Genomic DNA, 260,720 nt, shown 5'->3' on the forward strand with positions numbered 1-260,720 from the left:
CAGCCTGTGAGGGGACGGGCTCCGGGAGCCGCTTCCAGACTGTGGACTCTAGCAACATTGATGGGTTTGTGAACTGCACCAAGATCCTGGGCAACCTGGACTTTCTTATCACTGGCCTCAATGGGTTAGAGACTCTGCTTTCCTTTTCTAATCCCTCACCCCATCCAGCCCCTCACACTTCACTACATTTGGTTCAGCGCTCCATATATGCAGCTGATTAAGAATATAAGTCATAAAATTTTAAGTCACATAGTACCTGACCATGCCTAACTCCGTCTCCCACCCAGGGCTTGAATCCCCCCAGAGACATCCCTAAGCAATCTGATACCATTTAGCTGAGTGGCAAGAGACAAGGACATGGTGTCCTCTTTTTTTTTTTTAAGATTTTAGTTTTAAGTAATCTCTACAACCAACGTGGGGCTCGAACTCACAACCCTAAGATCAAGAGTCTCATGTTCCACCGACTGAGGCAGCCAGGTGCCCCTGCCTGAATCAGTTTTTTTTAATGTTTCTTTCTTTATTTTTGAGAGAAAGAGAGGGAGACAAAGAATGCCAAACAGACTCTGCACCCTCAGCGTGGAGCTCGACGCTGGGCCCAAACCCACAAACTGCGAGATCATGACCTGAGCTAAAATCAAGAGTCTTACACTTAACCAACTGAGCCACCCAGGAACCCCCTAAATCAGTTATTTAACGAGAGTTGCCACATGATGGTTTTCTAATTCCATTAGTCCTTTTACATTTATTTGTTGGTATTTCAGTGTTAGGAAGAGTCTCCCCTTCCCATTTATTTGTTTATTCAATAATACCTATTTCATTCAATTTTTTATAATCTTTTACAGTCATTATTTTGGTGTTTAGTTATCCCTGAACTGGCCAATGGGGGCACTTCCATACCGTTTGGCATAAGATGCTGTAAACTCATGTTATATTTTTCCTGCCCTAGCTCTTTCTCCAAGGAGCCCTGTTCCCTTTCAGTGGAGGATGGTGTTTAGAAACTAAGTTCTGAGCCTAGGCATGCTTGTTGCTACTGGGTTCTACCTCTACCTTGTCAACTGATTTTTACTATTCTTTCCAGCGACCCCTGGCACAAGATCCCTGCCCTGGACCCTGAGAAGCTCAATGTCTTCCGGACAGTACGGGAGATCACAGGTGAGTGATCTTGTCTGAGAGGAATAGGTAAACCACTGGCACAAATTGCTACGTAACTACTTATAAAATCATGTCCCAAGCAACAGAGGAAGGACCAATAGAACCTGAGAAAGCAAGGGGCATAGATTCCCTGCTCACATACTTCTCTCTGGCCCCCCAGGTTACCTGAACATCCAATCCTGGCCTCCCCACATGCACAACTTCAGTGTCTTTTCCAACCTGACAACCATTGGGGGCAGGAGCCTCTACAAGTGAGTAGTAAAGAGTGTGGAGGTAATAGCATCTCCAGGCAATGAACCCTGTTTCGTAGGCATCCTTGCGTGAAGTACAAGGTGTTGTGTCATACAGCAGTCCCAAAGGGTCTGCCAGTCTGAAGAGGAAAAGGCAAAAGGAAGGGGTGTCCGTCTCAGTGATCTGACTGGCCCAGAGCAAATTTGTTGAATGAACATGAATCCACTGCATGGTCATTTTTCCCCCTTCTCATCCTGTCTCCTTGTTCTCAGCCGGGGCTTCTCTTTGTTGATCATGAAGAACTTGAATATAACATCGTTGGGCCTCCGATCTTTGAAAGAAATCAGTGCCGGGCGTATCTACATAAGCGCCAATAGGCAGCTGTGCTACCACCATTCTCTGAATTGGACCCGGCTGCTGCGGGGGCCTCCGGAAGAGAGACTAGACATCAAACATAACCGGCCCCGCAGAGACTGCGGTGAGGGACACAGCCCCCAGGGTGGTGGGAAGAGGAGGTCAGGGAGGAGAGAGTACAGTGTAAGGACTGTCCGCCCTGGAAGTAGAAGGGATGGGGGTAGAACCAAGGAGAGGGGCATGTCGAGCTGGAGGCGGTTATGAGGAAGAGTTCCAAAGAGGGCATATTAGAGCTCTGACTCCTCCTAACTCACCCCTTCCTTTCCAGTGGCAGAGGGCAAAGTATGTGATCCCCTGTGCTCCTCTGGGGGATGCTGGGGCCCAGGTCCTGGTCAGTGCCTATCCTGTCGAAACTACAGCCGAGGCGGTGTCTGTGTGACCCACTGCAACTTTCTGAATGGGTAATAGTGAGGGGCGAGAGAGTCAAGAAGGGATGGGGGTGGGGGGGTTGGGACCCCAGGATGGAGCTGTTCAGGTGGCACCTGAAAGCCATTAGATGACTCTCTGCATATGCCTTGGTGGGAATGAAGAAGGGGACCCTGTGGTTGGGGGATCAGGAAGTAAAGGTCAGGACTTAGAAGTGACCCCCTCCTTTAACCCTCCATTGCAGGGAGCCTCGTGAGTTTGCCCATGAGGCTGAATGCTTCTCCTGTCACCCGGAGTGCCAACCCATGGAGGGTAGTGCCACGTGCAATGGCTCGGTACGGTAGCAACACCAGGATCTCTAAGGGAGAGAGGGCAAGGGCAACACTTGAAGGTCCTGGGAATGATATGGCCAAATCCCAAGGCCAACACAGGGAGGCCAGATAACACTAGGGTCTATGGGTGAAGCCTCTTGAATGGCTGGGTTGGTCCTTGCTGGGAGGTATGAAATTGACATTGGCATCCCATCCTTCCCGCCCTTCTCTCTTCCACCCAGGGCTCTGATGCATGTGCTCAGTGTGCCCATTTTCGAGATGGGCCTCACTGCGTGAGCAGCTGCCCCTATGGAGTCCTTGGTGCCAAGGGCCCCATCTACAAGTACCCAGATTCTCAGAATGAATGTCGGCCCTGCCATGAGAACTGCACCCAGGGGTCAGTGATGGGCTGATGTGGGGGGAAGGGGAGAACATAAAACTAAGGGGAAAGTAGAGGGTAAAAGGGAGCTGAAAGAAGAAAGGAACTATGACTTAAGAATCACTCTCAGCTGCATAATGAAGGATTGGAGAAAGGGAATCTCAGTAACAGCATACAATTATACCACAGTTTTGAGAACCTGGAATAACCCCAGCTCAGGGGAGTTTCATTCAAGAGAGGGACTCAGGAAGGGATGGCAAGCTAGAGATGGGGGCCATGTCTTGGAATATGATTTGGGCTCCAGGATGGGACACTATGGTAGGATCTGAAACAGTGTTGTATGTTGAGGCTGTCAGAATTGAGCTTCCTATGGGAGTCTCCCAAGCTCCCATTTAAGGAGGTGACTTTGTTCTCCAGGTGTAAGGGACCAGAGCTACAAGACTGTTTAGGCCAAACACCAGCACTGATCAGGTATGATGGGCTTGGAGATTTAGGAAGCTGGGGATATTTGGGAGAGAAGCTAGGGAGGGGGCAGTTACCTGCTGGGAAGAGATGACTCTATTCATTTTGACCTTCTATATACACCACTATCACTGGACTCAGAGACACAAGAATCCAGGCTTCTGGCCTTCCCTTCTGAAAATTAGCTTGTAGTAGCCTCAGGAGGTCCAGATTTAGGCTAACCCTTTCAGTGCTCAAAGACATGTGTATGTGTGAATGTTAATTTCTTGTACCAAATTTGTACCATAAATGACATTTGTTTTTTTGTTTTGTTTTATTTTGGTTATTGTTGTTTTAAAGGATGTTTGTTTGTTTGTTTATAGAAAGGGAGAGAGAGAGAGTGCAAGCAGGGGAGGGGCAGAGAGAGAGAGAGAGAGAGAGAGAGAGAGAATCCAAGCAGGCTCCACACTATCAATGTGGAGCTTGACACGGGACTTGAATTCCCTAACTGTGAGATCATGACCTGAGCCAGAATCAAGAGTCTGACACTTAATTGATTGAACCACCCAGGCGCCCCGGCATAGGTGATATTTGTAAGGGAGGTGTAGGCCTAGGATAATGCTGGGCTTCTCTATCCCACAGCAAAACCCATCTGGCAATGGGTTTAACAGTGGTAGTAGGATTGGCAGTGGTTTTCCTGATCCTGGGAGGCACTTTTCTCTATTTGCGTGGGCGCCGGATTCAGAATAAGAGGGCTATGAGGCGCTACTTGGAACGGGGTGAGGTAAGTGCCTAGCCTAATCTTGAAAGGTACCCCATACCATCACTCTTTAAGAGCCTCCTTTCCCAGAGATTTGATCCTTTTCTTCAAGGAGGTAGTATGGCCCATTAGAAAGAACTCTGGCCAGAGAAATGGGAGACATGCATCCTAGTCCTGATTTTGCCATTAATTTGCCACATGATTTTGAAGTTACTTTCCTTCTCTGTGCCTCATTTTATGCACATGTACACAAGAAATAACATTCATCCTTACAGAATGGCTGTAAGGGTGAAAGGGGCTGATGTATGTGGAAATGCTTTGGAAAGCATAGGGAACTGTAAAGAAGTATTCAAGGTGACAGCATTAGCAACTCTTCCCCCTTCCCTCCATCAAAGGGGAAACCCAACCCTCTTAATTGCTGGTCTCATGAACACAAAAAACTTCCTCAGTCCTTAGGGTCTGTTACTCCCCCAATAAGCTTGCAACGCTTCTTAAGACTAAAGACAATTCCTCTTCTTGCTCCCACCCCTTTGGGCTTTGTGGCTCTGAGCATCCACCTATAGGGAGAGAGTTGGAGTGGGGCATGGCAATGGGCTTGAGTATTTTCTTCCCTTCTGCTCTTCAGAGCATAGAACCTCTGGATCCCAGTGAGAAGGCTAACAAAGTCTTGGCCAGAATCTTCAAAGAAACAGAGCTGAGGAAGCTTAAAGTGCTTGGCTCGGGCGTCTTTGGAACTGTGCACAAAGTGAGTGGCCCGCAGAAAGTCTGTGGAGGAGGAGGGGAAAGATCTAGGCTGAAGGAGAGAAAGATTGAGGGAAAGGGCTAGCCTGGGGAGAATGACCTTTGGCTGACTCCTGTCCAAAACTTCTTAGGGAGTGTGGATTCCTGAGGGTGAATCAATCAAGATTCCAGTCTGCATTAAAGTCATTGAGGATAAGAGTGGACGGCAAAGTTTTCAAGATGTGACAGACGTAAGTGAGGGAAGGGTGTTCTGTATGCCACTGGAAAAGAGGTCAATATTAGATATGCTTATGTAAAGGCATGGTCCTGTGTCAATAAGTACTGTTAACCATACTGATGTCCTTGAATGTTGGGATAGCCCTGATCTGGGTGTATGTATGTGGACCTGTTTGATCCCTGGATAACCCCTCTTGTGTCTCTTAGCACATGCTGGCCATTGGCAGTCTAGACCATGCCCACATTGTACGGCTGCTGGGACTGTGCCCAGGGTCATCTCTGCAGCTTGTCACTCAGTACTTGCCTCTGGGCTCCCTGCTGGATCACGTGAGACAACACCGTGGAGCACTGGGGCCCCAGCTGCTGCTCAACTGGGGAGTACAGATTGCCAAGGTGAGAGGAACCTGGAGAAGTCCTATGACTGAACTGCCTGGCTGATGGCTGGCAGGGAGTTGAAATTCGGAGGTGCCTTTAGGGTTTGGGATGATTCTGGATCTCAAGGAGCAACTCCCCCAACCTTGAGAATACTTCCTTCCTCTGTAGGGTATGTACTACCTTGAGGAGCATGGTATGGTGCATAGGAACTTGGCTGCCCGAAATGTGCTACTGAAGTCACCCAGTCAGGTTCAGGTGGCAGATTTTGGGGTGGCGGACCTGCTGCCCCCTGACGATAAGCAGCTACTACACAGTGAGGCCAAGGTGAGGTGACACAAAGGGCTGGGTAAGGAGGTGGGGGTGGAGTGAAGCATGGGGACAGGAAGCAGTCAGTGGTCTCCTTCAGAGGCAAAGAGATGCTTCATGGTAAGTTCAAGGAGAGGAGCTTGGAGATGCCAGAAGTACGAGTTCAGAAAGCAAGAGAAAAGAGTGATAGAGAACTTGGGGTTTAGAAGTGCTAAGAAAATTTTTAGAAATCAACTTTTGCCTTCAATTCCCCAGACTCCAATTAAGTGGATGGCCCTCGAGAGTATCCATTTTGGGAAATACACACACCAGAGTGACGTCTGGAGCTATGGTCAGTCCATCTGGATACCCTCCATATCATCACTGGCCCAAATCCCATAGTTGCCTTTTGAGAGACCCCTTCTTAGAATTTCTAGGCCCTTCGGATCTTTGTGTTAAATTCTGCCTCCCCTTAGTCTTCATGCCATGTCTACTATTTTGCCATCAACTAGTCATGTCTTCCTATACCAGGAGTGACAGTTTGGGAGCTGATGACCTTTGGGGCAGAGCCCTATGCGGGGCTACGACTGGCTGAAGTACCAGACCTGCTAGAGAAGGGGGAGCGATTGGCGCAGCCTCAGATCTGTACCATTGATGTGTACATGGTCATGGTCAAGTGTGAGTTACCTGCTAATCCTAGCCTTTTTTTTTTTTACATGTTTATTTCTTTATTTTGAGAGAGAGTGGGAGTACGAGCAGGGGAGGGGCAGAGAGAGAGGGAAAGAGAGAATCCCAAGCAGGCTCTGTGCTGGCAGCATAGAGCGCGACTCAGGGCTCAGTCTCACGAACCGTGAGATCATGACCTGAGCCAATCAAAAGTTGGATGTTCAACCTCCTGAGCCATCCACGCACCCCTGATCCCCCAGCCATTTTCTAACTGACTTCCCTCCCTACTCCACTTCCCTCTTATGGCTCTACTTCTACATCTTACCCCTAGGTTGGATGATTGATGAGAATATTCGCCCAACCTTTAAAGAACTAGCCAATGAGTTTACCAGGATGGCCCGAGACCCACCACGGTATCTGGTCATAAAGGTGAGAAGGAACTAGTTGTTGTCAAGGAGATCTAGAGGAAAGCAGACTTGGCAGGGCAGGAACGAGGATCCACCTTAACAATCACCTGTCCCTACAGAGAGAAAGTGGGCCTGGAATACCCCCTGGGGCAGAACCCCCTGCTCTGACAAACAAGGAACTGGAGGAAGTGGAGCTGGAGCCAGAACTTGAGCTGGACCTGGACTTAGAATCAGAGGAGGATGGCCTGGCAGCCACACTAGGCTCTGCTCTCAGCCTGCCAGTTGGAACACTTAATCGGCCCCGTGGGGTAAGGTACTTCCCAGCGCTTCAAGACTTTCTGCACCCTGAGCCCTCTACGTACCTGCACCCTCATGAACCCCACTGATACCTAGATTAACTACTCAAAGGCCCCCATGGTGAGTAGATTTCTCCCTTAATCAAACTTCTTCTTCACTTTTTTTCATCCTAGAGCCAGAGCCTTTTAAGCCCATCATCTGGCTATATGCCTATGAACCAGGGTAATCTTGGGGAGGCCTGCCAGGTAAGGTCTGTCTCTTTGAGGGGCTACTGCAAGGCTAGGTGGCAGTGTCTTAGGATCCATAGGGGCAGTGTGGGACACTTTAGAAACATTTTAGGGGTTTTTGTTTTGTTTTTTGTGGGTTTTTTTAAGTATTTATTTTTGAGAGAGAGACAGGGTGCGAGCAGGGGAGGGGGAATGGGAGAGAGGGAGACACAGAATTTGAAGCAGGCTCCAGGCTCCAAGGTGTCTGCACAGAGCCCAGTGCAGGGCTCAAACCTATGAACTGTGGGATCATGACCTGAGCTGAAGTGGGATGCTTAACTGACTGGGCCACCTAGGCACCCCGAAACCTTTGAGGTTTAATCAGTGTCCTACAAAAAAAGAAGGCTATGAACAACCCAGTCTCCTAAACAAATATCTCTTTCCTTGTCTCTGTGTAAATCTCTGTTTTACTTTCCTCCTTAGGAGTCTGCAGTCTGTGGGGGTGGTGAGCGGTGTCCCCGTCCAGTCTCCCTGCACCCACTGCCACGGGGACGCCTGGCATCAGAGTCTTCAGAAGGCCATGTGACAGGCTCTGAGGCTGAGCTCCAGGAGAAGGTGTCAATGTGTAGGAGCCGGAGCCGGAGCCCACGGCCACGTGGAGACAGTGCCTACCATTCCCAGCGCCACAGCCTGCTCACTCCTGTCACCCCACTCTCCCCACCAGGATTAGAGGAAGAGGATGTCAATGGATATGTCATGCCAGATGCACACCTCAAAGGTGCCTGACTCTTCCTAGGGTTTTCCTCAGATCTTTCTCTAATCCTTTCCCCAGGCTTATCCTAATCCTTTTATCTTCTCTGATCTTTTTTAACTTTATTTATTTTTGAGAGAGAGCACTGCTCTTGCAAGCAGGGGAGGGGCAGAGAGAGAGACAGACAGACAGACAGTCCCAGACAGGCTCCACACTGTCAGCACAGAGCCCAATGTGGAGCTGGATCCCATGAACCTGGAGATCATGACCTGAGCCGAAATCAAGAGTTGGATGCTTAACTCACTGAGCCACCCAGGCGCCCCTTGTCTTCTCTGATCTTATCCCTCCCTTTTCATTTTTTCCTAACTTTCCCCCACTTCCCACTGCCTACTACCATGTTCTCCACATACCTAGCCTCTCTTCTCAATCTCCAGGTACTCCCTCCTCCCGGGAGGGCACCCTTTCTTCAGTGGGCCTCAGTTCTGTCCTGGGTACTGAAGAAGAAGATGAAGATGAGGAATATGAATACATGAACCGGAGAAGAAGGCGCAGTCCACCTCGTCCCCCTAGGCCTAGCTCTCTTGAGGAGCTGGGTTATGAGTACATGGATGTGGGATCAGACCTCAGCGCTTCCCTGGGCAGCACACAGAGTTGCCCACTCAACCCTGTGCCAATCATGGCCACTGCTGGCACAACCCCGGATGAGGACTATGAATATATGAATCGGCGACATGGTGGGGGAGCTCCTGGGGGAGATTATGCAGCTATGGGGGCCTGCCCAGCAGCTGAACAAGGGTATGAAGAGATGAGAGCTTTCCAGGGGCCTGGACACCATGCCCCCCATGTCCACTGTGCCCGCCTCAAAACTCTACGTAGTTTAGAAGCCACTGACTCCGCTTTTGATAACCCTGATTACTGGCACAGCAGGCTTTTCCCCAAGGCTAATGCTCAGAGAACATAACCCTGCTTCCTAAAGTACTCAGGGAGCATTTCATGGCAGCTAGTGCCTCTAGAGGGTACTCATCTTCTCCCTAGTCCCTCCCTCACAGGTCTCAGCCCCATTTCCCCAGTCCCAGACAATTCCATTCAACCCTTGGAGGCTTTTAAACACTTTGACACAAAATTCTTGTGGTATGTAGCCAGCTGTGCACTTTTCTTCTCTTTCCCATTCCTGGGAAAGGAGGTTTTCCCTATTTTGTGTGCTTTCCTAATCCCATTCCTCAGCTTCCTCAGGGGGACTCCCTGGAGATATGAAGGATTACTCCCATGTCCCTTTTTTTCAGGCTCTGACTTGTTGAGATTAGGCTTTAAAGTGTGCTTGTGTTTCCCATCAGACTCCTAAGGAAGAGGAAACAGGGGTACCCTGGCAGGGGAAAGTAAAATGTATGACTCAGTCCCCTGGAAAGAATGGAAAGCTTCAAATCTTGAGTGAAGAAAGAGATTGGGCATAGATATTACTATTAATTGAGCATTTACAATGCCAGCCATCATCCTAAAGTTTACCTACATTATCTCACCTGATCCTTACAACAGTTCTGTGAGCTAGGGATTATCCCATTTCACAAAAAAAGGAAACTGAACCTTAAAGAGATTAAGTAAGTGGCAGGTTCAGGATTCAGAATTGTCCAATGCAGGTTTTCTTACTGTAAGATATCAAGGAAAAGTGATATAAGTCAGAGTCCTTGTAAGGGGCGTTGTCTTCTTATTTTTGCACTGAATCAAGCCCAACAACCACAGCCTCCTCCTACACCCAGGCTTCTCATCTCAGGAAGTGGGGGCAATGGGGTGGTCAGAAGGAAAAATACCTGGACATTTTTGTGTAAACCATAACCTACATGTGCTGTAAATGATCACTTCTCACCCAAGGGACAGATCATAACGGTCCCAAGAGCCACTTTGAGGGTCTATTCTCATCCAGTAGTGGGAAGTTTCCAGTTGGAATAGAAAGAGGACCCAGCTTCAGGCCTCTGTCCCCTTGGATGGGAAACGGGGTATCTTTTGTATCCGTGAAGTTTTTTGTTTTGTTTTTATACATGCTTGAATAAAAATACCAAAGTTTTTCAGCTTCCCGACTGTCAAATGAAGAAGACCTTTGGTGTGTGGGATAGATCATCCCTTTGCTCTTCAGCAATGGATAACTACCAACTACAGCATGCTGCCTTGTGTCTTCTGACAGTCCTACTCTGTCCCTTGCAGCTTTCTCCAGCCCTACTTTTCTGAAGACAAGCATAACACACAGTCCTTTTCATTTAAGGCTTTTACTAGAAATCTCTACAGGGCAGCCACTTGGGAATAACAAAAACAAGAAAACCCACGTTTGGGAAAATAAGAAATCCCGATAGATGTGGTCCCTCAAGAGATGGAACACTAAAACTCCCATATGTTTCAGAACTCTCATTCTCTTGAAAAAGTCTGTATCAACACTTCCCTCAAAGTGTTGCCATCAAAGCCTACTGTTGGAGCAATGGTGCCATCTTCAGTGGGACTCTCCGGACTATAGCTGCCCAGTTAGCCCCTACTCCTTGTACTCTAGGTCTCCTTCCATAGGAGTTCCATAGTTCTTGCCCCTCCCCGTTCTCCCAGCACCGGAGGATGATTGGACCGGCTGAGCCGGTCCCGCCAGCCGCTCCAGGGATCCGAGGAAGGGCGCACCCAGCCTCCCTGCCCTTAATGTAGCCACTCCCTCCTCGCCTGGGTTCCACCCTGCTCCACCCAGCCCCGCTGCCTAAACACCCATTGCCCCGCTGTAGCTCCGCCCCTTCTCCCTTAGCCCGCCCCTCTCTATTACGGGTTCTCGCTCCGTGCTCCTGGTGGATGTGGTTTTTCCGGGAGAGACCACGCTTCCCATGAAGCTCGCCAACTGCTCCGCCTTCCCGCCGGAGCCTGACCCTTCCCAGAGTGCTTGGCGATTCCGGCGTGCGAGGCCCTTGGAGGGCAAGGCCCCAGGGCCTGGCTTAAGAGCGCGAAAGGCGAACTGGGAATTGTAGTTCAAGAGTCCGCAAAGTCGACTAGAGGCGGCCTGTAGAAGGGACTCGTTGTCCCAGCGTGCCTTGCGCTTCAGCCCGCGCGCTCGTAGCTTCTCGCTCTCGCTCGCCCGCCCGCTCCCTGGCTAGCTCGCGCTTTCGCTCGCGCTTTCCTCGCGGATCGAAGGGGCTGTAGGCACAGCCTGCGGCTGGGAAGGAAGACAGAGGCGGCGGCTCAGGAGGAACGAGGCTGCAGTGGTGGTGGTGGTAGTGGGAAGATGTCGGGCGAGGACGAGCAGCAGGAGCAAACTATCGCCGAGGACCTGGTTGTGACCAAGTATAAGATGGGGGGCGACATCGCCAACCGTGAGTGCGGGCCTTGGGGGTCCGGAGATCGAGGCTGAGAGGGGGAGGCAAAGGGGACGGTGCTGGGCTGGCCCCGGAGGGGCTGGAGCGGTGGGGTCATGCGGAGTGAGCAGCTGAGGGCCCCGCGCCGGTCCACCGTGGGTGGCGTGGTGGGAAGACTCCGTGTCGCGCCTGGGACCTGAGCCGCTGGGCCTGGGCTGGAGTCTGGGGAGGTGTGGGGCCCTGACCGGGAAGAGCGCAGAGCAGGGCCCCCAGCCGGCTCCGACCTTAGGCCGTTAGTCAAGAGGCAAGGCGCATCTTCTGCCCCTCACCCTTCGGTCCGGATCCCTGCCTCTTATTCTGCCAGCGGCGAGGCCACCTCGAAAAGGAAGCGCCCAGCTGTTGGCGACGGAAGCGCCCCTCTATTTTGTTTTGGCTCCCCGGCATCAAGAGCCCAGCCGGCACGTGTTGCCGGGTTCCCATGCGGATCGCCGGCTCCCTTCCTCTGCTACAGTCCCTGACACCAGCTTCCCTACCACGTGCTTTGCTGGAGTCTTTCGTTTTTTACTTCAACTCCTTCGCTGGTGGGGCCCCCTTCTCCTCTTGGGCCAGCTCAGGGATCGTTGGAGGACACCCCTGGAGCTCCTAACACAACTCTTGGAGATAATATCTGGCTTTTCTTGAAGTTATTGCTACCAACAATCTGTGCAGATAGCCTTAGCCGTCAGATTTGATCTCAGGGACTTGATAACGCTAGGAGCGTTTTGAGGTTCTCACCCCAACTAGGCAGTCTTGTGAATGGTACTGAAAAGAGGGTGGGGGGCTGATTTTAGCATCTCAGAAGTCATCCTTATTACCACTGTGCTGGGACTTTCTCAGCAGCTGCCTGCCAAGCTTGGCAGATGTCACACTTTCCTTTTTCTCTTTTTGCAATTTACCTTTTCACTTTAAAACCCAATTAGGGGAACAGAAAATGCTTGTGTTTGGGCTTTTAAATGGTTTTGACAGTAAAGATAGGTATTTAGGATCCCTTTGGTCCTATGGCTGAAAACCTGAGTTTTTCATGCTTCCAAAGACTTGGATCACAAAAATCAAATCTGAAGTTCAGGATAGGCCATGGTGAGGGCATCCAGTGAACAGAACAATGCTTTATAACAAAATGAACATTTAATATAGTGCCTTATTTGGAGTGCTTTTTAGTATTAGTGGTTTGAATCAAAAAAATTTTTTCCCTTGCAACTTATAACTTCTGAGGCACTTGTGATCCCAGATACTAGTTTGAAACTCAGGTCTTACACCTCTTTGAGATGTGCTACAAGCTGTAAGACATGAGCCTTTGAAGCTCAGGAACTTTAGATTAAGTCCCTTTGGTTTATACACCGGTTGATGAGGAAATACTTTTACACAGGTTGAGACTACTAACATCTAATTGGGGTGTCTGAGAAGGGAAGAAGGTAGCATTTAACAATGCATCAGCTTCGAGTCAGCAATTCTGTGTCTATCTTCCTGTTGTTCCTGACGCCTATAAATTTCTTCCAGTCTGCTTTGCATGTATGTTGGTCACCTTGCTGAGGTGAGAACCCCCTTGAAGTTCGTAACTGTCCTACCACGCCACTGGTATCTTTGGAAAGTCTCCCTTCACTAGGGAGACAGATGGTGTTTACCCAGTTGTCACATTCTATAGGGAGAGAAGGGTGTGTGGCTTTTTTATTTAGGAAAAGGAAGGTAGAAATTTAGTGATTATAAGTAGGTATATTCCAAGAGACAAACTTGTTCCCTCTTTCAGCCTTGGGCAATGGCACTAAGGAATATTACAAACGCTAACTTCTAGGTATTGTTTGGATGGTAACTTAGACAACACATACAGGGCTGACATGGTGGGATTCTGTCCCCAGGGGTACTTCGGTCTTTGGTGGAAGCATCCTGCTCAGGTGTGTCCGTACTGAGCCTGTGTGAGAAAGGTGATGCCATGATTATGGAAGAGACAGGGAAAATTTTCAAGAAAGAAAAAGAAATGAAGAAAGGTAAAAAATCAATCCCCCCACTAATTTCCCAAGTTTGACCCTTACTCAGTCCTGTTTGTTTTATTGTAATGATGTAACCCCCACCCAAGCTCTGGTTGAGATATTTGGAAATTTGAAATGGCAGGTGGGATACAAGCAGTTTCCTACCCAATCCAAACTGATTAAACAGGCAAGACCCGAAGAAAATCCTTCCATTTTTCCGAGGGGCAGCAGGGCTCCGAAAGAGACATTGAGAGAGAGAGACAGCAGGGTAGTAAGGCTGATGATTGTCTCTTTACAGGTATTGCCTTTCCCACCAGCATTTCAGTAAATAACTGTGTATGTCACTTCTCCCCTTTGAAGAGCGACCAGGACTATATTCTCAAGGAAGGTGACTTGGTAAAAATGTAAGCTTAAGCCATTTTAGAGCACTTGTCTTTTTCCTAAGCATTTGCATAGTGCTAGTTGCTAATGCTGTGCTCTCCTCTTGCCTTTCAGTGACCTTGGGGTCCATGTGGATGGCTTCATTGCTAATGTGGCTCACACTTTTGTGGTTGATGTAGCTCAGGTAGGTGGTCTGCTTTGAATTTTGTTCCACTTGTGGGGAGGGTACGCTGCTGCTTCTTATTCCCACCCTTACCACCATATACAGTTTGAGAGAGTCCCTAGAGAAATAAAAGGAGAAAAGTGTTGGCTGGCCTTGCATAGTGACCAGCTCAGTTAGAATGATTTTCCAGGGAGTACTGATTACATTTCCTTATCTACAGGGGACCCAAGTAACAGGGCGGAAAGCAGATGTCATTAAGGCAGCTCACCTTTGTGCTGAAGCTGCCCTGCGCCTGGTCAAACCTGGAAACCAGGTAAGCTGTTTAGTCCAGTTCTAAACCCTGATAGAATGTAAGAAGCATTAGCCATTTATAGCTATTCTGTATTGAACTGTCCCCTTCTCCTACAGCCCCCGTATAAAATAGCTTTTTTTCTTTTAAGTTTATTTATTTTGAGAGAGAGTGAGCACCAGTCGGGTAGGGGCAGAGAAAGAGGGAGAGAGAACTCCAAGCAAACTCTGCACTGTGAGCAAGGAGGCCACCATGGGGCTCAAACTCATGAACCATGAGATCATGACCTGAGCTGAAACAAAGAGTGAGATGTCACTGAGCCACCCCGGGCACCCCCATCCCTTTCTTTTTAAAGCCCCAAAGTGGGCTCAAAAAAAAGCCCGTGAGGTCAAGAGTTGCATGCTCTACTAAGTGAGGCAGCCAGGTGCCCCTAAAACATACAGCTCTTTAAAATTCGTTGTATTGGGGCACCTGGGTGGCTCAGTTCGTTAAGTGTCTGACTTTAGCTCAGTCAGATTTTCACAGTTCATCAGTTCAAGCCCTGCTTTGGGCTCTACGCTGACAGTGCAGGACCTGCTTCAGATCCTCTGTCTCTCTCTCCCCTCCCCCGCCCTCAGAAATAAATAAACTTGTTTATATAAATGTTTATTTATTTAGTGAGAGAGTGCATGTTCGGATGGAGGAGGGGGAGACAAAGAGGGGGACAAAGGATCTGCACAAGCGCCAAAGCAGACTCTGCGCAGACAGCAGTGAGCCCCCCTGTGGGGCTTGAACTCATAAGCTATGAGATCACAACTAACTCTGAGAGACTATCATAGATAAGTTCACATGCAGATGTTTGGGGATATATGGTCCTTTCCTCATGGAGCCTATAGAGGTCCTCTCTTATTCGTGTTTTGGATGTACATCTTTTCCTAAAATAATTTGAGGGATATCACTTAGAGTAAAACACAAATGTAAAAAAAAACCAACTTTTTTTTAAGAACTGTTTTTTTTTTTTTAATTCTTTGTGTAATTAATCCCTACACCAAACGTAGGGCTCAAACTCACAACCCCAAGATCAAAGTCACTTGCCCTTCCAGTTGAGCCAGGCAAGTGCCCCCAAAAACCCAATTTTAAAAGCTTATAACAGAAATCACAGTAGTACCATTAAACTGGTGGCAGAGAGAGGCCAAAAGTTAGTTTTGTGCTTTTGCAAGACAATATTAGAAAGCCCAGGGATCATAAACTATCGTGAATTACTATAATTTAACATCTTAGGCTATGCATGGAGACATTTTTTCTCACACTTCAGTCTCCAGGACCCTGTTCAATACTTAAAGCTTGCCCCCCCCCTTTTTTTTTTTTGCTTTTGCTTTTGCTTTTTTTTCATTTCTGTTCTCTCTTATTCTTCTTTTAATTAGTTTGTACTTCACCATTGTTACTCGTTTGTGTCATTTTTACTTAAACCTCTGTCTTGGTTTGCTTATAACGATACCTACTTCATACAGTTGTTATGAAGCATTTTGAACAGTACCTGGCACATAGTAAGCACTTGTGTTGGCTCTTATTACTTTGCGTGTTGATTATTTATATACTTAGAATTGTGTTATCTTCACTGGAAGGTGGTGGTGTATACTGGCTATTATATAGTTATGACATACATCAGGAATTTCTGGATTCTTGCCCTATCGCCAATGCTTACTGTTTAAAAATAACTTTTTGAGTTCAAATTTCCTAATCCGCAAGATAGGAAAAATGAAATTGTCACTTATTATCATAGGGTTGTTGTAACAATTAAAATGATCCATGTACAGTACCTAGCATATGGCTTAATAATATTAGTTATGATTACTTATTTTTCATTTGGTTTAAGAACTGTAGCTTAGGGGCACCTGGGTGGCTCAGTCGGTTGAGGGTCTGACTTTGGCTCAGGTCATGATCTCATGGTTCGTGGGTTCGAGCCCCGCGTTGGGCTCTGTGCTGGCAGCTTGGGGCCTGGAGCCTGTTTCGGATTCTGCGTCTCTCTCTGTCTCTGCTCCCCTGCTCACACTCTGTCTCTCTCTCAAAAATAAAGATTAAAAAAAAAAAAATTAAAAGAAAAAAAGAACTGTAGCTTAGGTGGGGGTCAGATCATGTTTGAAAGGTAAGAAGGGGAAAATCAGAGTTTGCTGTTCCCTCTCAACAAATATTGTGGAATAAGCACTGGATTCATCACTAGAAAACCTGGGTTTATCTCAGTTTCTTCAAGTTAACTGGCTTAAACCTGGGAATATCTTAACCCTTCTGTGCCTCAGTTTCTTCATGTTTTAAATCGGGATATGGGGTATAGATCTGCTGTATTCACCTTTCAGAATTGTCTAATTAGACCATCTTTGTGAAAGCACTTTGTAAAATGATATGCAAACATAAGGTGTTTTTAAGCTGTAGGGATAATAACTTGAAATGAAAAACCAATGAGAGTCGTTGCTCTTGATGGAGGGTATTGGGACTATCAGTTTTTTATATTTTTCATTCTCATGGTGGAGAGCTTATTGGCCCCTTTATATATCTCACCTGTTATTTGATCTTGTACTTCTAGAACACACAAGTGACAGAAGCCTGGAACAAAGTTGCCCACTCATTTAATTGCACACCAATAGAAGGTGAGACCTCAGATAACAGGGTTGAGGGTCTGAGTGGTTTAGTAGAATTAAGGATTTTGCTCCTTCGAAGATCCATTCTGACTCTAGCACAGTGTAAGCCAAAACCTTTTCTCCCCTGAGTTTTCATAGGCACTTTTCCCTCACTGCCTGCCTCATCAGCCTACATAGGTGGGTGGATTTGGGAACCTTTTGGGTTCTAGATGGCTTTGTCCTGTCCTCAGGTATGCTGTCACATCAGTTGAAGCAGCATGTCATCGATGGAGAGAAAACCATTATCCAGAATCCCACAGACCAGCAGAAGTAGGTGCCAGTTCCACCCTTCGCTTTCCACCCTCTGAGTCTAGTCACGAACATTTTCTTCATGCTCCCAGCTTACTCTTGTCTGTCTTCTTTTACTTCAGACTCCAGGAACTACTTATTGTTTTTATGGTTCCCTTTCTATTCCTTTTAGGAAGGACCATGAAAAGGCTGAATTTGAGGTACACGAAGTATATGCTGTGGATGTTCTTGTCAGCTCAGGAGAGGGCAAGGTGAGGAGAGTTTACCAGAGCTAGCACAGAAGAGTGACTGAGGGTGTGTTCTAAGAGCACCAGCCCAAATGTGACCTAACTTTTTACTCTTTTAGGCCAAGGATGCAGGACAGAGAACCACCATTTACAAACGAGACCCTTCTAAACAGTATGGGCTGAAAATGAAAACTTCACGTGCCTTCTTCAGTGAGGTCGAAAGGCGTTTTGATGCCATGCCATTTACTTTAAGGTACTACTACTGCACTTAGCAAGAACAGTACTTGGAACCAGTCTGACTCCCTAGACCACACACATTTAAAAACTTGAGGAAAATGTTACTTGATAGGGAGTTAAGGATGCCTGAATTTGTCTTCCACCACCCAGAGCATTTGAAGATGAGAAGAAGGCCCGCATGGGTGTGGTGGAATGTGCCAAACACGAACTGCTGCAGCCATTTAATGTTCTCTATGAGAAGGAGGGTGAGTCCTAAGAAGAGAGTTTCACTTTGGAGCCCCTGATTACAGTCCCCCGCTTTAGCTTACAGAAAAGGAGTATGACAAGGGGACATTTTATCAAAACACTTCCTTTCTTCCATAGGTGAATTTGTTGCCCAGTTTAAATTTACAGTCCTGCTCATGCCCAATGGCCCCATGCGGATAACTAGTGGTCCCTTTGAGCCTGACCTTTACAAGTCTGAGATGGAGGTCCAGGATGCAGAGCTAAAGGTCAGTGTGTGACGGAAAGGGGTGAACACATTGCACGTGTCCTGGGAGTGAGGAGGAGGTGTCAGCAAAGTCCTGCAAAGGGCCGGGATACTGAGAGAGACATTTTGTGTTTCCTCAGCATTCCTCAAAATTTGTTTTCCTTCCTCCTCCTATTTTCCAGGCCCTCCTCCAGAGTTCTGCAAGTCGGAAAACCCAGAAAAAGAAAAAAAAGAAGGTATGATTATCCGTCTCTGGCAGGGTGAACTTGATCCCTCTTGAGTCCACCTTCCTGGGTGTTGTGGTGGGCATATGTGTATGTGTATATCCTTACTTTCCCTTTCCTCAGCCTTGACCTAGAGCATTAGGATATTTTTGTCCTTGGTACCCTGGATACTACCCCAGGTAGTTGGAAACTGATAAGTCTTCCTCTCTTTTCCATGAATATAGGCCTCCAAGACTGCAGAAAATGCCACCAGTGGGGAAACATTAGAAGAGAATGAAGCTGGGGACTGAGGTGGGTCCCATCTCCCCAGCTTGCCGCTCCTGCCTCATCCCTTTCCCACCACACCCCAGGCTCTGTGAAGTGCAGTTCGTCTTCTCCACCCAGGACCGCCAGCAGAGCAGGATCTCCCTGCCCCCATCCCTGTCCCTACCCCACTCCCTGTCCAACAACAACCAGCTCCAACTGACTCTGGTCTTGGGAGGCCAGGCTTCCCAGCCACCGAAGACTACTTTAAATAGAAAAGAGAAATTGAATAATAAAATCAGGAGTCAAAATTCATCGTCTTCAAGCCCCTCTTTCTAGCCTTTTTCTACTACTCTCTGCTTTGGTCAAGGTTTATGACCCTACAACAGAACAGGGAGAAGGCTAAAGTAGCCGCCACCACTAAAAACTCAGCTGAAATTTTTTTATACCACTCTGGTGTCAGCATTTTCCCATCTGTTGGGGCTTGTTCCTCTCTTTTCCCATTCTCCCCAGGTATTTTATCAGGCCTCAAAATAAAGAGGAGCTATATCCAGATTGTTTTTATTCACGTGTGGCAGATTTCTTTCTGATCCAGACTGGTCAGGCCCCTCTCATTTTTAGGAGCTGGAGCCTGCATTTACCAAGAGATTCTCATCTGTCAAATGGATCCTCATTTGTAAATCTCTTTAGTCGTTTTTGTTCTGCAGGACTTTTTGTCTTCACAAAGCTGTAAAGAAGTAATCCATCTCCACCTTGTCCATTTCTTTGGAGTCGATGGGGGGGCGTTCCCCTGTTTCATCTTAGACACCTGAGCTGGAAGCTCAACTGTGGTTTTGTTCCCTGTTTGAAATATTTTGACTTCCCTCCCTGAAAGAAAGACCAGGAACCAGAGGAGCAGACTGACTGAAGAGACAACTCCTGGCTTTCTGAAGCTGTGGACTTGGATTGGATGAATTGCTAGGGGTTTGGAGAGGAAGGTGATGAAATTCGGTACCTCTGGCATGCTGTCCCAGGGAACTAGGGCTCCCGCTAACTTATGAGGTTTTTAAACATGTTGAAAATGACATGGCGTTAAAATAAACTTGGATTTGCTCATAATCATGTGCCTTTGTGTGCTGTGCTTATTTGATAAAGATGGGGGAAATGTCAACTGAAGTGATGGTCATTTGGAACTAGTTTTCGATATTGCCATATTCTGCCGTTCTAAAGAAATACTGTGGGTTGGGACAGTACATTTTTTATGAAAGCTTTTAAAGTTTTTTTGAGTAAAAACTTACCCCTTGTTGCTGACAATTTGTTCAGGACAATTAATGTGTACTGCAAAAAATAAAACCGTATTGAAGTGTTTGTCTTGATTTAGGAAACCAGGAAGAATGCCTTTAGTATTAGGCCCAGAAGCCTTAGGATAACAGCTGATTAATACATTTCATATGTTATATGCATTGTATACTCTTATTACAATAAGTTAGAGAAAGACGATGTTAAGAAAATGCTGAGGAAGAGAAATTTACAGCATTGTGTGTATATTTAAAAACACGTGTAAGTATCGATGCAGTTCAAACGTGCGTTTTTCAAGAGTCTACTGTTAGGGGCAATCAACAGGTGAAATCCTGATCCTAGTGGACTTGGTAAAATGTTGCTGGAGTTAACTTCAAAAGCTTGTTATATTCTGATAATACTAGAACTACTTAAACACTTGGAAAGAGGGCCCTAGAAGTTTTAATTTTTAAAGTTTATTTTGAGAGAGCGAGTAGGAGGGCCGAGAGAAAATCCCAAACAGGCTCCACACTGTCGGAGCAGAGCCCCTCAGCAGTACTGATCTCGTGAATCTTGAGATCATTACCTGAGCCTAGATCAAGAGTAATATGCTTAACTGACTGAGCCATCCAGGCACCCTGAGGGCTGTAAGTACGTTTTTTCCAGAGTTAAAAAAAGTGAAATGTTGCTGTATAAAAAAACCATGAAAAAAGGATTGTCACGAAAAGCCTTACAGTCTCTTATTAAAGTAAGGTGAAGTCTATGGTAAACTGTTCTTTTTCATCCTTCCTAGCTCAAGTTTCCCGTAGCCAAATCCACAAGTATCTTTTCTGGGTGCTTCTGACCTGACCATACCATGAGACTGGGAAGATCAATCTTAACACCAAATATTCTCAGTCTAGAGAAGACAGTTGATCTTGCTTCCTGTATGTACATTGGTTTGATCTTAACTCCTAAGTAGAGGCAGAATCACTGAAGTATTTTTCTTTTTTTAATGTTTATTTATTTATTTTTGAGAGAGACAGAACATGAGCGGGGCCGGGGCAGAGAGGGAGACACGGAATCCAAAGCAGGCTCCAAGCTCTGAGCTGTCAGCACAGACCCGGTCGCGGACTCGAACTCACAGACTGAGAGATCATGACTTGAGCCGAAGTCGGACATTTATCCGACTGAGCCACTCAGGCGCCCTGAAGTATTTTCTGAACAAGATGTACTGAGCCAGAAATCTTGTGGCATTCAGCCTCATGTATCGCGGGGGAAAGACTATAGCTGAGAAAGCAAAAGCGTTCATCTAAGTAACAAAGCTCTCTTCGTAGTATGATGGCTTTCTCAACTCCCCACTTACACGTTCTGGAATCTTAAGACCTTCGTAAGTTACGAGATAGAATCTCCCTGCAGCAATTTAAAAATAAACCGGTAAAACAAATTAGGAATTTTTGTATAGACCGCAGGTAACCATAGTAAAATGGAGGGTGCAGCCAGGAAACTCTAACTCCCATGAAGCAGCGGGAGGGAAAGCGGAAGTCGCTATTGTTTGCTTGTCTTCACCTCTCGGACCCACATTGGAAATATGTGCTCACGCTGAAACAACACAATATCTTCATAATAAAACTGAGGGAAGGGGGATTTTGTAACTCAAATTCAAAATGTCTTCCCAGAGAACTCCTAATTCAATCAATCTGCCACCTGAGACGAGCTGAATGCCATTATTACTCTTCTTAGGCAGCCCCGCCCCTGGAGGGAAAAGTGAGATAACGGAAATGACGACACAGCTCCCTGTTAAATAGCTGTAGGCGGGCCTCTGGCGCTCTCTCCGCCTTAGCGCCATCTTCTTGGGTGAGTGTTGGGGCTGTTTGTGTTGTATTCCGTGCTCAATCCATTAACATCCGATCTCTGCACTTGCCATCATTACACGAAACTAACTGTAGCTTTTTTCTCTTTACCTGTAGAAATCTCTCCGCCATGAGAGCTAAGGTAAGCAGTCCTTGGCAGTAAGCTGAGGCAGTAGAGATTAGTGATGTGGGGGGCAGGGGACAACTAGGCAAGGGAAGTCCGCCATGGTTCCCGAGCCGCTGGGTTCTCAAGGGTGCCCAAGAGCTAGCGGAAGAGGAAAGGCTAATTTGGGGAGAAGCAAAAGAGGTGGGTAAGTACTGTGGGCACAAAGGGCGGGAGTAGAAAAGCGCACGCGGGATTCATATCTATTTTGGCGGGTGAGGGTGGGAGTCCAAATTATTGCTGGATTTACTGTGACTATACCTACATAGTTGGTCAAGAACCTGCCAGGTTCTAAATAATGCCCTTCACATCTCTGCCCAGATCTCTTATTAAAACTAATCTCTTGTTTTATTCTCTGCCTCTGGCTGTGATGGGTTGCAGTGGAGGAAGAAGCGAATGCGCAGGTATGTTGAGACTTGACCGGCCAACACAGGAAGAGGGAAATGTAGCGTGTCTTGGACAAAACTTGGAACGTTTGGTTTAGAAATCTGAAAGAACTTGAGGTGAAAATGTTATAAGCATTGACTTGCATAGTCGGGGATTGAACGCAGGATAGTAGAACTGAAGTACTTGTCCGTTTTGACACCCCATGTATTAGATGCACATTTAAGATGGGAGGGAAAGACTGAACTCGGGTTTGTGGGCAGGAGATGTATTCCCGTGTCTGCTTTTCAGGCTGAAGCGTAAAAGAAGAAAGATGAGGCAGAGGTCCAAGTAAACCGCTAGCTTGTGCACCCATGGAGCCACAGGAGCAGAAATAAGGAAAGCCAGAGGCCAGGGACGCTGGTACCAATTGTTGGACTGCATGCCTACTTTCTAGAGCTTGATTCAGTGGATCTAGAACATCCATCGCCATCTGATCGCAACGACCACCTTTGAGAGACTCGCCTTGTTCATATCAGAAGTCCCTTTTGGTCCGTTGCTCTGGACCTGTGACTTTCGGGACTAATTCTGTTTTCATGTGTGGCTGAATGTAACAAAACGTATACAATAAATCTTCTCTTCTGCTGTCTTAGCTGAAGAAAAAAATGGTTTTGTCTGTTACGTGGTTTTTATTGGCTGGGGATTCTCTGTCAGTGCAGTAGGGCCTCTTGAACACCCACGCTGTAGAGCCTCGAGCGCGCTACATAGGCTACAGCCTGGGGTGTGACTCCTGTTCCTGGCCGACATTTGGTCCCCAAGCCCTTGGAGTCGGTAGATACTGGGTGGCCCTTACTTCCCAGAAAGGGTGTAGTATAAGCGAGGGGATAGGTTTGAAGGTGGTTCGCGGCCAAGTTAGGGGCAAACGGCACTGCTGCCCTTACTCTTTCCTAAGTCTAAGTTACTAAGTTCCGCTTTTGAGGCGCTACTGTGCTGTTGCGTCCGGTTGCTATGGTGACGCCCAAAGCTTGCTGGGAACTTCCTGCGGCTAGTCACTAGTACTTCGCACACCATAGAGTAGTTCCGGGTCTGGTGGCTAGAGCGTCATTTCTTCCGCAGGAAGCGGAAGGGCAATAGGGTAGGCGGCTCTTTGTCGAAGCTAGAGGACCGGCAGGCGGCAGCAGCAACTACGGCGGCGGCGGCAGGTGAGGGAGGCGGGAGACTTAGGTGGAGGCCGCGCCCGGAGGGGAGGAGTCGGGGCCGGCCCAGCAGCTGGGCTCGGCTGGGCTACACAAGGCCCCCCAGGACCGAGCTGGTTCTTCCTCATGCCCCAGGGCCGAGCCCTTTTTCTGACTGACCCTGCTTCGCGAGCAAACGCCAGCTCCGTGACGTCACAGCCCTGCCCATCCCCGCAGCTTGATGTCACCTGGAGTCCCCCCTTTCCGCTTCACTTGTGCTCCCTTAGTGTCCTTTTCGCCTGGTCCACGGCTGAGCGCGAGTCGCACTGCACAGAACCTAGCAAGCTGGAAGACTTGCTGCATAAAACTCTTAGGACTTCTTTTCCAAACTCTGGGGTGTTGAGAAGCGTCATAATCACCGCCCCCAAGTCTAATCAGCCATCCCATTGCCTTGTCAGTCGCTGCTCTTGCACGACTCCGCATTCGGAGTTAACTAACCTCAACCCTAGGCCGGGCTCTGATCCCCACATCTTCCTTCATCTTGAGGCAGAGTACCCCTCCCCCTTTGTTCACTCAGGGCTGGTTTTCCAACCCATCCTCCTAGGCTCCCAGATTAGTTCTATATTCTTACTTTTCTTGCCGACAATTCCCTTTGATAGGTGAAATTCAGTTTGAACTCAGAGGGAATCTTGGAAGTGCCCAGAGCTCTTGCCATTTAGTCAGACTTCTTTATTGTTACAAACATAGGCCTCTGTTCCTACCCTTCTCCCACCAAGACTCTGTTTGTTTTTTCCTGTTCAGAACCCAGCAGTGATGTGGAGGTGGAGACCCACAGGAGCCCCGGACTTCACCTGAGCTACCTCAGGTATCTAACAATCCTGGAAGAATTGGGTGGGGAGGAGTATCATAGCTGATTATCTGCCTCTGGTGGGAGTTGCAGCATGGTTCAAGCTTAGATAGACGGTATTTATTTTTCACTGGGTCATTTCCCTTTAAGTAAAAGTTTGTATCTTCTTTTTTACTACTCTTCTTCCTTGATTGTTTCTATTTGGGGACTACATGCCTTTGGAGGAAAAGGATCCTTCTCCTTTTACAGATTCTTCTGTAACTCTGGTCTCTTATCTGGTTGGTTCATTTTAGGGACCTCTGAAGGCAAAGTCAAGCCAGTAGGGAAGGTGCTTGGGGGGAAATGAAGACCAAAGAAACCAGGAAAGATTTCCTTATACTCCAGGGGAAGCAATATGAAATTTTCCTATATGAACAGCAGGGGGAGCCAGGTCACTGCTTAGGAAAGGCTTATGAGGTCAAACACGTGGTGGCAGGGACTCCCAGTCTTCTTGGGGGTGGGGAGAGGGGAGGGCTAGAACCAGGGCAGTGGACTGACATTCCAGAGCTCTCTTGGGAAAGAGGAGACTTAAAAAGCTTTTATAGAGCCTATAAATAAAGAGGATCTTTATGGGGTGAGGAATGGTGTGGTTTGATGTCAGTGGTATCTTCTAATGGGGAATAGGAGGGGGCTGTAGAATGGGAAAAGAAAAGTCACTTGTTCCTGTGAAATTAACTCCTTCCTCCCACCTTGACCTTACTACAAATGGTTTTGTCCTTTGGGGGTGTATAAGTGGAGATCCCAGCTGTAGAACTACCCCCTTCTCCCTGAAATGGAGTGGAGGGAGCTGACCACACTGGTGTTGACAGCAGAGGTGAGCTGGGAGAGAATACTAAAAAATGATAGGTTTAGGAACTGCCATCAAGCTGGTGACACCAGTCTCTTCATTTAGGATTTCCTGGGGTCTAGAGTGCCCTCACCTGAGATCCCATGGAAGAGGGGTTAAGGGAAGTTTTGTCTGCAGTGTCCCGTTATCCACAGCCCTAGTAAGCTCACCAGCCCATCTTGGCCACTTCCCAATCTCCTCCTAATCTACTGAGACACTGAGACAGCAGTTTTAATTTCACTTTCTCAACTTTAATAAGGTCAGCTCAGAAGGGGAAATAAAACCCAACACTGTTTTCTCCTTGCCCCCTCCTTGGCCTGTCATCATTAGTGAGATGAAGTGGCTTCACCCCAGCTCCCTCCTCCATTAGTCAGGCTAGTGTGAATCATTCTGACCCAACCAGGTGCATGAGAGCCTGGGAGGGACTTCTGACAAGCCAGCCAGTCCAGCCAGAATTCTCATCCCTTAGATTTTCCATCTCCAAAGCCATGCCTGTCTGGCCTGCCTCTTGCTGGACTGCCTGCTCTGTAGCTGGGAAGAGTGTGGCCTCTCTGGAAGACACCTGTTTGACACAGTTCTTCTCTTTCCTAGCGGTCACCAAGGGTGGCAAGAAAAGGAAGAAAGCCCTGAGTTGGGGGGGACCAGAATGCCTGACCGGGACAGCTATGCCAACGGCACCGGGAACAGCGGTGGAGGCCCTGGAGGAGGTGGCAGCGAGGAGACCAGTGGGGCAGGGGCAGGCAGTGGCGGGGCCAGCTCAGATGCCATCTGTAGAGACTTCTTGAGGAATGTATGCAAGCGAGGCAAGCGTTGCCGCTATCGTCATCCAGACATGAGTGAGGTATCCAACTTGGGAGTGAGCAAAAATGAGTTCATCTTCTGCCATGACTTCCAGAACAAGGAGTGTAGCCGCCCAAACTGCCGATTCATCCATGGCTCCAAGGAGGATGAGGATGGTTATAAGAAGACAGGAGAGCTTCCCCCTCGGCTGAGGCAGAAAGTGGCAGCCGGCCTGGGCCTTTCACCAGCTGACTTGCCGAATGGCAAAGAGGAGGTCCCTATCTGCCGTGACTTTCTCAAGGGTGACTGCCAGAGAGGAGCCAAGTGCAAGTTTCGCCACCTGCAGCGGGATTTTGAGTTTGATGCTCGAGGTGGAGGAGGCAGTGGTGGTGGTGGTGCAACAGGCCCAGTCCCCCCAGGACGACGTCACGACCTCTATGATATCTATGACCTCCCTGACAGGGGCTTTGAGGACCATGAACCAGGCCCCAAGCGCCGGCGAGGTGGATGCTGCCCCCCGGATGGCCCCCATTTTGAATCCTATGAATATAGCTTGGCTCCACCTCGAGGGGTGGAGTGCAGACTGCTGGAGGAGGAGAATGCCATGCTCAGGAAGCGGGTGGAGGAGCTTAAGAAGCAGGTCAGCAACCTGCTGGCCACCAATGAGGTACTGCTGGAACAAAATGCCCAGTTCCGCAATCAGGCCAAGGTCATGACCCTGAGCTCTACTGCACCAGCAACTGAGCAGACTCTGGCCCCCACTGTGGGCACTGTTGCCACTTTTAACCATGGCATTGCCCAGACTCACACTACTCTCAGCAGCCAGGCTCTACAGCCTCGCCCTGTATCCCAGCAAGAACTGGTGGCCCCCACTGGAGCTCCAGCTGCTCCCCCAACTAATGCTGCACCTCCTGCTGCTCCACCACCCCCACCCCCACACTTGAACCCAGAGATCACGCCATTGTCAGCTGCTCTGGCTCAAACAATTGCCCAGGGAATGGCACCCCCACCTGTCTCCATGGCTCCTGTGGCTGTATCTGTGGCTCCTGTGGCCCCAGTGGCTGTATCGATGGCCCAACCCTTGGCAGGAATCACAATGAGCCACACCACCACTCCCATGGTGACTTACCCCATCGCTTCCCAGAGCATGCGTATCACAGCCATGCCACACTGATGGGGCTAATGGACACTCCCCTGGTATAGCCTCCCAGGGCTGGGGTCGAGGGGCCCTTACCCACTCGCCTAGCCCTCCCAGGCCCTGTCTGAAGGGCTCACTCAAGAACTAGGACAAGAGACTACAAGGAGTTTGCTTCTGAGAAAGGGTTGGGCTGGTCTGTTTTCTCTCACCTCCCTTTTATGAGGGTCCTCTTGTCCATCTTCCTTCAAGCCTCACAGAGGGGGCTTTCATAGGAGTGCAGACTGAAGCCAGCAGAGAGGAAGGACTGACTGAGGGGCCGTATGTACCCTGATGGGAAGATGGGGACATCCCTTGTCTTGTCCTCTCTTCTGCATAGCACAGGTTCCAGCACTGGCTTTGGAAGAAAAAAAACAAAAACAAAAAAACCCTGCCCAGAGGGAAAGCCAGGAGAGATTGGGAAGTGGGTGGCCAGGAGAGAAGGCCTAATAGGAGCCTTCAGACAATTGGGGGCCTAGTTGAGTTGGAGAATACAGGAAACTGTTCCTGGGCCCAAGGGAAGGTGGGGACCATAGTACTCCAGTCCAAAGACTAGGGGAGCATTCATTACCTTGGCTTGGCTTGGAAATCCATAGGGCAGGGCCCACCACTTTCCAAAGAAATAAAAAAAGAATTATTTTTAACAAATGGAGGCAGTGAAAACTTGCTTAGATAAACTGTGTGGAAGATGAGAGCAGTAAATATATCTCATGCCAAAATGGGATAAAGACCCCACCCTCACACAGCTTGGATAAGGTTGGGCAGAGGCCAGGTGAAGGGTAGGGACCCAGAGCAAAATTAAACGGCGCTTTGTGGGGTAAAAGCATTGGAGCCACCTAGTCTAGTTTAAAAATAGTCCCATCTGTTGCTGGTTTCTATCTGCATGATACTATTCCCAGGATACCTTAGTAACCAGGGCTCCTGGGGTCATTTAGGGGGGCAGGTACTAAGGAGGGGTGGATGTGCTGGGAAATGGGAATGGGATATGTATTGACAGATCCCTTATTCAAACAGCAGGGCAGGTGGCAGTTGCTCTCTGAGTGGTTGATGACAGTTAATGCCCCTCTTACCCCATCCCTTCCTCAGTTACCAATGCCTTAAGCCTTCAGGGCTTGGGAGGTGCTGGGAAAAGGAAAGTTCTCCTGGGGACACAAACCTCAGGGTTCATCTCTTCCCTTTGCCTCCATATAGAACCACAGAGGTTTTAAATCCAATTAAGAGTCCATAAGGCCAGGGACCCCAGCAGCCAAACCTCAGTTCCTCCTCAGCTCGTAGTTGATGTAGGGGAAACAACTCAGGTATCTAGTCTGATGAGACAGTGGATTTGGGATACAGAACATGGTTCTGAGTTGTGCTTCCCCCATCATATCTGCTGCTACCTCTTGTTTTGTCTGGTTGATCACTCAGGTTACACCTGGGGTTGGAGATGGTATGCTCGGTCAAGGCTGGTCATAAAAAAAAGAAAAGGCCTAAAGACTAGAAGTGGTCAAATACTGAAATATTGTGTGTGGACTCTAGAAACCACACATTGATAAACTTAATGTTGATTTTTCTGGCACAGTTCTGGATTATTAAAAGAGATGGTTTATGAGTAGAGACAAATGTGATGATAGATACCAACATGAGTTCATCCCAGCCAAATCCTGACTATTTTCTTTTTTGCCAAGTATCTCTAAAGAGGTAGATTTGGGAAACTGTAATCATTGTATCTTCTTGATTAACATATGCCAGCCAAAGACTGCCAGGAATACACCTGTAGTCAAACAAATTGGGTTTAATGCTCACTGCAGTTATGGAGGGTGTGCCATGGGACCCATGCCTAGCAAAGGGACATTAGAAAGGACTTTTAGGACTTGGGACTCTGGTTAAGTGATTTGGGGGAAGGTTCAAGGAAGTGGGGCTTGGTTCCACTGGGTGCTGTCAGGGAAGCAGGGATACTTCTGTGATTGGGTATCTTAACTAGGAAAAGAGCAGACTAGAGTGAAGCTGAAATTGGTAATAAAGCAGCAGTCACCCATTAGTTGGGAGAAGGGGATGTTTGCTATTTCATGACTTGCACACTGACCTTGTTTTGTGTTTAAACAAAATTGTGAAGTGTGATCTTGGTTTTTTTGCCTCACTTCATCACAGTCACTGAGTGCCATTGTGTGATGTTGGTGTTTCATGAGATTGTGTCCAGTAGGAGAACATCATTTCCTAGCTGCGAGCCCAGGTCAGCCCTTAACAACCCGAAGCCCAGCACTGCCAGGCCTGTCCCCAGATGGCAGGGCTGCTTTGCTCTTCCTCATCTGCTAAGTCATTGCAGATAAGAGAATAATTATGGGTCAGTTAATGGTAGAGTTTGGCGGAGTCAAAACTCAACATCTTTGTGTAGTAAATGTTGATTAGCGCATTTTGTTAGAGAAACTTCTGGTCTCTAGTGATACACTCAAGGGCTATGTTTTATTTAAAAAATTTATATAAAAATATGAAAAGCCCTGTTAACCAACATTAACACACGGAAATACCAAGTAAACCTGAAAGTGCTGTAACTTGGATTGACTGAATTAATCCAAGAGGTCAGTTTGGATCAATTTGGATTGACCCTCTCCCTAAAAAATTGCTTGAGCCTGTCTGAGAAAGAACTGCAGAGAACTACGTTAGCAATAATTCACATGAAAACAACACAGGACTTCAATTGGTTACAAAAAAATTAAACTCTTAGTCCTATAGTATGTCAATCCATAAATACTAAGAGCCTGCTATGTTCTAAGCACCTTCTGAGGAGCTCCAAAAGGGTAAGAGAACCATAGTAATACATTGTAAATATAACAGTTCTACCACGTCTTTTTGAGTGAAACCACTCTTAAAGGATTCTGTGTTCTAAGTGTAATTTTCAAAGAGGCCCATTGATAAATCAGTGGGGATAGCAGAAAAAAAAAACCTGACGAGACTGAGGGGAAACCTAATAGATGTCTTCAAATATTTGAAGGGCTCTCCAATGGAGAAAAGGTCCTGTCTTGCTGCATAGGAAATAAATAGGGAGTTCTAGAATAATAGCTAACATTTACTGAGTACTTAATAATATAAGCCAAGGCACTGTGCTAGGCACTTTACATGCAATTTCTCTTTGACACAATGGGTTCTGTTATACAACCCAGTTTGCAGAGGAGAAAGGCTTAATGAGAGTAAGCTGCCCAAGGTTCTGCAACTACTAAGGAATGGAGCCAGGCATTCAGGCAGTCAGACTCCAGACTTGGCATAAAAAAGTTCTAATGATAGACCTACTTTGCAGTAACTTTTGAGGAATAATAGAGGATATTACCTCAAATCCTGTTGCCCCTTCCATCTTGGAGAGGGGGCAAGGACTAGGTTACCACATCTAATCCTCTCCATCCCTGAGGATGTTAATGAAGTTTACATATTAAATGCAGATTGCAAATCCAGGAAGTTTGGGTATTCTCACTTAGACACTTCCTCGAACAAATGGCCATGCTTTCTCCTGTTACAGACTTACTGCTTATCACCACCAGGTGGCACCTGGACTGCAGAATTGTCTACTGGCAGGGACCCACCCTGTTTACTTGTTCTGGTGCCTGCATTGCAGCTGCAGATCCTATGCCTCCTGGGCCTCAGCTGGGAGGAGACCTTCCTGAGGATTAGCTTTCATCTTCCACAGACTGTCTTTGGTAGAAGGGTCTGATGTTCTAGATGGGGTGAGAAAGCAGAGAAGCTTGGAAAGAAACTCCATAGGTCACCATCTCACCCCCCAGCCTAAGTGACCTGCTCCTCCTACTCTAGTGCTTGGCAAAATTCAGTTTACAGAGAGATTTCCCTCCAAGGAGGCGCATCCATTTTCCTGCTGTATTCTGCGTAGTGAGCAGGTCACTCTTACCTCTTCCAGATTCCATGAGCTCCTTCCTACCTGCTTACCTCTGAGAACACGGAAGATGTAAAAGGCAGAAAGTTGTTCCTTACACAGTTCTACACACTGAATGAAGCACTCTAGATACTGTTTAGCCTCAGGGAAGTAGAGAAGGGGAAGTCAGAAAATTTAAGGGGGTAAGGTTGAGCAGGAATAGGTTTTAAACAGAGTTGATGAAACAGTCTGATAGAATCTATGCCCTGCAGAGCCAGATAATATTTATCTGCTGCAGATCTAGTCTCTCCCCACCAATCAACCCTACTTTTCCTGTTGCTTCAACAATAACACAAGCTCCACACATACTGCATTAAAAGATAATCATTTTATGACCAATTCTTCCCTCCTGAGCTTCCAATTAGTCTAGTTTCTAAGTCCAGTTAACTAGTAACAGTAGTCATCATCAATGTACCCTGCGCTTTTCCCTTCCATACACGTACACTATACAACATGGAATTGCATTAGTTCTACATGTGACTGTATTCTGAACTTTCCTTCCAATTCAGGCAAATAAGAAACAATTGTCTCATTACTCTTCGTTTCAGTTCCTCAGGATCAGGGAAATCATGGGAAATGTAATCAATTCCACTGCAGCCGAGGCATCTCCCCTCCCCACTCCCGCCCCCACCGTTTGGGAGCCAGTTTAATTTGCCCTCTATGATAAAGATAACTAAATCTTGGAGATTACTAATAAGAAATAAAGCCTCACTTCCTATTCACACCGTTTTCTCTCTGTCTCTCTCTCTTCCCTGAAGGCTGGAGAATCCTAACTCTAATTCTCGTATTCTCCAGTTTTTCTGTAGCGTCTGTCGTTACACTGCACAAAGTAGAGGACTGAAGACCGCATAGACAGAACCTTTCATTCCACATGGGGTGTTTTGTAAGGACAGCCACGGAAACCCCGAAGAATAAGAAACGTGCTTAGAATATAAAAACTAGGGAAAGCTGACAAACGAACATGTAGGAATTCCAGACAAATCCTGCCAACCCGTCCGAATGGAGTGGAAGTAAATCCTCATCCTCCACAACCCCTCAACCCCAAGTCCCTCTAAAACGGAGTAATTGGCGGTGCGGCTCCGCATGATGTCATACCACAGGCACTCCCATTCCACGTGGGGGAGCGCCGGGGCCTCATCTCTTTAAATGGTACACCACGCCTCCTCTTTCTGACCAATCAAGTGCAGCTCTTTTAGCCTCTTTCCTCCTTTTCCCGCCATCCCAGACTGCCCATCTTGACACTCGGTCTAATCAGGGAGGTCCTGCCTCTCCCGAACCCTTAGCGCCTCCCGGCGGAAGAGGGGCAGGGTTTCTGTCTTTTGACTCCGCCTTGGTCTATGCAGCGCCGGCCAACCCGAGCCCTCAGAAAGAAGGGGCGTGGCTTAAATTCCCCTCCCCCAGCCTAGGGGTTACGGTTTGTTGGGGGCAGCTGGTCGCTAGGCTAAGCAACCTTCTCCTGGTCTCTGGGTCGGGCGGGTCCTCTCAGAGGTGGCAACATGGAGCGCTCTCCTGGAGACGGCTCCAGCCCCAGCCCCGCGGATCAGCCCTCTGCTCCCTCCGACCCCCCTGACCAGCCCCCCGCTGCTCACACAAAGCGGGACCTGAGTTCTGGGAACCAACCTGCCGGCCCAGGCGCGGCGGGTGAGGCCCTAGCGCTGCTGACTTCATTCGGGCGGCGGCTGCTTGTGCTCGTGCCGGTGTACCTGGCTGGGGCAATGGGACTCAGCGTGGGTTTCGTGCTCTTCGGCCTCGCCCTCTACCTGGGCTGGCGCCGGGTCCGCGACGAGAAAGAACGGAGCCTTCGGGCAGCGCGGCAGCTGCTGGACGATGAGGAGCGGCTCACGGCGAAAACACTTTATATGAGCCATCGAGAGCTACCTGCCTGGGTGAGCGAGCACCCTCAGTGCTGCATAGCCCCCCTCATAGCCCCTCGGCTCTAGGGCTCTCCCTCCCTGTCCCTAAAGTCAGCTCCCCACCCTGGGACCATGGGAGGGAGACTCCCCTCTCGCCCCGCTAGCCGGCTGCCTGCTAGGACACGCCACTCTTGGGACCCGGTAGCCACTCTTCCCCCTTTCCCCCTCCTTTCCGCGTGCCCAGATCCTGATCCTTCCACAGAATCAGGACTTCTTCCTCTGCGCTTGGGCAGGAGCAGTTATAACATCTGGGGAGCCTGTCGCAGCCGTGGCTCTCCCTCCTAGCCAAGACGCTTGAGCGTTCCTCGCTTCTGGTGCCACTCGCGCCTTGCTGCTCCCGGACATCCCCGCTGCGGCTCAGAGGGTTCCCTCGTCACTCCAGTCTTCCTTGAGACTTTTTTCTTTCGGTTTTTTTTTTCTTTCTTTTTTTCTTTTTTTTTTTTTTTTTTTGCCTATTTAAGGCCATAATGTTCTCCCTTTTCCCGCTCTTATCTCCGGGTACCCGCCGGGACTCGACCCCGGGAGCACTGCTCGGGGGAGCCACGGCACCCGGACAGACCCCCCGACCCTCGCCTTGCAGCCCCAGGCAGCTGGGCCGCAGCGCAGCGGAGGCGGCTGCGGGACTCAGGGCGGGGGTGCGGGGGAGGGGGGAGGGTAGTCCGACTGACTGCTGCAGTGCCCGCTGCCCACACTTCACCGCCCCTGGCCGGCCCCACCCTTTTCCGGACTGCGCGCTGCGCTTGCTCGGTTGGGACCCGGGCCCTATTTCTGCGCCCCCTCACCCCCCTGCCTGCTCTCAGCCCTCGCCGGGGCAGAGCCCGTTACGCGGCCCCTCCCTGCCCCCGCCTTCCTGCCCCTCCCAGCGGAGGTGCGGTTCTACCGGGGAGAATGGCAGAAGAGCGGAATCAAAGTTGACACTAGACAGATACAGCCATGCTGCGCAGGCCCAGGGCTGGAGAGGGGAAAGGGGGAGAAATGGTCCCAGGGGACTTGTAGCCCAGGCAGCAACTGGCTATTCCTCCTACTCCTCATCATGGAAAAGCAGTCTTCTTCCTGAGGCGACTGTCCCTCCTCCTCCGCCAATACAAACCACAGGTGTCCTTCTTTCCCATAAAAGGCACACTAACGAAATATAGAAGATGAAGAAAAAAACAAAAACGGCCAGCACTTCTGGCCCCTCAAAGAGCCGCTTCCCTCTTCACCTTCTTGGTGTAGAAGAAGCCCCAGTCCAGGGTGAAGTGGGAAGGCTGCAAAACGGAACCAAGACTTCTCTAATCCCAGGGTTTCCTCCTTAAACTCTGATTTGTCAGGACCTCCCCCTCCAGAAAGAATGTTGCCCTTCTCCTCCTCCCTCTCTGCTCCAGCAGCTGTCTTCATTTCACATCCCCAGCTATCCACAGAGCAACTTTGTGTGGCCCACATCCCGTCAGCGCCCCTTGTCAGAGAGACCTCGGAGCCCGGAAACCCCGTGGAGGGGTGAATCCTCTGAACATCCTAGCACCTCCCGGCCAACCCCTGGGTGTGAGGAGGCCCTGTCACACTTTGGTTTCCTTTCCTCTGTGGGCACACCACCCAGCATCTTAGTAGGAAACCACAGGTGGAGGCTGTGCTCATCCCTACCTCTCCCTTCCCCACCTCTAGGTCAGCTTCCCAGATGTGGAAAAGGCTGAGTGGCTAAACAAGGTGAGCATGATGGTCTTGATTTTTATTTTTCATGAGGAAGGAAAGGGGTTCGTTTCTCTTGCCAGACCCTGCCACTCGTCAGGTCTGGCCCCAGTGCTCTCTGCGAGGAGGATTCCGAAGGAACTTGCCTTTAGAAGGAAGATTGGGCTCTCCTGTGACGGGTTCCCTCTCCTTCTAGATTGTGGCCCAGGTCTGGCCTTTCCTGGGCCAGTACATGGAGAAGCTTCTGACTGAAACTGTGGCCCCGGCTGTTCGAGGCTCTAACCCCCATCTGCAAACATTTACATTTACACGAGTGGAACTGGGTGAAAAGGTATGTGTGTAGGAAGGAAAATAACTGGATGGAGGAGATGAGCCAGGGAAGGCGGGTGGCCCAGAAGATACTCCTCCGTTTCCCTCTTCTCTCTCTCAAGAATTCATCTCTCTGCAGCCATTGCGCATCCTAGGAGTCAAGGTTCACCCTGGCCAGAGCAAAGAACAGATCCTCTTGGATTTGAACATCAGGTAACACCACTCACTCTTCTTGCTTCCCCTTCAGCAGGATCCTGATCACTCTGCTTCACTCCCCTCCCCCCATTTCAGCCTAGTACTAACCCTCTTCGTTCTCTTCCTTATCAACCCCTAGCTATGTGGGTGATGTGCAGATTGATGTGGAAGTGAAGAAATATTTCTGCAAAGCAGGCATCAAAGGCATGCAGGTGGGGCATGTGTCAGGGGCACCCATAATAGGGAGACTTTGCCCTAAATTTCATCGGATGTGGGGAAGTGGAAAGTTGGAAAAACCAAAGCTGGGAAAGTTTGGGAGGGAAAGAAGTCCTTTTGTAGAGAAATGCTTTGATCTTCTTTTTTTGCCCCAGCTACATGGTGTCTTGCGGGTGATTCTTGAGCCGCTCATCGGGAACCTTCCTATTGTGGGGGCTGTGTCGATGTTCTTTATCCGACGCCCGGTAAGGGAAAACACTGAGCTGAATGGGGAAGCAGGGAAAACAGGATTGGGAGGGAGAGAGTGGCCAGCTCTGGGGCATGGGGGAGGGAAGGCTGAGGGGTCTGGCAACTGTTGGATGGGTGTGGCCATGCCAGCTTGTGCTCTGTGCTGATCTCCCTGCTCTTTCCTTCCAGACCCTAGATATCAACTGGACAGGGATGACCAACCTGCTGGATATCCCAGGACTCAGGTATCAAGGATTTATTGAGCACCTAAGTGTTCCAGCCCTGGGCTGGGGGTTTTCGGGATACCAAGCAGTAAAAGATACAGCTGATATCGTCCAGGAGCCTTGATCATCCTAGCTGGAGAGAGAAAAGATACCCCTGAAAAGTTCCATGCTGTTATTTTTCTCCTGTGGGGGAGCATGCTTGTGGATAGAGAAGGAAGAGGGCTGCAGAGAGCTCAGCAAGAGGAAAAAAAAAGAAGAGCTGGGACAGCAGTGAAGAGACAGAGCAGTAGGTGGGGAATTAGGGTGGAAGAGTAGCAAAAACGGATTTTGAAGAAAGGATGTCCCTCTAGCGTTAGGTCACTCAGTTGTGGAAAAGAAAGCTGGGGTTGGGGGGTGGATATTGGAATTTGGGGCCACGTTCAGCTCCTTTTCTAACCCCCATCCAGCTCCCTCTCTGACACCATGATCATGGATTCCATTGCTGCCTTCCTTGTGTTGCCCAACCGATTATTGGTGCCCCTTGTGCCTGACCTTCAGGATGTGGCGCAGTTGCGTTCCCCTCTTCCCAGGGTATGGCCTCTCCAACATCAGATAGATCCTTCTTTCAGGAACCTCATGCTGGGTCCTTAGTTTCTTACCATCTGATTCCTATGCCCAGGGCATTATTCGGATTCACCTGCTGGCTGCCCGAGGTCTGGGCTCCAAGGACAAATACGTGAAGGGCCTGATCGAGGGCAAGTCAGACCCCTATGCACTTGTGCGAGTGGGCACCCAGACATTCTGCAGTCGGGTCATCAATGAGGACCTCAACCCCCAGTGGGGAGAGACTTACGAGGTGGGACAGCTGAGGAGTGGGAATTGTGTCAAATGGGGGAGGCCCTGGGAGGCTGTGAGAGAAGATCCTGATTGGATGATCCTCACAGTGTAGCCCATGAGACCCTTAACGCTGTAATGTTCTTCAGATGATGGTCCATGAGGTCCCAGGGCAGGAGATTGAGGTGGAGGTGTTTGATAAGGATCCAGACAAAGATGACTTTCTGGGCAGGTGAGACTCTGCCTGTGTTAGGATTCTAAAGCCCCAGTGCTACCACGGTTGCAGAAGCAATTATAATCTTTTTCCAGGCCTGGGAATTATGTATCATTTTCCTTCTTAACACCCTCTTCCTGCCTTCTCTCTCTCCCTCTCTCCCTCTCTCTCTCTCTCACATATCTGCTGAGTACAAGAAGGGAGTCTGAGATTTGCCATTTATTTCTGGGTGGGTGAGTGGAGGGCCAGTGACATGCTATTAATTACAACACATTCTCCTTTTTCCCCCTCTCACTGTCCCCTCCCCACCCCCTCTAGGATGAAGCTGGATGTAGGGAAGGTATTGCAGGCTGGAGTGCTGGATAATGTAAGTTGAGACAAGAGGAAGAGGGAGGGTGGTCTCACCCATTGGGTTGACAATAGTTGCTACACTGGTAGAGAAGAGGTTGGGTAAATATCTGATCTCTGTTATACCTCACTTTCTTCTATCCCTCCAGTGGTTTCCTCTACAAGGTGGGCAAGGCCAAGTTCACTTAAGGCTAGAATGGCTGTCACTTTTGCCATCTGCAGAAAAACTGGAGCAGGTAACCAACCTGGCAAACAGGAAGCTGGCAGGGGAGAAACAGATGACTGGAAATATGGGGAACTGGAGGGCAAGGGTCTGACTATTGACCCCTTCCCTCTAGGTTCTGCAGTGGAATCGAGGAGTCTCCTCGCGACCAGAGCCACCATCAGCTGCCATCTTAGTTGTCTATCTGGACCGGGCCCAGGATCTTCCTGTGAGTGTGCCTTCTGAGGGCAGCTGAACAGGAAACCCTGGATGCAGCGTTCCCATACCCTGTCTTGCCCCTGCCAACTGGGCTTCAGAAGCAGCAGCATGTAACACAAGGGTTCCAAGGAGGGGATCAGAGCCACCTCAGGGAAAAGATTCTGATGAGAGCCCAACTTCACTCACGGAGACAAAACCAAAAACACCAAGATGGTGACTTTCTAATTCTTCCCCCACAGCTAAAGAAGGGGAACAAGGAACCCAATCCCATGGTACAACTTTCAATTCAGGATATGACCCAGGAGAGCAAGGTGAGGGCCAGGATATCATTGTGGGAGATGGTGTGTGTGTGTGTGTGTGTGTGTGTGTGTGTGCGTGCGCGCGCCCACACGCGTGCCTGGTGGGGTAGGGGAGGATTGTTCTTGAGATGAAGTCTCCCCTTTAGGCTGCCTATAAAGGCAAAGGTTTTCTGGAGAAACAGGAATGGGTACTGCAGCACGTAACCTTAATCCCATCCTGTGCGTCTCCAGGCTGTCTACAGCAACAACTGCCCGGTGTGGGAAGAGGCCTTCCGGTTTTTCCTGCAAGACCCTCGAAGCCAGGAGCTTGATGTGCAGGTGAGACGATCACCCCACTGAGCTCCTTCTGAATACCCTATTCTACCTTCCCAGGTCTGTATCCCCTTCTTCCATCTGCCTTTTGATCACTATTTCAGTCCATCTACATAGACTCTCCACCTCCTTGAAGCACTCCATTCTTCCCCAACTATCTCTCTAGAATCATTCTTTATAACTGAGAATTGTATACTTAAAATGAGTGATTTTATGGCAAGTTATGCCTCAGTGAAATTATTTTTAAAAAAAGAACATATTGAGTACTTAGCCTTTTATTACATTTTTCCTTATTTAGTTTCATTGTAACAAAACAACTTGTACACTTCTAACATTTAAAACTAAGCATCATCTTTCCTTTTCAGTGAAAAAAGAAAATGTGAAAATAAACAGAAGCAAAATTACAATAGAGAATGTCAATTCCAAATAAGATTCTATAGGTTCTAGGGCACCTGGTTGGCTCAGTCAGTTAAGCATCCAGCTCTTGATCTCAACTCAGGTCTTGATCTCAGGCTTGTGAGTTCTGACTGGGTGTGAAGCCTACTTTAAAAAAAAAAAAAATCTTACAGGTTCTGTTGATTCTCCCATCAAGTGGCAGGGCTCAAGTCATGATTAGAATTTTATTTTATTTTTTTAATTTTTATTTTGCAAGAGAGTGTGTGCTCTTACATGAGCTGGAAAGGGACAGAGAGAGAGAATCCGAAGCAGGCTCCACACTGTCAGCACAGAGCCCGACTTGGGGCTCCGTCGCACAGACTGTGATATCATGACCTTAGCTGAAATCAAGAGTTGGTTGCTTAGCTGACTGAGTCACCCAGGTGCCCCAGGAGAGAATTTTATTTTAAAAGTGTCATCTTAAACTGCAAGAATGTCTGTTAAACATCACAATTAAACATGCCAGAGAAGCCATGTAGACATCTAGAAGCTTAAAGTTCACAGAAAAAAACATGAAACAGTATCTGCCTTCATGAAGTTTACTGGCTAGTTTCACAGACAAGACACACATGTATAAAACCATCCAGAAATTATTAAATATTAACTAATGGGAATAAAGTACCCATAATGTAGTGCTAAGGATAGCCAAAGAAAGGTACGGAGGCTTGAGCAACTAGAGAGATTTTGTGAAGAATTTTAAGTGGGCCCTGAGTGATTAATAGGATTTAAATAGGCAGGGGGAGGGAAAATAAGTAAATAGAGTAAACTAAAAAAAAGTAACAAAAATTTTTAAAAAATAGGTAGGGGGAGGAGAATGAGAACTTTTTAGATAATGGGAACAGGATGAGCAAAGGCAGAAGGAACGATGGAGTAGGTGGACTGTTAAGAAAAGTTGGCTAGAGTGGGACAAAAGGTGATTGGCACAGAGCAAATGAAGCTGGTGGCAGGTTACAATTTCCCCAATAGGTCTTTTTCCTAATCTCTTCACTACATCCCCTCTTCCTGTGCCTCTAGGTGAAGGATGACTCCAGGGCCTTGACTTTAGGGGCACTGACCCTGCCTCTGGGTCGCCTGCTGACTGCCCCTGAACTCACCTTGGACCAGTGGTTCCAGCTCAGCAGCTCTGGCCCAAACTCCAGGCTCTACATGAAATTGGTTATGAGGGTATGGAGACAGAGGAAACACTGACGGTGGTGAAGGGCCTTGTAGATTCCTTGGTATTAAGAGTAAGGAAAGGGAATCCTCTAATATGTGTGGAAGCACCTATCAGGCACACAAAAGTGTTTGTTGACCTAACTGGGGAAGAAATAGTGTGTGAGTAGGAAGAGTGTGGAGGGAACCTTCTAGAGATGAGCCCAGCCAAAGCAGAAACGTGTTTTCTCGGTCAGAGCCTCTGCTCTGCCCCCCCACCCCCACATACCTTGCTTGCAGGTGGTCAGCTGCACTTCTTTGATTTGACAACTACACTACCCTTCCCAGATCTTGTACTTGGATTCATCAGAAGTGCACTTTCCCACCGTGCCTGGAACACCTGGTGCTTGGGACCCAGACAGTGAGAGCTCCCAGGCAGGCAGCAGTGTGGATGCCCCACCTCGACCTTGTCATACTACTCCTGATAGTCACTTCGGGACTGAGGTGAGTCTATATCTAGAAAGGACTAGGGTCGGTTGCCTAAGTGTGCAAAGCCTGTTTTTCAGGGCTGGTTTTGTCAGGTTTATCTCTCACAGCCATCTGGTGCCTCTGTCTGTCCCTTTTGCAGAATGTGCTTCGGATCCATGTATTAGAGGCCCAGGACCTGATTGCCAAAGACCGTTTCTTGGGGGGATTGGTAAAGGGCAAGTCAGACCCCTATGTGAAACTAAAGCTGGCAGGACGAAGCTTCCGGAGCCGTGTTGTTCGGGAAGATCTCAATCCCCGCTGGAATGAGGTTTTTGAGGTCAGAATTGAGCAGCTGGGACTCCTCTGAGTCCCTTCCCCTTCTTCCCTCTAGCTCTGAGAGAGCCCCAGGGTCAGAAAGCCCTCCGGGGTTCAGGTGATTGAGGGGGAGGTTCCTAGTCATTTGGGAGAAAAAAGGAAAGAATCCCCTTTGCACTATTCTCTCCCACTAGGTGATTGTCACATCAATTCCAGGCCAAGAGCTAGACATTGAAGTTTTTGACAAGGACCTGGACAAGGATGACTTTCTGGGCAGGTGAGAGGATGGGAGTCTGGCGGCGAAGACAGGCTGGGCCTCTGTAGGCCACGGAAGTCTGGCTCTGGGGAGACAGAGTCATGGCTCTGACCGTTGGCCTCTTGTTTAAATCTTTCTCCTCTACAGGAGTAAAGTGAGTCTCACTGCAGTCCTAAACACTGGCTTCCTTGATGAGGTGAGCAAGAAATTAGAATCAATAATCCTTCCTGATCTTGACCCATGTCTCACTCTTCTAGTCCCTCTGTCCCCACATCCTCAAGCCTTAACCCTGCCTACTTCCTCAGTGGCTGACTCTGGAGGACGTGCCATCTGGCCGCCTGCACTTGCGTCTGGAGCGTCTGACCCCCCGGCCCACTGCTGCGGAGTTAGAGGAGGTAGGGAATGGACTCCAGATGGGTCAAGGCGAACTCTTGTGTCAGCTTCCGAGGTGTATGCCAGGCCCCAGTATGTCAGTCACCACTCCCCAAGCCGAGTGTGTCTTCCCACAGGTGCTGCAGGTGAACAGTTTGATCCAGACACAGAAGAGTGCAGAACTGGCAGCGGCCCTGCTGTCCGTTTATCTGGAGCGGGCGGAGGACCTGCCGGTGAGATCTGCTCCCCACGCCCCATAGCTCCCTGGCCCTTGCTCCACCTCCCTCAGGTTTGGATGCCGCTGGTGTATTTGGAATAGTAAATTCCAAATTCCTCTTTCCCAGGGTGGCGCTGGGGTGGGAAGAATGGTCTGTTTGAGGCCAGGAGGGTGGTGGCTGTCAAGTAATAATGGGGACCTGGTCACTGGCTGTGGATGGAATTTGTGAGGGGAGCAGGGGATCTGCCTAACGAGTCTAAATTTAAGACCGTATTTAACACAATATTCTGTCTCTTAGCTCCGAAAAGGTACCAAGCCTCCCAGTCCTTATGCTACTCTCACTGTGGGAGATACTTCTCACAAGACGAAGGTATTAGAAAATGCCACAGAGCTGTCTGGGAGGGATGAGAGATGCAGAGGAGAGAGTTCGAACCACTGACCGTAACCCTTCATCTCCACCAGACTATTTCCCAAACTTCAGCCCCTGTCTGGGATGAGAGTGCCTCCTTTCTCATCAGGAAACCAAACACTGAGAGCCTGGAGTTGCAGGTACTATAAATTCATTCTGTGAACGTTCTGCCATCACGGGCTGGGCACTGAACCAGGCGCAGGGCATTCAGAGATAAAAGATCTAGTTCTTATCTTTATGGAGCTCACGCTCTCTTTTGGAAGAAAAATAACCACGGAAAACTTCCAGACTGACAACTGCTGACGAAAAGGCACTGTGGGGAAAAAAGGAGGGCTTTCATGTCAGACTAGGGGAAAAGGTAAAGGCAATAAGAGAGGCATCCTTAGACAACCTCTGAGCTTAAGGGTAAACAAACTCTGACCAAGAAGAGAAGGAAAAGTCTTCAGGCTGAGAAGAGAAGGAGCAGAAAGAAGGCAAATTATAGATCAGAGAGGCAGACAGAAGCAAGATCACAGGGGCTCTTGAATATTATGCTAAGAATCTGGATTTATCTAAAGGCACAGGGAAACAGTTGAGGGAGTGAGGGGAGGGGAGGGGTGGGGCAGCCTGGATGGCTGAGCATCTAACTTCGGCTCAGGTCATTATCTCACAATGGTTTGTGAGTTCCAGCCCCACATCGGGCTTGCTGCTGACAGCTCAGAGCCCACTTCAGATCCTCTGTCCCCCTTGCTCTCTGCCTCTGCCCCACTCGTGCACTCTATCAAAATTAAACATATAAATAAATAAATGAGTGAGTGAGTGAGTGAGGGGTGACACACCCAGATTTGCACTTTACAGAGATCATGCTGATAGCAGGATAAAGAATGGACTAAAGGAAGATGATGCTGGAGGCAGGGAAATCAGTTAGTCTATTAGAGTAATAAACAAGAAATGACCAAGCTTGGATGGTATTTGGTGGTGGTTAATTTGACATGGGGGGAGATGGAACAAGGAACAGTCGAGATGCTAACTCCTGGGTTCTTAGCATGGGGTAGCTGGACAGAGAAGGGTGCCATTGCCAACACAGGGAATGCCCAAAGCAGGAGTTTAAGAGTTTTTTGAAAATGTTTATTTATTTTTGAGAGAGAGTGGGGGGCAGGGGACAGAGAGAGAGGGAGAGAAGAGAATACCAAGCAGGCTCCATGCTGTCAGTGCAGAGCCCAACAGGGGGCTTGATCCCACAAACCCTGAGATCATGACCTGAGCCTAAATCAAGAGTCTGACGCTTAACTGACTGAGTCACCTGGCACCACCAAAGCAGAAGTTTTTGAATTTGAGATCTCTGAGACCATGCAAGGGGAAAGAGCCATCCAGAAGGCACATCTATGGCCAACTATGGTGTTCCTCCCTCTCCCTCTTGTTTGAACATCATGAATAAGCACCGCATAGCAACTGTAGCCGTGGGTATGAGGAGCATTCTTAGGGATGTAGGGTGAAAAGAAGACCAAGGATGGACACATTGAGCATGGCAGCAGTGAAAGGGCAGGCAGAGGAAGAAGCGCCCTTCAAAGGGCCTGCAGCGTGGCCAGGGCAGTGGGGTGCTCACCAGGAAAGAAAGGGTTAAGGAAATCAAAAGAAGAATATATGAAAAGATAAGAAGTAGCCAAATGTTACTAAAAAACAAAATTAGGGGCACCTGGGTGGCTCAGGCTTGGTTTTGGCTCAGGTCATGCTATCATGTTTTATGGGTTCGAGCCCCACATCAGGCTCTATACTGACAGCACAGAGCCTGCATGGGATTCTCTCTCTTCCTCTGCACCCCCCGCCCCACCAACTCACGTGCTTGTGTGCATTCCCGCACTCTCTCTCTCTCAAAATAAATTAAAATAAATATAATAAAAAATTAGATGACCAAAAACTATTGATTGACTTTGAAAATGAGGTCACTGATTATTGGAGCAACTTCAATGGCATGAAGAGTGAAGGGTGATATATAGGCATATTAGCTAGAATTATGCTAGAACTAAGAAAACAGAAAGGGTTTACAGGTAGTTACTTAGGAATAAGGAAATGGGGTTGGAAGGGCAGGAAACATTTAATTCCATTTTTACTGTTCTTTTTCTCCACCTATGCAGCTATTATAGCCCTTGGGCATAATTTGTGAATGCCTGGGAAGTACAGATAGCATGGTCCACTCTGGTTAGGAAAGGAAGGGAAGCGGGACCAGCAACATGGCTTCTCTGTCACAAAGGGGAGTCTCTCTCCGAAACCACCCAAGTGTCAAAGCGTTTGGAACTAGAACACCAGGGTTAAATCATTGACCTCTTGACTCCACAGGTTCGGGGCGAGGGGACTGGTGCGCTGGGCTCACTTTCCCTGCCCCTCTCAGAGCTACTTGTGACTGACCAGCTCTGCTTGGACCGTTGGTTTACACTTAACAACGGACAAGGGCAGGTGCTGCTGAGAGCACAGCTGGGGGTGAGTGCCAGGAGATGACGGGCCAAGGGAGGATGGAAACCAAGGGCCACGCCCTCATAGCAAGGGAGTTGAGCGCGAGTCTGCCCTGCTCACGGCCTTCTTGCCTACCTAGATCCTGGTGTCCCAGCACTCAGGAGTGGAAGCGCACAGCCACAGCTACAGCCACAGCTCCTCATCTCTGAGTGAAGAACCAGAGCTCTGGGGGGGGCTGCCTCATATCACTTCCTCAGCCCCAGAGCTCCGGCAGCGCTTAACACATGGTGACAGGTAAGGGCTTTGGACAGAAAGATGGGGTGCAGTCAGGAATACAAAGGGTAAGCCACGGGCTCCCGAAGTACTACCTTCTTCCAGCACTATCTCCATCTCTCCATAGTCCCGTTGAGGCTCCAGCAGGGCCCCTGGGCCAGGTGAAACTGACGGTCTGGTATTACAGTGAAGAACGGAAGCTGGTCAGCATCGTGCACAGTTGCCGGTGAGACCCTATGCTCCGGGTTCCCACCCTCCCTCCCCCCACCTTGGACTGCCTTCTACCTTCATCTCCCTGTTGCAGGGCCCTTCGACAAAATGGACGGGATCCCCCGGACCCCTACGTGTCACTGTTGCTACTGCCAGACAAGAACCGGGGCACCAAGAGGAAGACCTCACAGAAGAAGAGGACCCTAAATCCCGAATTCAGTGAGCGGTCAGTCAGGCATTCAGGGGGAGATGGCAGGCTTGGGAAGGAACCCCTGCCCCTAAGACCCAGTCCCTCCCCAGGTTTGAGTGGGAACTGCCCCTGGATGAGGCCTTGCGGCGAAAGCTGGATGTCTCTGTGAAGTCTAATTCCTCCTTCATGTCAAGAGAGCGTGAGCTGCTGGGGAAGGTAAGAGGGTGAGGACAAGCAAGGCAAAGGTAAGACTTAGAAGCTGCTGGTAATGAGGCTATAGCCCCTCAGGGACTTAGGAAGGAAGCACTGAAGGTGACAGTACTATACAGGTGGTCTGCATAGTACCAGACTGCCACACTGCACTGGTTTGGACCAGGAATATGTGATGATGGGATGTGGTCTTTGGAGATGTCAAAATAACACCTTGCTCCTACCATCATCCACACAGGTGCAGCTGGACCTTGCAGAGATAGACCTTTCCCAGGGAGCAGCCCAATGGTGAGTATCGGATAGGTGGGGAATGGGCCTGGATATTTAAGAGAAATCCCAATCATAGGAAGGGAGAAAAGAATGAATTCTGAGGTGGGAACTGTTGATTCACTGAAGTATAGGAGCGCTTGGGTCATGTTTCATTTATAAGAGGATACAGGTCACCTTTCTACCTGAGCTTCCTCTGCGTGTTCCCACAGGTATGACCTCATGGATGACAAGGACAAGGGCAGTTCCTAGGAGCCAAGGATTACCAGCCTGACTACTGTCTCCTTGCCTTGCCTCTTGCTGCATCACCTCAATGTGATGAGCCTACAGCTAGGGCCCAAGGGCAGAGCCTGTGCCCCTCACCCTCTCACCTCCCAGGCCCATGCCAGGGCCTTTGCCTGACCAAAGAGGAGGACCACAGGTTACCCTTTACTGCATGGCCTCAGGCAGAGACCTGAGCTGGCTATTTCCTGCTCTGCCTGCACATTCTTCTCCTTCCCTCCCAACTCCTCAGGGCCTTCTGTACCTGTGCCTGGCCACTGGCAGCACCTGCAGTGGCATCAGCTTATGCCAAATATAGCTTTTGGAAAGACCTTTTTTTCTTTAATTGGATGCTCACCTTCTTCCCCACCATGAACAGTCAGGGAGGGTAAACACATAGGTGGGAAGATGGACAGGCTAAACACTCAAGTCAAGAGTCTCTTGGACTATTGCATGTAGTAAATGTATAGCAACCCAGGCCCACAGGGCCGGTTCTGTCCCCACTTTTCCTCAAGTCTGTCCTGCAAATTACACCTGCTGTGATGACTAGGGCAGTGTCTTCACTCACTTTGGGAATGAGAACACTTAGATCCTATCCAAGCCTTCAAGTAGTGGATATCAATCTTGGAACCTCTAGCTGGTGCTGTGCAGAGGAACTCGGAGGACTCGGGCCAGCAGGGCCAATGTTTTGCCCAGGTGCCTAGGCTGTTAACTCACTGATGAGAACTGAATCTCTTGGTTTTGCACCAACTCTGCCAATCCACTGTATCTTACATTAAACATTATACTCAAACCAGCTGTGGCTCTTTTCCTTAAGGACAGGGAATCCAGCTTCTGTCACTATTTGCAGATGACGTGACATTCTATTTAGGAAACCTTAAAGACCACCAAAAAACTTAGAACTCAAAATTCAGTAAAGTTGTAGGATACAAAATCAACATACAAAAATCTGTTGCATTTCTTATCAGGTACATTAAAACAATCCCATTTACAGTGGTTTCAAAGAGTGAAAGACCCAAAAATAAATTTAACCAAGGAGGTGAAAGACCTGTACACTGAAAACTATAACACTTTAGGAAAGGGACTAAAGACAGATAAAAGACATTCTATGTTCATGGACTGGAAGTATTGTTAAAATGTCCACACTCCCCAAAACAATATAAAGTCAGTGCAATCCCTATCAAAAATCCAATGGCATCTTTCACAGAAATAATCCTAAAATCTTTATGGAACCACAAAAGTCCCCGAACAGCCAAAGCAATCTTGAGAAGGAAGAACAATGCTAGAGGCACCATACTCCTTGATCTCAAAGTATATTGTAAAGATATAGTAACGAAAACAGTAAGGTATTGGCATAAAAAACAGGTCAACACAACAGAGAGCCCAGAAATAAACCCACACATACAGGTTTCCTCTGCTATCTGAAGGTAGAACATTCCTGTGAAACCTTTCCTAATCTGAAATAATGTAAAGTGAAAAATTAATTCCCATTAATTTATATGGAGAAATTCTTTGAGAATTCCCAGACCCCAAAAATACTCTCTTCTAGGCTTCTCTGACCCTTGAGGGCACATCTTGCAAACAGATGCACAAAATAAATTGAAATAATGCACAGACGCTTATAGTTTAAAGCTATGGCCATTTGATGCTGAGTACAGTTCCCAGGGAAGAAGCTTGGTTCTCCCTGCTTGGGATGCCCGCTCCCCCTATAATGGCTCACTGCAAAACAAAAGCTGAACACGATTTTTGCTTTTCACTTTTTCATAAAAGCAAAAATTCCCTTTGTAATTATTTTGGTTAGTGAAAGATACTAATATAGGTATTTCTTTAAAGTGGCCTAAGGGTGCCTGGATGGCTCAGTCGGTTGAGTGTCTGATTTTTTTAAGTTTATTTTTATTTATTTTGAGGAAGAGATAGCAAATACACCTCTGTAGGGGCAGAGTGAGAGGGAGAGAGAGAATTCCAAGCAGGTTCCACACTGTCAGCACAGAGCCCGATGTAGGGCTCAATCTCACAAACCATGAGATCATGACCTGAGCCAAAATCAAGAGTGGGACGCTTAACCTACTGAGTCATCCAGGTGCCCCTTGACTCTTGATTTCAGGTCAGGTCATGATTCCAGGGTCATGGGAGTGAGCGCCACTTTGGGATCCTCGCTGAGCGTGGAGGCTGCTTAAGATTCTCTCCGGGGCACCTGTGTGGCTCAGTTGGCTCTTGATTTGTCATGATTTCACAGTTCATGAGTTCAAGGCCCGCATCAGGCTCTATGCTGACTGCAGAGCCTGCTTGGGATTCTCTCCCTCTCTGTCCCTCCCCCACCCGTGCTCTCTCAAAAAAAAAAAAAAAAATTTTTAATGGATTAAACACTTAGATATAAGACCTGAAATCATAAAAACTAGAAAAAAATATAAGCGATAAGCAACTTGACATAGATCTTGGCAACGTTGTTTTTGAATATGACACCCAAAAGCAAAGGCAACAAAAGCAAAAATAATCATCTACATCAAACTTAAAAGCTCCTGCAAAGCAAAAGAAACCAACAAAATGAAAAGGTAAACTACTGAATAGCAAAAGTATTTGCAAATTCGTATATCTGATAAGGGGTTAATATCAAAATATATAATAAAAAAAATTTTACAAAACTCCATAGCAAAAAAAACAAACCAAACAAAAAACCAAACAAATCCAATTAAAAAATGGGCAGCTCTGAAAAGACATTTTTCCAAAGATGACATACAGATGGCCAACAAGTATCTGAAAAGATGTTCAAGATCACTAATCACCAGGGAAATGCAAATCTAAACCACAATCACCTTACACCTGTTGGAATGGTTATTATCAAAAACACAGAGGTAATAAGTGTTGGTGAGAAGAGGGAACCCTTGTATACTGTTGGTAGAATATAAATTGGTGCAACCACTAGGGAAAACGGCAATGGAGGATCCTCAAAAAATTAAAAACAGAACTGCCATGTGATCCAACAATTTCACTTCTGGGTATATATCTAAAGGAAATCAAATGATCATCTCAAAAAGATACCTATCAGCTGAGAATCTAGCTGGGGGCTCTGGAGCCGGTGGGTGCCTGGGGCCAGCGGAGGAGGAGGAAGCCGAGGAGGTTGGGGTGACTGCTTAGGTGACATCTGATGAAATTAGTGAATAAGCAAATCAGCTATGTCTTACACTCCGGGTGTTGGTGGTGACCCTGACCTACTGGCCCAGTGTATCTCTTCCAATATCCAGAAGATCACACAATGTTGCAACAGAAGCAGGAGTATACTACCCAACTTGCCAAAGAGACAGGTAAGTACATTAAAGAGTTTGGATCCCTGCCCACCACCCCCAGCGAACAGCATCAAAGGAAAATACAGAAGGATCGCTTAGTGGCTCAATTCACGACATCACTGACAAACTTTCAAAAGGTCCAGAGGGAAGCTGCTGAGAAAGAGAAAGAGTTTGTTGCTCGAGTAAGAGCCAGTTCTAGAGTATCTGGTGGTTTTCCTGAGGACAGCTCAAAGGAAAGGAATCTTGTATGCTGGGAAAGCAAGCTCAACCTCAGGTGCAGGTGCAGAATGAAAATATTACAGAGGATGACCTCTGCCTTATTCATGAGAGAGAATCTTCTACTAGGCAACTTGAAGCTGATATTATGGATATTAATGAAATATTTAAAGATTTGGGAATGATGATTCACGAGCAAGGAGATGTAATAGCATAGAAGCCAACGTGGAAAATGCGGAGGTGCACGTTCAGCAAGCAAACCAGCAGCTGTCAAGAGCAGCAGAATATCAGCGCAAATCCAGAAAAACCCCTCATCATTTTTATCATTGTCATCTGACTTGTAATTCTCAGTCTCATCGTATGGAGAATGAAAGGCTGAATTATAAAGGAGCACACTGTTGCACTACATTCTCAAATTATGTACGAAATTTCCTTTAATCATGGTTTATTACTATTATTATTTTAAAGCTACTGCATAAAGGATGGCTCCCATACTTTGTTATTTTTATTTGGCAGGGGGAAGTTTCTTTTGGATTCAATCTGATATTTTCTAATACTGAAAGTTTTTCTCGGTATCACTGCTGGCCTAACTTCCGTGCTTTTCAATGTAGTAACTCTGAGGTTTTGTCCACAATGTATATGCTTTTCATTTATAATTTATTTGCCCTGGTGACTTAGCTTTTGGAATCAGTAAATTTAAAGGTAGGTGTGTGTGTGTGTGTGTGTGTGTGTGTGTGTGTTCTGTGTGCATCTGTCTCTGTCACAGAGTGACATGCACCCAGATTTGTGTGGCTTCAATAAAAAATCTCAAATTTAATTTTGATATGGGCCAGCAGAGGAAATATTCTCAATAACTTAAAGTTAACCCACCTGTTTGTGGTGTTTTGTTTCGTTTTCTGGTTCATAACATCACAAATTATCTATTTAACTTTTATTGTTGGTTTTCTCTTAAGACCCTTGTTCAGTCTAAATGAAATCAGTGAGTAATTTCCTAGAATATCTCATCGTCCTGATGTATATACACTAAGCATTTGCTGTAGATTGCCTAGTAAAACACTAAGGATAATTGTTTTTGCATAGGACCTGTTTAAGTCTGATGTTTACTGGGGTATGTGTAGTCACTATAAATGTTTAATGTAATTTGGAGGAAGAGTATGAAAAATCAGTTCATACTATGTTAGAAATCCGGAGATCCAACTTGTTATTCTGCTGTGTACTTTCACAGCTATTAGTATGGAAAATTAATTACCTTTCCTGAAATCCTTCAGAATTATGGCTACATGTGTATCCTTGGGTCAGAATTACTTTTGGGGAGCAACTTTCCCAGAATTTCTGTGTGTTTTTTTTTTAATTTTTTTTAACGTTTATTTATTTTTGAGACAGAGAGAGAGCATGAACAGGGGAGGGGCAGAGAGAGAGGGAGACACAGAATCTGAAACAGGCTCCAGGCTCTGAGGTGTCAGCACAGAGCCCGACGCGGGGCTCGAACTCACGAACCGTGAGATCATGACCTGAGCCGAAGTTGGATGCTTAACCGACCGAGCCACCCAGGCGCCCCCCCCAGGATTATTGTTTTTGAGCACTAACACTTAAAATTTAATATTTACCCTGCATACCATTTTGTACCATCCTTCATTAGAAAACAATGTGGATGTTTGCCAATTAACCACTTGCCTTTTTTTTTTTTTATTAACGTTTTATTTATTTTTGAGACAGAGAGAGACAGAGCATGAACGGGGGAGAGGCAGAGAGAGAGGGAGACACAGAATCTGAAACAGGCTCCAGGCTCTGAGCTGTCAGCACAGAGCCCGACGCGGGGCTCGAACTCACGAACCGTGAGATCGTGACCTGAGCCGAAGTCGGACGCTTAACTGACTGAGCCACCCAGGCGCCCCACCACTTGCCTTTTTAAATCAATGTTGTTTTTGATGCACTAATCTGAATACTGTAAAGAAGATTGTCTTAGTTTATAGTTTGTATTTTTTTTTTAATTTTTTTTAACATTTATTTATTTTTGAGACCGAGACAGAGCATGAACAGGGGAGGATCAGAGAGAGAGAGGGAGACACAGAATCTGAAACAGGCTTCAGGCTCTGAGCTGTCAGCACAGAGCCCGACGCGGGGCTTGAACTCACGAACCGCGAGATCATGACCTGAGCCGAAGTCGGACGCTTAACGCACTGAGCCACCCAGGCTCCCCAATATAGTTTGTATTTTATAACAATGTTCTTATATAGCAGTTTGATAGTGAAGTCAGTGTTTTACATGGCAAGCTATGAGACTCAAAATGGGAACAAATAAAATATTAAGTAAAGCGTGTCTTTGCAACCAAAATAAAGATGATTTTAAAAGTGAAAAAAAAAAGATACCTGCACTCCTATAGTCCCTACATCATTACTGACAACAGCCAAGACAAGAAAACAACCTATATGACCACTGAAGAATGAATGGATAAAAAAATGTAGCACATGTGCATGGCATGTGTGTGTATACACACACTATGGAATATTATTCAGCCATTAAAAGAAGGAAATCTTACCATTTATATCAACATGGATAGACCTCAGGGGCATAATGCTAAGTCAAATGAGTCAAATACTAAGTGATCATACTTATATATGGAATCTAGTATACTAATAATACTAAAAAGAGCTCATAGATAAAGAGAACAAACTTATCAGTGACTGCCAGAGGTGGGGGTTGGGGGATGGGAGAAATGGGTTAGGGTGGTCAACAGATAGAAACTTTCAGTTAAAAACTAAGTCCTGGGCGGGGGTGGGTTTCTGGGTGGCTCAGTTGGTTGAGCGTCCGACTTTGGCTCAGGTCATGATCTCATGGTCTGTGAGTTCCAGCCCCACGTCGGGCTCTGTACTGACAGCTCAGAGCCTGGAGCCTGCCTTGGATTCTGTCTCTCCCTCTCTCTCTGCCCCTCCCCCGCTCATGTCCTGTCTCTCTCTCTCTCTCTGTGTCAAAAATAAATAAACATTAAAAAATATTTTTTTAATAGAGAAAAAAAAAAAAAAACTAAGTCCTGGGGATGTAATGTAGAGCACGGTGATGACAGTTAATAATACTGTATCGTATATTTGAAAGTTGCCTAAGAGAAGAGATCTTAAAAGTTCTCATCACAAGGAAAAAACCTTTTTTGTAATAATGTAAGGTGATGGATGTTAACTAGACTTACTCTATAATTTTTTTAATGTTTTTATTTATTTTTGAGAGAGGGAGAAAGAGTGGTAGAGGGGCAGAGAGAGAGAGAGAGAGAGAGAGAGATGCAGAATCTGAAGCAGGCTCCAGGCTCTGAGCTGTCAGCACAGAGCCCAATGTGGAGCTCGAACTCATGCAAGATCACAACCTGAGCCAAAGTTGGAAGTTTAATTGACTGAACCACCCAGGTGCCCCAAGACTTACTTTATTATTCTGAGATGTATACAACTATTGAAACATTATGTTGTATACCTGACACTAATTTAATGTCATACATCAATGTTAATGTTTTTAAGTAAAACAGGAAAAAATGAAAGTTAAAATTTTTAAAAAGCCTTTCAATTTATGAACCATGCCAGTTTAAGGAGTGGTCAGAATGTAGTGTGGTTGTAGCCACCAAGAAAGTTGGTTCTGTTGGAGCATGTGGGTGGCTCAGACAGTTAAGTATCCGACTTTGGCTCAGGTCGTAATCTTATGGTTTGTAAGTTCGAGCCCCGCGTCAGGCTCTGTGCTGACAGCTTGGAGCACAGAGCCTACTTTGGATTCTGTGTCTCCCTCTTTCTCTGCTCCTCCCTCGCTCATGCTTGCTCGCTCTCTCTTCCCCTCAGAAATAAAATAAACATTAAAAAATTTTAAAACAAAACAAAAAAGAATGTTGGTTTTGTTGAGGGTGGTCAAGGAACCTGTGTGAAGTAGCTACTGTTGAGTTTCCAATCAAGTCTGTTACCCATCTATTGTCTGCTGACCATTATGATCTCATGGGCTCTCCAGGGAAAGGAGTCCTAAAGCCAGTGAACCTGGAAGCTCCGTGCTACAGCATGGGCTCAAAGTGTGTCTTAGTAGCAGGGTTAGCCATATCCAAAAAGGCTTCAGGCCTACCTGATGGGCAGCAAAATGAGAAATATTTTACAACCATTCAGATATGTTCACTTTTAACTCTTCCTCTTTTGGGACGCTTCCTAGAATGCAAGCTGTAGAAGCTGTACCCCATCTGTTTCAAAAAAAATTTTTTTTTAATGTTTATTTTTGAGAGGGAGAGAGACAGAGACAGAGAGAGAGTGAGGAAGGGAAAGGGAAAGAGGGAGACACAGAATCTGAAGCAGGCTCTAGGCTCTGAGCTGTCAACACACAGCCCGATGCAGGGCTCGAACTCACAAACCATGAGATCATGACCTGAGCCGAAGTCAGATGCTTAACCGACTAAGCCACCCAGGTGTCCCCCATCTGTTCTAAGTACCACATGAAAGGAGAGTGAAGTGGACGAACAGTGAATTACTGAAAACAGGGTCAGTGGACTAGGAACTTGGAGACTTCATAACTGCATTTGGAGTGGGGGTGCTTTATCATCTTCTCTGGAAGAATATAAACCTTAGGAGGCTGTCTGTCCACTAGGAGGAGAGGAAAGGCTCAGGGGGCAATAAAAAGCATTTATAAACTCAGTTCCACAAGGAGTTGTCAATTTCACCTTATTAGCAAAAGCTGAATTTAAGTTTCATGCCATCTGCTAACTCAGCTCCTATTTTTTCAATAACTCTTTTGTACTTGCTGCTGGTTCTTCTGCCATCTCTGTTTCCTTCCCATCAACCTAAGAGGATTCTCAAGCCTTGGTCATGAGCCAGAGGTCTCAGTTGCCCTCCCCCCGACCCAGAAACTTAAGGAAGGAAACCCAAAGAACACAGAGCAGAGGAAATTACATGTCTAAAGTTTCTGGTCTACAGATGGACTTGACAGATACATTTAGAACTTTTCTTCCTAAAGCAGCAGAATATACCTTCTTCTTGAGTGCACATGGAACATTCTCCAAGACAGACCACATACTGGGTCACAAAGCATCCCTCAATAAATATAAAAGAATTGAGATAATATCTTGCACACTTTCAGACCACAATGCTATGAAACTTGAAATCAACCACAGGAAAAATTTGGAAAACCTCCAAATACATGGAGGTTAAAGAACATCCTACTAAAGAATGAATGGGTCAACCAGGCAATTAACAAAGAAAGAAGAAATTAACAAATATATGGAAACAAATGAAAAGTATAACAATCCAAACCCTTTGGGATGCAGCAAAGGCAGTCCTAAGAGGAAAATACATTGCAATCCAGGCCTATCTCAAGAAACAAGAAAAATCCCAAATACAAAATCTAACAGCACACCTAAAGGAACTAGAAGCAGAACAGCAAAAACCCCCAAAGCCAGCAGAAGAGAAATAATAAAGATCAGAGCAGAAATAAACAATATAGAATCTAAAAAACAGTAGAACAGATTAATGAAACTAAAAGTTAGTTTTTGAAAATATAAACAAAATTGATAAACTTCTAGCCAGGCTTCTCAAAAAGAAAAGAGAGAGGACCCAAATAGATAAAATCATGAATGAAAATGGATTTATTAAAACCAATCCCTCAGAAATACAAACAATTATCAGGGAATACTATGAAAAATTATATGCCAACACACTGGACAACCCTCGAAGAAATGGACAAATTCCTAAACACCCACACACTACCAAAACTCAAACATGAAGAAATAGAAAATTTGAGCAGACTCATAACTAGTGAAGAAATTGAATCAGTTATCAAAAATCTCCCAACAAATAAGAGTCCTGGACCAGATGGCTTCCCTGGGGAATTCTACCAGACATTTAAAGCAGAGTTAATACCTATCCTTCTCAAGCTGTTCCAAAAAATAGAAATGGAATGAAAACTTCCAGACTCATTCTACGAAGCCAGCATTACTTTGATTCCCAAATCAGACAGAGGCCCGACAAAAAAGGAGAACTACAGGCCAATATCCCTGATGAACGTGGATGCAAAAATCCTCAACAAGACACTAGCAAATCGAATTCAACAGCATATGAAAAGAATTATTCACCATGATCAAGTGGGATTCATTCCTGGGCTGCAGGGCTGGTTCAATATTTGCAAATCAATCAATGTGATACATCACATTAACAAAAGAAAGGATAAGAACCATATGATCCTGTCAATAGATGCAGAAAAAGCATTTGACAAAATACAGCATCCTTTCTTAATAAAAACCCTCAAGAAAGTCAGGATAGAAGGAACATACTTAAACATCATAAAAGCCATATATGAAAAGCCCATAGCTAATATCATCTTCATGGGGAAAAACTGAGAGCTTCCCCCTGAGATCAGGAACATGACAGGGATGTCCATTCTCACCACTGTTGTTTAACATAGTGATGGAAGTCCTAGCATCAGCAATCAGACAATAAAACAAAATAAAAGGCATAAAAATTTGCAGAGAAGAAGTCAAACTTTCACTTTTCGCAGATGACATGATACTCTACATGGAAAACCCAACAGATTCTACCAAAAGTCTGCTAGAACTGATACATGAATTCAGCAAAGTCGCAGGGTACAAAATCAATGTACAGAAATCAGGTGCATTTTTATACACCAATAATGAAGCAACAGAAAGAGAAATAAAGAAACCGATCCCATTTACAACTGCACCAAGAACCATAAAATACCTAGGAATAAACCTAACCAAAGATGTAAAAGATCTGTACACTGAAAACTATAGAAAGATTATGAAGGAAATTGAAGAAGACACAAAGAAATGGAAAAACATTCCGTGCTCATGGACTGGAAGCATAAATATTGTTAAAATGCCAATACTATCTGAAGCAATCTACACATTCAATTCAATCCCAATCAAAATTGTACCGGCATTCTTCTTGGGGTGCCTGGGTGGCTCAGTTGGTTGAGCGTCCAACTTCGGCTCAGGTCATGATCTCGTGGTTGACAAGTTCAGGCCCCACGTTGGGCTCTGTGCTGACATCTCGGAGCCTGGATCCTGCTTCAGATTCTGTGTCTCTTTCTCTCTGTCCCTCCCCCGCTCATGCTCTGTTTCTATCTCAAAAATAAAATAAAACATTTTAAAAAATTACACCGGCATTCTTCTCAAAGCTAGAACAAACAATCCTAAAATTTGTATGGAACCACAAAAAACCCTGAATAGCCAAAGTAATACTAAAGAAGAAAACCAAAGTGGGACGCATCACAAGCCCAGACTCCAGCCTCTACTACAAAGCTATAATCATCAAGACAGTATGGTATTAGCACAAAAACACATAGTCTAATGGAATAGAATAGAGGGTCCAGAATTGGACCCACAAATGTATGGCCAACTAATCTTTGACTAAGCAGGAAAGAATATCCAATGGAATAAAGACAGTCTCTTTAGCAAATGGTACTGTGAGAACTGGACAGCAACAAGCAGAAGAATGAAACTAGACCACTTTCTTGCACCATACACAAAAATAAACTCAAAATGGATGAAAGACCTCAATGTGAGACAGGAAACCATCAAAACCCTAGAGAAGAAAGCAGGCAACAACCTCTTTGATCTCAGCCACAGCAATTTCTTACTCAACACATCTCCAAAGGCAAGGGAATTAAAAGCAAAAATGAACTATTGGGACCTCATCAAGATAAAAAACTTCTGCACTGCAAAGGAAATAATCAACAAAACTAAAAGGCAACCGACGGAATGGGAGAAGATATTTGCAAATGACATATCGGATAAAGGGCTATTATCCAAAATCTATAAAGAACTCACCAAACTCCACACCTGAAAAACAAATAATCCAGTGAAGAAATGGGCAGAAGACATGACTAGACACTTTTGCAAAGAAGACATCCAGATGGCCAACAGACAACATGAAATGATGCTCAACGTCACTCATCATCAGGGAAATACAAATCAAAGCCACACTGAGATACCACCTCACACTAATCAGAATGGCTAAAATGAACAAATCAGGAAACTATAGATGCTGGCGAGGATGTGGAGAAAAGGGAACCCTCTTGCACTATTGGTGGGAATGCAAACTGGTGCACCCACTCTGGAAAAGTGTGGCGGTAACTCAAAAAATTAAAAATAGAACTACCCTATGACCCAGCAATAGCACTGCTAGCAATTTACCCAAGGGATACAAGAGTGCTGATGCACAGGAGCACATGTACCCCAATGTTTACAGCAATGCTTTCAACAATAGCCAAATTATGGAAAGAGCCTAAATGTCCATCAACTGATGAATGGATGAAGAAGATGTGGTTTATATATAGAATATAGAATTCTATGTATATAGAATACTACTTGGCAATGAGAAAGAATGAAATCCTGTCATTTGCAGCAACGTAGATGGAACTGGAAGGTATTATGCTAAGTGAAATAAGTCAGTCAGAGAAAGACAGATATCATATGTTTTCACTCATATGTGGATCCTGAGAAACTTAACAGAAGACCATGGCGGAAGGGGAGGGGGGGGAAAAGTTACAAACAGAGAGGGAGGGAGGCAAACCTAAGAGACTCTTAAATACAGAGAACAGAGGGGTGATGGGGGGGGTGGGGGAGAGGGGAAAGTGGGTGATGGGCATTGAGGAGGGCACTTGTTGGGATGAGCACTGGGTGTTGCATGGAAGCCAATTTGACAATAAATTACATCAAAATAATAATAAATAAAGTCTCTGGTCTAGTTGTTCAATACTGGGCATATGGCCCAAGGCCCGCTGTTCTAGCTGGCTTCAGATAATATAAACAGGGATCTTGCACTGTGTGATCTGAAGAAACACTCTTGACCTAGTTCATCACTTCAAGTAATTACATTTCCAGAAAACTAGAGGACATGGCACAAATTCTCCCATCCCTGAAAGGTCCCTAATCTTTCCTAACCTTTTCCAGTTCAGGATATATAAGGGAGGTATTGATTTACATATTAAATGCAAGATGAGACATAATTCAGTACACTGTTGTACTTAATATATAAGAAGATGGAACAAATTAAGGGTCATTAATCACAAGAAGTAAATAAATGCACATCTGTTATTTCTCAAACAGCTGGTCTTGGCTACTAACACATACAAGATGCCTGCCTCTTCCAGAGAAAGGCAGATACAACTACATATGGGTACACTGTCACGGATGTTTGCAAATACTACTGTCTTGAAATGTGCCTTTACTGGCCCAAAGTGCCATAGTTAACTGGGTGTGGCAATACAGTTGCCTACCCAACAGCCATTTGCCCCTTACCCACATACAGAATCCCAGAGAATTCCTGGTGGCAGTGTGCCAGCCTTAGGGAATTAATCATGATCCTCTTTGTTGTATACTCTCTCCCAGCCTCCCCTGTAACTTGGGGTGGCTCTGTGTGACCCCAGATCTGGTCAATAAGATGTGGGGACTGGAGTGTCAACAGAAGAAAGCCTTCATTGCCTCCTTCCTTTCTGGTTGGGTCACTGTTGGAAGGATGTGATGCCTGAAGCTGCAAGAGCCTTCTTTAAGACCACGAGCTGACTAACACAAGGAGGAAAAGCTAACATGATTACAGGAATATATATTTTATAAATTAAGGTCATGTGGTACATACATACAGTGAAATATTACGTAGCCATTAAAAAAAAGGAACTCTTGGGGCATCTGAATGGCTCATTGGGTTGAGTGTCTGACTCAGGTCTTGATCTCAGGGTTGTGAGTTCAAGCCCCACATTGGGCTCTGCACTGGTTGTGGAGCCTACTTAAAGATAAGTAAATACAGTCAGGCTCTGTTCTGACAGCTCAAAGCCTGGAACCTTGTTCAGATTCTGGGTCTCCCTCTCTCTCTGACCCTCTCCTGCTCACACTCTGTCTCTCACTCTCAAAAAATAAATTAAAAAAATAATTAAAAAATTAAAAAAAATAATACTGAATGAGTGAATAAATGAATGAATGATTGTTTTAAAAAATTGGGTGCCTGGCTGGCTCAGTCAGTAAAGCGTTCAACACTTGATCTCACTTGAGTTCGAGTCCCACAATGGGCATAGAGCTTACTTAAAAATAAATAAATAAATAAATAAATATTTCCAAACTTAAAAAGAAAAGAAAAAAAAAAAAAGCTCACTTTCTTCCTCTTGTGGTATAAGGATATGATACCTGTGCAACCTAGCCAGATATGGCTACAGGAGGGAACCCAAGTAAGAAGCTAACAAATGGGAGGACAGTGGCAAGAAAATTAGAAAATGGATCCTTTTGTTATGTCATTAAATTCTGGATCAAAATGAACTTTTTATTTTTGAGAGAGAGAGAGAGAGAGAGAGAGAGAGAGAGGCAGAGAGAATCCCAAGCAGCCTCCACGTTGTCAGCACAGAGCCTGATGTGGGGCTCAAACTCACAAACCATGAGATCGTGACCTGAGCTGAAGTTGGACATTTAACTAACTGAGCCACCCAGGTACCCCTGGATCAAAATGAACTTGAAACCCATCCTACCTCTTGACTTTTCAGTTACATAAGCCAATAAATCCTCTTTATTAGTTAGCTAGTTTTAGTCAGATTTTTTGCTACTTGCAATTGAAAAAGCCATAAGGCACGTTCTCCTCAGATCCAAAAATCTTCACCTCCCTACCCTTTCAATCATTCACTCCATGGCGACTCAACCTAGTTCCTGTCTTCCTCTATGTCCTTTGAAATTTTCATCTCAAAAGCACTATTTTCTCCAACTACAGCTCTGAGATCTCCAACCATCTTACCTCTTCAACCTCATTGAGACTCAAGCCTGTTAGTGACTTTTTACATTCTCTCAATCTAATAGAATTTTTTTTCCTTTTTTTCTTAGTTGTTTTGTTTTGTTTTTTGTAAGCTCTACTATGGGGCACCTGGGTGGTTCAGGTGTTTAAACTTCTGTTGGTTTCAGCTCAGGTCAGTTTCATGAGTTTGAGCCCCATGTTTGGCTCTGTGCTGGCTGAGTGGAGCCTGCTTGGAATTCTCTCTCTTCCTCTCTGCTCCTCCCCTGCTTGTGCTGTCTCTCTCAAAATAAATAAATAAACAAACTTAGAAAAACAATTTAAAAAGTAAGCTCTATGCCCAACGTGGGGCTTGAACTCACAACCCTGAGATCAAGGGCCACATGCTCTACCCACCGAGCCAGCCAAGAGCCCCTAATAGGCCACTTTTATACTCACTCCTCTATTTGGCCTGGACCACAAACCCTCTTTTACTCATACTCTCAACTTCCTTGCCTCTGTGTTCATCCATCATCCCTACTCCACAAAACTCCAACCCATTATCATGCCAGCTGCCTCTTTGCTCTGGCTCAATCATCCAAGCAGCTGAGTACTGTTGGAAAGAGGAAGTAACTGCCTCATGAATTGGTATCGCTACAAATTCATGATCTCCTAGTACACCCACCCTCCATGCTGCTCAGCAAGTTTATGTAAGAACACAGACTAGGCACTCAGTAAATGTCAAATGAGTATTTGTGAATGGTTTCCAGGAAACTGTCTCCCACTTTTCATAGCACCTATTTCAAACCTTCACTACTGTCTCAAGCTATCTCTTCCTACTTCCTTTTTTTTTTTTTTTTAATGTTTATTTATTTTTGAGAGAGAGACAGAGTGCAAGCAGGGGAGGGGCAGAGAGAGAGGGAGACACAGAATCTGAAGCAGGCTCCAGGCTCTGAGCTGTCAGCACAGCACCCGATGAGGGGCTCGAACCCACAAACAATGAGATCATGACCTGAGCCGAAGTCCGACGCTTAACCGACTGAGCCACCCAGGCACCCTATTCCTACTTCCTCTTCCAGCAAATCAATCATCTCATATTCTAATACATGGCAAAAATACATGGGATCTCTCTCCATATTCCTAATCCCCAATCCATCTCCTTATCAACTTACTAGTATCAGTGTCCATCCTTGACTCTTCCCTTTCAGTCAGATAGCCATACATTTTACAGATCGTTGAGTGCCCAGTACACGCCAGGCACTGTACTCTGCTTGGCCCTGGAAAGTGTATGTGTGTTGGTAGTGAGAGGTGACTGAGACTTAAAAGACAGAGGCAACAACCTGAGAAAAGGCAATATGACACTGAAGATCTGAAAGATAGTAGGTGTGGCTGGTACACCACTGCTGGGTTTTGTGGGTCAACTAAAGATTTAGTCTTTATCAGAATACATGGATGGATTCTAGGTAGATGACATGATCAAACGCACATTTTGAAAGATCACTCCTCTTATTAAAGCTGTACTTACCTATGTTAGTTTGTTCTCTGTCCTTCCCAGTAGCTAAAAAGATTCCAAATAGATTCCCAGGCCCTAACACAGACCTAGAGTCAGAATCTTTGGGGGCAGTCTGGAAGTCTGTCTGTTTACAAAGCTCCCAGGAGATGCTGAAGAACAGCTAAGTCTGAGATCCACTGTCTTAGAACATTAAAAAAATGAAACTTAGCATACAAATTTATTTTTCTGCTTGTATCTTGCATCTAGTCTGAGCCTATCAAAATGGGTCTTGGAAAAGACTATAAACTACCCGTCTACCATAAAACATTCTTTTTATCCTCCTTCTTTCTATTATGGGTTACCATGAATACCACTTCCTGGTCAAAATGCCAAAGGACCGAAGATATTTTTCTTAACAAATTCTTTCCCATTTACATAGGAAATAATGTTCTCTCTTCCTAAATGATTATACATCTTAACACATTAGCTAGTGTTTAAAGAACTAGTTAAGCTCTATGGGGTGAACCCACAATTACAATTAAGCTCTACAGGGTGAACCACAATTATTCAAGTAACTGAAGATCTATAGTGCTGTGTGATTCCTAAAGTTGTTCTATTAGGGTTTTGCTTTTTTTGTTTTGTTTTGTTTTTTAGAGAGCATAAGCAGGGAAGATGGTCAGGGTTGGAGGAGAGAGAGAGAAAATCTCAAGCAGGCTCCATGCTGGGGCTCAATCCCATGATGCTGGGATCATGACCTGAGCCAAAATCAAGAGTCAGACACTCCACCCACTAAGCCACCCAGTAGCCCTGTGCTATTAGGTTTTTTAATGTGCATTTTTCTTTTAAAGATGTGCCCTTCCCAATTATGTTCAAACTAATCTTAGAATAAATATGCAATTAAAAAAAACATATTAGTCACATGCTACACGAGAAAAAACAGATTTGTCACAGAAAATCCACATACAGGCTGTATAGATCACTTATGCCGAGTTAAGATCATGATCAGTTCAGTTTGCATTATTTATGATTAAAAGACAAGAATAGTACAAAAAATGAAGGACAGTCCTCCAATCTGTTTGCCAAGAGTCCTCATCTTTTCTCTTTGCTCTACTTCTCTATAAAGCAGACAAAAATGCCAGAAAGTCAGATGATGCCATAACTGCTTTAACTTGGCAAAATGCCAAAGAAGGCTACAGACAGACCAAGAGGAAGAGGGGAAAAAAAAAATCAGATAAACTACCTCCTCCAAATCAACTACCGCAGACATTTTGAAGGACACAAAAAGGCATCTGTAATGCAGTTCTTCCCCAGCCTTGTAACCAAACACTTACGACAAATGTATTTCTTCTTGCTGCATCTCTTCATGCCTAGTAATGATCCTTTACGGGTGTAAAATGGGGAAATGCCAACTATTTCATATGTTGGGAAGATTAAAGGACATTTATTTCACGAACGCTTATATGCTACTTACTCTGTGCCAGGCTCTTCTATTTTACAGATATTAACACATCTAATCCTCCCAACAGCCCTATAAGGTAGGTACTACTATCCTTATTTTACAAATGGAGGAACTGAGGCACACATATATAACTAAACTTGCTGGAGTTTATGAGCAAATACCTGGCAGAACCTGGATTCCAATCTAAGCGGAGTAGTCTTGAGCTCATTTTGCCTTAGCACCCCCTTTGCTACAGGAGATAATTTAGCCCCTCAATTGAGCAGTAAGGGCTTGCTGGACGCCTCCGGGGATAGTTGCTAATATCCCCCCCTTCATCATCATTGTGGTTTCTGTTACACAAGCCATAGAAGAGTAGTGCTCTTCGGAGCAGCTTTCCCCAACCAACAAACACCACTTACTACTGCCGGTGAAGTTCATTTAGGCCTCACCCTCCCGACCTCTTAGGGGCTTTCTACTCTGATCCTCTGTCTGCACGCCCACGTAGCCCCAGCCTCCAGCACCAATGGCGCGGCCACGACATTTACTGACTCGGGGCCTGACTGGGTTGGTTCCTTCCCAGCATGGGGGGTGGGGAGGGTGCTCTGATAATGGTGTGGGGAATGAGATGTCCAATGCTGGCAGAGGTGTCACAGACTGAAGGTCTGGAGGGCTCAGCCCTCCAATTCCTGGCGGACCCGTGAGGTCCCGATGGGGTGCCGGATGCATACGCGTCCGCTGTATGGAGAAACTTCACCTCAGGAGAAACTGAGGCAGGAGACCAGGCTTAATTCCAAATCTTAACCTATACTTCAACTACCAGCTCATTTCAAAAAAAAAAAAAAAAAAAAAAAAAGAGGAGGAAGAGGAAGAAGAAGGTGAAAGAGAAGGAACAGAAGAAGAAAAGAAAAACTTTGAAGGTACTGTTCCAAGACACACAGCAACTCAGTAGCCTCTGCTCTCTATCAAATCACAAGAATAAGAGAAGGAGACCGCACCCCTCTCTCCCGGCAATGCTTCCCATTGTGCCTTCCATCCAGCCGGCAGCGGCTTCAGCCTTCCCCCCGGTTCGGCGTTCTCCCACCGGCGGATCAAGGGAAGTATCCCAGCCCACACTAAGCGGGGAACTCACGGCTAAGCAAGGGAGATATCCTGGCAGGGGCGTGGGGGGGGGGGGTGTCTCACGGTTTTAGGGTCAGGGGAGGGGTCTGTAAATTGCTCATTGCCTTTTAGGTCCGGAACAAGAAGGGCGCCAAAAGATCTTGAATCACCAACCGCTGCCACCTGCCGGAAGCCACTGCTTGGGCGTGTTTCTCCAGCTGGAGAGAGGCATATCCCGTGAGCCCGCGAGCGCATCCCGTGAGCCCGCGGTCGTTCGAGGACTACGGCTCCCGGCATGCTCCGAGGCCTCTGGGGTTAACCCTTCGGGACCCGCAGCCTCCCAGCGCCCCGCCTCCGCCCTTACCTGGATCCCGCAGGGTGAGTTTTTGGCAGCTGGGGAGGGATTCTTTCCTTTCATCTTTCCTTTCATTTAAGCTTTATTGAAGGTGTGCGTGTGCGTGTGTGTGTGTGTCTGTGTGATTGTAATTTATTCTGGAAGGGTGGAATGATTCTGATTTTTCTAAAATGGGACAATGTTCAGTAATGAGATTCAGACGCATTTTTGCAAGTGGAAGACCGGGCGCCAACTCTCTGAACCCCAGGATCTACGTGGAATCACTATCTTCCTCGGAATGCTGCCTAAATCCTTTTCTTCCTTACCCCTAGAACAAAAGTAGCTAGCAACACCTCCTGTATACCTATGGCCTCTGACTTAGACCTTACTCTAGTGTCCCCAGCAAGGTTTGGAAGCTAGCCCCAGAGTCAGGGTTTTTATTGTCCCTTTGGTTGGGAGATGAGTACCCGTGGAGCCCATAGGACCTCCCACATCCTTTCAGATTAAAGATTTTAGAATTTAGGCCCTTTGGGTCTCAGGGCCTACCCTTCCCTTCAGGTGCACCACAGAGTCCCTGTAGGTTCAGCAGGCACTCTGCCTTTGTCTGACTTGCATAAGCATGAGCTTGTGGAAAAAGGTATGGGTGGTGGGCGTTAAGCCAGATCCTGGCCCCCACCCTCATCCTTAAGACAATCCTAGGAACAGGAGACAATGGGGGTGTCACACTCCTCTTTCTATTACTATTCTTTATCTATATTGTGCACAATTACAGTTCTGGGCTGGGAGGGAGGGGGACAGGGACTGTAGGTATTGGGGATTAATAGACTGTGGGGTCAACTACCCCTACTCCTCATCGGTGTTAAGAGAGGCTTTTTTCCCACCTTTTACTGCTCTTGGACCCCCCCCCCTTTTTAAAGATTTTATTTTTAAGTAGTCTCTACACCTAATGTGGGACTCAAACTCACAACCCCCAGATCAAGAGTCACATGCTCTATGGACTGAGCCAACCAGGTGCCCATCACAGACCCCACTTTAACAATTCCAGTTCATAAGGCCTCCCTCCCTGCCTCAGCCTTGAAGAGTCTAAAGCTACTAGAAAAAAGGGCTACTCTGTGCCAGGGGGTTGAGGCCTGGAATGCCTGGATTCCCTTTTTTGCTTCACCCCTGTATTAATGTCTGTCACTGGCAAGCATCCTATCCTTATCCCAGAGGTTAACTCCCCCATTCTGGGCAGTTTCTGGCTTCCGTCCCCTGCCCCCAAAGGGGCCATTGTTCTGGCCAGCATTTGGGGCTGAGTGAACAGAAAAGAGAAGACCTTGGGGCAGGAGTCCTGAACCATAGGAGTCCAGGACAGGCCAGCATATCTCTCCTCTATCTCACCCTCCCCACCGCCAACTGGCTCCCTGCCCCTGCCCCCGCCCCTTGACATCCCAGACTCCCTGGCTATTTAAACAGAGATGGGTGCCCCCATCGGCACACTGTCCTTTGGCCACCGGACATCATGCCTCCCAAGAAGGATGTTCCTATGAAGAAACCAGCAGGACCCTCTATTTCCAAGCCTGCTGCCAAACCAGCAGCAGGGGCTCCTCCAGCCAAGACCAAGGCTGAGCCAGCACCAGCACCAGCTGTCCCTCCAGCCCCTCAGAAAACCCAGGAGCCCCCCATCGATCTCTCCAAAGTGGTGGTGAGTCCCAGGAAAGTGAGGAAGGAATTTGGAAGGGGTGGCACAGGGTGGGAAACAGCCTAGGGGATTGGGGTATCTGGAAGATAGGGAGTCAGCAGCATTGGAATGATATTGGAGATTCAGTCTCCCATTTGGAAGCATCAGGCTTATGACTCTGATGTCTTTGTTGTTCTCTCCCTATAAACTATAATGTGTGTGGGTACATGCACACATGCATACACACACACTCTCTCTCTCTCACTGACCCCCTTGCTGGAGGCAGGGATTGTGACATGGGGAACATCTGGGTTCTGAGGACAATTTCAAGGTGAAGGGAGGGAGCTGCTGCCTGTGCCTGACTGACTGTTCAATTCTAAAAGCCACAGCTCTGAACCCCAGGAGGGAAGGCTGAAAAGGACAGACTTGTTAGACAATCACAGCTGGGGGCCAGGGGTAAATTTAGCCTTTGTTCAGCCCCCAGTTATGTGAGGGATGCAGGGCTCAGGGCACTGGAGGGAGGGGAACAGGTGGCATGGGATTAACCCTGTTCCCAGGAAACCCTCCCCCCATAATTCCTCCTCTTGGGATTCTCCCAAGGTCCAGAGCTGGGAATGGGACTGAGGTGGCTGGGCTCCCAGCCTGGTCTCTTTGGGCCCCTCCCCAGAAGTGGCTGCCAGTTGGTTGGGAGGAGTGCTGGAAACAGATTGAATGAGCCCTGTCATCCCTCCTCACCTGCTCTTTTCTTCCACAGATCGAGTTTAACAAGGACCAGCTGGAGGGTGAGGAGAAGCTGGTCCCTTAAGCCCTACTGTCTAGTCCCAAGCCCATGGTCAGATCCTTTTTCTGTTCCCCTAACTCCGGTCCCAACCTTAAAACTTCCCATGCTAGTCGTCTTTGTGTCTCCTCTTCTGCCCAGCTTTAGCACATAGTTTCTGAACCTACTTTCTGTCGGGGGGTGGGGGTGGGGGGTGGATGGGAACCTCTGGTCAACACTGACCCGCTCCTTATACTTCAGAGTTCAAGGAGGCCTTTGAGCTGTTTGATCGAGTGGGGGATGGCAAGATCCTGTATGGCCAGTGTGGGGACGTGATGAGGGCCCTGGGCCAGAACCCCACCAACGCCGAGGTGCTCAAGGTCCTGGGGAATCCCAAGAGTGATGGTGAGGGGGATGCCTGGAACAGTGCGAGTTTTCAATGTGGTGGTGGAACTGAGGAATGTTGGCAAGGTCGCAAAGGATGCTGGGGTGGGTCTCTGGACTTAAAAAACTGTCAAACACAAGATAGAAAAACATCCTGGATGTTGAACAGAATGAAAGCCTTCGTGGTGGGAATGGGAGCTGGGTCCAAGGTGACTCTACAGTGACCTCTCCCTCCCCTTTCTAACTTCCAGAGCTGAAGTCCCGGCGTGTGGACTTCGAAACTTTCTTGCCCATGCTCCAGGCGGTAGCCAAAAACCGGGGCCAAGGCACATATGAGGACTACCTGGAGGGCCTTCGGGTGTTTGACAAAGAGGGGAACGGCAAAGTCATGGGAGCAGAGCTCAGACATGTCCTCACTACCCTGGGTGAGGCAAGGACCAGAACTCCTGTGGGTTGGAGAGAAGGGGGTGGACCAAGAAGGTTAGCCAAATAGGCAGAGCCAGGGAAGAATAATGGTCCTGTAGGTCATGGGCAGAAGACTGGGAAGGTCAGAGGGGGCAGAATCTAAAGGGCTTCTTCCTGCAGAAGGTAAAGTGAGGGTAGATGCGGATGCCTCCCAAAGGACAGAGGAAAGGGGATGAGCTGATTTTCTGTTGTGAAAGAGATGCTTGTGCTCTGTGATTTGGTAGCCCCTTAACCCTCTGGAATTCAGTTTCCCTCTGTCAGGGCTCATGCAGGTGAAATGGAAAGCAAGATGGAGGAACACATTCAAGGTGTTAGCATTACAAGCAGAGGATTCCTTCGGGGTTCTGTTGCTATGAACCAAGTATTCAAGGGTGGGAGAAGAGAAGCTATCATCCAGAAGAGAGTGGCCTGGTTTGGGAGGGAGGGCAGGCACTAAAATGCTGTGTCTGTGGCTCAGGAGAGAGGATGACCGAAGAGGAGGTGGAGACTGTTCTGGCAGGACATGAGGACAGCAATGGCTGCATCAACTACGAAGGTGAGGGGACAGGGGAGAGGAGGCAGAAGGCTCGCGGTATGTGGATGGGGGGACCAAGGGCCTGGATTATCTAAAATCAGATGGATTATCCAAGGGCCTGTTTCTGAACCCCTCTTGCTTCCTCTCTGTAGCCTTCCTGAAGCACATCCTAAGCGTCTGAGCTCTACTGGTACGGCCCTCCCACTCCGACTGGGGAGGCAAGTTTCCTATCCTTCCCTCAGTCTGGGTAGAAAAGTAGGGAAGTGCGTTTTCATGTCCTGGGGCGCGAGCGCGACAGGCCTTGGCAACTTTCATCTTTTTCCACAGATGCAGTGGGGCCAGACACTGCCCCTCCCCCCCTTCCCCGGCAGGCGGAAGCACGTTCCTGCCACTGGGAGGCCACCTATTGTTTCAAAATAAAGACACAGTTCAACCCTCCCTTGGCGTCCGACTCTTGCTTTCTTCAGAGGTGGGGAGGGAAGGGAGGGTTCTCCTCTCCCCAATCCGATATCCTCTGATCTTCCTGCTGCAAGGAGGAGCAGATTCCTTGTGCCCTACCCGATCCACTTCTGCAGTTTCTTCCCCTCAGGTAGGGCTATTCTAGAGGAAGGAGAAGCAGCGGGCCCCGCCCACCTCATTACTAATGTAGCAATATTATCTGCATAAGGCCAGACCAGGATTCTTATTGGCCGGATCAGCTGAGGGTGACGTCATTGGAACATACGAAGACTAGGGTTGGGCCGGGAGCCGGAGCCATTACTGCAGGAAAAGGTCCCGCAGAGCAGAGCAGTCAAGATGGTGGGGCCCGGGGCGTGGAAGGATGAGCGGGATGTGGGGCAAGAGGCGGGAAGTCGGGGGTAGGGGCTTGCAAAGGGAACCTGAGGGCTTGGAAGGTCGGAGGTGGGGTTGGAAAGTTTGGGGGCCTGTCCTGCCGGGAAGTGAGTGAGTCTCCAGCATGGAACAGGAGTTAGTGGTTCAGTTTGTGGGACTGGGATAGAAGCTTGGGGGTTTGGAGTTCAGATGCTGACCGCTCCCCTCTTCTCTGAGCAGTGTGACTTCACCGAGGATCAAACTGCAGGTAGGTAATCTCTGACCCCTACTGAGGTCATGCTTAGGGATTGGGACCCCCGCCTCTAGCACCTGTCCCATAACCCCACCTGTCATCTCTTCAGTACCCGCAGGGAAGTACTTCCTGGATTCCCTTCTCTTTCTGGATCCTCCATTTTCTTTTCTCACTCTTTCTTCCTCCCTCCCCTTGCACTCTAGATTCGAGCCCCAAGCCCCGGGTGAGTTTTAAGGTGGTGTGGGTGTGTGAAACAACTTGGTCACCTAATGCCTGCTGTGTGTGGAGTTTGGGGAGGGTGTATTAAGTTGCCTGCACTCCTCTGTCCCTTAATCAGCTTCTGCCTCTTTTCTCCTCCTGTGATAACTCCCCTCCCCCAGCTTGGATTTGTGAAGATTGTAAAAAGCAGTGACCTGGAATTTTGTGAAACTGGGGACGGGGAATTTGCCGAGGATACTTCATAGTTGTATCCTCCGAATGTCTCTTTCTGTACAGTAGGGGTGAGAAGTGGCAGGCTGGGATGACCCCTGTCCCAGGCTGCTGCTCCCACTTCCTTATAAGGACAGGACCCAGACAGGGCGGTGGCAAATTCCTGCCCTGAGTAGAGTTGTGAGGAGGCTGGGCAGGCTTGCTGTAGGCAGAGGGGGGGGCGTGTAAATGGATGTTACCACTCTGCCAAGGGGGGGGAAGAAGGCTGTGTCATTATGTGGGACACCTGAGTTGGGAGACAGGGACATTAGATCCCTCTTAGCGGACTTCAGTGTACAGTGGTATAAATATCTGGTTTCCTCAGCATGATCAATGTTCACTGGACAGAAGGGGATGTCAGGGAGGTTTTGGGTTAACCCCCACATGCCCAGTGCTGATGTGTATCTGAATCTTCAGAGTTCAAGGAAGCCTTCCAGTTGTTTGACCGAACAGGGGATGGCAAGATCCTGTACAGCCAATGCGGGGACGTAATGAGGGCCTTGGGCCAGAACCCCACCAACGCCGAGGTGCTCAAGGTCCTGGGGAATCCCAAGAGTGATGGTGAGGGTCTTCAAGAACAATTTCTCAGTGTGGTAATGGGCCTACAGTTCTTCAGCTGAGAGCTTCCCTTTATCTTCGTAGGCCCAGAACTCAAGCAGGTTTGTCTCAACTAGCAAATCCCACTGATCTCTCCTGCCTTGTGTGGGAGCTGCCTGCTCACTTGTGATCCCTGTAGTCTCCTCAGTTCTGAGAACCTGTGTGACTTTCCTTCCACCTTCTTTATGGCAGAGATGAATGTGAAGGTGCTGGACTTTGAACACTTCCTGCCCATGCTGCAGACTGTGGCCAAGAACAAGGACCAGGGCACCTACGAGGACTATGTCGAAGGCCTTCGGGTGTTTGACAAGGAAGGGAATGGCACCGTCATGGGTGCTGAAATCCGGCATGTCCTTGTCACGCTGGGTAAGGCTCTGCCCTTGCTCTTTGAGCAGTGCCGCCTGATAACACACCTGCTACCCAGTTCCCAAAATGTTTTTCTTTCCCTCTGCAGGTGAGAAGATGACAGAGGAAGAAGTAGAGATGCTGGTGGCAGGACATGAGGACAGCAATGGTTGTATCAACTATGAAGGTGAGGGATGAATTGGGGCTCTTGTGGAGAAAGCAGTTGTATAAGCAGGTCACGCCCAGTATTTGGGGCTTTCTCTGTCCCTGGGCTCCAGAAAGAACGAGGCAAGGGGCAGGGCCCAGCCCAGCCCAGGAGTGGGAGGCCACAGGGGTATGACAAGAAAGGAAGGGGTAATGTGTGAAGGGTGGGGAAAGAATGGGAAGTAAAATAAAGGGAATGTCTGTTCCCCCACCACCTGACCCCTTCACCCCATGTCTGTGTCTTGTCTTCACCATTAATGTCTCTTCCTTCCTGCAGCATTTGTGAGGCATATCCTGTCGGGGTGACGGGCCCATGGGGCGGGTACGGCTCCTCCCAGCCTCCCCTTCTCTAGTTGTCCTCCCTGGTGTTTTTCTTCCCAACCTTTGCTCTCTAGCCCCTGCCCTTCCCCTACTACCATCTGACTTCCTCCTAGCATGTTTCTGCATGGAGCTGACTGGGGAGGGGAGGGGTTCCTCAAAGAGGAAGACAGCCTGGGGGTGTGGTACCTCCTTTTCTCCTAAAATGGGCTCTGAGGTTTTGCTCATAGGGCCCAGGGTGCTGGTGTCTGGGAACTCACACCAGCCTGTCTCCGTCTTGCTTCAGGGTGATCCTTTGGCCCTGGCGCACAGTGGTTGGCATAGGGGGGGTTGGTTGCCTGCCCCATTGTGCTGCTATAGCTCAATAGTCTTTTCTTTTTCCTTCTGCTGGGCAGCTTGGAGGTACCCTAACCCATACCTCTGTCTTCTCCTACCAATGGCTGACAGTAGCTGTAGGTGTAGTTGAGAACTTTCCTGCCTCTGCTGTGTTCTTGCTGCTCGGGGAGAGGGTGGGGAAGCTAACAGCTGGTGGGAGGGAAGCTGGGGGCTGAGAGAACTGGGAAGACCCAAGGTGGCCTCTACAAACCCAAGGTTGGGTTCTGTGGGCACGTTCTTATGCTACCTTTGTGGTCTTGTGGTCTGCTGGCCCCTGGTGGACCCCTCCCCTTGCCCTACTTCCTGGCTCACCCCTCTCTTCTATCCACAGAGCTCGTCCGCATGGTGCTGAATGGCTGAGGATGTTCCTGGTGTGCCCAAGCCCCATACCTTTCCCTGTGTTGATACTGTGCATGTAGCTCTAAAGGCCTCCTAGGTCCTCTTGTCACAAGCACTTTTGCTAGCTTGTCTCTCTTGGATGTTATTTGCGTTCAGCATTCACCAAATAAACTTGCTCTGTGCCCCTAAGTGCGGTTCTGCTTTCCTTCCCAAGCAGGGTGGAGGGGGAGAGAGGGTCAATAGACCAGGGGTTGGGAAAGCTGGGAAAGGGCTTGAAGGATCCATCTTTGTCATTGAAGAAATGCTGGCCCCATTCATTTATGCTACAAAGGCTACCCCTTGGGGGATTAAAGAAGCCATGAATCCCTGTAGGACCAAGACTGGCCACCCTTGTTCTATCCTATCCAGCTGAGTCCTCTCCTAGCCCTCCAGCTGGCTAAACCCAGCCTTTACCCTCCCAAGCACTGAAGTCCTTTTGTGGAGGAAGCCCAGGGAGTGTCTGAATGGAGCTAAAGCCAGGCCATATTAGCACAGCCTGAGCCTGTCTGTCACCTTGGCAGGGCTAGAGGCCAATAATAACAAGTCTGTGAGATGCCTGCCTTCTTCCCGCCTAATAAGGGAAGGAATGGAGCCATTACTTCTGAAAGGATAAGTATACAAAATCTCCAGGTTGTGAGGATGTCCTTCCAAGTCTCAAACAGCTATTTTTAGGGCAGGTGAGAGCCTCTGCCCAGCTCCCATACCAGTACACAGTCCTGACCACTGTGCTGCCTTTAGCCTGTTGTGGAGAGAGGCCCAGTATCTGTGCCTGGCTTGCTCAGTGCCTCTCCAGCCCAGGTGCGAGCCCCTGGGAAGGACTCCTGGAAGACTCCCCCCAGCCCAATCCCACTGCCTGACAGCCACAGGTAAGAGAACACAGAAGGCATTCACAAGATGGAACTGAAAGCAAATTAATTTATAAAAAAAAAAAAAAAAAAAAAGAAAGAAAGAAAAAAGAAAAAGAAAACAAAAGAAAAGAAAAAAAAATTTACAGAAAACTTTTGAACAGAAGAAAGGTGCGAAGACGCAGAGGAAGAGAAACACGGGACGTGAGGAACAAAGCTTGGTGGGAGGGACCGGGAAGGAACTGGTGGCGAGCCTGGAGTCCTATCTGCCTTCACATCAAGGATGTGGAAGGGAGAGACGGTAGGGGAGGCAGTGGAATCCAGGGAGCAGAGCCTAGCTGCAAGCTGGCAGTAGGCACTACCCTAGGTCGGGCACCCCTCCACTGTCCCTAAATCCCAGGGAACCCCTAGCTACCAGTCAAGGTTCTGATGGTACTGGGGGAAGAGGGAAGAGGTTAGAGGGGTGACCCACCAAGTCATAAGGAGGTGCTTAAGTGCTTTTTGAAAAATTCAGGTTAACAACTCCCCATCCTCTCTAGTTCCCTTCTCCATGTCTTCTAGGAGCCCAGTGACAGGGCCCAGGGAGGAGGAAGAACAGTGCCCTTTCTTCCTCTATTACCTACCACAGGAATCCCCAAAATATGTTTCCCCACCAAATACACATACGCTGACATCAACTACGCAGGTGACTTTTAAAAACACAAAACTGACATTCAGAGGGAAAGGGGTCATTGGCTGAGCTGGGGTGGCCTAGAACAGCAACACTGAGGAAGCAGCAGGAGAGATTAGTAGGAATAAACTGGGGATGGGGCGGTTGAGGGGGGTGGGGAATTGATTCGGTCACTAACGGGGGGGCTGGAAGAGACAGATTCGGCACCCTATTCTATCCCCAGAGCTCTCCCAGAACCTTAAATCCCCCTTTCCTGTCACCTCCCTCCTCCAAAAAATGTAAAAGTTGGGTGGGGTGGTTTTTTTTGTTTGTTTTGTTTTGTTTTGAGTGGGTGGAGGAAGCTGCAATGTGGCTTTTTTCTCTACTTCCTTTAAAGGGCTTAATTTTGTTTTATCCATAAAAAATGCAGTAGCTTTGAGGGGGGTGCACCCTTAGAAGTGGTTAATTAGAACCTTGTAGAAACACTTTTCCCCAGCCCTTTCTTCAAGGGCAGCATCCCCATCCTATCCTCTCTCCCAGAAATTAGAAACATCTTTTAAACAGAAGTCCTTGAATAATCCAATATAAAAATGCATGCCCCTGACAGGCATGGCAGGGGCTTTGGAGGGGCAGGAGGAGCTTTCCTTACGTAGTGATGAACTCTCCAGGCTGGGGAAGGGTCCCAGTGGTGGGGAGAGGGCTGTTCCTGGAACCTTGATCTCCATAGGGGGTGAGGGAGAGAGATGTCTGGCTGGCTCCTCACTGTGGAGGTGGCACAGGGGTGACTGTGCCTGGGCTTGGGGCCGTGGGGTCTGGAGGCAGGGGGGTACCTGGGTCTGTGGAGAAAAGGAAGACGAATCAGCTAGGGTGAGCAGGAGAGAGATCCAGACCCAGGCCACCACAGACAAACAGAACTGGGCATGGCATGCAATGGGTGGGTAGGTGACTGAGGTACCCACAATGTACAACTTCATTTCCCAACACCCTCTCCCACCTTATACTGGGAAAACTGAAATACCCCAAATCTTCCTGCCCCCAAGGAAACTCTCTAAATGGGGCATTCGAACGTGATGGGAACAAGCAAAGGGGATGCCAATCATCATGCAAACAGGTAGCTGTTTTTCAAGTTTACAACTGAGATGCTGTGCCTTAGGACTCCTCCGTGACCCACCAGTGAAAGGCCCCAACGTCATCCCAGAGGTGGCAGCTGCCAGGGTGGGGACTGGTGGAGGACAGCCAGAGAGGCCCTTCCCCCTGTATTCTAATTTACCAGAGCGTTCAAAAAGGATTGTGGAGTTCTCGTGCCTAAGCCCTTCCCCCTACCTGCCCCCCATCCCTCCATGTAACCCCTCTCCCTCACCCTTCTCCCCTCCAGGACCCTTCTCACCTGGCAGTGGGCTGGCACTGGGCAGGAGGTTGCCCTGAACAGCTGCCACAATGGCAGGGCTCTGGGCTGCGGCGGATCCGAGCCCCGGCCCGAGAGGCAAGGAAGATGGCATGGTGGTGGTCGCCGGCAGGTTAGGATGTAGAGGGTTCGCCATGGACACAGGCAGGTTAGGTGGGGGAAGAGTGCCCGGGGCAAACGGGAGATGGTGGTGATGCCCATGCAGGTTAGGAGGAGGGGGCAGGTTAATACTGATGGAGTCAGCTAGACTACCAAATGGGATGATGGATGGAGCGGGAGGAGGAGGAGGAGGCGGCATGCCAAAAGGCAAACCCAAAGGAGCATTACCCGCCACGCCTGGGTGCCCGCTGCCTGGCACTGCCCCTGGCATCATTGAGGGAGGAGTTTGTTGGTTGGGGAACGGTGAGGGGCCTGGAAACACAGAGGAGAGACCAAGGAGGTTAGAGGCATAAAACCTCCCTTACCAACTCACTGTCCCAGCAAGGATAACCTAGCCACTCCTCAGCACCACTTTTCCTGATACGAGAATAAGTGATAAATCCCTGGAATAAAATTCCAAAGCTCTGGGTCTGGGGCAGGATTGCTGTTGTCTCAAGGATATAACAGAGGTGAGAGAGAACCCATCTGCAGAAATTTCCAGTCCTGTCACAGGTCCCTTTTGAGGGAGCCCTCTAATCAGCAAGGGTTCCAGAACCCAGAACTTACCATGGGGTCCAGGGGGGGGTACCCCTGGCGGAACCGCCCCAGGCTGGGGGGCTCCAGCTGGCTGCTGCTGCTGCGGCCCTGCCGTTGACCCTGCGGGCCCAATCTGTTCAGAGGGGCCCATGCTTCCAGGAGGGGCCCCGCTGCCAGCAGGAGCAGGGGCCACAGAGGCCGGAGCCATGGCCAAGCTGTGAACTGCGGGTGGCCCAGCAGTGCCCGCAGGTGGGATAGGCTGGGAGCCTGGGGGCAGGGCTGGTGGTGGCTGCTGCTGCTGTTGGTGCATTTGTTGGAAGTGCTGCTGCCGGGCCCTCATCTCTGCGTACTTCAGCTGCTCCATGTGGAAGGCTTGTCTGTCGGCCAGGAGCTGCTGCCTCTGATACTCCAGCTGCCAGTGCCAATTGAGTACCATTACCCACGTTCACAAGATCACAAAGGCAAACACCTTGCCCCCTGCTTTGTCTTCTGACAAATCCAGCCTCTCATTCTGGCAGTTCCCCACATCACATGTAAATCTTGTGCTTGGGCTTGCCCTGCCCTCCCCTGTCCTCCCCTTAAGAATTCCCATGACCATGTCTTCTGGCTGCCCACATGGCTTCTCACTGCAGTGGAGTTAATCTAGTGGGGACCCTTACTCATTTCAGTTTCGAAGCTTTGAATCTGACATTATGTTCATTTGGAAAACGCTTCCAAGTCCTCTTGTCAACTTGCGTTTTCTTCCCCCAAAATTGGCTAAAACACTCACCATTTTTAGGAAGCCATCCCAGATCAACTCATTAGCCTCTGAGCTTTGCCTTTATTTTGTTATATCTCAGGACTTATATACGTGATTTAGAATCTTTTAATTTGAATTTGTCAGATACTTTAAGCATTCACTTTTTGATGCCTCTGTATTGAATACCGGATATCTCCAATTAAACTGCAGGTTCTCTGAGGTTAGGATCCCTGTTTTCTATTTCTTTTTATATGGTCTCAAAAACAAAATGGTTTGGGGTGCCTGACTGGCACAGTTGGTTAAGCGTCTGACTCTTGATCTCAGCTCAGGTGATGATCTCACATTTGTGAGTTCAAACCCCACATCAGGCTCTGCGCTGATGGTGCAGAGCCTGCTTGGGATTCTGTCTCTGCTTCTCTCTGCCCTTCCCCTGTCTGTATGCGCGCGCGCTCTCTCTCTCTCTCTCTCAAAATAAATAAAAATTTTTAAAAAATGGTTTAATACATTGTCCATCCCATCCCCCTTCCAAGTTTACCTCCTGGATCTGAAGCCCCCTCCCTCTCATCATCCCTTAAACCTGCTCACTCATTCAACGATATTCACACTCTACAATGGGTAAAACACTGGTCGAGGACCTGGAAATGAGGCAATCAAAAAAATAACTAGATGGTTAAGCGTCCAACTCTTGATTTGGCTCAGGTCATGAGCTCTGCAATGGGGTTAGAGCTGGGCATGGAGCCTGCTTAAAATTCTCTCTCCCTTTCCCTCTGTCCCTTCCCTGCTTGTGTCTTGCTCTCTCTTTCTTGCTCCCAATAAATAAATAACTAAATTTAAAAAACAAAAAAACCAGGGGGTGCCTGGGCTGGGCAGCTCAGTTGGCTGGGTGTCCCACTCTTGATTTCAGCTCAGGTCATGATCCCAGTGCCCAGGGAACAAGCCCCGAGTCAGGCTCCACGCTTAAGCCTGCTTAAGACTCTCTCTCTCTCTCTCTCTCTCTGCCCCTCTCCCTTGTTCATGCTCTCTAAAATTAAAAAAATTAAAAAACAAAAACAACTAAGATCTCTGCTCCATGATGCTAACATTCTATGGGACCTCAGGCTCCAAGCTTCACCTGTGGGTCACTTGTCCTTAACTGCCTGGAGTTAACTCCTCCTGCTCCTCTGCTGTGAAGCCCTGTTACTCTCAGGCTTTCTGCACTGTTGCTCACCCCCATCCTAAACCAAGGTATAGCTCAGAGGCAAGGTTCCACTGGCCAGCAGGGGATGCTACTCACTGCCTCTCGCTCCCGGTCCATGATCGTCTCCAACTCTTCAAAGTGCCGGAGTTTGATCTCCAACTTTTTCATCTGGGTCTCCACCAGCAGGGCCACCAGCGATTTGATCTTCCTCTCCTCCACGGCGGCCAGGTGCTAGGGAAGGCAGGGAGGGCAGCACATGAGTGGGAGGGCCCCGCAGGAGACATGCCAGGGAGAGGGTGGCAAGGTGGAAGCTGGCAGGTTTTAAGAAAGAACTTGCTGTGGTCACAACCCACAGAGTAGCAAAGCATTCATATTCTTAAAAGAATATGAAAGAAAAAAAAAAGAGAGTGAGTAGCAAAGGATAAGACAAAATCAAATAATTAGAGGGTAAAAACAGGCCTAATGCTAAAAAGCTTCAAGAAGCTTAGAAAAGAGATGACCAACTCTCCCTCTCAGGATCAAAATGAGAAGAAAACAGACCAGGATCATGGAAGTGAGGAGCACAGAAAGATTTCCTCCAGATGAAGGGAGATCAGAGAAGGGGGCAGCTCCGTCCCTGGGGGTCTTCTGGGTCTCTGGCCCTCACCTTGGCCTTCACAGCGGCGGCAGCCAGGGCAGCAGCAGCGGCGGTGGAGAGATTGCCCTCGCCGATGTCCCGCTCCACTTTCGTCTTCCTCTCCCCCTCTGACTCCACCACTTCCTTCAGCACCTCCTCCTGCCCCTCCTTTGGTTCCTTCTCCTTGTCGGGGTCGACTGCGTCAGAAAAAAGGTGGGGTCAGCCCTACAGCCCCACTTTTCCTTCCTGGACCCCCAACCACCATGCTGGGAAGCTCACCTATTGGGTCCCCATCGCTCTTCTCTGACTCCTTCTCGCTGTCACCTTGTTTCCCTTTCTCTTCATCCTTCTTGGGAACCTCGCTGGTTTTCTCTTTCGCTTCTTCCTCGACAGCCCCAACTCCTTCTCGGGGCTCCTGAAGTCCCAGTGAAAGAAAAGTAGACAATATCAGGGTAGCTGCTACTCACACAAATGGCCCAGACTGGGAAATGAATTTTCACCCCGCACTTTGGAGGTACCTGTACTCCAGACAACAGCCCCACCTAAGCCCAGCACCCCCTTCCCCACCGTGCCACCCCAGCACCTCCACCCTCCCAGCCCAGCTCATTGACACTATACCTTGGGCTCCTTCTTCTCCTCTGTGGCCTGGCCCTCTGCCCGTGCCTCATCAGTCCCGCTCTCCTCTAGGCCCGTGGGAAGAGGAAATGGGAAATGTCTGATACAGAGACCGTCTCTGGGACACTTTGCCAAAAGCCCCCTCTCCTACCCAAACTCTTAGTGACAAGACTAGCAGGGAGCCACAGTCCCTAAGATGGAGTCCTGGGGAAAATAAAAACCCTGCCAATTGTCCCCATTCGACAACTCGAAGCAGGGACAGCACAAGGATATGAGGTGGCTCTGGGTCTTCGTGACAGGGGAGAACTCTGGGAACTTTCCAGGTCTTACCGATCCGCTCAGGCTCATCAGAGGTGGTTCCGGCGATACCACTGCTTTCCAGACCGAAGGCTGGGTCCGCCTTGCCTGTCACTTTGGCGGCTTCCTCCACTTTCCGAACATGGGCCTCCACCAAGGCTGTGGGTACTTCTTCCTTCATTTTGGAGAACTCTTCTGCAAGATCCAGAGAGGACAAGGCTGGGGCAGGGGCAGGCAGGCAGTTCTAACTGTCCCTATGAAAGCGGCCTCACAAACCCATCTCTTCATCTAGACCAGCACGGAGCTAGACAGGTGCCTGAGCTGACACCAGCAGCAGACAACGCCAGCAAGGCAGCCAAACTGGAGGGGCTTTCAAGGTCTGAGTAACCAGCCCTTCAAACCAAAGAGGCCAGGACCCCTCCACATTACCTAGGGCCGACTTCGCAGCAGCAGAGGCGACTCGAGGATCGACGACAGAGGCCAGGAAGGCAACAGTGCTCATAACAGGGTTGCCTGACTGACTGAAGGGGATAGGCTGGTAGGCCAGGGGGCCCAGGGAGGCCTCTGAGTCCTCCAGGTACGGGTCTTCAATGGGAAGACGAAGAAAATGCAAGATGCACTCATCCTGCGTGCGGCTTCCCACGTGTTCTGACACTTTGTTCCAGTCATCTTTGTACATTTCCAGTGCCTGGTGGTAGTGGTGGAGACACAACTTCCTTACTTAGCCACTTTCCTTGAAGGTCAACTCCCCCCATCCTACTAAGGGTAGCGGGCTTCAAAGATCTCTGTGTTGTGGTGTTTGTGGAGTCTGCTGGGTCCCAGGGGAATCTCCAAGTAGCACTAAGAAAGGATATGGAGTTAATGAAATGGCCCAAATGCCTGGCCTGGAGCTGTTCCCTGGGGCAGGTGCAGCAGGCAGCGGGGAGGAGACACACTGGGGACAAGATCACGTTCTCTGCACTCACAGGTGCAGCTGGCACCCTGGCCACTTCTGTTTTCATAGAACTCTCCTTTCCTTGCCCAAATTACCTCTAAGAGTAGCAGGGTCTCCTGTTCCGTCCACTCTCGAGTGGCACTGGCTGCAGCTTTACTCTGCAGGAGAAACACGCAGGTCAGAGAGAGGAGGCCATGACTTCCAGAGAGTGAAGGTGCTCCACCCCTGAAGTCGGCCCACACCCCCGTACCTTGGAGGGGACGTTCTTCTTTGTGTACATGTCTGTGCGCAGCCCGAAGTTCTGCATGTCTGTTGGTTTCTCTTTGCCTTTGTCAGGGAAGTTGAGCATTTGCTGGGAAGCAGAGGTCTGCTATTTGTGGAGGGAAAAGAAAGAGGTGAGTACAAGTGACCGCAGGAGCTAGGGGCAGACAGAGAGAGAAAACAGACAGAAGGAGTTTCCTTCCCAAAGCCAGGGACACCCCTGAGTGGGACTTCCTCCCTCACTGCTGTAGCTCCTCTGCTCTCATGTCTCTTCTTCCCCGAGCAGGGGCCCCCCAATAAAGGGGCAAATAAGAAGCCCAGCGGGGTCTACACCCCACCTACCAGCTCTGGCTTGCCCTTAGCCGTCTCTGGCACCAGGTCATCCAGCTCTTTGCCCTTTCGCCCAGCCTTGGTATCAGCATCAACCTGGCGGCCCTGGGAGACAGAGCTTGGCGTCATGGAAGCTGGGCAGGAAATGACCAGGCCAAGGCCCTGGAGGCCTCAAGACCAAATGCTGGGCGGCCCGCAAGCTCTGGGGGCACTCATGCCACTGTTCCATTTTCCCTTAATGATTAATTAGATCTGTAGTTGGCATGATACCCATTTATATTCACAAATATCTTTACAGGTTCCCTTAGGAGCTGGACAATTTAGGTTCTAATCCTAGATTTGGTACTCTGTGATCTTGGGCAAGCCACATATTCTGTCTTCTCTTAATTTTTGTAATGTATGAAATGGAAGTGGAAAAAAATGGAAGTGATCATAATTATGAAGCAAAAACGGAAAAAAAAATGTTGGAAACATGACAAAGTTAAAAAATTTCATGCAACTTCATTTTCAGCCATCTTTCTCTATCTCTTCCGTGCCCTACCCTGGCCTGTCTGCTCCTCAAGAACAAGGAGCATCTCTTCTCCCTCAGCAAGTCCTCACAGTCTCAGGTACAGAGGCTGAGAGAGGGTGCTAAACACACGGGCTGATTCCTGTGGCCCTTTGCATCCCATGGAAAAGGAAGAAGCCTCAAAACACTCCTGAACCATTACCCTAAAAAACCAGAAAAAGAAAAGTCCAAAGAAGCCCAGTTTTTCCCAACCCGACCCTGCCCCACAGCCCCTCACCCTACCTGCGGTGTCTTGGGCTGCAGAGGCACCAGCCCTGACGGCGTGTCTGCTAAGACATGGAAGTGAGAGGTGGGCGGAGGCCCCATCGGGGTTGGTCGACTCTCAGCATCCACCTGGTAGTTAATAAGACCCCACTGCTCTAGGAAGGCATGGACCCTGGGAGGAGAGAGGTGGAGACAGGGTCACATGGGACAGCCAGAAAGGGGCAGAAGTGGGGCATAACACTCCCTCTCCTCAGCCCTCTTCTCTGCTCATTCTGCTCCCTGGGAGATCCCATCTCCTCCCACACCCTAAATGCCAGTGACCCCCAGGTCTACCTACATATCCAGCGGGGACCTCTCTCCATAACCACTCACCTACTAGACCTCTTCTCCTGGATAGCCAGTAAAATCGAAGCAGGATCCTTCAACTACAGACGTACTCCTTCTCCTTTTTCCCACATGCCAGAGAATGCCACTGCCATTCCCTCAAGTCACGTGTGCCCTGAATATGAACTCTGCCTTTCTCTAGAGGTTTTTTTTTTTCCCTTCTTATTCCCCTACGCTCCTTGCTGGCAGCCCCCCTTCTGCCAAGAGACATCTGTGGGCAGACATCCTTATGTACCCCCTTCCCCTCAGCTGCAGACCCACCTCATGATGGCACAGACGTCACCCGCCAGGTTCCTGCGGCAGGCAGTGGAGGTAAGATACTCTTGGGGGTTCAGCCGGTAAGTGTCAATCATGAAGTTTCGATAAGCCAGGTAGCTTCAGAGAGAGACAGAAAGATGAACAAGAGGAAGAAAAAATAAGTCCATTGAGGACTGAAGGGTAGGAAAAGTGATAAAAGGGCTGACGATCCCTCCTGTGCGACAAAGAGGAAAGAGCAGATCATTTGCCTCGGCAAACACTGAGGGTTTACTAGATGCGGGGGCTTCAAACACTGCTACATTTTCCTTGATGGGGGGCTTTTAGCGAAATGAATTATCTCCTTGGCTGTAGTTAGGGGAGTTTTATCCAGCCTTTGAACAAGTAATAAAAACAGAAGAAAGGTGCCTTTATTTCCAAAGACAGGTGTTAAGGGGAGGTCTATCCATGCCTCCAACTAGTCAACATGATGTGGTATAAAGAATATATGTTTTTGTTTTTTAATTAAGCTCTACACTCAATTGAACTCACAATCCAGGGATCAAGAGTCACAGGCTCTATCTGGCTGTTGATAGAGCCTGTGACTCTTGATCTTGGGGTCATGAGCTCAAGCCCCACACTGGGTGTAAGAGCTCACTAAAAAAAAAATAAATAAAATAATAAAAAATAATATATGTTTTGAAGGTGGAAAGATCTAAGTTCAAATCCCAGTTCTACCTGGACTTGGGCAAGTTACTTAAGTTTTTTGAACCTCAGTCTCCTAATCTGTAAAGTGGAGTATCTGCTGAAGAATAGAAACGTCTACAGACATCTAGTACAGTGCCTGGCACATTTCAGGAGTTCAGTAAATGGTAGCTATTATGTGGTGTGCCATAAAGTTTGAGAACATGAGCCAGTATAAAGGATTCAGATCCTGGTTTTTCTACTTACTGGCTGTGTGATCTTAATCAAGTGACTTAACCTCTTTGTACCTCAGTTTCCTAATCAGTTAACTGGAGAGGATAATAGGACCTACCTCTAAAGGTAATATGAAGATTAGTCAATGCATGTAAGACACATAGGATAGTGTCTGGGAGATAAACTTTCAATAGATACAGGCAATTATCACTATTTACTATCTTACATCAAGACCGCAAAGTGTAGAACAGTTCTAAATCCAACCCTGCCTACAGACTATGTTGAACTCATGTGACTGGGTCACCACTGCCTTTTCCTTTGGAGAAAGCAAGGCTTCGTCTTATACTGCTTTCCCCAGGAAGAGGAGAGAACCACAGGCTACAGGGAAAGAAACACAGTGGGAAGGCAAGATGGCCCCAAAGAGGGGAAGCTAAGGAACATCTGAGAAGCAGGCTCTAGGGGGATCAAAGCTTTCTCACCCTTCTCATCGTGGTATTTCTCCTGGAGCACCTCTAACCATAGAAGATTGTCAAGACTCATCCAAAGCCAAACAGGTTTAGCCTGAGGCAACACCTTGAAGAAGATAGAGACTTCCAAGCCCCAAGCCTGCACTTTACATAACACTTCTCTCCAGAGAGCCCTCTCCATCCCTTAATTCAAAGGCTTGGAACTTCAGAGCTCTTCCTCTTGTTTTTCTATTAAAACCTACTCTTCGAGACCAGCCTGGTAATAGTCACTTACATTTTAGTCAAAGCTATTATTTATGCTATTTGCGTTTTATTATTTATTTATTTATGTATTTATTTATTTATTTTATTTTATTTTATTGAAATGTTTTATTTATTTTTGAGAGAGAGAGAGACAGAGTATGAGCTGGGCAGGGGCAGAGAGAGAGGGAGGCAGAATCCACAAAGCAGACTCCAGACTCTGAGCCATCAGCACAGAGCCCGATGTGGGGCCTGAACCCGTGAACCACGAGATCATGACCTGAGCCGAAGTCAGACGCCCAATCGACTGAGCCACCCAGGTGCCCCAGTATTTGCATTTTAGATATCTTAGTAACTATGGATTGGAAGGCTCTGTATTCTGTTGAAAGAAATGGAGGCATCAGAGCAGGTACCCATTTTGTACAGAAAACCATGCTTAATACTGCCCCCAGGCAAATCACAGAGAGCATGCTACTGAGGCCACAGTGCTGGGCTAGGGCTTCCTGTGGGCGGAGATCGTGTCTTTGTAAGAGTACCATAGTGCCTGGCTCATAGAAGAAGCTCAAGAAATATTTGCCAAACTGGATGGTGCTAGATCAGGAAAGCTGATCAGGGACAGGAGGGAGAAAGAGAATCATGAGCTGAGATGCCCTTACATTTCTGGAGTCTTGGACTTGTTCTTGCCGTTAAAGAACTCAGGGAGAGCCCTCCGCTCAATGGCATGAACACTGTAAGAGAAAACGGAATCGATTAAGAAGACACTGGTGGAGATGAGAGCCCCAAAGAGAGGTAAAAGCTAGAAGGGAGGGAGGGAGAACACAGTTCTTTGTTCCTTGAGGAGAACTTCTCACAGGGCTGTAAGACTCAAAGAGACCAGGAGCTCCCCTAAAACTGAAATATACCCCAGTCTGTCTGGCTAATGAAGAAATAACTTATTTGGAGACAGGAAGAGAAGGCAAGGAAATAGGGAGGCATGAGAAGATGGAGAAAAAATACCTATTATAGTCAAACCAGGCAGCATAGCTGGGAATAATGATGTGGTGGGTCTGTTCAGTCACATTGTCCTCATGCAGGTCCGGGTTCTTCGTCTGCTCTCCCTTGTTCCCCGTACTGTTTTCATCCTCATCCTACAAGTACAGAGGCTGCTAGCCACACAGCATTCCCATTTTGCCCCTGGCGACCCTCTGCTTCTCCCACACCCCAGGAACGTGGGCACTGAGGATGGGTATGCGAATGAAGAATATAGGCCCAGAACTTGGAAAGGGTCAGAGTTTTGAGTTTTGAACAATAGCTAGAACTAGTCTAAGGTGGGAAAACTTGGGGCGATGGAAAGTTCTGAGTATCAGGAACTTTATAAGCACAAATCAGAATCCCATAGAGAGGTAAAGAAGGCTTCTCTAAACTGGCTGCACCTTGCCCGTGGTCTCCATGCTTTCATCCTCCTGTTCATCTGAAAGAGAGAGGCAGTAAAATAGAAGGTTGGAGTCTCCTGTGGGGCAGGAGAATCCTACTTTCCGAAAAGCCGCGGCAGGCTAGGGGAAGGTGACAGCTGCGCCCCCTCTCCTTCTTACCCAGGTCAGTCATGGTGCCTCCTTTGACTGGGGCTGACTCGGAATCCTTCTTAGTGTTTACTGCCAGGAAAGAGAGTCATTTTACCAGACAGGTTCTGCCCAAATCAAGCCCTTACCTCTCCACCTTTAACAAGTCTTAGAGATCTCGCTTTCTCCAAATACTTCTGTCCATCTAATCCCAAAAAACAGTAACTGCCTCCAGGCACAGTCATTGTAGGGCTTGAATCTCACCCGCCATTTTCCCTCCTTCCCCCACCCAAAATTCACTTAACTGTTTACCTATAAGGAAGCATCTTTTACTCTATGGATGTGCATAAATCATTTCTGTCTTTGACAGGTCTCCTTATCTCCATCTATGTGTCTGTAAATTCTTAATGGACAGAGTCTGACCAAATCACTCTGTAGAGGAATGGTAGGATCTTCAACATTTTTTAAAGCAGAGGACTTGCCTTAACTGAATCCATACCCAATAGCTCAGGAAAAAACATGAATACAGGAGAGAGCTGCTGTGATTGATAAGGGGGTGGAAGCCAGAACTCCTCTCTCTCAGTACCCCCACCCCCACCCCTGAAATACACTCCTGGATATTATTTGAGCTTGTCTATGGAATACAGATCATATTCCACATTTACAACTGTACAACTCTTTAGCACCACAGAGCAATGATCTCCAAGGTGGGGTTCTCACATAGGATACAAAACATGGTCCACTGGAATACAGGCAAAGAATAGTAGAACTTCTCTTTACATTTGTTTTTTAATCTTATCTTTTACATTTTCCCATTTTTAGGTAATGTTTGCATGTATTTAATAGTGTTTCTAAAGTAATGGAATAACAATTTATACTTGTACAATTTATACTTGAATACTTTACTGGTGGGGGTACATGATCAAAAACAGTTTGGAGACAACTACTGTCAGGCGTAAAGCACAGTCCACTACTCAGATATGGATATGATGTCAGAGGACTGTCCATGGTGATGAAAATAATTTTAATAACCAGCTAAACTGAAGGGAGAGTTCCTTAAGACCTGGAGCTGGGCCTGGGAAATCAGCCCTCTCCAAAGGTGGGTCCCAGGGGTTTGTTGTGGCCCATACCTGTTTTAGGCAATGTCACCTCCTCTACATTGGGGACTGGTGAAGGCTCATCCATATCCTTTGTTAGGTCTTCTTGCTCCTCCTCTCTGTGGCCACGCTTTGACTTGGTGTAAGGTGTTGAGGGACTGGGAAGGGAAGGGAGTGAAAGAGAATCCAGTCATCTTTGGACAAAGAGTCCCTGGAAGTTGAGGTTCAAGGGGAGCAAAGCAAGAGAGAATCCCAAAGATGGAACTGAGCATACCCAGAAACCCATCACTATAGAGTACTGGGAAGTACAAAGGCTTTGCACTTGAAGATTTAGCTCTCTTTGAGTCTACTAGTGGCTGCAACCACAATAACAACCAGGCAGCTAAAGAAGACCTCATTGTCCCCCTCAGGACATGAACAGGAATATGGCCTACCCAGGTCAGGGCCAGGTGGTTATGGGAAGGAATCTGTCCTCCCTTCCTTCAACATGGTGTGGAGAGAATGGTGAAGGTGGGGGCAGGGTAGGGGATGGCATACCCTTTCTTAGCATTTTTCTTCTTAGCTTCTGGGGTTGGTGAAGGAGAGGGAGAGCGCTTCCTCTTCTTATAGTTCCCCCCTTTCTTGTCCCGTCGGTCTGAATCTGGGCTGTTCACCTGCAGGTTGCAGAATTGGAGCAAATGTCAGCCAACAAGCCACACTGAAGACTTATTCCAAGATTAAGGGATCAAGGTAAAAAGAAGAGGAATTTTAACCTCATCTGTCAGTGTCTTGGCTGAAATCTTCTTTCGGCGGGAGACAGGGCTTTTGTCATCATTCACCTCGTAGTCTTCCTCATTCATCCATTCATTGAAAGTGTCTGTGTCCAGAATCCACTTTGCATGAACCTGAAGTACAAAGACAGACTGTGCTAGAAAGAAGCCTGAAAGCCACAGCTCTGTCTGGGGACCCTGAACAGAAAAGCTGAAAGGTACAGGAGCCTGTGCTTCATCTCCAAATGGTGGTCTGGTCCTGGTATGAACCACTTTTTTTTTTTTTTTTTTTTTTTAAGAATTTATTTTTAAGTAGTCTCTACACCTAACATGGGGCTTGAACTTAGAATCCCGAGATCAAGAGTCACACAGTCTACCAACTGAGCCAGCCAAGCACTCTCTGGGATACTTTTTGGGGTACTTTAGGGGACAAGAAATGCTCACCTTCCTAGGTTTCTCAGGAGTTGGAGCATCTTCCACAGATGCTTCAATTTCACTGGCTGGGATCCAAGTATCGTAACTGCCATAGGAAATTGGTGAAGTCAGATCAATGGGATGGAGTTGTGGAAAAGTAAAATGCAAATCTTTTACCTTTCTCATTTGCAAAAAAAGTATTGGGTTGTTAGGTTATTTTTTGGTATGATTATTTTTCCAATTGATATTGGGATTATTTTCATTATAAAATAATAAAAACAATTTCAGAAATAAAAAAAGAAAGAAAAGAGTCCCTTTAACACAACTGTTCAGTATACATTTTTTCCAGTAAATTTTTTCTGTATCATTTTGTTTTTACGTAACTGCAATGTCACTAGTGTTATTTTACAATCCTACTTTTTAGCATTTAATATTTATCTACAAATTATCCATGTTATTTCTATCAGTTCAATGGCTGCATAATAGTCCACTGAGTAGATAAACAAATTGCTGAAACATTTTCCCATTGTTAGACATTTAGATTGTTTCTAACATTTACTTATCATAAATTATACTGGAAGAGCCGTTTCACACATAAAGCCCCAACCTTTTTAGCCTAAGCCTCACTTAATAAGTCCAAACCTCTCCCAAGACAAAATTCTCATAATAGATAGAAGAACAAATTAACAGACCTAAAAATAACCCCAAAAGAGAGCCTGCTTGCTTTGCTAGATGTTCTAGGGCTTCTCAGTCTGGCTCTCATACTTAAACCTGCCCTAAGACCCTGTCCTCACCTGTCAGGATAGTAGCCCCAGTGCAGAAGAACCTGCTTATCCCTCTTCATGACTGGTCGTACCCATTCCTCTGGGGGTAAAAACAGAACAAGGAGAGATGTAAGCTAAAGGGGTATACAGAAAATAACAGTACACAATTTGTGTTGCAGCCAGGGACCTGGAAATAGGGATATAAGGCAGTAGGAGGGCTCAGAGTTGAAAGGAAAGAGGAGGTGCCAAGGCACTGTGCGGGGGCTGAGCAGTGCCCCCACTGCTAGTCTAAGCCATTCACTGCAGTGGCCAAGAAAACCCAGGTCTCACCTTCTTCCAGGTTCCCTGGGACGGGATACACAACATGGGAGGCATTGCTCTTATCCTCAGTGACTGTTCCCTGCATGGCACAAGGAAAAGTAGGTAAATATGGTGCCCTCCGAATTACTCATGGGTATAAATAAACCAAAATAAGATTTAACCACAGACCTGCCTTCCTAATCATATTCTGCTCAAAATGGTATTAAAGTTGGCTTGCCTTTTTTAAGCACACAACAGCTGAGAGGCAGAGGGAAATGGCTGGGATTGTGCTAATAACGAAGAAAAGCAAAGAACTAAAAGTTGCTGCAGATAATCCTCTGAAAAGATAATCTACACATGGGAAATGTAAAGTTGACTATATGTCCCCAGCAGTGATATCTGCTTGTTATTATAGAGTTCCAGAGTAAAGGTTTCATTCCTCTGAAATCAGGCAATCTCTGGCTTTCCGTACCCCCAGGCCAATGCAGCCGCTAGGAACAGTGATCTAAACCTGTCAAGACTGGGAGGTGGGAGAAGCAAACAGAGAAAAAGCAGCTCAAGGCTTTAAGCCTAGTCTTTTCCCAAGTAGGCAGAGGCACCTCTGCAGTAGAAAACATGTCACCTGAGGGCTGCTTATTGTATTGAAACGATCAGGAAGACAGTCATGGAGTTTCCAAAGCTCTCCTGACCCACCCACTCACCTGGTGTCTCTTGATAATGTCCTTTAATTTCCCTAGCAGTTTGGGTTCAATTTCTGGGCACAGAAAAATGTTAGGTCGAGACAGGCAATTATTCTGTGGGGAGAAGAAAGAGATGGGATGGGATCATGGGAAAGGCGTGATTTGGATTTTCACTGAGGGAAAGGAGATGGACAAGGGAGGTTCTTGACTATTACCTGCACCAAGGATTTCTCAATGGTCATGAACATTTCCACGTTGCGGTCCATGCGTGATGGATTCTGGAAATCGTAACGCCGCCTTGAAAAGAGGTAATAACTTATAGTGAGTGTTATAGATCAGGTCTGAGGATGAGGTTAGGGTATATGACTTTTCAGCATGGGAAATCAGAAAGCAGTTTTGCTCACAACAGTTGCCAAAATGGCCTGGGATCTGGGGTTCACTAAGCTCAACTCCATGAATCATTTGTACTCAGTCCAAAAGGACAAAGAAAAGCTTGAGATGCCAACCTAAGAATCCCCTTTCCTCTACAACACACACATTGATGCACACACACATACACACATACATACTCACTTGCTCTTAGACACTATTCTGGCTCTGATTCTCAGCCATTTTTCTGACCTAGCAAGTCACACCTACTGACCTAGCAAAGTAAGAGACTCGCAAGGTCTACCTACGTTCTCCCATCCCAGAAAGACCCCAGGAAATCATAAAGGGGGAGTCCCTCTAAATGTAAGAAGCACAGAGAAGAAGGCATCTCACCATCCCTGGTCACTCTTGAATTTGTAGGCAGCTGCAAGTATGTGGCACAGGGAGCCTCCTGCTTTGAAATCTAGGAAACATTTGATCTACAAAATTGAAATAGGAAAAAAGTATGTGAGAGTTACATCCTAGATTCTCTTATTAACAATCCTTTCACAAAATCCCATGCAAAACTAATCTCTCTCTCCAAGCTGGACTTCTTCAACCCTTATGCCACCGTATCTTGTGGCCTGGAAGAAGGGGGAGAAAGAAACCAGTATTCACAAAGCCCCACCTTGTGCCACGTACTTACTGGTTACTTCATCACCCATTACAGAACCCCTACAAGGTAGAGATATTAATCCCATCTAGAGATGAAGGGCTAGATACTCAAAAGGTTTAAATGACTTGCCCAAGATCACAGAGCACCAAGTGGCAGAGCCAGGATTTGAACACAAGCCTGTACAAATCCAAATCTCATCCAAATCCCTTTTAACCATGCCATAAGAGGGGGCACCTGGGTGGCTCAGTCGGTTAAGCGTCCGACATCAGCTCAGGTCAGGATCTCACAGTTTGTGAGTTTCAGCCCCGACGTCGGGCTCTGTGCTGACAGCTTGGAGCCTGGAGCCTGCTTCGGATTCTGTGTCTCCCTCTCTCTCTCTCTCTCTCTGCCCCTCCTCAGCTTGCGCTCTCTCTCTCAAAAATAAGTCAACATTAACCATGCCACGAGAGTTTCACGTATGAGCTCAGACACGCTGAGATAACCTACTGCACAAAGTATTTGTTTTTTAAGATTTTATTTTTAGGGGTGCCTGTGTGGCTCAGTCGGTGAAGTGTCCGACTCCTGATCTCAGCTCAGGTCTTGATCTCAGGGTCATGAGTTCAACCCCTGTGTTGGGCTCCATGCTAGCCGTGGAGCCTACATACATACATACATAAATATCAAGACTTTATTTTTAAGTAATCTCTACACCCAACGTGGGGCTTAAAGTTACAACCCCCACATGCTCCAATGACTGAGCCACCCAGGCATGCCTTGTTGCACAAAGTATCACTATGACAAAGAGAGCGGTAAACTGGGGACTAGGGCAAGCCAGTACTGCCCTGACCAGGGATAGGGATGATAGAAAATTACTCAAATCTCAAAAAGTATAAAACTTACAAAACCCCCACAACTCCCTCTCCAGTTTGGAGGATTCCCCATGCATTCGCACTCACCGGCAGTTTAGTGAGTGGTGCATTGCTGACATGTTTGCCAAAAACTTCTTCCTGAAACTGTAGCAGCTGTACAACCAGGCTAGACAAGGACTTGTTGGTGGGTGGTTCAGCTTGTATATACTAAGAAGACAGAGGGAAAGGTAAGAAAAGGAGACTACAGATGAATTGTCCATTATCTCCCTTATTTCTTCCCAGGGAGCTCTAGAAACATCTGGGGTAGAAAAAATAGGCTCTTCTTCCTCCACATGTCTAGTTTCTATAAAGAAAATGGCAGAAGGGAAGCCTTCTAAGCCCCTCACCAGAAGTTGACATTCTGCTGCCCCCAGCCCAACCTGCCAGCATTGGAGGCCACGGAGACTTCCTATTCTTTCTCAGCTACACCCTGAAATTGGAGTTGAAGGACCCTGATTTCTAGTTAACAACACTGAAGGTGGTAAAATTCTGAAGGTTCCTTAAGTTCAGGCAATGGAAGCAACACATTTGAGGCTCTAAGCAAGACAACAGTGTATTTCTTGGAGTAACTCTGTGGAAGGCCAAGACTCCCCCCTAGAACGCAGCTTAATACGAAAGGTGCAAGGAAGTGAGGCAAGGCAAACAGACTGAGAGCTGAGTTTGTGCATTCTGCTTCTACTAGGAACTGGGCACAAAAGTCTTCGTGGGCTCTCCTAAATGGCAAGGACCAGCTACTAAGACCCAACCTGGCGAGAAAGAGCAAGAAAACATCTATCCTTTCGGGGGAAACTGTATCCGAGACAAGCAACCCTGGGCCTTCTTACACATTTCCATATTATGCTACCTAGTATCCTAGCCTTCTGTTCTAATTTAAACCTGAGCCAACAGGCTAACTTTCTCTTTACCTTCTGACCCCTGTTTCCTCAACCCTAATCACAGAGAAAAGTGCTCTTCTCAGTGGGAGATGTAAAGAGAGCCTTGAAGGGAAAGGTAACTGACAAAGAGCTAAGAACTTGAAAGCTGAATTTGAAAGCTCACAGGCTGTCAATCCCCCCAGGGCCAGAGACTAAGCCCCTAGACTGATCTCCCTTCCAAAAAGGTCAAAGGAAGAGGCTGGGGAACCAGAGCCTCATGCTGGGGTACAGGCAAAAGCCACAGACCCAGCAGCTGTTTGTCAGGATTCTGACACTCAGAGAGACCTCTGAGATAGGGCCATAAGCAGGATCAGAGGGGCGTTCTCCTAAACAACCCATCACACTTCTGACAGGCTGCAAAGCTGGGCAGGAAGAACTGAGGAGCTGAAGGAAAACCAGAAACAGAACCTCTAACTGGGAATAGTGAAAAGGAAGAGGCAGACTATCTCCACAGAAAAACCCTATGTATAGATGTTCCTTTAAACGAGGCCTAAAGACAAAGACACCACCAGGAAGAGGTTTGACAGAAAAGTCAGGTAAGGCTTTTTGAACCCTTTGTTCACTACCTTATTATCTCCAGTTCCGAGCCGGGGGGCCAGAGATATAAAGCTGTCCTAGCCTCTGAACCCCAAACCAAAGGCAGTGCAAGGCCAGGTGGCCTGGTGACTTCATTGTGAAGCTGAGGAATGGTTTAAGAGGTCGCTGCCCAGGAACTGCTATACCCCTGCCTCCCAAGAGGTTTCCTTGCCCCTTGGATGAAAGTGGGGGACAAGCGGTAGAGACAGGTGGGCGGGGGGTGCTTCTTAGGGCTGATGAGCAGCCAAGGGCCTGCTCTGTGGCTGTTTACCGTCCTGCTTTCATCATCTCTCCGAACATACACAAAGCACTAGGGAGGCCTCAGCCTACCGGTACCTGGTTCCGTGGGGAGCTCTGGCGGGCACCGTGGCGGGCACGCTGGGGCGTGTGTGTGTGTAGGAGGGGGGGGACATCAGACACCCCGTCCACCCTCGGCTGCCTCTCCCGGAAAAGCCGGGAGGGCTCTGGCCCAGGAGAGGGTGGGCGGCTGGCACCGGGACCCGCCAGGGCAGTGGAGAAAAACAAGGGGCAGAGGGCGCAGCAGGGAGGGCGGGGGCTGGAATCCCAGGCTGCGGGGGGGGGGGGGGGGGAGGGGGGGCGGCAAAAGAGGCTGGGGGGAGGGGCGCGGGGCGCGGGCGGGCGCGCTGGGGCTGCTCCGGAGGCCGCGGGGGAGGGGCCGCGGGCCGCCCGAGGGTGGGCAGGATCCGGGGGGAGCTGCGGGGCCTCGGTCCCTTTGTCCCGCCCCCGGCCCCCGCGCGGCCCTGCCCGCGTACCTTCTTGTAGTTCTTGCCGAGCCAGAGCCGCACGTTGTCGAACTGGGTCACGGTGTCCGCGGCCTCGTAGTACTTCACGTTGGGCCCGCCGTCCTTCTTCCGCACCGCCATCTTCTCGGGCTCGGGCCCCGCCGCCGCCTCCCGCCCCGCTCAGCTCAGCTCCCGCCTCCTCCGCCTCCTCCTCCGCCCGCCTCCCGCCGCCTCCCGCCGCCGCGGCCGCCGCCTCCCGCCGCCTGGGCCGGCCCCGGCCGGCGCAGCGCCCCCTGCCGGCCGGTCGGGCACGGCGACGGCCAAGCGCCGGGCGCGGGACCCACCCTGGCGGTCTCCCCGGCGGCGGCGGCGGTGGCGGCGGAGGCGACGGGAGCGTTGGGGAGGCAGCCGCTTCCTGGAGGGGGCGCCCACTCCCCTGAGATCGTTCCGTACCCGACGCGAAGCCTTTCCTGCCCCTTTGCCTCTCAGCCCAGGGAATGGGGAACCTTTCTATTCCTACCCCAAGGGGACACCCCCAGCTCACAGCACATTCCCAACCCCTCATGGAGTCCTTAATTCCAAGGAACCCCAGACCCCTTTCCCCAAGAACGTCCTCTCTTTCATCCATCCCCAGGAGTTCCCCTTTTCAACTCTTCCTGAGTCTCCCTCAGCACCCCTCTCACTCCTTAACCCGAGGAGTCCTCTAGCCGCTACCCTGGGTCCCAGTCCCTTCCCTCCAACTGCTTCCTTCACAGGCCTCGCCATCGCTTTCTAAATAGCATACGCTCTTTAAGACCCCTCTTCCCTCCCTGAGTCACCCGGTCCACCCGACTGTTCCTTTGAGTGGCATAGAAGCGAGGTAAGGGGCGAAGGGCGGGGGTCCCAGGATACACATCCTGTATGTGGTCGGAGTTGGCTTCCCATTGCCACACTCCCTCCCTGGTCGCAGTGCGGACCCCTTCTGTAAGCGCGCGGCAAAGCATAGTTTTGGAAGTCACGGTGGCCGAGTGGTTAAGGCGTTGGACTCGAAATCCAATGGGGTTTCCCCGCACAGGTTCGAATCCTGTTCGTGACGGCCGCTTTTTTCCCTCTCCTTCAGGATACGTAGAAGGAACTCCCCTTGCACGTGTCTTTCCAGCATTTACCTTTCTGTGTCAGAAATAGCTGAGAGGTCTCACCTCTGGATTGGGACGGATGGAGGTGATCATGGGAAGCTTAATTTGCACAACTGTATCGGCTGCTAGGATACTGGACACCTTCGCAGTTCTGTAACTTCAGGTTTGTTAGAGCTTTGACACACGTTTCATTCTTGGGGAAGGGAATAGCAAAGGATTTGGCTGAAGAAGGGTTAGGTTTTTGGAAATCTGAATGCCTCCTGTGCTGTAATAGTTAAAATTAGAATTTCCAGGAAGAGAGGGCATCTCTGGATTTCATGACCAGAAGTCTGATTATAACTGAGACCCAGGAAAAAGCATACTCTCATTTGGATTTTTTTGAGGAGGCGCATCTCAGAAATCACTGGGCTAGGAGGGAGTAGCCTGTCAAACATAACAGTTTATGTTATGAAACATAATGGCTGGAGCTGGAGTGTGGGGAGATAACACTTCTTACTGAATGCTCATTATGTGCTAAGTACTGTTCTAAATTTTCTGTGTATTAACCGGGTTAGGGAATTAATTCCTTCTCTGACCTCTAACCCTCCTGTACTCACCTTACCGGGTTCTTCCTCCCCCCCACCCCCACCCCCACCAATTTCTGATCATAGGAAATATCTGGGATACTTGTTGAGGATGTTCTTTTTGTATTTCATTTCTTGCACAGCAGCATCTTCTCCAAGATGAATCTCCCCAAGTGCAGGGAGTTCAGTAGTAATTCATAGAGCTTTCCCCACACTTACACTTTGCAGTTTCCTGCCTTCATACCCTTTTTCATGCTCTTCTCTCCGAGATCACCCTCACCACTGTACCCTTCCCTCCTTCATACCCCATCATTTATCCCTTCCCATCCTGCACATCCTTTCATCTTTCCTCCTTGAAGCTCTTGATTCCTCCAGCTGGAACCCATCATTCTACCACCACCATCCACCTGGTTGCATGCAAGGAATCCTCTTTGACACACTTCTGTAAGAATGAAAAGTTATATTTATTCTGCTTCCTAAATATGTCTTAAGTCTGTCCATTTTTTTCAGGGTGAGGGCAGGCTAGACCCACTACTTCCTGGGGCCTTCATGAGGAAAGTAGGGTTATGAGGACCACATGAGTTAATATATGGAAAGCTACACTAAAGCATCCAGTCGTAGCCAGAGACCTTAAACCCTTTCATGGCTGCTTTTTGGGTTTCCTGACCTGGTCCCTTTTCACTAACCATTCTTTCACATTCACTACATTCTATCCACTGGCATTCCTGGTATAGTATTTGTCTGTGTTCATGCTGTTCTCCGCCTGAAATAATCTTTCTCATCCTCACCTTCTACTCAACCTCTACTTCAATGTCAGTTGTCCTGAGAAGTCTTCTCTAGTTACTTGTCACCTACAATACCCCAATCTTCCCCAGTAGGATGTAAATTCCTGGCACATATAAGCCACTCAATTAAAAAAAAAAAAAAATCTTTGTTGAGTAAATGGATGTGTGTGTGTGTGTCTATGTCTGTGTCTGTGTGTCTGTGTTTAATGTCTATTTTGAGAGAGAGAGAGAAAGAGAGAGAGAGAGAGTGAGTGGGGAAGGGGCAGAGAGGGAGAATCCCAAGTAGGCTCCACATTGTCAGCACAGAGCCCAATGCAGGGCTAGATCCTACCAACCATAAGATCATGACCTGAGCTGAGTGAGCCAAGATCAAGAGCTGGATACTCAACTGACTGAGCTATCCAGGTGCCCCTCTATGTGTTTTTACAGTAGTTACGTATACATGTTTTAATCTTCATTCAGATTGGACTGTAAGCTTCTTGAGAGTTTGGACTGTGTATTTTGGTTTTTTTGTATTTCCTTTACTAGGTTTTTATACACAGATGTGAGCAAATATGTAGTGAATGAATTAATAAACTAACAGGCTCAGTACTCAAGCTTCCTACCAAATGCCATTTTGCGCATGCTCTCAGGTTTAAATGTCTGGAGAGGCAAGACCAAAATTGACCAGCAGAGGGCAGCCAACAACTATATTGTGAAGGGAAGAAGGCACCATGGCTTACAAAATGGAGGATCTGGACGGAAAAGCTAGCAGAGGTTGTTTGGTGTTTGGAGATCATACCTTTCGCTCTCAAATATTTTCCCTGTAACTGTCATAGGTGAGAGGCCAAGGTTTCAAACCTTCATGTACAATAGATAAATTTCTACCATCCCCACAGCCCACCTGAACTCCTCAATTCCTTCACTTTACCCCTTTTATCCCAACAAATCCTCTATCCTTATACCTTTCCTTGACTTATATGATCAGGTCCCCCCAGGCATTCTTTAGTTTCTGGCTCGGTATTTGACTTTGCTTATTTGCCCTAAAGTTACCTTCTCCACATAGGCTTGTAAAGCCCACTCATTTCAAAGTCCTAAGGAAACTTACATAAACATCCTTCCATAACACATTCAAATTGCACAGGATCAATCCATTAAATCAGAACAAAACTACACCTTTATTTGACAGTTCCGAATCATCATGTTGTTTTCTACTTCCTTCTATTTTTTCTTTAGATTATTTTATTTTATTTTATTTAAAAATTAAAAAAAAATTTAACGTTTATTCATTTTTGAGAGACAGACAGCAAGTGGGGGAGGAGCAGAGAGAGAGGGAGACACAGAATCTGAAGCAGGTTCCAGGCTATGAGCTGGCAGCACAGAGCCCAATGCGGGGCTCAAACTCACTGACCACCAGATCGTGACCTGAGCCGAAGTCCAACGCCTAACCGACTGACTGAGCCACCCAGGTGCCCCTTATTTAAAATTTTTTAATGGGGCACCTGGGTGGCTCAATTGGTTAAGCGTTGGACTTCGACTTAGGTCATGATCTCACGATTCATGAGTTCAAGACCCGAGTCTAGCTTTGCGCTGATAGCTCAGAGTGTGGAGCCTGCTTCAAATTCTGTCTCCCACTCTCTCTGCCCCTCCCCCACTCACACTCTGTCTCTCCCTCTCTCTCAAAAATAAACACAAAAAAGTGTTTTATTTATTTTATTCTAATTTTTTTTTAACATTTATTTATTTTTGAGACAGAGAGAGACAGAGCATGAACGGGGGAGGGTCAGAGAGAGGGAGACACAGAATCCGAAACAGGCTCCAGGCTCTGAGCTGTCAGCACAGAGCCTGACGCGGGGCTCGAACTCACAGACCGCGAGATCATGACCTGAGCTGAAGTCGGCTGCCCAACCGACTGAGCCACCCAGGCGCCCCAAAAGTGTTTTAAATAAAATAAAAATTTTTTAATGCTTATTTATCCTTTGAGAGAGACTCAGAGTGTGTGTGGGGGGGAGGGGCAGACAGAGAGGGAGACAAAGAATCCTAAGCAGTCTCCAGGCTCTGAGCTGTCAGCACAGAGCCTGATGCAGGGCCCGAACCCATGAATGGTGAGATCATGACCTGAGCTGAAGTCAGATGCTTAACCAACTAAGCCACCCATCTCTACACCTCCACCCATCTCTACACCTATCATGGGGCTTGAACTCACAACCCCAAGATCAAGAGTTGCATGCTCCACCAACTGAGCCAGCCAGGCATCTCTACTTCTGTTTTTGGAATAAAATGTATACTCTCTGCCTCTAGCTTCTTACTTTCTTAATACTCTGTTGTGAAAACCTTTGCTAACTTTGAAAACTTCGATTTCTTTTTTTTTTTTAATGTTTATTTTTGAGAAAGACAGAGAGTGTGAAAGGGGGAGGGGCAGAGACAGAGGGAGACACAGAGTCTGAAGCAGGCTCCAGGCTCTGGGCTGTCAGTGCAGAGCCCAACGCTGGGCTCGAACTCATAAACTGAGATCATGACGTGAGCTAAAGTTGGATTCTTTTTTTTTAATTTTTAAAAAATATTTATTTTTGAGAGAGACAGCATGAGCAGGGGAGGGGTAGAGAGAGAGGGAGACACAGAATCCAAAGCAGGCAGGCTCCAGGCGCTGAGCTGTCAGCACAGAGCCTGACGTGGAGCCTGAACCCACAGACTGTGAGATCATGATCTGAGCTGAAGCTGGATCCTCAACCAACTGAGCCACCCAGGTGCCCCTGAAACCTTCAGTTTCTTAATGTTTATTTATTTTTGAGAGAGTGGGGGGGGGGCAGGGGAGAGAGGGGGACAGAGAATCTGAAGCAGGCTCTGTGCTGACAGCAGGGAGCCAGATGTGGGGCTTGAATTCACGAACCAAGAGATCATGACCTGAGCTGAATTCGGATGCTCAACCGACTGAGCCACCCAAGAGCCCTGAAATCATTTCTTTCTTTCTTTCTTTCTTTCTTTCTTTCTTTCTTTCTTCTTTCTTTCTTTCTTTCTTTCTTTCTCTTCTTTATTCCTCCCTCTTTCTTTCTTTTTATTTTCCTTCCTTTCTTTTTTTTAAACTTTTAAAAATGTTTATTTTTGAGAGAGAGACAGAGTGTGAACAGGGGAGGAGCAGAGAGACACACACACAATCTGAAACAGGCTTCAGGCTCTGAGCTGTCAGCACAGAGCTCGACACGGGGCTCAAACTCACGAACCATATTATGACCTGAGCCAAAATCATATCTTAACTGACTGAGCCAACCCAGGTGCCCCCGAAACTATTGATTTCTTATTGGACTTCAGAGACACTGTACTCTCTTCTCTTAGAACATTGTTTCTCCATCTCATTTGTTTTCTCCCTCCTTCTGTGGAATTCTGCCAAAAGCTCCATTCTTTTTCCTACTCCAAGACAAAAATCCCAAGCCAAACTGTGGTCCTGTACCTTCAGCTACCTATGACTTCATAGTTGACCTAATGTCACCCAAAACACAAACTGCTCCTTTCCCAAGATGACATTCTCGACGTTTCCCATTTCTGTTAATACTATTCTCTCAATTCCATCTAGTTTCCAATCTTAAGAATTAATCTGACATTTTCTTTTCTCCCATGCCCATGATTCATCAATCATTTCTTCTTCCATCACATCATCTAATTTGTTACAGTGGCCTTCCAGGTGCCCCAGTTTCACCACTATAAGAGTCACATTGATTTTGCCCTGAGGGTTCTTAGTGTTTCCATTGGTCAATTGCCAGAATTAAGAAGGAACTTAAAATGATACTGAAAGAACTGTGGGTGTTTAGCATGAAGAAGCCTTAGGAAGGATATGACAGCCAACTTTTCATCTAATTGGAAGGTTGTCACACAGAAACAGAATAACAGAAGATACTATTGGGTTTCAATAGGCTGAAGCATCAGGAAGGTAGATTTTGACTCAATATCTAGTAATAGAAGGTGTCTACCATGGGACTCAGATGATGGTCGACTTTCTTAGAGACAATCAAGCAGAGGGTATATAGAATCTTGTTCATGACTTTGGTTTCATGATGGTAGTTGATCTGGATGATCTACAGTGTTCCAGGCAAATAAAAGACTCTGAGCCTCAGAGCTATTTGGAAATCTGAGGGCTCCTGAAGGGGTTGTTTTAATGTCACTCTTGGTTATATTTTGATCTGGAGGCTAACCAGACAACTCTTAAGCTTTCTTTTGCTCCATCTCATCTTGCCCTTCTTATTCTGCTCATTGGGGAACCTGAAACAAAAACTTAGTATTTGTGGGGGGAAAAAAAGTATTTGTAGAAGGGGAAGGATTAATATCGGCCCACATGTATAGAATGGGAGTGTTATACATTGAATTTTAAAATTACTGTTTTTACAAAGAAAATGGTAGGGAAGAGTTTTATTGGAAAAATTAAGATATTAGGTTTTATAAATCAGCAGTGTTGCTCAAGAGAGTAAATACTTTTTTCTGCAGTAACCACATTTAAATATCATGAGTTTTTTGTTTTTTTTTTTTTAATGTTTATTTAGGGGCACCTGGATGGTTTAGTCGGTTAAGCTTCCAAATTTGGCTCAGGACATAATCTCATAGTTCATGGGTTGGAGCCCTTGTGTTGGGCTCTCTGCTGTCAGCATGGAGCCCGCCTCAGATCCTCTGTCCCCCCCTCTGCCCCTCCCTTGCTCTTCCTCAAAAATAAAATAAACATTAAAAAAGAATACTTTAGGGGAACCTGGGTGACTCTGTCGGTTAAGCATCCAACTTCTCAGGTCATGATCTCACGGTCCTTGAGTTCCAGCCCCGCATCGGGCTCTGTGCTGACAGCTCAGAGCCTGGAGCCTGTTTCGGATTGTGTTTCCCTCTCTCTCTGCCCCCCCCCCCCCCACTCATGCTCTGTCTCTCTGTCAAAAATAAACATTAAAAAAAAGGTATTTTAAAACAAAAAGAGAAACATACTTCTGTGATCAACACACCCTGCCTAAATTCAACCATTTTTAAAAAATCCTTAATTCTTCCCAGTGAGATACCCCCAATTTAATCAGGCTGAGCATCTCCATTGACAACTTAATACCTTCTCTCATGAAGTTCTTTCTCTTATAACTGAGTAGCTAATGCCTTCCCCTACTAAACTTTTCAGTGACAAATTAGGAGACCTTATCCAAAATTGCTTTTATGTGACTATGCAGTGCCATCGTTGCACAAAACAGTTCTGGAACTCCTTCACAGCTAGTTTATGAGCCACATTTAAATGATTCATTACTTGTCAACTGTACTCAAGACATACACACACTATAATCCTATTATCATACAAAAAAATCATTCTAAATCTTTTTTTAAGCTGCAGCAGTAGCCAACTTTATCATGCATCTATTTTCCAGAATTTATTCCAGATTACTTCTGGAATCCACCCACCCCCAGTCCCATTCTTAGCCTTCGTCCTGTCCTTTTGGTGTTGGCATTCATTCCTACAATTTCTTGACCACCTTTGGGCAGATAACTCCCAAATCCACATGCTTTTAAGCCCCAGATCCACGTTTCCATTTACTGGCTAAATACCTTTATGTGATAGTATTTTCAACCCAATGTTCCCCACCTGAGCTCATTACTTCACCATTGAAACCTGCTCATCCTCTCCTCCTGCCTATTCAGGTTAATAATAACCCTATCTTTCATTCTCACAGGAGAAATCTTTTATCTGTGACTCATCTTTGGTTACGTGACCCTGGTTATGTGCACTGGTTAGGAACTCAAGCTCTGAAATGACTTTCTTGGTTCAAATCCCAGTTCTAATCATTAGCTATGAGAATTTTGTTGGCTATTTCCCACATAGAAAATGGAGATGGCAATAGGCACCTTTTGATAAAAACCGTTGGGATGATGAGATGTTTGATACTTACAATAGTGCCCAAATCACGATAAATGAACAACCTTCTTTCCTCACTGCCAGTATCTGATCTTGTTCAGAACTCCGTTCCAGTGATTCTTCTTTTAAAGGATTTTTTTTAAAGGTCACTTTTTAAAATGTTTGAGAAAGAGTAAGCAGGGGAGAGGCAGAGAGAGAATTTTTTTTTTTAATGTTTATTTATATTTGAGAGAGAGGAGGGAGGGGGAGAGAGAGAGAATCCCAAGCAGGCTCTATGCTGGGTCCAACGCTGGGCTTGAACTCATGAACCATGAGATCATGACCTGAGCCGAAATCAAGATTCAGACACTTAACTGACTGAGCCACCCAGGCACCCCTAGAGAATCTTAAGCAGGCTCCATGCCCAGGACAGAGCTGGACACAGCGCTTGATCTCATGACCATGAGATCATGACCTGGGCCAAAAGTCAAGAGTTAGACATTCAACCGATTCAGCTACCTAGGCATCCCCATCCCTAAGTGATTCTTCTGAGAAGCATCTCACCGTTGGTAGTAGGTAGTTGAACCCTTTCCTCCTATCATTCCATTGTACTTAGTCCTTATTAGCAATATATTATTTTACATTTCCTTTGTTCAAGTGTCTGTAACCTACTAAACTGCAAATTCCTTTAAGGACTTTTTTCTCAATTATTTGTGCATCTCAAATACATGTCACGTGTGGCACATGACAGGTATGCCCTAAGTGTTGGCTGAGTGAATCTAGTCAGTTACTAAGGCCTGTCAACTTTATTCCCTGTCTCTTGTCCTCTTTCCTGCTCTTTCAGGCTCTCATCCTATTGCATGATTTACTGCAAAGCTTATTTGGTATTGTCACCAATTTTTCACTGTCTTTCCATTGCCACCAGAATCATGATTGGAGGTTACTCCTCGTCAAAAACTTACCTGAAAAATTAAAGACCAAATTCCCTGCCATGTATTCAAAGCCCCCCAAGAATTGGCCCCAAATTATTTCTAGTTTTATCTTCCACCATTTCCTTCAACAAACTCTATGCTCCAGATTGCACTGGTGTCTTCCTTCTTTAATATATCCTTCACCATAACTTGTTTTTATTCACACTATGGTCTTAACCTAAAAGCAGAGGTTGCAAACTGGTGGACCCTGTTTTTTCTGGCCCACAAAATTTTTTTTTTTTAAATTAAGCCAACGTTGAAAACTTGTGGCATTTAGAATAAACATTAGGATGTCCAATGGTTCTTGAGAAGCAATAAGATTTGACAATATGGGGCCCCTGTTGCTGTATGGCAGCAACCCACCTGAACTGCACTGCCAGCTGCCCCCTTCTCAGGGCACCTGAGCAGCTTTTAAAAAAACCTCTCAACCATATAAGTATACCATGAAGAGATCAGACTAATGGTGGGACAATTGGGCCTATCACCTGATGTTACACAACATAGAACAGCTCTCCTGTGATGTCTTCTATCCTCAGAACTGCTTAACTTGAATCTCTCAGGCTCTGGATCAAATTCTGTTTAGCAAAAATAGGGTAGAGGAAGTTAAAGGGCACCGCGCAGAAGCAATCAATCAAATCCAAAAAGACCACTCTCCAGGACAAATGGCCCAATCTCTTCAACAAATCAGTGTTACAAAAAAGATTGTTGCAGGAGTGCAAAAGATAGTTAATACATGGTTCCTGGATTGGATCCAGGGCTGGACAAAAATTAGCTCTAAAAGTACTTTCTTAAACCAGTTAGGGAAGTGTGAATATAGATTGTTAATTTGAAGCATGTTATATTGGCAATGTAGGAAAATGTTCCGATTCTTCAAATTAACACACTGAAGTAAAGAATCAAAACCAACCCTCTGTATTTCCCCACCCGTTCTCCTGACTTTAAAAGTCTACAATGGGCTGACAAACTTTCTATAGGGCCAAGTAGCAAATATTTTAGGTTTTGTGGGTCATAGTGTTGTGGCAACTACTCAGTTCTGCTGTTATAATCTAAAAGTAGCCACAGACAATACATCAACAAATGGGCATGGCTGGGTTCCAGTAAAACATTTTTACAGAATCAGGCAGCGGGATGCAATCTTTAGTTTGCCAACCTCTGATCTAGAATAAATACCACTTCTCCTAAACAAGTATTTCCTGGTACCCATCAGAATCGGTGCCTTTATCTTCCCTCTGCTCACATATTGCTTGTAGCTCTACTTACCACATTTATTATTCCTATATACTTATCTCCATTATGGAATACATCCTTTGAAAGTAGGTGCCATTGCGCTACATGACACCCATCCCCACCTGAGTTCCTTGCAGAATATTCAACGAATATTGTTTCCAAAAACTGAAATACCCTAAAAGATTGATTTGGCACCATTTGTGACATTCACAAGAATGAGCAACAGGTTCTGAAAGTAATTTTGAATAAGCTTCAGGGGAAAAATAAAGTATATAATAAAAAATAAAAAAAAAATATATATATATATATGTATATATATATATATATATGTATAGTGTATGTATGTATGTGTTCACCAGTGTTTTATAATCAGACCTTGTGCACATGAAAGTGTAGCAGATTCAGAGCACAGGAATGTCCTTATGCCCTTTTGTTTTTTTAACCACACTAGAGTATCAAGGGTATTAATGGATTTACAGGAAGTGCATCATAAATGCTCAACAAATTGCAAATATACTACTGGGGGAAAAAGATTTTCTTTTTCTCATGGCAGGGAGAAGGTGGCAGCAGATGCCTGTGAAAGGGTTTATCAAGATTTGATAACCGCACCAGGTTCCATCATTCCAGGTTCCTTTCCTCACATTTACTTCCCTGGCTAGGAGACACTGGGTAGTGGAGGCATCCCTGACTGCGATGGAATCCCAGATTCCAAGCAAAGGTGCTTGTGGGACAATGGAGAAAGGTACATGCATCTCTTCTGTTGAAATTGTCCTAAAACCCCAGGAACACTTAGGGAAGACATGGAATTTGGGCAAAGGCAAACCCTGGAAAAAAAAAACACAGTTCAGGTCACTGGAGAGAACATGTTGGCTTCTACAGAACAGGAGACAGGAGGGAAAGTGGGAGGAGAGCACACAGAGCAAAGTGAGGTGCACACTCCCAGACAGACATCCTCCTAAAACAGAGGTTAGTTCTACGACAAACGTAGGTTATAAAGCAAGAAATAAGGGGAATCAAGGTGAGAGAAAGGGCAAAGCAGAGGAGAAAGCATCACAAGAAGGGGAGTGATGTTGAATTAAGAATTGAGAGTTGAGTAAAAGGTTTATTATTAGTGCAGTCAACACCATGGAACAGCACATATAACACAACCAGCAACCCGCAGAGACACTAGTGCAAAGGGGAGGGAAGCCTTAACTGAGCTTCCTGGCTCTGTCTGAAGGTGGTGACAGGAGAGTATGGGCCTCAGTAAGGCAGGCAGGGTCAGAGGGGAGTGGAAGAAATGTAGTAACCAGACTAAGTATAGCAGCGTTTTCAAATTCCTGAGCACAATGTCCTGGAGCTGGAACACAGGACTGTTCCCTACTCCCTTCAAGCTGTATCCCTCCACCCCATTCCCAGTGGAGCCATGACCCAACTCCCCAGACCTATAGCAGGCAAGCTGGCCTGGAATAAAACTCCAAAGAGAGAAGAAACTGTTATATGGCCATATGTCTTCAACCCCACTCCCACTGGTATATTAGAATAATCACACCCTCTATCCCTCCCCTTCTCTAGCTCTACTAGCCACCCTAGCTAGGGATCAAGGAATGCCTGGGTAGCCTAAAATGGAGCTGAAGTTCTCAGAGGGCATGGGTAAGACAAAGCACAGCCTGTACTCAGAGACACAGAGATATCATGTCTCTCCCATCTTGCCTGGTGAAGCTTAGAATCCAACTATGTATCTCCAAGGAAACTGGGGGTTGGGGGGATGGCAATGTCTTCAAAATTAATACAGAGTTTTACAAGGAGACCCCTGGAAGGACTGGAGCAAAGTTCAGAGGGCACAGGCATTGATGTTGGACTGTCACATCCATCACTGGAATAACAAAAGAAGCATCTCATCTCAGATGGGGTTATGGAGGGTTGGGGCAGACATAAGTTCAGCCAAGGACTCCCTTGGGCCCTTCTTATATTAAAGCCAAAGATTGTGCTGAAAAGGAAAAATATAAAACAGATCCCATCCCTGTCCCATCCCACCCTATCCAGAACCCCCACAATAGGAATATCAAAAGAAAGTTTTAAGCTTTGTTAATTTTTTTTTCTTTTTCCTTTCTTAAAAAAAAAAAAAAAAAAAAAAAGTAAATAAATTAGATTGCCAACAATGTGGCTGGACTGGAAAAGTAGGGTAGCCATAACCAGGCCATTCTAAAAAAAAAAAAAGGGAGGGGGGGAGAGAAGGAAATACAAACAATGGCCAAAGGAAATTATCAAAATAATTAGTTACAATCACAGGGCTGGAGAGGGGTCTATGGAACTATTACGGCCCATGCCAGAGGCAGTGCCTACCTGATTTCAGCAAAAGCCAGAGAGCTGCTTCTTGCTGAACACATCCACCTCAAAAGACTAATCCCCTACTCCCAACCCTGTCATTCCCTAATTATGAGAAAATGTAGGAAAGAAGAGCTCATCAGGAAATTTTCGGCATCCTAACCTGCACACCTGCAGAACCAGCAGGAGCCTGCACCTGTAAGGTGGGCTGGACAGAGTATTGCTTGGCACAGAGGTCCAGTCTTTCCCTAAGGGCCAGTTACTGGCCTCATTATTTATTTCTAGGGTTTTGATTCCACCCTTACCATTTCTTCAGGATGTCTGCTCCCCAGAGCTGCCCTCTAAGTGCTGTTTAGTGTCAACAGGCCTGCCTGCTCTGATTCCCTGGTTTTGGAGGAGGGGGAACGATTAGATATTCCTCACTCCACCCTGATCCTCTAGAGAAAATTCTTTGTGCTTTCTAAAAATATCTAGAACCAGGGACCCTAGGCAGGAAAACAGATATAGAGGTGAGGACTTTTCCAAACTGACTGAAAATTTACAGACATCTTAGGGGAAGAAATTACGTAAAAGGAAGGAATCTGTGTTTCCCACCTGAACGGCTGAGCAAAGTGCCCTGGGGCCCTTCAGTGCCAGAAGAGCAGGGAAACATGTGGCCCGTGTGTAAGCCACGGTACTATGGGTAGTAGGGAGGACTCAGGGACCAGCTGCTGGAGCGATGGGCTTTCTGACTGCCATCTCTTCCTGCTAGCCCGTCGAGATCTCCTATATCTCTTCCACACCATGCGCAAATATCATGACAAGCCCCGGCTCCTGCACCATGTCGTCACCCATATGCTGGTTCTCACAGGCCATCACGACAACAGCCTGCTTGCCAGGGATGCGCTTGGCCACGTAGTTCTCATAGTAGCGCCGGTTCATCTGTCTTGTCTCTAGTGTGGCCAGACCCTGGGGCCAGCTACGCTCGTGGGCATTTTCGATCAGCTCGTTGACGATAGAGGCAGGACAGCCACTCTCCACCAGGGAGCGCTTGATTACAGCCTGGAGTACAGCATCTGGGGTCGAGATCATCCCTCCCCAGCGGGTCACTCTTGCTGGCTGCAGGGAGTTCACCCACCTGTGTGGAGGGGGTTGAAGGTGGTCATTCCAGCTCATCCCCCTTTTCTTCATTGGCTTTTTCTCCTAATAGGAATGACCACCCACTCGGTGCTCAGCTTAACCCTAATCTCCCATCTTCCTTTTTCCATCACTAGTTCAGAAACTCTAAATCCTTCCCTAGTTGGTCCCATGTGAGTCACCACATGTCACTCACCAGATGAAACTCAAAAGTGCAGAGTTTCTGTCATTTTTCTTAAAAATCCCAATACTAAACACACACAGTGCCTAGCACGTACTAAGTGCTCAACAAATGTTTACCGAATGAAGTGATTATTCCTCTATCCTGTGTCCCATGCAGCACTGTTTACTCTCTATATATTGATTCACACTTAAGAGTTTAGTCTATGAATTGCATGGGACTCCAGCACTGAAAGGGATTCTAGACTTTGCTTGTTTATGCTGCATTTTAGATCCTTCCCCTGGATTTGCACTGACTGTCTTCTCTGGATTGTAAGCTACCTGACAACAGGGACAATGTCTATTTCTTTTTGGCCCTCCTAGCACTCCACAGCCTTTAATACAGGGCTCTGTACATGTGGGTATTCACCTAAGTCTCAATGAACTGAATACTTGGGTAAGCTTTCCCTTCCATCCACCCAATAGAATAGGAGATCCTATAGTGGGGCTGGAAGTTATCCTCTTCTCCTTGGTCCCTATCCTTCATCCCAACATCTGAAAAGCAGTGGCCCCAGCCCAGCCCTTTTATTACCCGCCCTTCTGCCATCCCTTGCACTTCCTCCTTTCAGGGCTAGGTGCCAGGATGTGGAGCAAGTGACTCCATGTCCTGAGTGACACTCACTCTAGGATCTCGTTGTATTCAATTGTTTCCTCCAGGTTCTGAAGGTTGGGGTTGACACTGCGAATTGCACGCATGTATGCCTTTAGCAGCTGGATATCTCGCTTCTGTTGGAGGGAAGGAGAACCAGGGATGATGGTTAGGGCAGACAACAGATGAAAGACAGAAGATAGTCTGAGAATGAGGGCAACTGAGAGATCTGAGGAAAAACCAGACCTATACACTTCAGGAAGACAGGGATATGACTATCTCATTCACAGCTGTATCCATAGTGCTTAGCCGAGTACCTTCTTAGAGAAGGCATTTGATGAATGTTAGGTGAATGAATGACATTGATGGGATGAAAGAAAGGGAGACGAGCTCCAATCTGATTCCCTACCAAGCCAGAGGCAGAGTATCCACTCACCCAGGCACACAAGCACAGGCACCGAGCTGCATGCTCACACTGGTGCTTCTCACCCATGGCTCTCTGCACATATACACAGACACACGCATGCAGTTATACATAGTCACACATCTGTTATATACACGTGTCTGCATATTAAGGACAGGTTCTCCCCTATGTTCTCTGGGCCTTACCTGCTCCGCCAGCTGGTGTTTGTGCTCCGCTGAGGTCTTCTCCAGCTCTGCGATGCGTGTCTGTTGCTGCTGTACCACTGAGCGCAGGTGCTTAATGCAGTTGTGGTTTGGCAGCTCATCTTTGGGCATCTCCAGGCTGCCACCCAGGGTGGGAAACAAACAGAACAGAAATGCTCAATGGGACATGTGGGCAAAGGCACAAAACTGCTGAGTGGGCTTTCTTCTACCCCAGATTTCTAACATTCAGGCCTCCCCTCTTATTTATTCCCTTCACTTCCTTCTCCACAGCTCCCCCCACATCCTTTTGCTATCTACTTTCTCTGGGCCTCTTTCCCTTTCTAAGACAGTGTTTTATCTACCACATGGCTCTCCTTTCCTTCTCACTCATTCCTTCTGAGAAGCCCTAGATTCACAGCCCTGGCTATCAGCATGTAATCAACTATTTCACACCCCAAAGAAAGAAAGGAACAGGGCAAGAGGAAATATGAGAAGGCTAGAAATTAGAGCAGTCAATCTGACAAAGAGAAAGTAGTACTGGGCTGAAAAGGAAGAATAAAGGAAATCAATCCTTAGTGTTAGCACACAGATTGGGAACTGCTGCCTCGTTTCTTTTATTAAAGCAAGAGCAAAAAGATCATAGTTGAAAAAGCAGCACGAAGTGAGATCTTGGGGTAGAGAGCCAGGGAGGCCAAGGACACTCCTTGTGTACGTGCACAGGAAACTGCCTTAGCTGGTGAGCAAGGGATCTGGGAAAAAGGGGTGGGGGGAGAGGGGGAGTTATAAATGGGAAGGTCCTTATCTGTATGGGGCAGGGGAAGGGAAGTAATCTCACCCGCAGCCCTGTTCACAGGTCACAGGCCGTTTGGGGTTGTGCTCACAGTCGCTGAGGTGAGACATGAGGTTGTCAAGCCGGACAACAGCACTACAGCCAAATACAGCGTTGTCGCAGGCAATCTGCAGCTTTGACAACATGTTCCGCATGATCCGAGGTACTGGGCGCAGGTGGGCGACCGTCACAACGCTACGGTCCACCGGACATGTCTGCTGCTGAGAAAACCACTGGGTGATGCAGGCATTGCAGAAAGCATGCTCACAATGAGGTGCCTAGAAGGGAGAGCAGGGCAAAAGGGGCACAAGAGAATTAGCAGGAGCTAAGAGCCTGAATATGATAACTCCGCAAAGCTACTCAAGCCTCTGAGCAGCTTCCAGGGCCAGAGGTCCCTGGGGGTCACAGGGAAGGACAGATGCACTATGGGCAAGACATTGTGTAGGGACAAGCTTCAGATAGGTTTCCTGTGCTCAAGATTCCAAACGAATTGTGACATAAGACAAACAAGTAAAAAGTTATGTAACAATAAGAGGTATAAATAATATTCCAGGACAATAGGAGAGATGACACAAGGCAGTCGATTATTAATTGCCAACTGGATTGCATACACAATAACTGCCAAAGAAATCCAAAGGAGGGTGAGATCTTTCTAGGCTAGGTCAATCAGGGCACGTATTTATTATGGAGGACATAATTTGACATGGGTCTTGAAGGATGAGTAGAGAGGACACAGGGAAGAGATTTACTGGCAAAAATGCAATATAAGAAAGCAAAACAAAACAAGCACCTTGAACTCCTGGTGAGAAGTTAAGAGTCCTCTCTGTGTGGGCCCAGGTTCCTATTTTATGAGGGCTGACCTGAGGCATTGCCTTGAATCCCAATGGTGAGGCCTATCCTCCCAAACAGAGCCATTTTCTCATAGAGTCACATTCTTTTCAATTTCATAAAGATCGTATTTCAGCTTACTTTGATAAATCAGATAACCTCTAAAGTTTAATCCCTCAAAGTGAGAGGATTCCCTGGCCTCTGGCATGGGACAAACACAGTAGGCATTTAGTAGTTGTTGATGAACGAATGGTGTGCTATTTCCCAAACACTCTGCTAGGTGCTTACAATACAAGACAGGTTCTGCCTCCAAGGTGCACACAGGCACCAAAGACCAAAACAAAGAAAGGCTTCGTAACGGAAGGAGTCATTCACAATGTCACTAATGCAACTATCAATAGATTTTTATTTTTCACTCAAAGATATATTTGATTCTTTCCAAAATCTTTACAGATCCTATCTCCAAAAAACAATCCTAAATTTGTCCACTTTTCCCCATCTGTCCTGCCACTAACCCAGTTCAAACTATCATCTCTCACCTATATTATTAAATATGTCTTCTAACTGGTCTCCCTACTTCTACCTCACCCCTTTATAATTCATTCTACATTCGTCAGCCACAGTGATCACTTAAAAATGCAAACTAGATCATATCACTCCTGCTTAAAAGTTTACAGTGGCTTCCCTTTGTACTTAAAATAAGTCCAAACTCCTACTCAGGACGTATACAATTCTGCTTGATCTGGCCCTGTGCCTCTGACCTCTCTTCACCACACACCATGCTCCCAGTGCTGTGTTCAGGCCAGTCTGACCTCCTTTCTGTTTTTGTCTATACCCAGCTCACTCCTGCCTCAGCATCTCTGGTTTTGCAGCTTCTCTTTGCCCGAAATGCTCTTCCTCTAAATCCTATCATGAACATCCCCTTATCATTCAGATTTCAGCCCAACTGTCACCTCTTTTGTGACCATTCTATCCAATCCTGCCACCCCTGCAGAAATATACAGAATGTGCTATGCTCCACGTAAGAAAGTTGGGCAAATGAACTAATAATAAAAAGAGTTAACTATGGGGACATTATATGGGCTGGGACAAGGATGGGGTAAGAGTTCTCACGGTATGCCTCTTTCTACTCTTTTGGTTTCTGAACCGTATGAACTTATCACCTATTCAAAAATTAAATAAATATGATGTAGGGATATCAGCATTCCTAGCAGATTCCTTCTACCCTTGGATATGTGTCTGGTAACCTGGCATCCTGAGGTCTTCCTGGCCTACTCCCAAAAGGTGGAGGTGGGGGGGCAACTCCTGACTTACAGTTATGAACCAACACTGACTTCTCCACACGTGACTCACCTCAAATGATAGTGCCAGAAAACAGACAAGGCCCTGCCAGGGGAAGGGAAGGAACTGACACACCCCGTGACCTCTCGACACCACCAATAGCTTGCTCCACACCCAGCCAATAGTTCTACTGGCAGTAGGCTGCAAAGGCCCAGACAGAGTATAGGTCCAGGGCTAGCTGCCATTGGAATGCAGTCGGATTTTCAGTCAGCTCAGGCACCTTTCAGTCAGCTCAGTGCTCCTTTGACTGGTTGAACACTGGAATAAGAATATACTCAAAGGATCAAGAGGAGCCCCCAGGAGCTGTATAAGCAATGAGTTGGGGAAGGGCCGTGAGACCTCACTAACTCGTGTCCTGGTTTGGAAAATGGGATTATGTCTAGCCAGCCAGGACTGCCAGAGGATTCATTGGTATTTACAGAGGGCAGGCAATAAGGACCATGCAGGATGATGTCCCATGAATGCTACTGTTAAGACTTCATCTCACTTATTATACTTGCCTGTTAATCATGAGTTTCTCCTCATTAATTTTTAACAATTAAAAAATAAAAAAATTGTCTTTTCCATGGGGCACCTGCATGGCTCAGTCAGTTAAGCGTCTGACTTCAGCTCAGGTCATGATCTCAGGGTTCGTGAGTTCCAGTCCTGCATCAGGATCTGTGCTGATAGCTCGGTGCCTGGAGTCTGCTTGGGATTCTGTGTCTCCTCTCTACTCTCTCCCTGCTCACACTTTGTGTGTGTGTGTGTCTCTCTCAAAAATGAATAAACATTAAAAAAAAAAAAATTAAGGGGCACCTGGGTGGCTTAGTCCGTTAAGTGACTGACTGCGGCTCAGGTCATGATCTCGCAGTTTGTGAGTTTGAGCACCGCGTCGAACTCTGTGCTGACAGCTGGGAGCCTGAAGTCTCCCTTTATCTCTGCCCCTTCCCCGCTTGCACTTTCTCTCTCTCTCAAAAATAAACATTTAAAACATTTTTTTAAAGTTGTTTTTTAATTGGTTTTTCCAGCAAGTCCCAAGAAGGAAATAGGACAGTACATACAGTTCCCTACTCCCTCTTTGTTAGAGAGTAGGGCAGGATGAAAAGGCTTGCAGGCAGACTAGCTGATTAACTGAAACACTACATCATCAAAATACAGAGAAAACTTAGGAGAGTCCAGAAGTTCAAACATGGTAGGAACACGGAACCTAGCCAGAGCCCCTACAAAGGGAAGTTCCTGAGCTACTGTCAGAAGACAGAAAACAGGTGACCATTTTATAGCAGAATAAATCTCAGAGTGACCTCAGAAGAAAGCACTGGACTTCTGTGGCATCCACCTCTAGACAGACTCTGAAAGGCCCTATTCCTTTTGTAGCTGCCACTGCTCCTCTGCACCAAACCTCTATTCTGTATGTGTGTGTTGCCAAGGGGGTGGGGGAGGGGGAATTGGGGGAGGGAGGCCAGAACACAGTGACTTCCCACTGGTCCCATTACTTATGAACATTTTTATTAGCTCTACTATCATCTAGTGCCCCACCAAACCTGCCACCAGACCGACTCACCTGGACTGGCTCCTCCAAGACACCACTGCAAATAGGACAGATAAGGTCTTCGTCAACATCCCCCTGGAAACGGGTTACATCATACCCCATGTCTCATCACTGAAACCCAGGTCCTGGAAGGAGCAAGAGGAAAAAGAGGCCAGTTCAGAAGGAGCCTACAAATAATGTGCCAACCTGGAACTCATGGCCAAGATCCATTCATTTGTCCAACAATTATTCGTTGAAAGCCTACTATGTGCCAGTCATTTGGGAGAAAGAAATCTGACTCAAGAAACTTAATTCTAATGGTAGAAGATATTATATAACCATACACTTAAAATATGAAGTGACAGGGGTGCCTGGGTGGCTCAGTCAATCAAGTGTCCAACTCTTGGTTTCGGCTCAGGTCATGATATCACGGCCTGTGAGTTTGAGCCCCATGCTGAGCTCTGTGCTGACAGTGTGGAGCCTGCTTAGGATTCTCTCTTTCCCTCTCTCAAAATAAACAAACTTTAAAAATTAAAAAAAAAAAAAAAGTGATAAATGTTTGACAGGGCATTATGAGGGCAAGAGATGTGGATACCTAACCCAGGCTAAAAGGAGAGGGTAGTTTTGAGTTTTACAGGAGTAGGTGTCACCAACAGGACAAACAAGAGTAGCTAGGTATTGGGGATGGGGGCAGGGTGGGGCATTCGCATTAGGGCTTTAGGCACATGAAACAGCACATTCAAAAGCCCAGAAGAGGGCATATGATTGGTTCAGGGAACTCTACATGGTTCAGAAAAACGTTGACCTGAAGGATCCAAAGGAGGGAGTGACTAGATACAAGGCTAGAGTGGCAAGCAAGGGCCTTGCCATGAGAAGTCTTATGTAAGGAGTTTGGGCTTCATGAGTTTCGAGCGCCACATCAGGCTTGCTGCTGTCAGCATGGAACCTGCTTCAGATCCTCTGTCCCCCTCTCTTTTTGCCCCTCCTCCGTTCATTCTCTCCCTCACTCTCTCTCAAAAAAAAATAAAATAAAATAAAACAAAACAAAAAAACTTTAAAAAGTTTAGCCAAAAACTTTACTGTAAAACAATCTACACAGTATTCAAATAACAAACACTTACTGAGTGCCATCTATATACCAATAAGCCTAATGAAACCTAGTCCCCCTGAGATAAGTGATGAGGAAGAGAAAAGCACAAGGTACTAGAGGAACACAGAAGAGGGAATTCTAAACCAGACTTGGGATGGTCAGAAAGACTTCTGAGAAATGGCTCTCAAAGTATGTTTAGAACAAGTGTTCTCAATCACAGTACTGTAGTCATCTGAGCTAGAAAGTTCCTTGTTGTAGTGGTCTGGCCTGCACTGAAGAGTGTTTAGCAGCATCCCTGGCCTCTACCCACCAAAAGTTAGTAGTAGTCTCCAGTTGTGACACCAAACATGTCTTTACACTTTGACATATATCCTCTGGGGGACAAAATCACCCCTGGTTCAGAACCACTGGTTTAAAGAATGATGAGTTAGCATTGTGGAGCAGGGGATGGGACTTTTTTTTTTTTTTTTTTTAATTTACATACAAATTAGTTAGCATATAGTGCAACAATGATTTCAGGAGTAGATTCCTTAGTGCCCCTTACCCATTTAGCCCATCCCTCTCCCACAACCCTGTGGGACTTCTAAGGTACATAAAATAGCATGGAGAAGCAAGAAGTCAGCTGAGAGTTTAGGCAGAGATGGGCTGGAAGATGAGTAGAGAGAGGTGGGCAGCAGCCAGCACTGAAGGCCCTGGGACACTACACTATACTTGAAATTAACCTGAAAGCTATGGAAGTACCTGAAGAATTTCTTTTGTTGACATACATTTATATATTTTTATTCTGACAACTTCAGACTTTCAGAAAAGTTGCACAAATAGTAAAAAGATCCCATTTACCCTTCATCTAGATTCCCTGAATGTTAACACCCTACCATATTTTTTATAATCTCTCTATATAAATGTGAATAGATAAAAATTTTCTGAGCTACTGGAGAATAAATTATAAACTTGTTGCCTTTACCCCTAAATAACTTTACTGTGTATTTCCTAAAAATAAGAACATTCTCTTACATAATGATAGTAAAATTATAGAAATCAGGATATTAACATTGACATAATACTATTATTTACTAACCCCTTTCCAATTTTGCCACTTGTCCCAATAATCTCCTTTAGCAAAACAATATTCAAGACTGTGTTTCACTGAATTGTGAAGCTTCTTTAAACTCTCTTAATCTGAAGAAGTTACTAACACTTTTGGGTCTTTCATTACCTTGGTATTTTAAGAATACAGGTCAGTTAAATGAGAAGGTCTCTCAGTGTGGGTTTGTCTGATGTTTCCTCATGATTAAATTCAGGTTTCATTTTGGACAAAAATGCCATGGAAGTAATACTGTGTTCTTAATACATCACATTAGAAGCATATATTGATTTGTATCATTCCAGGTGACACTAACTCTAATCCTTTAAGAAATTGACATGATCAGGGATTCCTGGGTGGCTCAGTCAATTAAGTGTCTGACTCTTCGTTTTGGCTCAGATCATGATCTCATGGTTCCTGGGTTTGAGCCCTCTATTGGGCTCTGTGCTGACAGTGCAGAGGCTGCTTCAGATTCTCCTCTCTCTCTCTCCCTCTGTCCCTCCCCCACTTGTGCTGTATCTCTCCCTCTCAAAATCAATAAATAAACTTAAAAAAAAAAAAAAGAAATTGACATGATCGGTTTTCTGTTTGTCAGATAATTCTGGCAGTACTGTAGAAAAAGTAGGCGGTAGGGAAGATAAGAGTAAGAGAAAGACCTTTTTAGGAGGTTACTGTAAAAATTCAGAAAAATATAAAGGCTCAACTGGGTGGCTCAGTTGGTTAAGCATTTGACTTAGGCTCAGGTCATGATCCCACAGCTTGTGGGTTCAAGTTCCGTGTCGGTCTCAGAGCTGACAGCTGGGAGCTTGGAGCCCACTTCGGATTCTCTGTCTCACTCTCTCTCTGACCCTTCCCCACTTGTGCTCTCCCTCTCTCTCAAAAATAGCTAAGTAAACATTAAAAAAAATAGTATAAAGGCTCAAATAAAGGCAATTAAGAGAAAGAATCTATATTCTTTCTTCTTTTAAAAGAAGAATGTATATGACTCCTTTGTTTCTGCCTTGGATAGTTAATGGTGAATTCTTACTTACCAAAATAAGAATTTAAATAAAAAGATCAGAATTAGGGAATAAAAACAATGATCCTAGTATTGGACATGTACAGTTTGAGATTCCAAGTAGAAATCTTGAAGATGGTAGCTGACACCAGGGGTTTTGAGAGGCCACACAGGGAAAGTACACAGAATAAAAACAGAATATGAGGAAGGGTCTGAAGAATATAGAACCCTGGGGGGCACTGATTCTTTGCTTTATTTCTTACCTTCCTTTTTTCACAAGTAATACATGACTACATTCTCCATTTATTTATTTATTTAAAAAAATTTTTTTTGTTTTAATGTTTACTTTTTGAGATAGAGAGAGAGAAACAGAGCACGAGCAGGGGAGGGGCAGAAAGAAAGAGACACAGAATCCAAAACAGGCTCAGCACAAAGCCCGACACGGGGCTTGAATTCACGAACCGTAAGACCATGACCTGAGCCAAAGTCAGACGCTCAACTAACTGAGCCACCCAGGAGGCCCAGTTTTTTTAATTTTTTAAAAAAACTTTTGTTTATTTTTGAGAGAGACACAGAGTGCCAAGTGGGGGAGGGGTAGAGAGAGAGGGAGACACAGAATCTGGAGCAGGCTCCAGGCTCTGAGCTGTCAGCACAGAGCCCAATGTGGGACTTGAACTCATGAACTGCAAACTCATGACCTGCAAACTCATGACCTGAGCTGAAGTTGGACGATCAACCGACTGAGCCACTGAGGCACCCCTATTTTTTTTTTTTATTTTTTAATGTTTATTTTATTTTTGAGAGAGAGAGAGGGAGGAAGACACAGAATCCAAAATAGGCTCCAGGCTCCAAGCTGTCAGGACAGAGCCTGATGCGGGTCTCGAACTCACGAACCAGATCATATCCCGAGCCAAAGTCAGCTGACAGCTCAGAGCCTGGAGACTGCTTTCGTTCTGTGTCTCCCTCTCTCTCTCTGCTCTTCCCCTACTTGCATTCTGTCTCTCTCTAAATAAACATTAAAAAAAAATTTTTTTTTTTAATTCCAATCTACTAGTCCAAACATTGGTTACAATGTATTTTGCCATTTGTCTGGTTGCCATTTACATTTGTCTGGTTGCCATTTTTTACCCCTGAAACAAATCATGTTGCAATTAACACTTTGGTAACATGATTTTTTTTGAGCACAAGATCAAACCTCTCTCCTAAAACAGATTCCTAGAGGAAAAACTGCTGGGTTGAATGACATGACTATGATTTATTTTCCTAGATAATATACTCCCTATCATCTGGAAAGGCCTTTTCAGTTTATACTACCACCAATAGTGCATGAGAATACTTTAATAATGACATTTAAAAGGAAAGGGAAAAAAAAGAAGCCTACAAAAAAAAATTTTTTTTTTAAGTCTGAGACTGACCAGAGATAAGAGAAAATTCTGGCAAGAAGAGGCTCATAAAAGTCAAGGGAGTTGGAGGAAGGGGAATTTTGTTTAATGTGTACAGAGTTTCAGTTTTGCAAGATAAAAAAAAGTTCTGGAGATGTTTCATAACAAGGTGAGCATACTTAACATTCCTGAACCGTATACTCAAAAACAGTTAAGATGGCAAATTTTACGTTATATGTTTTTTACCACAATAAAAAAAAAGTCAAGGAAGTGGAGTGCTTAGAGGAGGAAAGGAAGTGTCAAAAGCTGCAGTCAAGACTGATAATAAAAAAAATCAGTATTTTCTCCTAAAGCTGTTCCCCAGGACATGGTGGCTCCTGTTACTCTGGAGGCACCCTTTGAACCATCACAGCCCCTAGTGACCAAGGGCTTTAGCCCCAGTGTCTGCAGCACTTTGGAAAGCTTCAGGGAAAAGTTCCTTTGCAAGACCCTCAAGAACCCAGTGATAACTGTAGGCTGGCTGTGCACGTCCGGACGCCCTAACCTACAGCCTCTACTGCTTCCATCGGGGTTAGAGCCACCGTCCTCAGCTCATTATGTGCATCCAGACTGCTGTGCAGGGCTTCATGGTTGTAGCCATCTTTGCTTGGTCTGGCTGCATCCGCTATGAAGTCCTGATCCTGAGCTCAAGACCTGGCCTTGATCTCCACAGAGATCAGGGCACCTGGGTGGCTCAGTCAGTTAAGCGTCCAACTTCGACTCATGTCATGATCTTGCGGTTCCCAAGGTGTGAGCCCCACGCTGGGCTCTGCGCGGACAGCTCAGAGCCTGGAGCCTGCTGCAGATTCTGTATCTCCCCCTCTCTCTGCCTGTCCTCTACTCATGCTCTGTCTCTCTCTCAAAAATAAATTTAAAAAATTAAAAAAACAAAAATTCCACAGAGATCATTCCCAGCTCCATCCCAGCCCCAGGAAGCAACCACTGATCCTGTCACCTGACTTATGCCCTCATCTCCCCTGATAAGCCCCTGTGGCAACAGGGGAGAAGTGGCCAACTGTGTAACCTAAAGATGTTTTTTCAGGAATCTCAGATTTGGTTCAGTTTGGGTGTTACATACTTCTATTTGTGCCCCACTTTCTCCACTTCCTACTTAATAAACTGATCCACTTAGAAAGAAAGAAAGAAAGAAAGAAAGAAAGAAAGAAAGAAAGAAAGGAAAGAAGGAAGGAAGGAAGGAAGGAAGGAAGGAAGAAGGAAAGGAAGGAAAGGAAGGAAAGGAAGGAAGGAAAGAAATGTGAGGATGTGAGGTGAGACCGGACACCAGGGCAGATAGCGGCTGCATGCAGCTGGGAGGCACTGTGAAGAGCCAATGTAGTGCAGCATGAAGTGGGAGCCAGACTGCAGTGGTTCTGAGTGAACAAGAAGGGAGGCAGAGGGGCAGGGGCTGCAGAGAACGGTCAAAAGCTCGATTTCAAAAGAACTACCTGGAGGATAACAGGAGGTGGAGGAAGTGGGTTGTGTGGAGGTGTTTTTCCTTCCAATGAGAAAGGCCCATGGATGTTGATGTACCAAGAGGAAAATGCTAGTGAAGAAGGGGAAGTAAGACAGGAGAGAATCTGGTCACTGAGGCAGGGGTAGGCAGGAGATCCAGAAACATGTTAAACAGGAAGAGGGACACATCTGAAGCAGGAAGGAAGAATGGCACAAAAAGCAGTCCAGATCAGTTCTCAAAAATCGTGCCAGCAAACTTTACGTGTACTTATAAATAACCCATACATTAAAGACCAGAAAGAATCACTAAAACGTTACCAGTGGTTTTACTTGGGTGTGAGGCTAAGGATGTTTTTCTTCCACTTTTAGCACCAAATACTTTAGTAGGCATTCATTTTTTTTTAGTCACAATTCAATTTTAAATAGTCTCCTATATTATAAAAATATATATATATACTTTTTAAATTTAGAAATTACTCGAGACTAAAAAATACAGGAATGCTTTTACTTTTGAAGTACAGAAATAAAAGACAGATTTTGAGCATACCCAGAAGTTTCTCCCATGGACCTGGTTAAGAGTCTTATGTTTGCTGAATTAGAATGGACTATAAGAGACCATCTGGTTTAACATCCAGGGCTGGAATCCTCTCCACAGCACCAAACAGTCAATCACCCTGTGCTTAGACGCTCCTGGGAAAGGTCAAGATAGGGTGCAGCAAGAGCACAGATGAGAAATATCCAGCCCAGACTCATTTTTGTCACAGCATCCTAGAATGCCTGTCCCTCTAGAACAGGGTACCCACAGCTCCGCATGCGGATTGACCAATATGGGCTACAGAAGGGCTATTACCACCTTTCCTCTCTACTTCAATTAACACAACCTATGACTGGTTAGTCTGTCCTGAAATAATAGCTACTGCCACTCTGCTAAGTCCAGACACACACACACAGAGTTGGGAGGAGGAGGAGGGGCAAGAGAAAAAGTCAAGAAGAGGAGGTACCTAAGGTAGCCTCTATAGGATAGGCAAAAATAAAATATCTGTAATTCATCTGTTCAACTGCTGACTTCACAATATCTAATTTAATATTTAATTAAATAAATTATAATTTGGTTTCTCTACAATAGCTATAACATTTATCAGAGGGGGGAGAAAAAGCATTGCTGCCTTTAAAATGCACCAGGTATGGGGGTGTCTGGGTGGCTCAGTTGTTGAGCATCCAGCTCTTGATTTTGGCTCAGGTCATGATCCCAGGATGAGCTCCGAATCGGGCTCCATGCTGAGCACAGGATCTGCTTAAGATTCTCTCTTCCGCCCCCGCTCTGTCTCTCTCTGCTTGTCCCTCAACCCCACTTGCTTGATCACTGTCTCTAAAAAAAATTTAAAAGGGGCACCTGGGTGGCTCAGTTGGTTAAGTGTCTGACTTCGACTCAGGTCATGATCTCACAGCTCATGAGTTCGAGCCCTGCATTGGACTCTGTGCAGACAGCTCAGAGCCTGGAGCTTGCTTTAGATTCTGTGTCTCCCTCTCTCTCTAGGCCCCTCCCCGACTTGCGCTCTGTCTCTCTCTCTCTCTCTCAAAAATAAACATTAAAAAAACGTTTTTTTAAATAATAAAAAATAAAAAAATAAAAAGCACCAGGTATGAAACAACTGCCAAGATATACCGTTAAGAGGAAAAAAAAACAGGGGCGCCTGGGTGGCTCAGTCAGTTAAGCAGCCGACGTCGGCTCAGGTCGTGATCTCGCGGTCTGTGAGTTCGAGCCCTGCGTCTGGCTTTGTGCTGACAGCTCGGAGCCTGGAGCCTGTTTCGGATTCTGTGTCTCCCTCCCCCGTTCATGCTCTGTCTCTCTCTGTCTCAAAAATAAATAAACGTTAAAAAAAAAATTATAAAAAAAAAGAGAGAGAAAAAAACCAGAATAGTATATGCAAAGTATGCCATCAAGAGCACAAGAAACAGGGGCGCCTGGGTGGCTCCGTCGGTTAAGCGTCCGACCTCGGCTCAGGTCATGATCTCGCGGTTTGTGAGTTCGAGTCCCGTGTCAGGCTCTGTGCTGACAGCTCAGAGCCTGGAGCCTGCTTCAGATTCTGTGTCTCCTCCTCTCTCTGCCCTTCCCATGCTTATGCTCTATCTCTCAATAATAAATAAACATTTAAAAAAAATTTTTTTTTAAAAAGAGCACAAAAAAACAACACGTATGTGTCATATGCTATGTATGTATGCATGGAACTCTCCAGAAGGATAAACAAGAAATTGCAAACAGTGCTTGCTGCTGAGGAGGGATAACTAAGGAACACGAATAGGAGGAATATACTTTAATTTCCTTAATTATCTCTTTGTACCTTTGAAAAAGATTTTCTTGGGGTACCTGGCTGGCTCTGTTGAAAGAGCGTGTCACTCTTGATCTCGGGGTCATGAGTTTGAGCCCTGTGTTGGGTGTTGAAATTACTTACTTACTTACTTACATACATACATACATACATACATACACAAACCTTAAAAAATAAAAGATTTTCGGGGCGCCTGGGTGGCTCAGTTGGTTAGGCGGCCGACTTTGTCTCAGGTCATGATCTCACGGTCCGTGAGTTCGAGCCCTGCGTCGGGCTCTGTGCTGACAGCTCAGAGCCTGGAGCCTGTTTCAGATTCTGTGTCTCCCTCTCTCTGACCCTCCCCCGTTCATGCTCTGTCTCTCTCTGTCTCAAAAATAAATAAATGTTAAAAAAAAAAAAAATTAAAAAAAATAAAAGATTTTCTCTCCGTGTGAATCCAATATTCAAATAAAGAAACAAATCTATAATTATCCTAAATTGTGAAACAAAAGTGTTAAGGTTAAAACAAATATGTCCAAAACATTCACTAAATGAGTCATATACTACACATGTCTTAATAACATAACATACACACATAACATGTCTACACTATAATAAGGTCTGGAAAAAAGGTACTCTCGCAAGAAAAGGTTGATCAAATTGAATCACAACAAAAGAAGCAGTAAGTGGGGGTGATGCGTAAAACAGGTGATGGAGATTAAGAGGTACAAACTTCCAATTATAAAACAAGTCATGGGGATAGAAGGATAGCACAGGGAATATAGTCAACAATATTGTAATAATGCTGCACGGGGACTACACTTATGGTGGTAAGCAATGAGTGTACAGAACTGTCAAATCACTGTTATATATCTGAAAATAATATAACATTATATGTCAACTATACTTCACTAATAAAAATGTTTTAAAGAGAACAACAACAAAAACACAGTAAATATCCCCAAAAAGTATATACCCTTTATCTAGCAATCCTACTTCTAGGAACTTAGCCTAAGGAAATAATTAGAAGGGTGCAAAAACAATGTACTAGGTTGTTTCAGTGTTGTTCATAACAGCAAAAAAATCAAGAACACCACAAATATCCAGAATTCCTTACATCTATAAAATGCAATACCAGGAAGGGTACCTGGGTGGCTCAGTCAGTTAAGCGACAGACTTTGGCTCAGGTCATGATCTCACAGTTTGTGGGGTTCAAGCCCCATGTCAGGCTCCACGCTGACAGCTCAGAGCCTGGAGCCTGCTTCCGATTCTGTATCTCCCCCTCTCTCTGCCCCTCCCCTGCTTGCACTCAGTCTCTCTCTCGAAAATTAACAAACATTAAAAAGAAAGAGATTTTAAAAAATGCAATACCAGGAGACATTAATATGACTTAGATATATTTGTTTCTTATTAATAATTTATTTAAATTACTTAAATATACTTTGTATACATCTTGCCTTATATCTTATTATATATTTATATGACAAAATGACATATTTATGCTTGTTATATATGATATAGTACCGTTTTTGTTAAAAAGTATATTATGTGTGTATGCATTTATACTGGAGAGCTTCTAGGAAGATACAGAGAAGCTGTCTCTATGTGTACTACTTTTAGTACTTTTTTTAAAAGTTTATTTATTTTTGTAACTTTTTATTTATTTTTGAGAGAGAGAGAGAGCACACACGAGCAGGGGAGGGGCAGAGAGAGACAGAGACACAGAATCTGAACAGGCTCCAGGCTCTGAGCTGTCAGCACAGAGCCCGACGCGGGGCTCGAACTTGTGAACCGCGAGATCATGACCTGAGCTGAAGTCGAATGCTTAACCGATTGAGCCACCCAGGCACCCCAGAAAAGTTTATTTATTTTGAGAGAGAGAGAGAGAGTGCACCCACGCGACAGAGGGACAGAGAGAGAGAGAGAGACAGAATCCCAAGCAGGCTCTGCACTGCCAGCGCAGAGCCTAAGGCGGGGTTCAAACCCACAAACCAAGAGATCACAACTCCAGCCAAAACCAAGAGTGGGACACTCAACTGAGCTATCCAGGCGCCCCAGTATTTTTTTTTTTTTTAAGAATTTTATTTTTAAGGGGGCACCTGGGTGGCTCAATCGGTTGAGCATCCAACCTCGGCTCAGGTCATGATCTCACTGTTCGTGAGTTCAAGCCCCAAGTCAGGCTTTGTGCTGACCGTGTAGAGCTTACTTCGGATTCTGTGTCTTCCTCTCTATCTGCTCCTCCCCCCACTCATGTGAGCTCTCTAAGAAATAAGTAAACATTAACAAAAATTCTGTTAAAAAAAAAATTCTGTTAAATAAATGTTTATTTTTGAGAGAGAGAGCAGGCCAGTGGGCAGGGGCCAGAGGATCCAAAGTAGTAGGCTGGGGCTTGAACTCACAAACTGTGAGATCATTATTTGAGCCGAAGTTGGAAGCTTGACTGAGCCACCCAGTCTCCCCACTAGGCATTATTCTAAGCATTTCTTAAATATTAACTCATCCAATTCCTACAACTCTATGAGTTACTCTATGAGGTTGGGACCGTCATTATCCACATTTTATAGATGAGTAACAGATGCACAAAGGTTAAAAAGCTTGTCCAAAATCATACAGCTAACAAGTGGTGGAGCCAGATTCAAATCCAGGCAGACTGGCTCCAGAGCCAAGCTTTTAACCACTGCTAAGCTGCCTCCCAATTTGAAAACTTCAAGTTGCAAAATGTATGTTTTATGGATAGTATGGTCCCTTTTTTTTTTTTAATTTGAGAGAGAGAGAGAGAGAGAGAGAGAGAGAGAGCGAGCATGGGAGAGAGGGGCAGAAGGAGAGAGAGAGAGAGAGAATCTCAAGCAGGCTCCACGCTTAGTGAGAAGCCCAACATGGGGCTAGATCCTATAACCCTGGGATCATGACCTGAGCTGAAATCAACAGTCAGATGCTCAATGACTGAGCCACCCAGGTGTCCTGGTCCCATTTATATAAAAAACAATTTAAAAAATAAAATTAGGGAGACCTGGCTCAGAAAGGACTTAAAAATCTTTAAAAAATAAAACTTAATTATATGTATTGTACACATTTTTAAAAATTTTTTTAGTGTTTATTTTTTTTTTGAGAGAGAGACAGAGAGACAGAGAGAGACAGAGCATGAGAGGCAGAAGGGCAGAGAGAGGAGACAGAATCTGAAGCAGGCTCCAGGCTCTGAGCTGTCAGCACAGAGCCCGACATGGGGCTCAAAGTCACAGAGTGCAAGATCATGACCTGAGCTGAAGTCAGAGGCTTAACTGACTGAGCCACCCAAGTGCCCTGTACATATTTTTTAAACACTTATTTTTTTAAGTTTATTTATTTATTTTGAGAGACAGTACGTGCACGTGAGTGCTTGAGCAAGGGAGGGGCAGAGAGAGAGAGAGAATCCCAAGCAGGTTCCTCATTATCAGTGCAGAGCTCGAAGTGGGACTCGAATTCACAAACCATGAGATCATGACCTGAGCTAAAATCAAAGGTTGGCTGCTTAACCAACTGAGCCACCCAGGCTCCTTTAACGTTTATTTTTGAGAGAAGCAGGCTCTGAACTGACAATAGAGAACCTGATTCGGAAGCTGGAACTCAAGAACCACAAGATCATGACCTGAGCCAAAGTCAGACACTTAACTGACTAAGCTAACTAAGCACCCCTATTGTATACATTAAAAAATTTAAATACTAAGAGGAGTGCCTAGGTGGTCAGGTCAGTTGAGCCTCTGACTCTTGATTTTGGCTTAGGTCATGATTTCACAGTTTCTGAGTTCGAGCCCCATGTCTGGCTCTGCACTGATGGTGTGGAGCCTGCTTGGGATTTTCTCTCTCTGCCCCTTGTCCACTCATGCTCTCTCTCTCACTTCCTCTTTCTCAAAATAAATAAAAAGTTTTAAAAAAATCTAGATGCTAAGATTTTACTTTTGTTTTTATTTTATTTTTTTAGTTATTTTGTAAGAGAGTGCATATGCACAAGGGGGAGGGGCAGGGGGAAGAGAGAGAGAGTCTCAAGTAGGCTCTGGGCCCAGTGTGGAGCCCAGTGTGGGCTCTTGGGGCTCGATCTCACAGCTGTGAGATCATGACCTGAGCCGAAATCAGGAGTCAGACGCTTAACTGACTGAGCCACCTAGGCGCCCCTGCACTTTCTCTCGTGCACTTTCTCTTTTCTTTCTTTCCTTTCTTTCTCTCTTTCTCCCTTTCTTTTTTTTTCCTTCCTTTTTCTTTCTTTCTTTCTTTCTTTCTTTCTTTCTTTCTTTCTTTCTTAATTTCTTTCTTTCTTCCTTCCTTCCTTCCTCCTTCCCTCCCTCTCTTTCTTTCTCTTTCTTTCTTTCTTAATTTTATTTAAATCCAAGTTAGTTAACATATAGTGTAATGGCTTCAGGAGTAGAATTTAGTGATTCATCACTTACACACAGCACCCAGTGCTCACACTAACAAGTGCCCTCCTTAATGCCCATCACTCATTTAGCCCATCCCCCCACCCAACACCCCTCCAGCAACCCTCAGTTTGTCCTCTGAATTTAAGGGTCTCTTATGGTTTGCCTCCCTGTTTTTATCTTATTCTTCCTTCCTTTCCTCTTTTTTCATCTGTTTTGTTTCTTAAAGTCCACATGAGTGAAATCATACGATATTTATCTTTCTCTGACTGACTTATTTCGCTTAGTATCATATATTCTAGCTCCACCCACGCTGTTGCCAATGGCAAGATTTCATTGTTTTTTTCCTTTTTAAAAATTTTTTTTAATGTTTACTTATTTTTTAGAGAGAGAGAGAGAGGAAGCAGTGGAGGAACAGAGAGAGAGGGAGACACAGAATCCAAAGCAGGCTCTAGGCTCTGAGCTGTCAGCACAGAGCCCAATGCAGGGCTCGAACCCACAAACTGGGAGATCATGACCAGAGCCAAAGTTGGAGGCTTAACCAACTGAGCCACCTAGGCACCCCTTTAAGTTTATTTATTTATTTTGAGAGAGAAAGAAAACAGAAGCAGGGGAGGGGCAGAGAGAGAAGGGGAGAGAGAGAGAATCCCAAGCGGGCTCCACACCATCAGAGAAGTGCCCAAAGTGGGGCTCAATCCCATGACTATGAGATCATGACCTGAGCCAAAGTTGGACATTTAACTGACTGAGCCACCCAGGCATCCCAAGATTTCATCTCTTTTTGATCGCCGATTAATATTCCATTGTATATATATACCACATCTTCTTTATCCATTCATCAGGTGATGGACATTTGGGCTTTTTCCATAATTTGGCTATTGTCGATAGTGCTGCTATAAACACTGAGGTGCATATACCCATTCGAATCAGCATTTTGTATCCTCTGAATAAATACCTAGTTGCGCTTTCGTTTTATCTTTTTTTTTTTTAACTCTTCTTAACGTTTACTTATTTCTGAGAGAGAGACAGAGTATGAGCGGGAAATGGACAGAGAGAAGGGGAGACAAAGAATCTGAAGCGGGCTCCAGGCTCTGAACTGTCAGCACAGAGCCTGACATGGGGCTCGAACCCATGAACCGTGAGATCATGACCAGAGCTGAAGTCACTTAAACCAACTAAGCCACCCAGGCACCCTTGCACTTTCATTTTAAATCAGTGCTAACAACATTGTCTCAAGGAGGAATACAAATTCTGCAACTTATCTTAATGGGGTCTCAGGACATCTCCCATCCCAAAATAAACAGGACAGAACTTGCCTCTGTTAGCAAAGGATGGCCAGAGCGCATGGGAAGCCATGAGTCAGGGTTAGGAGCTACAAGGTTACCACCAAAAAGTCAGGGTTTACAAAGCTCTAGGGAGATGCTGGCCACTGTTCTTTCTAAATCAAAAGTCCCTCTATGTGCTCAGAGATTCCCGTTTTACCCACTCTTACACAATTGCATTCTTTCAGGGGTGCAGCCTCAAGAATTAAGGGGAAATTTAGATTTCTCATCTGAGTAGGGTATTCCCTATTTGTCATCTGTAGGAAACAAACGTCATATACAACCTTGGAAGCCAGCTCCTTGCCCTGCCCTCAAGCAGATAATCAAGCTGATGGGCTAGGCTCCTTGATTATTCTTTCTACTCTCTGGGACTCTGAACATGGCTATGAGGCTGTCATAGAGGCAGGCTATCATTCATTCCAAGGGGAATGCCCCACAAGAACTCAACTGCTCACTGCCCTGGAGGCAGAAACCTTAATAAAACTGAAACCACAGGGACCTCAAGAGTCACAGCCAGTGACCATAGCCACCAGAAGCACAGTTTCCTGGATATTTTCCTTGAGTTGTAGAACAAAAAAAGGCCTTGGAAGGTTTACACTCAACTGGGGAGCTGAACTAAAGTAGCACTGAGGTGTCTGTCCCTTCAGGCTTATAGGAGTTTGGCCAACCTCCCTAACTTGAACATCCTAAAGACTGCATTCCCAGCCTTCTTTTCTGTAGGCCAGAACTCAATGTTATGTTACTTTATTTCCTTACTGTTACACTGGGGTCTCTCTATATAGTTCTGGTCAGTATTACCATAAAAATGCAAGAGCTTTCTCCTATCCCTTTCTATACCCTTTTAACCTGCTGTTGCAGTTGTTTCCTCTGGTCTACCTCTGGAAAGAGCTAGGAATTCAAAACGGATTGCTCCTAAAGGAACCTGAACATTTAGCCTCCTTTATTCAGGGTTTCTTGAACCCATGCACAGATGTACAAACCACACACACTGTCTCTTTCTGTCAGATGCATGTGAGCGCCCACACACACAAAGATAAATATCAGAGAAGCCACTCTAACTATAATTCATATTTTAGAGTAAAAAGGACATGCTGTTACCAATCCTTGGCAAAAGCATAAAGGTAAAGGCCAGGTATACGTATTGTAGACTCACTTCTATCAATTCTCCCTTCTCCTTGCCCTGACTACAACAGATGTGCAGAGGCTGAGGATTCTCTAGCCCCAATTACTACAAACCACCAGACACATAGCTAGAGGGCCCCATAACCTGCTCCAGTGTAAAGAAACAGGTAATGTCTAGGAATTTCAATCTAGTGAATAAAATTAACTGGTGAAGGGTCTCACATTTCATTACAAATCTTCCTGTCTCTCGGTGAATGGAAAAAAAGGAAACTGAGTTGGGAATACAGAAACCTGAGACCCAGTTCTAGCTCCACAACGGACCAAATGTGTGACCTTGGGCAAATTACTTAACCTCTCTGGGCCTCAGTTTCCATACTCCACAAGAAATGAAGCATCTTGGACTACATAAATTCTAAGGTGCTCTACAAATTACATGATTCTGAGATTCAGCATATAAAACAAAAATATCTAAATTAGGAGGTAGGGGCGTCTGGGTGGCTCAGTCAGTTGAGCAACCAACTTTGGCTCGGGTCATGATCTCATGCTTCGTGGGTTTGAGCCCTGAGTCAGGCTCTGTGCTGACAGCTGAGAGCCTGGAGCCTGTGTTTCCTATGTAGGATTCTGTCTCTCTCTCTCTCTGCTCCTCCCCCACTCCTGCTCTGTGTCTCTCTCTCTCTCTCTCTCTCTCTCTCTCTCTCTCTCTCTTGCTCTCAAAAATATACATTTAAAAAAAGAAAAAAATATTGAAAAAATAAATTAGGGGTAATTACATTATACAAGGTGCCTTATGACTAACTGACCTTCCTCTTTTTAGGCAACTCTCTTGACTTTTTTTTTTTTTTTTAAGTTTATTTGAGATAGAGAGAGTATGTGACCAGGGGAGGAGCAGAAAGAGAGAGAGAGAGAGAGAGAGAGAGAGAGAGAGAGAGAGAGAGAATCCCAAGCAGGCTCCACACTGTCAGCGCAGAGCCCAATGTGGGGCTTGAACTCATGAATGATGAGATCATGACCTGAGCCGAAATCGGAGTCAGACTGCTAAAGCAACTGAGCCACCCAGGTGCACCCAGCCCCTTTTTAAAAAATTTCTAATGTTTATTTATTTCTCAGAGGGAGAAAGAGAAAGAGACAGAGCACAAGTGGGGGAGGGGCAGAAAGAGAGACACAGAATCCGAAGCCGCTCCAGGCTCTGAGCGGTTAGCACAAAGCTGGAAACAGGGCTCAAACTCGTGAACTGCTCAAACTCGTGAACCGAGAGATCATGACCTGAGCCAAAGACGGTTAAGGATACTTAACCGAATGAGTCACCCAAGTGCCCCGCCTTTTTTTTTTTTAATGTTTGTTTATTTTTGAGAAAGAGAGAGAAAGCGCATATATGGGAGGAGCACAAAGAGGGGGAGACAGAGGATATGAAGTGGACTCCACGCTGACAGCAAAGAGCCAAATACAGTACTTGAACCCACCAACCGTGACATCATGACCTAAGCCAAAGTCATACATTTAACTGAATGAGCCCACCCAGACACCTCAACTTTCTCGACTTTTTCAGTGAAAGGAAGTGGTATTTTTTTCTTTAAGCAGCAGAGTCCTTAGACTGAAGTCACTCCTCCTCTTAGAGAAATTACTTCTGAGGAACTCAATTTCCTCACTTGTGAGATGAGGGGATGGGCTACATTGTCCCAAAGGTTCTGTTTAATTCTAGAATGCTGTGATCCATACTAGATTTACCACAGTGGGGGTAGGTGGGTTGGTTGGTTGATTTATTTATTTAGTTTTTTAGTAAGCTCTATGCCCAACAGGGGGCTTGAACTCATGATCCCACAATCAAGAGTCCCCTGAGATCAAGAGTCACATGGTCTACTGACTGAGTGAGCCATGCACCCCACCACAAAGGATTTCAAAATTAAAATTCCTTTAGCATATTTTAATTGGTTCAATTTACAAAAGAATCCAGAGGGCACACAATTCAAGAATGTACTTAACACCTGAAGTAACACCTACTAGGCCTCAAAGGGCAGCAAGGACCTCCCACTTAGTCACCAGCACCAACCACTCTTTGTGTGGTTGCCCCAAATCTCATCTTCATCCTCTATACACAGCCCCCTTGCCAAAAGAGGCATGTAAAAGATACAGAAAACACAATCCTTGTCCTCAAACTAAGGTGTAGGCTTGAGTCCAATGAGTGAGTATATGCAAGATATAAAACACATTAAAAAAACATAAAATGTACTAAGCAGTTTTCCAAGTAAAGGTTACTGTAAGATATAAATAGGCAAAGAACAGACTGATGTGGATTAATCACAGAAAGCTTTATGCAGAAGAATTTCAAGAATCAGGTTTTCAAAAGCAGAAGGAACTCAGATAGGATGAGAAGAGACCTGAATTCTGGAATGGGATTCTGAATCAAGGCTCTTTACCTTCCAAGTGTTGGGGGGTAGGCTCCCTGTTCACAAGGCTCCAACCCCCTGATGCCTCCACTCAGTGCCACTCAGGAGACGCTCCCAGTAACCCATCTTGTTGGCTATTCTCCGACTGAGTCTTCCTTCCTAGTGACAAGCTCCATCGCCAAGGGGATGGATGTGATGTCACAATCAGGAGCACTCTATTAATAGGAACAAGGAAGAAAAAGGTGAGTCAGGGGAACTACCTCCACTTGGCAGTGAGACTAGACAGATTGGATCTGGCAGTTGGTTGAGGAGGAGGAGACAATTCCATTAAGGCCTACAGGTTTCAGAGCTGAGGACACAGCACTAACTTCTAAGGATGGAGGTTACTGGCTAAGAAATCACACACACACACAGTCCAAGAGATTCAAACAGAGCTGAGAGAGGCAGAGAAAGGGACAAGAATAAATATAAAGAAGAAGCACTGTTTGAGACAGAAAGATTCTCTTACTCGGTGTACACAACCACAAATAATGTCAATGATTCCAGATCTGTGGCTATACAACGCACAGATCAATGATACCTTATATGCACAGTATGATGCTTAAATGTTTCCCAAATGCTTTCACATAAATTACTGAATTCATGTAAAAAGAATTCTAATCCCACCCTCCAACTGGAAAACACTATTTCATAAGAAGATACTCAAGAATGTTCATACAGGTGTGATTCTACTTCCCAAGTCAGAAAATATTCCTGAGGGTATCAGGCTTTATTAAAAAGGTGGGGGGGGGGGGGCGCGCACAGGGGGCACTTGGGTGGCTCAGTGGGTTAAGTGTCCAACGGCTCAGGTTATGATCTCGAGGTTCATGGGTTTGAGCCCCATATCAGGCTCTGTGCTGACAGCTCAGAGCCTGGAGCCTGCTTTGGATTCTGTGTCTCCCTCTCTCTCTGCCCCTCCCTTGCCCACACTCTGTCTCTCTCTCTCTCTCTCAAAAATAAATAAACACTAAATTTTTTTTTCTTTTTTTAATGAAGAGACAGTGAAACAGGAAATTATTCCAGAGTGGGCAACTGGGAATACTAGAGGTAGCAGTATGATTAGGCAGACTAGACTCTCATTACTAAAAGAATGGAACCAAGAGGGACAAGGCTTCAGATGAAGGGTGCTGAGAGATCTACTCAATACTACACAGGAGCATAGCAACTATTCCAACTCCTCTTGTCAACATCACATGGCTATCAATAGATTAAGGGCTGTATAACAAAGGAATAGGATGATGATAATTTTTATACATAAAACTGAGATTATTTCATCTTCTGAGCCTGGCACACACACTGATTAGTTTACTATACTCATCAGCCACAACACGTTTTAGCGTGGCATTTTTAAACTAACAAGAGAGATAAATGTGCAATGCCAGACCCACTTTCTATTTGAGGGGTTGGGGGTGGGAGTTGTTTCTCCCTCATCCATAACACAAAGGAGAATATAATGCTGCTTCCATTTTGACAACACCCTATCTCCCAACAGCCTGACATATGCACCTGTACTCCACGAAATGCTTCCACGAACCACTGCTGTTGGCTATACTCAGTCTTCTACCGACAAGCTCCAGACTCAGAAAGCAAACTGTTACCCACTCTGGGGAAAAAAAACAATCTTACTCTGATGCTTCCTTAGCCAGAACAAAACAGGATTTTTCAACTGAGAGGAGGACCAGGAGTCAGGAGACGGGTTGTGGTCCCAGCTCTACCAACTGTATGACTTTAAACAAGCCAAGTATCCCTTCTATAGTTTTTAATGTCTTCACCCGACAAGTAGGGAAGATACCTGCCTTATCTACCTAATATGTTGTACTAGAACAATCAGAGACATAATAAATGTGAAAACATACTGAATACAGCTATGTCTCAGGTAAGGTTTTGTAGTAATAGAATGCAAAATAAATTTAAGAGTACTGAAAGCAGGTGAGGAAATGCTTGAAAGAAGCTTGGTTCCTTTTTAATTACTAGGAACCAGGCCCAGCCACAAAGTCGGCTGGACACACAGGGCAGTACCACTATCATATCACTCAGATTGCCTAACACTAGTCTACCCCATTCCTATCTGGAGGGAAACTATCAGCCAGCAACACTATCAGTTTCTTGTCCTATTGTCAGTCTCTAAAACCACCTGTATAGGAAGTGATTAGACTGTCACTATCACAGCCCATCCCCCATGAACAGTGGCTCCTTAATAGCCACACTTGTTGTCAGGTGGAATGAAGTCAGTTTGTGAATGGGGAAGATGTCTGTCAGTCCCTCAAGCAAAACACTCTCACCTCTCTTAGTTTTTTGCTCCTTCTCCAGCCCCCTCCTTCCCACTCCCCAATTTCACAGAGTTCTGGGTTGGGGAAGGCTTTCCAGTGAGTGAAGTCTGCATAAAGGGCCTGGCTGCAAACCCAAGGAAGGGATGTAAGGAATGTGAGATTCCTTCACGGAGGGGGGGAGGAAGGGGGGGGGGAAGGAATGGAGAAGGAAGACAAGGCTGCCAAAGACAAGGCACGGGAGAGGAGCCAAGCTATGGCGCTTGGAGGGCGGGGGTTCAGGTTCCGCCACCCCTGCCCAGGCTGGCCCCCAGAATATTCCCTTCCTCCCCTCTCAACCCGTCAACACTGCCCATTTAAATACCACGTTGCAACCCCAGGTCCCTTCTTTCCTGTCCTCCAGCCAGCCCAGACCCCCTCCCGCACTTAAGGCTACCCTACTCCAATGGACCTCCCCCGCAACCCACCCTCCAGCGTCCCTTTCTCACCTCCCGACTCCTCCCTATCCCTGTTCCCTTGCTCCATTTTTCATCTTTACTCCTAACCCTTCTCCTGACCTCCAATATCTCGAACCCGTGCCCCAATCCCGGTGGGACATCGCCCCCTCCCCTCCCACACCCTTTTAGGTGGGAGCCGGCGCAGGCGCAGTACGCACCGCCCTGGAAGCGGTCTGGACTCTCCGTACCCCGGCCCGGCTGGAGCTGAGGCCGCAGCGGCCACGGAATAGCTCGGGTGCCGGGTCCCAGCCTTTCCTGGGAGGGGAAGGGGAAGGGGAAGGAGAGGAAAGGTTCCAACCACTCGTCGCCTTGTGAGACGGATCCCTTGCCCCGCCTACCACTGCTACGCAACCCGGCGGAATCTCGTCACCAAACTCCGCCTCTCTGTTTAACTCGGACCTAGACTAGACGCCAAGAGCGACCAACGAGGAGGGAGGAAGGTTAGCCGGGCCTCCTCTCTACACCGGAAATCTTTATGATCCCAACGGGGACTATATAGCCATCTGGGAGGGAGAACTCTATGTTCTTCCCAGCATGAGTGTTGGGGGCGGAGCCGGAGGCTGGCTCCCGGGAGGCAGAGGCTTCGCTTTGGAGAGGTGTACGTGTCCCATCTCCTAAAGTTGATGCCACGAGATGCGAGATCGTTGCGAGGAGGCTGGCGTTCAGTGTGACCTGCCATCTCCCGTTACTAGAGTGGTGGTCAGCATCCCGGAGCCTCCCGAACCTATGACTTATAGTCACGGGAGTGGATACGGCGACCACGGGTGGAGAATTGGAGTGTCTAACCGCAAAGCTTTAATCTAAGGTGCCCAACGGGTTCCCTACCTCTCCTCGCCGCACTCCTGTTGTGTCTACGTTGGCTCTCCGGACACTCATAGAGTTCCCTGAAGCACCTAAGGGCAGGGAAGGGAGATAAAATGTCCCTCTTCCTAGGTTGTGCCTTGATTTCCCTGGGATACGACACCGTAGTTGAGGGGTGTGGGCAGGAGAGAACCTGGGATCCGAGGAAAATCAAGGCAGAGCCTAAAGCTCTCTAGAAGGTAAGGGATTAATTAAACCAAAGCATTACAACTACATGACCTCTTAAGCTAATATGGTATTAAACAGTATTTGTTATGGATATTCGCTAAACAAATGGTAGTGCTTTGTACATATGTAATTGGTTTATACACAACATTACAGAACTAGAACCTTTTGTTGATTTTCTAACAAGTCCCAAGGGGAACTAAAGGTTTGGGCCTCCTCTGTTAAATCCTCTGGGGTCTGGGAGAGGAGGCGGGCCAGACCCTGGGATCTAGTGAGATAAGTACATTAGGAAGAGGTGTCTTTCAGACTCTGGGAGAGACTAATGCAAATGCTGTTCTCTGTGCCCCGGGTTCCATTCTTTCAAAAAGGGTGTCTGGCTCTGGTGTGAAGGCCACTTTTTCCAAAACCCTGACCGCGCTGGGTCGTGCATTAAAAATGAGGACCCCAGGGGCGCCTGGGTGGCTCAGTCGGTTAAGCGGCCGACTTCGGCTCAGGTCATGATCTCACAGTCTGTGAGTTCGAGCCCCGCGTCGGGCTCTGTGCTGACAGCTCAGAGCCTGGAGCCTGTTTCAGATTCTGTGTCTCCCTCTCTCTGACCCTCCCCCGTTCATGCTCTGTCTCTCTCTGTCTCAAAAATAAATAAACTTTAAAAAAATTAAAAAAAAATGAGGACCCCAAATCAGGAATAGAGATAAGGATTATAGCAGTGGGAAAAGAAAGTACCTGTGTGCTAAGCACTGCCTTTTATATAACTTACGTTTTCTTGTATGCAAAATGCAATTACATATTTAAGAATTGTCGAGAAAACAAGTGCGGAGCCTGTTTCAGACTTTTGACCGCCGTGTTCCAAAACCTCTGGTCCTTTCTCCAGTGTCATGTCTTAAGGAGAAAATTTCAGAGCCTAGGTACATCCTCCCAGTAAAGGAAAGGAAAAGTGGGACTCGAGGCGCCTCCTGGTGGTCAATCTTTCTCCTGGCCAAGCCAACCACCTACCAGGCTCCTTTAATACCTAAAATCCGCCCCTTTTGCGGCGCGTGGATCTTGGATCCCGGTTGGCTGGGCGGGGTCCAGCGGCGGGCGCGGGGCGCGCCGGGACAGTGCTGATTGGTCGGAGGCGGCCAGCCGGAAACTTCCGAGAATGTCCGTACTCCCGCGTTCCACCGCGCTGCATCCGGAGGCAGCGGGGCCTGTGGCTCCCCCTGCGGGCGGCTCTGCTGCGTGCACTGTCTGGCCTGCGGGCTGGGTGGGTGGTGGGTGGTGGGCTGTGGGCGGGGGAGGGGATGGACCGAGTCCTGAGTTGTCCGGATGAGGGTTCGGGAAGGTTTGGCGAGTAAGATTCCATTCCTTGGGTCTGCACCAGTTTCCCTACCCCCCCCCCCCCGTCTCCGTCGGCTCCCCGACTTCTGGGCTTGAGACTGAAAGAGCATCCCGGGACGGGGCCTTCCAGTCCCGAAGCAGCCTATACAGAGACCCTGAAATTCTGATCTTGAAGTTGGAAGCTCCTGGGGAAGTTGGTTTATAACCTTTTAGAAGAATTAGAGGATTTGCGGCTGCCTGACCCCAGCCTAGTGTGGTAGGTAGGCCTTGGGAAATGGAGCATAAGGGCAAAGACTCCAAGCCTTGAGCCATCATTCCCCTTTCCCCCTTCTAGTGTAGTGCGGAGGCTCGGGCAGCATGACGACGGAGACCTTCGTTAAAGATATCAAGCCTGGGCTCAAGAATCTGAACCTCATCTTCATTGTGCTGGAGACAGGTGGCTATTCTGGGATGGTGGGACCCCTGCGCGGGGGTTCTCAGGGTTGGGGAGGGGGCAGGAGGGGAAGAGCATCACCTCCTCTGTTAACTAGCTACCGGGATGTCAGGGTGCACCCCAAAACGCTGCTTACGCGGAATCTCCTACACCCTGGCCTGGAGAGTTGTAGTCGAGTGCAGAGTAGATGGAACTCGCCAGATCCAAGCCTCCAGCGCCACTCAGGCCTCTTTCCACTCAGTGCCCTCTCCATGGTGCTGTCCCTCCACTCCCCCTCACCCACCCATATCTAGATCTCATCCCTCTGACCCTCTTTTCACCTCCACCCCAACATTTGTCTGTTCCCTCCAGGCCGAGTGACCAAGACAAAGGACGGGCACGAGGTTCGGACCTGCAAGGTGGCCGACAAAACGGGCAGCATCAATATCTCTGTGTGGGACGACGTGGGCAACCTGATCCAGCCTGGAGACATTATTCGGCTCACCAAAGGGTAACTCCTGGTTATTCCTGGCTATCCAAGGCTAGTAACAGTCAAGGGGGTTAGAGTTAACAGTCCCTATAACTCTTCTGAGTACTCTGAGTCCTACTTTTCGTGCCCCCACAGGTACGCTTCAGTATTCAAAGGTTGTCTGACACTATACACTGGACGTGGGGGTGATCTTCAAAAGATTGGAGAGTAAGTGTTTTGGGGATTGGGATGCAGAAGCACCAGCCAGCATAAGGGCATATAGTCCATGTCTTGTATCTAGACCTTTCTCAGGCCTCCAGAGGCTGGGTCTGAGGCTTCAACTAATTTCTCCCTTTGCAGATTCTGTATGGTTTATTCTGAGGTTCCTAACTTCAGTGAGCCAAACCCAGAGTACAGTGCCCAGCAGGCACCCAATAAGACGGTGAGTCCCATGGCCTTGATATGGGGAAGGAGGGTATGTCCAGCCAAGAAGCATGGTAGGGAACAAGGTCTGAGTATTTAATTTGTGCCTTCAGGTCCAGAACGACAGCAGCCCTACGGCTCCCCAGCCTACCACCGGACCCCCTGCCGTTTCTCCAGGTAAACCTTTCCCTTCCATCCGCTGGTTCTCTCCCTAGCATGGAAAGATGCATTCCCCTCATCCTTTTTCCCAATTTGTCTTCTTTCCATGTATCCCCTTCCACCTAATTCTCCCAGTTCTTTTGCAAGTCCTTGTGGGGAAAAGATTTGGGGACCTGTTTCTGTCACTGATAGAGCTCTGGTACTCTTTTGCCACTACCACTCAAGGACACAAATGAAAACAGTTTATCCAACAAGACTGCACCCCTTTATTCAAGCTTGTTTCTCTCTGCTTCTTCTCTGGCAGGTCCTTGCCCTTTCCCCCTTGTCCTTTTGACTCATTACATGGCTCTAACATGGATGTATATGACTTAACATGCAGTCTACACTGTACAGAGTTAGGGCACCAAGTAGTTCCCTTTGGGGAGTCACCACTCTTCTTGAAACTAAAGACCCTTCTTCTAGCCTGTGGACCTCAGGATTATGATTCTTCCATCTGATATACTCCAAGACCCTGTTTTTTGGTCTCTTGCTTTTGATTAGAATCACCCACCAACACCACCTCCTTTGTCCCCTGGCTTCTCTTTAGGAACTGGGTTTCACTGGTCTTTTTCTCCTTCTGGGTAATCTCCCGGCTGAGCCTACTACTGCCTGGGTGTTTGACTCCTCTTGCCTCTGATCTGTGTCTTAGGTTTCTCCCTGTGACACTAGGCTTCAGGCTGCTTCTACCCTTGCTCAGTCTGTGTCTACATCCCTAGTTACCATGGTTTTCAGAATTGTTTGTGTCAGAACCACTGGGATCATGGTTTTTTTGGAAACACCATGAAATAACATTTAATTCCACCATAAAAATCAGCATCCATATTTTCACTGGAAAATATGACTGTTACATATGTCCAGGTCTCCCTAACTATAACTTATAAAAAGTATTTTAAATAAGGTACATTTAAGCCTGTTTGCCCCTAATGCTCATTTGCCAGATGTTTGTTCACTTTGTTATCTGCTAACAGGTGCAAAAGTCTTAATAAAAAGCATGTCTGGCGTAAGAACTTAACATTAACTCCCTATGTACTCCTAACCTTTTCTGTGAATTGGGGAAAAGGCATTATTTTTCCATTCTGGCAACAGATATCTTAGTCTGGTGGAACAGCCTGGGTCCAAGCAGATATGTGGTTTAAGAATCACCAGCCTATGACTTCTACCCCTTTTAGGGCTCATAGTGCCCTCTGTATAAGAGAGGCAGGTCTCTGTCTTCATTTGACAAACATAGATGAGGAATGCCAAGGAATAAAAACACAGCACCTGCCTTTAGGAGCTTGTAGTCTATAAAGGAGATGGTCCTACAGATGACACACTGGTAGGGGCAAGGGTAGTGATGTGCACAGTTGTAGGAGCTCAAGGAAATCATCTCACACACCTGGCTCCAATCAAACATGTGAAATATACACCAAAATGTTACTTATCATTTTGAGGGTGTGCATAATATTTTTTTCCCTATTCCTATCTTTATTTTCCAAAATGAAAATGTATGTATCATCGTGATACCCACCACACTTTCCTTTTTTAAAGCTGCTTCTTACATAACACAGAAGCTTTGGGTCCTTCCCCTTCCCATGCTCCTCCAGTTTTACAAAGACTTTCGACAAAGGGGCATTTTGTCAGAGGTCCTTAAGCCTAGAGCTAAACAGCAAATGCTAGGTCTGACCTCCATGATACAAAGGTGAATGGAAGAGAAGAATATCACACTAGGATTCACATAGCAACTTCCCAAATGATTGAGTCTTCTCAGGGCTCCATTTGTACAACCCCTGCTCTTTGCAACTGGTCCAGCTGGCCTGAATGTGCTGCTGTGCTTGATGAAGACTGTGCTACTCTCTAGGGCACAGAGGGAGGCCTTGGGGATGGACCTCTCTCCTACCTTAGTTTTCTAATTCCTGTGTTTCTTCCCCTTCTCCCACTACTAGCCTCTGAGACCCAGAACGGGAATGGACTGAGTGCCCCACCAGGTCCTGGTGGTGGCCCACACCCGCCTCACGCACCCTCGCACCCTCCCAGCACCCGAATTACCCGAAGCCAGCCCAACCACACAGCTGCCGGCCCTCCTGGCCCCTCCAGCAACCCTGTCAGTAACGGCAAAGAGACCCGGAGGAGCAGCAAGAGATAGCAAGACGTTCTTCCTCCCTTCCCACCACCCACTATAGCCCAAGTGTCTCCTAGAACACAGCCTTTTACTAGGCTGCTGGCTTGTGGGGGGTGGGAGTGGATAGGCAGTAGTATTTTATCCACTGAATTTCACTGGAGGGGTGGTGAGCAGTTGGCCTTATCCACCCTAAGCCCATGCTCCCTGCCTTACCCAGCTAGATCTGCCTATCCCTGGGGATTCAAGGCCCTCTGCCCTCTTTCCCTTTAGAAACGACAGTCACAGTCTGTTTCTTGTGTGTGTGATGTGGAAATCAAATCGAATCTCTCCTTCCTAATAAATGTTACCACTCTGTACTGGACTCCTTTGCTTTTCGTGGGAAAACGAAGAGGTTAGCAGTCAGACATGTGGGAAAGTGGGGTGTCCCTAGGAGATAGAAGGAAGACAAGTTACAGGTAAGGAAGCCTAGGCAAAGCAGGCCTGCCCCTTTAAGGTAGTGTCCCTCCCCTGCCCCCTCCCTGCAGGTGACCCTTGTCCGCTTGCCTGCCTACCCCCCCACAGCTGGAGCCAAGAAGGCTGTGTCCCCCTTCCTCTGGGCGTCCTTCCAGTCTCCTGCTGTCAGGTAATGCCAAAACCTCGGGCCCCCTGGACTAATTGCCCTAATCAGACTGTGCTCCCCTGATCTTAAGCCAGGTCAGACATCTGCAGGGAGCCCAGATATTTCTTTCCTCTTCCCACCAGGGCTTCCCCTTTCTTGATCATCTATTTCCAGAGCTCTGGCTCTTACTCTGCTGGGACAAGGAGTTGCTAAGAACGCTTTCCTCCCCATGCACCTGGGGTTGCCACTTATCTTCCTCTTCGCCTCTTTTCCAGCTAAGGGACACCCGAATCCCACTTTCCCGGGGATTGTGGGGATGGAGGTTGGAGATGGAGGAAGCCCAGTACCAGATATAAGGTGTGGAGGGTGGGGGTGAGAGTATATGCAGGGAAAGGTTAAAATGGTACAACTGGCTTAGTGGGGTGAGTTATTTAGAAGAAAAGGCCAGGCTCAGGGTTTCCTTAGCCATGTGGCTTTTCCAGGGGCAGAGGGTGGCCCCTCCCTACTCAGGGGCCCCAGCCAAGACTGACCTTTGACCCCCACCCCAGAGACCAGTGAACCATTAACTCCTCTCTGATGTGAACCTTCCCACACTGGCCCCTCCCCTCCCTGACCCCGCCCCAAGGCAGGTGGGCTGGGAGGGGGGTGGCGTTTGTCCATCCCAGCCCTCTATCTGACGTGGCCTCCGTTCCACCAGGGCACCTGGAGGCTGAGCCCCACTCCCCTCCCTGACTCAGGAACCTCTTAGTGTCCACAATAAGGCCTGACCGGGACCTGAGGTGACGACTCTCACACTGCCAATGAGGGTGAGGCCCTGTGGATTGAAGGGGGACAGAGAGGTGAGGCAGGGTTGAGGGGTGGAGTTTGGAGGACAGGATGAGAAGTCAGCTCTGGATCAGGTGAGGGAAGCATTCTGGGTCAAGGAAGGTGTTCTAGAAACTGAAAAACAGAAGGCCTGAGCTGGACAGCAGAGCAGAAGCCCAGGCCCTTTCTCCTTGTTCTTCCAGGGCACAGTCCTCAGGATGTTCCAAGGGGAATAGAAGCCAGAACCAGAGCCTCTAACCCATTGCCCCCAATAATGGGGCCCCCAATGAGTCATCTGCTGGCTGGCCTGTGTGTGTGGGTGGCCTTGGGCTTGGCAGGGGGCTCAGCCCCCAACCTGGGCCCAGCTGAGCAGGAGCAGAACCATTACTTGGCCCAGCTGTTTGGCCTGTATGGGGAGAACGGGACACTGACAGCTGGGGGCCTAGCGCGGCTTCTCCACAGCCTGGGGCTAGGCCGAGTTCAGGGACTTCGCCTAGGACACCATGGACCTCCGGTTGGTCGGGCTATACCCCCAGTTGGAGACAATTCCACATACAGGTACTACTAACCCTTCCTTCCCTTACCCCAAAATGCCACATGCCCACCTCTTCTCAGTGCTTGGATCAGTCTCCAGTTGCCAACCTCTAGCTTCCTAAAGTCAGATTTCTGGAATTACAAATGTTTCAAAATCTGACTCCTAGTATTCCTTCAAGGCCCCCTTTGCCTCTACTGCTTTCTAATTCTCTACTCTTCCAGATCCCCGGACCCTCCAATTCTTTGCTCTTAGTCCCAGTGCTCAATGTCTCCAGGCTGACTCGGCTCCCAATTTATAGCATTTTGGCTGCTCTCCCCCCAGCCCCATTTCTCTTACCCTCACACCCGTCATTCCTAGACTCTCCTATAAATTGACAATTCTCAGATCCTTCTAGAATTGACATTCCACGATTTCTGGGTCCCAGGAACTCAAGCTAGTGGCTGGTCTTCCCTTTCCCCCTAAGCACCCTAGGAACCTCAAGGGGAGTTTCTTAAAGAACATGAGTAAGTCTGGCTTGCTATCCCCTCTGCTCCAGATCACAGGACCCTGAGCTGAGTGTGGATGTCTGGGCTGGGCTGCCTCTGGGTCCCTCAGAGTGGGGTGACCCAGAGGAGCCAAAGGCCCCAGCATCGCCCCGTGGGCCAGCCCCCTCTGGCCTGGACCTCTTTCACAGACTTCTGCTGCTGGACCATTCATTGGCTGACCATCTGAATGAGGATGTGAGTCTGTTGATCTCCAGGGTGGGAGTTGGGGGGAGAAGGACTATGGGATTTAGATGGCCTGAAATTGTTTAAAGAGTAATTTAATACAGTTAATTAAAAAAAAAAACAAAAACAAACCCAATCCAGATGTGATCTTAGGGTATGTTATTCCAAGAGTGAAATATGCTTCTTCTGGGCTCAGCGCACATGAACCCACACCCAAGTATCCAAGGACAGGTTTAGGGGCCACACTTAGTGGCAAAGCAGAGAATCCAGAGAAGTAGCTGAGGGTAGGATCTGGGGCTGGCTATCTGGAGAGGAAACCTGCAGGGAGTAGATGGCTGTCTTCAGCCAGAAAGGCAGTGAACGTGTTCCATGTACACCAGAGGGCAGCGAAAGCTAACTGTGAAGCAGGCCTGGTGAGGGTGGGCACCCCATCACAGGAAGCACTCAAGCCAAGCCTGGATGAACATGTAACAGGGCTGTTGCGAGGAAGTTGGATGGCATTTCAGATTCTTTCCCTTCTAAGATTCTGCCATGGAGTGCTCTAGTTGTCCAACCAACTCCATCACCAAATCGTTGAAATCATCAGGAGCTTGGGAGGGAGAGAGATGGTGGCAATGTTTACTAGCACCCAACCTGCACTGAATTGAATATTTGCACTGGGTTGAATATCCACTAATAATTAACACACACTGATCCTGTGGAGCCACCCCAGTCCCTGATGCACCTGCCAGCATAAGCAAAGGGGATCCTGGAGAGACCCAAGAATCCATACAATGGAAGGACAGACATTAAAGATCACAGTTCTCAGCAATGCCCCAATATATGACCTCTAATTCAACTCCCTTAGTGTCTGAATGGCTCCCAGCTGCTGGTCAACTTTGGCCTGAGCCCTGCTGCTCCTCTGACCCCTCGTCAGTTTGCTCTGCTGTGTCCAGCCCTCCTTTATCAGATTGACAGCCGTGTCTGCATCCAGGCCCCAACCCCAACCCCCTCAGGGGATCTTCTGTCTGGTCAGTGGGTGAGAGTGGGTGGCAGGGTGCCTTGAACCCTGGCAGGGAGTGGGCCCCTGGCCAAGCAAGATGGGTTTGTCGGGGTCCTGCCTCCCTTTGCAGTGTATCTCTGCCCTGCATTTCTTCTGAGGCCCTCCTTCCAACCCTAGCCTAACTTCAGTCCCTGATTCTCCCCAGCCTTGGTTCATAGCGCCCTGGCAGTCCTGCTGCTCAGCCTCCCTGCTCCCCTCTCCCTGCTGCTGCTGCGGCTCCTGGGACCTCGTCTATTACGGCCCCTGCTGGGTTTCCTGGGGGCCCTGGCCGTGGGCACTCTTTGTGGGGATGCACTGCTACACCTGCTGCCACATGTACGTGAAGCCCCTTCCTTGCTCCCTGCCCCGTGATGGGCAGCCTCCACGTACCCAAGGTGTTCCCAGTCACAGGACATCCCCTCCTCATTCCTGTCAGATCCCACGCGCCACTCCCCAACCTCAGCTTCAGCCCACAACTGCCTTCTAGTAGAGAGTGAAGGCTTGCCACGTCCCACACAGGAGGGGGATGTTGTCGGGTGCGGGGGCTTCTGGGGTCTGCCCTGACCCCCTCTCTGTCAGGCACAAGGAGGGCAGCATGCTGGACCTAACGGACAACCAGAGGAGGACCTGGGACCAGGACTGTCGGTACTCGGAGGTCTCTTCCTGCTCTTTGTGCTGGAGAACGTGCTAGGGCTTTTGCGGCACAGAGGGCTCAGGCCAGTGAGTGATACCCTTTTCTCCTCCTCCTGCCAAAACTAGAGTCCTGGCCAAGAACTGGCCATGCAAGCCAGGAGGTGAGGGTGTGGGGTGTGTTCCTGGTGCGCTGATGTTTTCCTGAGTGTGCAGTCCTGACAACTAACAGAGAGTGGGTAGGGGGCTCCTTAGCATAGACCTGGGACTCCTGGCCAAGCGGCCTCCTCTCCCAAGTTCAAGTCAACAAGAAACAAGGAGTGCCAACCTGGGAAGAGAGCGGAAAAGCCAAAAAATATCTCCAAGTGCCAGAGGTGAACCCAGGTGTTCACTTTCCCAGCTGGTAGCCAGGCCTCTCCTTAGCCCCTGGCTCTGTTGCCTCCTCCACCAGGAGGGATGCCCTCCCATTTCAGAGATGCTGCAGGCGAAAAAGAAAGGATTTCAGAGCACCAGCCCTGGACCTGGAGGATGGCAGTGGGATGGCCCTTCAGCCCCTGCAGGCAGCTCCAGGTAACCAGAAGAGAAAATGAAGAGTAGGCTCCCAGCTCCCGGTTCTCACTTGCAGCCACTGGCACTGTTCTTGTCCTTCCTGCAGAGCCAGAAGCTCAGGGCTGCCATGGGGAGCAGGACAGCCAGCCCCCACCAGCCCCAGCTCCTACTGGGCACCAAGGCCACAGTCACGGGCACCAGGGTGGCAGTGATGCCAATATAACGTGGATGGTCCTCCTGGGAGACGGTCTGCACAACCTCACTGATGGGCTGGCCATAGGTGTGATGGGAGGAGAGGGCTACCAGGAAGTGGGGGAGGGAAGGGAATGCAGGCCCCTGTGCCCCTGGGGAGAGCTTTCTCCCAGGCTGACGACCTCCAATCCTGCGAACCCCAGGTGCTGCCTTCTCCGATGGCTTCTCCAGTGGCCTCAGCACCACCCTAGCAGTCTTCTGCCATGAGCTACCCCATGAACTGGGTAGGAATGGCAGAAGTGGGGTGGGGTGGACTCTAGAAAGGAGAGGCCTCCAAGGGGTGGAGTTTAGGAGGCTGGCAGGTGACAGGGGTGAGGGATGGCCCTGGCTTATTCTTCCCTCCCACCCTGTCGTCTCTTCCTCACAGGTGACTTTGCGATGCTGCTCCGAGCAGGGCTGCCCTTTCGGAGGCTGCTGCTGCTGAGTTTGGTGTCTGGAGCCCTGGGACTAGGGGGTGCAGCCCTGGGGGTGGGGCTCAGTTTGGGCCCTGTCCCTCTCACTTCCTGGGTGTTTGGGGTCACTGCTGGGGTCTTCCTCTATGTGGCCCTTGTGGACATGGTGAGAGGTGTGGGGTAGTGCAGGGAAAGCAAGGGAGGCAGGGAGGTGGGTTCAGCGGAGGGGGACGTATGGGTCCTTCCGCCTCCACCACCAGCTACCTGGAAAGGTGCTGGACCCAGGCTGGGTGGAGTCTGAGAAACAAGGGCCTGGAAGAGTTCAGAGGGGTTGCCAGTACTTTCTGACAACTCCTTCTCATGCTTGACGTGGGGTGGTGCAGAGACAATGCCAGGATCCTGATGCTCTTTTTTTCTTTCAGCTACCAGCCCTGCTTCGGCCTCCCGAGCCCCTCCCTACGCTCCATGTGCTACTGCAGGGGTTGGGGCTGCTGCTGGGGGGCAGCCTCATGCTCACCATAGCCATGCTGGAGGAGCAGCTATGGCCCCTGGTCTCTGATGGCTGATGGGGGCCAGTGGAAAGGCGCCAGGTTGCCCTTCCTTCCCCCCAACCACAGGAATGGAGGCGGGACACAGGGCCAGTAGGAGCAATAGGATTTTAATAAACAGAACCCATCCCAAAGCCATGACTACGACAGTTGTACTTGCACCAAAACAGCATAGAAAACCAGGATGTGGTGGGAGGAGGGCTCAAAGCAGGTCGGGGGAGGACATGAGCAGGGGCCTGGAGGGTGCAAGGTGCATCAATCTGCAAGGAGCGCATTGTGCTTTAGCCCAGGGAGGAGGGGTAGGGTGGGGCAAATGCACCGCCAGGTCCCCACATTTTCCTGCTGCCCTCAGCACCCTGGGGATACAGGCATCTGGGCGGATCTGCCCTTTATTGCTGCCCACCAGCATTAAACACCCCTGACCCCAACGCTAGCACCACAGGTGGATCCGGGGCAGGGAAAAGGGCAAGAACGGGAAAATTGCTTAGAGAAAGATTCAACTAGAATCCAGTGAATTGTGCTCAGTTCTCTTTACTTCCTACAACCGAGTACATGGGTCACAGGGTGGAGGGTGCAACAGGACATGAAACATGCCCCTCGGTGCCCCCAACACACCCCTGCACACAGGATGGTGGTGTCTGCAGCATCACAGGTCATGCAGGGCACAGGGAAGGGGAGGTTCACACACACATAGACGCCCACAGCGGGTACCAGACAGAGAACACCCCTGAATATACACAGCTGTACACAGGGAACCCCCAGGTCCCTAACCCAACCCTCTCCCCTGTCTTGCCGTCCCCCAGGCAGGAGGAACTGTATTGCTTTGAGAGAGCCACCCTGGGGGCCGCTCTGCCAGGCACCCTCCCCTCCCCTCCCCCCCACCCCCATTTTGGCACATCTGCAAGACACACGGCAGCGAGAGTAGGCACCCTCCCTCCCAGGTTTCTGTGGCTTGGAGTTGAGGAAGGGGGTAGGAGACTTTGTCCTCCATCTTTCTCCTAGCCCTTCCCAAACCCCTAGCGAACCCACTCCAGCCAGAACCCACCCCCACCCCCAAAACACACACATACAAAGCTGAGCTATCCAGGAATACAGGGGAACAAGGAGATTGTCCGGGACAGGAGTGGAGGCAGTCGGGGGAGAAAGGACTGGAAGCAGAGACCCCACCCTGGTGTGGGGGTAAGACTGGCACAACAGCTACTTTAGTGCAATTGGAGAGGGTGCCCAGAGTGAGGGATGGAGATGGGAGGGGAAGGCTCTCCCCGATTTCCCTGGGGGCAAAGCCAGGCTCCCCAGGGAAAGGGCCTAGCAGGAGTAAGTGAGGGCCAAGGGCAGATGCTCTCGTCACCCGCCACCCTCTGCCCTCCCAAATGCAGTGACAGTGTCCCCCTCACACCCAAGTGGGCAACAGCAGCCTCGGAGTCAGTACCTTCAAGTAATTCATAGAGCAGACCCTCCCCACCCCAGCTTCCTCCCATCTCTGGGATTTGGTCGCTTCTCTAGGGTTGGGTCGGGAGGAGGGAGTCCCCAAGTCAGGCCCTTCCCTCTCCACCTCCCTCTTCCCAGATCACTGGGCTTGGTCCTCAAAGATTCCTTGCCTCCGCCCTTGGCCAACCTGGGTCAAGGCCACGGAGGGCTGGAGCCACCACGATTAGAGGGGAAGGGGCTGCTTTGCTCCTTATCCCTCCTTCTTAAAAGGTAGGGTTCAAACTAGGCGGGATGGGGCCCCATACTGGTTTGCCCCAGGAGGAGGGCTTCTGGGCTAGGGTCTGTAAGGCTATTTTCCTTTGCGGTGGGAAGGGGAGGTGGGGATGAACACGGGGTGTGGGGAGAGGGGGAGAAACGGTGGAGAGGGAAGGAGGAAGGGGCCTCCCTGCTGGAGCGTAGTCACTGGAGTCATTCAGACGAAGAAACACTCATGTGCACAAGATACAGAGTGTGCCTGTTCCCAGCCCCTCCAGCCAGGCCCCAGCCTCACCTCTCAGGGTCCCTTCCAAGACCCGAGAGGTTTGGGGGATACAGCTGTAGAACCGTTCACTCTGGCCCCACGCCCCCCACCCCACCCCCAGCCCCTTCTCCCCTTCTAAGGTCCAGGGAGTAAGAAGGTGCTCGGGTGGGCAGACAGCGGTGGAAACAGTATTGAGTTTTCCTTTGGTTACATATTGAAGGCAAAGGTGAGCTGGACTTACAGTCAAAACGGATAGGGATGAGGAAGGAAGAGGGGCCATGCCGGGGTTGGAGAGGGAGGTAGACCCTCCTCAGCCCCTCCACCCCAAGGAACACATGTCTAAGTGGGGTGGCAGTCCCTCAGTCTCATCTCTCCCACCCCCCACAGCACCAAACAGAAGGAGAAGCCCCCTCCCCCAGGGGCTGCTCCCCACCCCAACCTGGGCTGTACATTCAGTGGTTTTCAGCAGTCCTATGGCTCAGGGGGCCACAGTGGGGGAGGTGGCCCATCAGTCTCAGTTGGACAGTGGCAGTGACCCGGGTTTGTTGGCCCATCCTGGGACCCACAGTTTGTGCCATTTGTTTTTCTGAAGGATACTACACAACCCTACCAAAGCCACCGCCCAATCAGAAACATCTCCCCAAAATCAGAAACTAAAAACTGGCTCTTATCTCGCCCTCTGATTCACACACCTGTTTCCCTGTCTCCTATGTAGCCCTCGCTCTGTCTCCTTTGCTGGGACCTGGGGCTGCTCCCAGGGTCCTCACTTAAAATAGGCCTTTTCTCAAAAGTGCTTATTACTTGAAGCAAGTGCTTTAGAGCTGCGGTGGGGAGAGGGGGAGGGGAGAGGGAGGGCAAAGGGAAGGAGGTGTTTCCTCCCCACCCTACCCCCTTAAGATTGGGGGGCATTCTGCCTGTTTTACTTCTCCACACCCGTTTAAGTCAAAGAGGTTTTAAAAAAAAAAATCTTAACATTAAAATAAATATGCAGTCGCCATGAGAATGGTCAAAACGCTTCAAAAAACACTAGGGGCTGGGGAGCCCAGGGTGGGGTGTGGGATTTCCTTTGGCATAAGGAGAGGAGGCTGCTCATCCTCCACGCCTCCTCATAGCCACATGAGGAGAGGCAGAGGACTCCCCACAACCTGCCCCAGCACTGCTGACCGTGTGCTGAAGGGGCAGCAGGGGGACAGGCAGCCACCAGAAATCTCATCTAGCAAAACAATGGGGCTCCTGACAAATACTCAGAATCTTCCTGTCATCGCCAAACATTGATAAAGGAGAACACGACTGATACCCCAAGAGTCTTCTCTGGAGAATCCATCTCTCTGCTCCCCCTGCCCCCCCCCCTCCCCGTCACCTAATTCCCAGCACCAAAATGAGAGGGAGGGGGTGGAATGGGAAGATTTCAGGAGAGACAGTTAAAGTTAGGGGCAAGCTTTGCAGAACCAGCGGGGGGGGGGGGGGGGGGGCTGCAGCCCTTAAGAGAGGTCACATTGATTGTCGTATAGGGGAGGGCAGGGTATGAAGGGAGGTGGGCAAGAGGGGCATCGCAAGGCCCTTTGGCTTTGAAAACAAAAATAAAAACTAAAAGCTGCACAATCCTTCTTACCAATAATGGTCATTTGGAAGCTTTGAAATGGTTTAGGAACTGAGGGTTAGGGAAAGCAAGACACAGACAGAGGGGATAAAAAGAGACCATGACAAAAAAAAGCCAAAAAACAAACAAACAAAAAAAAACAAAAAGGACTTGGACAAACACCCCAGGCTTCAGGGAACCAGCATGAGGTATGGTTAAGGGTATCTGTTAGCGAGGCAGGGGTCCCTGGGATACCCCCTCCCCCCTCAGCCCACCCTTGGCAAGGGTGGCAAGACTTGCAGGAAAAACAACTGAAAAGTGGGTGAGGTTGTGAACAAAGCAAGCGTGAGGGGGCGTAGGAGGGGAGGAGACTGAGGAATCCCCCGGAGGAGACCCTGTACTGTGTAAACAAAGCCTGTCCAGTTCTCAGGGGACAATACTGATGGCAGCCAAACTGGGCAAGGATGCACTGTGGGGGTGGAGGGGGCATGACCTCTATTCAAGTTCTGTGTCTTGGCCCCTGGCTGAGGTATTGAGTGTGAGGAAGGGAACACTGGGCTATGGGAGTGGGTCCAACTGTCCAGGAGGCTTAGCTGGGAGATGGATGGACAGGGCGTTTGAAGGGACCAGGGCCAAATTCAATGCTACATTTAGAGAGAAAACTGCCCCCTCCTCACTCTGGCCCAGTTTGGCTTTTGGGGTGCGACTTTTAGGAATCTTCTCAGTGCAGCCCCTAGCTCAATCCCATGTTTCCCCGCTGCTGGAAGGGCAGGGACCAAGCCTCAGTGTGTATTCGTCACTACCTAGATCAGAGCTTCATCCTCACACCAGAGGGGAAGCCTGGGTCCCGAGTAGCCACGGTCCCTAGTCTGCCCTGCCCCTCCCACCATCTTTGGCTTCAGATCAGGAGTGACTGGGGGCGGTGGGTACTCTTGGACATAACGGAAGGTGGGGGTACAGAGGAACTATGGGTTTGGGGGGCACAGGAGGAAGAATATTGTCCTTCCCTCCCCACACATGCAAACACATGCCTGAAACACACAGGACATTCTAGGGCTGTGGTCTTGAAATGGGCAGGAAATTAATTTGTTTCTTCCCCTAAAGGATAAAATGCTTACTTAAAAATTCATGACAAGCCTCAAAGTTAAGGGAGAGGGGAGCCAGGGAGGGAATGGCCACAGGCTCTGCCCTCCCAAAAGAAGTTAAAAGAAAGAAGCAAGGTTAAAGTGCGTGGTTAGGGGACCAGGCCAGGAGTGGAAGGGAATCAGGGAGGAGCAGGCTGTGGGGGCAGAACCAGCCCTTGATTTGCATATGAGGAGCCAGGGGAGAGTGCAGGATTGGGGCCCAGGTACAGTAGTTGCTGCTTCAAGTGTTTTGCATTTGAACTTTAGGGGTGATGGGGTACAGAAGTGGGGGAAAAGCTCCAGGCCCCAGTGCTAAATACCCTCCCCCCTCATCCACTAGCTGCCCCTGAAGGGGGAGGGGGACACCCCCAGAGTGCTCACACAGTACCAGAAATTAAGGCTTCTCACTGCTGCGGGGATGGAGGGGCCAGCCGAGCAGGGAGGCAGTGATGGGTATGGAAGAAGAGGAGGGATCTGCCTGGCAGTAGGGGCAGGGGCGGGGGGACACAAAGAGGAGAAACAGAGGAAAGGGTGGGGGGAGTTGGCAGCAGAAAGGGGGAACTGAGAGATGGGGTAAAAGAGAGGGTAGCCAGGCATTTAGCAATCATTTGGGGACACTTGGCAGAAGGGGTTGCCCTGGGGGTGCCAAGGGCCTGGGGTGCTCCCTGTTGGTCCCAGACCCTTGCCAGGCCAGGATGGTGTGGCAAAGGGGTGAGCAGCTGCTCCCCAGTGCATTTTTCCCCCCTCTGTCCCCCCCCACCCAGTTGTGTTCGCCTTTAAAGTGCCCTAAATGTATAGACTTTTTCTAAATAAATAGAATAAGATATCAAGCCACCGGCAGGGGGAGGGACACTGATGGGGGGCTACTCCGAATAGCAGCCGTCTAGCCCAATGGCGCCGTGCCGCTCCTGACTGTAGGGGCAGGAGGCCCCATGGGGCAGGGCGCCGCAGCCACCCACCGTCTTGGCTGCTGCGATGCCGCAGTTCTTGAGCAGGCTGAAGCTGAAAGGACTGACGGCGTCCTTGGGTGGGAAAGGCTTCATGGTGGAGAGGATCAAGGCCAGGCAGTCTGCCACATCTTTGTTGGGGGCGCAGGCCAGCGCTGGGGTGTGACCTGCAGGGTGGAGGGGGAAAATTGAGGCACAGGGTCCTGTACCCCCGGGGCCCCATCCACCCTCTGCCAGGCCCTGAGCTCTCATCTGTGGAGGGTAGCCAAGGTGGGCAAGAGCCCAGCACAATCAGAATTCAAGGGCTACGAGGGCCCAGGGGCACCGACAGGCAGACTGTCAAAGCGTGGGGTAAAGGGTGGAGTGCGGGGGACAGAAGTCTGGGAGACTGAGGTGTGTGGAAGGTCTTCCTGAGGACCCTGCTGGCTCCACCTAGTTCCGTCAGATTCCCCTCAGAAATGCTAACGTATTGGTATTGGGTCCCTGCTCTGAAGAGTTCCCCTGGGAAAAAAACCCAGTTTATAGCAAAGTTAAGAAGTCACCTCCTGAAGAATGTCCCTGACCCCAAACCCAGGAGAGGCGGGGGGCTCTGGACCCCACCCACCTTCTTCATCCACAGCCAGCACTGTGGCCCCACGACTTAGCAGGGCCTGCACCACAGAAGCTAGACCATTCCGGGCAGCAATGTGGAGTGGCCTTGGAAGAAAGGAAAAAAAGAACGAGAAATCAGTGAGATCCAAGCTGCCTTTTCACACCCAGCCAGAGTAGCAAGACTGCTGAACAGATACTGTGAGCTCTAGAGAGCCCCCAGAATGCATGTGGCTCTTTCTTACCCATCTGCCTCCCCTAGCCAGGCTCCCCCTTCCCCGGAAACTCACATTTGCAGCGCACTGTTGGTAGCATTGATAAGGCCAAGGTCTTGGGTTTCTGCCAGGATCATGAGGGCACATTTCTCATGGCCCTGAGGAAGAAGAACAGAGATGGAGTGGAGGCAGACAGGCTATAGAGCAGGAGTTGGGAAGGGTTCAGGGGACAAAAAGCTATACAGGCTGGACAATCCTGATTGCCACTCCAGTCCTCTCTCCAACTGGGCAGACCCACCCCCTTCATCAAGCCCACCCCCTTACGTGGCCCTCACCACCACCAATCCAGGCCACACCTTGCTACAAGCCAAGTGGAGGGCAGTGTTCTTGTTCTCATCCAGCACAGTAAGGTCTGCCTTCCCTCGATACAGCAGAAATTCTGCAAGAGAAAGGGGGCAAAGGAGTGATGCCTTCCCTCCAGAGCAGCAGCCCTCATGGCTCCCGGCCCTCCCATCTGCATATACTTTGCATCCCATCTGCAGAGGAGGGAAATAACCAAATACATGACTCCTGTTTCCTGAGCCCCACAGGCAGGGCTGCCCCATCTCGCAGAAACCCAAGGGGGAGCTCCTCCCTTCCACACGTGGCCCCTACACACCCACAGCAGCGGTCTGGCCGTTCTCGGCCGCCGTCATGAGCGCAGTGCGGCCAGTGTGGTCAGTGGCGTTCACCTCGGCTTGATGCTGCAGTAGCATCCGGAGCCCAGATACATTGTCCGCGAAGGCAGCGGCGTGAAGAGGGGTCCTGCAGTGTGGGGGTCAGGGCAGAATGAGAACAGAGGGCTCATTCACCTGAGCAGAAAAAGGAGGCCAGAGGTGACCGGGGCTTCTCCCTAAGCCTTGCACCACTCACCGTCCTTTGGCATCTCGGCTGTTCACAATCTTGGCACCCAGAGCTCCCAGCAGCATCTCTGTGGTGCTGTCCTGGTTATTAATTCTGGGGGGGAAAGGAAGGGTCAACAGGAAGGACAAGAAAAATGGAATGCCTGTCCTAAGCCCAGGTCACAGAACCTCAAGTGGGGCTGAGGCACAGGAAGGGACTTACACTGCACAGTGCAAAGGAGTGAAGGGGTTTCCCTCCAGGTATGAAAACGGGCTGTGTTCAAGTAACAACTCCAGACAATCTTCATGTCCTGAGCAGGAGAAAGGAAGAGCCGTGGGGGTGGAGAGAGATGACAAGGTTCCCAACATCTGTCCTGTGCCATCTCTGGGACACTCCATTCCACTTCCAGATCAAGATTAACCCACGTCCCTCCCTCAATCCACGGGTCTGTGGTCTCTGTTCTGGTCTGTCCTCCCCCATATCGCACCCCTGTTCTTATGCTGCCAGGGCCCCAGGCCCGCACCAGTGTAGGAGGCCCAGTGCATGGGCGAGTATCCACTGTAGTCCACGCCAGCATCCAGGGGGTCTGTGGAAAGGGCGGCCTGCAACAGCGTCCGCAGCACTGCAGTGTGGCCGCAGGCTGAGGCCAGATGGATGGGGGTGCGGCCCTTGAAGTCTCGGCACAGCACAAATGCATCGTGGTCCAGCAGGGCAGCCAGGCAGTCCTCACAGCCAGTCACTGCCTGTGGATGACATGATGGTGTGAGGGAGGGTGAAGGGCCACTCCCTTTCAAACAGCCAGTCACTGGAGCTGGCCCAGGCATAAGAACCACTTCCAGGGCTCCGATCGTTATTTTCACAGCAACCACTCTAAATGTTAGGACTCCTTCCTTCCTCCATTCTCTCTATTCCAACAGACAACCAGAATGGCAAGAGTGAATTCGGGCACTCTGGAGTAGTGGGGGGACAAATTGCAAGGTAACTGCAATTGACTAAGGGATCAAAGAGTCCCCTGGGATGAAGAGGAGACGGCTTTGGGACAGGTGATCACGGAGAAGGACTGGGACAGTGGCATCATTATCCAGTGGGCCAGGACCAGAGTCTGGGTATCCTGGAACAGAGTGTGAGTAGTGAGCATGTGGCTGTATGAGATTACAAAGCAAGGGAATCAGAGAGATCAGCTACACATGTCAGGTACTCATCCTGGAGCAAATGTAGTAAGACCCAATAAGACCCTGGGCACAAAATCCTGGCCCACCTGCTAGGCAATCTGCTGTCCTACTTCTGATGGGTCCTGTGCTCCCATGTCCAGGCCTGTCTGTGAGCAGCCCCACCCAGGAGGTCACTCACCCCACGGTGGAGGGCGGTGCGGCCCCGGAGGTCAGCAGCATCAGCTGTGGATCCTTTCTCTAGCAGCAGATGGACACAATCCACGTGGCCATTCATGATGGCCAGCATCAGTGGGGTTCTACAGAGGGGGTGGGAGACAGATGAGGGCCAGCAGGGACAGGAAAACCCGCATCCTACCCCTGGCCCACACTCACTGTCCATAGGCATCCATGACATCAGTGATGTCGGCGCGTTCCCCACTGTCGATCAGCAAGTGCAGGGAGTCAGTGTGGCCAGAGGCAGCTAAGAGAAAAGGCCTGTGTCAGGGCATGGTCAAGGGGAAGGAGGCAGCCAGGTCAAGCATTAAGGACTCCAGGGTGGAGATCATGGAAGGACCTGGGGCAGGCTGAAGTCTTGGGGGATAGGAAGCCACGAATCAGGACTTGAAGTTCTCCTCACCCTGCTCCACTCCCAACCCCAATCCCATTCGGGAGGGATCTGGGACCAGTCTCCAAGGCCTGGTGTGGCAAGGGGAGGTACCAGCAGCCTTAAGGGGGTACTAACCAGCAGCGTGCAGGGGTGTCCACTTGCGTTTGCGCTCCTTGATGAGAGCAGAGGCGCCGTGGGCCGTAAGCACCTCCACACACTCAGTAGAGCCTCGCTCAGTGGCCAGGAAGAGCGCGGTCCGGCCCTTGTGGTCCCTTACATCCAGATTCACCAGCGTCTCAGCCAGTGTCTTCAGGGCTTCACAGTGACCGTTGTAGGCCTGGAGGGGGGCAGGTAACCAATGGAAACAGCTTGGGACACTGCCCTCACTCTGCTCTTGGGCCCCCTGGGGAAACTCCAGGCAGCAGTCCTCCCCATGAGCTCCCTGGGTCCCTCAGACTCTTCACCTACACTACACCCAACCCTGGGCACTGCCTGCCTGCCACGTCCCCCCAAGAAAGCAGAAGCCAGGATAGATTCACAAAGGCTTGCACCTGTTTGTGGACCAAAGGGCAGGCAGGGACAAGGAAGGCAAGAGGAAAAGACCTGGGACTCACAGCTAAGTGCAAAGGGCTAACTGGAATGGTGCTCTCCACATCCTCCAGGCAGTTAAAGGACATTTCTAAGAGCTGCAACGGACAGAAGAGTAGGCGCTGAGGTTCTCAAACTCCCAAAATGTTATCCCCTGTCCCCTACCCACAGTAATGCCCTACACCCCTGGACCTAGAGACCATATCTGAGTCAACCACCCCTCGGTTTCAGAATTCACAGACACAAAGGTGACTATGAGCCCTGCCCCTGCTTCCTCTCCTCCAGGCCAGATCCCACACGTACCAGTTCGAGGTTCTGTCTGTTGCCGTAGGCGGCTGCATAGTGCACAGCTGTGTAGCCCTGCCTGTCCCGCAGGGAGGGGTCTGCACCGTTATCCAGTAAGAACTCCAGACAGCTGGGGGGCAGGGGTAGACTGTGAGGCAGGGACAGGCCCAGCTGGTGAGGGCCCAGGTGCGGGCAAAGCAGAGGAGAGGTGCAAGGGAGCTCCTCCAGGCCTAGCTGGCCAACACCCATCCGCTGCTCTAGGAAGGCTAACTCCTGCCTGTTCGACCTTTCCACTTGAGACCCACCACTTCCTTCACATCAGCTCTGAACTACTCTGGCTCCAATGCCTTTCTTTATCCTTGGAACGCTCTCCTAGAGAACCTAGAGCATAATTATGTTATCAACCTGCCAACCGACACTTCCCCCTACCTCCAGACATGCTGACCCCTTGCCTTGAATGCCTTCTCCTTCCAGCCCATCTGAAGAAGAAGTCCTACTCATTCAAACTCGGTCCCAGCATCCTCTCCTCTGTGAGGCCTTCCCTAACCTTCCCAGTGAGGTGCCTCTTCCTCTGTACTCCCTTGGTACCCTTCTCATAGCGTAGTACGACTAGCAGTAATAATAATCTAGTATTTAGCACTTACTATGTGTCAAGCACTATTCTAAGCACTTCATGTGTATGAAATCATTTAATCCTCATAATGACCCCACAAGGCAGCTACTACTCTTATTCCTTATGATGGTTAAGGAAACAGAGGCACAGAGAAGTTAAGTTGTCAAAGCTTGGATTTTCTTGGATTGTAAGTATCCTTTTTTAAAAAAAAAGTTTTATTTCACAACGCTTTTAGATTTATAGACAAACTGTGAACATAGGACACAGTCCCCATTTACTCTGCATCATCTTCTCTATCATTAACATTCTACATTAGAAAGCGTAAGTGCCCTTTCATTTATCTTTCCCAACAGATCATTAGCTTTCAAAGGCAGAAATTTGGGGTAATTTGTCTTTTATCCTTAGCATCTAGCACAGTACTTGGTACCTAATAAGTAAATCCTCACTTAAATCTTGTGGAATAAATAAAAGGCTTTGTGCGTTAAGTTTTTCTGATTGTCTCAAGAAGACCATCTGTTCCCTGAGGGAACTGTGTCTCATACTTTTGTTTTCACCCACAATGCTTAGTCCAGGATTAAGCTCAGATCACTCCCAACACACTGCTGGCTGGCCAACAGCAAGCAGCAGAAATGAGGTGGCAGGACGGGGAGTGGATGGGAGAATCACGGGACCAGAGCTGGCACTGCTGGGAAAGTACATCCCAGGGGTCTTCTCGGCTACTCACAAGAAGGCCTCCTTCCTGCGGGATTCCTTCAGTGGCTCGTCCTCTTCAGCATCGTGGCTGGACGATGAGTGGGGTTCCGCTCTGGAGGACAGAGAGTGAAGTCAGGGGAGGCTCACGGAGGTGAACAGGGCTGAGAAGGCCAAAGTGAGAGTCTCACCTCCTGTAGGTGTCAGAGGCGGCAGCGTAGTGGAGGGGAGAACAGCCTTTACAGTCGGCCTCGTTGACACCCGCCCCAGCAGTCACCAGTGTGACTGCACACTGGTAGCTGCCATTGGCGGCTGCATAGTGCAGTGGGGTCCTGAGGAGAAAAGAATGAATAAAAGAATCAAGGGCAGACCCAAATGCAACCACACGAGCAGCCTAAAGCTGCTCTGCAATACTCTCCTCACTTAGTCTCCAAGTTGCTACCACTCCCTCCACCATTTATCTCTCTTTTAGGACACTCCCCGTGCCTACTGCTGCATATCGACACACCTTCCAAATTTGTCTCTCCTCCTCAAGTCAGCTCCACTGCTCAACAGCAAATTAAGACATTCAACATTCCTAAAAGGAAGGAGGATGAGGGTTAAGAGAATGAGAGCCTCAAAGAGGAGCCACAGGCACAGGGAGGGGCTAAGGAAAGATGGCACTGGACAGCCCTTTCTGCTGTGATTGCTCTCACTGTGACAGGCAGAGAGACCTGGGCAGCAGAGAAGGGTCCAGACCCTTGCCCAGATCTCTTCTTAGCACCTGGAAGTGAGAGAACGTACCCTCCAGAAGCAGCAGCATGAAGACAGGTGCGGCCAAGGTTGTCAGGCGTATTGATGTCAAACCCAGCTGAAAGCACATGCTCGTTGCTGAGTGAAGATACAATGCTGTACAGCTGACCTGCAGGGCCAGAACAGCACAGATCCCATCTGAGGGCACTGAACAGAGTGGGAAAAGGCCTCTACTCACCCACCCGTACCCAACCCCCCAACCAGTCAGCACATACCTGAGGAAAGAAGCTTACGACAACAGTCAGAGAATCCAAAGAGAACAGCTAAATGCAGAGGGAACATGTCGTGAATGCCGCGCCTGGAGAGAAGTTGAGGGACTCAGTCCTTAAGTCAAGGAGGGACCAGTTACAGACTTCTTTTCTGTGGCCCCCCACCAGCCTAGGAGACAGTGAGGTTCCACAAGCTTCCCTTTTGCAAGCTTCTTTGTGCCTCCACGTTTGATGTGAGCAGACACTACAGATCTAAGGGGCCCTGACTCACCGGGCGGTATCCGCGCCATTGGTCATGAGGGTGCTGATGAGTAGCTCGTGTCCATAGCGAGCAGCCACGTGCAGTGGAGTGTTCCCAAATTTGTCAGCACAATCAATCTCGCTGCCTGTGAGGGGATGCATACACACAAACTCAGGCAGACCTGAGGCTCCAGACCACTCATACCAGTCAGCTACCACACAAGTGCTCGTTATGTGCCACATCCCAAGCTAAGCATTCCACATGTGTTATCTTGTCTGTAAGCCTCAGGGGATGGGGCATGCAGACCTGGGCCATTTCTACAGGTGCCTTGCTCAGAGCTCTCAGTGCCGATCCTGACTGGAAGATATGGGAGGTAGACTAAGGAAAGAAAAGGGTTTCTAGGGATGAGTTCTCCGGGGGAGGGAGGAGAAGGGAGCACAAAGTCTCCCAAGTCCATACCATTCTGGATGAGGATCTGGGAGCGGGTGAAACGACCATGGATGGCAGCCATGTGCAGAGGACTTTTCCCTTCCTTGCTCTGTGAAAACATGGCAATTTTTTTTTTCAGTGCAAAGCACAGGGAATACCCTATTCCCCCCTTTGAAAGGACACATCTCTGAGGACGGAGTGGTCATACGGACATCTGCTCAGCCCACACTCTCCTGGGTCCCTGACAAGGTCTGATCAACCCAGGAGGCAAGTGGACAATTCCCCAGACTTATGCAGAGGGGAAGATATGGTCAGGACCTCCAGAGCTAGGTTGCAGCCTCATCCCTTCAGGCACCTGGTAATTGACATCAGCCCCGTTATTGACCAACAGCTCCAAGCAGAGAGCGCCATTGGTAGAGACTGCAGCCACATGCAGCGGCGTGAAGCCCTTGTCATTCGGCTGGTTGACATTGGCTCCTGCATTCACCAGCTCAATAGCCACAGCATCCTGGCCCAGGTAGCAGGCGATGTGCAAAGCTGTGTTTCCAAAAGCATTGGGCTCATCGATCTGGATTTTCAGGGGTACAAGTAAAGGGATAGGGAGGTATCAGTTTAAACAAAGTGGAAGCTGGCATAGATAACCTAGAAAATCCCAGAATCCCAACAACTGCCTGAGATACCTCGTGTTCCTGACTCGATAGACTGAGGGCACTATTACTTACGGTAAGCATTATTCACCATATCTCACCATATCCTGCCCACCTCCCAAAACCACTCCAACAATCCCAGCACCCTCATGTCTCCATACAGACTCTGACCTCCAACTCCATGCCCTTAGTGCCCAGCCCCAGTGCTCAGCACCCTGACCTCAGCCCCCATCCGGAGCAGGTACTTCACCACTTCAATCTGGCCACTGGCAGCAGCTGTGTGGAGAAGCCCATAGCCCTTGCGGTCCTTGCAGCTGAGGTCCGCTCCCCGTGCCACCAGCAGTTTCAGGACCTCCAGATGCCCTAGGAAGAGAGAAGAAGCTCTCAAGGGGGTGGAGGGTGAGCTAAGACCCTGGGCGTCTCTCTCCAAAGGCTGCAATCCCCATCCCTACCTTGGGAAATCCTAAATGTCAAATTCCTATTCTTCCCATGAACACTTTCTCACCTAGAAAAGCTGCCCAGTGCAGAGGCTGCCGCTCCTTTTTATCACAAACATTCAGGCTGGCTCCCTTGTTCAGGAGCAGGTTCACCGTCTGTATCAGAATATGAAACACACCTGTTCATGCTTTCAGTGTACCTAAGGGCAGGTACCTAAGCCAGGTTCATGCTTTCAATGTACCTAAGGGCAGAAGCCTCAGCTCCTGAAAAGGCTGAGGCACCCAAATGTCTTTGTTCTTGAACAGAACAATCTGGAGAACTAGAGGGAACAGAGAAAGCAGAGACTAAGAAGGAGATCCCAGAGAGATTTGGAAGTTTGAGGGAAACTCAAGGGAGTGTTTTCATTTGATTTGGTGGTTCTTTTTTTTTTAATGTGTATTTATTTAGTTTGAGAGTGAGAAAAAGAGAGAGAGCGCACATGCACAAGCAGGGGAGGGACAGAGAGAGAATCCCAAGCAGGCTCCATGCTGTCAGCGCAGAGCCCAATGTGGCCAGAGCCCATAGTCACAAGCCGTAAGATCATGACCTGAGCTGAAATCAAGGGTTGAATGCTTAACCGACTGAGCCACTTGGGCACCCCATGAGCTGGTGGTTCTTAAATTCTTTTGAATAATCTTCAAAAACATTTTGAAAGACATGGACACTTGCTTCAGAAAAAGGCATGTATGCAAACATTTTCCATGCAACTTCAGAGTTTATCACCCTCTTGAAGACCAAGTCAAGAATTTCAATCTAACCCGACCATTCGTTTGGTGCTTGAGCCCAAGTGTTTATATAGTCATCCAGGCTGCTTTTCCTCAGACCTGATGACCCAGAAGCAGAGGAAGATGAGTGGGAAGGGAAGCAAAGACAAAGGGAAGGCACTAGACCAGGCACAGATTAGAGCGGTCCTCACCTCTAGATGCCCACTATGCACTGCATGATGCAGGGCACTGCGCCCGCTCCTGTCAGCCACATTGAGGCTGCTCAACAGGGGTGCCAGAGCCTCAGCACACTTCGTGGCCCGGTTGGCGGCAGCCACATGCAATGGTGTCTGCCACAGCTTGTCCCGGGCATTCACATCTGCTGAATGTGCCAGCAGCAATCCCAGCACCTTCTGTTAAGGAGCAGGGGATAAGAAAGAAAATACAGGGGGAGCAGGAAGTAAAACAATAATGGAGGGAAGAATAGGTCAGCCTGGCACATGTGGCCCCATCCCCCCAGCACAGAGTGTCTTCTCATTTTTCCAACATACGTAGCCTCTCAATACCTACTTCCCATCTTCTGGATCTTTCTAGAACTTAAAATTTTCCCTACCTTGCTGAGGAAAAAATACCCCTTCCTTTTCCTCAAGTCACCTGGTATCGCTCCCCAACTCAGACCCTGATCAACCATATAGCTACTACCAAGCAAATCCACAAAAGTAGAGGATGCCAATCCTTCACTATTTCTAGGAAAAATACACACTCCTGCCTTAATGCCCCGAATATCCTCCTTCAGTCCTTCCATAGTCACCAAAATCATTTCCATTACCTCAGTAAGCGAACAGATACTGGTTCCTCTCCAAAACCCAGGCTAAAATGTCCCTCCTAATCACAACACACCCTATTCCTGTTGGCCTTAGTCCCTCCCCCTGGTGGATGGAGCCAGGGAAGTGACCATCAAACCAAGAGGGAGGTCTCCTTTTCCTCTTGCTCTTCAAGGTTGATGGACCCAATTGATGAGGCAAGTTTGACCCCTGTGCTGTCAACTTTGATGCTGCTTGAGAGGCAGGAAGGCAACACATCACTACCCCCAATCCCTCCATCACAAGGTAAGAAATCTCAGTGCCCAGAGGGGGATCAGACTCCAAGGTGGCCCCCCAGGGAAGGATGAGTCACTCAGGCCTGGCAGCAGGGCCCCCTGCAGTCTGCCAGCCCAGTGTTAAGCTCTCCCCTGACGTCACATCAGCTGGCAACATTCAGCCCCCCCTTACCAGCCAGTTCTAGGGGTAGGAGGGAGGGGCCAAGGTCTAGTATCCTGACCTAGGGGTAGATCAGCTTGTAGGGCAGAGAGCTGAGGCTCTCCAATCCTTAACTTCCACCTTTAACCAACTCATCCTTTTTTGGAAGGGTGAAAGGACATAGGATGCCGATACCTCATTTCGGGAAGCAGCAGCACGATGAAGAGGGGTCAGCCACAGTGTGTCCTTAGCATTGACATTAGCACCTATGGGGATATAATTTCCTCTTTTGGTGGGAGGTAGAGAGCAAGTGGGGAAGGAAGCCGGTAATCAGGCCAGGGGATATGGATAGAGATGAAGCCTCTCCCAGACCAAACACCAGAGAACAATTCTTAGATACAAAAAAAAAAAAAAAAAAGGCTCTTTCCTCAGGTCCCCTCCCTATGTGCCACACCTTCCAGCTCCCCACTTTCACCTGACATCAGTAGCAACTGGAGGATGGGGACATCGCCTACGTAGGCAGCAGCATGCAATGGGGTCCGCCTCTCTTGGTCCTGGGAAGGCAGAAAAGAGCAGTGGCTGTGACGCTGAACTATCACAGACCCCAGCCCCGGTCTTAGAGCTCCAGGCCTTTCCCCACCTCTTCCCATAGGTTCGACAGCCTCCTAAATCCCAATCCTAAATTAAAACAAGAACCTAGGGAGGGCAGAGTCAGAGTCAGAGAGTCAGGAGTCAAGGGGTCAGGGCCAGGGGGCTGTGAGCAGTCTCCTTCTTCCAGGAGGGGTGGGGGCGCTGCAAACACTGATGGTTCAGGAGAGAACACCGTTTCTGGGCATCTTTAGCTTCACTGGTCTATGCTTCAAGCCTGACCTGTTCTCCATCTCCAAATGTAGAGCAGGCGCCCATCCCAGGGTAGAAAGTGCTGCGGCCTCATCCTAGCCAAGGAGCCACGGAGCCGCCCCACTGTTTGGGAGGGGTCCAGAACACCAGGGCCCAGATTACTGGCTCATCATTCTCCCTGATCCCAACTCACCAGTACATTGATGTTCTCCTTCTGCGAGAGGAGGGAACGCACTTCCTCCACATCTCGGCTAAAGATGGCCTGGACCAGGGGCGGCTGCAGGGAGAACCAGCGTTCAAAGAGCGGGCCGGAGCGGAACTAGGAGTGGGGGGCTGGGGTGGGGGGACACCTGGTTTGATGAGGGGCGTCGCTGGAGGGGCTCCGCTCGGGGGTCCTGGCTGCAGGGGACTCCCGCGGTGTGTTGGCCAGTCGCCAGGCCCCCAAGGACACCGGCTTGGTTGAGGGGAGCACGGCGTGGGGCGGGGCGGGAGCCGCGGGAGCCCCGGGCTCGGGCCCAGCCTAGGCCGCACATCCCCGGGCTCGCGTGGCGGCTGCGCCGGGCTCAGGAAGGAGGAAGCGGGCAAGGACAGGAGGGCTGACCTGGTCCGTGATGCTGAGGATCCCCATGGCCCGGCCCGGGCTCCGTCCGCATCGAGCTCCCGGCGGCGGCGGCGGCGGCTCCACCGGGGACACGGGGCGGCCCAGGCGGCGGCTGCGGCGGCGGCTGCGGGGAGAGCGCGGCCCCGCCTACCGGGGGGCGGGCGAGCGGGAGCCCGCAGCGCTCCCTGGCGGCCGTCCTGGGCCGGGCCGCGGGGCTCTTGCCGCGCAGAAGGCTCTCGGCCTGGCGCCCTCCGCCCCGCCCTGGCGCCGGGAACGTCCCTGGCACCCCCGACTTCGCGCTCTGGTTCCCTGCCTCCCCAAGCCGCCGTGGTGTGCTCTCTGCTCCAGTCTGGAGGCCCAGGAGTTTTTCTCACAAGACCCTACCGGCAACCCGAGTCTTGGCCCTGCGGTGCCTCCCACCACAATGCCTCCGCCGGAGCTAACTCCTCCCGTCAGCGATTACATGCCCCCGAACCCCCCCCCCCCCCCCCCCGCCCCATAGACTTGGGGAAACAGGGGCGTGGAGATCTGGGGATTATATATGGCAATAGCCCCAGAGAGAAGAAAGACTCGTATCTCTACTGGCAGTGACATGAGTTGGGGAGAGAGGAAGTAGCAAAAGTGCTCAAACTGCCGAGAGAAATCTCAAAACGGACTCTCCAGCTGCAGAAAATCCCCCACAAAGAAGCTGGGACAGCCGGCAGCTGAAGGCCTCCAAAGCCAACAGAAGAAGCACTTTTCGAATTCCATTACTCCATTGCCAGGTTAAGGTGGTAGGCCGGCTACACTTTAAAAGGCTCTACGGCTTCTCCCCAGAAAAGGGTGGGGGTGCTTCCCTTCCTGTATTGGAGAGGCCAGAGAACAGCCAATCAGGCAAGATCTGGATGGAGGTCCTCCCAACCTAGAAAAGGAAAAGAGGAAAGAAAAGTGATGTTGAAAAATTGGTGCCATTTAGAAAAGGTGATCCAGGGTCTTGTTCAGAGCTCAGCAACTCAATATGTTCTAAGAGGGAATACATTTAGGAAGAAGTGTAGCAAGCTGGTCCCCTGTCAAGACAGAGATATAAAAACCCTCCTTTGCTCTCTAACAGTCTATGCCCTTCATTGCCTTTGGTGTCTTGATTCCCAACAGAAAGATACACAAGACATTGATACCAGTGCTTTTTCCTGGAAAGAGAAACTGGGGAACAGGGAATGAGGAATGAGGGGGGAAATTACCTATTACTATACACCTTTAATAATTTAACTTTTCAGGGATGCCTGAGTGTCTCAGTCAGTTGAACCTCAGACTTTAGCCGAGGTCATGATCTCACGGTTAGTGAGTTTGAGCCCCACATGAGTTCCAGCCCCCTATAGGGCCCTGTGCTGACAGCTCCAGCCTGGAGCCTGCTTCAGATTTTGTGTCTCCCTCTCTCTCTGCTCTTCCCCTGCTCACATTCTCTCTCTCTCAATAAATAAAGATTTTTAAAAATTTTTTTAATAAAAATAAAATAGGGGCGCCTGGGTGGCTCAGTTGGTTGAGCGTCCGACTTCAGCTCAGGTCATGATCTCACAGCTCGTGAGTTTGAACCCCATGTCGGGCTCTGCTGACAGCTCAGAGCCTGGAGCCTGCTTCGGATTCTGTGTCTCCCTCTCTCTCTGCCCCTAACCCACTTGCATTCTGTCTGTCTCTGTCTCTGTCAAAAATAAATAAACATTAAAAAAAATTTTTTTAATAAAATAAATTAACTTTTTAATTACTTATTTTGAGAGAGAGAGAGCACGAGCAAGGAAGGGGCAGAGAGAGAGGGACAGAGAGAATCCCAAGCAGCTTCTGCGCTGTCAGCATAGAGCCTGACGCCGAGCTCAAACTCATGAGCCCTGGGATCATAACCTGAGCCGAAATCAAGAGTTGGACACTTAACTGACTGAGCCATCCAGGTGCCCCTAATTTTTTTAACTTTTACCATATTGAAAATAAAATTTACAATATTACTTAAAACTTACCTCTTCCAGGAAGTATTCCCCAGTTAACAGGTTCTTTCTCTTTTGTTGGGCTTCCTTAACATTTACATATTTAATTTACACTGTAGAAGTCAGGTTTAAACTGCACATCTTGGGGCGCCTGGGTGGCTCAGTCGGTTAAGCGGCCAACTTTGGCTCAGGTCATGATCTCGCGGTCCGTGAGTTCGAGCCCCGCGTCGGGCTCTGTGCTGACAGCTCAGAGCCTGGAGCCTGTTTCAGATTCTGTGTCTCCCTCTCTCTCTCTGACCCTCCCCTGTTCATGCTCTGTCTCTCCCTGTCTCAAAAATAAATAAAAAAAATAAATAAATAAAATAAACTGCACATCTTTGTTGCTCATTTCACCTTTTACCTTTGACATACAAGTGTCCAACATTTCAGAATAGATTTTAAACTCCTTCTTAGCCAAAGCCAACACAGGACTGTATATTGCTTTGGGTTTGTTTGGTTTTCTATGAAAAAAGATTTGAAGCTCTCTAAAGGCAAGGGTATACATTATTCTTTGTAGCTCTAACAGAGCAGGAACAGACACTTAACATTTTTTTAAAAGTTTATTTATTTATTTTGAGAGAGAGAGAGAGTGAGCAGGGAAGTTGCAGAGAGCGAGGGAGAGAGAATCCCAAGCAGACCCTCTGCACTATCAGCACAGAGCCCTATGCAGGGCTTGAGCCCACAGACTGTGAGATCATGACCTGAGCTGAAATCAAGAGTCAGATGCTTAACTGACTGAGCCTCCCAGGCACTCCTAGGCACTTGACCTTTGATGAGGAAGAGAAAGATGAGGTTGAAGCAATAGAAACTGAAAGTAGCTGGAGATCGGATGGGTATGTGTGTTGGGACATATTGACTTGACTATTAGACCCTTCCAGGAAGGGCTAAGCTAGGATATGACCCAGAGGATGGGGAGGAGGGGACTATGTGGCCTCTATTGCCTGAAATAGCTCTTGGTAACCTGAGGAATTGGAGTCAGGGGTTGAGCTGGGGTCACGTGCCTGGTTCTGGTGCGCGAGTAGAGGTGAACAAGGGAGGTTGCCAGCCGGGTTCTCTGAGCAGCTGGAAGGAGGAGGAAGGGCTACAAGAGTTATTTTTAATATTATTCAGAGCAGAGAAAGAGGATTTCCCAGTAGGGAAAAAAAGGGATATGATGTAGGTAACACAGATACGTCCAAATTTCAGGGAGATACAAAAAAATCTGAGAGGAGGCCGGAAGTGGTAGCAAAGCCCTTCTATGAAGACAGTCCTGTGATCCAACTACTGAATTCACATTTGGGTAACTCTACGCAGATACCTGCCTGTTTTTAAGCCTCAGTTTTCATTCTTTTAACAAATGCTGATTGAGGACTCAACCATTGTTGAATACATAGTACAGCCCCATACTAACTGGTTTGGAAGTAAAACATAGAGGTGTCTATTTTTGTGGAACTTAGAAGAACATACATATAGATATGAAACAACTAGAGAATATAGGATACACGCTATTTTACATGGCATTATGTGTTTGGAGTAATGTTCAGGGATGGGTTCAGTCAAAAGAGGGTCTTCTTAGAGGAGGTGTGTTTTGAGTTAGTACTTGAAGGAAGTTATCAATGTAGAATGACAGGGAAATGGCAGGAAATTGGTTGTTCAAGTACAAAGAATGAACTAGGAAAAGTTTAAATGGCAGTAATTAGCTAATCTAATTAGTAGGGGGACAATAAGCAAATTGACTTGGCAGGCCTATTGTACCTTGGGGATTCTGTGGCAGTTAACTCTAAAAGAATAGTGTTAATGAGGTCACAGTTCAGTCATGTATCCGGGTTAATTTCTGTCTTTTACCAAGCCAGATCCTTTCTCCTCACTCTATGCAGCTGTCTCACATGTGTAAGTCCTTAGTCAGAGGGAGTGGGTCGGGACAAGGAAGCAGGGCTGGAAAGAGTAAATCTGTCCCTGAAGGTCACATGGCCATCTGAAAGTGGCTCCAGATTATCATCTTTGAACTGCAAGGAGACACTGTATCCTGGTGGTGGGGGCAGGGGTGCTGAGGGTAAAAGAAATGTTAGAAGAGAAAAAGAGGCAAGATCATTCACCAATTTTGGGCTTCATGTATATATAATATAAAATGAAGATTAAAATACCTTCCTTATAAAATGTTAAATGAAAGCCAGGGTTCAAGGGATGGCTCCTGTTCCTTGAGACCCAAATAAAGTGGGCTCAAAATTTAAAGCAACCCAGAGCACCTGACTAGCTCAGTTGGTAGAGCATGTGACTCTTGATTTCAGGTTGTAAGTTTGAGCCTGATATTGGGTACAGAGATTACTTTAAAAAATAAGATCTTAGGGGTCCCTGGGTGGCTCAGTCGGTTAAGCGACCGATTTCGGCTTGGGTCATGTTCTCCCGGTTCGTGGGTTCAAGCCCCGCGTCAGGCTCTGTGCTGACAGCTCGGAGCCTGGAGCCTGCTTCAGATTCTGTGTCTCCCTCTCTCTCTACTTCTCCCCTGCTCATGCTCTGTCTCTCAAAAATAAACGTTAAAAAATAAAAAAAAAATAAAATCTAAAAAAATTTTAAATCAATCAATATCCAGTGGAAGTCCTAAAATTAATGCCAATTAATGCAATTAATGCTCCTTTCAAGAAAGATGAGGGAGATGGAGGAATTATATCTGTTTCCAGGCCCCTGTTTCTAGGCAAGATGTTTCTCTTCCACACCAATTAGACCCCAAAGGCAACACAGTCTTTAATTACTTTATCCTTCTTCTCCCTTTCACAAAAAGTTTTCCTGAATTTGGAAATGTGACCAAAGATTTAGAACAAAAGCAGAGGAAGGGCTTGCAGTGTAATAGCAAAAATATCTCTAAATGCAACAGCAGGCACCACCATTCTTTTTTTTTTTTTTTTTTTTTAACTTTGAGAGAGAGAGGGAATCCCAAGCAGGCTCCACATTGTCAGAGCAGAGCCTGACGTGGAGTTCGACACCAGGATCCATCTCAGGAACCATCTCACCAACGGTGAGATCCTGACCTGAGCGAAATCAGGAGTAGGATGCTTAACGGACTGAGCCACCCAGGTGCTCCAGGCACCACCATTCTTAAAACACCATTCCTCTACTCCACCGTGGGAGAATTTCAATGGCTTTTATACCCACTTAGATCCACTCTCTTTTTTTAATTTTCCTTTTGTTCTTCCCACTTTTATCAAGAGCATTTCCCCCCTACTGTATAGTATATATAGCAGTATAGTGACATTTCTTTGCCTGCGTGCCTACCCATGAAGCCTCATCCTTCATCACGTGCACACTTCCAGACAAAGGCGTTTTTCTCCCCTAAAATTAAGTCTGGTTCTTTCAACCCTGACTTCTTCCTATAAATATTAAAAGAGAAAACTATACAAAGTCTTAGCCCAGGGCTTGGAAGATTAATTTCCTTTCTCAAAGATGTACAGCATAGTACTAGGCACTAGAGGCTACAAAGATGAATAGGACTTCTAACTACGAACAAGAAAGACTATAATAAAGGCTCTAAAAGAGATGTTCAGAAGATCAACATATCTGCCATCGACACGCCCACGAAGTCGCTTCTGTGCTTATGTATTATCAGTTCCGTGACCACAGACAGACTCGCCAAGTAGTTTGCCTGACGACCTCGTTCCTCCTGGACATCTCTGCAGCTTCACAAACACTTATCCCTGCGCCCTTTCTCGCTAGAGGTGTGAAACTACATCTCCCGAAAGGCCGCGTTGTCCCCTTCCTTCCTCCCTCTCCCGGTTCCGAGTCATGGCAACGGCGTGACGTGAGGGTACTGGGAGCTGCGGGAGAAGCGGTCGCGGCTTCAGTTCTAGCCTACCCGGCCGCCCGGGCGGGAGCAGGGGCGAGAGGAGCCGCAGCCCCGGGCAGCTCCTGCGCTCGGGGACCCTGAACCCGCCCGGCGGCCCCTTCCTGCCGCTTTTCCTCCCGAGCGAGGAAGGCGCAGCGGTTGTCAGAGCTGAGAGAATAAGGGAGGGTCGCGCGCATGGCCTCGGCGGGCGCGCGGCGGCTCCCAGCCGGGATGCGCGCGGCGGCCCCGCGCTGCTGCGGCTTCGCGCTCCTCCCAGGCGCGCTCCCGGCTCCGCCCCCCGGCCCTCCGCGACGGCCGCGACCAATGAGGTGAGAGGGAAGTGAGGGCGTCTGCGCGGGTGTAAAGAGGGTCTTGTAGGGCCCCGAATTGGCACTTTGGAGGGTTGAGCTTCTGGGATGCAGGCCTGGCATCGGGTGGCGCGGCAGCGGTCCACCTAGGAGTCTAATGTAGAACTTTGGGGAAGGTTTTTGCAAGTTATTCGCAAAGGGGAGTCCCCGGGGCGGGTTCCCAATCACTACTTGCCTCTCGCTCGCGCCCTGGCAACACCGGGCTTGGTGAGGCCCCGGAGACTATGATACTACGATACTTTGTGAGAGTCGTAGCTTTTAGCAGTAGCATAGCCCACGCTTAAAGGCAACTGCGCTTCGCACGCACCCCACTTTTTCCCATCTCCTCTCTCGGCACTGTCCTCAACCGCCCTCGACCTTTCGCACTCGTGACTGCCTGGCCAGGGTGCCTGGCGGGCTGCAGCAGGTGCTGGGGGAAAAACTTGTCTGGACGACCTTCCTCTGGGATGCACCGCACTTCCCCTTCACCTGGGAATGGTTGAGGAACACAAAGAATCATGACGTTGTCTCCCCTTTCCTTTTATCCTTAGATTTCTGATGTCCTGCAGCCTCTTCTTGCCCCGGGCTGCCCAGGTCTTGGTGGCTGAGGCTGGCTTACCTCCCAGGCGTTCCTTCATGGGCTTTGCTGCCCCCTTCACTAACAAGCGAAAAGCTTACTCGGAGCGTAGGATCATGGGGTGAGCATCCTCCCCTGTCCAGCATCCCTCCACATTGCCTTCCCCTCCAAACAAATGATCAAACCTAGGCTAGAATGTAAGGCTAGCAGTAGTGGACAAGATTCATCCCTGGCCATCCCTCTCTCCAGCTATTATTACTAATCATTTATCCTTCCCTCCCAGCCTTCCAACTTTCATTTCCCCCTTCTTGGTTGCTGGGCATGTCCATTAAGTGAAATGTGACTAGAACTGGGCAATATAAGACAACAGGGTATTATTTCTCTGCTGACCTTTTATTATTTTTTTAACTTAAAAAGTTTTTTTTATTTTGAGAGAAAGCGAGCGAGCGCGCGAATGGAGGAGGGGCAGAGAGAATCCCAAGCAGGATTCTCTTCCCTGGGCTCGATCTGTACCTAGGGCTACTTTGTTAGAAAGTTATAGAACTAGGATCTGAGTTCTTGTGGGATCACCAGTAAAATGGACAGCCAGTGTTCCCCCTAGTCTTTTTTTTTTTTTAAGATTTATTTTGAGAACAGAACAAGCTAGGGAGGGGTAGAGGGGAGAGACAGAATCCCAAGCAGGCTCTGCGTCATCAGTGCAGAGTTTGATGTGGGGCTCGAACCCACAAACTGTGAGATCATGACCTGAACCAAGATCAAGAGTCGGACGCTTAGCTTACTGCACCACCCTGGTGCCTCTAGATAGTCCCTCTTAAGATCAAAATAGATAGTAAATGCAATAGCGTTCTGTGAACTACAAAATATAAGGTAACGTTAACATCATGGAAATTTGTTTGCTTTTGGGAAGTCATAAATCCAGGTTTTGGGATCTCTAGTTCCTGATGATGAATAGTTAGTGGGCAAAGGTACTGGGGGGGAAGGTACCCAGGGCAGGGAGGAACTTGACCCAGCTGGCAGTTCCTTGGCCTCTCTCTGTGATTCCTTCTCCTAGGTACTCAATGCAGGAGATGTACGAAGTGGTGTCCAATGTCCAGGAGTATCGTGAGTTTGTGCCCTGGTGTAAGAAGTCTTTGGTGGTATCTAGCCGCAAAGGTCACCTGAAGGCCCAGTTAGAGGTTGGGTTTCCCCCTATTGTGGAACGTTACACGTCTGCTGTTTCCATGGTCAAACCTCACATGGTCAAGGTGAGGCGCTGGGAAGAGGGATTAATCAGCAAAATTTTTGTGTTCTCTAGCATTTTTACATTTAAGGGCTATTTTGGCCCTCTTTGTAATGATTTTATCTCCATGTGTCAAATACTTCCCTAATAAAACATTCGAAGGAAAATATCTTTCATTTCTTTCTTATAGGGTCCTATACCTAGTATAGGTTTTATTCCATTTTAATATTGTTTAACTACCCGACTGTCCTTTTAGGCTGTTTGCACTGATGGCAAGCTCTTCAACCACTTAGAGACCATTTGGCGATTCAGTCCGGGTATTCCTGCCTACCCACGAACTTGCACTGTGGACTTTTCGGTGAGTCAGGAGGCTGTGTAGCATAGGGTTGTGGGAGCAGAGTGGAGGTACAATGACAGTTATTAAGTATAGCTAGCACTTAGCATTTCCTAAGTCAGTGACACTTTTCCATAGGTCTGAGCTTACATCAAACATACTCTGTGCTCAGTCGTTAAGTAAGGGCTTTTGAAGGGATCTAAGAACTAGAGGGGGAGGGGAAGAAAAGGCACTGAATAGTATCCTTGCATTTGGCCAGGGACTATCCAACATGGTCTTGAATAGTTTCTGACTGTCTCTTACCCATTCCCAGATTTCCTTTGAATTTCGTTCTCTGCTGCACTCCCAGCTGGCCACCATGTTTTTTGATGAGGTTGTCAAACAGAATGTTGCTGCCTTCGAGCGTCGGGCAGCCACCAAGTTTGGTCCAGAAACAGCCATCCCCCGTGAACTGATGTTCCATGAGGTGCACCAGACTTGAGGCAAAGGATTGTTCCTGGCCTCTCCTCTACTCTCCCTCCCAATCAAATTCTCTTATTTATTTCATTTGGCTCCTGATCCAATCTAAGAGAAGAGTCTGTGTTTATAATGTTTTCCTTCTCAATTCCCCAGAAATTGGGCTCTAAGCTGGCTACAAATGCTGGGGCACAAAGGTAGGGGGGTACAGAAAGAAGACATGCCTAGGGGATGGTCAGGCTCATCTTGAGAGCCCCATATGCCTGATGTCTGCAGTCTTCTCATAGTGAATTATATTCAGGACCGTGTGGTTCTTTTTGGACCCTGTCAACATACCTTAGTGTCTGACCAGAGTAAGATAGCAACTTTTCTAAGGATTGTATAAACCAAGCTTTTTCCTCTGACAGAGGTACTGGGTGGTCAATAATTGTTGCCCACCTAAGATGCTTCAGGAAATGCCTGAGATCTGGCCCCAGATTGAAATCCATATGATCTCACTTTTAAAAATATTTCCATGCTGCCTGGTTAGTGGAGAGCACGAGGCTGTCTTAACATCAGTGCCACAGGGGCAAGGAGAAAAAAAGCACTGAAGAGAACTGTACTCTTGGGTTGTACCTTATTCTTCTACTTGGCCTGAGTTTTTATAAAATTTCAATAAATTAATTGTGACAGTGTGAATTTGGCTTTTTTATATCGTTTCTTGGGGGAACAGTGTGGATATAGCATAGTAGGAGAAAGTCATGGCTTCCTTCCTCAGGGGAGTAAAGGTGCAAGAAGGCCTCTTGGACATAGTGTCCCTGCTAACTATAGTAGCACATTCTACAAGCCAGGACCTAGTACCCACTCCCTTGCCTATTTATAGACTTTTTCAGAAGGTCAGTTGCAGGAGTCTCAGAACAGAATAATCTGGTCTCAGATCTACCATACAGCTGATGTCCTCAGGACCGCTTATTTTGAGACCTCCTTAAGGTCCCTGCAAAGAATAGGCATTCCACACAATACCAGAGCCCTCTAGAGGCTCAGGTCCAGAGCCAGCAGTCCTCCTCTATTTGCCCTTGGTATGGTATGTTCCTTTCGCCCAATGGGCTGGACTAGTTTCCTTGGATTAGTCGCATAAGCAGTTTTGAGGTCTCAGCTACGGTCCTTGAGTGTTTTCTTTTACAACAAAATTAAGAAGGACTTCTAATCTTGAGGAAAGACAGAAATCTCCTTTGGAAATTTCAGGTATCCTGTCTTATTAGGGTAAATAAATGTCAAAACCACCTAAAGATAAAGGGATGCACAGGACAACTTAGAACACACTTAGTCCAGGATCTTGCTAGCCAGATTCCTTACTTTATAACAGAGATTCTTCCAGATCTTATTTAATAGCAGGCTCAAGCATTGTTAATAAAAACATTTATTTTGCATTTTATACAGAACAACCTGAAGTCTGGATCATGACTTGACAGTTACCCAGGGGTTTACAGACAATGTGTCCATCTCAGCGTGGTTCTGGGGATTAGGGTTCCACACAAACACAGGCAGGAGTTGCGAGGAAGGAAGGGGGCACTGTAGGAGTGTATTTCAATCCTTTCTTAAAGAAAAGGCAGTAGAGCATTCTGAGTCACTGAAACCTGTGCAAATGGGGCTTCTAAAAAATACTGTACTGTGAGCTCTTGAGGAAGGGGCCAGATAAGGATCTTGATAAATAAAGGGATATTTTCTTGTAGCAGGGGAAGAGGGAGGCCTATTACTTTTGTTCTCAGCCCCAAGACCTGATATTCAAAGGAAACCACGTCCAATCTTAAATAATTTCCCTGCTAAGAAGTACCCATATCCCTGGAACCAGACTATGAAGATAGCATGCTGGTCATTCCCAAGTCCTTATTCAATGGCCCATAGCATATTAAAATAAAGTAGAAGAAAAAGATCAAAGGGTAGTGGCTTGTGTTCCACAGGACTAAAAAGTTTAGTACATGTTAAGCACTGATAAAGCCAAATGACTGGGAATGACCACAGCTTAGACAGTGGCATATACAACCTGCTGGAAGAGGCCTAGTAAAGACCTCTAGTAAAGGGCAGGGGGGAAGGGTGGGGGAAGTCCACAGCACCCTCAGCTTGAGGTACAGCAGGTATAGAAAATCTGGAAGGAGGGGAATATTAAAGCAGTGAGTAATAGAACACTCCCAGATCTTAATTTTCATAGGATAATTTTAAAAGAGAAAAATCAAACATTGGGTGCCAGTCACAACAAATGCCATGGCCTTTATGGTCACCTGGTAGCATAAAAAAAATGCCAAAGAGGTCTGCCTAACCCAACAGGTCTTGCTAGGAAGTGTCTGTGTGCATGGGAGAGAGCAATGAGGCTTCACAGAACTGATAATCCAACATGATTCCTATGGGAACAGAAGGGGCAGAGTCCCGATTTGCTGGCCTATGGAGGGCTGGGCTGAGTAGAACCAAAAGCTCTAAAGTCACTGCAGATTCTCTGCAACCAGCTTTGACCCAGGTAAAGAAGAGTCAGATTCTCACTCTAGAGGTGGTGGTGGTGGTGGGAGGGGGGGCCCAAACCTAACCCATACCACATGCATTAGTCCTGGTCACCCTACAGTTGATGGGCAACTCACCAGGCAGGAAAAAGGAACTGATTAGGGAAAAAGGGGTTACTTTTTATCTTTTAAAGTCTTAATTTCTATTTTAACTTCAAACTTATTATCAGTGCCTCAGATACAATTTAATCTTAAATCTTAAAAAGCCCCCTGAAACAAAACAAAATTATACTTTTTTTTTAAAGCTCCCTCACTTTCTGGTAGTTAGTTTCCCCCCAGTCTCCAGTTTTACCCTGACTTAGAGTCCACAAACTTCATCAGACCATCCGTGCTCATTGACTTGGGCCTCTCTAGTGGGAAGCCTAGGGCTCGGCTCCAAATGAGCTGTGCCAGTACCCCCAGTGCCCGTGACACCCCAAACAGGACTGTGTAGTAATTCATCTCTGTCATGCCGTAGTACTGTAAGATAAAAGAGAAAAAAGTTTTGTTAAAGGCGCTGAGGTAATAGCATGCATAAGTCCAGGGGCAGAGACCTTAACTGAGTCAGCCTCAAATAGAAATGACACTAGGAGGGGTGTCCAGGTGGCTCAGTCAGTTAAGCATCCAACTCTTGGTTTCAGCTCAGGTCACAATCTCACAGTTGTAAGTTCGAGTCCCACATCAGCTTCTCTGCAGAGCCCGCTTCGGATCCTGTCTCCCTCTCTCTCTGCCCCTCCCTGGCTCGCTTGCTCTCTTTTTCAAAAATAAACAAACATTAAGAAAAACTTTAAGAAAATAAAGAAATGCACCAGGAAAAGTACAGTAATTGGGATTTTGAAAAGACAGCACCCCTTTCCTTCTGCCTATATCTGCCCTCTGCCACAGGCAACTTTATCAAAAGGGTAAAGAAGGAGGTATGAGTTGCTCTGACTAGGAAGTTGATTTTTTGCATGGCAGAGAACATTAGGGTTTGGCACAAATTAAAGGGAGAGCAGGGAAGGGAAGACTCACCTGGAGCAGCACCCCACTGTGAGCATCTACATTGGGCCAAGGATTTTTGGCCTTGCCCTGCTCTAACAGGACATTGGGCACAATCTTGTACAGCTGAGCAACAAGCTTAAACATGGAGTCATGAGGCAGGTGTTTAAGAGCAAACTCTCGCTGACAGGTATATCGTGGATCAGTCTTCCTTAGTACTGCATGGCCATAGCCTGGGACAACCTGTAAAGAGGGAGGGTAAAAAAGCCAGCTGTATTCTCAAGTAGAAATTCTTCTTTTCTAAATTCTTCAGGCTAGACAAATAGAGGATGGGGCAGGGAGAGAATTTCCTTCTCTAACACAGGGACCTCTCTCATTCTATTCTCTTTAATTCTTCTAAATTGCACAACTTGGGTCTTGGCTTCTTTCCTAGTTGCTAAGCATCTCTGCTTACCCGTCCTGAGTTGAGTGTGTTCCATATGTAGTCTCGTAACTTCTCATCTGACACATCTTTGCCAACTTCTTTTTGTAGTTGTGTCAGCCAAACAAGTACTTCCTATGGGTAAGGTTTGGGGAATAAGATAGTGTCAACACATATGCGAGGAGGGAAAGGCAAGATCAGAAGAAAAGCATGAGAATAAGAAAAACATGAAGCAGGAAAAGAAAAGGAATAGTCTTACCTGATTTGCCAAACCATGTAGGGGCCCTGCTAGCCCGTTCATGGCTGCTGCAAAGGACAGGTAGGGGTCTGAAAGGGCACTGCCCACCAAGTGGCTGGTATGGGCACTTACATTGCCTCCCTCATGGTCACTGTGGGGAAGTAAGAAAGGAGAATCAAGGCCAAGAGAGGAGAAAAAGGGGCAGACTATGAAAACATAGACCTTGCTGTTCTCTTATCACATGCTAGCCTAGTTATGGGCTCACACTAGCCTATGGCCAGTTATACATAAGCTCTTGTAAGAGATGTCCCAATCTCATTACCAGCCTTTGTTCACTAATCCACAGGGCTGGAGAGGTTACTGGTTGATGATGCCTGTCTATGTGCCAAGCTCCTGGACGCTCACTCCAGCTTTAATAGGAATGGCCAGAAGAGGGAGCTCCTGGAAAGCTGAAAGATCACCTACTGTGAGCAATTAGTACTTTTCCCCAGCTTCTTAGAAACATTACTTTGTTCTTAGAAAGGTTATGATTATTTCCCTATACCTCTGGATTTCCTTTACTAGATTCCTCTCTTGTCTTGTGTACCATGTTTCCATTTCCTTGTTGCCTACTGCCTGTTCCCAGAAGAGATTGTTCAGGAGCTTTTCTTAAAATTTTCTACCAATCCAGGCAAGGAGCTATGGTTGCTGGGTCTAGCTTACCTGTGGATGGTGAGGTACAAGCGCATGAGCTCAGTGAACTGAGCATCAGTATAGCCTAACATGTTGGTGAAATTATGGGACCAGTCCAGCTTAGAGTCAATGGCCCCGATACTGCTGCCCTCCCGATAGAGATTCCGGTAGATCTTTGCTGCAACACAAGGTAGCTTTGCGATAAGATCCATACAATCTTCATAAATCAACTGATAAGAGGAAAATGGAGAGAAAAAAAAAGAAAAAGATTTATCAACAAAGAAGAATTAGGCAAGGATGCTGTTTGTCGTCCATGGATTGGGCTATTTGGTTGATGCTCAGTGGTTATATATGGAGGTTAACAACAATAACCATTTAACTAAATAACTTTTATGACCCAGGCTCTGCACTAAGTGATTTATACATAATATCTTGTGTATACTAAAACATTTCTGGGGTGCGTGGGTGGCAAAATCAGTTAAGCATCTGACTTGATTTCAGCTCAGGTCATGGTCCCAGGGTCATGGGATCAAGTCCCAAATCAGGCTTCTCACTAAGTATGGAGCCTGCTTGAGATTCTCTCTCTCTACCCCTCTCCCCCACTCACACACGCTCTAAAACAAAACAAAACAAAATGTTATTTCTAATTTTTGCCACTCTACCAAGTACGTAATGACCTCCATTTTATAGGTGAGTAAACAAGCTCAGAGCATTCAGTTAAATGCCAAAGTCAGATTTTGAACGCTTTTATGTTTAACCATGATCTTTCCCACTAACTGACTTTGCACTCAATGAATGTGCTAAGATACTAGGTTTTAGAAATTAATTCTGTTCCATCTTTCAAAGAAAATTCACCATATATGCTAAGGGTCAAAGAGTAGCATTCAATTGTTAGTTAATAACAAAGGCTTCCATTTTTAAGCACTTACTAACAGGCACTGTGATATATTATTTGCATTTTTTTTTACCCTCACAATAGTCCCGTAAGGTAATATATCCCTCATTTTATAAATCAAGAAATTGGGGCTTGGCCAGGTTAAGTTACATGCACAAAGTTACCCACTCAGCTAATAAGCATCATGCAGCTTAAACAATTATTAATTCATGGACACTCTTGTTTCATCTACACCCTTACTTTCTCCTCTCACCTCCCAAGTTATTTTGAATGAATTCCAGACATATATTCCAACATGTAAACGTTTAAGCATATATCTCTAAAAGATAAAGGCTGTTGATAAAAACAAAATCACAAAACCATTATCCCAAAGGGAAAAAAATTAATAAATCCTCAATATCATTAAATATCTACTCAGTATTCAAATTTCCCTGATAATAAAGCCCCCCCACCTCATGTGTTTGATTCAGGACAGAAAAACCCACGTTGCGATTGTTTGTCTCTGAAGTCTCTTTTTTTTTTTTTTTAATTTTTTTTTTAAACGTTTATTTATTTTTGAGACGGGGAGAGACACAGAATGAACGGGGGAGGGGCAGAGAGAGAGGGAAACACAGAATCAGAAGCAGGCTCCAGGCTCTGAGCCATGAGCCCAGAGCCCGACGCGGGGCTCGAACTCGCGGACGGGGAGATCGTGACCTGAGCCGAAGTCGGACGCTCAACCGACTGAGCCACCCAGGCGCCCCTGAAGTCTCTTTTAATCAATGTTAAGTTCCCTGTCATGCTTTCCTTTTTTAAAAAAATCTTTTTGTATATTTTATTTTTTAGAGAGAGAGCAAGTGGGGGACAGGGGGAGGAGGGAAAGAAAGAAAATCTTAAGCAGGCTCCATGATCAGCGCGGAGCCTACCACAGGACTTGATCCCACAATGCTGGGATCATGACCTGAGACGAAATCAAGAGTTGGACGTACCACCTAGGTGTAGTGTACCCCCCGCCTTTTTCACTTTGCAATTTATTTGTGGAAAATCGGATCACTTCTTTTGGAGAATTTCCCAGTTTAGATTTCGCTGGTTATATACCTGTGATGTCATTTAACATGTTTCTCTGTCGATTGTATTTTGTATAAAACTGATGGATCTAAAGGCTTGAGTAGATTCCAGTTTAATTTTTTTTTTTTTTAGCAAGACTACTCAAATGAGCACCAGGTGACGTATAGAAGTGTTGAATCACTATATTGTAATCTGAAACTAATATTACACTGCATGTTAACTAACTGAAATTTAAACTAAAAAAAAAAAAAATGACTATCTGAGAAATAGTGTTGTGTTCATTTATTAAGAGAAACACAGAAGAAGAAAAAAAAAAAAAGAAACACAGGGGGTGCCTGGCTGGCTCACTGGGTAGAGCATAAGACTCTTGATCTTGGGGTTATAAGTTCAAGACCCATGTTGGATACAGAAATTACTTAAAAATAAAATCTTAAAAAAGAAACAGAAACATAATCTGGTTGCCTCTTTTTGTGATGTTAATAGCTTGCTCAACTCTTCTGTATTATTTCAAAAAAATGTTTATTTATTTTGAGAGAGAGGAAAAAGAGAGAGCACATGGGGGAAAGACATTGAAAGAGAGAGAGAGAGAACCCCAAGCAGGCTCTGCACTGTCAGCACAGATGAGGAGCTCCAAGTCACAAACCATGAGATCATGACCTGAGCCAAAATCAAAAGTCTGGATGCTTTACCAACTGAGCCATTCAGGCACCTTTCTTGTGTGTCAATTTTATCTTCTCAAAGGGAATTTTAAGTTCCTTAGAGATAAGACAGGGTTTTGGTATTTTGTTTTCTTTTTTTAAATAACTTCAAGGGGCGCCTGGGTGGCTCAGTTGGTTGGACGTCCAACTTTGGCTCAGGTCATGATTTCACAGCTTGTGAGTTCGAGCCCCGCATCGGGCTTGTGCTGACAGCTCAGAGCCTGGAGCCTGCTTCAATTCTGTGTTTCCCTCTCTCTCTCTGCCCCTACGCTGCTTGTGCTCTGTCTCTCATAAATGAATAAATGTTAAAAAAAAAAAATTAAAAATAAATAAATAAATAACTTAAAATAAAAAGCTGCTTTCATCCACAGTTCCAGGTACATAGAAAGCATGGACTAAATACTTATTGGTTGATATTGTTACATGGTGCTAATATACAAGTTAACTAGCTAAATGCTCCTGCAGGAAGTCATAAGGTTTCAGTAGTTTTCTTCAAAGAGCAAAATCTATAATAACTAGCCTAAATGAATTAATCTCTATAGTGTCATGTATTATTCAAGTATCAAATATCAAGTAAACTAAAATATATGCACGTGCGCGCGCACACACACACACACACACACACACACACACACATTCAGTGAATTTTGTAAATGCTACCAGATTCAATAAGAATACTGCCAAAATTAGGGGCACCTGGTAGCTCAGTTTGTTAAGCATCTGACTCTTGATTTTGGCTCAGGTCATGATCTCATGGTTCATGAGTTCGAACCCCGCATCAGACTCTGTGCTGACAGTGTGGAGCCTGCTTGGGATTCTCTGTCTCCCCCTCGCTGCCCCTCCCCTGCTCGCTCGCTCTCTCTCTCTCAAAAATAAACATTAAAAAAATGTATTACAAAAAGAAAACTGCCAAAATTAAAAAGCTACTTGAAACAAGAAACACTCAGCTAACAATTGCAAATTCTCAAGAGGTTACTTACATGATAATCATATGATTAACCATACTTCCATGCAGATTTACATTCCCCCAAGGAAGTAAGTTGCTTCCAGAAGCCTGCATCAAGCATATGCAGTTTTAAGAGACTTGGACTGATTAGCAGAATGCCAAGAACAGGATTCTGGGCTAGATAAACTATTATCTGTGGTGTGTATACTAACTTGCAAAACTATTTGGAAAGTATGAATGGCCACATCAAAAAGAAGCTGTGTCTTCTTCTACTACTGAGAATGGAGTTTATAAAGCAACCTGTAACAGACCAGGCATGACAATATGGGATCCTTACCCTGCTTTTTATAGTGGTCAATGCTGTACAGTCAAGAAGAGATCAAAACAAAACAAAACAAAAACTTACAGAGAACTCCTGTTATTTTTCCTTTAATAAGCTAAGATTGAGGTGCTATTTAGGTATTTGTACCAACACATTCTTCATTGATAAAGCCTTGGAAAAAAGATGTAAAAATATGCCACATCACAACTATCTGGAATAAAGGTTATAAAAATGACCATCATCATCATCATGAGCCAGCATCTCTATGGCTAGTAAAATCCTGGTCAGGTAGTTAGCAAACAATCATCATCATCATCATTATTTTTTTTTTAAGTTTATTTATTTATTTTGAGTGACAGAGAGAGAGAGAGGGAGAGAGGGAGAGAGAGAGATAGGAGTGGGGGAGGGGTGTGCAGAGAGAGGGAGAGAGAGAGAGAGGGAGGGAGGGAGGGAGGGAGAGGGAGGGAGGGAGGGAGGGAGGGAGGGAGGGAGGGAGAGAGAGAGAGAGAGAGAGAGAGAGAGAGAGAGAGAGAGAGAGAGAGAGAATCCTAAGCAGGCTCTGCACTCAGTGCAGAGCCCAATTCAGGACTCAATCTCATGAACGAGGTGTCAGGACCTGAGCCAAAATCAAGAGTCGGACGCTTAACTGAGCCACTCAGGTGCCCCAGCAATCAATCATTATTGAGATGACACAGAAAAAGAAGAGAGCCAGTATTTATGGTGAAGAGCCCCTAGACTGAAGCAAACTCAAGTTTGAATCTGGTCTCTATCACTTATTAACTGCATGACGTGGGGTAAGCTACTTCATAGCTTTAATCCTCAGTTTTTCCATTCAGTAAAATGAGAGTAACAAATAATATCTACCTCATAGGGCTGTTCTGAGGATTAAATCAGATAATGAATGTAAAGCATTTAAGCACACTATTTGGTATGTTTTCAAGAGTTATTAGGTGTTCAGATGATTTTATCATAAAAGCTTCAAAACCTATGTATACCATTTATAGGCTTTACAGAAGGTGGCATTACTAGCAAAATTTGATGGGTCAACTACTTTGCAAATTTTACCTAATACAACATCTTAAGACTACTAAAATTAAATAGCTGGTTGCATCACAGTAATTTCCTGGTCACGAATAAAGTGAAGTCACTCAGAAAAAGACCTAACTTTTTCAATTCAATAGATTATACTATTTATCTCTGTTATGGAAGAAATGTTGCAGGCAGTAGATCATCCACTTGAGGTATATGTTAAAAAACAAAAAAATAGTATGAACTGATGGTTCTAGTAAAAACTCAGATCATACAAAAACAACATAAATTTTTTAATCTTTGGAGCGCCTGGGTGGCTCAGTCGGTTAAGCGGCAGACTTCGGCCCAGGTCATGATCTCGTGGTCCATGAGTTTGAGCCCCGCGTCGGGCTCTGTGCTGACGGCTCAGAGCCTGGAGCCTGTTTCAGATTCTGTGTCTCCCTCTCTCTGACCCTCCCCTGTTCATGCTCTGTCTCTCCCTGTCTCAAAAATAAATAAAATGTTAAAAAAAAATTTAAAAAAGAAAAAAAATTTTTTTAATCTTTATTTTTGAGAGAAGGAGAGAGAGACAGAGAGAGACAGAGTGTGAGCAGGGTAGCGGCAGAGAGAGAGAGAGAGAGAGAGAGAGAGACAGAATCTGAGGTAGGCTCCAGGCTCCAAGCTATCAGCACAGAGCCTATGCGGGGCTCAACTTGTGAACCACGAGATCATGACCTGAGCTGAAGTCGGATGCTTAACCGACTGAGCCACCTAGGTGCCCCTCAACATAAATTTTTAAACAGAAATAACCAGTTGAATGATGCTGTGCATTTCTACTTAAGTAGACTATGGTTAAATTAACCAAGACAGAGAACTGAATAGAAATAGTGTGTCTGACTTTTGAGAGAGATACAAGATCCAACAGCAAAAGAGCATGAAGCTCTACTAAACTCGTTACTGGTGCTAATTTTTGTGCAGTGTGAACTTACCAGACACACATCCTAAGGGTGACAAATATATCAGTATTGCTTATAAATATTCTCCCAAAGATTGGCAGAGTCCTGAAATATAACATGTTTACCTCAAGATAGCCACCCTCGGATGACAATCGCAAAGAAATTATGGCAGAACAGTCAATCAATGGCTACATGTTGAAAAGGAGGCAACAGCAAGCAAAGGAATACAAGATTCATTTTAATGATTCAATAACAGACAGTATGAAACAATGAAGTATGTTTGGATGTACCAGAAATATCTTATAGGCATCTATTGCAAAGCATGAAGAAGCTATTTTCTCCCCTTCTCATTACAGTCAAGACAACAGCACTGTAAACAGTAACGGGCACATCTGAGCAGTCAATTTCTAAAAGACAAGCTATTTTTTTGATAGCAGGCTCCCTGCTGGCAGTGCAGAGCCCAACGTGGGGCTCAAACTCACAAAACTGCGAGATCATGACCTGAGTCAAAATCAAGAGTCAGATGCTTAACCAACTGAGCCACCCAGGCACCCCTAAAAGATAAGTTTTAAAGTAGAAGAACTGCTGGTCTTGATTTAACCTTTTCTGTTATGATGACCCACACAAATAACAATTACTTGAAAAGCATTTAAAACAGAAAATGGAGGGGTGCCTTGGTGGCTCAGTTGGTTAAGCATCCGACTCTTGATTTTGGCTCAGATCATGATCTCATGGTTCGTGAGTTTGAGACCCGCATTGGGCTCTGCGCTGACATTCTGCTTGGAATTCTCTCTTCCTATCTCTCTCCAAATAAATAAATAAACATTAAAATATACATATATACACATACATGAAAATGGAAAGCAATATATTCAGATTACACAACATTCTGAACTTGCTGATATATGGATTTATAAATGTTTTAAGTGCTTGTGAATGTGTATATTTTCCATCATTCCTATACCTTCCTTCTCAATGCTAACCAGACTAATTTAAAATTCTCCTTCCCCCTTTCCCCTAATAACAAACATAATTCTTTATACGCAATTGGCATTGAGTAAATATTGACCAACCAAATGAAGCAGGATTTGCCAAAACCCCAAGGGAATTGCATCAGACCAGTGGACCATGCTATTCTGCAAAAAGGAACTGTTCCTATAATACCTGTCTCCAAATAAAAGAAAATGAGATGTCCCACTGTAAACTTAGCCAGATAACTTGTACTTTACCCAGTTTTTCTGAGTACTCTGTGGGGTATTGGAAAGAGGATGGAAGGAATTAGGTACTATGTGTTGGGACAAGGCACAACAGTCTTCTTATACTCCAACTAGTTCAAACTATTAGGGTCACATTTCATTTTCAGAAAATAAAGCGCATCTGTTTCTGGATCCTACTTCCAGGATACTAACGACCCTTCTGCTCCTGACAGGTATCTTGAGTGGGACAGTACAGAACAGTGGCTGATTGGCACTGTCCTCCTAGACTCTAGAACTGCCTTAGTTTCCATTCACCTAACTTCTCAAGGTTCTCCTTATTTGAAGTTAAAAACAAGAAGGGACTTTTTGTGGCTAGGGTAAGACTACTCTGAAATCTTGCTCAGGGATCCTGCAATTAAGTCACATCCTTTTCAGTGTTCCAACAGCCCTGTGTAATCTCTCCATTACAGCAAGATTACTGAATTGTAGTTTTCGTTTTTGTTTTAAGCAGGCTTCATGCCCAGCACAGAGCCCAACGTGGGATTTGAACTCACGACCCCAAGATCAAGACCTGAACTGAGATTAAGAGTCAGACACCACCCAAGTGCCTCCTGAATTATAGTTTTTTTTACATGTATATGACCTTAACCAAACCAACAACCTTGGTGACACAAAGCATGTTCCATTTACCTTTGCGATCCCAAGGACTGGAAAAAACAAACAAACAAACAAACAAAAAACAAGCTTAAATAAAAATTTATTAAAGGAGTTTCTGGCGTAACTCAGAAGTAATTCTCCTAAACATTCCTTTTTCTTCCTTCATATTTAAGTCCTTTCAATCCCCATCACACATCAATCATTGCATCAGAATTTCCTACCTCCCAGTACTTGGTTCGGTTGATACCCTCTGCATATGCTCGGGCAAAGTTGCTTTCACTGTTGAGGGCTGTAATGGCTGCACTGAGCTGAGACATGGGATGTAGATTGGTGGGAAAGTTGTCTAGCATGGTGACCACATGGGAAGGTAAAGCTGCCCTCTTTGCCCACTCTTTTGAAAGCCAAGACACCTGTGATAAGGGAGACAAAAGAAGAGGAAAAAGAAGAGAAATAAAAACACAGTGACATCTGAGTAAAGAAAATCCAAGAGAATACAACCCAATCCACTTATACAGCAGAAGTCTGATCTGATTCCTTCCCCTCACTACACATCCCTAAAATATACCACCCAGAGTCAGATCAGGATTAAGTGTCTGAGATTAGAGAAAGGCAAAGAAGGAGAAGAATGAGAAGGGCTAACATCCTTCTGTTTTACCTGTTCTTCTGTTGGGATTTGTCCAGTTACCAGCAACCAAAATAAGCCCTCTGGCAGGGGTTCTTCACCCCCTTTAGCCTTGGGCAGCAGTTTCTGGCATTCAGGGATACTGTAACCTCGGAAACGGATGCCCTGGAGGGAGAAGAGTAAGAGGTACAAATCGTAAGTTTATTACCCTAGAAGTCACATAATTGACTAGTCCCACTCTTATCAGATCTTTCAACAAGTTAGAAAGGCTCCATGCCCAATGTGGGGCTTGAACTCACGACTGTGAGATTGAGTTGGAAACTCTTCTGACTGAGCTACCCAGACAGCCCTAGAATAGAATTTTTAAAGCTTAGATCTCCACATAACTTAATTCTGCTTGGTACTTTTAGTTTTACTCGTTGATATATTAAATAGGTACACTTGTTCTTCAGTTATCCCATATGAATCTATTTTCCATCTTCCAAAACATGAAGACAGATGCTTTATTTTGTTTTCCTTACCCTCACTGGTCTAATCCATGCTGTGCACAATAGTCAGTAAACTCAGTGATTATTACTGATTGACATGAGGGTCTCTTACCTCATCAGGATCAAGAACTGATGTTTCATATACCAATCCCTTCATGCCTCTCATGCCACCATACATCTAAAGAAAAAGACAGATGTAACCAGTAATCAGAATAATTCAAGCTAGAGTTTGTTAGTGCTTCGTGGAATCTGAAAGAGGAAATTTATTCTCTGATTTGCAAGACTTGGTCTGTGGAAAGAAGATTCCTGAGGAGGTAGCATACTATAGAATGGGACTTTGCAAGGAAGACTGCTAACATTAGAAATGAAATTCTTAAGTCGAAAAATTGCTATCTTTATTTAATGTGTCTGCCTCTGTTTGTTTCCTTTTCTTCTTGTATTTTTCTTTTACCTACTCTTACTCCCTCGTTCTCACCAACCAAAGTAAACAGAATGAGTTCTATAACAGGGAAAGGAGATAGAGACCAAAGGCTAAACACTGCTGTGGAATTATCATTTGAGCTGCTCAGACTCTTAGGGCTGGAGAAGCCATCCTAAAGTTGCTCTAGAGAGCCTGCTAGAGCTGTCGTATAATTGGATGGTCAGGATGGCATTAACTGTAACTTTTACATTTTTGTTTGTTTATTTACTTATTTAATATAATTTGTCAAACTGGCTTACATACAACATCCAGTGCTTATCCCAACAAGTGCCCTCTTCAATGCCCATCACCCACTTTTCCCTCTCCCCCACCCTCCTTAAATTTTTTTTAATGTTTATTTATATTTGAGAGAGAGAGAGCACACTCAGGAGCACAAGCAGGGGAGGGGCAGAGAGAGAGAGATGGAGACAGAATATGAAGCAGGTTTCAGGCTCTGAGCTGTCAGCACAGAGCCCAATGTGGGGCTCAAACTCATGAGCTGTGAGATCATGACCTGAGCTGAAGCTGGACACTCAACCGACTGAACCACCCAGGCACCCCATGGACAGCATTAACTCTAACAGAGAGCTCTTGCTCCAAAAGCTGAGGGGTTGGGAAAAGGAACAGAAACTTCATTCATCCCTCTCATAGGTAAATTAGGTTAAGCTATTAAGTTTATAGAAAAGAAGAGTCTGATTTTTTTTAAATTTATTTTTGAGAGAGAGAGAGATAGAGTGCGAGCTGGAGAGGGGCAGAGAGAGAAAGACACAGAATCCAAAGTAGGCTCCAGACTCTGAGCTGTCAGCACAGAGCCTGATGTGGGGCTCAAACTCACGAACCGTGAGATCATGACCTGAGCCGGAGTTGGACGCTCAACCGACTGAGCCACCCAGGCGCTCCCCCCCAACTTTTTTTTAAGAGAGAAAGAATGAGCATGAGTGGGGGAGAGGGAGAGGAGAGGCAGAAAGGAAGAAAAAGACAGAATCTTAATCAGGCTCCATGCTCAGTGCAGAGCCCAACATGGGGTTTGATCCCATGACCCTAGGATCATGATCTGAGCCAAAATCAAGAGTCAAGACACTCAACCGACTGAGCCACTGTTCTGAGGCACCCCAGAACAGTCTAATTTCTAATGAACATCATAAGCTCCAACATTTCCATGTGTGGGACAGAATGCTTCTGAATAGTCAGTGAAGAGAATGGTATTTTCGTTGAAGCATATTACAGAGCTACTTTTCTAGCCCAAACCCCACAATCCTTACCATGTCCACAGTGATTTGACCCACTACTGTCTTGCCATGTTGCTGCCTGAAGGTCTTTACTCTGGCTTGCTCCTTGGGTATCAGATCTGCCAATATGTCTTTCAAATTCTAAAAAGAGAAGTAGAAAGGCTAAGTGATGGTCAAAATATTGATTAGATTTCCTACAAAATAGGTATGTTAAGACATCTTTTTAGAATTTGGCTTTCTCTATCGGCCAGGGAAATCTGGCCAACTACTTGGCACAGATGAAAAAGAATTAAGCAGAAAGGGAGGGAATGAAGAGTTTACTATTGGGTCATAGTTTCAATTTGGGAAGGTGCAAAAGTTCTGGAGATGGACAGTAGTAATAGTTGTACTTAATGCCACTAACCTATATGCTTAAAAATCATTAAAATGGAAATTTTTGTTATATATATTTTACCACAACTAAAAAAAGAAATTAGGCAAACATATTTGATATCCCACCTCGCTATACTATTGAATAAATTATTTCTTAAAATAGTAGTAATAATAATAGTTACAACAATAGTAACAACGGACACCTCTCAGAGAACTCAGGATATGATGAGAGGCTAGGTGAAAACCAACAGTTGCTTACTGTCCCCTCAATCCCAGGATCAGATTGCCTCAGTGATTCTCAGTCTTCTTTTCCAAACCTTACCGTAGGGGACGCACTGGCATGCCGAGCAGCAAGAACAAGACAGGATGCGTTCTGTAAAGAAAACGCAAAACCTTATGCAACAGTTATTCCTCCTTCCTATGTATTAACAAGAAGGAGTTATAGTGACTCATCCTCTCTCTCTGTGTCTCCATCTTAGCCTCTAAGGACAGTCTGACATAAATTTAAAAAATTAAAAAAAAAAAAAAAGTTGTAAAAGGCCCTGCACAGCTTTGAAAGAGTTCCTAGTCTGGAGGCAGTAGCAGATTTAACTCTGCTTCTTGCATCCATAGCTTTAATAGCATTCCCTGGGGAGAGGCTCTTTCCCATTATCTGGGTTTCAGGGCTTGGCTTGGTTAGGCACAGAAAAGGTCAGAGAGGCAGTTGTTGAGTACCCAGGCCATCCCAATCTAGCTGTCAATAGTTCTGAGTGGCCCTGAGAAAAGCAAATGAGGAAACTGATCAACTACTTAACCCTGCTGGTAAGATCTGTCCAGCACCTAGTCTTTTGGAAGCACTTCAACCTCTCCAGTCTAGGAGAGCCCACAGGCAGAAGGAGCCTTTCACCACACTACTTCAAAGGTTCCTGGAAAAAGCACACAGAAGACAGAATATCTACAATGTAACAACAGACTACTCAAGAACAGCATTGGGAAACTAGAAAACTGGAAAATTCCCTTCTAAATGTTGAGAGAAAATAATTATTAAGCTAGAGTTTTATATCTAGGTGAGAAAAAAATCTTAAAAAAGGGGGTGAAATAAAGACATTTCAGATAAACAAAAGCTGAGTTTATCACCTAAATACCTGTACTAAAGGAATTTTTAAAGATATACTTTAGAACCATATAGACAGGTCTGAGATTCAAGACTATCCCTCACTACAAAGGTAAATAGTATAGCTGGCCTGTTTTCTTTGTTTAGAGATATTTTTTTTCTCCTCAAAAGAAAAACTACTTTCTATAACATTGCTGAGTTGCAACATAAAGTTCAATGCTGCCTTCGAAAAAAGAAAACCAATTACACTACTAAGTACCTATGAAGTTTGACAAGATTAGTTTTTCTGCACATTATTTTGAAGATAAAACAAGATACGTAAGCCTCATTTCCCTCATCTATAAAACTGGTGTTAAATACTCACCATACAATCTCACATAATTACAATGATATTACAAAGAAAGCACTTTCCAAACTAAAAAGATTACATGTACACATAAACTAATCCAGGAGCAAGATCACACCTTTCCTCCTTTTGCCAAAAGGCCAGATACACTTTTTCTTTAACTATTGCATTGCTGATTGTGCTAAAAATCATTTGAAGCAACAGTACTGTACAAATTCCAAAACACTACATGCCTAAGTGAGAGTTCACTAGGACTGGAGCTCTGTTTTTAGAATTTAGTACCCCTCTTTCTGTTGGGGCATAAGGGAGGACTGAAAAGGGAAGAGATCCTTCAGTAAAGGTTATTTTCAAAAGAATCAACTCATTAAAAAAGAAAAAAATCAATCCAAAGCTAAATTCAGAGTACAAGGTAAGCTATGTTCCTAAAACAAAGGGGGAATGGGGCACCTGGGTGGCTTAGTCAGTTAAGCGTCTGACTTCAGCTCAGGTCATGATCTCACGGTTCCTGAGTTCGAGCCCCGCATTGGGCTCTGTGCCGACAGTTTGGAGCCTGGAGCTTGCTTCGAATTCTGTATCTCCCTCCCTCTCTGCCCCTCCTCCACTCACACTCTGTCTCTCTCTCAAAAATAAACATTAAATAAGTAAAACAGAAGGGGACTGCTCAGCTTGTTAAACAGGACTGTCCTTAACTCCTTTCATTAACTTCCTAAAGAGTCTCCTCTGGCTCACTGCGGACCATTTGGGCAAGAAGTAGGCAGCACAAACAGGCCTTTAGCCTCTTCATCCAACATAGGACAAATGGGAACTTGACCTAGCACCTAAGAAATCCTTTTACTTTTTCTTAGTAGTCACCAAAAAGCGAACAAAGGAAAACACGTGAATAAGTTCTATTCCATGCTCCATGGTCCCACAGAATCCCTGTTAAAGAAGTTCTGGGCTACCTCCCAGACACTACATCAGCCCTGTAGCAGACCTTTTAATTGCGGTTGGTTGGTTGTTGTGGTTTCGTTTGGTTTCTAAAAAGGTTACAGGGGAATGTATCATCTGAGAGAAGAAAGAAGTTGAAATGTCTCCATAATGGTAATTTTTCCACTTTCAAACCATCTTTAAGTTTCTATATGGCAGGCTCAGTCAGAAGAGCATGCGACTCTTATCTTGGGGTTGGGAGTTTGAGCCCCATGCTGGGTGTAGAGATTACTTAAAAATAAAATCTTTGGGACACCTGAATGGCTCTTTCAGTTGAGTGTCCAACTCCTGATTTCAGCTGAAGTCATGATCCCAGGTTGGTGGGATCGAGTCCCACATTGGGCTCTGTGCTGGGTGTGGAACTTGCTTAAGATTCTCTCTCTCCTTCCCTCTCTGTCCCTCTCCCCCATTCTATCTCTCAAACTAAAAATAAACAAACAAGCTTCTTTCTATCCAAGCTCTACAAAGAGTGAGTGTCCAGATCTTACGATGAAAATGGAATTCCCCCAGGTTGGAGGCCTTTCTTCTAGGAACATGAACATAAAACAAAACAGCCTTTTCCCCCTTGTGAGTGGGAACTGCTTCAATCAATGAGCTGCCCTCTTCTTTTACTTCAAGATAAAACAAACAAAAAACAACAAAAAAGAGGAATCACAAAGAAAAGGATGGAAGATCACCTAAAAAGGCTGTGAGAATGCAACATCATTTAAAAGACTCAGCTGGGGGGCGCCTGGGTGGCTCGGCAATCCAGGCAATCCAACTTCGGCATCCAACTTCGGCTCAGGTCATGATCTCACGGTCGGTGAGTTCGAGCCCCGCGTCGGGCTCTGTGCTGACCGCTCAGAGCCTGGAGCCTGTTTCAGATTCTGTGTCTCCCTCTCTCTCTGCCCCTCCCCTGTTCATGCTCTGTCTCTCTCTGTCTCAAAAATAAATAAACGTTAAAAAAAAAAAAAAGACTCAGCTGGGTCATCACTGCTGCTTTGCTAGTCGTTTTGCAGATCTATTTATATGAATGCTACTTTAAGAGCATGCATAGGAAAAGAAACTTATAACTATCATTCCACTTTCAACATCATCAAAGTCTTAATTTCCTTTGTGGTGAGTGCCTTTGCCATTTAATGTGAGGAGTCTCAGGAGTAACTTAGAGGGCTGATTTTAACTGTCTATCAGCAACACTTGGCCAGATCTCTGATTTGCAAAGCAACATTAGTATATGGATAGCTTGGCTATGTAGTTATGGAATAAAGGTAGTATACTCTGTTTCTACTGCCCTTCTCTGCCACTTATTAGCTGTGTGACCCTAGCCAAGTCATTTAACCTTTCTGTGCCTCAGTTTCCTTATCAGTAAAATGGGAACAATAACAGTACCTATCTCAAAGGATTGCTGTGGGGATTAATTAAGTCAACATTTATAAAGCACTTGAAACCACTTCTGGCCTATGGCAAGTGCCTTGCATTTGTTATATAAATAAATACATAAAATTAAACATTTTGGCCATTTTCTCATGCCCTTCAGCATCAGGATTAGTCATATTTTTAGCTAACCCCGCAGCTTAAAGAAAACTAAAGAAATCAGAAGGATTTTAAAGGCAGCAATTCAGTGCTATAACCACTCAAAAAGCTAGATAGGAAAAATTCAAATTAGAACAATTTTACCTAATGATGCAGAAAACAGAGTACATGATTTGGAATTAGGAAAGAAAATGTGGGTTCTAGCCCCACCTACATTACTAAATTAACAGACATCCAAAGCAAAACAACTAACTATAGTTGATCCTTGAACAACACAGGACTTAGGGATACAGATCCCCCATGCAGTTGAAAACCTGGGTATAGCTTTCGGCTTCCGTAAGACTATACTACTAACAGCCTACTGTTGATTGGAACCCTTACTGATAACATAGTCTATTAATACCTATTTTGTATGTTATATATTTTACCTACTGTATTCTTACAAAAAAGCTAAAGAAAATGTTACTACAAAATCATAAGGAAGAGATAACACATTTGTAGTACTGCACTGTAAAAATCCACATATAAATGGACCAGCACAGTTCAAACTGTGTTGCTCAAGGCTCAGCCGTATTGTTTCCCTTTCCTTCTCCATATTTAGGATAACACTCAAGCTACTTAGCTCAAAGTCTGAGTTAAGGCTCTAAGAAGGACATATATAAAGGTACTCAAAAGCCTTGCTATTTAAAATATGACTGCCTACGGGCACCTGGATAGCTCAGTAGGTTAGGCATCCGAAAATTGGTTTCAGCTCAAATCATGATCTCACAGTTCATCAAATCCCTGCACTGGGCATCAAGCTGTCAGCACAGGATTCTCTCTCTCTCCCTCTCTCTCTGCCCTTCCCCTGCTTGCGCATGTGCACTCTCTCTCAAAATAAATAAACGTTAAAAATTTTTTTTTAAATAAAACATGACTGCCTAGCCAGCAGCACTAGCATTACTTAGAGCTTGTGAGAAACGCAGACTCTTGGGCCTCACTTCAGACCTACTGCATCCAAATCTGATTCATATGAACAATAAAGTCTGAGATGTATACATGGCCTAAAGTGCTAAGCAAGGGAGCAAAAGGGTAGAATGTAGACTCTGGGATGTACAGTTATTACAATCAAGTTTTATTTTATTTTATTTTAAAAAAAAATTTTTTTTTTAACATTTATTTATTTTTGAGACAGAGAGAGACAGAGCATGAACGGGGGAGGGGCAGAGAGAGAGGGAGACACAGAATCCGAAGCAGGCTCCAGGCTCTGAGCCATCAGCCCAGAGCCCGACGCGGGGCTTGAACTCATGGACCACGAGATTGTGACCTGAGCTGAAGTCGGACGCTTAACCGACTGAGCCACCCAGGCGCCCCTACAATCAAGTTTTAAATCCAGGTTCTGTTATTATCATGCTGTGTTACCTTGGCTATATGGCCTAACTTTTCTAAGTCACAGTTTTCATATCTCTAAATTGGCAATAATAGAGCCAATTTCAAGGTAGAGGAGTAGACTGTACAAAATAATCCACATGAAAGCATCCAGAACAGTGCTTTCTGCATAAGTGAGTTCAATAAACATGTGTTTCTTAGAAATGTGTTGGCCTATTACCTAACACCTCAAGTGTCACTACTCTCTCCCAGAGTTGGATTCCAGGAAAGAGGCAGTCAGGCCTGAGGAAGGGGTGAATGGATAATTCCCTCTACCTGTAGAATAGGAAATAAAGCCCTAATTTCCTTTTTAAGAACCTTAAAAACCTACTGATGAAGAGGGGAGGAGTCTCAAGAAGCTGAAACAAATTTAACTACCCAGCTGAAAAAATGACTAGAAAGGAGATGCTGGAGGACTGTCACACCCAAGGCTACACACCTCATTTCATCTACCACCTAGCTGCCAAAGAGACCAGCTCAATAGCTCTGTATAGTACATGCAGGCTATACTCACTGATGGGACAGGTTACAAACCTCTGAGTCATCCCTGAACTTTCACCTACCAGCTCCTCCCCTAATTCCGGAGGTGTGGCAACTAGGCTTTTGACTTCTGGTAGCATGCCACGTGTAGAGTCACCCTACTGGAACAGCTGTCAGGTGAATCAGGGAGTCACCTCATTCAATAGGTCAGCTCCTTCATGGGGAGAGAGAGAGTGAGCTGTTTCCAAAGACAAGGGCCTGGCTTAGATGTCTGACAGCCATGTTTCTCTACAGGGTGGGGTGGGGTGGGGGTATTACAATCACTAAGAGGTTTTTTTCAAACCTCAAAACACTGCCATCTCTTGCAAGAACTCTTCTAGAGAGTTTGCTACTATTGATGGAAGTGAGCTGTGACTCTCAAATGTACTAGAACAGAAAAATATAACTAAAAGGACCTCTAGCTTAAAGGGCCAAGGGAGGAAAAGGACTACTAGTACATGCAGGAAATTCTGCCAAAGACTTGCCTCCCATACTTAGGGTATTTCTGGAATAAGGTATGCGCAAAATCGCCAAAAAATCATCAGAAACTCCTGTATCCTCCCTCAAATTCTCAGAACAACAGAATCCTATTTTTTGTTTTTTGTAAGATTTTATTTTCAAGCGATCTCTACATCCAATGTGGGGCTTGAACTCACAACCTCAAGATCAAGAGTCACATGCTCCAGGGGCATCTGGGTGGCTCAGTTGGTTAAGTCACTGACTCTTGATTTTGGGTCAGGTCATGATCTCATGGTTCATGAGATTGAGCCCCACATGGGGTTCTGTGCTGACAGCACAAAGTCTGCTTGGGATTCTCTCTCTCCCCCACTTCTCTCTCACAAAAATAAATAAATATTATAAAAAAATAGAGCTGCACACTCCACTGACTGAAGCCAGCCAGTGCCCTCAGAATCCTATTTGAATAAGCACTTAATAAAGTGGTTATTTCCCTCTTACTCACTCCTCTTAGCCTGTTATCATCATTGGTCCACACCTAGGACCTTTATTCCACAGGAGAAAAGCCAAATTTTCTTTGATCCTCCATCCTAGACACATTTAGAACATGTCTTACAACATATGCAAGAGCTCCAGCATTACAAGCTTGAGAGAGATGCTCTTGATTTTAATGGAGCCCTTGTCCTTCATCAGAAAAAAGATCAGAGCTTGGGGTGCCTGGGTGGCTCAGTCAGTTGAGTGACCAACTTCGGCTCAGGTCATGATCTCACAGTTTGTGAGTTTGAGCCCTGCATCGGGCTCTGTGCTGACAGCTCGGAGCCTGGAGCCTGCTTGGGATTCTGTGTCTCCCTCTCTCTCTGCCCCTCCCCCACTCATGCTCTGTCTCTCTCTGTCTCAGAAATAAATAAACATTAAAAAAAAAAAAAAAAAGATCAGAGCTTGCCAAGCCAGCAGAACGGGCTTAGCTGATGAAGCAAACATAATGCACTAATAACTGGTAGGAAAAATCTTGTGCTGCAAAGGCTTGCAATGCAGAAGGAACAACTTGCATTAAGGGAGAAAGAACACACATAGGACAAAGGCTCCTCTCTCCCCAGAACCAGGTCAGAGAACTAAAGCCATTTAACATCTGTGTTTCACAATGGTGATATTGGAAGTCGGCCTGCACTACTTGGTCAGGCCACTTCATAGTGTGAGCACAGTAATATTCAGATTTCATACTTTGACCTCCATACTCACAGGAGTTCCTTAATAATTCTACCTAATTGTCATTTTCTAACAGAGTCTTCCCTAAAGATTCACTCCAAGGAAGACCACGAAGGACAGGAATTCAACCTCAGAAAAGAATCAAGAGCCCTAATTTTGCTTTCAGTAGAAATCCTAACTGTTCTTTAACAAATATTTTCTAAACACCTACTTATTCTAAATACACTAAGTATATGCTAGTGAATAAAGTATATAGATAGGATCTGCTCTCCTCCTACTTTCTTGGGAACTAGAAACTGCTCTCACTTCCACTAGGAGTTCTTTTGTAGTTTCAGCACCTAACACTTTGGTCCAGAAATTTACAAGATACTTCTGAAAGCATTTGAAAAAAAAGCCTAGAAAGACAAATCTAGAGAAAGTAGCCTAAATGGACTATTGCCTAGAATAGTTATTTTTGAAGTCAAAATTCTGAAGTCATATTTTTTAAAAATATTTATTTAATTTTTTTTTTTTAATGTTTATTTATTTTTGAGACAGAGAGACAGAGCATGAACCGGGGAGGGGCAGAGAGAGAGGGAGATACAGAATCTGAAACAGGCTCCAGGCTCTGAGCTGTCAGCACAGAGCCTGACACAAGGCTCGAACTCATGGACTGCGAGATCATGACCTGAGCCCAAGTCGGACACTTAACCGACTGAGCCACCCAGGCACCCCAAAATGTTTATTTATTTTTAAGAGGGGGGTGGAATGAGAATGAGCGGGGGAGGGGCAGAGAGAGAGGGGAACAGAGGATCTGAAATGAGCTCAGTGCTGACAGCAGGGAGCCTGATGCGGGGCTCAAACCCATGAACCCTGAGATCATGACCTGAGCTGAAGTCAGACTCAACTGACTGAGCCACCCAGGTGCCCTCGAAATTAATTTCCAAAATAATCACTAATTCCAAAAAAATAAAAAAGCCCAAATACACAAAGTTTCATATATACATTCAATAAAGTTGCAAACAAGAGAGACCTGTACGTGGCTTTACTGGCCCACCAGGTCAGTCAACAGAAGTGCTTGAAAAAATACAAGTTTCCAGATCCCATCCTACCTTTGCTGAATCAGAATCTGAAGACAGGATTAATGAATGTGCAATATGAACAAGCAACCCAGGTGATAATGCCCACTGTGAACTTACAGAACTTTTAAAATGGTAACACGTAAAAAGAAATACAGGAACCTAGGGGTGCCTAGCTGACTCATTTGGAGGAGCATGTGACTCCTGATCTCAGGGTCATGACTTTGAGCCCCACATTGGGTGCAGAAATCACTTAAATAAATAAACCTTAAAAAAAAAACACACAGGGACCTAAAGAATTTGGGCAACTGAGGGAAAAACTGAAAGAGTCATATGTTAAGAAAGCTCTATCGCTAAGGCTGCCTCACTACTGTTTTAAATTTCACATCCTACTATATCACATAAAGCACTGAACTAGGTCAAAAATAATTACTATGTAGCTCTAGAGATCCACCACATCTGGCTTCCTACCTTCTGCCCATCTGAACTAGGAATGCCAGCCTTCTCTTCTAATGATTTACTTCAGCAATGCTCACTTCACTGCTCCATATCCATGCACTCATCCATTACCAATCTAAAGGCCACTAGGAAGAACAAATGCAGTCATCCCACCATTAGCACACGATGAGGCTTTTTACTCATTTTTCATCTTTAGCCCATCTAGTAAGCATCAAGGAACTGCCATCACACTTTGGGTAGTCTGAGATTTGGGCACTTGCCTTTAAAAGTTCTAGGCTATAGGAGTGCCTGGGTGGCTCCATCAGTTAAGCGTCCAACTCTTGGTTTTGGCTCAGGTCATGATCTCATGGTTCATGAGATCGAGCCTCACATTGGGCTCTATGCTGACAGTGCAGAGCCTGCTTGGGAGTCTCTTCCTCTCTCCCTCGGGGCCCTCTCCTCTGCTCATTCTCTCTCTCTCTCTCTCTCTCTCACACACACACACACTCCCCTGCTCTTTCTCTTCCTCTCTCTCTCTCACACACACACACACACACACACAAATAAATTTTTTTAAAAAGTTCTAGGCTGTAAGGGGCATCTGGTTGGCTCAGTTGGAAGAGCATGCAACTCTTGATCTTGGGGTCGTGGGTTCAAGCCCCATGTTGGGTGTAGAGATTACTTAAATAAACTTAAAAAAATGTTTTTTAAAAACTAAAGTTCAGGGCTGTAAGCCTAACTACCATTTCACAGAAAAAAACTTGATCTAGTTTTGTTGAACCCAATTTCAGACTAGGATTTATACTGGAGATGTTCAGTAGTATAGATCTACTGTAAAGGAATCATGGGTTTCAATTTAAGTGTCTTGAAAAGGTCTAGAAATCATATAAAAACACTTTTGGCTTGATTTTCTCAAAGTTATCGAACACCCTAGCCTGGAGGAGCAATTCTCGACGGTACAAGATGTAACTGGGGTTTGTTGGGGTGCTTGGGTTGCTCGGTGGATTAAGTGTCTGACTTCGGCTCAGGTCATGATCTCTTGGTTCGTCAGTTCGAGCCCTGCATCAAGCTCTCTGCTGTCAGTGGAAAGCCTGTTTCAGATCCTGTCTCCCACTTTCTGCCCCTCCTCCACTCATACTCGCTAATTCTCAAAAATGAATAAACATTAAAAAAAAAAAAAGTAACTAGGGTTTGTTAAGTAACCCTAGGTTACTTGGTGTTAAAAGAGTCCAGAGATGAATTAGTGGCCATACTCTAATTTCCAGCCCAAATCCAGGCCTGGGTCACTTCTGAAAAGATAGTACCACAAAGAGAAGGCACCCAGAGCTAATACTAAGGCCATTGCTTACTATGAATTCATTTGGATAAATAAGTCAAAGAATCTCAAGGTTCTGAATTAGTCTATCTCTCCAACTCAGGTGTTCATTAAATTACCTGAAAGTGAGTATGGTAGAACAATACAATGACTGGCATTTATGTCACCTAGCATAGTTAAAAAAATCTCTTCTCAGGGGCACCTGGGTGGCTCAGTAGGTTAAAAGTCCGACTCTTGGGGTGCCTCGCCTGGATGGCTCAGTTGGTTAAGCGGCCGACTTCAGCTCAGGTCATGATTTCGTGGTTTGTGAGTTCGAGCCCTGCAGTTGAGCCTGCTTTGGATTCTGTGTCTCCTCTCTCTGTCCCTGTCCTGCTCACACTCTGTCTCTCTCTCTCAAAAATAAATAAACATTAAAAAAAATAATGAAATAAAAGTTTGACTCTTGATTTCAGCTCAGGTCATAATCTCGAGATTTGTGAGATCGGGCCCTGCACTAGGCTCCAGGCTGGGCTTGGAGCCTGCTTGGGATTCTGTCCCTCCCTCTCCCTCTGCCCTTCCCTAGCTTGTGCATGCTCTTGAATGCGCACGTGCTCTAAACAAAAACAAACAAACAAACAAAAAAAAAACAAAAAAAACCCCAACAACAACACCTCTTCTCAGAAAAGTGGAACTACATCTGACCTTGAGAATCAAAGTAGTAGGGGTCAGTTTTCTCAAATCAGAAAGTATTTATTTTTGCCCTTTAAAGCCTACCTTAATAGCAAAAGTAAAACTGAGTTCCAGTTAACTTGCAGGCTAAGCTGGAAAACTCAGGCAGGTGCTAGCAATGCTGACAAAATGAAAGGCTTCTTGGTATCCTGGTCATTCTGCTTAGATCTCAGGAAATTTCCACTCCTGTGTTTTTTGAGCTTTGCTAATTTTAAGAGTCAAGAGCCTTCAAATGGCTTCCAATTTACAGGTTTCTGGGATCCTCAGGTTCATCCCTAACAGGAAAGTAAACAAAACAATAATGATTCTACAATTATATAGCACTGTCATCCCAAAAGCGTTCTGAGCTTCCCTAGAGGCTTAAAGGACAAAATAAATTCAAAAGGTAAATTCTAAAGGTTTTTCAAATTCGCTTAAGAGTTAGATTAACCGGTCTGGGTTAGCAACTCTGAAATGAGCTAATTATAGTGTCGTGTCCCCTATTCTGCCAAAACACTATCTAGAACTTGCTTCATTTCCCAAGAGACTTCCTTACCCTGTTCCCTGGCAGCAGAAGAAGCAACAGTCAAGTAAGACAAGTATCTCCCAAATGATCAGCTTCCACCTTGCTGCTGGGTACCTGGAAGAACCCCAGTGTAAATTCTACAGGCTTCACCTTATCTGTCAACCATGCAAGATAACACACAGCAAGTCAAAACCATTCTAAGACTTTCCTTTCCTTCAGGTGCTGGCAGGTTTAATCTGCAGAAGAGAAAGTATAAGTTCTTTGCAGAAGTCAAGGTCACTTGTGGGACTGTCCCTACTTGGATTAGAAGACTGGGACTACCCCCCCTCAACATAGCAGTTTCTCTACTTAAAGGGCTAAGCTACCCAGAGACAAAAGTACTGGCAATTTGAAGTTGAAAGTACCAAGCAATAATATTCATATAATACAAAAGCAACAAAATTCGAGTAAATTAGGGCCTCAAAGAATGAGAGGAATCTCTCTCCTGGGTAGAGTAGACTTAAGAGCAATGGCTAAACCTGAGTGAGAGAGTAGTAAGATTGGTCATGTGACTTCAGCAGTACTATCTCCTGCCCAGTTATCTTCACTTACTGGCCTGCAGTTTGGAGGAACAATCTTTCTGGTTCTTTCTCCAATCATATATGATAATCATGCAGAAGGTTTTACAGAAGGGCTCCACCCCATCCAAGCTCCTCCTATATGAAGAGTAAGTGCAAGAGTCCCAAGGACAAAAAGGACCTGAGTTCCACTCCACCAGAGGAACGGCTAAAGCTTGGTCATTAAAAGCTTCAAAATTTGGGTTGGAGAAATAGAAAAAAAGGCAGTTTGGGAACTGACAAGGCCTTCCCTACAAAGCAGAAGCTGAAATCAGCCACCGCTCCAGCTCTGGTCCAGGGACAGTGGGCACATCTCTTCATCCCTGCCACTTCTACCCCCTCACCCCCTCCTCCAAACAGGCCCTTTCCCTAACTCCAATAGAACACAACACCTATGTTCTCCACTGGCAGCTCCTTTGCCCAGAGCTCTTCCACGCTAGACATGCAGGGTGACAGCAGAGGCCGGGCTCTCCACCCGCCCAAGACCGCATGCCGGGGGCGGGCAGCTCTCTCTTCACCCGGAGGGGCAGAAGGCCAACGTAGCACATGGCCCTGAGTGCTCCACAGAAGGCTGGCGGCCAGCCAGGCGCAGGGCCCCTTTAAGGAGCGCTGGGGTGCGTATGGGTAAGGGAGGGAGACCCTGGCGCTGAAGGGCCTGCAGTCGTCTGAGCCCCACCCTTGGGCCGCGCGCTCCCTCCCTTAGTTGCTCACCTTGGCTCCGAAGAGCCGGGCGGCCGCAGTGAGTAAAGCCATGACGGGCGAACTCGGGGATCTGGTGGGGAGGGAAGGAGGGGACAGAGCTGCGGCAGGAACGGGAGCCGCCGCCGCTGCAGCAAAGGCCGCGCCGACGGGTGGACAAGGTTGAAAGGAGGTGGCTGAGGGGAAGGGTAGACAAACCGGCGGCGGCGCCCAGCCCGGGGTCCTCAGCGAGGCCCCGCCTACTGCCCGAACCCGCTCCCGCCCCTCTCAGGGGACTCGCCTCCGGATCGGCCATTGGTCCGGCGTGTGTGTGGGCGGGACCTGAGCCATAGACAGCAGTAGTTGCGGGCAGGATTGGACCGCCTGGGTTAGGCTAATTAAGGATGGGCGCGGGGGAGGGGGGGGGCGGGGGGCGTGTAGGTGACTAAGTATGTGCCTGATAACTCAGTTAACTTCCTTCTTAGGCTTCCCTCTTGCCGTTAATACATTTGGGGTTAGTTCTCAAGTTAATATGAGAGAAAAAGTCCCCAAGAACTCCGACCTTGGAAGGTCCTCGGAAGCCAATCCTTTAATATACTATCACAGCTACTGATCATTGCCGGCACCTCCTACCCCACTGGCATACTTTCTTAAAGAATGTCTTTGGTCAATGACTTAATGGCCATAGAGGTGCCGTCATGTGGACAGAGGCTATGATGCCAGAGTTAGCTGCTTGATGACCATTTGAGGTCAGCAGAGGCCATAGTATTACAGATAGTAAAAGACCCCAATATATGGAGAGGGAAAGCAAAGGCAGGAGCCTGAATATATCCAGTGTATTTATGGGCTGTCAGTTCTGCGTCTGGTGCCAGGAAATCCAAACCTTACAGATGCCCCCATAATATGAAGGCTTCCAAGGGTGCCAGGCTCAGTTGGTGAAGCATGCCACTCTTGATCTCAGGGTTATAGGTTCGAGCCCCACATTGGGTATAGACATTACTAACATAAATACAATCTTTAAAAAAAACAAAGGAAGGCTTCCAGCACAGGCCAAAACCTCTGGGCCCTGAGCATTAGTCCCATTGCCATTCCAGTCACATAACCCCAGGCAGGCAGCCCACCCCACATCTAGCCATAAGATCAAAAGCTGCAGACTAGCCCCTCATCCAAAATTAGGCATTAAGCATCCTCCCTATTTGTCACATCGCTTCCTTCACTCCATCACTCCCATAGAGCCTCTGGACCCCTTCTCCTACATGGCTGTCTTGTATACACTTATCCCATGCTTCCCAGAGACCATTAAATGAACCTCAGTACTAAATTGATCTTCTACATTGCTTTTCACTAACTCATCTAGGTAGACAAGACCTCAGGACCTTTCTACCTCCTAAACCCATCACTGTCATTGACCTAGGTGCAGAGGGAAAGTGACCCAAGGACCAGGACACCTAATCTACAAACCCCAAGCTCCAAATGAATAGTCCTTTTATCTCCTCACATAGCAATAACAAGGTTCAGAAGTCTCAGTACCATCAAACCAGGTTTAGATAGACCTACTTTATAAAGAAACTAGTTTATAGCTTGGACTTGGGGAAAGAGAAGGAGAAACCACCATTTTCTCTTCCCAATTTTCCTTGTACCTAGCTTCACAACTTACCAACCAACACTCCTCTGATTCGGAAATCAGATTGGTAGGTCTTAGGAAAGAACTACATGAAGAGAAGCCAAGCAGTGCCCCAAAGGAACACTGACCTCAACTACCTTCTCGGTGACTTCAAAGCTCCAATGATCAATATTTGCTCCCAATTTAGCATCTCACAGAGGATTTCCTCCTAACCCTAGAATAGTCTGGCCTGGTTTCTGCTCTCTGGTTAATTATCCACAGAGACTAACCAGAGGTCTGAACTCCAGTACCCCAAAATACAAGAGGCATTTTCAGGGTGAGGCTACCAAAGAGTAATTATTGAGTGGCCATAAGGGTAACCTATTTTGGAGCTCTAGTCACCGGCGGGAGGGTGGGAAACAGCAAAGCTCTAAGCCTCTTGACACCATGTCCTGGAGCCTAGTGTTATGACTACTTTATGGACTTGTTTTGAAGTTGTTTAGTCCTGACATCCAGTCCTATAACGCCAGTGAGAAAGCCCAGGGATCAGGACTAAATGTGATCTCCCAGAAGCTAGCTTAGAATCTCTTCCTAAACGTGAATGGGACCTGGGAGGAGAGAAGAAAGTTAAGGGAGGATTGGCATGAATAAAGCAGCCAAATGAGCTTTAGGTCTAAATACAACTAAGTGCCTGAGAACTAGTGGGGCAGTGGAGAGAAGGCTGCGCACTGAGGTCATCTTGACCTTGGGAGGACCTCTTTAAAATGGACAGAGGTGATGGTGCCCCCTGGTGGCTAAGGGTAAGTGGGAAAATGCAGCCTAGGCTTCAACTGAAAAGGCCTGCATAAGTAGATCAAACTCCTGTATTTAATGGGTAACTAAAATTTATTGAATACTCATAATTTCCAGGTACTATCTAAATGTGGTACATGCACTATCTTAATTAATCCTCACAAAAACTCTAAAGGATGTAGGTAATGTTGGTATCTCTAACATTAGTTAGTATACAGAGGGGGAAACCAAGGTTTAGATAAAGTATTCTGCTCAGGACCATAGCTTGTAATTGCCCAGAAGCTGTACCTTAACTACTAAGCTGTACTGTTTATATGGTGATGACTATGAATTATCAGCTGTAACTCAGGAAGGGGACTTCTGAATCACTGTTAATGGTCTTCTGGGCACATCAACTCAGTGTGTTCTGTATTTTAAATATTTTCTAAAATAAGGAATAATCTTACTCAACTATAAAATGTTTGTACATCCATACCTGAAATACATGATAAATTGGTGACCCTCCCAGAATATATAAAGGTAGGAGAGAGAAACACTTAACACCTAAAATGACTGGTGGGGTAGAATGGGTTTCTTATTACAATCAGTCTGGAAAAATATAATCAGTCTGAAAGGAGGATATAATACTTTTTCACTCCCTCCCCCCCGCCCAGTGCTTTTTCATTATTGATTATTAGAGTCAGAGGGCATGGTAGTTTTCAAGCAAAAGTACTAGTGTACACAGCCACTAGGAACTACATGGAGACTCCACTATAGGAATGAGATAGAAAGACCCATTGGCCTAGGGATAAGACAATTGCTAAGGTTGAAGTCTTGATTCCCTAAGACACAATCTCTTTGAACTTAGTTTCTTCATCTGTAAAAATGGGAGCAACATCTATTTCTTAGAATTGTAGAGATTAGGTAAGGTGTATGTGCTTGTTATAGGAGTATTCAACATAAACTAGTTCCTTTGCCCTTGCTATTCATCCCTGTCCTGTATTTAAAGGATTCTTGTCCTTGCTATGAATCCTTTTTAACAGCATAAAAATTCTCTAAAATTTATTTTTTAATTTTTTTTTAATGTTTATTTATTTTTGAGACAGAGAGAGACAGAGCATGAACGGGGGAGGGTCAGAGAGAGAGGGAGACATAGAATCCGAAGCAGGCTCCAGGCTCTGAGCTGTCAGCACAGAGCCCGATGCGGGGCTCGAACTCACGGACCGTGAGATCGTGACCTGAGCCAAAGTCGGACGCTTAACCGACTGAGCCACCCAAGAGCCCCTCTAAAATTTATTTTTAAAGGACTGGGTTTTCACATGATAAATCTCCTACTCACATCCAGATATTATTGAACACTGTATTCGAGAATGTTTCTTTCAGTTCTAACATTTTACTGATAAACTCATTTAGAAGGCATCTAGAGCTTAAGGTGTAACCAGATATGCAAGGTTAGCATTTGATCTACCAAAATACTGGGCTAGAATCATTTGTTGTAGGGAGCCTCCAGAAACATTCAGATAAATTCATGGATTCCTTGTGGTAACTCATGACATGAATAAAGAGATGTGCAAAGAGTATCCTCCTAACCTTCTGAGGATCAAGTCAAGGAGGATAATGTCCACTCTTCCCTATGTAGGACACACCCCTGTGTAGCAATGGCAAAGACTGTTGAGCTGGAGAGTTCTTAACAGCTGTACCTTGACAGACTAGTGAGGTGTATCACAAGTAATTTATTACCAACTAACATTACTTTATTAAAGCTTGTGAATTATTTGCTATTTTGTACATTAAAACAATTTTGAGTTCCCTATAGAGTACTTCCGCACTTGTGATAAGCTCTCTGATGGAAGAGTTAAGTTTTTAGACAGGAAGCAGGCAATGGACAGAATCCTGGGTATACTCACAGGGGTATGAAGAATGTGAACATTATTCATGTGCATCACAGAAGAAAAAATAGTAACAGCTGGTCTGGAAAACAGACTTGACAGGATACCGCATTTCTTATGGCTGATGAGAGAAGAAGGAATTAACACTAGAACCTGAGTTGTCAACTAATATCAGGATACTTGCTCTGAACTAGTTCATGTGTTAGATTTCTCAGGGATTTGTGACATGAAAGCCTTGTTGAACACATTCGCTTTGTGTGTACAGGGTATTAAGAGAAAAAAAAGACTTAAAACAGAAGCTACTTTACAGCTATATTAGATCATATTGACAGTACGGAACATTAGCCTCTTGATCCAATTTTGCCACTAAATACAGACCTTCAGGACCTGTGGTATCTCTAGGCCTCAGTTTCTTCATCTGTAAAATGGGCAGAGATGAACTATATGACCTCCAAGTTCCCTTTACATTCTAAAATGCTTAATTTAAAAAGTCTTCAAAATGTTTATTCAGTTATTCTTTCCCTGAGGTATTCCTGGGATAGAAGGGTTCCATTCCAAACCCTGAGATAGACATACCTCTGGATCAAGGTGTTTAAGAAGCTCCTCAAAGAAGGTATCCTTTAGGTTTCCATCCCTATGCCCAGTAAAGAATCTCTACACATAGAAAGTGGGGACAGACTTACAGTCCAGACTGACAGATGGAGATGAAAAAGGTATACTTTAGTGCTACAGGTTCAAATCTAAAAGCTTAGACCAGCAAGCAAGGGCCTTCATTAAATAACATCCCTTACCTCATCTCTCCCTATCTTATAAAGCCTTTACTTTTCAGATGAGTTGACCCCATCTATTTCCACTTCCTCTCTGCTATTGCTGATCCCTCCATCTGGAAGGGCAGGGAGGGAAGAATAATGCATATCCATGATTTCCTTCAAGACCAAGCTGTCTTAAACTTTATGTTTCATCAGTATAAATACAAGTCATTTTTAGAATCCCATACTACCACACACTTACCTATGTTCCCTTGCTTATTCACAGAGGTTCCTCTTCTCTCCACAATCAGACTCTAAACACATGGTATTGAGTAGGCACCGAAAAAATGCTTATCTAGTTTTGAGTCCAGCAGGAATCTCAGATGGCAAAAGAATGAAAGCCTCAGTCTCCTCCTACCTTCATGCTACACCATTTCCAAAGCACTTCCTTCCCTTTTCTTTCCTGTCTGGAATCCCCTATCTTCAAGCTTAATGTAAGGGTTGATTCTGGATATGAAAAGACAACACAGTTCATACTTTTGGTTTCACAATTTTTCAGTTCATTTCAATAAAAACATAATATAAAAGGCATTGCCACCCTCTTCCCCTCCTGGGGGTGATCCATCAAGCCTGTCAGTCTGGGCCGCTCCAGTGGTTCATAGCTCATCATGCGATATGTGCAGGGCATGGTCACATAGATCTGCAAATAGCACATAAAAGTTTGAAGGAAAATGCCACTCTCATACTGATATATGTCACTATCAAGAAAATGCCCCAAACCAAACTGGCACACACACCAACCACCATTTTTTAGAGCATATCCTTTTAGATGACAAAATATTCCCACTATCCTTTCACTAGGATCTCAGGTGAGGGAGCCACAAATTCTGAAAGCTGACAGAAAGAGAATAGAGAGGAACAACCCAAGTCTCTAAGTCATAGGTAATGGAAGTTAATTCTTGAGCTATTATCAGAGGATGGGGGATAGGAGGTAGAGGAACATGCTAAGGAATGTGCCAGGTTCTAACGGGCTGTGAGGACAGGCAGTAAAGTGGGAGTAGTTTACCTGTTCGCTTACTACAAAGTTTGTCTTTAACATTGTCAGCCTCTCGGGAAAAGAATTCAATGAGTTCATCCTCATATTCCTCCACAATGCTCTCACACTGTCAACCCAAGGGAGAAATGAATGAGAGAGGGCAGCAAGAAGAGGCCTCTTGCCTCCACCTCCAGAGAGGAGAAGGACATTAACATAGCTTTCCACTTGGGCTGTCCCATAACTCCCCTAATTTTCAAAAACCAGCTACCCATTCCCAAAGCTCACCGCAAACTTGAGAGTGCCACTGATGTCTGAATCAATTCGGATGCCCTGTAGGTCCAGTTCATTGGATTCTCCATTCCGGCCCACTACACGTACGTAGTTCTTGCGGTGGGTGGAAGGGTCAATTTGTTCCCCATACTCCTTCATCCGGTCACATACCTCCTCTAGCAGCTCTGTGAGGTGGGCCTCTGAGCGAGCATAAGGCACCTAGAAATGTCCTCAGCCTTGGTTCATATTCTTCCACCTCTGTACATTAGTAATTTATATCCTTACTCTTCCTTCCAAATCTAGTTCAACTAACTTATTCGAAAAAGCCCTCCCTAATTAAAAACAGTACAGTTTATTCGTATGGTTCCAAAGTGCTTTCAAATATATGATCTTATTTTACCTCACTTCACATTTCTAAGAAATAAAACAGGTGTCATTACCTCCAAATTATAGATAAACAGAGACCTCTTTGATAAATCCTAGTTAACTATGTGTTCCTTTCCTTTGAACTCCCTTAATTCTTATGGGTGTAAGGTAATGATTTTATTTATTTGTATTAAATGAGATTAATACCTGTCCTCAATAGGAGCATAAGAGAGGTAGTGTAGGCTTTGAGGATAATAATTATAAAGCATCTCACAAACATCATAACCTTAACTTTTCTTTGTATACTCTCCACTAGATATAGCTTTGCGTATATGTTATGTTTTCTACTAAAGTATAAATTTCCTACATACAGGGATATGGCCTTCTTTTTCTCTTTTGTACGTATATAATTATGCCATAGTGAAAACATGAGTGACATGAATTACGGATGTGGAGGAGGGGGCTGATCAGGGTTCCCTGTCTACTAATAACTACAGCAGAAATAATATTAAGGTTTGGAGCCAGGAAGCGCATAGGGTATAAGCCTCCAGCCTCTTACAAATGTGATAGCCCAATATTTTAGATACCTTTCTGGGTCAATATCTATTAAACCAAGGTCCTTCTTAATCAGTTGAGTTCTCATTCAAATTCAGAGTGAGCTACTTTATTTGGGGGAACAGTAACAGTTACCTCCACCACTGACTGGCTGCCATCTGGATTGATTCGGAAAGAGCCCATCTGAATGGTCTTCTTGGGATCCACCTGGGCGATTTCCCACTCTAGTTCATCCACCAGAGCCCTGCAAGCTGGTGTGAGGGGAGAGGAAGGAGGAAGAAGGAGAGAAAGGAAATCAACCCAGGGATTTCCATTCATTCTTCTCCCAGACCCTGTATCTCATGCTCTCCCAAGGCTCTGTCTTCCCCACCCTCCTTCCTCTCATTTCTCTTTGTGCTCTTACCTCCACAATGTAGATCCTGGCTCCTCCGAGCCCAGGCAGTTCCCAGCAGGGCCCCCAGAAGCAGGGCCAGCCAACCCCAGCCTTTCATCTTTAGAGTAATGGGGTTGCTCCACCTGAGTTAAGGGTGGAATAAGAGCATAGGTGTGAGAATTCGGCTCCATTACCCCCACCCCGCCCTACAAAGGCCTCAGTGTGACTCTGGCTCTACTTTTCAGGAAATGGCCAGGACACAAAGGAGCTCCTCTGTTCCAGCGCTTGAGGACCCGGATTCCGCCCCCAACCTTCCCCCCCCCCCGCCCCCCCGCGGTGAGTGAGAGCGCGAGCGAGGGACTTGGGGCTCAGTCCCAGACACTACGTCGACAGGTGAGGACCCAGATGTTGGTACTTAAGCGTTGGCTGCCTAGGGCTCACAGGGCTATGTGGCAGCTGCGGAACGGAGGTTGGCGATTAAGTGAGGACGGAAGGCACAGAGAAGCTGCCGGCAAGGCAAGCAGCTGATTCAGGCCAGGAGGCAGAAAGGTGGTGGGCAGAAGAACACTCTATACCTGGGGCCTATTTGGACCCACCACCTTCGATTACTGCATCCCCACCTCCAGCCTATAGCTTTCCCGTGCGGACCAGCCCCCTTTCTGAGGACGCCGCCATTGCCTTCGCTCCAGTCCATTCCAGACCCTCAGTGCCACTCGCATCCGTCCCACCTCTGCTCCCAGGGCCGCCGCCGTGGCCCAGGCGCTCGAAGACGGCCGGACTCTCACTTTACTCCCGACCGTAGCACCTGGCTGCGGGGGAGCGAGGCTGTCCAGGCTTCTCCAGAGCGCTCCGCCACTTTCCAGGCAAGGGTGACCCAGCGACTGCCTGACCCAGCTCCCCGCACTCTAAGCGGCCGTCTACGCACGGCTCCGAAGCGCTGCCGTGCGAGCCCTACACGGGAGACCGACCCCAAACCCGCCCCTCCAAACTCTCGCGCGAACAGGCAGCTCCGGAGCGGCTTCCAGGCTGCGAGGACCCCGGTGGATCGCAGAAGGACCCAGACTTGCGTGGCGAGCAGCTCCACGTGACCACCAGGGGTCAGCCGAAGAATAGGAGTGGCCTGAAGCAAGGACAGAGCCGTTTGGCATAAGGACGCGGTCAGAGGCACGTGGGTGTGCCAGTCTAGGTGGGCTAGGACCTTCCAAAAGAAAGGTACCCTGCTAGCCTGTGAGAAGCCCTGGTTTCAATACCCCGCAAACTACATCTCCCAGGAAGCACCGCAGCACTTCACAGATCCTGTTAGTAGCTACAAGTCTTCAGATAACCTAAGACCTGCAGTTTGTCAGTTTCCCCAACTTTCCTTTTCCGAGGAAACCATACTGTGCATCTTAAAAGAATCTGGTCTTAAGGTAGTAGGCAGCCATAGCAAAGAGCTAAAAATAACTGTCCAGCAAAGACATAACTATATTCCTCCAATAACCTTAACTTTGGACTCCAGAGCTTCACCTTCATTTCTAGGTGGAAATTTGAACGCTTGTTTTTTTCCAGTTGTTATAGAAAGCCAACACAAAGAAAGGAGAGGAGAGCTTAAGTCAGAGCATCCCACACTTGCAGGTCTCTAGTGACATAGATGACAAGCCAGTAATACTTTTTTTTTTTTTAATTTTATAAAACATGCATTTTAAAACAAAACTTTAAAAAATAACAAAACTTGGGACAGGAGAGTGGATGGAAGACAGATGCTTCTCAGCTGTCAGCAGGAGTGAAGACAGCAGTCAAGCTGTGTCTAGGACCCAAAGGCCCTTTTGGCAATGATGGTGTTGGCAATACTGGTTTGCTAGGGCCACCAATATTCGATGTCCTGGTCCATCCAGGCATCTCTCAAGCAGTCAGAGACTTGAACTCTCTTGAGCTACTGTTGTATCCTATCACTAACCAGGACTTCAGTCCTTAGCCAACTAGGAACTGAGAGTGCTGGTTCCAGGAGCGTTTTTTTGCCTGGATATTAATTACCCAGGATATTTATTGAGAATATCAATTTCTTTCCATTTGGGTCAATTCTAGACTCTGTTCCTGGCCCGCTATTTTGCAAAGAATGAAAAAGGAATCTGGCACCTCTTCCCTTTACAGCAACTCTGCTGCATTCCAGTTCTATTAATAGCACCATCTGTAGACCCTGAGCAGGTCCAATTCTGGAAGCGGGCGAGGACTAGCCAACTTGGGAAGCCATCTCCCAGTTCTGGGGCACAGAACACTGAGGGGAGAGGAGTAGTTCACTGGGAGAGGATGAGGTCAGAGCGCCAACACTGAGGAGAAGACAGCTGCATCTGTCAGAGACAAAATCAAGAGCATTGACTCTTAAGGTGAGTGGAGAAAAAGTGCCTGGAATACTTTTTATGAAGGAAAAGAGGGCAAACCTGCCCCAAACATTTTAGAATTAGGCAGGAGGAGGTTAGGATCAGTGCAGACTTTCAAGAATACAATCTATTTCACTGAATGTTGGGAGGATTAAATGCTTTGTAAACTACTGAGTGCTTTACAAATGTAAGGTAGAGTTGGTACAATTGTTAACATCACCATCATCATTATTATTATCATGAGTATAATCTTCACATATGCAATCAAAACCCACCCTGTCCACTCTCCCTTGTCCCATCCCAGGCCTTACTCTTGGGACTGGTCTGACCCTCAGGCTCAGGAACCTTCCAGTCCATCTTTCGGCCCTTCTCATAAAGACCCTTGAGCACTTTGTGGAAGGATTCCGGCTCTGTGCCATTTTTGCTTAGCTCCAGATACTTTCGGTAGAGCTGAAGGGCTGTACGGGCATCCTCAATACTGTCATGGGTTTCCCCTTGAATCTTCAGGTCTGAGGGAATTAGAGGTGGAATAGTTTGGAACCTAGCAAAGGAAGGTAAGAATATATCCCATACTCACATCCCCTACTCCCAATAACCAATAAAAAAAAACTTGACTACCCGTAAGGGAAAAAGCCAAACACCATTCCTAGTGCAGCGGGATACTGAAGTTACTTAAATCCATTCATAACTCTCACCACTAAGGGTCCTCCCTACTCCCTTCATTCCAACACTTTTTCCTGCTCTTAATGAGCACCATAAGGGCCTACAAGGTACACCAACTCACCTAGGAAGTACCAAGCAAGGAACCGCAGGGAAATCATTCGTTTTCGGGGCATATGAAAGAGATAGACAGTGTCAAGGACTTGGTCCTTGGGCACCTGGCAGAGATAAAAGAGTGGGAGACTGAAGGTAGGTGATCCATAACTTCTCATTCTCCAAAAGCACAATGTATACCCTAAAGGGCCCATATTCAAAGGAAACTTTTAAAAACAGCCCTGCCCGAACCATGAGGTTGATGACCCGGAAGTCCTTCTGCAGACCATGACCCACAAACTTGACTCCAATGTCTATAAGAAAACGAAGCTTTAAGTAGGTAGACTTGAGAGTTGTGAGGTGCTTAGAGGAAATCTTGGCATCTAGGTCTCCTGGCTTAATCCCCGAGTACTGAGTCAAGTAATCCACCACCTAGGCATAGAGAAAAGGAGAAGTTGCTCACGAAGTGAGGTGCGGAGTCTCTCCCTGCTACTCTTCCCTGGGTTCTAGAGCACTCTACATAAGCACAAGGTCTGTCTCACTTGTACCTCCTAGTACAAGATATCCTAGTACCTGCTCCTGGGTAGAGATGTAGTCATCAATGAAGGGGATACCCTCATTGGGTCCCTGGCCTCGAACACAAGTAATCCTTGCTACTGACATCTGGCTTGGTTTGATGGTAGACTTGGTGCCATCACTGCGTAACTCTGCTTCCTCCTACAGGAGAAGAGTTGATAAGGAAATCAGAGAATAGCTTGTGATGCCTAATATCTCCAGAGTTCTGTGCCAACACCACACCCTTTTGGTCTTGGTTACCTCATTAAGAGTGACAAACTCAGCATCCAGGCCCACCAGGTCCCCAACCTGCGGCATCTCATTCAGCATCAGTGGAATAAAGGTAGTATGTGTTTTCCGCTGCTTCCGTGCTAGCGAGGCTTCAGCCAGCAGGACACTTGCCTCAATAGGGTTCTTGACTGGAAGGGAAAATCCAGAAGACAGATGGCTAGTGATAAGGAAGTAACCAGGGGAGGGAAACCCAGGATGGCTGACCAGAGACTGGGTCTACACTGTGATCTCTCAATAATCAAAGCATGTGAATAAGAAGATTGTGTCTGCTGAACAGACAGATGGAATAGGTCAAATCAGAAAACTACTAAGAAATATGCTAAGAGAAACAAAAAAGCAGAGAGGAAAGAATAAGACTTTGACTTTTTTGGACTTTAGCTTAGAAAATCCAGAAAAACAAAGTTACAGGGAAACTATGGGTTTAAAGGCACGAAAAAGGGACCTAATAAGAAGTCCATCTGCAAAAGAAGAAAGTTTCACTTGGGAAGAATGATTAGACTCAAAATCAAAACCTTAGCCCTTTTGATCAGATTCCCCCCATCACCTCTTCCCCTCTACACTCTCAGCATCTCCAGGTTCTAAATTTAGAGCCTGATGAAACAGGAATCTCTTTAGTATCACCCCTGGAAATAATAACACTGGCTACCTATCCTAGTCTTAACAAGATCTCTTCCAAAAGACCAATCTAAACCGCCACACCCTTCTGTCTACTCTGTACCACTTACTGTTCAGGTTGTATTTGGAATTAAGATTCCTTTTGACGTAATAAAGGATAGCAGGCACTTTCCAATTCATGTCAAACTGCACAGCTTCATGCTATAAAAGAAAAAGCACTTCATGGTCTATATATAGATGCCCCCTTTTCCTTTTTCCCAAGCCAGACAAAAGACAGAACTCAGGTGCTATTTTTAGTTCTGCTAACACTTTTTATTCTTGAGAACCCGTCCCTCCCTCCTGAATCTGCCTGGCATTCTGGAGCACTGAGGATGAGAATTCTAGGAAAAGGGGAGATGAAAGGGGGAATGGAATGTGTTACAACTAACCTTATCAATAGGTTCAATAAGAAAGTCATTGAAGAGATACCACTGCTGGTGGGTAACACCCTGTGGAAATACAGAAAAAGATGATAAAGTGATAGCTGGACCACTCTGACTCAGAGTCAAGATAAGGACAGACCTGGGACTCCATTGTGGCTACCACCAGGGGTGTCCCTGCCTTGTAGTATCTCACTCACCTCCTTGCGCTGGTGGTAGGTCTCTCCGACTTTGATGTGAGCCACCAGGCTGCCCCCTGTGCGTGAGTCCAGTATGTGTACCACAGTAGCCATCAGGTCATACACAAAGACACCATGCTCCTCCTCTGCCCTGGCTGGGCCCCACTGTGAGGGGGGTACCCAGGCTGCTAAGCTAAGTTTAAGGATGGGGAAGGAAGGGGAATGGGGATAGAGGATAGGGAGTTTGGGGGACGGGGATGGGGGACCAGGGTGGGTTATCTCCATCCTAGCCCATCTATGACTCAATACTGAACTGAGTCACTCTGGAAAAGCCCACAACTGGTAAATAACTTGGCTTTATTCCCTTCCTTTTCCCTATACTAAGTTCCATCTTCCCCTTGCCCTGCTTCTGCCCCAACCTTCTCTCCCTTATTCCCCTTTCTCTTCCCAGTTGTTCAACAACCTGTATCTCATCCCCATCAGTCCAATTGCAAACATCCAGCCCTTTATTCTTGGTCATCTTCATGCGAATGGAGAAAGGAAGCCAGACATTCTTCAACTCCTCAATGGAGGAACACATCAGCACGCCCTCTGGACTCCCTAGTTCCTTCCTATCAGGATAAGAGAATTAGAAATTCATTCTGAGATCTAGCCAGTGACCAGAGGAGCCACTGGGTAGCTCAATCCTTTGACTAACCCCCCAGACAGTACCTACCAATCAGCCAAAGCAAACTCTTTATTCTTAGAGATTTCCCCACCATGCTTTTTTATTGCCATCTTGAAGGCAACCTGAACACAAAGGAAAAAAATATCTGATTGCCCAGGAACATCAATCATATATTGAGCAGAGAAGGGAGAGAAAATTAAGAAGTACACCTAAAACCCTGCTTCCAGACCTGGTCCTTACCTCAGCCTGCATTCTCCAGAAATCAGCTTCTTTCAAGCTGTTCACCTCACAGTTGATAACAAGAATATCTGGCAGATGGCGAATGTTGCGGGTCTGAATCTGAGAGGAAAAAACAAACAAGGAATGGCAATGAGCCTATGGGAAAGAAACCTGGATGGGAACAGTAAAACCTGGACCTGCATTTTCAAACTGAGGTTCCTCCCACTCCCTATAGATCCGTGGATGGTGGTGCTGACATAGCTAGTCCCAGATGAAACCACACCAAGTCCCCAACATGGGAGGACTTACCGTGGGCTGGTACTTCTCGCAGTTGTCGCACCAGGCCTGTGTATTCTGCTCCAGGCAGATGCTTCGCTTCAGCACCTGAGCAAAGTCACAGTTCTTCCCGGTTTTATCTGAGGGGAAACTGGATGCTTCACTCTGGGTTCTCCCTTCTACCCATTATTAGCCTCCCAACACCCTCTCCTTGATGTTATGGAACACGTGAGGGAGCCTTCCCAACCCAGCTGCAGGGTATACCACTGTTGCTACCCTCGGGGTAGGAGAGCGTGAAGAGCAGGGTGGAAGAGGCTCGCACGGTCTCACTGCCGCAGCGGCAGAGGCTGCAATTCTCCATCTCACAGCTGAACAGCTGCCCAATGACAGAGTCCCCCGATGAACAAAAGCTGCTAAGGGCAGGGAAGGCAATACATGCACATGGAGACAGTGAGGACACCTTCTAAGTCACAGAGGGGACTGTCATGGTGGCTTTAAATATTCATGTTCCGATTTCATACCTGCCTCCAGCACCTCGATAAGCCTGGGGTACTTCTAGCTCCTGCATATCCTGATGCAGTTGAGTGAGAATGAAGCGATTCCACCTCTGAATAAGCCTGGCCAGATTGCCTTTGCCTGAAGCCTCATCTGAGTCAGCCAGGATCAGACCAAGGGCCGAGGCCTCAGGAATGGTGCGGAATGCCCGAAGAAAATTACTGCCCTGGAATCCAGGAAGTGTGTTGGTAGAATGGGGAAATTTTCTCTTTTGTGGCCATTTGCACAGCAGTGTCCCTGCCTACTGTCTACCTCCCTTCCCCTTTTATTGTCCCAGGTCTCCAGACACTGACCTGACAAGGGTCACCTCGAGAAAGATCCAACATGTGGAAGAGGAAACCCAGCTCACATGCCAGACAGAACTCCTTCTGGCAAAGATGGTTCTGGATAAGACAGCGAACGGGCTCCAGAAAATAGAGCACCTGGGGGGGGAAGAGCAGGAGAACTGATACAGGCAACCAGTATGGAGAAGAGAGATGGGACGGTTAAGAGAGCCGATAAAGAATACAAATCAGGAGTCTACTGAAGAATGGAGCACACAGAAGAGACTTGAAGGCTGTGGAGCAAGAAAGAATGGTAGCGGAGGCCATGGCAAAGTGGGCTTGGTTGGAGAGACCTGGAAAAAGAGCAGGGAGTATGGGGCCACAGAGAAGAAAGGCAGTAGCCATGTTCAGGTTGCAGGAATATCCTTACCTGGATCATGCAGTTACAGTAGGCATTGGGGATGTGGGGCTCTAATCCAGCAAACAGGGTCTTATTGTAGTGTTTGAAGTCAAAGTCCTCCAGCCCTAGCTTGGAGTATTTGATGGTTACCTGAGGCAGAAATAGTCTGAGCAAAATGAACGTATCCTCAGAGTCCCCTAAATCCTTTGCAGTGGTCATAACCTTCCCCAAAACCTCCCTCCTGAGTCCAGGTGGTAGATGAAGACTTCTCAACTGAGTCCTTCGATCCTTTCTAGTATGACCCCCTTTTCCCAGGGAACCTTTCCCCACATCCCACAGGACTCCTTCCTTGGTAACCCCCAGCACCTTGCGGTATTTCTTAGAGACCATGTGGAGATGTAGCTCCTCTTCCCGCCCTATCGGTGACTCAGTGACCTGGCTGAAGCTGTCAAATTCACTGTCTGACTCCTTGAGTCGATAAGGAATCTAGAATTTTTAAAAAGAGGTAATTTTGTTGGATGTCTTAATTATCTTTGGTTTCCCCCCACCTTTATCCCAACACTGAACCTTCTACTTTCTTGAAGTTTCAGCATCTACCGCGTCCTTTTTATTCCCACTGCCATCACCCTACCACACCACAGCTCAACAACTGTGATGGCTTCCACGCGTGGCTCCACACACACTCTGTTCGGCATCCCGCTACCAAACAAACTCTCCCAAAATGCCTATTTCAGTGTGTCACTTCTCTCCCTAAACACTGGTATTAAGGCTTCACAACCGGGCCCTTTCCAACCTCAATGTCTTACTATTTCCCAGTACTCACCACCACTCCAGCCAGACTGGTCCAATCACAGTCCCGGTCAGACACACCTTTTGCAGTTATGCTTCTTGAGACCTTTGCTAACACTGATCTCTCATCTTGAATATGCTTCCATGTTACTTTCTATTTACCTATTTTTAACCAGCTCAATATCCACCTTTTTCAGTATGTCTTCCCTGACCACTCTGGCCCAGAGTAACATTTCCCCTCCAAACAGCCCTGGCAGTGAATGCTTATAACATTCCTTTAGCATTTAACAATAGAACAAATAATTTGTTACAGACAGGTCTTATTTTCACTAACCAAATACTAAACTTCTTAATAGCAAAGACTCTATCTTCTACTCTGAATTCTCCCTAACACCTACCATGGTACCTTTCATTCATTAGACCTCAAAAATCCTTTACTGACTAACTAAAAGCAAAAAATGCTGAGAACTAGTAAAGAAACAAGACAGGAGAAATCCCAGAGGGCTGGGCTGGGGGCTGACCCTCTCACCTCTGAACATACCTGATTGCGCAGCCTGGTGCGGGGGTTGGGTGCATAGCCAATGAAGCCCACCTTCTTCATGGTGCGTAGAATCTCTGCATCCACAGGGGGTGCTCGCCTATAATGTAGTACAGTTCTAGGGCTTGAAGTCTGTGGTGTCTGCCTATCTAATACCCAACCCCCAAGGAGCCAGAAAAGAAAGTACTGAAGGCACACAAAAATCAGGAAAGGAGACTACTACAGGGCTTACAGAGAATCCTAGTATCTTGGCCCTTTCCCCCTCCCTCCTTTTGACCCAGATGTAAGGTACAACCTGGGAGCTGGAGCAGAGTTGGCAGCAGGCCAGTCAGAGAGAAGTGTGTCAGTGGTGAGCGGGACAGGGATGAGGGAAAGAGGCAGCAGGTCCTGGCTCCAGTCCAGAGGAGGCAGTGAGTCCACGAGACAGGGCAAAGCAAACTCCGTCTCACGGGAGTAAGGGTTGAAGGAAGGCTCAGGGGAATCAGTCCAGAGGTGTACACAGCCCTCAGAATCCCCAAAGGCCAGGGCCTGCTTGCTGGCTGATACGTCAAATGTCATTAGCAGAGGCCCCACAGGATTCACATGAAAGATGTCTGCTGGGTTGGCCAGGCCTGTGGGCTCACAAAACTGGCACTGCCCTAGAAGAGAGGAGGAAGCATTATGACACTCCTTTTCCCTCGTATCAGGGAAAGACTGGGCCTAAATTCATGCCTAGAGATACAAATAATACCATCTGATGCCTTCCCATAAGCCACAGGCAGTTTTGTTACCCAGTAAAGTTATTCTGCCTGCTCCACCTTTATCTTTTTCTGTGTTCTTCACACTCAGGGAGAAAATAAAAGCACTAATCTCTGACCAAACCTAAGTGAGACCCTGATAGTCCACTGGAAGTTTACTATTTCCTCCAACAAAGAGGTTCCTAGGAGTATACTCCTAGTGTCTACTTCTCCTTTGGTCATCAACCCCTCCTACCCCTTCCTACAGTCCTTCCTACCTGACTGGGAGATGATAGCAAGTCGAGAAGTATATGTAGGGATGAAGCGCAAGAAGGCAGGATCCACATGTACTTGAAGTGGTGTGATGGCACGCATCATGCGCAGATCATACACCTTGAGGAAACGGTCACAGGCCAGGCCAGTGAGGCGGCTGGAGAAGCCACAGGCGGCCAGCAGGTTGCCATGCACATCAAAATCTGACAGACTTCCTGAGAAAGCATCAAACTCATGCTCCACCTTAAAAGAACGGAGGTCTCGCAGGGAAACCTGAAGAAGAGATAACTCAGTTATCTGCCAACACTGTTATCAAGAAAAGTACCCACCACCTACCTAATCCTGTGAGGCCCCTGCCAAAAGAACTAAGGCTCTAGGATATGGGCAATTAAAGCACAGAACAGGCAAAAAGAGAGGCCAAGAGCTGGAAGGGACTCCAAAGAGAACTCTTGTTTACTCTCTTGCCTCAAAGGTATCTAGTTACAATAGAAGGCATCAGCCTGAAAGACAATCTAGTATAACGTGGCTGAGTAGGAACTCGGATCACTCCTCCTGTGCCTCCAACTATAGCCCCAGAATTGAGGGAAAGAAAGAGCTCAAGCACATGTCTGATGAAACAGGGCCATGTGGTAGGAGGAAACATGGAACCGAGCCACCTTGCCAGATGTGTGGCCACAGAAGAAGAAGCGATTTGTCTGTCTCATAATGGTGACTCCAGGCGTCTCGACTGCATACTGGGGAACAAAGCAGAAAAACCAGTGAGAATAACTCTTCCCACAGACCAAAGGAACAGAAAGACTGCACATACATCTTAGTCATGTTCCCAGTCTGGGCATATCCCTGACCCCCCAAAAACCTCAGGTCCTGCCTGGGTCTTTCTTTCCCCAGTCTTATACCTTCTGAGTCTCCTGGACAGTATTAAGGTCAATTTCCAATATGTGGTTCTGCAGCCCACCAACAAGCAGAGTGCTGTTGTCAGTCAGTAGGAGACTGTGCATATCCTCACTCTCATCCAGCCTGTAGGGGAAAGGAAAGGCTAAGGGACCAAGGTCTCAAAAGTTTCCAATCCTTTAGACTTCCCATTTTAGGAGGGACTCTCTTTCCCAGTCCAGAGCTGAGAAGCCACTTACAGGTAATCAAATATAATGAGGCCCCCACGGGCCATATACTTGAGGTTGTTCTTGGTGAGAAATAGGATACCATTTTCCAGGCTCTGGATCTGTCGAATGTCATCACTGCCATTGACCTGAAAGGATGAGTAACGCTCCAAGGCGGGGCCAAAAAATGAAGTGGCATGGCCCTGTGGGGGACAAAAAAGATGAGACACACCCTGAGTGGAGGGGCAGGGCCACCCCAGATACAGGTCAGGGACTGGAGACATTGCTCAACTTTTCTCCATTCTTGCTTGGCCTTTCTGGCTAACAGCAAGTAAGGCATACGGCTAGGGACCAATCTAAGTGACAAAGACATTGATAATAAATACTATCTTATGTTTAATGCTTCACAAAGTACTTTTGTAAACTCTACCTCATTTTGCCCTCACAATGACCTTGCTGAATAGATAATGGTTCAGTTGGTTAGAACAGTTTCGGGTCAGGGATGTGAGTCCGATCCTCCACTGGCCAGCTGGTTTTCTTATGTTCCATATTCAAGTCTTAATCTCTACCAGCCACCATCTGGGAAATGTGCACTGTGGGTCACAGGCTGGAATAGAGAGAATGTGAAACTCATTCCCCCCTTGGCTCCTATGACATCATTCACTACTGGTTTCGCTCCTGACTCTTACCTCATACCTCCTCTTTATGTGCTTCCCTTCAGACCACTCTTGAACCATGGCTATTCCCAGTCCATTATTTTCTCACTAGTCATTTTAGGTAATCTCATCCACTCTCAAGGTTTTAACCATCAGTCTTCTAACTGATGGATCCTAACTCCCTCTTCTAGCCCAGACCACTGCCTCAAGCTTCACACTTACATATCCAAATATCTACTAAACATCTCTCTTTAGATATTCCACGAAAACCCAAACTCATTACATTCTAAATTAAATTTGTCATTTTACCTCGTTTCAATTCTTCTTCTAACTGTATTCTTTATGGAACCATGATCTATCCAAAGGACTAAGTCACTGGTAGTAACTTGTCTTGTTTACTTCCTAAGTATTTCCCAAATCTGTTCTACATGTCTACAGTGCTTCATTCAGGCTTTCATATTCTATGTGAACTGCTACAATAACCTACAATCTAAGCCGATTCCACTGAGTCCTGCCATGTTCCCCCTTAAATGAAAACTCTATACTGCTACTTCAGCATTCTAAGATGCAAACCTAACCTTATCATTCTGGATAAAAACTGTCAGTGGTGTGAAAGATCAAGTCCAAGCTCTTTTAACATAGCATATGAGGTTTTCTAGAATGTTCTCCTCCCAGATATCTGCATGGCTTCCTCTCTCCCTTCTAGACGACTTAGAATGGACATCCTGGTCTGTATCCAAGTCTCTACTCAAGTGTGACATTATCAGAGAGACTTTCCCTGACCAATTATCTAAAACAGCAACACCTCCCACCCTTCATTACCTTAACCCCCTTACTCCACTTTATTTTCCTTAAGGATACTAAACACCTAATATATTATAAATGTATTTTTGTTGCCTTTTTAAATGCTTATTCCCAATCTAGACCATAGAGCAAGGTGTGGCACCTAACAGGTGCTCAAAAAACACTAGTTGAATGAAGTAATGTCTAACTTTTCAGACTTATCTTCCAGAGCAGTAAACCCTAATTGCTTGTAGTTCCTGTAATCTGTAATCACACTGTATGGTATCTTGGAAATCTTTATCCTGTTGCTTTTGCCAAGACAGCATTTTCCCCTCTTCTTTACCTGACTCCTACTCACCTCTCAAGTACTCACTTCAGGTGTCACTTCCTTCTGGAGGGCCTCTAACCCTTCTGCACCCAGTAAATATTTTTACACTGGCACTTAGTAGTTTATATCTTAAACTCATAATTAGTTTATATCTTAAATTCATAATTAATAAGTAAAACAGTTTAGTTTCTTCTAAAGTACCATGAAGTTATCTGTTTGTTTATATATATATATACGTATATATATATATATATATATATATATATATTTTTTTCTCATTGTTCTGTAAATTCCTTGAGGGCAAGAATTATGTTTTATTCAGTTTTATTCCCTGGGCCTACCATAGCAGTAGACCCTACCTACTGAAATGAATGTATTATCAAAAAAGTACATTCTTTCTAATGAAAAAAGCACAATTCATGCCCTATGGAAGGAAAATTAGTAAACCAAGAATGTTATTTCTTACAAAATCTTTGAGCTCTCTAGCATACTGGCGATATAGATACACATTAAAAAACATTAATATTGGGGTGCTTGAATGGCTCAATCAGTTGAGCATCTGACTCTTGATTTTGGCTCAGGTCATGATCCCAGGGTTGTGGGATCAAGCCCATGTCGGGCTCTGTGCTGAGCATGGAGACTGCTTAAGATCTCTCTCCCTCTGCCCCTCTCACCTGCTTATGCACTCTAAAATAAAAATAAAAAAGAGTTAACACTGATAACTGCTCTCAGAGAGATTAAAATCAGCCAAAGAAGACAGAATGATTCCATGTAAGATATGCAGAAACATGTGTTAAACATTCTATAATTATAAAAATGGAAACAGAAGAAGGGCATTAGAGATTGGATTTGGACACTACAGACTAACTGATGGGTACAGTTATCAAGGTTAATCAAAGCTTAGAATGGGCAAATTGTGGTAGAAATGGGATGACTTCTGAAAAAGAACACGTATGTAACTTCTTCCTGGATCATATGGCTCCTTCCACTCCCTTCCTACTGATTTGACAGAGACCTAACTAACTCTCACCACCTCAACTCAGTTCTGGCTCCCAGTAAAGCAGCTGCCCTTGGGCTAAAACCAGATAAAGTACCTCCAACATCTCCTTTCAGCCCTTACAAAGGGGTACAGTTCTTACCCCATGGCTTCCCACCCACAGCATCTCCTCGTGCAAGTCAAAGTGGGAGACGGAGACAGGCACACCCACTTCAGCCACCACACTGTGCAATTCAGAGTAGACACCTTCCATTATGTGCACTGACTCCTGGACAGGAAGAGCCTCCAAGGCCACCCCCTCCGGATCCAGCTCCACATTCTGTAGCAGACTTGGGTTCAGGTGGGCATCCAGGACAGGGTCCAGGGCAGAATGCATGGCCGGGGCATACTCTGCCAGTCCAGGGTCCAGACCCTCGAAGTTCATGACGACGATGGCAGATTAGACCCGTGTCACACCCTCCCTTGCAACGGCCCTTTAAGATGTCTGACCCAGCCTTCAGCAGGATAGCACCAGTGGGCCTAGAATGGACATCCTGGCCTGCAAAGGGAAAGAGGTAGCTGAGTCAGTGATAGGTAGGCCCAGGTACTTGTATTTAGTGTGTTCTAGATTATATGTGCAGAAGGGAAATGAGGCAGGGAGATGTGAGAATGCCAGGCAGGAGATGAAGCAGGCAGGAAGGGGATGCGCAGTAGGGTAGAGGCGGAAGTGTTGTCCCTTTTTCTCCTCTAGGCCCTCTGTACTCCCCACCACCCCACTATCTAACCTAAAACATGACTTCCTTTTCATCTCCCTTCAGGCCTGCCCACTTGCCTGGTTCACCCCAGAACCATCAGTGAAAAGAGCAGCGACTGTGGGACAGGAGTTAAGGAAAGGGGCTAAGATGCTTGTTTCCCAAAATTAAGGATGGGGGGGAGGGGAAGTGGGAGGTGAGAATAAGAAGTCGTTTCCCAGAATCCCCTGCAATGTTACCCAGGATTCTCCAGGGAAAAATAATAATGTCCAGCTACCCACAATTGGGGCGGGAATGGGGGGACATGATGAAAATGGCTAGTTACCCACAATTCTCTAGGGGAACCAGAGAAATCAATTACCCAGAATTCTCCCCCGGTGGAGGGGAGGGGAGGGCTTAGGGCAGGGGTCAGATGTGTTCTTGGGATGCTTATGGGGATTGGGTCATTACCAAGATTTCTCCATGGCGGATATTTTGGAGCGCGTGGAATTAAAACGAGTAGGGGGAGAGCAAGCGCCGTCAGCTCCGCGGGAAATTCCAGTTTCCCCAATTCTTCCCCGCGCCTGAAGCTCAACCAAACACTACGGCGGAAAGGACGGCGGGCTCCCAGTCAGAGCTTCCAATCAGGAAGGGTTTGGAGCTCACCTAAGCCAATCAGAAGGAGCCAGGTACAGACGGCTCCGCGAGAAGACGCGTGACGCGGGTGTTGGGCAAAAATAAGGTTACGGGCCGCCAATGGGGACAAACGGTGTCAGATCCTGGCCGCATTTGGTGTCGTGAAACGTAACTCCTTCTCTCTTAAGCTTTCTTTGAACAAAACTGGAGAAGTCGCTTGGAAACCGAACTTTAATGCTCCCTGTAACTTTAGAAGTTCTAGAATAAGGGATGCCCAAGGTAAAGCACTGGGAATCGATTGCTGGGTATTCCCAGCCTATTCCAGTCCACCCCCTCCACCTGCGGTGCTCTTGTGAGCCACTCCGCCACCTCTCACCCTGTTGCCCCCGAAACTCGCCGGCATTTCCTATCATTTCCAGGCATGGGAGAGAAAAAAGGAAGCGGGAGCCACGTTCCAAACACGGCCCAACTAGCTGCCTCTTCTACGATTCTGTAGGCATCCATCTGAAACTCCCATCTGTGATTATCTACTCCCCAGATGCTCCGGTAATAGTCCCGTGGAGCGAGACCCCTCAGCTATCAAATTCCCCTAGCTCTTGAAGCTCGACGTTATCCCTCAGAAGGGGATGAGCACGGCAAATTGGGACATTTGCTTACCCCCAAACTCTTACAGATTTAGCGTCAACAGTTATTTTTAGCGATTCTTGGGGTCTAATTGTTTTGTAATGGGGCCAGGTTGCGAGATGTCACCAGGGCAATTTAGCTCAGTTTCTAACGGCCACACAGAGGGCCTTTTTGATGGAAGGAATTTCTCACGGAGGATACAGTTTTAAAGCATTTCTCTCTGTCTCAATAAAGCCTGCTGAATAACACTGTAATAAAAGGACTCCAGAATTTAGACTTACAGGACTCACAGGGGTTCTGGAGTCCACCAGAAGTCATAGACGGAGAGAAAAACACCGTAACTCAGTGGGTCTCTCAAATTGATCTGACTTCACAGGTCCCTAGATTTAAAATCCTGGGAAAAGATGGGTGCTGAGAGACTAGACAGTTTGTAAATTTTGAGAAATTTCCATATTGAGGTTGAGAAAGACTTCACAGACCTATGAGAATTACTGGGCCTGAGATACCTGGGCTAAATCAGCTACTTTATAAAGATAGTTTGTGTCCTGTCCAATATAATGGAATGATTGAGAAAGCAGGATCTGGGGGTGCCTGGGTGGCTCAGTTGGTTAAGTGTCATCAGGCTTCCACTCAGGTCATGATCTCCCTGTTGGTAAGTTCAAGCCCCGTGTTTGGCTCTGTGCTGACAGCTCTGAGCCTGGGGTCTGCTTCAGCTTCTGTGTCTCCCTCTCTCTCTGCCCCTCTCCCCCCTCTAAAAAATAAACATTTAAAAAATAAAATAAAATAAAAGAGAGAAAGAGAGAGAGAAAGCAGGATCTGAAGCCAGATTTTCTGTCCTGGAATTCTGGCCATTCAGTTCTGTGATCTTGGGTAAATTACTTAGCTCTGTTTCCTCATCTGTAGTATAGGGATAATAACAACTCACAACCAACTCACTGGGTTGTTGTGAGAATTAAATGGGTTAATACATAAAAAGTGCTTAGACCAAGTACTTGGCATAAAGTGAGAGTTGGATATATGTTAGCCATCATTATTAACTATGTAAGGAAATTTCAACTGGATTTGGAGTCTGGGCATCCAACTGGAAAGGCCTGCTTAGGAGTGTCTTGTGAATGTGATTTGCATAACGGTTGAGGCCCTGTTGACGTCAAGGGGTCACTGCAGTTCCAGGTCAGATCTAGTCCTGGAAGTAGTTCCTGCCACAGAACAGTCCCACAATCACCCCACCAACCTTGCTTCCTACCCAACTCTCGAAGCACCAGGAAGTGAAACAAAGCAGCAGAGCCCCGTGCCTCCAACTCACCCTTGTCTCTCTCATCCCATCCCCCAACACTCCACTTCCTTCTTCTTTTACCTTTCATCTCCTATCCTTTAGGCCCCCAGAATGAGGCCAGAGATGGAAAAGCACAACAGACATTAAACACAAGTGAGGTGAGCTCCCCTCCTTCCTTCTTCCATTTGTGTACACCATATGTAGAGAGAGGCAAACCATTTCCCACTCAGACTGAGATAACCTATCCGATGCTGGAAACATTTTATCCAAAGGTAGATTTACCACAGAGTCATAATATTTGAATCAAAAGTTTCACTGGGAAGTTTTGAATAGTTCTAAGGGAAGGGAGGCCTCTATCAAGGGTAAGTTTCTCAGAGAAGAAGAGTCAACCTCTTGGGAAGGCTTTAAGGACCATCTGTGTGGTCAGCCATGTCCTCATTCTGACGTCCAAATTGTTCTGGGACCCTCCACTGGGGTTGGGGCAGTCCCAGATTTGGACCACCCCCCACTCCCACGCCCAACCTCACAGTCTCAGCTGTCTCACTGAATGTTGCATCAGGGAGAGTGATGAAATCAGTGTCAGCGGATTTTACCCATGGATGCAACAGGCTGAAGGACTGGTCAGGGTCATTGACACAGTGCACCTTCAACTCCCCAGAATTCCTGGACTTCCTAGCTGTGGGGTAGGGACTGGGTGCTGGAATATCTAAATTTGACTTGTAGTCCTTGCTTAAACTTGTATCCCAAAAGAACCACCACCTGAACCCCACAGATCCTATGAAACGTTGGGCCACTAAGGTTGAGGAATTAGATGATTCTTAGCAGCAAATCTCTCCCTCCAAGAACCCTTCTAGCCTCCACAGTGAGGCCTGAAGTGGGAGCAGTAATACTTTATACGGCATTATATGGCTTCCTAGTTCACAAAGTGCCTTCACATCCATTCTTTCCCAGTGAAAATAATTGTTGCCAAGGGAGAAAAAAGAAGCCCCCTTGTTCTTAGATAGAGGGCCCCAGAGGGGAACCAAACTTCATTCCAAACTGAATGGAATCTCGCTATCCTATTGGGAAATAAAATGAATGGTTGCATTTTGGCTTTTCCTCAGGCAGGAAAAGGTAAGGAAGTTAGGTGGGGGTGTGGAGGGAATTAAGCTTTGAGAGGCCAAAAAGTGAGGGAAAGATTGAACAGGAAGAAACTTGAGACTTGATTCATTTAAATATTCATTCCTCCCACCCCCACCCCCTCTACAGCCATTTCGATTCATAGAGAGCATTACACATATGCCCCATCCCAGGCCTCCAGCCACAGCAACCACACGTCTCATTTCCCTTGGAACTGAGGCTGCATACCTGGGCTCTCCACAGAGGGGGATGATGCAGGGAGGGGAATCCCACCTGCTGTGAGTCACCTGCTAGTATAAAGGGCGGGCCTTACAATGCAAGGACCTTAAAAAGAGACTCAGAGAAGGGGAGAAAAACAGCAGGAAGCAGCTCAGAAACTCAGTGAACAACAGAAGGAAGCAACAAAGAACGCAGAGCATCAGGCTCAGAGCAAAGGGAAGTGGGCAGAGATTCCACAGGGACTGGTGTGAGGCACAGAGCCAGCCAGATTTGAGAAGCAGGCGACAAGATGCTGGGGAGCAGCAGGGCTATGCTGCTGCTGCTGCTGCTCCTGCTGCCACCGCTGCCCTGGACTGCTCAGACCCGGGCTGTGCCTGAGGGCAGTAGCCCTGCCTGGGCTCTGGGCCAGCAGCTCTCACAGAAGCTCTGCACGCTGGCCTGGAGTGCACATCCTCCAACGGGACATGTGGTAAGTAGCAGGCTCTGGCACCAAACGGGAGCCTGTCCAAGGTCTCCAAGGCTGCAGAGGAAGACTCTGGCTTTGGATAGAAGCTGGAGGGTTGAAGGTCCTCAAAGAGTGGACCTTAAAGAGGACAGGGAGTGGGGTTCCTAGGAGAGTCATGGGCCTGGGGTACTGGTGGAGTTTGAAAATGCTTCTCTTATCTCTTCACTCTTCCCACCCCTTCCTCCATTCCAGGACCTACCAAGAGAACAGGGAGATGACGAGACTACAGATGACGTCCCCCACATCCAGTGTGGGGATGGCTGTGATCCCCAAGGACTCAGAGACAACAGTCAGGTAGTAAGATGAGGCTGGACTACAAGGAAGAGGGACTGGGACATTGTTGGGTACCATGGAGAATTAGTAAAAGTTGTATCTGTCCTTGTCCATTCGGCTTGTTATAACAAATACCATAGATTGGGTGACTTATAAACATCAAAAATTTAGTTCTCACTGTTCTGGAGTCTGGAAGTTGGATATCAGGGTGTCAGTATGGTCAGGTGAGGGTCCTCTTCCAGGTTGCAGACTTCTCATTCTTACCTTTATATGGCAGAAGGGCCTTGGGAGTTCATGGGTCTCTTTTAGAAGTTCCTGAAGGCTTCATCACCTTGTGAAGGCCCTACCTCCTGATACAATCACATTGGAGGGTTAGGATTCAACATATGGATTTTGTGAGGACACAAACATTCAGACCATGGCAGAATGGCAAAGAACCAGGTGGGTCTTTGGTAATGGAATAGGAGGGTATTGGTTAGCTCTCACTGCTTTCTTTTCCCTCAGTTCTGCTTACAAAGGATCCACCAGGGCCTGGTTTTTTATGAGAAGCTGCTGGACTCAGACATTTTCACAGGGGAGCCCTCTCTACTCCCTGATAGCCCAGTGGGCCAGCTTCACGCCTCCCTCCTGGGCCTTAGGCAACTCTTACAGGTATGAACAAGGGGCCTGAAGAATGGGGGCTTGCAGGTATCAGAGACAGGAACTTGAGGGTAAAGGTTCTAGAGTCTCTCTGATTGTATCCTATGTCCTTTCAGCCTGATGGTCAACACTGGGAGACTGAGCAAACTCCAAACCCCAGTCCTAACCAGCCATGGCAACGCCTCCTTCTCCGCTTCAAGATCCTCCGCAGCCTTCAGGCCTTTGTGGCTGTAGCTGCCAGGGTCTTTGCCCATGGAGCAGCAACCCTGAGCCCCTAAAGCCAAAAGCTTAAGCATGGCACCCAGATCTCCATGGCTCAGCAGTGCAAAAATGAATCAGCCCAGGAACCTGTGAGCCAACAAGTGAATTAGTCCATTAATTCTAATGGAACTTGCAAATGTTGAAAAATTACCAACACGGACTAATTTATGATACTGACCTAGGGCAAAGTTGAGTATTTATTAACTAGAAAGGGAAAACTTGAGATTATTTATCCTCATGGCAGCAGTTTGGGGAGGATTATTTATTATATTTATACTGAATTATGTACTTTTTTCAATAAAGACTTATTTATGTGAATGATTTCTAGGCTTGGTTGGAAAAAAAGCAATATAGGGCTAAAGGACTACAATTTGCATCCTTCTACTCTGCAGGGCTCCAGTGGAGAGGGATATTTCCTCATGCGCCCCTAGTGTATAGATAGAGTAACTAGGATCTTTTTGGTCTGGATCCCTGTATCGCTAAACAAACTGAATGGGATTACAAAGGATTGAAATTAGGAAGTTGGGCCCCTAAATGTGGCTCCTTTTACTGCCTGACCTTATTACTCCTTACTTTCTTGGCCAAGAATATATTTGGCCAAAGACAGGAGTCCCAATCACTGCAGGATCAAAAGTCAGAGCTGCTTTGACCAGGAAAGGCATTCCGGGAAGATGGCAGTAAATCCCCTAAATTAATGGGATTCTCCCCTGTGGACCCCATCAGAGGGTTTGACTACCCAAGGGGAGATAAACTACTTTTGAAACAAAGAGAAGGGGAAGGGGTTAATGTGATCACTTCTCTTCCTTTTCTCCATAGTCACAACGTTAAAAAGGTATGGGTTTTGGAGTCAAACAGACCCAGCTTTATATATTGGCTTTGTCACCAATCAGCTAAGTGACAATGGGCTAGTTATAGAACTGCTCACCGCACCCCCCAACTCATATATAGCTCACAGCCCCCCTGGAAGAATCTAAGGGACAGGAAAGGCTGTTCTAAACATGGAGGTAAGAAGTAAAACATGACAGAAGGGGCCTACTGGGGTGGGTGGAAGACAGGCCATGATTTGCTGATCTTGGTCCTACATGGCCTGCTGGTGTCTCCAAGGACATCAGTCTTTGTGAGCAGAAAAGAAAAGAAGCTCAGAGACAAAACACTTCCAAGTCAGCACAAAGTTTATTAGCCACTTCTGCTCAGAAGGGCCTCTTTCTAAACAAGACTATTCCTCTAAAATATAAGCCAGAAAACAGCCACATGTACAGGGCCTCACTTTCATTACATCTCAAGTTATTCTGGAAACACATTTTAGAGCAATGGGGTTCCCTGGGAATAACTATGGTGTGAGGTTGTCTGGAGCCCCGTGATAAATTTTCAAGGTTCTAAGTCCCAGGAACCCAGTTTTTGCCCAGGTCTACACCCAAGGAATAGAAACTCTCCTTTCAGATCAACAATATATTGTACAAAAAGAAGGGATGGTTATCTTAATAGAGAAATATCTAAGATATTTCTAAATATCTAAATATCCAGGGCATCTCTTCCTCTGTAAAAATACCAGACTCTATGTAATACTATAAAAAGTGATTCCTAAATTTCCAGCAACTCTACCATCCCTGGCCTCCAAAAGTGATTTGTCTCCTAAGCAGTGAGGAAGTGGAGACTGGACAGAGTAAAATGATTGTGCAAAGCTTCACAGGCATATTAGATTGGCAGGATCATTTTAAGGGGAGGAATGAGTGGGGCCAGCTTGGGGGTACAGGAGAGGAGACCAGTAAGAAAATGAGGTCTACCTCCTATTCCTTTCTTCACATGGTGGGCTAATGCAGAAAGGTCTCAGTCTCTGCAGGAAACAAAGGAATTTAGGACTTAAATCAGGAATGAAAGGAAGAAGGAAGGAAAAGTTTATTTTAGACATGAGGAAACCAGAAGAGAGAAATGGAATCCTATCACATGTCTCTGTTCCCTACTGATGGCCAATGCTAGTGGGCACCACCACATTAGTCTTACCAACTATTCAAATGTTGACATCCTTCCATACTGGAAAGCAGCCATTCCAAGTGTCTTGCCCTCCAAGTACCTCCTAAATGTCCTGCCCTACCCTCAGAACCCCTATACCTCCCAAAACAGCAGATGGCCTCAAAGATCCTAGTTAGAGCTATGGCCAACATCTATTCTGACTCATTAGTGCCCCTTCCTTACCCACAGTATGCTTTTACTTCCCACTCCAAAACCCAGGGTTAACTTAACCAGCTAAGAATGGGTACATGCTTGATTTTCCATCCTTGGAGAGCACAGCATGATGTGAGGGGTAGGAGGGACAAAAGATACAGGAAGAACAGAGGAAATGTAATTCCTAGTAGTCAGAAGGAATTAAGGGCCCATCCGTGTAGAAATGGCTGGGGTGGAAGACGTAAGCCTCATCCACAGTGTTCTGGCCAGCCAACAGCGGGTCACCATTTGGCATGATTTCTTCGATCTTCATACTGTTCCTGAAAACTAGGTAGTCCAGAGAAAGAAGTCAGGCCCTGCTCTTAGGTAAGGAGTTCCTGACCCAGCAGGGAATATGAGGGAGGATGGCTGCACAGACCAGGTAGGGCCTGAGAGGGCACTTAGGTGGGGTAAGGGAGAGGCAGGTACATTTCCTAATAAAAGGAATCACAAATGAGTGTCCCTCCAGTGAGAAGCTTAGAGCTTAGCCTTTTCTATACTGGGTAAGGGAGGGCAGTTGGTAAAGGGAATGTGTCCCCTCTTCCCCAACCCCATCTCATCACTTACTTTCCATTTCCTCGGTGTTCAAGTGTCTCAGATCATGGGGCAAATCCGGCTCTGGCTCTGTCACTGCCTGTGATACAGGGTCTGGAATAGGCTCCAGCTTCAGTTCTGGTCCCAAGTTTGGCTCTGACACTCTTTGTGATACCACATCTAGTGTGGGCTCTAGCATGGGCTCCAGAGTAGACTCTGGCATGGGCTCCAGGGTTGGACCCAGATCCAGCCCTGCTGCCAGCAGCGGCTCTAACTCCAGGCATGGCTCTAGCTGTGGCACTGGGGCCAATCCTGGCTCTAGCTCCAGTGACTCCACTTCTGGCTCCAGTTTCAGCTCCAGTGGCTGTTGCAGCTCATCCACCTGTCTGGATACCACAGCACAGACAAAAGGGTAGGGCTTGATTACTTTGGTGAAGTGGGGAATGGCAGAGCAAGCAGAGACTGTCTCTAGTCTAAGAAGTCTAGTCCAACAGAGCAGAGGGCTTAAGAGCACAGGCTTTGGAGTCAGGCTTGCCAGAGTTTGAATCCTATCATTTATTAGATGGGTAGATCTTCACCTCTCTGAGCTGCAGATTTATCATCTGTAAAATGGGAACAATACCACCTCTAACACTTGAGAGGAAGTTGGATTGTTAATAAGCAGGACTTTGGAATCTGACAGACCTAATCATTTATTAGCCATGTACCTTAGTCATGCCACTCTACCACACTAAACCTGTTTCTTGGCTGAAAAGAGTAATACCTCTGTCTACCTCACAGGACTATTATGAAGATTCAATAAATAAGAAACGTTTAAACACAAAACATTTAGCCTAGTACCTGGCATTTAATACACTTTCATTAAATGTGGCTGTCATTACCTGCTTGGATGGGTACTCATAAAAATTAAAATGAGAAAACTGTTCTTATAAAAAAAAATCTAGTATCATGCTTCAAGTAGAAGCCCATTAACATCAGTGATTATGACTATTATTATCAGGGAAGCCCTGTGGAAACAATCTAAGGATAGCAGCAGAAAAACAGAGAGGAAAGAGGCCAAGCAGAACAAGAAAAAATCTAGAGGCTGGAGAGTGTGGGTCAGTAGAAGGGGTCAGAGAGGTGAACTGAGCAGGTTTGGGTCACTCTATCAGCCGAAAAATGTTACAGACGATGGGCCAAAAGTTCATATCTCACCTGTTTGAGACCACAATGAGCCTATGTTTCAGGTACTTCCTCCGTTCTTGGAGATTAACTGTGGGGGACATACACAGGAAGCCAGGGAGGTCAGTGGATTGGACACATAGCCTAAGGACCCCTATTGCAAACAGTCTTGAGAGTCATATCTCCCTACTAACTAACAGTGTCCCCGGGACAAACCCTTTGACTTCTCTGGATATCAGTTTTTCCATGTCTGGAAGAAACGAGTAGAATTTGTAGATGCCTGAGAATCCCTACAATATTCCAGTGACATATGTCAGTGATTCTCACCTTTCTCCTGGTAGTAACACCCAAAAGCTTCATCCCGGGGTATTCGGGGGTAGAGGAAGCGCAGTGGGTTCTCGGGTATGTTCTCCTCAGTGAGTAGCTGGTAGTCGCGAATGATTTTGGTTAGTGGGAGAGACTGTAGCACTTCCTTGGTGAAGGGCTGCACAGAGTAGATGAGCACCTTATCTGTAGAATGGATGTAGGAATGGGCAGGCCTGAAGGAAAAGGTTGGGCCTGGGAGCTCCCCACCCTGGCTGTCCAACCCCAAACCTGCTGAGAGATTCAGGACACAGCCAGAGAAACCAAGGGCTGATTGAGGGGAGAAGGGACAGGCTGTGGGACCATCAGGGCAAAGCAGCTGACCATCATCCTGGTGTTCCACCCAGGAGCAGGTAATGCCCCCTTCTGATGTTTCACTGAAGCGCAGCAGAAAGGTGCCTGAGATGGTCTTCTTCAGCAGCCGGCGTTCCTGGCTCCGGCTCACAAAGCCCATGATGTGTCTGAAACACAGAAAGCTGCTGTGAGGCCCTCCTGCCTCTTTGCTCTCCTCTCCTTGTAGAGGGAGAGAGCGCCAGGTTTTGGCCCTCGCTCTGCCATTACAAACTATTCCATCTTGGCCGAGTCTCTTCACCTTACTGACAATATCCACCTTCTAGGGTTGTAAGAGGTATGAGGATTCAGTGAGGCCATGTAGATGAAAAGCACCTTGTAAAAGGCAAGTGCTGTAAAGATGGGCAGGGAGTATAGTGGAAAGACCATAAGCTTGTGGTCTGACAGGCCTGAGTTTGAATCCCAACTATACCCATTGGGTAAATTCTTTAACTTCTCTGAGACTCAGCATTGTTGTAAGGATTACATGCGAGAATTCATAAAGAGCACCCAGCAGGCTCTGGAGCACAACGGATGCTGGAAAAACACTGGCTAGGACTATTATTGCCAAGAGTGAGGGTGTGATCTTGCACCAGTTTTTGCTCTCTCTCCCTATTTGCCACATGAGGGCGCACAGAGTCCACTCTCAAGCCTAGAAAGGCAGAAAGGTGGGGGTGGGGAGAGGGAGGCGGACTAAGGCCTTACCCATCATTCCAGAGATCCTTCAGGTGGTCATGAACCAGCTCCAAGATTTTGTCTAACCATGTCCAGAATGGTAGCTTGCCAGGAGGGCTCTCTCGCTGAAGGAGGAATAGAAAGGCAGGAAGAGATGAAGAGTTGCCCCCCCCCCCCCAGTGAGGGGAAGGAATTAGGGGGGAAGGGCTAGTGTTTGCACTAGGGCCTAGATCTAGCAGCACAGAATGCAGCGAGTTACCTTAGTGAAGTCAGCCCAGGATAACCATGCACCCTCAGTCCTAGAGTTCTGCCCTGTGGGCAACAGACAGTTCAGATAATGGAAGGAGACAAGGCCAGGGTCCCTGGAACAGAAAGGACACAGGGCTGGGGAGACTAAGGCTGGGGAAAGGCTGAGAAAAAAGGAGGTCTGTACCAAACAGCTTGTTCCTCAGCATGTTCAGCTGGTCCGAGTCAAGGCCTCGGCCAACATAGGAAGAGAACTGCCAACTGAGAGCAGGGCCCAGCAAGCTCCAGGAGGCCTTGGGGGGGCTGGAGAAGAACTGCTGATTCTGCAAGGGCAGGAGGAAGACAGAATGACTTAGAAGCAGAGCCCTCACACCAAGCTTCCACACCCCTCCTTGCCACCCATTACTTCTTGGCCCCACCTCCTACCTGTGGGTTTGAGCTAAGCAGATTGAACCAAAGAACAGAGGCCCAGGCAATTGAGAGTTGGTTCATGTTAGAAATAATCACCACAGGGAGGGTGTCTGTCTGAAAAGAAGACAGGAGTTAGAGGAAGGATATGATGTTTCTAGCTTTGGCAGGGGCAAGGAGAGGATTTCCCACCCTGAAAGGCTTCTATTTAACCCCTGCTTAATGCCTTCTGCCAAATTGGCTTCATCTCTCCTTGCCCTCCATCTTCACTCACTGTCAGCTCCTGCTTCAGACCCTGGTAGGCGTATTTGACTGTAATGCTGATAATGTGTAGTTCCTCTGTCACACCCAGCATTCCCTAGGATAGCCAAGGACATAATGATCAGAGGGCCCTTTGGGAAGTTCCTCCTCCCGTCCCCCAATCCTCTGCCCAAGCCTCACCTTATTGCAGCTCTTTCCTGAACCACCTGAACGTTGCTCTGAGAGAGTCTGTGAATTGAGAGGAAGGAAAGAAAATGCCAGAGTGGGGACCCCAGGGTCCCTGGAACCTGTTTTGCCTCAAGACTTCCAAAGGCCGGGAACTTCCCTTAGCCTGTTCCACTGGACTAGAAACTCAAGCAACTAGCCCTTCTTACCAGGTAGCCGAAGTCCCAAATCAAGCCCTGACTCTGCCCCTTCTCGGGGGTCAAAGTTTTCTGGTTTGAGGTCATAATGTTGAACTTCCGGAAGCTATTCCAGGAGGAAGATATATGGAGGAGAGGAGGAGTTATTCTAAAAACTCAGCAGGAATACAACAAAAATTCTACTTCATTTCAAACCTCCCCTTCTCCTTTTGTCCATATCCCACCCAAATCAATCTCCTTCTTGTCTCTGCCCCCATGTGGTTGCGTAGGTTATGCAGTGCACAAATGTTTACAGCATCCTTGTCAGGCACCTACCCTTGTGATTGAGGAGGATTCCTAAAAAAGAAAAAAAAAAAGTCACTAGGAAGCAAAACAGTGTAGAAGTTAGGAATTTAGACTTTAGGATCAGACAGACCTGGGTTCAAACCCCGATCTGTGCTCACTAACCATATGACCTTGCACAAGTGACAGAATCTCTCTGGCCTTGTTTCTTCATTTAAATGGTGCATTGATAATACCTAACTCATGGGCTTCCTATGACAGATGAGTACTTGACAAGTTACATGTCACATGGTGCTCAACAAAAGCTAGGAGTTATTGTCTCTGAGGTAGGAATGGATTGGGTAAGAACACAGGCCCAAGACCCTATTGTGTGTGTCTCCTCTGGCCCACCAGCCCATGTCCTGGCCACCCCTTGGTCCCATGTGCCCCAACTTACCTGTCAATGGAGACTTCTGCAGTCAGTAACTCGTTGCCTTCCTGGAGTCTTACCAGCAATCTAGAGGGAAGAGAGAAGGATGAGGGAAAGTAGTCAACCTCAACCTTCTGGATAGATCAGATATTTGAAAAAAATAAGGTAAGAGATTAGAAGAGATAGATAGATTGAAGAGAAAAGAGAGAAGATGATAAGAGTGGGAAGATCTATAAAGCCAGAAAGGAAACAGTGCCAGGGCTGGAAAAAGGAAGCAGGAATGAGTTCTGAAATACCAACCTTGTTTGGACAGTGAACTTGCTCCCTGTCTTGAGGATAAGGGGTCGATGGGGAGTTTGGGGCATGCAGGGCTGGGTTTCTACCACAAAGGCTCTAGGGAGAGAGATCCAAAGAGAATATATAACTCAGTATCTGTAAGAATGGCTCCTCTTGTTCTTTCCTTCTGCCCTCCCTAGAGGTCCCTCCCTGGCAGCTAGACCTGTGCAGCAGGCGCTGTAGCAACTCCGTGACCTGGGCCTTTCGCAAGTCCACCCCTTTGGTCAGAGGATCATCCTGATAGCTAACCAGGTGCCTCAATCCCTCCAGCTCCTTCAGCAGCTGCCACAGGTGAAACAACAGCTTTGCTCCAGCTGTGAACCTGGGTGATAGAATTCAAGAGAGAGTGAAAACTGCTGAGTTTCCTGGTCCCCCCACACAGGCTCCAGAAGCTCCCCTTGAACTATGTGGAGAATCAGAAACTAATTGGGACAGGGGCACTTAGGTGGCTCAGTTGGTTAAGCGTCTGACTTTGGTTCAGGTCATGATCTCGTGGTTTGTGAGTTCAAGCCCCGCATGGGGCTTTGCACTGACAGTGTGAAGCCTGCTTGGGATTCTCTCTCTCCCTCTCTCTGCCCCTCCCCTGCTCATGCTCTCTTTCTCAAAATAAATAAACTTTAAATAAACAAACAAACAAACTGATTGGGACAAAAAAGGAATCCAAAAGCATATAAAAGATTATGCAACATGATTCATAATCCAAGAAATGAAAATCAAAATCACTTTCACATATAAATCTAGTGAAAGATTTACTTATATAATAAAGTTACTTTTCATATGTCGCTTGAAATGTACTATATATTCTAAGTGCTTAATGTATTTAATCCTTATAACAACCCTATGAGGTAGCTACTATTATTATCCCCATTTTATAGATCGTTAAACTCAAGTACAGAAAGGTTAAATGACTTGCTCAAGGTCATAGAACTAATATGGAATGAATTGTATGTGACAACTCAGGCAATCAACCTTCACAATCAGTACTACTTTTTTTTTTTAAATAGGCTCCACACCCAAAGTGGGGCTCAAACTCACGACTCTGAGATCAAGAGTCACGTGCTCACTGACTTAGGCAGCCAGGTGCCCCCACAATCCATACTTTTAACTTCTATACTTTACTGTCTATATAACAAAAAATAATAATAGGGAATGTGGTGACAGGAAACCAATCATATACTACATATTAACAAACAGACTGGTATAGCAATTTAGAATTTTTTTTTCAATATATGAAATTTATTGTCAAATTGGTTTCCATACAACACCCAGTGCTCATCCCAAAAGGTGTAGAATTTTTTTTTAATGTGCATTTATTTTTGAGAGAGAGAGACATAGAGTGTGAGTGGGGGAGGGGCAGAGGAAAGGGAGGCACAGAATCTGAAGCAGGCTCCAGGCTCTGAGCTGTCAGCACAGAGCCCAATGCAGGGCTCGAACTCACAGACTGTGAGATCATGACCTGAGCCCAAGTTGGACGCTTAACCAACTGAGCCACCCTGGCGTCCCTGGAACTATTTTTTCAAAAGCCTTAAAAAATGTACACACAATTTGTAGTATTCTAAGATATTAGTATTAGTATTTCTAAGATATATCCTAAGGAAATAATCAGACAAACGTGTGAGGAAGTTCATAGCTTTGTTATCTGTAAAATATTTTCTATTGAAAAGTTAGAAAAATTGCTATTGGGTATATAAATTATGGCATATTCACACCATAGAATACCATATGACTATTAAAAATAATCATATAGCAGGGGCACCTGGCTGAGCTCCACATTGGGTGCAGTGCCTACTACTTAAAAACAACAACAACAACAAATAAATAAATACATAAATAAATATAATCATATAGGCTCAAACAAATTTTTTTAAAGATTATTCAAATCATCTCTATACCAACATGGGGCTCAAACAACCTGAGATGAAGCATCACATGCTCTTCCAACTGAGCTAGTCAGGCACCCCTAGGCTCAAATTTTTAATATGGAAAAATACCCCAAAACATTAAATTTTATTTTCTTACTTTTTATTTTTTTTAAGAAGGCTTCATGCCTAGTGCCAAGCCCAATGCAGGGCTTGAACTCAACCGTGAGATTAAGACCTGAGCTGAGGTGCACCTGGGTGGCTCAGTTGGTTAAGTGTCTGACTTTGGCTCAGGTCACAATCTCAAGGTTTGTGGGTTAGAGCCCTACGTCATGTTCTCTGCTGTCAGTGCAGAGCCCACTTTAGATTCTCTGTTTTCCTCTCTGCCCCTCCCCTGCTCATGCTGTCTCTCTCTCTCTCAAATAAATAAACATTAAAAAAAAGATCTGAGCGGAGATCAAGATTCAGATGCTTAGCCGACTGAGCCACCCAGGCGCCTCCCAAAATACTAAATTTTTAAAAAATCACAAGATAGTGCATATCTGATATGACCTGACTTCTGCTTAAAATAGATATATATTTGGGACACCGGCCTGGCTCAGTCAGTGGAGATGAAACTCTTAATCTCAGGGTTGTGAGTTCGAGCCTCATGATGGGTGTAGAGATTACTTAAAATCTTTAAAACAGAACTACATTATGTATATGCATAGAGAAAATCTATGAAAATATATTCAAAAGCCCTAACAATGAGTAACTCTACATCATCAGATTATGCAGATGGGTAGTTGTTACTTTCTCTTCTAAGTTGTCTGAATTTTTTTCAATTGGCACACATATTTATAATCAGAAAAATCAATAAAGCTCTATTAAAGACAATGAAACAAAGGATCAACACAATAACAGTAACACTACCAAAAAGAAAAGATATATACTTCAACCCAAGAATACCACTTCTGGGAATTTATATTACAGATATAATTAGGGATATAAATAAAGATCTAGCTATGAGGATACTTACTGTAGCACTGTTTAAAATAGCAAGAAATCAAAAACTTAAAAAAAAATTTTTGTTGAATATATGCAATGGAATATGACTCATCCATAAAAAAGAATGAAATCTTGTCATTTGCAACGATGTGGATGGAGCTAAGAGAGTTTTGCTAACTGAAGTAAGTCAAAGACAAATACCATATGATTTCACTCATATGTGGAATCTAAGAAATGAAACAGATGAATATAGGGTTAAAAAAAAAAAAGAGAGATGCAAAGCAGAAAACAGACTCTTAAGTGAGGGTTGTGGCAGGTGGGGGGTGCTGAGGGGGTGGTTGGGGGGATGGGTTAAATGGGTGATGGGCATTAAGGAGGATGGACACTTGTGATGAGAGGAGCATTAGGTGTTGTATGGAAGTGATGCATCACTAAATTTACACCTGAAACTAATACTACACTAGCTGGAATTTAAACAAAAACTTGGGGAAAAAATTGAAAAGAAAAAAGCAAGAAATCACTAGATCATAGTTTGCCAACCTCTATACAAATGATGGATATGTTTGCAACTATAATTCAAATAGTGATTCTGTACACTAAGCCCCATATACCTGTTTTCAATTTACCTGAACATCATTGTGATTCATTCTTAATAGTTTACTTTTTAAAAATATTATTTAATTTTTTAAAAGTAAACTGTATCCCCCAACTGGGGCTTGAATTCATGACCCCCAAATCAAGAGTCACATGCTCTACCCACTGAACCAGCCAGGTACCCCTATTTTTAGTAAATTATAATGACTTTTCTTATTAGAAAATATTTAAGGAACATCTGGGTGGCTCAGTCAGTTAAATGTCTCACTCTTGATCGCAGCTCAGGTCATGATCTCACTGTTCATGAGATTGAGCCCTGAGTCGGGCTCCGTGCTGACAGTGTGGAACCTGCTTGATTCTGTCCCCTCCCCCCGCCAAATAAACATTTTTAAAAAGAAAATATTTAGGGGCGCCTGGGTGGCTCAGTTGGTTGAGCGTCTGACTTCGGCTCAGGTCATGATCTCACAGTTCGTACGGGGTTCGAGCCCCGCATCGGGCTCTGTGCTGACAGCTCAGAGCCCAGAGCCTGCTTCCGATTCTGTGTCTCCCTCTCTCTCTGCCCCTCCCCCACTCACACTCTGTCTCTCCCTCCTTCAAAAATAAACATTAAAAAAAAAAATTAAAAAAAAAAAGAAAATATTTAAAACAATAGGCACTCTAAGTATCTTGAAGGACAAAGCAATTATTTTTTCAACATCACAAAAAAAATAATATAAAAAAGGGCCTACTAAAAAAAAAAGCAAGAAATTAAAAAAACACCTAAATGTCCAAAAATAGGAGTTCATTAATTAAATTATGTTACCTCTATATAGGGAACTATGAGGCAACCATTAAAAATAACATGGGTAGGGGGGCACCTGGGTGGCTCAGTTGGTTAAGCGTCCAACTTTGGCTCAGGTCATGATCTCACAGTCTGTGAGTTCGAGCCCCGTGTCAGGCTCTGTGCTGACAGCTCAGAGCCTGGAGCCTGCTTCGGATTCTGTGTCTCCCTCTCTCTCTGCCCCTCCCCTGCTCATGCTCTGTCTCTGTCTCATAAATAAATAAAAACATTAAAAAAAAATTAAAAAGAAAATAAATAACATGGGTAGGGGCACCTGGCTGGTTCACTTGGTTTACTGAGCATGCACCTCTTAATCTCAGGGTGTTAAGTTCAAGCCCCACTTTGGGTGGAGTTTACTTAAGCAAACAAATAAATAAGTAAATAAAATCTTATAAAAAATATATATCAGCCTGTCTCATTAAAAAAATAAATAACGGATAAATATTGTAATATACTGCTAAGTTTAAAAAAACAGTGCTTGGGGCACCTGGGTGGCTCAGTCGGTTAAGCGTCCGACTTCGGCTCAGGTCATGATCTCATGGTTGGTAAGTTCGAGCCCTGCATCAGGAACTGTGCTGACAGCTCAGAGCATGGAGCCTGCTTCGGATTCTGTGTTTCCTTCTCTCTCTGCCCCTCCCCTGCTCGTGCTCTCTTTCTCTCTCAAAAAAAATAAACATTAAAAAACTTTTTTTAATTAAGAAAAAACAGCTCTCAAAATAGTATGAAAAATGATTCAATCTTTGTGGGTTTGTTTTTTTATTTTAGAGAGATTTATTTTATTTATTTTATTTTTTATTTATTTATTTTTAATTTTTAAATGTTTATTTATTTTTGAGACAGAAAGAGACAGAGCGCAAGCAGGGGAGGGGCAGAGAGAGAGAGAGACAGAGAGAGAGAGAGAGAGAGACAGAATCTGAAGCAGGCTCCAGGCTCTAAGCTGTCAGCACAGAGCCCAATGCAGGGCTTGAACCCACAAACTGTGAGATCATGACCTGAGCTGAAGTCGGATGCTTAACCGACTGAGCCACTCAGGCACCCCTATTTATTTTATTTTAGAGCACAAGTGGGGAAGAGGGACAGAGGGAGAGAGAGAGACAATCTTTAACATTTTTTTTAAAGTTTATTTATTTTGAGAGAGAGAGAGAGAGAGAGAAAGCACACATAGGCATGCGAGCTGGGGAGGGGCAGAGAGAAAGGGAGAGAATCCCAAACAGGATCCACTATGTGATCACGGAGCCCAATGCGGGGGCTCAATCTCACAAACCTTGAAATCACGACCTGAGCTGAAATCAAGAGTCAGATGCTCAACCAACTGAGCCACCTAGGCACCCCTCAATTTTTGTATAATATTACAGTAGTTATATCTGGATAGTAAGATAATAGGTCATTTTCTTTCCTTTTTTTCAGCATTAATAGTCATTGTGGCTAAATTAAAAAAAGGGTAGAAAATATATTTTTTGGGTGATTAAAAAGGAAGGAGAAACCAGCTTGTGGATTAATCCATTATTTCCGCCAAAACAAAGACTGGGCTCTGGGCTCCCTGGGTGGTGAGAATGAAGAGAGGGTCATTGCAGTCAGACAAGGGAGCTGGGATCATTCGGAAAAGCAGAGAGTAAGAAGAGCAATAGCTCTTGCCTAGGTAGGCAATTCATTACATGAATGAGAAAATTCATTACAATTCACAATTTACAGCTTACAAAGCACAGCGGTATGGCTGGGACAGGGGCTGGGTAGGAGACGCCTCTCACCACTTCTCTAGTTGTTCCAATCCTCCATTCAGAGGGGCTCCAATGCAGGCTTTCTGCTGCTGGATTTTCCATTCTTCCAACCTGGGCAGCAGTAGCTCAACGAGGGTAGTTAATCGGCCTAGCAATGCTTTGATGGCATCTAATACCTCCTAAGAAAGCCATAAAGTGAGTGGTGAGCACTTCTTACCATCACCCTCTACCATCCACCTGGGGATGAAGAGACAAAGAAGCCAAAGCTAAGACACCAGGCCTCCCATATGCCTCATTTGCCCCAATGCCCTACTACCCACTCCCTCTGTCTGCCTCCCACCTTTCTCCTTTTGTCCAGTTCATTAAGAGTTTCCTGCAGAAGCTGCTGCTGCCTGGTCTGATGGGGGTCCAAACAGGGTGTCTTCACTGAATGGCAGGAGCAGGAGGGAGACAGATGCTCAGACCTAGGGCTCCTTCCCCTCCCCATCCAGACTAGGACCTCAGTCAGAGTCAGGTGGGGAGGGGGGGAGTTTTGAAGGGAGAAAAGGGGGAACCAAGCAAAGCACAGGCACCTCTGAGCCCTCAGGCAAATTCTGAATGGTCACACTTGAACCAAAAGCCCACTCAACCTGCTAAGGCAGTTTTCCATGCATCTCCCCCAACATTCACTAGCTGTCCCTCAGCCACACCTTCAGCCCAACCTCTATAACATATCCTAGCACTTTTAGCTTTGCATGGCAGCAGGACTGTAGCCAGTGACGTGTAGTAGCCGGGGGAGATTATTGCTTACTGGGGCTTTTCTCTTCTCCTCTCTTGGCCCCCAAGCAGGCACCTGTCTTTCGCCCACCCCTCAGTGTGCTGCCTACCTTGGGCCTGGATCTTATATCGGAAGCAGAAGACATCCTGCTGGTCTTTCAGCTGGCAGATGCATTTCACCAGCTTCTGTAGAGGGGATAAGACCCAGATGAGGCTGCTTCTGTGGGAGGAGTCAGGCCGAGCCCTACCCACCCTGACTCTTGCTGCATCTACTAACCTCCATCATAACTGTTAATTCCAGGATCCTGGATTCAATCTCATGCTGCTGGCTCTCTGCAGGTGCTTCAAGGGCTGGCTCTTCCTGTTCCTGAAATAAGAGACTCTGAGCACATTTCAATTCTGACATTTCATCTCTTAAATCCAGGCCTTCAATTATACCACAGGGAGGAAGGTGGGGGAGGGCAGCGGGAGGGGGGAGCAGATCTTGTTCTGAGACAAATTTCCTGAGTCCTTTCCATGGTCACTCTCTACTCTGGGAGCCTTCAAAATCACTACAAATCGTTCTTACCGATTGAGCCCTCTGAGCCTGGATCAGAATTCTTTTTTCTTCCAGAAGGAGATTAAAGATCATCTCAGACAACTGGGTAGGGCCCTGGGGAAAGGCCTGCCGTAGGAAGAGAAAGAATTGAACTCAACTGTCTTCAATGATCTACCCCTCCAGACCTTCCCCACCAGTGACCCCAGTACTTCCCCCTCCTCAGGGTCCCTAGTCTTTCCCCTTTTCACCACTAGTCCCCCAAAACCCAGCCTCTTCCTAACAGGGTCTTCTAGACTCTGCCCTTTTTTCTGCCAGTGATCCCCCAAGTCCACACCTTGTCCTCTCTTTCCCCAGATCTGCCCCCATCCCTTTACATCTTTAGGTCCTGTTCCGTACCCTAAATCATACTTCTCTACACTCAGTTCCCTTTCAATTTGGCTTTTTGGCTCTTCCTGGTTCCTCCAAGCACCTGAATGTCCCGATAGAATTTTCTCAAGTTGTGCCGTAGTAACAAGCACTCAGTGTTCTGGCTGCAGCGGCCACACTCATAATTCAGTTGGTCCAAGAAATGGAAGAACAGCATGTTAGCCTTGGAATCATCACTGCCAAATGCAGCATCCTGCCTGGGGACAGAGAATGACAAGGATTGGAATCTTGGGGCTGCCTGGTTTCAGTCGGTTAAACGTCCAATTCTTAATTTTGGCTCAGGTCATGATCGCAGGATTCGTGAGATAAAGCCCAGCATCAGGCTCTGCACTTACAGCATGGAGCCTGCTTGGGATTCTCTCTTTCCCTCCTCCTCTGCCTCTCCCCTGCTCACTTCCCTTGCACTCTCTTTCTCTCAAAATAAATAAATAAACTAAAAAAAAAAAAAAAAAAAAAAGCCTCTCTGCAGGGTTGCTACTCTCTTTTGAAGCCTTCGAACCCCTTCCTGCCCTTGGTGTCTACAAGATCCTGGGGACTCAGAAGAAGGAAACCACTTTCCTCATCCACCTGTACCCAACTTCCTGAAGTCCTTACCAGTTTTGGTCTTCAATCCAGACAGCTAAGCATTGTCGAATGTCCATTGGCAGGAGGCTATTTGAGTAGAGCTGGTGTAGCTGATCCTGAAAAGGGTTGTCGAGATTCTGTAGCATCTCCCACTGCGCCATTTGGGATCTGAGTCTGAAGGATGCAGGTTCCCAACTGGAAATTTTGCTGAACTAAATCATCCACAGTCTCATGATTGCTTATTACTACAAATTTAAAATTATACAGGTAAGGAAAAATAAAAATTAAAGCTACATTGACCATACTTCCAATCTTGGTCCTTTCCCTTTCTCTCCATAGGTAACCAATATTATCAGTTTGGTGCATATTCTTCCAGAAAGTACCATTCAAGGGCTCCAATATGTAGGCCTTTTTGTTTTAATAATTTTCAAACACACACCAAAGCAGAGTGAATAGTACAGGAATCATCAGCTTCACCAACATTAATGATATTTCTACCACCTTTATTTATTTCATCTATCGTCCCCAATGAATTTATTTTAGATTTATTTGTTTGTGTTTGTGTTCACTTATGCTGGAGCATTTAACCATCAATTTGAGTCAGAAGTATTTATTTTAGGGGTGCCTGGGTGGCTCAGTCAGCTAAGCATCTGAATCTTGGTTCTGGCTCAGGTCATGATCTCACAGTTCATGGGTTTGAGCCTACTCAGTGAGAAGTCTGGTTGGGATTCTCTCTCTCCCTCTCTCTGCCTCTCTCCCACTCTCACTTGTGTGCGCTCTCTCTCAAAATAAATAAACTTAATTTTTTTTAAAAATCTTTAAGAAGTATTTATTTCAGCATAATCCCTGCTGGCTCCAAAGCTTTATCAGAGGTTGACACCTCTTAAGAGACAGGTATACCCTATAATCTGCTCTCCATGTAGGAAGGAAGAACTCCATTCCAAATGTTTAAATACTGTGAAAGGGGTCACTCAATCCCTAAGACTGTGATACTTTTATGACTCTTATTAACCTCCAATTTTTCGTGTAGATTATCAACTCTGTGAGAGACCCAGAAAATTTTTTTTTTTTTTTATTTCCCACCAGGGTGGGCTGGACATAGAAAGCAAAGGTTTTTGTTTGTTTGCTTTTTCAGCGAGAAATTTCCCTCAAAACTAGTTTTTGTCTGTCACCAAGCAGGCTGAAGTAAGAATCTTTCTTCCTATCTTTCCCTGCCCACTGCCATCTGTCTGCTTAGGAACCAAAACTTATTCTTGCTGCAGCCTGAGCCTAACAGAAAAGAGTGTTTACATACATCTGTGTTCTAAAAAAGGTCACATGATTTTATTACAAATGAAAGAAAAATGTTTGGGGTGGGAGAAATTCTCTCCCCCCCCCCCCAGTATGAATAATCATGAGATGCTTTTCCACCTCTTTGAAGTAAAACATGGAGAGGAAATGATTGACCAGGGGCTCCTATTTTTTGTTTTAATCCTTTTACTAGTGCTTGCCTTTTTAAACTGCATACCTGTACTGCTTAAAAAAACAAATGGAGGGACACCAGGGTGGCTCAGTCAGTTAAGTGTCCAGTTCTTGATCTCAGGCTCAGGTCTTGATCTCAGGACTGTGAGCTGAAGCCCTGCACTAGGCTGGCCATGAAGCCTACTGAACTTAACAAAAGAAAAAAAAAAAAAGGAGAAACCCCAGTTCTCAAGGAACTAATCTCAGCTGGTACTAAAAGAGCAAGGTGTCAAGTAAACCCTGAGGTTTAAATATTAAACTACAACAACAAAACCCATAGTCTTCCCAAATAAATCACAAATACAAAGGTTAAAATCTGTAACACTTAGTTTTTTTCCAATTATCCCTCATTCTCTTAGGTACATATTTTGTGCTCAATCAGCTTTTCAGAAAAGAATTGCATTTTGTATGTAACCTTAGGCAAATCGTTTCGTTTTTCCGTCCCTTTTTTTGTTTTTGATCTGTTTTTAATGTTTATTCATATTGAGAGAAAGAGAGCACAAGGACGGGAGGGGACAGAAAGAGAGGGAGAGAGAATCCCAAGTAGGCGCTGGTCTTGACAGACAGCCTGGGGTTCGATTCCACAAACCCTGAGATCATGATCTGAGTCTAAATCAAGAGACTCAAGGTGGGTCGCTAAACCGAATGGGTCACCCAGGCGCCCCTGTCCCTTATACTTAGCAAAGAAAGATGTTAAATCATATCTACCTTTGGACATGGTTTTTTTTTTTTTTTTTTTTTTTTACAGTGAGCATCAAAACTAACACAGACCGGAAGGTAAAATCGTTGGCTAAGGCACTGAACAAATGCAACACGGGTATCGGAGGCTGCAGGGGAGTCTGGGGAGGTGGGTGTTAAGAGTTGGGAAGCTGTGGGGCGCCTGGGGGTCTCAGTTGCTTGAGCGTCCGACTTCGACTCAGGTCATGATCTCCCAGTACGTGGGTTCGAGCCCCGCGTCGGGCTCTGTGCTGACAGCTCACAGCCTGGAGCCTGCCTCGGATTCTGTGTCTCCCCCTCTCTCTGCCCTTCCCCTGCTTGTGCTCTGTGTCTCTCAAAAATGTTAAAAAAAATGTTAAAAAAAAAAAAAAAGAGTTCGGAAGCTGGGCTGGACAGGATGGGTAGATTCAGCATGCAGCACAGGACAGCTATTTCAACCCCGGAATGAAGACTTACCACTCCAGGACGTACCGCCGGGGCCTGCCGCCCTTCCCAGAGAGGAACTCGCGCCTGCACTCCGACCCCCGCGCGCCCACTCTGGGCCTGTACCTGGCGAGGGTCTCAGCCCCTGCTCTCTCCAGCAGTTCAGGGCAACGCTTCCGGTCCCAAGGAGTTCAGGCACCAGCAATCGCGCCCCTCCCTCATTCTTCGGCCCGCCCCTCGGATCCGCCCCCTCGTAGCAGGCTGGCGCGAGTGGCCGGCTGAACACAGCCTGGCAACCCCGACGCTAACTGCCATTCAGCCCAACTTTTCCAAGTTCATTGGCGGTGCCACAACTCCTCCCCCCGGTGGGGCGGGACAAGCGGCCCCGAAATCACACTTCCAGCTCCAGGGATTGATGGGATAGCTCAAGTACGCCCTGCCCCCGCGGAGGGAGGAGTCCAATTAACGGAATAGCCCAGGACTGAAACAGCTGATTTCCGAGAACTTGCGCCAAGCCGGCGAAACCGAGACTAGCCCTGGGCACTTCAGGCTCTGTTCCATAAGAGGCGGGACCGGAATCTCGACACTTTGCGCTAGGAAGGGAGGAGCTGTAGTAATAAATAATATTTATTACTGGTACCTTGCTAAGCACTTGAGGTTCATTGTATCATTTTCAATTTCCACAAAAAGCCATCCAGGTGAAAATGATTATCACTTTAGACATTTTAAAAACTGAACTTTGAGAAAAGTTAAGTTACTGGTCAGGGATCATTGAGGCTCTTACAAGTAAAGGCTGGATTGAAATCCAAATTCTCTGACTCCAAACCCCAAACTTTAAATTTTTTTTTTCAACGTTTATTTATTTTTTGGGACAGAGAGACAGAGCATGAACGGGGGAGGGGCAGAGAGAGAGAGGGAGACACAGAATCGGAAACAGGCTCCAGGCTCTGAGCCATCAGCCCAGAGCCCGACGCGGGGCTCGAACTCACGGACCGCGAGATCGTGACCTGGCTGAAGTCGGACGCTTAACCGACTGCGCCACCCAGGCGCCCCCCAAACCCCAAACTTTAAAATTCTTGCATTTTGGGGCGCTTGGGTGGCTCAGTCCGTCAAGCGACTTAGGTTCAGGCCATGATCTCTCAGGTCATGAGTTAGAGTCCTGCCTCAGGCTCTGTGCTGACAGTTCAGATTCTGGACCCTGGTTTAGATTGTGTCTCCCCCTCTCTCTGCCCCTCCCCTGCTTGTACTCGCTCTCTCTCTCTCTCTCTCTCAAAAATAAACAAACATTAAAAAATTAAAGAAATTATTTTTAATGTTTATTTATTGTTTTTGAGAGATACACAAAGCACAAGCAGGGCAGGGGCAGAGAAAGAGGGAGACACAGAATCTGAAGCAGGTTCCAGGCTCCGAGCTGTCAGCACAGAGCCTGATGGGCTTGAACTCACAAACTGTGAGATCATGACCTGAGCCAAAGCCAGACACTCAACCGACTGAGCCACCCAGGTGCCCCAAACATTAAACAATTTTTTGATAAAAAATAAAATACCTGTACTTGGGGGACCCTGGGTGGCTCAGTAGGCAACAGACTCTTGGTTTCGGCTCAGGTCATGATCTCACGGTTCATGAGTTTGAGCCCTGCATCCATCTCTCTGCTGTCAGGGCAGAGAGCTGCTTCGGATCCCGTCTCCTTCTCTCTGCCCCTCCCCTGGACGTGCACATGCTTGCACGCTCTCTCTGTCTCTCTCTAAAAATAAATAGACATTAAAAAAGAAAAAACTCTGCATTTTACAGCACTGCCTTCCTCATTGATAACAAACCAGAGATTTGGATTTTGAAGAAACACACATTACAGCTTGTCAAAATATTAGATTTGTTCATTCTGTTAGGACCACCTTTTACATCCCAAGACCGCCATCTCAAGATGGCATAAGTCATAGCTATTAAATAAGCCCTGAATTAATAATGGTGCGACACTAAGGTCAAAGGGCCTTGGAAGTTGTTTCTTCCAGGTCACTCACATTTAAAGCCCTCCCCCAGGTCTCCTCGCTGATCTCTGGCAGAGGGGTGTTTGCCTCATTCACATAGTAATACTGGATCAACTGTTGAATCCCAGCCTTCACTGCAGGTTTAAGTGCAGCGCTGATTAGTAGTCCTGTGGGTCCCCCAGATAACCCAACCATGGTCATCAGAAAGTCATAACCCATATCTATGACCCCATCTTGGCCTCGTTCCTTGGCCTTGTCTGAGCAGTTCTGAGCAGCATAATACAGAGCTGTGCCCAGGTTGTAGTAGGTTCCCACTCCTGGCAACAGCTGGACTATATCGTGCACACCCTGCTCCTGCTCCTGTTCACAGTCATTGATGGGTAGGGATCGTTGGGCTCTTTGTGGGCCCCGCTGCTCCCTGGTCAACAGCTGTAGAGCAGAGGCCAGGGCATCCACTGAAACTGCCCTCCCTGTGCTTCTGCTTTTCTGGAGCCCTTGAAGATGCCGGATGAGGATCTGTGTAGCTTTCACACCCCCCTGATGATACAACTGAAGTTGCAGGGCCCAGGTATCAGCCTGGCAGCCAGCTTTCTCCAGGGTGATCAGCAGTGGCAAGCCTACCAAGAACTTGAGTAGAGGGGCCACGTGGGTGAAGCCAGGCAGGGACTTTGGGAGCAGGGTCTGGCAGAACAAAGGGTCTGAGGAAGGTGGCCAGGACCTCAAGGATGAGGGAAGGTGCATCAGAATATTTGTCTGGTTTCCATATGAAATGGCATCCACAGGGTACAGCAGGAGGTAGCAAAAAAGCAGCTCAACTTGTATCGTGATGAATCTGAGGCCACACATGTCTGAAACAGTACACTGGAGAGGCGACAAACCAGAAAAATACAAACCAGTTCCCTAAGGGTTGTGGTCTGAAAGGAGCCCAGGACTCAGGGCACACCTCCAGCCATCATCTCCAAGCTTCCGTTATTTTTAGGTAAAGGCCCCAGAAATAGGAAATGCAGCCCAATTGTTCCCATCTGGCCTTCCCCATCTTCAAGTCACCAGAGACTTCCTCTGCTTTATTACCATCCGTTTATAGGGGACCCCAAATTACCATACAGTCCAGGCGAGAAATGAGTTTGTCTTGGTAGGTTTGGTTGCTCCTCAATCCAGTTCTGCCCACTTCTCTGCCCCATGAAGAAAGGAAAGATTTGCTTTCCCCCGTAACCGGTAAGAGATGTAATCTCTGCAAATAGTTGTCCTTTGTATTGGCTGCTCAAACCCTGTCCCTTTGTTACACTCTCGACCTCAATACCTAAGACCCCATTTTATTTTGTCTCTCTTTTCAGTTAAGAATTAAATTAGCGAGCTACAGCATCTATCTAGCTGGGGATTTAGTACAGGGTGGATGAATGAGAAAAAGGTTAAAATACTTCTCATGCTTAGTACATATTACATGCACAGTATACGATGACTGAAGAAAAAGAAAAGGAAAGCAAAATGGAATAACAACTAGAGGCTGGGACTTTCTAAGTGGGGAGGGGCAAGGCTAACACCAGTCACATGTGTTTTAGCATCGGCATGAAATAAAGAGCATACATCTGTCCTGAGCGATCTGCTACATTTCTAACTACTTACCATGCCCCATCTTTGAACATAGTCCTGAGAAAAGACACTTGTTTCTTAGTTGGCATTGAATATCTGAAGTAAACCTAGACAAATTCCTGAATCAATTTCTCCATAAAGCACTTCCAAATAACTGTGGAACATTTGATAAATTATATTGTCATCATCCATAGACATTGAGAGGTCCTTTCTTACCTTAGGGGTTGCTTCAGCTTTTTGCCCAATCCTTCCCCATGTTCCCAAGACTTATTCCTGCAGTTCTAGGGGATATTGACAGCAAATTCTTTGAACTGTGTCAGCAACATGGGAGATGGCTGGTAGACCTACCTCACCAGTGGGTGTATTTGCCACCATCAATACATCCCTCAGGGTAAATAGCTGAGTGTTGGATTTATCCAAGTTTCCCTCCAGATCCCCCAGATCCCTCAGGATAAACTTTGTATTGCCAATGCCTTCCTCTGTCTGCTTTTTTACTCTCATGGATGAGGGTTTCAGTTGATGTCCTTTCCTCCCATCCTAACAAGCTGAAGCTGCAGAATGTGAGCCTTAGTTGGGCAGCCAACCTCCTCCAGGGACATCCCCACAGCTAAGTAGGATAGGTACTCAGGCAGAGTGGCTATGGAGTGGGTAGCATGCAAGAGATCCTGGAAGGTCTTGAGATATGGGAGAGGGATCTGGATGGAGAGTGTTTTCAGAGAATGCCCAGTTTTTGTCAAAGATGGCTGGAAGTTCAGGGCCCCTTTCTGGACATTTCTTGGAAAGACTGCCAACGAGGACAGCAAAACACAGCAAAGGGGTGCCTGGCTGGCTCAGTTGGTAGAGCATGTGACTCTTGATCTCGGGGCTATGTTTGAGCCCCATGTTGGGTAGATTACTTAAAAATAAAATCTTAAAGGGCGCCTGGGTGGCTCAATCGGTTGAGCGTCCAACTTCAACTCAGGTCATGATCTCATGGTTTGTGGGTTCGAGCCCCACGTCGGGCTCTGTGCTGACAGCTTGCTCAGAGCCCAGAGCCTGCTTCAGATTCTATGTCTCCTTCTCTCTCTGCCTCTCCCCCCACTCACTATCTCTTTCTGTCTCTCAAGAATAAATGTATAAAAAATTTTAAAATAAATTAAAAAATTAAATCTTAAAAAAAAAAAAAAAAGACACAGCAAAGGAGCAGCACAGCCTGGATCATGGTGGGTCAGCAGGAACAGCCCTGCTGGAAAGAAGTGCTCGGGTTGGGAAGTAGGGAAGGCTTGGGACAAAGTGACACCAAGACTGGTCAGAGCTTGGAAGTGGCCTTGCCCTTGGAAACTTTAATTACCCTGGACACAACTTTGCCCCCACCCTTACAAACTGTGGGCAGTCCTCACCTGCTCCAGAAACAAGCCAGAGGAATAAGATGGTCCGAACACGTCCTTTCCTCGGTGCTTCTCTAATCTGAATGACAGCTTTCTAGAACTCACCTTCTCTTCATTCCAGCCAAAAAAAAGTTGGCCCTTCTGAAAACAGTGAAGGACATATGTTCACAAATATTTATCCACCTCCTCCTGGCTCGGGCTTTTCCTCCTCACCTTTGCCCCATGCTGACAAAACGGCCATCGCCCTTTGTAGCTACTGCTTTTCCTGCCCTGTATCCCTGTTACCCTAAGATTTCTCTAGGCCTAAACCTAGATCGGGAAAAATTCCTGTCTCTTCTGGGGAAGCAGGGAGGCAAAAGGCAGGGACACCAATGATATCTGGGCAGGAGACCCCAAAATAGTTCTTACTCAATGGGCTTACCGGGTAGAAAAATGAGAAAATAGAACCTATTGGCAAGCCAGACCAAATCAGAGCAACTTTTGTTTTTACCGTGTCATTCTTGCGCAATACGCTACTTAAACACATTTATTACTCTGATAGTACTTTTTTTTTCAACTTCATTTTTGTTTTTTTTAATTTTAGAGCACATGAGCAACAGAGAGAGGGGCAGAGGAAGAGAGAGAGAATCTTAAGCAAGCTTCACACTCCTCACAGAGTCTGACGTGGGACTTGATTCCACGACCGTGGGATCATGACCTGAGCCGAAGTGAAGTTAGATGTTCAACTGAACTGAGCCACCCAGGTGCCCCCAGAAATTCAATTTTCAAAAATGTATTTCTCTATCTTCTTATGAAATTACATAATTCATCATCTATGTATACTACCTGCTTTTGATCTGTGTACAGATAAGAGTAAGTACTTAGTTATCTCTCAAACTTTGTGCATTTACTGAGCAATTTCTCGGTCACTATGTGTGTGAAAAGCAGTCTCCTCACTGAGTAATGAAGAAAAAAATATATTGCTCTTTTCACCAGTGCATTCCTGTGAGAGTGAATGGGGTTAAGGGAAAAACATACAAATGAATACTTTTCTAACCCCCCAAACTGGAGGATTAAATGTGTGCTCTGGCTCATAAGATAATACTCAACATACACATTATTTTGATTTCTTTATGAACACTAGCAATACAAAGGGAAGTGATCAGCCCCAAAATATACAAAACAAGGGAAAAAATCTTTTTATTACTTTTTATAATTTTTAAAAATAATTTACAACCAGGTTACTTAGCACATGGTACAACAATGATTTCAGGAATAGATTCCTTAAGCCCCTTACCCATTTAGCCCATCCCCCCTCCCACAACCCCTCCAGTAACCCTCTGTTTGTTCTGTATATTTAAGAGTCTGTTTTTCCCCCTCCCTGTTTTCATATTATTTTTGCTTCCCTTCCCTTGTGTTCATCTGTTTTGTATCTTAAAGTCCTCATATGAGTGAAATCATATGATATTTGTCTTTCTCTGTCTAATTTCACTTAGCCTAATACCCTCTAGGTCCATCCACGTAGTTGCAAATGGCAAGATTTCATTCTTTTTGATTGCCGAGTAATACTCCATTGTGTAGATAGATAGATAGATAGATAGATAGATAGATAGATAGATATACCACATCTTCTTTATCCATTCATCCATCGATGGACATTTGGGCTCTTTCCATACTTTGGGTATTGTTGATAGCACTGCTGTTAACATTGGGATGCCTGTGTCCCTGTCAAACAGTATACCTGTAACCCTTGGATAAATACCTGGTAGTGCAATTGCTGGGTTGTAGGGTAGTTCTATTTTTAATTTTTTGAGGAACCTCCATACTGTTTTCCAGAGTGGCTGCACCAGTTTGCATTCCCACTAGCAGTGCAAAAGAGATCCTCTCTCTGCATCCTCACCAACATCTGTTGTTGCCTTACCCTGATAGTACTTCTTTTTTTTTATCTGTGATTTTGTTTTTAATTATCTTAAGCATTATCACATAATTTACAAATTTGAGCTGATGATATATCTCCTCTACTTTAACCCTTCTAACGAGTTAACAAAAGCACTGTTACCAATCATACATTGTGGTAATTCCACAGTTGTATTTTTGAATAGCTATGTAGAAAGCAATCCTGAATTATAACTTAGTAAAGAATTCACAAGCCAAATCTGCCGCTATAACTTATCACACTGAATTTTATTAAAAAAAATTTTTTTTAACGTTTATTCATTTTTGAGACAGAGGGAGACAGAGCATGAATGGGGGAAGGTCATAGAGAGAGGGAGACACAGAATCTGAAACAGGCTGCAGGCTCTGAGCTGTCAGCACAGAGCCCGACACGGTGTTGGAACTCACGGACCGCGAGATCATGACCTGAGCCGAAGTAGGACGCCCAACCAACTGAGCCACCCAGGCGCCCCAATCATGTTGACTTTTAAAAGCATCTGACCTTACAGATCATCTATAAAATGTGAGAAGTGTTAATATTCTTTATTTAAAATTATACATAGACCACACTAAAATGCCTTTCATTAAGCAAAAGGCAACATTTTAAATGCAGGGAATTTTAATTAAATTGGCATATTTAAGACTAAAAAGATAAAGTGGACATTGCCAGCTTATCTTCAGCCCTTGCCTTTAACAGGCTAACAAACACAACTTGAAACACAGCTGAGTCTTGCTGTTCTGATACAGTGAAGGGATTTCCTCAGTATTTAAATATATTAACATAACCAGTTACATAAATCTAAATATAAAACCAATCTCCTGTAAGTTTAGAGATGTCATTTACCATCTCTGTGAAAAGCTCAACATCTAATCAACCCCAATCATATTTTTCAAAGGAGAAAACAGTGACAGCACTTGCTGAACTAGAATTACTATCAAAGTTCAAAAAGCGAATCGTACTCATTTAACCACAAGCCAATCTTATTTAAATAAGGACTGTCCAAAAGAAATATTCTATCAGCCATTCATGATGTGAATTCTGGTGTATGAGATCAATTTAAACATGGTACACATTAAAAAAGTCATGAGATATTTTTGTTTTGTAATAAATAAGGCAACGGCCAACTATTATTCCTTAGTAGCTTTTTTGAGATAAGCTATCAAGTTCGCTCTTTCCCCTGCCTTCTTAATGCCAGCGAAGATCATTTTTGTTCCAGGGACGTACTTCTTGGGATTCTCCTAATACTCCATCAATGTCTCCTCTCCCCAGGTGATGCCTTTGTTCTTGTTGGCATCCGTGTAAGACAACCCAGGGGCTTGACCTCTTTTTCGCCCAAATAAACCATGGAGATTTGGTCCAGTCTTGTGCTTGCCTCCCTTTTCCACAGTATGGCACTGGGCACACTTCTGAACAAAAATCTTCTTGCCCTTCTCAACATCACCCATTTTTAAATCGCTCTTTGGTTGCGTGCGAAACGAAGGTGCCTGCTCCCAAGCCGGATGTCCAGCTCTCCACCCCGATAGTACTTCTAAGCCTATGTCAGAACTGTAGGCATTGAGCTTCATTTCTCATTTCTAGGGGTCTAGATGAGAAACTATAGTCTGGAAATAGGGAACGATGACATGTGGTGCTTCCTAAAACTGGTACAGAAGTCGCCACATCGTTTTGCCATACAGGTTCCTCTCTGGTGCTATAACCTACCTCTGGCACACAGCCAAGGCATTAGGCCAATGAACAAATCCCTGGTCCCTCCTCCAATTTTACTCCTCTCAGTCCCAGGAGGGGCCCCTAATGAGCAAAAAGAAATCAGAAGGAAAAAGAAAAAAGTTTTCTAGAAGAAGAGGAGTAAGTCTTCAGGGAGCTACCGGGACACAATTCTAAAATTGGGAGGAGGAACTGGATTTAGAGGCATCCAACACTGTCGCCTGAAATTCCTGGACCCTAAATCCATGGAGCACCTCAAGAGTCTGCTGCTTCTGTACAGCCCAGGGGGTTTTTGGATCCTGTCAGATTCTCCCATTCGTGACTTGAGTTCACTCTCTATAACTGGCCCTATCTCCACGTTTAGTTAGTCAGCATCACCATCCTCCTCAATGTGAAAATGACTTTTTGTTGAAATTACCCAAATTTCTAATTCCCATGCCTTGGGAGTGACAGGGGAGACAGACTGAATGTGTAAATACGGTAGGGGGAGGAAAAGTGGTGAGGAGTTTGTCTCCAGACCAAGGAGAAAAATGACAGAAGGATGAAGACACAAGCAGGTTCCCCCAGACTTCCTACGTTTGCTCCTTTCCTTGTCTTCCACCTGTTCCTCATCAAATCCCAACAGGTGTCAGCTGAGATTTTTTTGGTGGTGTTTTAATTAGTAGAGTTTTTTTAAAAAATATTTTTATTGTTTATTTATTTTCGAGAGACAGAGCGCAAGCAGGGGAGAGACAGAGAGAGAGGGACACCCAGAATCCGAAACAGACTCCAGGCTCTGAGCTGTCAGCACAGCACAGAGCCCAACGCCGGGCTCGAACTCACAAACACGAGATCATGACCCGAGCCAAAGTCGAATGCTCAACTGACTGAGCCACCCAGGCGCCCCTAGAGTTTATTTCTTAGAGTAGTTTTAGGTTTGTAGAAAAATTAAGCAGTTGGGGCGCCTGGGTAGCTCAGTCGGTTAAGCGTCCGACTTTGGCTCAGGTCATGATCTCACGGTCCGTGAGTTCGAGCCCCGCGTCGGGCTCTGTGCTGACAGCTCAGAGCCTGGAGCCTGCTTCAGATTATGTCTCCCTCTCTCTCTGACCCTCCCCCGTTCATGCTCCGTCTCTCTCTGTCCCAAAAATAAATAAACATTAAAAAATTAAAAAAAAAAAAAGAAAAATTAAGCAGTAAGTAGAGTCCCCAAATATTCCCTCTTCCTTGACCCCTCAGTTTCCTGTATTAACATATATTGGTGTGGTACATTTGTTACAGTTGATTATTATTTTTAAGGTTATTTATTTTGTTATGATGTATTATTATTACCTAAGTCCACAGTTCACATCAGGGTTCAGTTCTTTGCATCATATAGCTCTTTTAAGTTTATTATTATTATTTTTTTAAGAGATAGAGAGCAAGCAGGGGAGGGGCAGAGAGAGAGGGAGACAGAGAATCCCAAGCAGGCTCCGCACTGCCATCACAGAGCCCGAGCAGGGCTCAAACTCATGAAGCATGAGATCATGTCCTGAGCTGAAATCAAGAGTCAGATGCTTAACCAACTGAGCCATCCAGAAGCACCTGCATCATATAGTTCTATGGGTTTTACCAAATGCATAATGACATTTTTCTACCTTTACAGTACCATACGGAACACTTTTCACTACCCTAAAAATCTTGGTTGCTGTTTTAGCTGCCTGGTCTCCCAATGAAATAGGAGGCATCAAAATTAACTCCATCAGCCCCTAGACCAATGTGGCTGGTACATAAGTACTCAATAGACAGCAGTCCTATTATCCCGTAGGGAGACCAGGACTGCTCTCCTTTTGCTGGCTTACAGGAGGGCCCTCAGGGTTTGTGCTTAGCACTTCTCATCAGGGCCTTGCTCTCCAGCGAGTTCAGATTCCAGCTCTAGCTGAAGCTTTCCTCTGAATGACTTTAAGAATCATCTAACTTGCTGGGGTGCCTGGGTGGCTCAGTCGGTTAAGCATCTGACTTTGGCTGAGGTCATGATCTCAGTTTGTGAGCTCAAGCCCCATGTCGGGCTCTGTGTTGATAGCTCAGAGTCTGGAGCCTGCTTCAGATTCTGGGTCCCCTCCTCTCTCTTTTCCCCTCCCATGATCAAGCTCTGCCTCTCTCTGTCCCTCAATAATAAATAAACATTAAAAAAAATCATCTAACTTGGGGTGCCTGGCTGGCTCAGTCAGTAAAGCATGCAACTCTTTTTTTTTTTTTAGCCTTTATTTATTTTTGAGACAGAGAGAGACTGAGCATGAATGGGGGAGGGTCAGAGAGAGGGAGACACAGAATCTGAAACAGGCTCCAGGCTCTGAGCTGTCAGCACAGAGCCTGACGTGGGGCTTGAACTCACAGACCGTGAGATCATGACCTGAGCCGAAGTTGGACGCCTAACCGACTGAGCCACCCAGGCGCCCCAAGCATGCAACTCTTGATCTTGGGGTTGTGAGTTTGAGCCCCTTGTTGGGTGTAGAGAGTACTTAAAATCTTAGGGACCCTTGGGTGGTCTAGTCTATTAAGCGTCCAAATTCAGTGCAGGTCACGATTTCATGGTTCGTGGGTTCAAGCCCCCTGTTAGACTCTGCGCTAGCAGTCTGAAGCTCCTTGGGCTTCTCGCTCTCCCTCTTTTTCTGCCCATCCCCTGCTCATGCTCTCTCTCTCCCTCTTTCTCTCAAAATAAATAAACATAAACAACAACAAAAAAACTTCCTAAAAAATATTGCTTTGGGGCATCTGGGTGGCTCAGTTGGTTAAGCATCTGACTCCAGCTCAGGTCATGATCTCATGGTTTGTGGGTTCAAGTGCCACATCAGGCTCTGTGCTGACAGCTCAGAGCCTGGAGCCTGCTTCAGACTCTGTGTCTCCCTCTCTCTCTGCCTCTCCCCACTCATGCTCTGTCTCTCTCAAAAATGAATAAACATTAAAAAAAATTAAAAAATAAATAAATTAAATATTGCTTTATTCACCTACATATACCTAGTTTTTGGTAATCACTCCCAATTGACACCCAATGCCCAGAATGGTGACTCTTATATAGGAGGCACTGAATACATATATGTATTAATTGGATATATTAATAAATGCATCTTTGGGACCTAAAGATGAGTAAAAAACAATCCTTCAAGGTGCTCACAGTCTAATGGGAAAAAGAACAAACAAGATGAAATACTTAAGACTGGCCCTTTATCAGGGGAATGAACAAATCCTAGCGGGAAGGGTGACTGCTTGTGGTCGGGGGTTCAAAAGAGTGACAAAAGCTGTGACAAAAGAAAGCACATTTGAGCTGATTCTAGAAGGATGAGATAGGAGTCGGATAGAGCTCGCCAATAGAGGAACAGTGATAATCAACAGTTTGGTATATGAAAAGGCCTGCTCTGTGAGGCTGATTAAAAATACTGAAGGATTGGGGTGCCTGGGTGGCTCGGTTGGTTAAACGTCTGACTGGCTCAGGTCATGATCTTAGGGTTCATGGGTTCAAGCCCCACGTCAGATTCTGTGCTGACAGTTTGGAGTCTGGAGCCTGCTTTAGATTCTGTGTCTCCTTCTCTCTCTGCCCCTCCCCCACTCACACTGTGTGTGTGTGTGTGTGTGTGTGTGTGTGTGTGTGCGCGCGCGCGTGTCTCTCTCTCTCTCAAAAATAAACAAACATTAAAAAAAAAACCCAACCCTGAGGGGCTGGGATGCCTGACTGGCTGTCTGTAAAGTATGTGACTCTTAATCTTGGGGTTGTAAGTTCAAGCCCCACACTGGGCATAGAGATTACTTATAAATAAATAAGTAAATAAATAAATAAATAAATAAATAAATAAAATCTTAAAAAAATTTAGCAGCAAGGGGCAACAGTTTAAAATATGGGCATAGTCAGACATGGTGGTGAGGATGCAGAGACTTGCTCAGATCAAGTATGCTATTCTGGGTCCAGACTCTGTCCTGAAAGAAATGGGAAACCATGAAGTGCTCTTGAGCAAAGTAAAGTCATGACGACAACCATGTTTTAAAAGGAATTCTGCAGGCAGAAAGGGAAATGAATGACAGGGAAAAGGAGACTGAGACGAGGAGCCTTAGAGGGTCAGATACTGTAGGAGTCAAGGTCAGAAATAAGGAGGGGTATACTCTGGGGGTGGAACCAATGTAGTGTATGGCTCATTCTCTTAAGTTCCTTCACCAACAGCTGCCACCCAGGTGCCTCTAAAATGTTTAAAATGATGAAGTGTTATGTGAATTTTACCTTAAAATCACATTCTTTTCTTTTTTTTTTTTTCATTTTTTTTAACGTTTTTTATTTATTTTTGGGACAGAGAGAGACAGAGCATGAACGGGGGAGGGGCAGAGAGAGAGGGAGACACAGAATCAGAAACAGGCTCCAGGCTCTGAGCCATCAGCCCAGAGCCTGACGCGGGGCTCGAACTCACGGACCACGAGATCGTGACCTGGCTGAAGTCGGACGCTTAACCGACTGCGCCACCCAGGCGCCCCAAAATCACATTCTTTTCAAGCACCTATAGAACACTCACCAAGATATACCACAACCAAGATATACGTAGGTGGCTCAGCTGGTTAAGCGTCTAACTCTGCTCTCATGGTTCAGGAGTTCGAGCCCCGCGTCGGGCTCTGCAATGACAGTGTGGAGCCTGCTTGGGATAGATTCTCTCTCTCTCTGCCCCTCCCCTGCTTGTGCGTGCTCTCTCTCTCAAAATAAATACTTTAAAAAAAAAAAATACACACACACACACAGACACCCCCATCTGGGCCATGAAATAAAACTGTTAGACAAATTTAAATTAGCATGCTTTTTAACTACTGTATATTTCATCACTGTATATCCTATAGGTATCAGAGCTAATGTTTATTTTGGATTTTGAATGCCACACAGCTTATCAAAAAATTAGAATTCATTCCTTCTATGCCTATCTAGTTTTCTTCTAGCACAAAACTCCCAGTCCCAGGCTCTAAGTTATAGCGCTTAAACAAGACCCATCACCAGCAGAGAGCTCAACTTACTACCTCTGACACCTGCCCCTTTGAGGTCATGGTAGTTGTTTCTTCCAGGTCACTCACATCCAAGGTTCCCCTAAGCTCTGCTCCCTTGTCTCTGGAAGAGGCTGTTTCTCATAGTAACACTGGAGCTAAACCTCAGCCCTTACCACAGGCTTAAATGCAGAGCTGACCAACAACTGCATCAGTCCTAACCATCACAATTATCAGAAGGTCATAATCCAGGCCTATGGCCTCATCTCAGTCATCTATCAGCCTCTGAGCAGTTCTAAGCAGTATAGTATAAAGCTGTGCAGTTTATAGTAGGGTTCTACTCCTGTCAACGACGGGACCTCATTGTGCTCAGGCTGCTCCAGCTCCCAGTCCTCAGTGGGGCAGACACATGTGGCCTTCCCTGAGTCCAACACCTGCAGAACAGGGGCCAAGGTACCACACAATACTCTCCCCGCTGCGCTCTGCTATTCCAGAGTCCTTAGAGCTAGTGGGTGTGGGTCTATGTACTTTTACACATCCCAGACTATAGAGCTAAAGCTGTGGGTCCAGGCATCAGTTTGGTAAAGTCAGCTTGCTCCAGGGCTTCCCTGGTGCCAGGCCTATTAGATCTTGGGTAGAGAGGCCATGTGGATAAGGCCAGGCAGAACATTAGGGGCCAAGTCTAACAGAATCAGGGGTGTGCAGAGGGTGGCTGGGATCCTGGGGATGAAGGAAAGGACATCAGGACCTTTGTCTGGGTTCCATATGAAATGGCAGCTATAGAGTGTTAACATGTAGCAATGAACGATCAAACTATTGCTGAAGTGGGAGCTAGAAAATAAAGTTTCACTTATGCATCACCTCTAGGCTGTACCTTTCAGGTTAGGGTCCATGGAATGGGAAATGGAACCCAATTGATCTCACTTGGCCTCTCTTATTCCTAGGTCACCAGGGACTTCTGTTTCATTTTCTACTTAAATGCAAGAGCCCCAAATTACCCTTTAGTGAGATGTGTGCCTTTCCAGTAGGTTGCTCCACTCCCAGTACTGTCTTGTAGGAGGGGAACAAAGGGAATGGCTGCTTGCCTCAGTGATCAGTGGGAGACACGACTGTGCCAAGTGTTTGCACGTTTGTACTGCAACGTTCTGTTCAGAGCTCCCTTCAAAAGAACATGCAGGAAAGAGTCTATTCGGCTGACATCTTAAGTTTTGACTCCTTAGGATTTTCTGCAGTCACACCCACGTCATTCTCTCCAGGCTGCTCGGAGCCAATAACTGGTGGAGGGTGCTAGGGCTAGCCCGTGTCTGCCAGATATGGGGCTCCTCAACCAGGTAATCTTTGCTTGGGGCTCCCCAACAGTCGGACAAGATTTTCTGAGTAACACTGCCGATTTTCCCCTTTCTCCTCTCACAGGCATCTGACCACCATCATGGGCTATAGGCTCTCCCAATCTACACTGCTCTATCTCCCCTTTATCCTTCAAAAACATTTCCCCAATAAATCTCTTGCATTTCTAATTCCACCTACGACTCTTCTTCCTGGAAGATCTGAACTGCACATGTATTGACT

The 260,720-nt window shown here is 46.6% G+C and overlaps 18 protein-coding genes, 2 long non-coding RNA genes, 1 other non-coding gene and 2 pseudogenes across 55 annotated transcripts in view; 13 read left to right on the forward strand and 10 right to left on the reverse strand.

The window, feature by feature from the left end:
* LOC128316411 (uncharacterized) overlaps positions 1-8,496 on the reverse strand; it is a 42,387-nt gene extending 33,891 nt beyond the window's left edge. The window contains exon 1 of the long non-coding RNA XR_008300285.1: positions 8,409-8,496. This is a non-coding gene — a long non-coding RNA (uncharacterized LOC128316411). The remainder of the gene's footprint in view (positions 1-8,408) is intronic.
* The window catches only part of ERBB3 (erb-b2 receptor tyrosine kinase 3), an 18,023-nt gene extending 7,962 nt beyond the window's left edge, over positions 1-10,061 (forward strand). The window contains exons 9-28 of the mRNA XM_027071505.2: positions 4-124; positions 1,079-1,152; positions 1,313-1,403; positions 1,656-1,861; positions 2,066-2,198; positions 2,408-2,498; positions 2,717-2,871; positions 3,271-3,324; positions 3,937-4,078; positions 4,680-4,799; positions 4,927-5,025; positions 5,219-5,404; positions 5,555-5,710; positions 5,948-6,023; positions 6,203-6,349; positions 6,669-6,766; positions 6,864-7,052; positions 7,215-7,286; positions 7,731-8,025; positions 8,433-10,061. Coding sequence (XP_026927306.1) covers positions 4-124; positions 1,079-1,152; positions 1,313-1,403; positions 1,656-1,861; positions 2,066-2,198; positions 2,408-2,498; positions 2,717-2,871; positions 3,271-3,324; positions 3,937-4,078; positions 4,680-4,799; positions 4,927-5,025; positions 5,219-5,404; positions 5,555-5,710; positions 5,948-6,023; positions 6,203-6,349; positions 6,669-6,766; positions 6,864-7,052; positions 7,215-7,286; positions 7,731-8,025; positions 8,433-8,959 — 3,032 coding nt within the window. The 3' untranslated portion in view covers positions 8,960-10,061. The remainder of the gene's footprint in view (positions 1-3; positions 125-1,078; positions 1,153-1,312; positions 1,404-1,655; positions 1,862-2,065; positions 2,199-2,407; positions 2,499-2,716; positions 2,872-3,270; positions 3,325-3,936; positions 4,079-4,679; positions 4,800-4,926; positions 5,026-5,218; positions 5,405-5,554; positions 5,711-5,947; positions 6,024-6,202; positions 6,350-6,668; positions 6,767-6,863; positions 7,053-7,214; positions 7,287-7,730; positions 8,026-8,432) is intronic.
* A 987-nt stretch (positions 10,062-11,048) lies between these two features.
* Positions 11,049-19,546, forward strand: PA2G4 (proliferation-associated 2G4). Its single transcript, XM_015085158.3, has 13 exons — positions 11,049-11,327; positions 13,202-13,330; positions 13,611-13,716; positions 13,808-13,877; positions 14,077-14,169; positions 16,706-16,769; positions 16,991-17,069; positions 17,221-17,299; positions 17,395-17,528; positions 17,663-17,757; positions 17,876-18,003; positions 18,164-18,217; positions 18,430-19,546. Exons 1-13 carry the CDS (start codon positions 11,240-11,242, stop codon positions 18,493-18,495), a joined length of 1,185 nt encoding a protein of 394 aa, XP_014940644.1. The 5' UTR covers positions 11,049-11,239; the 3' UTR covers positions 18,496-19,546.
* Positions 19,547-23,150: 3,604 nt separating this feature from the next.
* On the forward strand, positions 23,151-29,004 carry ZC3H10 (zinc finger CCCH-type containing 10). 2 transcript variants are annotated; one of them, XM_015085127.3, is made up of 3 exons: positions 23,151-23,265; positions 24,040-24,103; positions 25,542-29,004. In XM_015085127.3, exon 3 carries the CDS (start codon positions 25,597-25,599, stop codon positions 26,902-26,904), a length of 1,308 nt encoding a protein of 435 aa, XP_014940613.1. In that variant the 5' UTR covers positions 23,151-23,265; positions 24,040-24,103; positions 25,542-25,596; the 3' UTR covers positions 26,905-29,004. The 2 variants fall into 2 exon arrangements, with proteins under 2 accessions (XP_014940613.1, XP_014940614.1); XM_015085128.3 differs by lacking the exon at positions 23,151-23,265 and adding an exon at positions 23,309-23,691.
* Positions 29,005-32,184: 3,180 nt separating this feature from the next.
* On the forward strand, positions 32,185-46,199 carry ESYT1 (extended synaptotagmin 1). The gene is made up of 31 exons (XM_015085126.3): positions 32,185-32,688; positions 34,357-34,398; positions 34,577-34,711; positions 34,829-34,902; positions 35,024-35,096; positions 35,256-35,345; positions 35,518-35,573; positions 35,999-36,122; positions 36,211-36,387; positions 36,515-36,597; positions 36,898-36,946; positions 37,077-37,163; positions 37,266-37,358; positions 37,588-37,659; positions 37,879-37,965; positions 39,409-39,558; positions 39,874-40,029; positions 40,154-40,330; positions 40,503-40,585; positions 40,712-40,760; positions 40,870-40,959; positions 41,074-41,169; positions 41,452-41,523; positions 41,616-41,702; positions 43,879-44,019; positions 44,132-44,286; positions 44,393-44,491; positions 44,570-44,701; positions 44,776-44,881; positions 45,114-45,163; positions 45,355-46,199. Exons 1-31 carry the CDS (start codon positions 32,299-32,301, stop codon positions 45,392-45,394), a joined length of 3,315 nt encoding a protein of 1,104 aa, XP_014940612.3. The 5' UTR covers positions 32,185-32,298; the 3' UTR covers positions 45,395-46,199.
* Positions 46,200-46,344: 145 nt separating this feature from the next.
* Positions 46,345-49,282, forward strand: LOC106986906 (syntaxin-7-like; annotated as a pseudogene).
* Positions 49,283-63,822: 14,540 nt separating this feature from the next.
* Positions 63,823-68,195, forward strand: MYL6B (myosin light chain 6B). Its single transcript, XM_015085118.3, has 8 exons — positions 63,823-64,021; positions 65,433-65,661; positions 66,392-66,419; positions 66,656-66,799; positions 67,030-67,203; positions 67,701-67,778; positions 67,910-67,975; positions 68,085-68,195. The coding sequence occupies exons 2-7, from the start codon at positions 65,479-65,481 to the stop codon at positions 67,936-67,938; spliced, it is 636 nt and encodes a 211-aa protein (XP_014940604.1). The 5' UTR covers positions 63,823-64,021; positions 65,433-65,478; the 3' UTR covers positions 67,939-67,975; positions 68,085-68,195.
* Positions 68,196-68,425: 230 nt separating this feature from the next.
* MYL6 (myosin light chain 6) lies at positions 68,426-71,655 on the forward strand. Of its 2 annotated transcripts, XM_015085119.3 has the most exons (7): positions 68,426-68,555; positions 68,808-68,835; positions 69,706-69,849; positions 70,078-70,251; positions 70,340-70,417; positions 70,712-70,756; positions 71,459-71,655. In XM_015085119.3, the coding sequence occupies exons 1-6, from the start codon at positions 68,553-68,555 to the stop codon at positions 70,738-70,740; spliced, it is 456 nt and encodes a 151-aa protein (XP_014940605.1). In that variant the 5' UTR covers positions 68,426-68,552; the 3' UTR covers positions 70,741-70,756; positions 71,459-71,655. The 2 variants fall into 2 exon arrangements, with proteins under 2 accessions (XP_014940605.1, XP_014940606.1); XM_015085120.2 differs by lacking the exon at positions 70,712-70,756.
* A 745-nt stretch (positions 71,656-72,400) lies between these two features.
* Positions 72,401-92,960, reverse strand: SMARCC2 (SWI/SNF related, matrix associated, actin dependent regulator of chromatin subfamily c member 2). 7 transcript variants are annotated; one of them, XM_027071501.2, is made up of 30 exons: positions 92,780-92,959; positions 90,565-90,684; positions 89,368-89,453; positions 88,821-88,902; positions 88,627-88,719; positions 87,956-88,025; positions 87,656-87,725; positions 86,892-86,967; positions 86,451-86,582; positions 86,236-86,351; positions 85,732-85,856; positions 84,635-84,694; positions 84,476-84,513; positions 84,060-84,190; positions 83,720-83,791; positions 81,466-81,579; positions 80,839-80,992; positions 80,061-80,153; positions 79,708-79,824; positions 79,553-79,615; positions 78,953-79,211; positions 78,557-78,718; positions 78,230-78,294; positions 77,891-78,026; positions 77,642-77,808; positions 77,092-77,226; positions 75,110-75,491; positions 74,732-74,815; positions 74,387-74,452; positions 72,401-73,835 (listed from the first exon to the last, which is right to left on the reverse strand). In XM_027071501.2, the coding sequence occupies exons 1-30, from the start codon at positions 92,888-92,890 to the stop codon at positions 73,759-73,761; spliced, it is 3,456 nt and encodes a 1,151-aa protein (XP_026927302.1). In that variant the 5' UTR covers positions 92,891-92,959; the 3' UTR covers positions 72,401-73,758. The 7 variants fall into 7 exon arrangements, with proteins under 7 accessions (XP_026927302.1, XP_026927301.1, XP_026927298.1 ...); XM_027071500.2 differs by having other exon boundaries at positions 79,708-79,827; positions 92,780-92,958; XM_027071497.2 differs by having other exon boundaries at positions 74,387-74,815; positions 92,780-92,960.
* Positions 92,961-93,742: 782 nt separating this feature from the next.
* On the forward strand, positions 93,743-93,824 carry TRNAS-CGA (transfer RNA serine (anticodon CGA)). The gene has a single exon. It is a non-coding gene; the product is annotated as a tRNA-Ser (tRNA).
* An 8,847-nt stretch (positions 93,825-102,671) lies between these two features.
* Positions 102,672-133,388, reverse strand: RNF41 (ring finger protein 41). Of its 5 annotated transcripts, none has more exons than XM_053226369.1 (8): positions 133,104-133,275; positions 130,173-130,357; positions 120,986-121,044; positions 112,607-112,719; positions 108,904-109,175; positions 108,072-108,207; positions 107,496-107,599; positions 104,314-106,655 (listed from the first exon to the last, which is right to left on the reverse strand). In XM_053226369.1, the coding sequence occupies exons 4-8, from the start codon at positions 112,694-112,696 to the stop codon at positions 106,304-106,306; spliced, it is 954 nt and encodes a 317-aa protein (XP_053082344.1). In that variant the 5' UTR covers positions 112,697-112,719; positions 120,986-121,044; positions 130,173-130,357; positions 133,104-133,275; the 3' UTR covers positions 104,314-106,303. The 5 variants fall into 5 exon arrangements, with proteins under 5 accessions (XP_014940582.2, XP_053082344.1, XP_026927291.1 ...); XM_027071490.2 differs by lacking the exon at positions 120,986-121,044 and adding an exon at positions 132,464-132,575; XM_015085096.3 differs by lacking the exon at positions 120,986-121,044 and having other exon boundaries at positions 102,672-106,655.
* A 79-nt stretch (positions 133,389-133,467) lies between these two features.
* NABP2 (nucleic acid binding protein 2) lies at positions 133,468-139,244 on the forward strand. 4 transcript variants are annotated; one of them, XM_053226370.1, is made up of 8 exons: positions 133,468-133,750; positions 133,879-133,985; positions 135,623-135,724; positions 136,073-136,211; positions 136,326-136,397; positions 136,530-136,611; positions 136,706-136,769; positions 138,713-139,244. In XM_053226370.1, the coding sequence occupies exons 3-8, from the start codon at positions 135,646-135,648 to the stop codon at positions 138,910-138,912; spliced, it is 636 nt and encodes a 211-aa protein (XP_053082345.1). In that variant the 5' UTR covers positions 133,468-133,750; positions 133,879-133,985; positions 135,623-135,645; the 3' UTR covers positions 138,913-139,244. The 4 variants fall into 4 exon arrangements, with proteins under 4 accessions (XP_053082345.1, XP_026927294.1, XP_014940585.1 ...); XM_027071493.2 differs by lacking the exons at positions 133,468-133,750; positions 133,879-133,985 and adding an exon at positions 135,073-135,214; XM_015085099.3 differs by lacking the exons at positions 133,468-133,750; positions 133,879-133,985 and adding an exon at positions 135,113-135,544.
* A 130-nt stretch (positions 139,245-139,374) lies between these two features.
* SLC39A5 (solute carrier family 39 member 5) lies at positions 139,375-145,062 on the forward strand. Of its 2 annotated transcripts, XM_027071489.2 has the most exons (12): positions 139,375-139,510; positions 140,184-140,292; positions 140,494-140,848; positions 141,361-141,544; positions 142,380-142,542; positions 142,720-142,889; positions 143,133-143,273; positions 143,657-143,753; positions 143,839-144,012; positions 144,128-144,208; positions 144,352-144,542; positions 144,799-145,062. In XM_027071489.2, the coding sequence occupies exons 3-12, from the start codon at positions 140,565-140,567 to the stop codon at positions 144,940-144,942; spliced, it is 1,629 nt and encodes a 542-aa protein (XP_026927290.1). In that variant the 5' UTR covers positions 139,375-139,510; positions 140,184-140,292; positions 140,494-140,564; the 3' UTR covers positions 144,943-145,062. The 2 variants fall into 2 exon arrangements, with proteins under 2 accessions (XP_026927290.1, XP_053082343.1); XM_053226368.1 differs by lacking the exon at positions 144,128-144,208.
* ANKRD52 (ankyrin repeat domain 52) lies at positions 145,019-162,751 on the reverse strand. Of its 4 annotated transcripts, none has more exons than XM_027071485.2 (28): positions 162,320-162,750; positions 161,912-161,995; positions 161,354-161,432; positions 161,074-161,144; positions 159,853-160,053; positions 158,965-159,052; positions 158,680-158,822; positions 158,168-158,380; positions 157,843-157,921; positions 157,414-157,528; positions 157,149-157,231; positions 156,925-157,042; positions 156,650-156,718; positions 156,333-156,473; positions 156,176-156,256; positions 154,857-154,986; positions 154,580-154,651; positions 154,101-154,302; positions 153,752-153,839; positions 153,558-153,675; positions 152,731-152,950; positions 152,430-152,517; positions 152,238-152,321; positions 151,984-152,129; positions 151,682-151,764; positions 151,401-151,483; positions 151,127-151,218; positions 145,019-150,689 (listed from the first exon to the last, which is right to left on the reverse strand). In XM_027071485.2, the coding sequence occupies exons 1-28, from the start codon at positions 162,344-162,346 to the stop codon at positions 150,439-150,441; spliced, it is 3,249 nt and encodes a 1,082-aa protein (XP_026927286.1). In that variant the 5' UTR covers positions 162,347-162,750; the 3' UTR covers positions 145,019-150,438. The 4 variants fall into 4 exon arrangements, with proteins under 4 accessions (XP_026927286.1, XP_026927287.1, XP_026927288.1 ...); XM_027071486.2 differs by having other exon boundaries at positions 154,857-154,968; positions 162,320-162,747; XM_027071487.2 differs by lacking the exon at positions 154,580-154,651 and having other exon boundaries at positions 162,320-162,751.
* Positions 162,752-168,053: 5,302 nt separating this feature from the next.
* On the forward strand, positions 168,054-183,674 carry COQ10A (coenzyme Q10A). 7 transcript variants are annotated; one of them, XM_027071480.2, is made up of 6 exons: positions 168,058-168,435; positions 169,005-169,151; positions 170,082-170,274; positions 170,506-170,607; positions 175,533-175,652; positions 183,435-183,668. In XM_027071480.2, the coding sequence occupies exons 1-6, from the start codon at positions 168,302-168,304 to the stop codon at positions 183,504-183,506; spliced, it is 768 nt and encodes a 255-aa protein (XP_026927281.1). In that variant the 5' UTR covers positions 168,058-168,301; the 3' UTR covers positions 183,507-183,668. The 7 variants fall into 7 exon arrangements, with proteins under 7 accessions (XP_053082351.1, XP_026927281.1, XP_026927282.1 ...); XM_027071481.2 differs by having other exon boundaries at positions 168,059-168,435; positions 183,438-183,668; XM_053226375.1 differs by lacking the exon at positions 168,058-168,435 and adding an exon at positions 168,460-168,681 and having other exon boundaries at positions 183,435-183,669.
* Positions 172,421-199,804, reverse strand: CS (citrate synthase). Its single transcript, XM_015085081.3, has 11 exons — positions 199,591-199,804; positions 187,077-187,127; positions 186,416-186,523; positions 184,806-184,871; positions 184,239-184,370; positions 183,805-183,993; positions 175,889-176,088; positions 175,208-175,337; positions 174,982-175,083; positions 174,561-174,770; positions 172,421-174,029 (listed from the first exon to the last, which is right to left on the reverse strand). Exons 1-11 carry the CDS (start codon positions 199,630-199,632, stop codon positions 173,859-173,861), a joined length of 1,401 nt encoding a protein of 466 aa, XP_014940567.1. The 5' UTR covers positions 199,633-199,804; the 3' UTR covers positions 172,421-173,858.
* A 198-nt stretch (positions 199,805-200,002) lies between these two features.
* LOC113602852 (uncharacterized) lies at positions 200,003-211,919 on the forward strand. Its single transcript, XR_003424389.2, has 2 exons — positions 200,003-204,433; positions 207,415-211,919. It is a non-coding gene; the product is annotated as an uncharacterized LOC113602852 (long non-coding RNA).
* Positions 205,104-208,034, reverse strand: CNPY2 (canopy FGF signaling regulator 2). Of its 2 annotated transcripts, none has more exons than XM_015085087.3 (6): positions 207,898-208,034; positions 207,200-207,312; positions 206,932-207,047; positions 205,891-206,094; positions 205,636-205,732; positions 205,104-205,269 (listed from the first exon to the last, which is right to left on the reverse strand). In XM_015085087.3, exons 2-6 carry the CDS (start codon positions 207,285-207,287, stop codon positions 205,226-205,228), a joined length of 549 nt encoding a protein of 182 aa, XP_014940573.1. In that variant the 5' UTR covers positions 207,288-207,312; positions 207,898-208,034; the 3' UTR covers positions 205,104-205,225. The 2 variants fall into 2 exon arrangements, with proteins under 2 accessions (XP_014940573.1, XP_053082352.1); XM_053226377.1 differs by lacking the exon at positions 207,898-208,034 and adding an exon at positions 207,745-207,874.
* Positions 208,842-222,214, reverse strand: PAN2 (poly(A) specific ribonuclease subunit PAN2). 6 transcript variants are annotated; one of them, XM_015085078.3, is made up of 26 exons: positions 222,077-222,214; positions 221,038-221,433; positions 218,165-218,334; positions 217,931-218,051; positions 217,691-217,768; positions 217,040-217,307; positions 216,341-216,683; positions 216,049-216,145; positions 215,085-215,204; positions 214,749-214,868; positions 214,349-214,477; positions 214,022-214,221; positions 213,777-213,913; positions 213,534-213,640; positions 213,246-213,344; positions 213,054-213,127; positions 212,802-212,949; positions 212,360-212,503; positions 212,169-212,228; positions 211,851-211,941; positions 211,096-211,253; positions 210,853-210,996; positions 210,532-210,711; positions 210,311-210,404; positions 209,838-210,035; positions 208,842-209,496 (listed from the first exon to the last, which is right to left on the reverse strand). In XM_015085078.3, the coding sequence occupies exons 2-26, from the start codon at positions 221,317-221,319 to the stop codon at positions 209,462-209,464; spliced, it is 3,597 nt and encodes a 1,198-aa protein (XP_014940564.2). In that variant the 5' UTR covers positions 221,320-221,433; positions 222,077-222,214; the 3' UTR covers positions 208,842-209,461. The 6 variants fall into 6 exon arrangements, with proteins under 6 accessions (XP_014940564.2, XP_026927275.1, XP_026927276.1 ...); XM_027071474.2 differs by having other exon boundaries at positions 208,848-209,496; positions 213,765-213,910; XM_027071475.2 differs by having other exon boundaries at positions 208,849-209,496; positions 213,777-213,910.
* Positions 222,215-224,307: 2,093 nt separating this feature from the next.
* On the forward strand, positions 224,308-227,728 carry IL23A (interleukin 23 subunit alpha). Its single transcript, XM_015085085.3, has 4 exons — positions 224,308-225,945; positions 226,174-226,275; positions 226,759-226,905; positions 227,010-227,728. The coding sequence occupies exons 1-4, from the start codon at positions 225,766-225,768 to the stop codon at positions 227,169-227,171; spliced, it is 591 nt and encodes a 196-aa protein (XP_014940571.1). The 5' UTR covers positions 224,308-225,765; the 3' UTR covers positions 227,172-227,728.
* A 580-nt stretch (positions 227,729-228,308) lies between these two features.
* Positions 228,309-250,679, reverse strand: STAT2 (signal transducer and activator of transcription 2). Of its 3 annotated transcripts, none has more exons than XM_053226372.1 (24): positions 250,580-250,679; positions 243,016-243,230; positions 242,465-242,618; positions 242,026-242,121; positions 241,735-241,824; positions 241,568-241,643; positions 241,042-241,127; positions 240,732-240,880; positions 234,887-235,045; positions 234,688-234,780; positions 234,415-234,474; positions 234,012-234,032; positions 233,709-233,802; positions 233,515-233,562; positions 233,348-233,431; positions 233,092-233,190; positions 232,853-232,988; positions 232,679-232,731; positions 232,450-232,544; positions 231,739-231,875; positions 231,379-231,561; positions 231,085-231,142; positions 229,924-230,276; positions 228,309-229,644 (listed from the first exon to the last, which is right to left on the reverse strand). In XM_053226372.1, exons 2-24 carry the CDS (start codon positions 243,144-243,146, stop codon positions 229,502-229,504), a joined length of 2,598 nt encoding a protein of 865 aa, XP_053082347.1. In that variant the 5' UTR covers positions 243,147-243,230; positions 250,580-250,679; the 3' UTR covers positions 228,309-229,501. The 3 variants fall into 3 exon arrangements, with proteins under 3 accessions (XP_053082347.1, XP_014940565.1, XP_053082348.1); XM_015085079.3 differs by lacking the exon at positions 250,580-250,679 and adding an exon at positions 245,659-245,894; XM_053226373.1 differs by lacking the exons at positions 242,465-242,618; positions 250,580-250,679 and having other exon boundaries at positions 243,016-243,133.
* On the reverse strand, positions 247,479-250,728 carry APOF (apolipoprotein F). 2 transcript variants are annotated; one of them, XM_015085082.3, is made up of 3 exons: positions 250,580-250,660; positions 248,710-248,782; positions 247,479-248,471 (listed from the first exon to the last, which is right to left on the reverse strand). In XM_015085082.3, the coding sequence occupies exons 2-3, from the start codon at positions 248,710-248,712 to the stop codon at positions 247,605-247,607; spliced, it is 870 nt and encodes a 289-aa protein (XP_014940568.3). In that variant the 5' UTR covers positions 248,713-248,782; positions 250,580-250,660; the 3' UTR covers positions 247,479-247,604. The 2 variants fall into 2 exon arrangements, with proteins under 2 accessions (XP_014940568.3, XP_053082349.1); XM_053226374.1 differs by lacking the exon at positions 248,710-248,782 and having other exon boundaries at positions 250,580-250,728.
* A 1,750-nt stretch (positions 250,729-252,478) lies between these two features.
* Positions 252,479-254,822, reverse strand: LOC113602851 (cytochrome c-like; annotated as a pseudogene).
* Positions 254,823-260,720: the final 5,898 nt, after the last annotated feature.

This window comes from Acinonyx jubatus, chromosome B4 (genome assembly GCF_027475565.1).
Source record: "Acinonyx jubatus isolate Ajub_Pintada_27869175 chromosome B4, VMU_Ajub_asm_v1.0, whole genome shotgun sequence".
In the NCBI taxonomy this organism is placed as follows: domain Eukaryota; kingdom Metazoa; phylum Chordata; class Mammalia; order Carnivora; family Felidae; genus Acinonyx; species Acinonyx jubatus.

Bases quoted from the DNA above. Each gene is read 5' to 3' on its own strand.
- ANKRD52 (XM_027071485.2), bottom strand. From the start codon at position 162,346: ATGGGGATCCTCAGCATCACGGACCAG. The intron at 157,922-158,167 runs GTGCCTGAAGGG...ATGTTTTCACAG, and splicing joins GGGCTGATGTCAATTACCAG to AGCAAGGAAGGGAAAAGTCC. The intron at 150,690-151,126 runs GTGGGTGGGGTC...TCCACCCTGCAG, and splicing joins GCTGGCTGTGGATGAAGAAG to GTCACACCCCAGCGCTGGCC.
- STAT2 (XM_053226372.1), bottom strand. From the start codon at position 243,146: ATGGCGCAGTGGGAGATGCTACAGAATCTCGACAACCCTTTTCAGGAT. The intron at 242,619-243,015 runs GTAAGGACTTCA...CTCTGTCCCCAG, and splicing joins TGGATTGAAGACCAAAACTG to GCAGGATGCTGCATTTGGCA. The intron at 233,432-233,514 runs GTGAGGCTTGGG...TGGCTATCCTAG, and splicing joins CAGGAAAGAGCTGCAATAAG to GGAATGCTGGGTGTGACAGA.
- ZC3H10 (XM_015085127.3), top strand. From the start codon at position 25,597: ATGCCTGACCGGGACAGCTATGCCAACGGCACCGGGAACAGCGGTGGA.
- NABP2 (XM_053226370.1), top strand. From the start codon at position 135,646: ATGACGACGGAGACCTTCGTTAAAGATATCAAGCCTGGGCTCAAGAAT. The intron at 136,612-136,705 runs GTGAGTCCCATG...TTGTGCCTTCAG, and splicing joins AGCAGGCACCCAATAAGACG to GTCCAGAACGACAGCAGCCC. The intron at 136,770-138,712 runs GTAAACCTTTCC...TCCCACTACTAG, and splicing joins ACCCCCTGCCGTTTCTCCAG to CCTCTGAGACCCAGAACGGG.
- PAN2 (XM_027071473.2), bottom strand. From the start codon at position 221,319: ATGAACTTCGAGGGTCTGGACCCTGGACTGGCAGAGTATGCCCCGGCC. The intron at 218,335-221,037 runs GTAAGAACTGTA...TGTCCCCCACAG, and splicing joins TGTGGGTGGGAAGCCATGGG to GGCCATGCCACTTCATTTTT. The intron at 216,684-217,039 runs GTAGGAAGGACT...CCTCTCTTCTAG, and splicing joins TGCTATCATCTCCCAGTCAG to GGCAGTGCCAGTTTTGTGAG.
- CS (XM_015085081.3), bottom strand. From the start codon at position 199,632: ATGGCTTTACTCACTGCGGCCGCCCGGCTCTTCGGAGCCAAG. The intron at 175,338-175,888 runs GTAAGCTAGACC...ACTTCCCCACAG, and splicing joins TTGTACCTCACCATCCACAG to TGACCATGAGGGAGGCAATG. The intron at 174,030-174,560 runs GTGAGTCTTCCC...TTTATCTTACAG, and splicing joins ACAGTGGGGTGCTGCTCCAG to TACTACGGCATGACAGAGAT.
- ESYT1 (XM_015085126.3), top strand. From the start codon at position 32,299: ATGGAGCGCTCTCCTGGAGACGGCTCCAGCCCCAGCCCCGCGGATCAG. The intron at 36,123-36,210 runs GTATGGCCTCTC...TCCTATGCCCAG, and splicing joins TGCGTTCCCCTCTTCCCAGG to GGCATTATTCGGATTCACCT. The intron at 45,164-45,354 runs GTGAGTATCGGA...GTGTTCCCACAG, and splicing joins TCCCAGGGAGCAGCCCAATG to GTATGACCTCATGGATGACA.
- PA2G4 (XM_015085158.3), top strand. From the start codon at position 11,240: ATGTCGGGCGAGGACGAGCAGCAGGAGCAAACTATCGCCGAGGACCTG. The intron at 14,170-16,705 runs GTAAGCTGTTTA...TTGTACTTCTAG, and splicing joins TGGTCAAACCTGGAAACCAG to AACACACAAGTGACAGAAGC. The intron at 17,070-17,220 runs GTAGGTGCCAGT...TATTCCTTTTAG, and splicing joins AATCCCACAGACCAGCAGAA to GAAGGACCATGAAAAGGCTG.
- CNPY2 (XM_053226377.1), bottom strand. From the start codon at position 207,863: ATGGACTGGAGCGAAGGCAATGGCGGCGTCCTCAGAAAGGGGGCTGGT. The intron at 207,048-207,199 runs GTAAGAGCACAA...CCCTCACACCAG, and splicing joins CCAGGATCTACATTGTGGAG to CTTGCAGGGCTCTGGTGGAT. The intron at 205,733-205,890 runs GTGAGCTTTGGG...TTGGGTTGACAG, and splicing joins GTGGCACTCTCAAGTTTGCG to TGTGAGAGCATTGTGGAGGA.
- COQ10A (XM_027071480.2), top strand. From the start codon at position 168,302: ATGGCCTCGGCGGGCGCGCGGCGGCTCCCAGCCGGGATGCGCGCGGCG. The intron at 170,275-170,505 runs GTGAGGCGCTGG...CTGTCCTTTTAG, and splicing joins TCAAACCTCACATGGTCAAG to GCTGTTTGCACTGATGGCAA. The intron at 170,608-175,532 runs GTGAGTCAGGAG...ACTAATCCACAG, and splicing joins CTTGCACTGTGGACTTTTCG to GGCTGGAGAGGTTACTGGTT.
- MYL6 (XM_015085119.3), top strand. The intron at 69,850-70,077 runs GTGAGGGTCTTC...TCTTTATGGCAG, and splicing joins GGGGAATCCCAAGAGTGATG to AGATGAATGTGAAGGTGCTG. The intron at 70,252-70,339 runs GTAAGGCTCTGC...TTCCCTCTGCAG, and splicing joins GCATGTCCTTGTCACGCTGG to GTGAGAAGATGACAGAGGAA.
- IL23A (XM_015085085.3), top strand. From the start codon at position 225,766: ATGCTGGGGAGCAGCAGGGCTATGCTGCTGCTGCTGCTGCTCCTGCTG. The intron at 226,276-226,758 runs GTAGTAAGATGA...CTTTTCCCTCAG, and splicing joins GACTCAGAGACAACAGTCAG to TTCTGCTTACAAAGGATCCA. The intron at 226,906-227,009 runs GTATGAACAAGG...ATGTCCTTTCAG, and splicing joins GCCTTAGGCAACTCTTACAG to CCTGATGGTCAACACTGGGA.
- SLC39A5 (XM_027071489.2), top strand. From the start codon at position 140,565: ATGGGGCCCCCAATGAGTCATCTGCTGGCTGGCCTGTGTGTGTGGGTG. The intron at 143,754-143,838 runs GTAACCAGAAGA...TCCTTCCTGCAG, and splicing joins GCCCCTGCAGGCAGCTCCAG to AGCCAGAAGCTCAGGGCTGC. The intron at 144,209-144,351 runs GTAGGAATGGCA...TCTTCCTCACAG, and splicing joins TGAGCTACCCCATGAACTGG to GTGACTTTGCGATGCTGCTC.
- RNF41 (XM_015085096.3), bottom strand. From the start codon at position 112,696: ATGGGGTATGATGTAACCCGTTTCCAGGGGGATGTTGACGAAGACCTT. The intron at 108,208-108,903 runs GTGAGATTACTT...CCTGGGTGGCAG, and splicing joins ACCTGTGAACAGGGCTGCGG to CCTGGAGATGCCCAAAGATG. The intron at 106,656-107,495 runs GTGAGTGTCACT...CCCTCCACACAG, and splicing joins GAATACAACGAGATCCTAGA to GTGGGTGAACTCCCTGCAGC.
- MYL6B (XM_015085118.3), top strand. From the start codon at position 65,479: ATGCCTCCCAAGAAGGATGTTCCTATGAAGAAACCAGCAGGACCCTCT. The intron at 65,662-66,391 runs GTGAGTCCCAGG...TTTCTTCCACAG, and splicing joins TCGATCTCTCCAAAGTGGTG to ATCGAGTTTAACAAGGACCA. The intron at 66,800-67,029 runs GTGAGGGGGATG...TCTAACTTCCAG, and splicing joins GGGGAATCCCAAGAGTGATG to AGCTGAAGTCCCGGCGTGTG.
- SMARCC2 (XM_027071495.2), bottom strand. From the start codon at position 92,890: ATGGCGGTGCGGAAGAAGGACGGCGGGCCCAACGTGAAGTACTACGAG. The intron at 88,720-88,820 runs GTAATAGTCAAG...TTCTCCCCACAG, and splicing joins TTGAGAAATCCTTGGTGCAG to AATAATTGCCTGTCTCGACC. The intron at 78,295-78,556 runs GTAAGACCTGGA...CCACGGGCCTAG, and splicing joins TGATGAGCCTGAGCGGATCG to AGGAGAGCGGGACTGATGAG.